The sequence below is a fragment of the Mauremys reevesii genome, linkage group 3, assembly GCF_016161935.1.
Source record: "Mauremys reevesii isolate NIE-2019 linkage group 3, ASM1616193v1, whole genome shotgun sequence".
Classification (NCBI taxonomy): Eukaryota; Metazoa; Chordata; order Testudines; family Geoemydidae; genus Mauremys; species Mauremys reevesii.
Window position 1 is genome coordinate 32631738 of NC_052625.1, and position 288358 is coordinate 32920095.

Sequence of the window (288358 nt, forward strand, 5' to 3'; positions counted from 1 at the left end):
AGTTCGAATTAATTTTGTACTGTAGACATACCCTTAGAAGCAGGGGTAGGGTGGTGGGTTGGAAGGTTGGGTCTCACTTTCATAAATGTTAGTTTATTCATATGTTGGTTTCTACTAGTACCTAAAGTTTCCACAGGGAAATATCTGATCCCCATTGGCAGAGGTAAAAGGGAGAGAATGGGTGGTGTTACACTATAGGTATCACCACACAGAGTCTACCTCACGGAAATATGAGTATATCAATAATCTAAACATGAACCTTCACTCTACATCTAACCCAACCCTCACTCCAATTCTATCCCTAATTCTAATGCTAACAACTTTAACCCTCTGACTGAACTACCACTATCTTTAACTTCAGGAACTCCAGCTCTGCCCTTAACTCTAATCAGACCCTATCCCCAATCCCAATTATAATTATACCCATAATTCTAAGCCTCAACCTAACCCGAACCCTGATTCCATGTAGACATGAATGTTAAAACTATCCCTCTAATACTAAACTAACTCAACTTTAGCCATAAACTCTAACCCTAAGATTATCTAACCTTAGTCCTAAGTATTACAACTTTAGAAGCTTTTCACATCACTGCCAGTAAGCTGAAGAAATCAGTTATAATATTATAATAATATTAATCAATGCCTCACAGAGCTCTGAAGTTTATGTTTTCATTGGGTCAAAGTCTTCAGTCATTAGGCAAAACTCTCATTGACTTCATATTTTAAATATATGCACACATAACATAATGTCAAGTAAGAAATAGTTCACAAATAATTGGCAGACCAGGAATTCTTGGTAGAAATTCATGAACAATTTCAAACACACACACACACACACACTGTTCACAATTTATGAATTGAAAGAAAATGAGATTTTTTTAAATAAATGTAAAGATCATTCATTCAGCCAGAGTTTAAATTATTGTTTCCCCTCGAAAAACCTGCCAAACACATGATTTTCAAAAGTGACAAGTGAATTATGGTGCCTAACAAGACACCTTAGTAAGGTCTAAATTTTATCAGGTAGTTACTGAGCACCTTCTAAAAAGGGAATCTTTAGAGATTATTTAGAATGGGTCAACCAAAAATGGAGGGACTCAATCACTAGTCACTTCTGAAAATCTTGGCTCTGTCAAGAACCCAAGTATTATGCAACTCCCACAATTCCTCTGCAGTATAACCTGGCACCGCAGCATTTGCCAGCTCTGCTACCTCACTTTGACTTTCCAAGAGTCTATTTTATATTTGTGACCTCAGTTCTGTTACTAAACAAATTGCACCAAAGACTAATGATCTTAAATATATATGAAAATCTCCTCAACAAAATAACAGAGGTGAAAGCAAAAGTGGTATATAGGTATACAGCCATATGGTAGTATTACAATTAAAGCTGGCATATTCTAGGCTTATAAAATTCACAGTGTCAACAAAGGGAATCTTGACATTATGTTATTCATGTATTGTCATTTACAATGATTCATCACTATTCCAAAATGTACATTGCAGTGTCACTTACGAAAGAGGCTATCAGCTAGAGGTTGTTGTATTTAGTCTGACCATAAATTCAGTAATCATTATTATTTTTATAGGCCAATGGGAATTGTGCAGACTGTTTTCTTCCAGGAATACACTTTAGCATAACTGGTTATTTTACCACTCACAGTGGACATTTTACCAGCCCACACACAAACCTGTATTTTCTGGAACAGGATGTCTTAATGTAAGGAATTGGGCTGCCTGATTCTCATTCTGAGCTTACCTGAACTGTTTTAAAGATTGAATTTAAAGATGTGAAAAACTTTTTAAAAGCAATTTAAATTCAGCATTCTAATGGGCTGAGTGTTTTAGGGAGCAAAATGTATCAACAATACATTGCAGAGGGCAGCAATACAGGGCTTACACCTGCGGGCCTCAACCAGGTGCAGGAGGAAACATCTCTAGTGGACCAGAGGACTTTAATCTCCATCTTATATTAATCTGCCAACGAGGGGTGTCAACCAGGGACAACTCTGTCTCCCCAGGTTCTTGACACCAAGCAGAGATTTTTAAAAGGCACCTGGTTCCATTGCTCCCTGCAGTCCCCATCTCACCAGGAGGGGGATCCATGGAGTTGCCGCCCACCTGGACAACAATGATGATCTCTCTATCTGCTCAGAATACCTCACGGCTGGGCCGAAAGGCAGACAGACAGCTCCACCTAATGTCTAAACTGGTCTCTAAGTTTTATTTGAGGAACACGGCATCTCCTTTTTTCAAGGAACTAATCAAACTAAGTTATTGCCTTTCTCAATCAACCCTTAGTGTCCTCTGGAGCTATCAACACAGGGATCATAGACGTTCCCTATACAGGTGAAAGCGAAATACTCAGGGTCTGTTTCTCTGCTGCCTTGCACCTTGTGCAATGGTGTCACTGTACTCCTGTGCAAAATGAGCCACCAAATCAGAATGGTGGTTTAACCTTGCAGGAGTAAGTGACTATACAACAGGCAAGGCAGAAGAACTCAGGCCTCAAGAAATTTAGAAACAGATTTCCATAAATTTAATGAATGACAGGTCTGTCCCCTCACGACAAAGTAAAGCTCTCCAGTGCCATTGAATACTACAGTTCTAATGATCTAATGAAAATGAAGCATAGTACTGTTGCATGAAGAAGATCTGAGAATACAAAAGCTTGTTTTATTATAACTCATACTCTGTACATTCATTACTTCTGTACTTTATTTGCAGAGTAAGAATAAAAAAATGCCATAGCTACATTGTAAAGATAGCACCTGTTATATATTTCTGAACCTAAATATTTATGCTTTGTAGAAAGGATAGTCAAAAAGCATTAAAATTATTATGCATCTCTAATAATAAATTAGAAGCATTCTGAAAGTTCAGAAAAAGTAGTAATATTCATGACATGAACTATACTTGAACCTGAATATGGAATAAAGAGGATTTAAACAGCTGGAGTGAATTGCATACTTAAGAAATAGATACAAGCCTGCTGAACTATTTTATGTTAGAATCTTAGAGTTATTGTAAAATCTGCGTCTTTTTCTAGTTCTGATGTCTAATGAAATTCACATTTTGAGATATATTGGAGAATACTGGTGACCTACTCCTTCAAACTCCTGTTTCTTGTTTTTCTGCTAAGTATTTATAAAATTGAATATGTCAAGATGCTTCATAGTGATAATGAACAGGCTGAATAGATACATTCATTCACTGCTAGAAAAAATCAATAATAGCAAAAAAAAGTGTTTACTTACAGTACACTAATGAATTCTTAGTGCAAGCCAAAACAGACACATTATCATGATGCTGAGAATCTGAAAGCTCTGGCTTTGATTGCTGATTTCCAAAGTGTCAATGAGAGCTCTCAAGTGGGTTTATTTCTTTGTGAAAAACACTACAGAAAACTGTTTAACAATAAAATCTGCCTCTTCTATGAACATTACTATCAAATTCTCCAGTTATACTTGAAGGACAGATAGAAGTTGCACTTGCCATAAAACTCAACGACATAGTGACAAATTAGATTAAGTTACAGGATCCAAAGTAGTTGTGTAGCAAGAAACGGACCAGATTTTGAAAACCTATTCAACCCCATCAGGAGTTTAGCATTATAATCTTCTGCCTTTTGACAGTTCAATTCAGTATGACATACAATAATGGTGAATGGGGAAATACTCTAAATATGAGAATGATTTTTCAGCAGACAGCAAAAACTACTACAGGTCTTGAAGAAGAATACCAGTCTTTGGTCTGTTACTTAAGTTATTACCGTAGGCATGGTTATGCATGGCAGTTTTACACTCATAAGTAGTTTCTGGACTAACATAGGAGATAACTCTTGATAAGGTTGATTGCCATGGCAAACTGTGTATTAAAGTGAAATGGGTATAATGGGTTTTGTAATGGGAACAAGAGTACCCTAGAATGAGGGGTAACCTTCTCACACAGGTTCTCCCTGCTACAAAAGGAAGCTAAGAAACCATTCTTCAGAAGCCATCATTTCAAACAAGGAATGGGTATAAATAATGATATACCATTTTAGTAAAAGTAACATGCTCTGCTGATAAGGAGCAGTGCTCTCACCTGATGAAGGCACAAAGAAGCATTTTCTGTTTTCACATTGAAAGAGACCCGGGGCCAGATTCTAATCTCACCCCAGTATAAAGTATGAGCTACTCCATGGATATCTGTGGAGCCACAGCAGTGTAAATGCTGCCAAAAGTGAGGTAAGAATCAGGCCTCTCCTCACCATTGTGCAATTCCACTGGAGTTGCACTGCCAGTGACTTTCCATGCCCACAGTTGCCTCCCAAGATTCCCAAGGGAGAGGGGAGAATAAGTGGAAAGGATGATGCAAAATGAGGCTGGATAAGCTCCATTCTGCCATGGGGGAGCAGAGTAGAGGCAGAGACTGGGAGCAGCAAGGGGGCGGGGGAATCATTAAGAAAGATGTTTTCATTTTTTGCTTTTTCTCATTTATTAATCCACTGCTTTTCTACACACTGAAAAAAGGGTTAGTGAAAGACTTATGTTTTAAACTTCTTTTATTATTTAAAGTTGTGCTATCTGGGGCTGTTCTATTTAAGACCACTTCAATTTTACACTATTAATACATGGTCAATTGTGTGTTAACATGCTGTATTGTAGCAAACATTTCTGAGTTATGCAATATATAGCCCCTAAAAAAATGTATGGCTTGCCAAAGCATTTTGGTGGATTTTGTGGCTCTCTGCAACCTTGAAGTTGCCCATCTCTGCTTCAGAGCATGGTACAAGATCCATGGGATCTGCAATCAGGGATATGGGGGCTGTAGAGGTCTGCATATACTTAAATGTATACCCCAAATTAAAAAACACAGTCAAAGAACTTTAAAAAGAGCCACCGTGGCTTAACACCATGTAAAAGAAGCAGTGAAAGATAAAAAGGCATCTTTTAAAAAGTGGAAGTTAAATCCTAGTGAGGTAAATAGAAAGGAGCATCAACACTGCCAAATTAAGTGTAAAAATGTAACAAGAAAAGCCAAAAAGGAGTTTGAAGAACAGCTAGCCAAAAACTCCAAAAGTAATAACAAAATGTTTTTAAGTACATCAGAAGTAGGAATCCTGCTAAACAACCAGTGGGGCCCCTGGATGACTGAGATACAAAAGGAGCACTTAAAGACGATAAAGTCATTGCGGAGAAACTAAATGAATTCTTTGCTTCACGGCTGAGGATATTAGGGAGATTCCCAAACCTGAGGTGACAAATCTGAGGAATTGTCACAGATTGAAGTGTCGCTAGAGGAGGTTTTGGAATTAATTGATAAACTTAACAGTAACAAGTCACTGGGACCAGATGGCATTCACCCAAGAGTTCTAAAAGAACTCAAATGTGAAATTGTGGAACTATTAACTATGGTTTGTAACCTGTTCTTTAAATCAGCTTCTGTACCCAATGACTGGAAGATAGCTAAGGTAACATCAATATTTTAAAAGGGCTCTAGAGGTGATCCCCGCAATTACAGACTGGTAAGTCTAACGTCAGTACCGGGCAGATTAGTTGAAACAATAGTAAAGAATAAAATTGTCAGACACATAGAGGAACATAAATTGTTGGGCAAAAGTCAACATGGTTTCTGTAAAGGAAATCATGTCTTACTAATCTATTGAAGTTCTTTGAAGGGGTCAATAAACATGTGGATAAGGGGGATCCAGTGGACACAGTGTACTTAGATTTCCAGAAAGCCTTTGACAAGGTCCCTCACCAAAGGCTCTTACGTAAATTAAGTTGTCATGGGATAAGAGGGAAGATCCTTTCATGGACTGAGAACTGGTTAAAAGACAGGGAACAAAGGGTAGGAATAAATGGTAAATTTTCAGAATGGAGAGGAGTAACTAGTGGTGTTCCCCAAGGGTCAGTCCTAGGACCAATCCTATTCAACTTATTCATAAATGTTCTGGAGAAAGGGGTAAACAGTGAGGTGGCAAAGTTTGCAGATGATACTAAACTGCTCAAGATAGTTAAAACCAAAGCAGACTCTGAAGAAATTCAAAAAGACCTCACAAAACTAAGTGATTGGACAACAGAATGGCAAATGAAATTTAATGTGGATAAATGTAAAGTAATGGGAAAAATAACCCCAACTATACATACAATATGATGGGGGCTAATTTAGCTACAACTAATCAGGAAAGAGATCTTGGAGTCATCGTGGATAGTTCTCTGAAGACGTCCATGCATTTTGCAGTGGCAGTCAAAAAAGCAAACAGGATGTTAGGAATCATTAAAAAAGGGATAGAGAATAAGACGGAAAATATCTTATTGCCCTTCTATAAATCCATGGTACGCCCACATCTTGAATACTGCATACAGATGTGGTCTACTCACCTCAAAAAAGATATATTGGCATTAGAAAAGGTTCAGAGAAGGGCAACTAAAAAATGACTAGGGGTTTGAAACGGGTCCCATATGAAGAGAGATTAAAGAGGCTAGGACTTTTCAGCTTGGAAAAGAGGAGACTAAGGGGGGATATGATAGAGGTATATAAAATAATGAGTGGTGTGGAGAAAGTGAATAAGGAAAAGTTATTTACTTGTTCCCATAATATAAGAACTAGGGGCCACCAAATGAAATTAACAGGCAGCAGGTTTAAAACAGATAAAAGGAAGTTCTTCTTCACACAGTGCACAGTCAACCTGTGGAACTCCTTGCCTGAGGAGGTTGTGAAGGCTAGGACTATAACAGTGTTTAAATGAGAACTAGGTAAATCCATGGAGGTTAAGTCCATTAATGGCTATTAGCCAGGATGTGTAAGGAATGGTGTCCCTAGCCTCTGTTTGTCAGAGGGTGGAAATGGATGGCAGGAGAGAGATCACTTGATCATTCCTGTTAAGTTCACTCCCTCTGGGGCACCTGGCATTGGCCACTGTCAATAGACAGGATACTGGGCTGGATGGACCTTTGGTCTGACCCAGTATGGCCGTTCTTCTGTTCTTAGCATTTAAGGAAGGGAGGGTATCACCACGAAGGCTGCTATGCCCCATTACATAAGAATAGCCATACTGGGTCAGACCAAAAGTCCATCTAGCCCAGTATCCTGTCTTCTGACAGTGACCAATGCCAGGTGCTTCATAGGGAATGAACAGAACAGGTAATCATCAAGTGATCCATCCTGTCACCCATTCCCATACAGCTCATGGAGGGTCTCCTCTATGTGTGGATCTCAGGGATCACTGTTCCTTCTAGAGATGAGCTTAAACCAAAACCCCAGATCCAAACCCTGGATTCCCCCAGCATTTCACAGTGCTGTGACCCACTTGTGTTTGAGATCCACCACTGGAGCTGTTCCATATTTACCCCAATGCAAAATCAGAACCAGGCTTATCTTCACAGTTTCACATTAAAATTGTGTGTAATTATCACAGCTGCTAGTGCCATAGCACACCAAACCTCTAAGTTACCAGTAGCATGCCAGGAGTACCAGGGCTCCGAATCAAGCACTGAAGGAACTTCCAGTCCTAGACCCTACAAGTACTGGCCCTGGTGGGTCGCAATAACAATGCAGACACATGGCTAAATGAAGGGGTATTTAACCAGGGCTGTCAGGAAAGGGGAAGGTTGTAAATTCCCAAGGTGCATTTGTTTACCTTCCGTGTCCGCAGGTTTGGCCGATCGCAGCTCCCTCTGGCTGCGGTTCGCCGCTCCAGGCCAATGGGGGCTGCGGGAAGGGCAGCCAGCATATCCCTCGGCCCACGCTGCTTCCCGCAGCCCCCACTGGCCTGGAGAAGCCAGTGGGAGCCATGATTGGCCAAACCTGCAGACACGGCAGGTAAACAAACCAGCCTGGCCTGCCAGGGGCTTTCCCTGAACAAGCGGTGGACTGGCTTTGAGAACCACTGCCTTAGAGAACTATTTTCCTGGAAAAGTTGTAGTCTCTAAGTTATCAAAAACATGCAAGATTCAGTGGTGTATAATTCTATTATTAAGGTTCACAAACTAAGCAGGCATCTTCCCATGAAGCTTTGTTCCCTAAACATTTTCTGACAAGTGGCTTAAAACACAGGGGAGATTACGACAATGCTGTTTACTGAACAAGGAAAAAGATTCTGAGTTATGCGCTAGCTCAGAGCTGATGGGAATATGGTACTGTTGAAGTGTCGATGCTGAGAGGTATTTTTACAGTGAAGGCAGCACTGAATCAAAAAAAAAAAAACCAAAACCCAACTTTGTCCTGTTATTGGGGTTAGACGATACCAGGAGGAAGGAGCAAATGTTCAAGCTATGAAACCTGCTGTTTCTAGTTGTAGCAGAGAACGTTTCTGGATTATATTAGTGAAAACAGATATGGATTGAAACCCAGTGCCTGGATTCCCCCAGCATAATTAAAGACCATAAATGTATACCCCCTACATTCAAAAAAGTCTATTTTAATAAGTTTAGTGGGAACCGTTAAGAGATAAGGGCCTCATTTTTCCCTACCCACTAGCAAGCAGAGAGGACATACATTGCGTGGGTCTGGAGACAGAGTGGTTCCAACTCTGCAGCAGAATCCACCCTTTTCCCAAACCTTGTGGAAGCTCCACAGCAGAAGAACCTTAGGAATCAGGATCCATGAGCTGTGAGGGGATAGCTGAGGAATGGTCACTAGAGTGCACAGAGATTCCCAAAGTGAAATAATACTGACTCCTTATGCTTTTTAATGCCCCCTCCATGAGGTGGGGGGTATAATCCCAGCTTCACAGATGGGAAAGCTGAGGGAAAGTAAGGCTAAATCAAATATTTTCAAACTGAATGCTGATAGTTGCTTAAATGGTACCTAACCAGAGTAGCCTAATTTTCAGACATGCTAAACACCCACCATTCCCACTGCAATCAATGAAGTTGTGGGTGCTCAGCAACTTTGGAAATCAGGCCACTTATTTGGGTGACTATATATGAATTTAAGTCCATAACTTTAGGCATCCACTGTGATACTCTGCACCCTAAAGTACCCCATATTTACCATAGTGATGTAATTATGATGTTTTGTACAAAGTATGCCTTGTGAGGTATCATTCTAAAACTCTTCATCTGCTAAACATTAATATCTCATTGGATTGTATCTGCTATCATTGTATGTGAAGTTATTATCTTGCTATGTGTGAGTTATTAAAGAGTGATGTAAGGTTGGAAACACCCAAAACCAGCCTTTCAGGTACAAAAATGGAGTAGCCAGACAGTGTTAATTGCTGTCATCAATACCCATTAAGGGAAGAATCCACTAACACAGGAATTCTGTATAGATTGTTTCCTCAGAAGGGGCACGTAGGCAATGGAGAATGTTTAGTCAATGGGGGTAGACCCCCCACTTTACATGCATAAACTTTCCAGAACGCTGGAAAAGACTATAAAAGGTGGGGAGTGACATCATCACTTCTCTTCACTCCCCCACAGCTCAACACCTGAAAACTCTGGAAGACAAAGGACTTTGAACAGGGGAGGGGAACTCCAGGTTGCAAAGCAGATACAGCCTGTACCTCAAGAATATGTAAGCCTGCTAGTATCATCAGTCAGGGTGAGATGTTGCTGATTCAAACCCTATCTAGTTTGTATGAGACTTAGACTGTGATTGTTTGATTTTCTAGGTAACCTGCTTTGATCTGTTTGTTCTCACTTAAATCTATCTTTCTGTAGTTAATAAATCTGTTTTATGTCTTATCTTAACCAATGTGTTTTTGAGAAATGCTAGGGAATCTTAGCTCTGTTAATGAAGGCTGGTGCATATCTTCCCCACATTGAAGGGGGAGCAGACTAATTAATGGGCTTACACCATACAGATCACTGTGCAGTGCAAGACAGTATAATTCTGGTTTTATACTCCAGTAGGGTGCAAGGCTGTGGAGCTGGGAAATTGACTGGTGCCTCCATCCCTGGTCTATGAGTGGCTTAGGTAAAGCACTCAGGTGACTCAGGTGGGTGTGTGGCGCCACCTGCTGTCATGTTGGGTGATAACTGGGCCTGGAGGGCTGTGTGTCACCAGAAGAGCAGAGTGAGGCCTGGTCTACACTATGGGTTTATACCAAATTTAGCAGCGTTAAACTGAATTAACCCTGCACCCGTCCACACAACAAAGCCGTTTATATCGATATACAGGGCTCTTAATATCGTTATCTGTACTCCTCCCCGATGAGGGGAGTAGCGCTCAAATCGGTATTGCCATTTTGGAATAGGGTTAGTGTAGCCTCCGGGAGATATCCCACAGTGCACCATTGTGACCACTCTGGACAGCAATCTGGAGTCGGATGCACTGGCCAGGTAGACAGGAAAAGCCCCGCGAACTTTTGAATTTCATTTCCTGTTTGCCCAGCGTGGAGCGCTGATCAGCACGGACTGTACGGGAGATACTGGATCTGATCGCTTTATGGGGAGACAAATCTGTTCTATCAGAGCTCCGTTCCAGAAGACGAAATGCCAAAGCATTTGAAAAAATCTCCAGACAGAGGCCACAGCAGGGACTCAACACAGTGCTGCAAGACAAGCGTAACGGAAAGCCAAAGAATCAAATGGACGCTCATGGAGGGAGGGAGGGGGGACTGAGGATTCCAGCTATCCCACAGTCCCCGCAGTCTCCGAAAAGCATTTGCATTCTTGGCTGAGCTCCCAATGCCTGAAGGGTCAAAAACTTTGTCCCGGGTGGTTCAGGGTATATCTTGTTAATTTACCCCCCTTCCCCCCATGAAAGAAAAGGGAAAAAAATCGTTTCTCGCCTTTTTTCAGTGTCACCGTATGTCTACTGCATGCTGCTGGTAGACGCGGTGCTGCGGCGCTGAACAGCAGAATCACCTCCCCTTCCTTTCCTGATGGCAGACGGTGCAAAATGGTGGAAAACTGTCCTCATCATCCCGTGAGTGCTCCTGACTGGCCTTGGTGAGGTCGGCCGGGGGCGCCTGGGCAACAATGGGAATGACTCTTGGTCATTCCCGGCAGACGGTGCAAAAGGATTGAAAATCGTCCTCATCATAGCAACTGGGGGCTGAGCTCCATCAGCCCCCTCCTTTCATGTCTAATGAAGATTCTGTACTGCCTGGACTATCATAGCAGCGAGAGGCTGCCTCTCCCTCATTTTATCTCACTAAAAGTCAGTGTTTCTTATTCCTGCATTCTTTATTACTTCATCACACAAATGGGGGGACACTGCCATGGTAGCCCAGGAGGGTTGAGGAAGGAGGGAAGCAATGGGTGGGGTTGTTGCAGGGACACCCCCTAGAATGGTATCATCATTTCTGCGGGATCTCTGGGGCTCTGACCCGGAGCGGCTGTGCTCTCTGGTTCTCTAGTACACTTGCCCCATATTCTAGGCAGGACTGACTCTATTTTTAGACAAAACATAAAGAAGGGAATGACCTGGGGAGTCATTCCCATTTTTGTCCATGCGCCCCCGGCCGACCTCAGTGAGGCCAGCCAGGAGCACCCATGACAGCAGCAGATGGTACAAAAGGACTGATAACTGTCATCGCCAATTTCCAATTGCAAATGGTGCAAAATGACTAATAAACGTCATCACCAATTTCCAATTGCAGACGGTGCTATAGCTGGTAACCATCTCTTTAACCTTGCAAAGGCAAATGAATTCTGCTGTGTAGCACTGCAGTACCGCGTCTGTCATCAGCATTCAGTACGCATACGTTGACAGTGACAAAAGGCTAAACAGGCTGCATGGTTGCCATGCTATGGCTTCTGCCAGGGCAATCCAGGGAAAAAGGGTGCAAAATGATTGTCTGTCATTGCTTTCACGGAGGAAGGATTGAGTGACGACATTTACCCAGAATCACCCACGACACTGTTTTTGCATTGGGATCTCAACCCAGAATTCCAATGGGCGGGGGAGACTGCAGGAACTATGGGATAGCTATGGGATAGCTACCCACAGTGCAATGCTCCGGAAATCGATGCTAGCCTTGGTACATGGACGCACACCGCCGAAATAATGTGCTTAGTGTGGCCGCGTGCACTCGACTTTATACAATCTGTTTTTAAAAAAACAGTTTATGTAAAATCGGAATAATCCCATAGTGTAGACATACCCTGAGAGGCCAACCCAGCTGAATAGTTAGAGGGCATAGCAGCTCCAACAGCTTCCAGGCTTCACCCCATGGGAACATCCCATCACACCCACATTTGAATATTTTGACATAAGTGATGTACCCAAGGTCACACAGAAAGCATGTGGGGACTAGAATCCAAGTCTGCTGACTCCCAGTCCAATGCTTTAGCCACAAGTTCATGCTTCTTCTGAATGATTCGTACTGTAAGATGCATTAGAAGAAATGATTAGTCTGTATCATTAAACCCATGCTCTCATTGTTGTTTTTATTCTTATTCCAAGAGGCAATTCTAAAGAAGGAAAGGAAGATATTAGTAAGGGGGAATATCACATAAATTTTTTAAACTTTTATTTGCAAGATATTATAATATGCAGAGAGGACATTTTTCTGTAGTATCACCTTTCATTAATAAAGTGTTTTAATTCCTATTCTCTTCTGGGTTTTCTTGGAGACTATGTGTTTCTTTTCTATGTGTGTAATGCACTTCTCTCTCATTGATGACTGTCTGACTTTTATGCTGCTGTAGGAAAATAATTTGATTTAATGTAGACAGTGATGACTCCTTTGTTTCAGCTAATTAATGTTGTTTTGAAGGGGAGACAGTGTTAGTTGGGACGTTATTCTTTTTAATGATCAATACATCGTGTGCAAATGTATATGGATATAAAAATGTGCACACTGGTTAAATCTCCACTGTTTGAGCTATAGGGGAACTAAACACTGGCTCTCATATTTTGCATTGACCAGGGAGTCTTTTATACAAAGGAAAATCAATAACTATATTACTGGAATAAAACTGGTAGCTATACACCACTTAATAGCTTTATGTTTGGGTGACATAGTATTGTATTTTATCTAATACAAACATTTCCCTACAATTATTATTTCAAGATATTCAGATTTTGGAAAAGTGTCTGGCTTTAAAATAAATTATGCTAAATCTCAAATGCTAGCTATAAATTAGCCAGAGGCAAAGAAGTCACCCACTTTTTCTGGAGGGATAACAAATTCTGTAAGGTACACAGGAATTCAAATCTCAGATAGCAGATTAGGGTTGTGAGGAGACTGCGTTCCATTTTTATACTATGACCCATGGGCCTGGTTAAAAGTTTAGGACTCCACAGAACCTTCAAGCCACAGAGAAACTTGGACAGATGTCAGTGAGAGTGTCTCACAGAAATCAAGAATGACTATGCCCTTTACGTAATAACTTAATCCAATCTATGTTAGCATTAATTAGCTATTGTTCAGTACCTGAGTGTCACAATCAGTACCACTCACTGGGGATAGCATGCTAACCATTAGGACCACTACTCTTTCTGCCATCTCTCATTCTCCTTACTCAGTTTCTCCCCTCTTTCCAATCTTTTCCTCTGCCTTTTTTTCCCCTGCAACAATTCCCAATTCGCATTCCTCATAGGCTTCATGCTCACCCCATCTCCAGTCCCTCTGCTAAAATGATCAGCAATGAATTAGTTAATGCTAACATTTTAAGTGTCATCATTAGGCATTGGAGTTAACATCACAGAGAGATCAATGTGTGTATCTGGGCAGGGTACTTCACACCTCTCAAAATTATTAGATCAGGCTGTTTGCAAGTTCAAGAAGACAACACTGCATTGGTTTACATTCGTGCACATATGGAAGGATATCTTTGCAACCATAAGAGCTAGAAACTTAATATTTTAAGATTCTGCAGTATCTGAGCATCCTTTGCAAGCCACCTAAATGTATTGAGCCGGCAAAGTAATAGACATCTCTGGCATAAAGGATTTGTCTATTATTTAAATGTCACACCTTTGCCTTCAGCAACTGAAGAGTTTTGGAGTGCTGGAGAAATATGCAATTTCTTAGGGTACGTCTACACTACAGGATTATTCCGATTTTACAGAAACCGGTTTTGTAAAACAGATTGTATAAAGTCGAGTGCACGTGGCCACACTAAGAACATTAATTCGGCAGTGTGCGTCCATGGTCCGAGGCTAGCGTCGATTTCCGGAGCGTTGCACTGTGGGTAGCTATCCCGTAGCTATCCCATAGTTCCTGCAGTCTCCCCCACCCCTTGGAATTCTGGGTTGAGGTACCAGTGCCTGATGGGGCAAAAATCATTGTCGCAGGTGGTTCTGGGTACAGCCTCACCCCTCCCTCCGTGAAAGCAGCAGACAACCATTTCGCGCCTTTTTTCCTGGGTGAACTGTGCAGATGCCATAGCACAGCAAGCATGGACCCTGCTCAGCTCAATACCACAATCGTGGACGTTTTAAACACCTCGCGCATTCTCGTGCAGTCTATGCTGAGCCAGGACCTGCAAAGCCAGGCGAGGAGGAGGCGGCTACGGCAGCGCAGCGATAAGAGTGATGAGGACATGGACACAGAATTCTCTCAAACCGCGGGCCCCTGCGTTTTGGAGATCCTGCTGGTAATGGGGCAGGTTCTAGCCATTGAACACCGATTTTGGGCCCGAGAAACAAGCACAGACTGGTGGGACCACATAGTTTTGCAGGTGTGGGATGATTCACAGTGGCTGCGAAACTTTCGCATGCGTAAGGGCACTTTCATGGAACTTTGTGACTTGCTTTCCCCTGCCCTGAAGTGCCAGAATACAAAGATGAGAGCAGCCCTCACAGTGGAGAAGCGAGTGGCAATAGCCCTCTGGAAGCTTGCAATGCCAGACAGCTACCGGTCAGTCGGGAATCAATTTGGAGTTGGAAAATCTACTGTGGGGGCTGCTGTGATGCAAGTAGCCAAAGCAATCATTAAGCTGCTGCTATGAAAGGTTGTGACTCTGGGAAACGTGCAGGCCATAGTGGATGGCTTTGCTGCAATGGGATTCCCTAACTGTGGGGGGGCGATAGATGGAACCCATATCCCTATCTTGGCACCGGAGCACCACGGCACCCAGTACGTAAACCGCAAGGGGTACTTTTCAATGGTGCTGCAAGCACTGGTGGACCACAAGGGACGTTTCACCAACATCCATGTGGGATGGCCGGGAAGGGTTCATGACGCTTGCCTCTTCAGAAGCACTACTCTGTTTAAACGGCTGCAGCAAGGGAATTACTTCCCAGACCAGAAAATAACAGTTGGGGATGTTGAAATGCCTGTCATTATCCTGGGGGACCCAGCCTACCCCTTGATGCCATGGCTCATGAAGCCATACACAGGCAGCCTGGACAGTGGTCAGGATCTGTTCAATTACAGGCTGAGCAAGTGCAGAATGGTGGTAGAATGTGCCTTTGGCCGTTTAAAGGCGCGCTGGCGCACATTACTGACTCGCTCAGACCTCAGCCAAACCAATGTCCCCTATGTTATTGCTGCTTGCTGTGTTCTCCACAATCTCTGTGAGAGTAAGGGGGAGACCTTTATAGTGGGGTGGGAGGCTGATACAAATCACCTGGCCGCTGATTACGCGCAGCCAAACACCAGGGCGATTAGAAGAGCACACCAGGAAGCGGTGCGCATCAGAGAAGCTTTGAAAACGAGCTTCATCACTGGCCAGGGTAGGGTGTGACTGCTGTGTTTGTTTCTCCTTGATGAGCCTCCCACCCCCTTGATTGACTCATTCCCTGTAAGCCACCCACCCTCCCCCTTCGATTACCGCTTGCTTAAGGAAATAAAGTCAGTATCGTTTAAAAATCATGTATTCTTTATTAATTCATTATAAAAAGAGGGAGAGACCTGAGAAGGTAGCCCGGGTGTGGTTTGGGAGGAGGATAGGAGGGAAGGAAAAGGCCACTAAAAAAATTTCACAGTAATGACAGCCTTTTGGTTCGGCTGTCCACGGGGGTGGAGTGGGCGGGTGCACGGAGCCTCCCCCCACGCGTTCTTACACGTCTGGGTGAGGAGGATGTGGAACATGGTGAGGGGTGAGGGTGGTTATACAGGGGCTGCAGCGGCACTCTGTGATCCTGCTGCCATTCCTGAAGCTCCACCAGATGCCGGAGCATGTCAGTTTGATCACGCAGCAGCCCCAGAGTTGCATCCCGCCACCGCTGATCTTCCTGCCTACACCTCTGATCTTCCTGCCGCCACCTCTGATCTTCCTGCCGCCACCTCTCATCTCGAGCGTTCCTCCTGTCCTCACGTTCACTGGCATCTTTCCTGTAATTTGATACCACCTCCTTCCACTCATTCAGATGATCTCTTTCCTTGCGGGTTACTTCCATGATATCCAAGAACAGTTCATCTCGCGTCTTCTTTTTCCTCCACCTTATCTGAGCTAGCCTTTGGGATGGAGTAGGGAGGCTTGAAAAATTTGCAGCTGCATGAGGGAGGGAAAAAAGGGAGAGAAGTATTTAAAAAGATACATTTTACAGAACAATGGTTATACTCTTTCACAGTGAACAACACTATTCACCTTACATAGCACATGAGATTTCACTACAAGGTCGGATTTTGCATCTTAATATTGAGTGCCTGCGGCTCTGGTGTTACAGATCTCACAGACGCAGGTCCGGGCATCAGAATTCAGCTTGCATGCGGCCATGGTAAGCCACTGTCTTTCGGCTTCTGCAGCCTTCATATATACAATGCTTTACCCCTCCGCCCACCGCATGGCTGGTATCATGGAAGATCACTGCTAATCACCTGCCTTCCTCCCCTCCCCCCGCACCGCGTGGCTGGTAGCTGGGAAGATCCCTGCTAGCCAAACGTGAAAAAGCTCATCGCTATTTCACTCCTCCCCTCCCCCCGCTTGGCTATGTGCAAGGAAGGATTTCTTTTAAGCAGCAGGCCACGAGCCCAGTAGGAAAATGGCCATCTCTGTCCCCTTAATTAAATTCCTGATTTTCAACCAGGTTACCCTGAACGATATCACTCTGCTGAGGATAACACAGCGAGATAAAGAAGGGATGTTTCTTGAATGCCAGCAATCACTGGGACCATACGCAGCTAGGCTTTGTCATGCAATGATACCAGATTACTTGCTACATGCATGGCGTGGTCAAGTGTCCTACCATGGAGGACAGAATAAGGCTGCCTTGCCCAGAAACCTTCTGCAAAGGCTTTTGGAGTACCTCCAGGAGCGCTTCATGGAGATGTCCCTGGAGGATTTCCGCTCAATCCCCAGACATGTTAACAAACTTTTCTAAGTAACTTTACTGGCCGCGAATGCATCCCAAGTCCTCAGGGCAAATCAATCATTAAAAAATGCTTGCTTTTAAACCATGTTTTATATTTACAAAGGTACACTCACCAGTGGCCGCTTCCATGGCTTCACCATCTGGGCTAGTGGCTTGGGAGGGCTGGTAGGGTAATTCCGTCTGGGTCAGAAAAAGCTCCTGGCTGTTGGGGCTAACGGAGTGCTGTGTGCTGTCTGCAAGCTCGTCCTCCTCTTCTTCATCGTCATCTTCCCCGTCCGCAGAATCCTCAGCCATGGCTGAGATTACAACCCCCACCTCGGAATCCACGGACAGGGGTGGGGTAGTTGTGGCGCAGCCCCCTAAAATTGCATGCAGCTCAGCGTAGAAGTGGCATGTTTTTGGCCCTGCACCGGACCTTCCGTTTGCTTCTTTGGTTTTCTGGTAGGCTTGTCTGAGCTCCTTAACTTTCACTCTGCACTGCAGTGAGTCCCTGCTGTGGCCTTTTTCCATCATAGTCTTGGAAATGTTTTCAAATACTTTTTCATTTCGTCTTTTGGAATGCAGTTCTGTTAGCACTGAATCCTCTCCCCATACAGCGATCAGATCCAGTACCTCCCGTGCAGTCCATGCTGGGGCTCTTTTTCGATTCTCAGGAGACTGCATTGTTACCTGTGCTGATGAGTTCTCCACGCTGGCCAAACAGAAAATGAAATTCAAAAGTTTGAGGGGATTTTCCTGTCTACCTGGCCAGTGCATCCGACTCCAGATTGCTGTCCAGAGCGGTCACAATGGTGCACTGTGGGATACCACCCGGAGGCCAATAGCATCGATTTGCAGCCACACTAACCCTAATCCGATATGGTAATACCGATTTCAGAGCTACTCCTCTCGTCGGGGAGGAGTACAGAAACCGGTTTAAAGAGCCCTTTATATCGATATAAAGGGCCTCGTTGTGTGGACGAGTGCAGCATTAAATCAGTTTAACGCTGCTAAAATCGGTTTAAACACGTAGTGTAGACCAGGCCTGAGTCAGGGAAAATAACCATGGTCAAGAGCAATATTTTGCCTGGGATCTCTTTTATTTTCTTTTTTTTTAATGTTTCTTATAATCATCCCAGATAAAACTTTAGAAAGTGTTAGAACATACATGGAATTACAAAAGACCAAGAGTGAGTGCACCTACTTTATCAAGACCCACTCAGCAGTGTGGATTACCTGTCATGGTACTTATCCAAAGAGCCAGTAACAAGAAAACTGGAGTTATGTGAAAAGAGCTGGGTGGGAAACCATTTTCCCATCCCATGAATACTTCAAGAGTTTGAACATTTTTCCCCCATCTCAAATCATTACCAAAAAAAATAATAATTCAAAATCTCAAAAATATTCATGAGCCAAAAAACCCTTCATTTTGTGTCAATGGTAATGTTTCATTTTGATAATTTCAAAACCTTTTGTTTTGATTTTGACTTTTCTTCTTTTTTAGCCTTTTTTGCACTCGTGTAAATTTCAGAATGAAAAGTCATTGCAAACCAGAAAACCAGAATTTTTAATTTTGACTATTTCTAAACATTTTTCTCTACATTTTAAGTTGGAAAATTTGTTAAACCCAAAGTTGACGAGTTTCAGCTTTTGACAAAAAAAATTCATTCCTGGCCAGCTCTAAATGTGAACATTTCTAAGATCTGGTCTACACTACGAGTTTAGGTTGAATTTAGCAGTATTAGATCAATTTAACCCTGCACCTATCCACACGGACTAGTAGGCTCCTTCCTACCTCTGAGCCTGACCTTCCCCTCCTGGTCTCCCCCACCCCCCATTCCACTTCCTTCCAGCCTTTTAGCTCCTGCTAATGAGGCTGGCAGGTGTGGTCAGTTCCCAGGCAAGCACTGGCTATTTCCTCAGCCCCAATCCATTCCCCTGATTGGGACTGGGGTGGCAGTTGCTGATTAAGGGTTTTCCTACCAGTGCCCTGCCACACACCTCCCCCCTTAAGCAACTGCCAGAGGGGACCTGGTTCGGCCCCTTCTCCCTCTGCCCCAGAGGTTACTTCAGGGAGGCTCATTCCCCCCACTGGGAGGTCCCCGTGGTCTTCCTCACAGGGTTTGTCCATCCTCCAGCCACAAAAGGCACACTGGGAAGGGTGTGGACTGACCCACATATCTACAGCTACCCACTGGTCCTTGCACCACTCACAGCCTTTCAGTTGTTCTACCAGCAGGGGAGCCCAGTGGGTCTTGTTGTCTGGCAGGGGAGCCCGGTGGGTCAGGACCTCGCCCCGGCCTCCCGGGGCCTCAGGCACAGTTGTCCGGCCCAGGGGAGTCTGGCCCTCCCCTCCTGGAGGTTCCACCTCCAGGCATTCCCTGGGGCCTTCCTCCCATTGTCCTCGGACCTCCTTCCTGGGGGTTTCGATAGTGGGGAGCTCTGATTCCTCACTCTCTCCTGTCTTCACTCGGGCTTTGTTGTCTAAGATTTTGCTCTGTCCTCAGGGGACGTGGGTCCTCCTCCTCACTGGGGCCAAGGGTTGTAGAGGTTTCCCCTCCCTTCAATGAGGTCTCGCCCCTCTTCCTGTCAGAGGGTCCCCTCCCATGGCCTCCTTTCCCCTTTGGGATGGGGTCCCAATTTGTCCCCAGGACCACGGGGTACGGCAACTTCTCTACCACCCCTACCCGTTTTCAGGCAAACTGGACCCCAACCTCCAGGTGCACCTGGGCCACGGGGCAGGGCCTCCAATCACCTTGGATGCACTCGAGCCTCATTCACACCCCAGGGATAAGCCACTGGGGCTTCACCAGCCCTCTTTGAATGAGGGTGCAGGCCAAGGCTTTATATGGTACCAGTACATTCAACTGAGGCATAAAGGGTGAAATCCTGGTACAAGTTAGGGCTAAATTAATGGCAAAAATCCCATTGACTCTAGTCTAATGGGACAAGGATTTCACCCTAGTTCTTTCAACTTTTCTAGGAAAGTGTTTTATATAGGAAGCTAACTTGAATAACTCCCAATACTGCAGCCCTTACTCATGAATTCCATCCCATTGATTTCAGTGAAACTACGTGGGGAGTAAAGTACTATTAAATATGAACAAGGGTTGCAGAATCTGGCCCACAGAAGCAATAGCTTCTGGACTAAAAGAAAGCAAAAGAATAACTAATGTATATCAATATTTCTGATACTTCCTTGCTCTGGAAGTTGTCCATAATGATAGAATGGATAGCAAGTTATGCTGATGAATAAGCTTTGATCTGAAGTATGATAAGAAAAAAATGCTTAATATTCTATTCAATGGTACTTTACGTTGTGTATGTGTAAACACATGCACATGCACACAAACTGGGTGGGCCTGTTAGAGCAGTGGTCCCCCTCGTAGGAGTCATGGAGGAATGTTTGGGAGGGTGTGGCAGGACCCAGGCCAGCCCCCATGGGGGCAGGAAAGAAGCACCACCCAGCCCTGCTTTGCCCCTAGCTCTGCTCCACCTCCAGGTCCAGCTGCAGCTCTTGGCCTCAGCCCCCAGCGCCGGCCCTGGCCTTGTCCCCCAGCTCTATGCCTCAGGCCCTTGCTGTGGCCCTACTCCCAGCCATAGCCCCAGATGCAGCTCTGGCCCCAGCTTCCAGTCTTAACTGGGCCCCAGCCACAGCTCCGGCCCTGGCCTCAGCCTCTGGTGCCCAGCTCTGCTCCCACCTGTGACCCCAGCTCCTGACCCCAGCCATAGCTCCAATACCGGCCTGGCTCCAGGCCACAGCTCCCAGGGGGCATGGACAGATTCCATTATGGTGGGTAAGGAGGGCGTGACAGAAAAAGTTTGGGAACCACTGAGTTAGAGGAACTGAAGGAAAGAAATGACTGGGGCCTGATCCAAAGCTAATTGAAACCAGGGGGAGACCTTACACTGACTTCAGTGGGCTATGGATAAGGTATGTTCAGTTATTAAAGAGAAGTAGGGTGCAATTTGTCACCAATATTTCAAATTGTTAGAGCAGCAAAGAATCCTGTGGCACCTTATAGACTAACAGACGTTTTGCAGCATGAGCTTTCGTGGGTGAATACCCATTTCGTCGGATGCAAGTAGTGGAAATTTCCAGGGGCAGGTATATATATGCAAGCAAGAAGCAAGCTAGAGATAACGAGGTTAGTTCAATCAGGGAGGATGAGGCCCTGTTCTAGCAGTAGAGGTGTGAAAACCAAGGGAGGAGAAACTGGTTCTGTAGTTGGCAAGCCATTCACAGTCTTTGTTTAATCCTGAGCTGATGGTGTCAAATTTGCAGAGGAACTGAAGCTCAGCAGTTTCTCTTTGAAGTCTGGTCCTGAAGTTTTTTTGCTATTGTGTGGCCAGGGAGGTTGAAGTGTTCTCCTACAGGTTTTTGTATATTGCCATTCCTAATATCTGATTTGTGTCCATTTATCCTTTTCCTTAGAGACTGTCCAGTTTGGCCGATGTACATAGCAGAGGGGCATTGCTGGCATATGATGGCGTATATTACATTGGTGGACGTGCAGGTGAATGAACTGGTGATGGTGTGGCTGATCTGGTTAGGTCCTGTGATGGTGTCGCTGGTAAAAAAAATAGTTAGATATTTTATAACTAAATGATCTACTAATAATCCTTTAGGGGCTTTAGGGGCTTCCTAGTGGAAATCGTCTAACTCAGGGAAATAGTTCTAGGCCCCAACCCAGCAAATCTCTTAAGCATCTGCATAACTTGGAGCTCACGGATAGCCCTGTTGATTTCAACAATGGTATTGGTCCTCAAAGTTACACATGTGCTTACCTGCTTTCTGGGACCAAGACCCTCATCTGTTAGTAGTTACTAGATTATTTGTAGATTCTCTTTAGAAAAGAAAAAAAATAATCCAAAATTAGAAGCGATGGCTCAAAAAACATGGAATGCTTCTGCTTTGAAAAATGAATGTACCAAGTGCATATAAGCAAAATAGGCAAAGGGCAAATAGATACTCTAATATTTAGCTACCGTTTACGTTGTATACTTTCCATTAAAAAAAACCCCCATTTGACAAGTTTCTTTGAATTCTGCTAATATTTATAAAGGTAGAATTGTCTTTCAATTTAAGAACATACCTAGAAAGAATGTGCCATGTTTATGTGGGGAGGATCATCCTGTACAACATTTCTCTAAAGAAAAAGTGATATGTTCATTTTTGTGATAGTTTCTATTTTATCTCTGATGCCTGAATAATAGTGATTTATAAAACTGCTCAGACTTCTGAAATAAACAGTTATAAAGCATACATTTGGTTGTATCCCTCTCCCTCCATATGTCAGATGTCTTCTAAGGCCCCAGTCCTACAGACATTTACATACTTGAGTAATTTTACTTGTGTGAGTAGTCTCAATGAATAATTGTGTGTGTGTGTGTGTGTGTTAGGATATAGATATTCAGGCCTGTCTGCAAAGGCCTATACTTTAAGAATTTAGGTGTATTCTTATCACTTAGCTAGTTATAGAGGTATAAAAGAAAGAATCAAAATCACTGTCTGTCTGTGTAATAGCCCTCTCTTGCTGTGACATGCTAAGGCCTTCAGCTAAGCAGCAGAGGCCAGCCATAAGCTGGGAAGTGTATGGTCACATCCTCACATTCCAAACTAGTCACATTGAAATAAGGTGCTATTGGGCTATTAGGAACACAATCCTGTCCTGATATTCCTATCACCTCCAGAGAAAGGGAAGAGCCTAGAAGATGTAAAAGGAAACTTAGTTTGATAGCATCCTGTCTGACAAGAACTCACTTATCAATAGTTGGGATGTGAAATCCTCATTTCTGTATTGTTCTATCACTGTAGTCTCCACTTCCCTATTGTTTGTCTGTATAATCTCTGTCTGGTTCTGTGATTGTTTCTGTCTGCTGTATAATTAATTTTGTTGGGTGTAAACCAATTGAGGTGGTGGGATATAATTGGTTAAATAACCATGTTACACTATGTTAGGATTGATTAGTTAAATTTCAATAAAATAATTGGTTATGGTATAGCTAAGCAGAACTCAAGTTTTACTATATAGTCTGCAGTCAGTCAGGAAGTAAGGGGGAAATGGGAACAGGGACTGGGGATGGGGATGGGGGTGGGGGAATTGGGATCATGTTTTGCTAAAGGGGGGAATGGGAACAGGGGATGGGAACAGGAACAGGGACACGGGCAAGGCTCTGTGGTGTCAGAGCTGGGAAGGGGGACGCTAAGGAAGGAAACTGGAATCATGCTTGCTGGAAGTTCACCCCAATAAATGTTGAATTGTTTGCACCTTTGGACTTCGGGTATTGTTGCTCTCTGTTCATGCAAAAAGGACCAGGGAAGTGAGAGGGTGAAGAAATAAGCCCCCTAACAGTGTTCCCAAGGGCTCATCTACATAAGGAATCTGACCTGAATAGCTATTCCAGAATAGCACCCTGTGTGGACATAAGAGTGACTTTATTCAAGAACAGAGTATCCTCTCAGGGAGCTATCCTGGAACAGCTATTCAGGTCAAGTTCCCTGTAAGTGTTTACTGGATCAGGACTCGTGGGGCCAGAGATAGCACAGCATCTTTGTATGTGTTTGTAAATTACCTTGCATAAAGGAATCCCAAATCTGATTATAATAGAAATATTAAATAATAATACTAGATGCAACCACATGAAATTTTAATCTGAAGGAAACAAGTCAAGACCAACTTTTTAATATAAACAACCAATATTCATTAAATGGAGTTTGATGACAATAACTTCCTAGCTCAAGATGCTGACTGGGGAAAGATAACATATTTTTAAATGATTTTGAAGACAGAATAATTTGATTCTACCAAATATGAGTTATGCTCATAAATATCTTTATTTTAATTTATTGCACTGTGCCCTAACAAAGCCAACTACACATGGACAGCAGGAAAACAAAATTGTAAATTGCTAAATAAACCACGAGTGCGAGCAGAGCATCATCTACTGACTAGTAGAAATGAAGCTAATTAAAATTCTGCTGATTTTCACAGGAATATTGTCTCATGTGACTGAACCCATAGAACATTTTTTAAATGGAAATATTCATAATACATATATTAGAATACACACTGAAATCCTCAGCACTACAGTGCTGCTAACATGGATTTTACAGCTTAACATAACTGGCAGATTTCATCAGAGAACATCGCTGTGTAAGGAAGAGAACTTGGCGGCATAAGAGGGACAGAATGGCACTACACCACCCCCACCCTTTACCAGCCCCAGCACAAGAAAACTAAATTCTGGACCTGAACTCAACACCTCTGCAAGATCTAGAGATGCCTGGTTGAAAGCTTGATCCAGCAAGGTGCTGAGCACTGAACACCTAACTCAGTAAAGCACATGCTTAACTTTAGTCATGTGTGTAGTCTGATATCAAGAGTACTATTTGCATGCTAAGTGCTTTGCTGGATCAGGTGTACAGTGTTCAGCTCCTTGCATGAGCAAGCCCAAGAAGAGCCCACAGGCTGCCAAGCCAGCTTAATAGAGAGCTAAAGCTTTATTCTGCATATAGGGAAAAAAATCAGTACACAACATAATTTAATATTCTTCCAAGTTCCTCTAGATGTAAAACTTAGTTAATAGCAAAAGAACTCTACATGGAAAATATCTAAACCTTATCAAAATTTGCATTTATTCTAACCACACATTTGAGCTACTGTATGTCATGTCAAGTTTTGCCAGCTGCACATCATCAGATAAACCTACCCGTTTCCAGAATAGAGATGTGACCGAATTGCAAAACAAAGGCTTCTCTGTACAACAGGCATTAGCTGCTGACTCAGGGTATGTCAACACTTCAAGAGTAGTTCGATTCAACTTAATTCAAATTTGTGGAATCGACCTTACGAAGTCGAATTTGTGTATCCACACTAAGGACACTAATTCGACTTTGTGATTCCACACTAACGGGGCCAGCGTCGACTTTGGAAGCGGTGCACTGTGGGAAGCTATCCCAAAGTTCCTGCACTCCCCGCTGCCCATTTGAATTCTGGGATTTCCCCCCAATGCATGCTGGGGGGAAAACTGTGTCGAAGGTGGTCTTGGGTAACTGTCAGAATTCAACAGTCCCTCCCGCCGGCGGGAAATCAGTTCGCGCACTTTTTCTGGTCAGTGACAGCGCGGACGCCACAGCACTGCAGTGCGACCATGGAGCCCGCTGCGATCATCGCCGCACTTATGGCTGTTGTCAACTCCTCGCACCTTATCGTCCACCTCTTCCACAGTCAGATGCTGAGAAATCGGACGAGGAGGCTCCGGCAGCGCGGTGAGGACATGAAGTCAGAGAGTGGCTCAGACCTCTCACAAAGCACGGTACGCCGCGCCGTGGAGATCATGCTGGCAATGGGTCATGTTCATGCTATGGGACGGCGATTCTGGGCCCGGGAAACAAGCACGGACTGGTGGGACCGCATAGTGCTGCAGGTCTGGGCTGAATCACAGTGGCTGCGAAACTTCAGGATGCGTAAGGGCACTTTCCTTGAACTGTGTGACTTGCTGGCCCCTGCCCTGAAGCGCAAGGACACCCGGATGCGAGCAGCCCTGAGTGTGCAGAAGCGAGTGGCCATAGCCCTGTGGAAACTTGCAACGCCAGACAGCTACCAGTCAGTAGCGAACCACTTTGGCGTGGGCAAATCTACCATGGGGGTAGCTGTGATGCAAGTTGCCAACGCAATCGTGGAGCTCCTGCTCTCAAAGGTAGTGACCCTGGGAAACGTCCAGGTCGTCATAGATGGCTTCGCCGTGATGGGATTCCCAAACTGCGGTGGGGCTATAGATGGGACTCACATCCCTATCCTGGGACCGGCCCACCAGGCCAGCCAGTATATTAACCGAAAGGGCTACTTTTCAATGGTGCTACAAGCACTGGTGGACCACAGGGGACGCTTTACCAACATCAACGTCAGGTGGCCGGGCAAGGTTCATGACACGCGTGTGTTCAGGAACTCTGGTCTGTTTAAATGCCTGGAGGAAGGTAGTTTCTTCCTGGACTACAAAATAAATGTTGGGGATGTGCAGATGCCTACATTGATCCTCGGGGACCCAGCCTACCCGCTAATGCCCTGGCTCATGAAGCCCTATACAGGCGCCTTGGACAGTGACAAGGAGCTTTTCAACTACCGGCTGAGCAAATGCAGAATGGTGGTGGAGTGTGCTTTCGGACATCTGAAGGGGAGATGGAGGAGCTTACTGACTCGCTCGGATCTCAGTGAAACCAATATCCCCATTGCTATTGCAGCTTGCTGTGTGCTCCACAATCTCTGTGAGAGCAAGGGGGAGACCTTTATGGTGGGATGGGAGGTTGAGGCAAATCGCCTGGCTGCTGATTATGCTCAGCCAGACACCTGTGCAATTAGAAGAGCCCAGCGGGAAGCGGTGTGCATCCGGGAGGCTTTGAAAGCTAGGTTCCTCAGCGAGCAGGGTAACCTGTGACAGTTCTGTTTCTTTACAGAGAAGCTGAACCTGCCCCTGTTTCACTTACTGTTGACTTTTTTCTATGCTTACATACCCCGTTCACCACGTTTCCCCCCTTCCAACACCCGTGTAAAAATAAAGGTAATGGAGCATTTTTAATTAACAACCTTGTCTTTACTAATGACTTCGCATTAAAGGGTTGAAACAGGGATGCAGACTGTGGTGGGTAGGGTGTGCAGTGATGTAGAGACTGCTTCTAGACTCCAGGAATGATAAGCTACTGCTCCTACAGCGATCTCTGGGGGGAGGACGGTTACAGGTGGGTGTGCAGGAAGGGGTGAGGGGTGCAGGGTTTGGGACAGAGTTTGGGTGCAGGCTCTGGGCTGGGGGTGGGGGTGTAGTAAGGGGTGAGGGGTGTGTGGGAAGGGGGAGGAGGTGTAGGGGGATGAGGGCTCTGGCTGGGGCTGAGGGTTTGGGGCATTGTAGAGGCTCAGGGCTGTGGTGGAAGGGCAGGGGAAGGGCAGCCTGCCTTGCCATTTGTGGATGGGGCAGCAGACAGAGACCCACCTCCAAATATACCTTAAGCAGGGCACCTGCCGCCTATGAACAGAACATTAAAAACACCTCACAGACTGACCAGGGTGCCTAGTGACTGCACTCTGTGTGTGACCTGCTGTTGATCCTGCCCCCATGTCTGTACCCTGGTAATGGTGAATGTCCTACACAATTACAAACCCCCCCGCCCTCACACAAAGTCTTCTGCAAAGAAATATGGCGGAAACAGTAATTGACAGCAAACTACTTTTAATACTCAACAACACAATTGGGGGATGAAACTGGGATTTGGGCTTGGGTGAGCCAGAAAGGTAGGGACTTTTCAAAATTTATGGACTGAGAGCTTTTGGGTAATTGAGGTCTCTGCTGGGGTGCAGTGACCGTTTTCACGGCCCCTCGCGCCCCTCCTTCTGGTTATTTTGGGTGAGGGGGGTATGGGACTTTGTGGCGGAGGAAGGCGGTTGCAGATACAGTGCAGGGGGGCTCTGTCCTCCTGCCTGCGGTCCTGCAGAACATCGACAAGGCACCTGAGCATGCCCGTTTGCTCCCTCATTAGTCCAAGCAGCGTTTGAGTTGCCTGCTGGTCCTCCTGACGCCATCTGTCCTCCCGTTCGCTGTGTGAGCGCTACTGCTGAGTGAGGTTCTCCCTACACTGGCTCTGCTGGTCCGCCTCGGCTCGGGAGCAGCCCATAAGTTCAGCAAACATCTCGTCCCGTGTCCTTTTCTTGCGCCGCCTAATCTGCGCCAGCCTCTGTGAGGGGCATGCTGGAGCAGGTCGGGATACAGTTGCAGCTGTGTGATGGGAAAAAAGGAGTGAATTCCTTACAAAGATACATGTTTGCGAACAAGGAACATAGTCTAATCAGTGTCTGTTAACAAGACCATGCACAGCACCTATCTCATGCGAACTCACTCAGGGAAAGTTTGATTTTTCTGAATTCGCTTTCATTGCCTGGGGTATCGCACTGCAGATCAGAGAAGCGGGGCAGGACAGCAGAATCCGTGGAGCAGCCCGGCATGGTAAGCCAAAGATTTTTGGCTGCTTAAAAGTGAATGTATAGCTCTGTCCTCTTGCTGCAGGCAATCCTGAAAGCATAAACTCTGCCCCTGTTCCACCCCCTCGCGGCTCTTCCCTGGGAAAGATCCCTGTATGCTGCCACTTTGCAGCCTCCACCACGTGGCTGTAAAGTGACGCTCATTGTTATGCAAAGGAACAGTGAAGCACTCCCAATACTAATAGTACACAAATCACTCTACTTAAATGCAGGAGTCTGCGCGCGAGATCACCCTGTGGAGGGTCAGTGAGGCAGACAGAGAGCGCATGCTGCATGAAAGCCAGCACAAACCAGGGGCCTTTGCTGCCATGCTCATGAAGGCAATGGTCCTGGAGTACCAGATGAGAGCCTGGTGCGGAAAAGTGTGCTACCACGGAGCACCCAATAAGCCAGCTCTCCCCAGGAACCTCCTGCAGAGGCTTTTCGATTACCTCCAGGACAGCTTCCTGAAGATCTCCGAAGAAGATACCTGTTCCGTCCCCCTATATATAGACCTTCTTTTCGCCTAGCTTATATTCCTGTTTTGTTAAAAAATAAATGTTAACATGTTTAAATCACTTACCGACTGATCCTTCTCCTGATTCAGGGTCCATGGTAACGGCTGGGGAGGGTTGGTAGGGGATCTCAGTGAGGGTGATGAAGAGATCCTGGCTGTCGGGGAAATCAGCATTGTAAGCGCTGTCGCCTGCCTCGTCCTCCTCAAACCCTTCCTCATCTTCCCCGTCCGCGAACATCGCCGAGGAACTGGCCGTTGACACTATCCCATCGTCAGAGTCCACAGACACTGGTGGGGCGGTTGTGGTAGACCCACCGAGAATGGCATGCAGCGCCTCATAGAAGCCGCATGTCTGGGGCTGGGCTCCGGAGCGTCCGTTTGCCGCTTTGATTTTTTGGTAGCCTTGTCTCAGGTCCTTGACTTTCACGCGGCACTGCATTGCATCCCGGCTGTATCCTCTGAGTGCCATGGCTTTGGAGACCTTCTCATAGGTCTTTGCATTCCGTTTGTTGGAGCGCAGCTCCGAAAGCACAGACTCATCGCCCCACACAGCGATCAGATCCAAGACTTCCCGGTCAGTCCATGCTGGGGCCCTCTTTCTATTCTGAGATTGCCTGGACTCCTCTGCTGGAGAGCTCTGCATTGTTGCCAGTGCTGCTGAGCTCGCCCTGATGTCCAACCAGGAAATGAGATTCAAACTGGCCAGACAGGAAAAGGAATTCAAATTTTCCCGGGGCATTTCCTGTGTGGCTGGTCAGAGCATCTGAGCTCAGACTGCTGTCCAGAGCATCAACAGAGTGGTGCAGTGTGGGATAGCTCCCGGAGCTACTAAGTTCGATTTCCGTCCACACCTAGCCTAATTCGACATAGCCATGTCGAATTTAGCGCTACTCCCCTCGTTGGGGAGGAGTACAGAATTCGAACTAAAGAGCCCTCTATGTTGAATTAAATGGCTATCTGGTGTGGACGGGTGCATGGTTAATTTGAATTAACGCTGCTAAATTCGAATTAAAGTCCTAGTGTAGACCAGGCCTCAGATCAGAGCAAGAATTTTAGTGTCCCCAGCAAAGATTGCTCACACACAAAAAAGTTCCAAAACTTCTAAAATTATTATTTAGGGGTTATTTAAAAGTACAAAAAAAGACATAATCTTTTCAAAATGCATTTCTCTAATCACAGTTCTGCAAAAAGGTATCATTATTTTAAAATGCTATGTCATATGGTGACAAATCTTGTCAGGTGATATCTGTCATGCGAATGCAAAGAGCTTTTACAGAGCACCAAAATTCACTGAGCTTGCTTTTCATGTTCTTGTTCATAACAACTTCCATTACTTGTTTTTATTAAAAGTAAAAATTCCCAGTTAACTGTCCTTTGCTCTTTCTCTCTCACACACAGACATAAGGCACCATAGAAGGTGTAACATATCCAGGGCTGTCTGGGATTTCACAATCATTGCTATCCTGCACACCATGGACACATAGAAATTCTATAGAAATCAGATCTGTCATTTTAAAATGTGTATATTTGTCATTAGCAGGGCCGGCTCCAGACCCCAGCGCGCCAAGCGCGTGCTTGGGGCAGCATTTTGCCGGCAGGGCGGCAGGCGGCTCCGGTGGACCTTCCGCATTCATGCCTGCGGGAGGTCCACCGGAGCCGCGGGACCAGCGGACCTCCCGCAGGCATGACTGCGGAGGGTTCGCTGGTCCCGCGGCTTGGGTGGACTTCCCGCAGACATGGCTGCGGATGCTCCACCGGAGCCGTGGGACCAGCGCGCCCTCCGCAGGCACATCTGCAAAAGGTCCCCCGGAGCCGCGGGACCGGCGACCGGCAGCGCGCCCCCTACGGCGTGCCGCCCTGCTTGGGGCGGCCAAATTCCTAGAGCCGCCCCTGGTCATTAGATACTTTGCTCCAAATACACAGATGTCTTGAGCAGAGAGGAAGAGAAAAGTCTCCTTAGCTGCAACACTGTTATGGCTTATGACTTGAACAGGTCTGACATTCCATTCAGTAAGAGAGTAGTGGTACAATTACAGCAGCCATTTTTAAAACCCTGCTGATTTTCCCTCACTAAAGAGACAGTGTTACCTCAGTATTTTGCAATATTCTCTGTACTTTTCTGATAGACTACAGGAAATACCTTGATGACTGTAAAACAAAATGGTCACATCATTACATTAACTAAGACAATTGGGAAGCTTTTAAGGATGACCCATGTACACGCAACCCAGGACATTACAAGAGTTGTATCATCATCATCATCATCATCATCACAGCAAATCCTAAAGGAAAGTAGCCTCCTTGGAGATCAAATGCCACTTAGATCACTCTCTAGTTAGGTTCTTAAGGTAGTCTGGCTGGATATTCAATTTATGTCCATCACTAGTGATCTTCTTGCACCACCAAAGCTTTTGGTGACCACAAGATCACTGGCTGTGTAGCAACATTCCATGGTAAACAAACTTCATAATTCTTTGGTCTTCAATCCTAATGATATGTCTGTACCAAGAAAAGTACAAAATCTAACCAGTGCTGATGGAGGCAATTGCTAGGTCTGGCTATGAATAATCTTCATTCTTGATCTTGTCCTGCTACTTAAAGTGGGACAGCTGACAAAGATGATGAGAATCAAAAACATTATTCTGCCACTCTTTGGCCTTCATCAGTGCTCGCCTTTGACTGACATATAGCAGAGATAATATAACAGGAGTATATAGCAAGTTTGATGTCACAATGTCCCCACAAAATCACCAAAACATGGCTCAGCTGCTGCTTTGTGAATGTCCACATCTTTCAAGTATCCTCCACCACAATCAATCACACTTCCAAGTATTTGACAGTTGCCACCTGCTCAGAGTCTCACCCAGACAGATTAATACTTAACTGGTTGTAATCTGGATCTGGAGGCTGCTTGATGGTAGTGCCAAATGACTCCGTTTTATTCAGATTAATAACCAGACCAATGCACACTGTTTCTGGCATGACCAGATCAGCCATCAACTTCAGACTGAGACAACAGGACAATATCATTGATGTATTTGAGATCTCATAGCAGAAGGTGTTCAGTTCAATTCCACCAAGAGCTGCCTCCTCAAGCTTATCCTTCAACCAATCAATGCAGATATTGAACAATGATGGTAACAGAACACAGCTTGCTGTGCTCCCACAGAAATAGGAAACCATGTTGCCATTGACTCAAACACAGCTTTCCATGATAGAGCTCTTCTATCAAAGACACTTTCTTCCCAGGGGCACCAAGCATCTTGTCATATCCCTACAAACTTGCTCAATGCACTAAATCAAAGGCCTGATGGGAAACTATAAGAAGTACTTCATATAGAAGTATAGAGGAAACATCATATCAAGTGTGACAAAGTCCTGTTGGCAAATACGTCAGTGACAACCAGCGATATGAAAAATCTTACTGTGAAATACCTTGTGTATGGATGTATCACAACTGGGGCTGTCATTACATGCTAATATAACTCTACCCAATGTAATATATTGGAAAAGAGATGACTAATGGGGGAAATGATTGAGGTCTATAAAATCATGACTGGTGTGGAGAAAATAAATAAGGAAGTGTTATTTACTCCTTCTCATAACACAAGAACTGGGGGTCACCAAGTGGAATTAATAGGCAGCAGGTTTAAAATAAACAAAAGGAAGTATTTCTTCACACAATGCACAGTCAGCCTGTGAAACTTCTTGCCAGAGGATGTTGTGAAGGCCAAGACTATAACAGGGTTCAAAAGAGAACTAGATAAGTTCATGGAGGATAGGTCCATCAATGGCTATTAGCCAGGATGGGCAGGGATTGTGTCCCTAGCTTCTGTTTGCCAGGAGCTGGGAATGGGCAACAGGGGATGGATCACTTGATGATCGCCTGTCCTGTTCATTCCCTCTGGGGCACCGGGCCTTGGCCCCTGTTGGAATACAGGATACTGGGCTAGATGGACCTTTGGTCTGACCCAGTAAGACCATTCTTATGTTCTTAATATACTGTTCAGATAATAAAATATGTGGTATGACAGAATTATTTCACACAGTCGTGAGTGGAAATTTTCAAATGCACAAAGGAAAAGTTTGGTACCCAGCTCCCACTGAAACCCGATGGATTGGGCACCTAGCTATCTCCCATTTTTGCCTTTGAAAATCTGCCCCCAGAATTCATCATCACATTATAGATGTAAACTGGAATACGTGACAAGAATGTTATACAGCCTGGATCCCAGTCTTCTCAGAGATTGCCTCATTCCCTAGATCCTGCTACAAAAGGGATGTGCCATGCTGTGTGTGTTCAAAGTGCCATGCATTAATCAAATAATAATAATGAATTAACAACAGGTGCCAAAACACCACAAAGATTACTTCATCAATGAGTTCTCTCCATCTGCCTCTCTGGGAAAGTTTTAATCAAACTGAACAACTTCCCCCAGTACTGTCCCTGGTAAGAAGCTAAATCATAATGAAGAGCTAACAGATGTGGTATGGCAGTTCCACAGTCAGAAAATGAATGTGTTAAAACTTTTTATTTCTAATTATAGATTTCAGGACACCATAAAAACTGAAGAAAAAAGAATCCGTGTTCTTCTTGCTTCTTATATCACACATGGAGTCTTGAAGTGAGACTTAAAAGAAAGAAAAATTTCTCTAAAACCCCTTGTAATTCAGATCTTTTCCAACCCCTGAGACTACAGGCAGTTCCCATTAGGTCTTGAGACAGATGGTAGCATGAAGAGGCACGTAACACAAGATAAATAGCCGTAACTGTCAGAACCCCACCTTGCAGCTTTTAAGACTCTTGCCACCCCGGTTCTTCTCATCAGTCGCCTTGAGAAAAAGCAACAGTTAAAATATTTCTCTAGTTAATGAGAAAATTCTGCACTGTTTCCAGAGGTCCCTTCTGAATGATCCAGTCCCTGCATTTTAATTTAAGTTTACAAGTTTTAGTTTTTAACAGAATGAACTATGCATAACAACACACTTCACAATCTGAAACTGAAAGCCCTTGATACACTTGGTCTACTGAAGGTTTTAATTCTAAATCCGGAACAAATAAAGCCAAGTAAACACAGCAGGGCTTTAACTTCACTCTTCTAACATACAATAATCTTATTTGGGAATGGGTTTTAGCAAAGATATGGGAGACGTAACAGCAAAACACATGAACTCTGAAAGGAAAAAAATAAGGTATTTAAATTTCATTTTTCCATGTTTGTAGTAAAACAATCCTTTTACAATTAACTGTGATTATCATCTAATCTACAGTAGACTCTTTCCATTACTGCATATAAACAGGTTTTCCACATTCCTTTGAAAACACTTATTGGAGTGCTAATTTGAAAATAATGGGCCATATTTTAAGTAGCAGAATGTAGCTGATGTATAGCCATTAGGAGCTCATCAATGGACAAATTGTTGATGCAGGAAAATCTACTGTCCCAGTTTGACATCTGGATCCTGTAGTCATAGTCTGAAGAGAACAAGAGATACTCCTGGGGGGATTCTGCGTGACTGCGCACCTGGAGAAAATGGCTCCCCCGCAGATTTCCTGTGTTTCCCTGCAGAAAATGGCAGGGAAGCAAAGATAAGTCATGTGGGGGGAGAGTGCGGGGGGGGTGACCATGGGAGCAGTTTGGGGGAGATTGCCTCCCTCCAAACAGAGGCGAGGCATGGGGGGATACATGGGGTTACATGCCACTACCCCATCCCCCCATTCTGCAAATGCAGAGCTGCCCAGCTGAAGGAGGCTGTGTTTGGGCTCCCCTGACTCTGCAGCTGAACACATCCTGGGTCCTAGTGCCAGTCATGCTCCCCGAAAGCCTTCCTGTTTTCTATTCTGTGCAACAGTGGGTGCTCACAGTGGGGCTGAGTAAGGAGAAGTGTGGGAAATGAGGTAAGGGGGGATTAGGGGAAGTGGAATAGGGCAGGGGGAGGGGAACATAGGAGTGATGGGAGGGGGATGGAAAAGAAAAGGTGATAGGGGAATCATGGAGGGAAGTGAGAACACGGCATGCAGCATCCCCTCGGTAACAGCTGGGGCTCCCCCATTAAGCAGGGCCACCAAACCCTCACCCTGACAAGCCCTACCCCCCTACACATGGACCCCTCTGATGACACCCCCAGACCTAGATCCCCACCCCACTGATCCCCAAACTGCTGCACCTGGACCCCCACCCCATCAAGCCACTCTCCCCAGCACCCAGACCCCCATTAAACCCCCACAGCCCCCTCCCGCTGGCCCCAATCACCTTGACCTGGATCCCCTGCAGAGTCCCATTGCCTTGGAATCTGGAACACCCCACCCCACCCCACCCCACCCCACCATGAGCCTCTGTACATCTGATCCCCCACTGAGCCACCCACAGCCAGATTGCCCCACAGAGAAACCTCTCACCCCACATCTGAATCCTCCCACACTTGGATCTCCCCACACTAAGCCCCTCCACACTTAGATCCTGCTGGGCTGAGCTTGCCCACCCACACCTGATGAACCTGGTGCAGAGGGGCAGGGCCCCAGGGTGTTTCTGGGGCAGGCCCAGCCCTTGCACTGTGTCAGGGTCAGGTGCAGCCTCACTGCCAAGTCCCTGTACCAGGGGAGGTGGGCGCTTCAGGGGGATCTCCCACCTCAGTGCAGCCAGTGGCCCAGGCTCCCCACTGCCATGCTAGAGCCACATTTATTTTTTGACAAATAAAATTTGCAGACTTTTAAAATATTGTGCACATCATTTTTAATTTTTTGGCACAGAATTCCCTCAGGAGTAAAGAGAGAGCAGCAGAGTATGAGCATTAAGACAGGTACATAGACATCAGTGGGTATTTTGAAAGCAATTCTCACTGTCTGAAGACAGTCCTCGTGGTTAAGCAATCTTTGGTAGCAGGATGGAATTTTTTGTAGTTAATGACCTGACATCTGAACAACTTGCTCTAGGACTCGATGTGTAATGCATGTCATTTTACCTTTGTAAGGCTGTTTCTTAAGTACTGCACCTGTAAATGGAAAGTGAGCTACTCCACCAGTCTGCACTGTCACTCCAAGTGCATTAGATCAAGATGGCCATTGTTACAACATGCTGTCTCACAGAGATTCTGTATTTCCTCTTTTCTTTCTCCGTTTCCTTTCATCTAAAGCAAGCGCTCCTTGTGGCTGGCTCCTGGCTGGTCACTGTTTCTGTGGCTTCTCCGGCAGTTCTGGCTACATGCTTTCACCAGATAACCTTGTTTAGCAAAATCTGTGTGTGCAGTTGGCTACACTGCCTCAAGAGCAACTGTCCTTCAAACATACTGGGCCTGATTCTCCATGGCTTTGCACTTTGTATAGTCACTCATACCTGGGCACAAAGCATGTTCTTTATACCCACTTTACGCCAGTGAAAATGACTAAGAGGCAAGGGACTAGAGAATCAAGACCACTGTTCTGCAGCTTCCACTCTCCAAGTCCTAATCAAAGCACACTATAGTAGTTGTCTGAGTGATTTCATTCGCTCTTTGAACTATTTTAAGACCAAGTACAGGAACAGATTTTCTATTTGTGTTTTCTGGCTACCTGTCATCCCTTCAGACATGGGGTGCACGTCTTCAGACGTCATCCCTTCAGATGTGCATGGGGTGCACATCTTCCAAAGTTCACAGGCATAGGGGAGTTCAGCTCTCTACTCCTAATCCTGGAGCTCTTCTTTATCTTTTTTAAATTTTACCAAGATATCATCTGGCTCCAAATTAACCTGTTCATGAATGATGTCATCCTGGGTTCTTTATATTCCATTGCAAGCTCTCTTCCTGTCTGTGATGGGGCATCTGCCTGGCACTGGCCCTGAGAGGGTTAAAACCCAACCTTGGGGGCTGCAAGGAAACAACCAATTAGGGCAGTGGCTGGACCCCCCACCACCACCACTTCCCCACTCACTGCTGAATAAGCAGTCAAGCTATGGATTGCCAAGCCGCTGCAAGAAACAGCTAGACTGTTGTGGGGTCCCTTGGATTGTGACACAGCCAGAGGCTGTGCCATGAAGCAGAGGCAGTGAGACTGGAACTGCAGTGGATCTGCCGGCAGAGACAAGGACGGGAGAGCCGCCACCACCACCACACCTGCTGACCAGCGCTAATTCCCCAAACGGCCAGCAGGAGGCGCCAGTGTGATGAGTAACCCTGTGACACTGTCCCTCTCTCTAACTTAAACAAATAACTACATTTCCAGCTTGTAGGCTTATTTATACCTAGGCACCCTGCACAGCTCAGATTTCACCCACTGAAATCTAAATTCTTGTACCTTCATGCTCAACCTTGCAGTGCCTTTGTACCATTTGAGTAGATGCACTATTAGCTAAAAAGAACTGCAAGACTTTAGTGTAGATACTCAAATAAATGGGAAGGGGGAAAAATCTGGGATTTGAAAAGATACATCTAGCAAGCTGGTGACATAGTGTATTAATGCACTGCAAACTGCAAAATATGTGACTTAAAAAACCCTGCAATGTGGTGTAATCAAAGAAAAGAAAAAAAGGCAGCTCAAAAGTAATGCCGAACGGGCACCCAGGGAACTATGGGTGTAAAATTGATAAGTGTTTGAACACCATCTGCCAAGATATTAAAAATGCAATTCCAGGCATAGAGGGAAGCATAACAAATTATAGAACCTTCTGAGTATAACTGTCCTGAAAGTCTAGTTTAAAACCAGAAGAAGGAAAAAATATTCACAAGTTGGGAAATGCATTTCTGATTGCGAGGTTCCATTGCAAATGTATATTTCTAAAAAATCAGTGTATGAATAAGAAAGCAAATTTCCATTTTTGAGATGCATTATATTTGTTTTTTGAAATGCTGGTATTTGCCAGTAGGAATATGTTCTTAGCATCTGATTAAAAAGAGTGGGGAACTCAAAGACATCATACAGTAAATATCCTGGTTTAGAAATGTGTTCAAGCAGCCATGACAAACTCTCCTGGCCCCCTCCCTCGGGGGAAATGTTTCTATTCTGTACTTTGTACAAATGGCCAGTGTACAGCACCTTAATCACAACTGATTTGTATATGTTTAAAATTCAAAGCAGAGTCCTTGAAAAAGATAGAAGACAGAAAGAAGAAGAAGAGCAGTCAGCAACAGCAGAAGGACTAGAGCAGCAAAGGGACTATAACAGGAATAGAACTACAGATGAACAGATGGGCACTATGGCATCCCAGCAAAGGTGGTCAACCTGATCTCAGTCTTACTGACACCATCAGTAACATCCACCTCTTGGAGAGGACCCATCAACTCAGCAGAGAAGAAATTAGAAGGAAAAGAAGGGGGGCTGGAGGACATACACTCACGCAAGCAGCCAACCAACATCACCAGACAGCAGGCACAGCCAAGGCCATGAATGAATGAAAATTAAGTTCTAGAAAAAGCACATATATCCCCTGTAAGTCAATGTGGACTCCATACATTTTGCAATTCCTTTTATTTAAAATCTAGACAAATTCTAGTTAGAGCTGTTGTCATGTGTGTGCTAAAAACAAAGGATAAAATGTAACTCGTACATCTAAGAGTCATAAGCAAAAAACACCAGAAAAAAAATTGTCTCCTGACAGTCATGTGAAGATATGTACAGAACGATGATTGCTCTTCATTCTGTTTCCATCCCACTTTTCCAGTTTGTAAAAATAGTGTCTATTTTAACAACAACAACAAAAACCCTAGGAAAATAAATCCATTTCAGTTATAGATTTGTAACAAATATTTCAGCCAGGAGATATTATGTTGTTTAGTGAACTCCTGCAATGTCAAGATGGCTTTTAATTAATCAGTTACTAATTCATGAAACCTACATAGTTGTGTCCACAGCTACCATTGTAGTGCATGGCAGCGACATCCTTGGAATTACATTACGTTCTGCTCCTAGTTATAATGCTTATTTAACCCATTCTCTATCACCCTACATTTAGTACCCTGAGTAACTTATCTCTAGCATTATTTTTCTGTTAAGTCAGTGAGTGCTATTCTTCTTACTGAGATGATCTCACCATTAAATTAGGGCAGAGAAATTTGGGAACAAACTGCCTTGTCGCTTGGATTACCTAGCTGTGCCGGAGCTGTGTGTGCACAGTGGTTAATGGATTTAGATACTTGCTGAATTGGTGCTACTAGCACTTAGGTGCATGTCAGGTGGGCCCAACACTGATGGCATCTGTCTTTTCATCTGCCTCATCAAGAACTTTAACACCCCTATTAGCCTAGTAGTACAGTACCTGCAAAGGAACCCTTTGAGCAGATGGGCAATGATATTCTTACCAGACCACCACAATGTGCTCCTAAGAGCCCTGAACTCAGTGGAGTAATTTTTACTCAAAAGTTGGGAGTGGGGAGTGGAGAAGGAGCTGAGGCCATAGATGAGCTCTCCCTGCCAAAACCACTATTAGCACCACATTCTACATATATAGCATAAAAGTGCATAGATGTTGAGAGACAATACCTGTGTGCGCGCCAGCCCATGAGTGTACATGTGTAGTGGTCTGTATCCCTGTGCCCAGGTCCACATGTCACCCCACCACCAGCATTCTGTTACCCCCAGGTCTCCACTCTTAACTCAGTGTTCTCTGTAACCATGGATACATTTAGCTTGTCCCTACAGAATAAATATCAGGATGTTGTTGCTGCACAGTACTATTTTGTAATTAAATTAAGAAAAAATATATGGGCCCATGCCTCAGCTGATGCAAATCAGTGAAACTCCATTGATTTCTAGGGAGGGTCACCAACTGACAGCATGTGGAGATGGGGCAGAATGAATGCAGGCCTCCCTAATATGCAGCAATTAATTTTAAGAATGAACTACATAAATTCACTTCATTTTATACGGAAAATGTCATTGATTATTATCTTATCCTATACATTGCTCATATATTTCTTGTCCCAAGGTAAATATTATTAACAATATATAATATTCTCAAACAAAAAACTACGTGAAGCTGGAGTGGAGGTTCAGAGCATGTATCAGTAAATTAAAGGCAAAAAGAACATTGCAGGGATGGTGGTATTAAACCAAAACCAAGTATTATACACTCAGGAAATTCAGAGTTATGGTCACACTTAAATTAAATCCAAACACCTTAAAGTATGGAAATGAACAGTTAAGGCACTCGGGTAACCTTAACTATGCCCTGTAGTGACAGCATGCGGTAGCTATATGATTGTAATTAAGTATTTAAGAGTTTGTCATCGCAGATGAAATAATAACATACAATATGTATAGATGCCTTTACACTTAATATTCTAATTTTAATTTTTTTTATTTTCACCATTGCAAGTTTGTGGGACTTATTACAAACATATCTGTTATGGTTTAATAATAGGAAATGTACAAATGTGAGTATCTGATAATGTGAGCTCAGATGTATACCATTTAATCTTCACATAGCTGTTCTTATAATCACATTTTTCAGTGCTTCACTTTCCCCACATCCTCCAACTTATTATTTTGTTCATTTCATTTTTTTGGAATAATAAGATTTGTTTTTTGAAAATGTTAAGGCTGAACACTCCAGTCCTTTCATTTAAGGGTGTAGAGTGCTCCCACACTCCTGGGTCCTCCAAGAAAAATATCCCACAGAACAGAGAAGATATATTGCGATCCCTGATATTTCTAAGGAAAAAAATGAGAAGGAGGTATTTACCTTTCAACCTTCTTTATATAAAGTAGTGGAGGAAGGGAATGCGCACCATCCACTTTTAATCCAAGCTGTAGGTTCAGCCACCAATAGCTCCTGTCTTTCACTTTGGGGAGCTCAAGAAAACACTGAGTTGTGCTTTAATGGTATTTTTATCCACTTGTCTCATCTCCAGCATGTGGCCACCCATTTACAGAACAGAGTTACACAAGCTTCTGCATTAGTGTAAGACCAAACAGAAATCAGGAGAGAAATCACTTTTAAGGTGTCTTTTTAGGCTATGCCAACAGACTAGCTTTGCAAGAAGCAATTGCTTGGAATGCCTGGAGCTTATAACAAACATACATTGGAAGCCTGCGCCCAACAGCCCTTTTACAAGAGCCGGTTGTAATCTCAGGGACCAAGTCTTTAACTCAGGTCCATCTGAACTGAGGAAAGAGACCAACATTGATTTCTCCCCATTGCAAACAGGAGCCATTGCATTGCAACTACAACAGCATGACAGAGCAAACTGCCCCTGAGAACGGAAGACCCCCATGGGCAGTTACGAAGGGCTTAAGCTGGAAGCACATCAGTTATATTAAATCCCCTTCCCTGAAGCCTAATATGTAGCCCCATGGGAAAGGGGAGGAAAGCTAAGAAGAAACTAGCTATAGATACACCTTGTTCTCCTGGCCACTTGCAACAGAAGGAGAGACGTGGACATTCTTACCTAAGGGAAATGAGTCTCTAGTTGTCTAGAGCAAGCATTGCTTTTTTTACTGCTAGATGACATGATTTAGGAATTATGGCCCAGATTTTTAAAGTATTTAGATATTGCTGTGCTCAGCATTGCAATGCCTAACTGATTTAGGAAACTAAGACTCATTTTCCAAAAGGATTTAGGCACTTATGAGCCTAAATCCCATTGACAATGTGCCTAAATCACTTTTTAAAATGAGGGTTTTTTTGTTTTATGTTTGTACAGCACCTAGCACAATGGGGTCCTGGTCTGTGATCAGGGAACAAAGGTACTATTACAATACGCATAGCACATACTAGTTGTGCACTGAATCCAAGTGGCTTGTGATCCTTGGAAACAAGCCTCTCTGTTGCAGTTACATGCTCTGTCATCTCCTCCCTATTACAAGCAGTAAATGCAGGATGGTTTTGCATCTAGCTGATATATCTACTTTCTGAAGTATTATTAAGGAGCTTAAGGTCCAGGAAGTAAGTTTGTTTCCACTCTTTTCCAGTCTGAGTGGAGTGTATCAGCTGCAAAATGTAATTGCTCCTTGTAACATTACCTGGCGTACATAGATCACCCTTAAAAAGTCAGTATCTACCTAACAGTTATCACACAGAGGGATCTGAGATCACTTATTTCCAATTCTAAGTACACGGGGAAACGTGATGGTTTAGGTAGCAGCGTGTTGTAATTGACAAACTTTGACTCTTTAATGGCAACCACTGCAGTTAGCTGCTATGAGCTTTACTATTAAGTTGTATCACATTGGTTTTGTACAACACTTTTGACATATAGTGCCACCTATATAACTCCTCTTCCCCATCTCTCCAACCCTCTTCAGACAATACCCACCAATGGTAGCATCCCACTGATTTCACTTATTCCCACTAGGTCACACTTGTCATCATTTAGTACCACTTACAGCGCATCTTGCTTACTGCCCCATCAGCCCTGCAAGTTTCTTTACACACCTCTTATTTTTTAATGTTCACCTTTCATTGAAGAATAGCTCCAGCTTCTTTCCTTTAATTCACACTGGAATATTTGCCAGGCATCCAAGCATTAAGAAAAACCTACCCTTGGGCAGGTTTCTTTCCTAATTAAAAGCCTGTTGAATTAGACACAGCTGTTTCTGAACTTGGAGGCTGGTATCCCCACTGCTTAAATGGAGATTATTGAGCCAAATCCTCAACTGGTGTAAATTGTGTGGCTCCATTGAAGTTAATGAAGATTACCAGATTTCAGGAGTTAAGGACCAAGCCCGCTGAATGCAAACAAATATTTCTCATCAGAGAAGACTAGCCCATGCTCTGTCAATTCTATACCAGCATTTCTCAAATGCGGCCATCAGCAGATTTTTTTGTGGCCATGACAGCCTCCAAAGCATGGACAGAGATTGGAGAGGGGCAGCACCCTCTCCCTGCAGCTCCCAGCTGTTGCTCCTGAACAGCTGTTACCAAGGGTGGCGAGATGCGCTGCCTTAGTGTTTGTGCTGGCCAGAGGCAGCTTTCGTCAGTAGAGATGGCTGCGCTATTTAGTCGCCAGGGCACTCCCCTGGGCAGCTCCCCACACCTGCCCAGTCAGGGCATGGGGAGCCTGGGACTCCACAGGTGGCTGGAGAGTTCCCGACCCACTGTTCCCGGGGCAGGGTCTCATCATACCCCTAAAAAACAATAGATGCCTAAAGGGCCTTTGAAGATCCACTCCACAAACAATAATACCTAGGTAATAAGATCATTCATCAGTGGATCTCAAAATGCTTGTTAAAGGTTAGCATCACTATTTCTATTTTACAGATGGAGCAACTGAGGCACAGAGAGGTGACCTGATAATCCAATTGTACATACAAATAGTGTTCAAATGGCCAGGAAGTGGCCTAATTGGACAGTAGCACTTCCAATTACTCACTTGGTATGTGCAGCGGGGGTAAGTGGGCATTCACATTAGTGGACCAGTCCTTCAAACTTTCTACACTTGGATTTCCCATTGATTTTCATTGTAGTTCTGGGCATAGAAGCCTGGCAAGATCAGGTCCTAAGTATATAGTTGCACTCAGTTGCATAAATAGGGGAATCTCAAGTAGGAGTAGAGAGGTTATTTTAGCTCTGTATTTGGCAGTGGTGTGACCGCTGTTGGAATACTGTGTCCAGGCCTGGTGCCCACAATTCAAGAAGGGTGCTGGTAAATTGGAGAGGGCTGAGAGAAGAGCCACAAGGATCAGAAAACCTCCCTTCTAGTGATAGATTCAAGGAGCTCAATCTCTTTATCTCAGCACAGAGAAGATAAAGGGGTGGCTTGATCACAGTCTGTAAGTATCTACACGGGGAACAACTATTTACTAATGGGCTCTTCAATCTAGCAGAGAAAAGTATAACATGATCCAATGACTGGAAGTTGAAGAGAGACAAATTCAAACTGGAAATAAGGGGTATATAGGTGCTGGAACTAAGGGTGCTGGAGGTGATGCCACATCCCTGGCTTGAAGTGGTTTCCAGTATATACAGGGTTTACAGTTTGGTTCAATGGCTCTCAGCACTTTCCCTATACAAATTGTTCCAGTACCCCGGAGGGTGTAAATTAACCTTTGGAACAATTTACGAAGGGTCATGGTGGAATCTCCATCACTGACAATTTTTGAAATGAGATTTTTCTAAAATGTATGACCTAGGAATTATTTTGGGACTTTTTTATGACCTGTGTTATACAAGAGATAAAACTAGATGATCACAATGGTCCCTTCTGGTCTTAGAATCTACGAAATTCATGTTTTTGCATGCAATTAGTTACTTGCCTTCTTAAGAGTCTGTCCTCAAGTGTTTTATTTTCATTCTTGTTTGGATTAAAAACTGTTCCCACATTGGACATTTTAAGTGAAAATTAACTGCCAGGAAAATGGGCATGGTGATGTGAGAAATTGTAGTCAAAATGTGGCGGGCAATGGTGGTGGTTCTGTTTTACTTTTATTTTCATTTCTCTTTTACAGCAAAGATTTCAAAGATTGTTTTGCCCCACTCAGGCCCTAATCCTGCAGTGAGATCCATGCAGGTGGACCCTCATGTCTGTGTGGAGTCCCTTGGGTCCATTTGTGTGGCTCCAGTTGCAGCAATGGGGCAGTATTATTGAAAATGCTCAGTGTTGGCCTAACTCTTCTCCTACTGAAGTCAAGGAGACTTCTACCACCAACTTCAGTGGGAGCAAACTTAGGGCAAATCTGAGCACCTTGAAAACACCTTCCTTTATTGTTTTCTTCAGATGACTTTAGACCGATGTTAACCAGTCTTTGTTCTGTTAGATAAATAACTCTTTGTTTCAAACATTAAAAACAAAGGAGTCCTCATTTGTAAATCTATCCTGTCACATTATCACTGCCATATTGAACTAAAATGGAAATTCTCTAAAACTAAATGCAAATTACATATTAATACAGAGACTGATTCTTCACTGCATTACTCCAGTTATACATCAGCACAGTTCCATGGAAATTGACTGAGTTACACCCATATAAAACATGAGTAAAACAGTGGTGAATCAGTCTCAGAAAATATAAATTGTGTGCATAGGGCAAAGGCAATATTATGCTTTAAATTTTGGCTATTTGGCAATGAGTTCCTCTGAAACTATAGAGGGTCATTAATATTACATGATATTATACAGAGCTCTTCTACAATACTTCTAATCAGTAGATCTCAAAGCACTTTACAGAAAAAGTGTATTGCAAAGTATTTATACAGACAGCTAATATTTATTTAAATGGAAGTCCTGCATTTGAAGCTAATTTCTGGCATGCCAAATGTGACATGAGATAGTTACTCTGCTATTGATATAAATCCTTCATTAGCCTATTGCTGTTTTTGCATAATTATGCATTTTTCATTTATAAAAATAATTTCATAGAGACTACACCCCATGATCACCTTCTAAATATCTTGATATTACTAATTTATTACAGGTTTTTATTTTGTGGCAATAGAGGCAACCTTTCATTGGATTTAATACATAAGTAGATTATGAGTAGTCAGCTATAATGTTAAGGGTAGTATTTATATGTTGTTTAGTTCCCTTCATAAATTTTCTGAACCAACACCCTTTTCCAACATGCATATATCAGTTTAAAGCCCACTATAGGTTGTACTCAAAACTGCTAGGTAGACAAATGAGGATTTTGCCATGTAGTTCTATAGAAGATGCCCCTCGAACATAATTAAATGTGATCTCTCTCACTTGAAGCCAAATGAATAATTCACGGGGTTTAGACATAATCAGGTTGTGTGCTTTGTGAAATTCTCATATGTGCAAAGGTTAATTTTTTTATTTAAAAAAAATAGCTCAGATGGTTCTATCCTCAACACAAAAATGCAGGTTGCCTAGGATACCGTATTAAATGGGCAAAAAGGTTGAGGATGTGTAGACATCCCTTTACATGAAGTCAAATACATTCCAGTACTTATTTAATCTAATATGCTTATTTATATACAAAAAGTCTTTTTTTTAATTGTTCAGAAAAACAACAATACAAAAAGGTGAAGAAATGTAGCCACCCAGTTAGAGGGAGAAGGAAAAATAAATAGATGCTTAGGAGGTATAAAGAAACCTGATGTAGACAATGGTGAATTGCACTGATCGGTCAGTACACATATATGTTACATATAAGGATTACAAGGTCTGATGTCAATTTCCTTTTACTGTGTATAGCCAGAAATGCCATCCAGATGTTTTCAAAATGTTGGAGTTTATTCTGCCATTTGTTGTAGGCTAGTCTCTCCTAAGCTGCCAGATCACACAGTTCAATACATCAGCTCTCTCCATGTGGTGCTGCAGCAGCTGTCTATCACTGCAAAATCATTTCCTTGGCTTTTAGAGAAGAATTCCTGCCTCTCCTCCAAAACAAATGGCACTAGAGATCTAGATCCAGATTCTCAGCTGAAGTAAATCATATAGGGAGAAATTCTCTTCTGTTGCTCCCATCATTTTTGTGCTGCTCATGCCCCAATTGACCAGCGGAAAATTCCTCCAGCACGGGCATAGCCCCTACATCAATTGTTCCCTCTTTCTGCTAGGAAGGGCTGGAGGGGGTGGGGTGAAGTGTGCCTGCATTTGGCCAGTTTTTAAATGGTATATAGTTTCTTAGTGACTGTAATCAGCTGGCATAAATTAAAGCAGCCCTTATGGTGCTCTAAATTATGCCATCGCCAGGGTAGTTTAAGAATCAAGGAGTCCTGTTATCTCCTCCACCTCCTTCTAGAACTGAATGGATCTTGGCACAGCAGAGAGTCTTGGACATCTTTTGTTCTTTGCCTGACGTTTTGCTCTGTTTAAAATCTGTGACTCTGTAGCTCTTATTTACTCTAGAAAGCCTTTGGGGGTAGAGTTTATATGAAGGATGCAAAATAAATGTATTGTAGATGGTTGATACATAAGAGCTGATTAGACTTACCCTCCTAGTAAGAAAGTTTTCCAGAAGAGAATCATCTAGTAACCCCCTACACTATTGCTACTAATGATTTAAGAGCATGAGTCCCACCTGAGTGCTGATTCTTCTCCCATTAAAGTGAATGGGCTGTGCCACTAAATTCAATGGGAGCTGCTGCAAGCTGTGGCTTTATGCAGGTGGACCAATTGACTCCAGTGGCTGGATCAGCAAGTATGGAGCTAACTGGGGCCCCAGATAGGAATTTAAAAAGCTATACCTTTTTTTTAAATTGAATTAAAATCCTTTTTGATTTGAGGGACTTTGCAAATGATTTTCCTTTTCCTACTAGTAAGCAGAATGAAGATGCACTAATGAATGTGTGATTCTGCATTCTTATTCTGAAAAAGTAGTATCTTGGGGATGACAAAGTGGGTCACCCACGAAAGCTCATGCTCCAATACGTCTGTTAGTCTATAAGGTGCCACAGGACTCTTTGCTGCTTTTACAGATCCAGACTAACACGGCTACCCCTCTGGAGTTCAGGAGAGCTGTCAGTTCCTCAAGGAGACAATATGCACAACTATGCAGGAAGGCACAACTGCAAACTATTCTGATATACACAGAAAAGATAGGAAGAATAGTAAGAGGCCAAGGTGACTCCATCAGGAGCTCTTCTATGACCTAAAGATCAAAAGGAAATTCTGCAAAAATGTGAACCTGGTTAAATTGGTAAGGAGGAGTACAAAAGAACAGCACAAGTATGTAGGGACAAAATCAGAAAGGCTGAGGCAAAAACTTGGTTATACATGGCAAGAGACATAAAAGGCAATAAGAAGAGGTTCTGTAAATACTTTAGGAGCAAGAGAAAAACAAAGGGAAGTGTAAGTCCTTTACTTAGTGGGGAAGGAGAGCTAATAATGGATTGCAACAACCAGGTTGAGGTGATTAATGCCTATTTTGTTTCAGCTTTCACTAAAATAGGTTAATGATGACCAGATACTCAGCATAATTAATAATGACAACCAGGGGAAGGAATGCAAGCCAAAATTGGGAAAGAACAGGTTAAAGAATATTTAAATAAATAAGATGTATTCAAGTCAGCAGGGCCTTATGAAATTCATCCTAGAGTACATAAAAACTAGCTGAAGCAATCTCAGAGCCATTAGCAATTATCTTTGAGAACTCCTGGAGGACAGGAGAGGTCCCAGAAGACTGGAGAAAGGTATGATGTTTGCCTATCCTTAAAAAGAACAAGGAGGACCCAGGGAATTATAGATCAGTCAGCCTAACTTCAATACCTGTAATGACCGTGGAGCAAATTATTAAACAATCAATTTGTAAGCACCTAGAAGAAACAGGGTTATAAAAAATAGCATGGATTTGTCAAGAATTAATCATGGCAAACCATCTTAATTTCCTTCTTTGATATTAGTGATTTAGTGGATGTGAGGAAGCAGTAGGCATGGTATACTTTGATTTTTGTAAGGCTTTTGACACAGTTCTGCATGACATTCTCATAAGCCAACTGGGAAAATTTGGTCTAGATTAATTTAAGGTGGGTGCATAACTGTCTGAAGGACCATGCTCAAAGACATGGTTTGATGTCAAATTGGGCATATCTAGTGAGGCCTCCAGGGGTCAGTCCTGGGTCCACTACTATTCAATATTTTCATTAATTACTTGGATAATGAAGTAGAGAATATGCTTATAAAATTTGCAGATGACACCAATCTGGGATGGGTTGCAATCACTTTGGAGGACGGGTTTAAAATTCAAAATGTCCTTGACAAATTGGAGAATTGGTCTGAATTCAAAGATGAAATTCAATAAAGACAAGTCAAAGTACATTACTTAGGAAGGAAAAATCAAATGCACAACTACAAAATGCAAAATAACTGACTAGGTAGTAGTACTGCTGAAAAAGACCCGGGGGTCACAGTGGACCACAAACTGAATATGAGTTGTCAATGTGATGCATCTGCAAAAAAGGCTAATATGACTCTGTGGTGTATTAACAGTGGTGTTGTATGGAAGACGCCAGAGGTAATTGTCCCACTCTACTCAGCACTAGTGAGGACCCAGCAGAAGTACTGTGTCCAGTTCTGGACACAAGATGGATGTGGACAGATTGGAAAGAGTCCAGAGGAGAGCAACAAAAATGATAAAAGGATTAGTAAACTGTCCTGTAAGGAAAGGTTGAAGAAACTGGGCAAACTTAATCTTGAGAAAAGAAGACTGAGGGATGACCTGATAAGTTTCCAATATGCTAACAGCTGTTATAAAGAGGATGGTGATCAGTTGTTCTCCATGTCCACCAAAGGTCAGACAAGAAGTTATGGTCTTAATCTGCAGCTAGGGAAATTTAGGTTACATATTAGGAAAAACTTTCAAACTACAAGGAGAGTTAAGTTCTGGAATAGGCTTCCAAGGGAGGTCGTGGAGTCCCCACCATTGGAAGCTTTTAAAAACAAAGTGGACGAACACCTGTCAGGGATGTCTAGGTTTACTTGATCCTGTCAGTGTACGGGGCTGGACTTGATGACTTCTTGAGGTCCTTTCTAGCCCCACATTTCTGACAAATACAAAAAAACATTAGAAGTGGATAAATTATATTTATTTTTAGTTATCTTGTTCAGTACTTTGCTTGTGTGTCCATCTACCATTTGCTTTTATTACATACCTTGAAACCTCAGAACATTCTTGCTACATTTTTGTTTATATGTTTCTTGCAAATTGAAGACAACGCCTTCCAAGTGTCCATGATACATTGCTTCAATTCATTTTTGTGCTTTTAGGGTTTTTTAGTTACTGCTTTCTTCAATTCACTCCACATTCCTGTATTAGTTTAAAATGAGATGTCTGTGATGACCAAGGCAGAAATCACTTGAAGCCAAATTCACTCATGGCATAAAGCTAGTGTAGTCAATAGTATTACACCAGCAGTGAAGAACTTGGCCTATGATCCTTTTCTTCAAGGTTTGAGAGTTTTTTCAATATGTAGATTGGGATGTTTTTCTACTGAAAACTAAAGTCTTCCAATATTCCTTCCCCTTGGGATAATATTGACTCAGTATGTTAGGTAGTGGTAGGTAAGAGGATACATTTTCTGTTTTAGCTTTTGGTAACTTAAATAGTAGAAAAAAGTAATTTTCATTGACAATACATTTAATGCACTTTTGTAATTAAAGTGACCATAGACCCCAGTCTTAGTGGGACAACCCCAGTTTTTCATATTGTTTCATGGGAACTTCTTTTTGGACACTTGAAATGTTCCTATATTTCATTTCATCACTGAAAATGCTTTGTCACTTCATAACTACAAACTGTTGTTTCAAGATATATTGCTCTACTGAGTAGAATTTGCTCTGGGTTTACTAGGAACAAACAGTCCAGTGGAACAAGTGTTCAGTGCACTGAATAGTGTTTTGGATTGAAGAGCAAAGCCAAATGAGTTTAGCCACTACCAAAGCTGTTCTTCTGCTCAAAGTGAATGTTAACAACATTTGTTCAGTGTTTCCTGATGAAGCTATGTAAACCACTATTTGGGGGAGGGGCAGAAATCCTTAACTTTGGAAAATATGCTTGTATGGTGCAGAGTCAGAAGCTGGCAGATGTGATGCTAGCACATATCTCAAAAATAGTGTACGTACTCTCGTCTCTTGTATATTTTATGACCTAAAAAAGTTGCCACAAAAGTGTCCAGGATTTTGATGTAGAAAAAATGAGGTTGATGTTGAAATATCTAAATTGCCACTAATGAAATGCAGCTGCCCAGCTGTAATAAATGAAAGGATGGGGTAGATCCCTTTTACGGACAGCCAGCCAGCCAGGAGCTATAAAATCCCTCTCAGTAGCTGTTCTCTAATTGCTCTACCTGTAAAGAGTTTAAAAGCCTCACTGCATAGGTAAAAGGAAGTCAGTGGGCACCTGGCCAAAAGAACCAATGGGAAGGCTAGAACTTTTTAAAATTGGACAAAGACTCTCCTTTTGTCTGTCTGTTGTTCTCCCAGGGAGAGGTGGACAGGGCAGCAGCTATGCTGTAAGAAGCTTGGGACCAGGTATGAAAAATCCTTGGTATCATACCTTGAAACCCCAGATATGTAAGTAAATGTCTAGGAAGACACCATTAGGTTTATCTCTTTTTGGATTCCTCTGTGTGAGCCCCAGATGCTTTTGGTTGGTTTTTTTGGTAACCTTTAAGCTGGACCTTATGAAAACTATCCTTGTAGTTACTCTTTTATGAAGATATACACCTATCTATCTCATAGAGCTGGAAGGGACCCCAAATGATCATCGAGTCCAGCCCCCTGCCTTCACTAGTAGGACCAAGTACTGATTTTGCCCCAATTCCTAAGTGGCTCCCTCAAAGATTGAACTCACAACCCTGGGTTTAGGAGGCTAATGCTCAAACCACTGAGCTATTCCTCTACTGGTAGCCTGACTTCCCAGATGTATTTTCTTTCTTTTTTTATTAACAAAATTTACCTTTGGTAAGAACAGAATTGGATTTTTGTGTCTTAAGAGGTTTGTGCACATGTTGTTTAATTAGCTGGTGGCAACAGCTGATTTCCCTTTTTTTTCTCAGCTCTTCCCTGGGGGTGGAGGGGAGGAAATGCTTGAGGGTACCCTGCAGGAAGAAATTCCCAAGTGCACCTTCCTGGACTCTCAAAGGGGTTCTGCACTTGGGTGGTGGCAGCATCTACCAATCCAAGGTCAGAGAAAAGCTGTAACGTTGGGAGTTTAATACAAGCCTGGAGTGGCCAGTATTAATTTTTAGAATCCTTGCAGGCCCCCACCTTCTGCACTCAACGTGCCAGAGTGGGGAATTAGCCTTGACACCAACACTGTTAAAAGATTATAGCACCACACTATGGGCTGAGTATCTGCCAGTCTCACTGAAGTGAACAATTGCTATTCCTGTATTTTTGCTTGTATAAACATTGACCTTTAAGTTACTTTCATGTGTGTGTAGACCATCCCATTGAGTGGAAGGAGGTACATTCTCTGCCAATTGGTATCACAGCTATTTGCTAAGAATAGGGGACTCCTGGGTTCAATTCCAGGATCAGGCATGGAATGTGTTCTAGTAATTATAGAAGCTTGTGCCCCTAGTCTGCCCTTTCTCCTGCTCCTATCAATGCACCCTGTTTCTCTCCTCATCACTATCTGGTTCCTGCAACCCCACCTCTTTGCATTCAAATCAGGCCTTTTTTCTCCTCTTCCTTGCAGCTTGGGTGCCAGCAGGGGGAATACTGAGTACAAAAGAGACAGCTTCTCTGCTGTCAGTTTCAGTGCCTAACACCAAAGTGGCCCCTGACTTCCACTAGGAGCAATTGCAAGTAAAGACCTGTTCCCTCCTTGTAGCCCTTCCATGAAACATTCTTAGTCACTCTGTGGGAATTGCTGGTCTCTGCTCCTAGTGGAGCTGCAACCCCATGTATGTACTTTCCCTAATCTGGCTTGCATTTATACCCCCTGTTCATAATAATTCTGTTGAGTTATTGTTGATCACAATTTACCTTTTTTAGTGAATGAAGACTGAAGCACAATAGACATTAATCACCTCAGCCTTCTTGATGCCATAGCTCTCTTTCCCTGCTAAGTAAAGGATTTACACTTTCTTTTGGTTTTCTCTTGCTCCGAATATATTTATAGAACATCTTCTTATTGCCTTTTATGTCCTTTGCTAGGGGTAACTTATTTTGTGCCTTAGCCTTTCTGATTTTGTCCCTAAATGCTTGTGCTGTTCTTTTGTTTTCATCCTTAGCAATTTGTCCATGTTTCCACTTTTTGTAGGATTCCTTTTTGATTTTCATGTAATCAAAGATCTCCTGATGGAGCCATGTTGGTCTCTTACTGTTTATCCTATCTTTCCTTAGCATAGGGATAGTTTGCTGTTGCGCCTTTAATATTGTCTCTTTGAGAAACTGCTAGTTCCCCAGAACTCCTTTTTCACTTAGTTTTTCTTTCCATAGGACCTTACCTACCAGTTCTTCTTCAAGTATATGTCCCTATGGGTGTTCCACTGTAGGATGTCCATGCACCCATGCATTCTTGACTGTTGATTTATGTCAGCAGTGTTTGTGGTCTGTCTGAAAACTATACAACCTTCTGTTCCAGAGTGAGGGGATATGGCAACTAGTGAACCTGCTGCCACTCCAGTTCCTTCTCAACCACTGGTGGCTTGAGATAGAGCAACTGCAGTGTCTGCTCCTTCCTAGAAGCTTCTTCTGTTGTCTTTTTACTTTAATTTTTTTAAATTTGTTTAAATTGTTTAATTTAATTTTGGCACAAATTTATGCTTAAGACCCCTTGTCCCTCCACTCTCCAGCTGGGACCAGTTGCTTGATCCTTTTGCTCAGCAGCCTAGCTTCTGGGTTATGGCAAAGTCCCCAGGATTCAAAGCCTGCCAGACCTGCCATAGGCTTTTCCCCCCAGAGTGACAGGCACTCCAGCTGTCTCCAGTGAAAGCTTTTACACCCCTTCCAAGTGCAAGGTTTGCACAGGGTCTAAAAGCAGGTCTCACAAAGAAAAAGGTGAGATTGAAGCTCCTCATGATGGAGCACTAAGGTCCATGGGATCTGAGTCCCTCCCATTCCTCCTGAACTTTGGCCTTTTCCACTCAGGCCATCCCAGTGATGTAGGCTGCCTCAGAGATGAAGTGCTCTAAGGAAAAAAAATGACAGAAGAAGGGGTAAGTCACCTTGTAGAGCTAACTCCAGAGAGACCTCATGTCCCGAAGCAGGTTCCATTGAGGCTCCAAGAGACCCCAGCAACAAGGTGTCAGTACCGCCTAAGAAGATATTCCGCCCCGATAAGTCTGCCAATAAGCAGTGCCAAGGGCACCATCCACAATATCGTCTACCTAGACTTCCAGGCATTGAGCCTGTGTTGCTCTGCTCTGCATACTGACATCTTCTAGTGCTGATTGTTCCCTCTTTCTTCATGGATCTTTATGGAGAGCCAGCTGGATGTTCACCATCAGCTGCCTTTGGAGGATGGTCTGTTTGGTATACTGTCTCTTTTATTTATTGATCTATCTACATTTTACCATGTATTTAATACCAGATGTTATACTGTTATCCCAATGCCACCTAATAAAGTAGGTGAGCATTGTTTATATTGTACTGTATCGTTATTTACACTTCTTGCTGTGCTTACAAGTCTTGCTGGGGCTTCTTTAAATCTCATTGTTTTTTAAAGGTCCACTCGATACTGCTGACAATGCTTTAAAGTCTGACCATTATTTCCCAAGAAGGGAACCCAATTCAAATGACCACTTCCAAACCCACTTTTATGGTTTTATTTGAGATTAGTTTCAAAATTCTTTCTGGTGTGGAAGCAGCTAAAAACTGCAGTGATAACCTTGCTAATCTCAGGACATTTCTGTCATTTGGGGCTGAAGGGTAAAGTTTTCAAAAGCAGATTTTTAAAAAATTGAGACTTAAGCGCCCAAGGGACGTAGCAACCTAAATCCACCAAACCTAAGTCCTGCCACTGACATTCACAAAACCACTGCTAAGCTGCTGCCTAACCCTGTAGGTGCTTAAAGTCTCTTAGGTGCCTAAGTTTCTCCTAGTGGGAATGCACAAAGCTTCCTAATTCCTGATCCCACCCCATGCCTAATGAGCTGCTTGGAGCCCTTGCCAGGGGCGGCTCTACGTTTTTGGCCGCCCCAAGCAGTCATGCGCGGGAGGCGCCCCGGAGCCGCGGGAGCAGCCGGACCTCCCGCGGGCATGACTGCGTGGCTCGGCTGGACCCCCGCGGCTGCAGACGGTTCGCGGGTCCGGTGGAGCTGCCGCAGCCATGCCTGCGGGAGGTCCAGCCGAGCCGCGGGACGAGCGCCCCCTGCGCAGTCATGCCTGCGGCAGGTCCGGTCGTCCCCAGGCATGGCTGCGGCAGCTCCGCCGGCCCAGCCGGCCGCCCCCCCCGGCCGCAGGGTGCGCCCCCTAGATTTTGCCGCCCTAGGCACCAGCTTGTTTTGCTGGTGCCTAGAGCCGCCCCTGGCCCTTGCTCATGCTTAACCCTTGCTACTATTCTCAAAGGAGGCATTTTCTCACCTGTGGGACCTGATCTGGTAGCTGTGCTCAGAGCATGCCTAACCAGCACAAAAGACAGCTAGGGTGAGCAGGTCAGGCTGACAGTGTCTGTGTCCCACCCAAAATACCCACTTACCTAGTGGTTTAGGTATTCACCTGAAATCTGGAAGGGCAAAAGTTGAATCCAGACTCTGCTTGCTTTGGAGTAGGGACTTCAACCTTTGTTTCCTACATTCCTAGAGCATGCCCTAACCACCAGGCTATTGGGTCTGCTCGGGTGGTGCTTTTTCAATCTCTCCTGTTGAAGCTGTTTCATTGTGTTTAAATATTAATTGGAGCAGCAAGTTGAACCTGACGCTCCTACATGCTAGGTGAGTGTCCTAATCACTATGAGAGTCAGCCTCTTACTTTTTCTTTCTCTAGTCCAATGAATAATTAATACAAAGTGGAACAGCTCCAGACGGAGAGATTTAAACCCCCACTGCCATTGTACCCAGTAGCCTTGATGGTTGGGGCATGTCCCGAGGATATGGTAAGTGGAGTTCAAGTTCCTGTGCTGAACCAGACAGAACACGAATTTGAAAACTGGTCTCCCCTATGAGTGCAATAACCCTGTGGCTATTGGCTATAACAGGGCGTGGGGCTTGCTCTCTGCCTTTTTTTGCAAGAAAGGGCTGACCTTGATCAGGTGCCAGCTCCAGAAAAGGGTTCATGGCTTTTCATCCCAAGCATAGATAGATGCTGGACTGAAGATACCTAAGGCCCAGATCTGTGGGAATTAGGCACCTAAGTCCCTCTGGAGACCTGGATTCTAAGTCCTTCCCCTTTCCTTGACATTCACTGTTGGCTGGATTAGGTGGCTCCCTGCTCAGTTTGCTAGCTTGTGAGAATCCCTGTTAAGCACTCAACTCTCCCCACACAATGCACAAGGAGCTTAGGTGCCCAACTTGGGGCTGTGAATTCCAGGGGGCAGCAGGGTGAATCTTGCAATGCCAAAGTGACTTAGGTGCTTTTGGAAGCTTTATCTAAAATCTCATTAATACAATTTGTCATATTTCAGTGCAGTTGAACCTGAATTCTGAACACCTCAGCCTGCCTGTACTTCACATACTGCTTCCTTGCCCTTTGAATGGGTCTCTGAATGGCAAAGTTTTAGCTGTGTTTTGGGGGTAGTACTATGTGGGGCCGTGCAGGAAATTTTCTCTTTCCCAGCCTGAGTTTCTGGCTCCCCAATTCAACAACATTGTATTAGCTCCTGATTAAAGGACGTAATTGGGTCCAGCCATCTCATCTCACTTGACTTATATGACCTTTGAGCCCAGACTGCCTGTAGCTTGTTTTAATCTTCCTTCAGTAGGTTTCAAAGATAATCCTAGTATGACTCTGAACATCAGAAAATATTCATTGAGGTTGGGTGCATTTTATATGTAATAAAACATTTATATGTGGCAATGTATTCAGTTCACCAGTATCTTATCCACTGAGGAATATCACTGGGAGAATGAGTAAGACCATAGAAACAGCAAGAGATTTTGACAGCATCAGAGTAAACATGCAAACAAAGTGTAAACATGTGTAATGTCTTTGAGCCCTTTGACGTGAATATAGCACTTTTCATAGTTTCCTTGCATTGTATTTTATATGTTTGAATACTTGTTAGAAAATATTTTTTCAATGCAAAATGCCCTCTTGCATGTTTATGTTTACAGTTTATTAGATACACCTCTACCTCGATATAACGCTGTCCTCAGGAGCCAAAAAATCTCACTGCATTATAGGTGAAACCGTGTTATATCGAACTTGCTTTGATCCGCCTGAGTGTGCAGCCCCGCCCCCTCGGAGCACTGCTTTACCGCATTATATCAGAATTTGTGTTATATCAGGTCATGTTATATCGAGGTAGAGGTGTATTGTAGCAGTAAGGGCTTTACAGTTCTCTTTTACACTTACAATTTGATTTCCAGACAGTTGTATTCTGGTACTGTAGGACTGATAACAGATGACTCAGTCAATTGGAATACAAATTGCTTTAGTCCATTTTCAGACTGCAATCCTTTTCATTAATATAAAATTTTTCAACTTAGTAACATCATACTTTGGAAATAAAACCTTTTGTTTTTCAGTAGCTGATAGATTTTTGGCCAGAGCTGTGAACTATGTAAGCAATGATACATTTAAAGATGATCAAATGTCTTAGGTCATCTGTGATCTAGATAAAGAACACCAAAAAGAACAAAAGATCTCTGTAGTATGCCTGGGATTTCCATTTAATTTCCACTGAGTCCATGTGGATCCTAATGACATGAGAGAGGGAGAATCAATAGAATCGAAGATAAATTTAATACCATGGGACAACAACTAAAGAAAGAGTCAATGCAAGCTAACTTCTTGGAAGTCCATCTGGTGCCAAGTGCACCAGAGAACAGAGAAGGCTGACACTAGAGACTACCCAATGGATGTGGCTGATATAGAACAGGGCTTCTCACAACAAATCTTTTGGTGGCTTCAGAGTGCTGCCACCAACTCTTGCTGGTGGCCTCTCTGACAATTTTTCCTAAAATACTTAATTAACTGTAGGAAAAACAAATAAATATGCACATATACATGACCAAATCATTGTAATTTATTTATGTAGTAGGAAGGCGGTAGGAAGTAGAGCTCCCCATTCAGCGCATCCGGACTTCGCTCTTATTCTTGTGCTCGGACCATGGCACAGAACGGAAGCCCCTCACCCTTGCAGGGAGCTGCCAAGCCCTGCAGCAGCCCAAAGCTGTGGTAGCCACAGCAACTGTAAACAGCCAATGCGGCCCCAGGTGGGGGAAGAGCCAACCTGTCTCTGTATCCTGGCCTCCTGCAGCTCTGATGTGCCAATTATGCGTTTAAAAATCTCCTCCTGTGCCTTTTTGCACACACTTCAGTTTTCAAAATCAGGCTGGGATTTTCAAAGCAGCGTTAGGGAATCTGAAGACCAAATATCCCTGAAATTCAGTAGGAGCTGGGCACCTAGCTCTCAGACTCTTCTGAATATCTCTGCTCTAATGACTGCAGTTGTATTATTCCAAAATACAATTTAACTCAGTAAAATTCATCTGAGCCTGAGAAACAAATGTTGTTCTCTATTTGTTGCTAACCATAACTCTTGCCAGACCTCTGCATTCACTGAATGTCTGTGTTATCAGAAGGAAACAAAAATGTTGGATTTCATTTTTAGGTTTCTGCTTGCCCTTTAAATGGCATCGCGTGTGAGAAAGCAGAGCAGCTGTTTGTGTGTAAAGCTCACGCACACATTTCTATAAATAGGATTTAGCTGGAATCCCATGATGATTTTTGAGCCAGATCAATACACGAAGAAAACTAGGATGCCTGAAACATAATGAAATGTTTAATATTCCCTCCACCACGACTGGAAAAAATGGGTTAGTAAGTGACATGAATAACTATTAGACATGGGCCAAAGCTGCAAAATTCAGTCTGAGTAATGACTCCCCTACAAAGTTTGGGGATGGGGCCCCATGTTTAATAAATATACAAGGCAAAGATTTTTCTTATTGGTATAGATGAGGCCACATTATTTAGCATGGCAGCCTGAAGTTTGGCAACTAAATCTTAACTTAAAGTGGCCTGAGTTCCAAAAGTGTTGAGCACCCACAGATCCCAGTGAAGTCAATGAGAATTTCAGGTGTTCAGCAGCTTTAAAAAAAATCATGCCACTTTGCTTTAGTGCCTCAGTATTTAGGAGACTAACATTAGGCACCCAGGTTTGAACATTTTGGCCTAAGTAAACAGAGATAAAATAGTCCCTTCACAAGGGAAAATAAGAATATAAAATACAATGGAAATAGGTGGCTTGATTTTCCTCTCATTTACCCTAGAGTGACTCCATGTGACAGAGTGCTGAGAATCATCAGCTAAGACAGCACTCTGATCACTTAAATTCTAATTAACCCCCCTAGGGTGGACTGACAGTATCTAATTAGCAGCTTAGTATGTGTTGGGGAGGCCAGAGAGCTAATTAGCCAATTAACACAAAGGGTAGAAGCAGGCACAGGAAAAAACACTGTTGATGGTATACAGCACCTTAATCAGACCATTTATTGGCTATGGCTGCCAAGCTTTTAGATCAGCATCAAAATCAGAATTTAGAAAGTTTGATTTAAAACAAGCCCAGGCACTACGAATTGTGTGCAGTGCATTTATTACAACACCTATATGCACACTACAGAGAGCGGCTAGTGAAACGCCATTTACACTACAAATGAAACTACTGGATCTAACTTTCTAGGCCAAAGTTAATGGGAACTGCAATGATAAAAGTACTAAAAAAATATAAGAGGATTTGTGGGAATTCAAGAGGTGAACTATAGCACACAATGTGAAAACTCCACATGCCAGTTGAGTTTAAGTGTGGATGTAGGAGTTGAAAGACAAGGAAGAGCTGAATGAGGTCAAAACTTTTAGTCATGGGAAAATTAGTTATGGATGGAAAGTTGCATGTCCACACATGGATTTAGAGTTATTCTACAAATTTAAGGGTGAAAAAGACACTATGTATTTAAAAAGACGTATGCTAGAATATACATGAAAAGGGGAGTCGGTTTTGTCAAATATATAGAGATGGGTCCAATAAAAAACCCAGGACAGGGACAGAAAATTGTATACCAAAACTGAGAATTAGTACATCTAAGAGAATATCTGATTACGTAGCTGTCATGACAGCTGAACTAGTAGCAGTAATGCTAGCATTAAATTGGATCTGAGATGTCCACCCAGCAATGAGGGTCATTTTTTTCAGATTCTATCTCAAGCCTCATGGTGATAAAAAAAGAGTGTCTCAGAATGTAAAAGTCATTTAATCAATTAAATTATATTTCTTATAACAGTTAGTACAGATGAGGATACATGTAGCATTAGCTTGGATCCCAGTGCATTTGGGGATAACAGGGAATGAAATGACACATAAAGCAGCTAAAAACACTGTAAGAAATGAAAGCGTTGATACAGAAATACCCTTTTATTAACAAGAATTCAAAAGCCTTCTACAGAAAGATTTAAAAGAGGAATGGTAAAAAAAATTGGATTAACAGAAAAAAAGGAAAAAGATTTTTTGAATTGTGCCCTAGAGTTGAGCATAACGACATACTTCATGGCCTGGATAGGACTAATGAAGTGCTTTATTTTAGAGTACTAACTGGCTTAAACAAAAACCTTTTTCAAATAACTAGACACAAAGATGGACTCTGCGCTCTGTAAGGTGGAAGAAACAATTGATCACCTTTGAGGGATATGTAAGGGCTGTGATTAAAAAAAGGGAAAAGCTTTCTGAGGAATTCAAATGTCTTAAGGTAACAAAAATTACATTGTTATTTAGTGAAATCAAAAGGGTATTATTAAAAAGGCCTTGTTACATGACCTGAAACACACAGGGCAGAGCGAAAAGATATGAACCACTACATATTGAGGAATTGTAGCTGGTGGCAGCTATAGACTATTCAGTCAAATCTGCTTCAACATAAGAGAAAAAAAGAAAACAAACAAGACACAGGAAGGAAGTGATGGGGAGACCTAGTGGACCCAGAACCAAGGTGGATCTCTGGGAGGAGCGCTTTCTTCCTGCTCCTCTCCTCAGCAGAGGGCTGAGGCGAAACTACTGCTGTAAATTATGTGTTATATGGGTCAGTAGAGGTGGTGGTGTTTAACACTGAAAGGTCTCCGAATAGCCTGTGTAAACAGAGAAGAAAACAGGAGATGGACTTTGCCCTATCGTACTGCAGTGAAGTCAGTAGATTTACACCAATGTAAAGCAGATGTAAGAAAGAGGAGAATCAGACCCAGAGTGTGTACGTCTGACTTCAAATCTGAAACAGATTTCAGTGTAAATGGAGGAATAAATTCACAGAGGAGGCATGTTGGAAATCAGCAGAAATAACCTTTATGCAGTTTTGGGTTTTGCTCCATGGCCCTGTTTTTAGAGTTTGAGGGGAGGAGGAGGAGGTGGTTTCTGTATATTTGGTTTTAGCGCTTGTGGTGGGTTTTTTCCAGTCTAGCCTCTTACCACAGAGATCAACACCAACAAGGAAGGAAGAAAGAGCTTACCTGCTCCAGAAAAAACAAGAGACTTAGGTATATGTATGTGAGCATGGGTGGAAAAATAAACATGGCTCTATGTGCATGCTATCAACATATCCTACAAATATACAGATTGTTATTCTTAGAGAAAGAAAAGAAAGAGGGAATTAATAGGTCTGTATTCCCCTCAAACACAGTTGACTGTCTGACTTTTGGGGCGGGGGGATGTAGGGGGGTGGTTAGCTTATAAACAAGAAAGAATAGAAACCGTTTACCTCTGCCAGGAGCAGAAAGCAGTGAGGGAGTCTTGAGCAGGGAGGAACTGTAGGGTTTCTTTGCTGGCAGAAATAGAAGCTTCGATTTCTTGTTGTCTGCTTTCCTATTTATCAATGTCCCTTCCTGACTGCCTAAGTATCTGACTGCTCAGGGTCAGAATTTGATTTTGTTGAGGAAAGTCAGCAGATTTTAGCTGACTTTAACAGCATTATCTACCCCAGCCAGCTGTATCATGTTATCCACCCTGTAATGCAGCAGTGAGTCTGCTTAGCCTTCAGGATGGACTTCATGCCGCATTCTGTTATGGAAGAGACCCTGAACCTCAGCTGGGTTTCAGTTAGGGAATCCCATTTCCCAGGGCTTTGTTCAGTTTCTAAAGAGGCCAGCATCCTCAAGAAAGAGCCCACAATGCACTGCTCTCAGCTTTGTTCTGCTCAGTCAGCTTAGAGCCCATTTCTTTCCTATGAAATCTTTTTTCTGGACTGTAGGAACTGCTTCCTCTAAATTTGGTCTCAAGGCAGTCAACATTTGGAGCCCCCACTCAACACAATGACTGAAATCCTGGCCCAGTTGAAGTAAATGTCAAAACTCCCTTTGACTTCAATGGGGCTAGGATTTCCCCTCAACCTCTGCTTCAGACTTAAGGGTTGGGATGGTGGGAAATAGAGTTGGTACCCAGCCCTTATGCTACCAAGTGAGGTGTAAATGAAAGGCACTGTCAATCTACTTTAAACACTGGAGAGTTTTGCTCTGCTATCCAAGTGTTTGTGAGTGAGGATAGTTTCCCCATCCATTTCTCTGGGGGGTTGCACAAGACTCACAAAATCTCTTCCTGAGGCTGTGGCTTCCTCCAGGGTAGAAATGGTGGGTTTAGGTGAGTCTGAGCTATTGGAGGGGATTTCTTCATGGGAAAGCAGGCCCATGAAAGAAGAGTGGGGAAATGGCATAGGCAGGAAGAGGGGTGGTGGGGGTGGAGAGGGGACGGGAAGAGGTGTGGCGGGGCTGGGAGCTTGGGAGAAGGGGTGGGGGTGGGGACTGGAGCAGAGTGAGGGTGGGGGCTTGGGAAAGAGGGTGGGGGGGTGGGGTCTGGGGCAGGGCACAAGGGTGAGCACCCCTGGATAGACTGAGCAAGAACTGGAATGCTCCATAAGAAAATCCTCCTGAGAAAGGAGGATGCAGTCCGGGGTACCCATGCTAGCGCTTATTGCTTTGCTTCTATTCCCCCCGTGGTGGAAGGTAGAGCAGAAAAGCCTTTGCCTATGTGAGCAGAGACTGGGCAGGACTAAGGCACCTGTGAGCACATGTGTGAACTAATCCATCACCAAATCCAGGTAAAAAATTAAGATGTTACTGAGCTTGTGTGTGTCAGAAGTCAGCTAGGCAGGCCTCAAGATGACAGCTGCTGAGGCCGTAAAGGAAAAACTAAGAGTATGTCTACACAGCAAAGAAAAACCCGCAGCTGGCCTGGGCCAGCTGACTCGGGCTTGTGGGGCTTGGGCAGTGGGGCTGGTTCATTGCTGTGTAGACTTCCAGGCTCAGGCTAGAGCCTGAACTGTGGGACCTTCCCACCCAGCAGGGTCCTAGAGCCCAAGCCCAGGCCTGAGCCCAGAAGTCCACTCAGCGATGAACCAGCCCGGCAGCCTGAGCCCCATGAGCCCGAGTTGGATGGCATGGGTCAGCCACAGGTTTTTCTTTGCTGTGTAGACATACCCTAAGTGCTCCAGTGTGTTGGTGAGGACATCAGGTGACAAAAATCAACAGCCTGAGTCCTATTTGTAGGGGTATATTTACAATGTTTGGACAATTGGGGAGGCAGGGTGGTTGTGATACCCTGTACTCCATGTGATACCCTGTATCCCATGTTCACCAATTTTATATGATTATGTGATATTTTGTAAACCCTGTGAGGTTTCATTTGAAAACTCATAAACTGCTGAATATTATTATCCCATTGAAATGTATGTAACAACACTTCATGTAAAATTATGAATTTTTGCTATATGATTGTTACTGAAGCATGGTATAGTTCTGGGTAATGCCCACAAATCAATTTCTCAGAGACAAAGACACCCTAGCATGCCAGCAAAGTGCTAAAGAGCCATTACTGGCTTAACTGGACATTCTCCAGCAGGAGGAGAGTTGCAAACAAGAAATTTACAATTCATCTGAGGGGCAGTTTGCAGCTCACGTACACCATGGAACTGCCTTCCCCCCTGACCCAGCAAGGACTTTTCCAGCAGAAAGGGTTGAGGTATAAGAAGAGAGAAAAAATGTCCCTACCCACCTCTCTCTTCTTTCCATCTCACTGCTCATGACAACAACAATCCTCGAAGAACTGAACAAAGAAGGCAGTGGTCCCAGCTTGGAAGGAGATGAAGCCTGTGAAATTTTACTACTCCTTACAGTGAGACAGATCCTTTGCTTTTAAACCTATTAGCTTTGGTAATGTTTACAAATTAGCTTGCATGTTTATCTTTTTATTTCTTCTGTAACCAGCCTTGACCTATATGCATCTATACTTGTAATCACTTAAAATCTATCTTTCTCTAGTTAATCAACTTGTTTTATTGTGTTAGCTAAATGTGTTCAATGTGTGTGTTTGAAGTGTTTAGGAAACCTCTACTTAGGACAAAATGCCTAGTGTATAAACATTACCCATTGTTGAAATGCTGGATTATCTATGAGCTTATATTGTCCAAGGAACTACTGAGCAGTATAAAATGCACATTTCTGGGTGCATGACTGGGACTAGGAATATGCGGGCATAGTCCTATATGTAATTCATCAATGGCTGGGCATAGCATTCACATACACAGTTGGGAGTGACCTTACATGCTGCCTGGAGGGGTTTGTTGTTCACCGACAAATCAGTGTAAAAGGCATCCCAGGCTGGAGAGCTAAAGGGACACAGTAGTCTGGATTGCACCCTGGGGAATGTCACAGTGGTCTAGTGAGTAGGGCACTGGACTGGACTTCTGAAGACCTGCGTTCTGTTCTGCCTGACCTGCTGTGTGATCTTGGATAAAAGTCATTTAACCTCTGCTTCCACTCTCATGTTCTGTCAGTTTGGTTTATAACTTCTTCTTGGATTATAACTTTCTCACTATAATAAAATAAAATAATAAAATAATAATAATACCTAGCTCTTCTATAGCACTTTGCATCAGCTGATGTTGAAACATTTTACAAAGGGGTAGGTATTATTATCCCCACTTTACAGATGGGGACACTGAGGCACAGAGAGTTGAAGTGACTCATCAGTGGTTACCCAGCAGGTCACTGACAGAGCCAGGAATAGAAGCCAATTCTCCTGAATCCCAGTCCAATGTTTTATCCATTAAATCAAATTGTCTCTGTGTTTTTACTGTGCCTAGTACAATTGGGCACTAATATCAGTTGAGACTTACCTGTAATGCAAGTAAAAAATACCAATAAATGCTCTCCATGCAAACAGTTGCTTTGCACTACTATACCTGATGTCCTATAAAGCACTAGAGCCAACATGTTCAATCTTCAGTACCTAAAGCTATTGTAGGCACCCAAATCCACACTGAGACTTTATCCACATTGGTGAGCAGTCCCATTGACTTCAATCACTGTTCACCAATGAGGGTAAAGTGATCGCAATCTGGATCATTGGTTTCTCAATGAAATGGCCTCATTTTCAGAGTTGCTGAGCACCCACAGTTCCCAATAAAACCAGTGGCTCTGAAAACCAGACCTCTTTTGTTATGGCATCTAATCATAGAGCCTAACTATAGGCACCAAAATGTGACCGTTTTGGCTTGAGTGAATACACACAATTCAATAATTAGTTGGCTTTATTCAGCAGTATATAAAATAAATTTAAACAAAAGCACAGCTGTTAAAGCCAGGAAGAGAATCTGAAACTTGCCTTCCTTTTTTTCTAATCTCTTTTTTTTCCCATTGCTCACGTCTTACATTTTATTTAAATGTGAAGTCTGCACTAATGCTTTCCCATAGTTTGCCTTCTTGTAGTTTTTCCACTGCTAAACACATTAAAAGGTTGAAGTATTAAAGTTTCATTTTAATACTTCATTGTGAAATATTAATAAGCCCTTGATGCATTTTTATGTAACTACAGTATGTGGCTAGGCCTTCTGCTTATAGTCACAGCTATTTCAAACCGATCCATTGAACAGGGTTGTGTTTGGGGGTGGTAAATGCATTATTTTCTGACATTAATGTTCTCACTAATAGTGTGGGTCCTGAAATGAGACCAAAGACCAGTTTCAGACATGCAGCCCCATCCACAAGTGCTACAGGTGAAAACAATTGCAGATGAATGTGGGCTGCTTTTAGCTTTACGTCTCACACGTCCCTTACTGATTGCAGCAATCCACAAGCCCTCAGAAAATGGGATAAGAGCTTTCATATGCTAAGGCCAACACTGTAAGATTGGAGGTTGGCCTTGAGAGTGTCTTTGTAATGTTTCTTGGTCTTCCCCTAAAATTAGTTCCTCAATTCTCCATAAAAGACAGCCTTCAGTATTCTACTGTCGAACATATGGACCATGTGGCTGCACCATTTCAGCTGTGCTCTCATATAAAATCTTCAATGCCTGTGATGTTGCTGCACTCAAGGACCTCAGTGTTTGGAACCAAATCATGCTCTTTAAGTCCCATTATCCACCATAGACATTGTAGATGGAATTGGTCCAGCTGGCTTTAAAATAACCCCATGCTTAAATGCTTTGCTGAATAGAGATGGAAGCACGTGCTGATGTGCTTTTCTAAGTTGCAGCCACGGTGTTCATAGCTTCAGGCTTTGCCCTGAAATCCTTCCAGTCCAAAAATTTCTATTGCAGTCAATGGGAGTCCCACATACAGAGAGTTTAGCTGATCTGGACCTAAAAGAGCCCTTGAGCAGCAAGTAGGGTTTTCTCTTTATGTGCAGCTGATAAGATAGCTTTTTTTTTTTCAAAGGAAAATTTCAAATGTTGCCTGATATTGTAGGACTTCTATTTCTGGTTTCAACATTCTAGGTACAGTTGGCAATCATTATTTGAAATAATAGCTTATAGCAGGAAGCCACATTTTGGAGGCTCCTCTATAATGAATCCAAACATCTTTCACGACCACACCATTTTCACCCCTTTATCATTTCTATGGCTAAGTAATGCCATATTTCTTTTTAAGGTAATTCACATGATGCTCAGTTCATGTAAGTTTAATTAAATTTGAAACACAAAGTGAAGTTCCCTCCTTGTATAGAGGACCAGCATGAGCCCTATGCACCACTTAAGACCAATTATGAGGACTTACATAATACATGTGTGGTGGTCACCATCTTGGATAATTCAAGCCTTTGAAACAGGGACCTCCAGAGCTGAAAGCATGAACCTCTATTGTTCAAGCTAAAGAGCCAGCCAGGCTTTGTAGCCATGGGCTATAACAGACCCACATCCTGTGCAGATTGTCAGCCATAGCACACATTATCTCTAACTACTAGATTACACATGCAACTTGAACAAGCCACGTGCACAGGGGTGAATTTCAGCCATGGAGAGAAGAGAAGAGGAAAAAGAGAGTTTAGCCTACTTCTTCTCAGTGTTCCCACTCTTTATCCCCAATCACCCAGCAGAAGCAAAATACATCATTGTATCTGGCTGCATAGATTTTACTTTATTAGTCCAACAGCCCACATTGCAGGCACTAGGTTTCTGGAAAGATTTCACTTGGGTCTGTATCATGAAAGTGTAAATTGAAAAGCAACCCCTCTCTCCCATCATAGCAAAACAGTTGCTATCCTAATAAAATAATTTGATGATGGAACCTGTATTTATGTGTATTGAGCAATATACTGTCAAACAATGCTTAATCTCCATGGAGTGCCTAATCAACCTTCCCTGTAGTTTGTGCTTGTTACCAATAGAAGGTTATCTGGCTCCCTCTGCTGTTAAAATATTTTGGATTTTTCCCCTTTTCATTCATATTTTATAAGGGATTTTTTTTCCAGTGTAGAACATACATTTATTAGTATTCTATTGGTACACATAGTACCAAATATGGCCTTTAGCAGCCTGGATGCTATTGTATATTTATTGATTGTATATTTTCTTTCTGTTGGCAATTCCTGCTACATTAAGTTAAAAAGCAAAAGCTTCCATGAAACACAGTGCCAGCAAATTCATGCATTAATTTGACAATCACTCCCTCCCCCAAATTCAGATCTTAAAGGCAGTCAAAACAAGTCAAGGTCTCAAGTCTTTTATATGGCTCTGTACTTTGTAACTTAACTACTGTTGTGTGTGGCAGAGAATACAAGAATAGAATTTTCAAATTCACAATTCTGCTCTTAAGGACCTTGAAATCCTTTGTTTGCTACTGTCAACAGGTGTGCCTAAAAACCTTGTTCTAACATCAACAAAAACCTTCAAAATTCATTTTCTTGCTGTCAGTTTAGAAGATTGATTAATTGCAGAGTAGTTCCAGAATCAGGCAACATGTTAGCATGCCATTCTGACTAAAATATGTAGCACATCAGCCTATGGAATGTATGTACATGTCATTGATTCAACAGTGATTAAGACTGGCTCCTTGCTATGGCTGTCATGAATCCTGTGATTTCCTTAATTTAGAATACAGTAGAACCAAACACAGTCTCACTTTGCTAAATCCACAAATTTGATAGTTCTCATAAACGGCAGTCAGATGGACTAGCACGCACATCTCTACCTGTATGAAGCCCAGCAGAAGTCAAAGATATCCTTAGGGCATCTGCGTGCAGAATCAGAGCCTGAAACACTATGGCAAGAAACAGTACAGAAAACCCATAGATACTAGTAGATGGGAAAGAAAAACCTACAGCATCATACCACTTCTCAGCTAAGATTGAAATGCAGATAGTCATAGCAAGATCTCGCATAATAAAGATTTTACAGAATAGACTATAGTACATTAATTATAATAAAAATACATTCAGCACTTATCAACTTAACACCTGGGCCTCTTTCTAGACTTGAAACCAAATATCAATACCTTAAATTTAGAAAAAGCCAAACTAAAAAAAGCCAAAATACCGTACAGTATTCTATAGTAAATCGACCAAAACATGGCAGCAGCGCTATTACATGATTGCAAGATACTAAAGAATATGTTGGGGGGGTTTAGTATTTATTTGTATTGCAGTAGTACAGGAGGGATCACATGCCGTTAGTGCTGTACTAACTCATATCATTCAGACAACCTCTGCCCAAAATGCTTACAATCTATGTATAAGATGAAAGACAAGAAGTGGATGCAACAAACAGACGGGGGGGAGCACAAGGTAACAGTGAGGTACTCATCAATGAGATAAGCAGAAATGACAGTACACCAGCTGCCTAGCCATTATCTAGTGCTTTGAAGGGATAAAAAGCAGAAGTGTATTTTAAGAAGAGATTTGAAGGAGGACAGCATAGAACTGTTGTAGATTTTTATGGGGAGCTCCTCCAATGCACTGGAGGCAGTGTGGGAGAAAAAGCAAAGGCACTTGTGGGAAAATTTGATTAATGCATAACTAAGGCTAGTATCATTGGCAAAGCAGAGGCAGAGATCAACAGCTCAATAGTGTTTAACGGTTGATAGGACTAAGCCATGAAGGTCTGTAAAAGTGAAGCCAAGTAGTTTGTGTTTGATGTGGTGAAGGGGCAGCAAGTAGACACAAATGGAGACCTGAGATGGTTAGACCAAATAGATAAAGTTGCAAGCATTTGGTAACTGTACTGAGCATAAGCAGTGGCAAATTATGTCTGCAGAGGCACATTTAGAGCTGATCCAATTCATATGGAAGTTAATGGGAGTTTTTCCCGTGTTAGATAAGTAGAGCCCTGCAAATCTGCGGATTCCACTTTATATCCACGGATATCTGCAGACCTTGTTTGCAGATCAGGTGCAGATACAAATTTTTTATCCATGCAGAGCTCTATAGATAAGTTCCTTGAAGATAGATGGTTTCCACAGCTATCTAGGGGTGAAATACTCATCCCTTGCACCAATCCTGATTAAACAGACTTATGCACATATGCAACAGTCCTTTAAAATTTAAGAATTCTGAAACCAGGAGGGTTCTATAGAAATGTAATGCAGTTCTTTAGAAACTGCTTTGTTAACTTATAGATTCCTTATCTTTTCCTTAGATTACTTGAGCCATCCTATAGAATTTATATAGCAGGGATATTGCTGCTATGTAGAATTCTCTATTGAATTCTATAGGATGAGCCAAAGCACCTATCAAAAAGATATAATTTTCAGTTAAATTTTATAGGTCGTTTCCATAAGGGAAGGAGCCAGTCCATGACCCCTACTACAGTCTATAGGCTACAGTAATATTTATGATCCATTCTGAACCCCTCCCTTGAAGATTCATGGCCTCCTTTGGGTGGTAGGATTTTTCCCCCTCTATCTTAGCCTGATACTTGTTGTGTTCTGTGACTGTTTAGTCGTCAAAGCTCTTCCTTTACATTAGTTTCTCTGTTGTCACATCAAGCCCTCAAAACAGCAAGGAAATAACAAATCAGTAAAAAAGATTACAGGACCATTTCTTTTTTAAGGAATAGTGATTTCTGAAGCTAATTATGTCATTAATTTTCAATAATTTTCCAACAAGCCCTCAATTATATTACTAATCAATAGCTGTTGTCAGCAAGCTGCAGCCTTTCTTTTCCCTGATTAAATTATGTTGAATTATATTTTTTCCATTAGAGAACAGTAGTCTTATGTCATTGTAGACACAGCCTGACTCAAAATAAAGAGTTCATAGAGTTTATTCCCAGGCCAAACACTCTGAGCATCTCTCTACCCCAAGAACATTGTTTGGCCACCCTATGCTTTCCAAATGAGAGCTCTGTGATTCTGTAGTTTTAGTGCACTTCTTGTCATTTGTCACTCAGAAGCTCCATTTCCATCCCAAGATATAAAATGTGTATTTTCCCACCAGCAAATAATTATACAAAATGTAAAATAGCTCAGTTGCAGGGAGATATTACTCCAGCAATTTTAAAGAATATGGTCCAGTTAAAGATCTTAGGGCCCTGGTGTTGCCCTCATGTCCCAGATGATGCAGATTGAACTGAGTAGGCAGATGCAGAGCAGGGAAGAGCTTTTTTTGTAGTGTGCTCCTTCTGCTTGCGAGGATTGTATGGATGTTTCAGCACAGAAACATCTGCATTTGACTTCATTTGATTAGAGCTCTGCAAGAATTAGGGGCAGAATGAGAGCGGTGAAAGAGGTACAGCAGAGAGCAGTCATTCTCCATGGCATGTTCCCTTGTGACCAAGTGAGTCTTAATTATACTGAAAAGCAGCATTACTCTATCTTTCTAGGTAATGTGTCTATACTGAGCTCATATCTGTGGCTTCAGGATTGATTTGGGTTAACTATGTCACCTAATTGATGTTAATCTTTGCTGCCCTCCCATCTATTTCATTTTTATTGTTAGTGTGGAAGCTGTGGCAGAGAAAAAAGTCTTGCATTTCTGTCCTAAAGACTGTAAGATTTCCATTCATTCTAATCTCCTGTGGAAGAACGGTGGGACAGCCACTGCAAAACTGAGAGTACAATCCTATCCCCATTGCACAAGGCCAAATCCTGCAGTCCTTACTCGGCCACAACTCCCACTGAAGTCAATGAGTAACGCTTGAAGAATTAGCCCCAGGAGTTTGCCCTTCTCTCTATGGGCCAAACTGAAGTTAATGAAGAGCCTCCCGTTGAATTCACTGGCGTTGGAGCCTAGAAGAAGTTACATATTTAACAGCTCCTGCATCCTAACAAGACCCCAGACTTAAAATAAAATTCATTGTGTGCAACTTGAAAGGCTACCAACCCATTTCATTTTTATTACTCAACTAGTAACAGCACTTGTATTAGTTTTTAAATGCTCTGCTGATGGTCTAAGGACTTTGCCAGAGCAGCTCTGAAATGAAAAATACCATTGTCTGTATTGATAACTAGGTAATAGTCATCCAAGATCTAAATGATCAGCTAGTGCCGGCAATGAGCCTTTGGAGGACAACAAATGAGACAAAATGAAGATGCTAAACTCGTCAGGTCCTGATCCAGGCATTCAGGAACCTTGATATAGCACGACATAGGGCCTCTAGTGACTCCGCCTATCGCCAGGCAACTTGGCCCCAAGCCCCTTGGTGTTGTGGCAGCAGGGGGTTCCCCACACACACTCTGCCCTCCCCTGCCAAACAAGTAGCTGCAGCTGAATGGCACCCCTCCCATCCCCCATTCTGCCTCCCAGGCGCAAAAGCAGGTATCTCTTCCTCTCCGAACCAGCAGAGCTGGCCACAGGGATCCTCATCCTAGACCCAGTCAGGCAGGGGTTGCAACAGAGAAGCTCCCCATTAGTTATTCTAGTACCCAGGGTATATCTAGTTGGGTGGGTATTCCATTCCTACAGCTCTTATTCCTCCGGCCACAGAGTGACCACTGGGGGGAGGGCTGATGTGCACACCACAGAACAGCGAACCCTGGCGTTAACACCCTAGCTGTTCCCCTCCCAGAGCTATTGTATCATTCTCTCTGCAGACTCAGGTAGCTGCATCGGTTACACTCTGGGCACATTGTCAAGCTTTTCTGTGATGGCTAGAAACTTATATAAGGAAACAAAAGCTGTGATTCTGATGTAATCTCATGACTCCACCGAGTTGGGGCCCTGGGCATGGACCACTAGTGCCTATGTCTTAACCCAGCCCTGGGCTTCTGGACAAGCCCATTTCTTTGTCCCTAAATATTCTGCTGACATGTTCAATTTGTTCAGCTTGGTGCATGGGCCAATGCCATTTGAATTTTTATACGTTTTTGTTTTTGCAGGCACAGAAATCAATCACACTTGACATCCATGCTTCCAGCGCATAATGGAACTGCTACCCAACACACTCTGAAAAGATACAAATCCTTCTGCAGAGGTTCTCCCTTCTCCCACTTCCCCTCCCAAGGCTGAATTGTGCATAAAATATTTATGGTTACTCCTGTTGTAGTAAAACTGCTCTCATTGCAGTTTTCCCGCAGAGTAAAATCGCATTGTAAAAGGACGCATCTGTAATTCTGAAGTTTCTGGTAGTTTGTGATGCAAATCATCTTTTGCAACTAGTGAAAAGTGCAGGCCAATTCTGACGATCAATATTAATTTCAAGTGGAGTTGTTCTAAAGGAAATCAGTAGAAACAGATGTGGCTTTTTATTGGCTCCACAGGCTTAATGTTGTTTCTTGTGATTGGTGGTGGTGTGGGAGAGCTTGGGCTTTATTTGCTCTGCTGTCCATGGCTGCTTTTTTATGTAGCACATATATTATGGTACATTTCTGTGGTTTTAGTTTCTGCATTGGTACTGCTTGGGTGCCTTCGTTGCTCTTTTAATAACTGAGGGGGAGTGGGGGGAATCACACAGGAGAGTGTGAAGTGGAAAAGGAATCCTGCCTTATGTAGCAATACTACCACATGATTATGCAGATTTGTACAAGCAACCTCAGTTGTGGTATTTCCTAATATTCCAGTGCTTGATTTTGCAACCTTAAAGTTCTTTTAATTTAGGGTTCTTATTCAGGGGGCATTTCTTTTAATATAGTTTTTGTATGTGTTTTTAAAAAGGCAAACTGAAAACACAGAAATTCCATCTTTTGGCCTCATATTGACCTTTAGCTCCACTGCTCAAACTTCTGCCACTTAAGCTAATGGAGTAACTGACAGCCGAAGTAGGCGGTCACCTTCTGTGTAGCCCAGCACTAGAGGGGGATGAGACATGTGTTGCCGGTAGGTTTTGCAGATATTTGCTGACAGCAGAGGAATAGTGAGACTTGGGAATCTTGGGTTCCATTCTAGGTTCTGGAATGGTGTGTGCTCTAGGGGACAGACTCTCATGCCTGTCCCCCAAAGCATGACCCCTTCTGCTCTGTCCCTCTTGATCTGTTCTTGTGCCAGATCTACCTCTTTCTCATCCCTGGCTCTTCATCTCAGTCCCATTGTCCTCATCTAGCCAGTGCCAGTCTCCACCCATCAGGCTTCTCACCCTAGTCTCAGTCTCCTTGCCCAGCAAGTCATAGTCTCACTCCTCTGGACTCCCATCATGGTCCCAGTCACCTTGCTCTACCATCTTCCAGAAGGGACCATCATGATCTTCTAGTCTGAGCTGCATATTGGAAGCCACAGAACCTCATCCATCCCTCCTGTAGTAGGCTCATAACCTGTGCTAAGTTACCGAAGTCCTCAAACCTTGATGCAAAGACTTCAAGTCACTGAGAATCCACCACTTACTCTAGTTCAAACTAGCAAGTGACCCAGGTCCCACCCTGCAGAGAAAGGCTAACCTCCCCCAGGATCTTTGCCAGTCTGACCTGGAGGAAAATTCCTTCCTGATCCCAAATATGGCAATCAGTTAGACCCTGAGTATGTGGGCAAGACACACCAGCCAGACACAGGGGAAAGAATACTCTGTAGTAACTCAGAGCTCTCCCCCATAAGTGTCCCATCTCTGGCCGTTGGAGATATTTGCTAATAGCAATTGTGGATGAGCCATATGCCATTGCAGGCAGTGTCATCGTGCCATCCTCTCCATAATCTTATCAAGCTCAGCCTTAAAACAAGTTTTTTGGGCCCATTACATCCTTTGGACTGCTGTTCCAGAACTTCACTCCTCTGATGGTTAGAAACCTTCATCTGATTTCAAACCTAAAATTATTAATGGCCAGTTTATATCAATTTGTTCTTGTGCCATTATTGGTCCTTAACTTAAATAACTCCTCTCTCTGATGTATTTATAGAAAGCAATCATATCTCCATTCATCCTTCATTTGGTTAGGTTAAACAAGCCAAGTTCTTTGAGTCTCCTCTTGTAAAATACATTATCCATTCCTCTGATCATCAGTTGAATTAATTTTTCTTAAAGATGGGAGACCAGAACTGCACCCAGTATTCCAGATGAGGTCTCACCAGTGCCTTATATAATGGCAATAATACTTTAAATCTACTGGAAATACCTTGCCTGATGTATCCTAGGATTGAATTAGCCTTTTTCATAGCTGCATGACATTGGTAGCTCATAATCATCCTGTAACCATGTGATCACCAATACACCCAGGTCTTTCTCCTCCTCTGTCGCTTCCAACTGATAAATCCCCAGCTTATAGCAAAAATTCTTGGTGTTAGTCCCTAACTGCATTAGCCTGCACTTTGCACTATTACATTTTATCTGATTTCTATTACTCCAGTTTTCAAGTTTGTCCAAATCTTGTATGATGGTCCGGTCCTCCTCCATATCGGTAATACCGCTCAACTCTGCATCATCCACAAATGTTATTAGCACACTCCCACTTTTTGTGCCAAGGTCATTAATGAAAATGTTAAATAAGATTGGTCCTAAAACCAATCCTTTAGGAAATCCACTAGTAACCTCCCTCGTGCCTGACAGTTTACTTTTCAACATGACTTGTGTAGTCTCCCCTTTAACCAGCTCCTTGTCTGTCTATTGATTCTTGTATTAATCCCCATCTTCTCTATTTAACTAATGAGTTCCTGTGGTGAACTGTATCAAATTCTTTACTAGAATCCAGGTAAATTAGATCTATTGCATGTCCTTTGTCTGGAAAATACCTGGTTCCTATTCCCAGTCTTTGTCCAGCCAGGCCCAGTTCCTGCCCCGCCCCCTAGAGGTCCTTATCAGATCTGCCTCCCCCCCCCTCCCCCCGCCCCCTTCCCAGGCCCCACTGGCTCTCAGTTCCAATCTCCTTGTCAAGCCAGCCCCCATATCGCTTCAGAGCCCAGTCTATCTCCCACCACAACTCCCAGTCCCCTTCCACCAGAACCCCCAGTCCCCCCAGAAGACTCCTTTTCCCAATGAAATCCCCCATCACTTCCATAAGTCCAGCATTCAACTCAGGCAGCTTATTCCTCCAACCTGGCTGGGCCCAGCAGAGGGTCACTGAGAGCACAGCAGAGACAAACTGTCTAGACCCAACCTGACCCACAGCAGCCCAGAGATACAATTGCATGGAAAATCCTGCTTAGTCCCAGGCTGGAACATGTCCAATGCAGATGGAATCTTCAGAAAATTAAGCTGCTAAAATCTAAGAAGGTTCTATTGAGCATGTGCAAACTACCATTTGCAATAGCTTGTAACTTGGCCAAATTTGGGCAGATTTCCGTAGGGATGGCAAAAGGCTCATCCCTGACATAAAGGCCACCCTCCTGCTACATTTCAAGACCCTGCTCCAAAGTATTGGGCACTAGAGATGTTCAAAGAAAAGGCCACCAGAATCTCACATGGGCAAAAAATATTTTTTCCTAATCTTATTCTTGAAAAAGGCTAAACCAGTCTGGTTAAAAACAAAAAAAACAAAAAAAAACCAGCCTGAGGCAAACACGTCATGAAAAATGTCAACCCAAATGATTGAAGTTTGGCACAATTATAAGCAACTGATAACAGGGTGTTATAATGGGAAGTGTTGGGCAACCTTAATAATAGGTGGTGCCTGTAATTACACAGGATTTCACTGTAGCAGAAGCGACAAATCTTATGTTGTATTAATAATCCATATCATCACTCCTACATCCAGCCAGCCCAAAACCAGGATGGGCATTTTCAGTGTTTAACACTTAGCAGTCAGTCATACTATCTGTCTAGGTACATGCCCTATAACCACCTCAGGTAGTTGTTTGTGTATACCCCTCCCCCAGAAAACTCAGAATGGTCACCATAAGCATGAGGCTAATTACAAAACTATATCTGGGAGGAGTTTCATCTGGTTTTAGGGAGGTTTTTTTAATGTCCTTACAAAGCATGAATAAATTGTTTATTTTTAAAATCTTTCCACCTGCCCATAGAGCTAATGAGAGGTTAAACTGACAGTGAAATAAATAGATACCATCTATTTTGCCATCTATATTTCCTCACAGTAGTGGTATGAGGTGATCCCATGGCTTCCTGATAGCACATTATGGCTCTGTAGTTACTGAGTTAAGCTAGGACATAACACCCCACCCCTTTCTCTCAAATTCCACCCACCAAATCCTCAGATACAACAATGATGAGGGAATATAAGTAGCTGCCTGGATAGACAGAAAGATGAAGTGGAGTAATATTCTAGATCTGTATTTAAACACCACTGACGTGCACATTGCAGACTCAGTGTTATTGTAAGTGAACACTTGGGCTTTCTTATCAGCACTTTGTTCGCACACATGTGCACACTGGATGTGTTGTAACAATTCCCTGTAGTGACAATCGCTGTGTGGGCTAGTTTGAATAGAGACCAGTGCTGCTGCAAGCTGTTTGTTTCTGCTTTGACATCATTCATTCGTAAAAAGGTTTCGGGGGAGTTCCTTGTAACACATTCCTTTTCTCATTTTTCTTTTCAGTTTCCCAGTACATCCAAATCCTCCTAAATTATGGTGCTGTTTGCATGAAAAATGTGGCTTGATAGTCTAGTCCTATTCCTTTCCTTAGGTTAGTGGTAATTTAACCATAATTTCCCTGTGTGTGCCCTGAGCATGTCACCATAGCCTGAGCAGAACAGAACAGAACCCCATCAGAAGCAGATTGCACCTCACTTGTGCTTTGTGTTTTAGGAAACCAACATGTAGTGTTATAAGAATGGGTGGTCTCTCACATGTGTAAGATTCCCAGGTATATTTGCATTAGTACAGTGGACACATGAGAATCTTTGCAATAGCTTCAGATTAACTAGTACGCCACAGTTTAACACAATGGAGCCTGCAATGCGCAGAATGTAGAGACTTTAAAACACAGTATAAAAAAGCACTGTATGTTGATGATTCAGAAATTGTGCTTTATTCTGTCAATATATTTACATTGCATAATCACAAGTGAAATGATCTTGGAGGGGCAGTCTAGGCCTTGGACAGTTACTTATGTAATACATCTTATATAGCAGCATGTACAATGTTAGCTACATCAGCAGGAGCAACATGATAGAAGCGTCTTTAGGTTACCCCATTCATCTGCCAGCATTTCCACTCTCCATCTTGTCCTTCGGAGATGGTTTGTGAAAGAGCAGGTCTTTTTATATGACAAACAATAGTCCAGCCCATTGTTGCCATGCCTGAATGTGCTTATGAGATGCTGCTTTGGCAAGCAACATGGGGATGACACTAGTTCTGACTACAGCTACAAGTCAGTTGGATAGTTATGTGTCTGTTTCCATGAACTGCTGTATGCTACTGCTTTGTGAACTCAGACCTATAGGTGCTTGGCAGGTTCAACTGGAAGGTGGGATCATTTTTATTAGTCTTTTTGGCATCTGCTCTGCAGTACAGTACTAGGACGAGACTTAGCAATTTTCAGCCTGCACCCCCATCAGCTCCTGGCAATAGATTTTCCACGAAGAGACGGCGGTGCAGGCTGAAAATTGCTAAGTCTCCTCCTAGTAATGTAGGGGGGTCGATTTTCCAGGTCAGCAATGCTAGATGTGGCTAGATGGGACTGGTTTATGAAATTCGTGTAGCCATGCTACCTTGCAGATGTGTGGCTTTTGTTTCAAGTTCTGGGCTGCCTTCCTGTGAAATAATCAGGGGCTTTTGATGGTGTATTGAGCATATTTTCTTAGACGCAATCTCTTGTATGCTGGCTGGGTTTATCACACTGCATTTTCTTCCTTGTTATGTGCTAATATGAAGGCTAACTTTTCACAGCTGTAGTTGGAGATGGTGGCAAGGAACATTCACCTCCTTGCTCCTGTGGCATGGAGTTTGCAGCACTGGGACTCAAGTTTTCTGCAACTGTCTACCTACATGCTCATGATGTGCCAATATATGTGTCATCTCCCTTGGGAACTGGGGCTGTGTTGTATGGCAGCTGTCTCACTCACGACAAACTGTAGTAGCAGAGAGATGAGTAGCATGTACCAGTGACTAATAAACTAACTCCTTTTTCTTTGGTTGGAGTAGAGAGAGTCCACTTTTACAAGCTAGACTCCTGACCAGCTCAGTAGGGGGATGTTGTATTGGTACCTTGCTCATTGTAAAAGGTAAGTGCTGCTGTTGCTGTCACTGTTGCCTATCTACTGCACTTTGGATTTGTGACTCTGTGCAATTGGCCTGTACCAGCTACTACTTGTCTGGGGGGTGTGGAGTATGTAAGAACTCACTGTTCCATGAACTTACCACAAGCTAAGTGAAGAATAAGCAGCAGGAGTGGGCCATAGGGGTACTGCTCAGCCATCCCCGCTTTTTCTACAATGTACATGTCACTCCATATACCATTCCATATTTCTGGAACATACAGCATGACATGCGCACCCATGATGAACCAGTCTAAGACATTACCTGGCATGGATTCCAAGGATTGCAGGTAATCCAGCTGAAGAAATGTATGGGAGCATCATAAGTGCTCATATTTCAAAATGCTCAGCAGTGACAAGGTGTCATGAGGCAGTTTCTTTGGATTTAGGGTCTTGAAATTCAGAATCTACCAGACTTTGGCCTTGGCAAATGGATTTTTTTTCTAGTTTACATGCTAACAGAAATGGAAGGGGAGACAGGAGTCAGCCCAATTAGAAATTTAAGGTAACATTTGGACTTGAACAAGGAGTACTTGTGGCTTGAATAAGGAGTGGATGGGTCATTACACAAAGTAAAAACTATTTCCCCATGCTAATTTTTCCCCTACTGTTACTCACACCTTCTTGTCAACTGTTTAAAATGGGCCATCCTGATTATCACTACAAAAGTTTTTTCTTCTCCTGCTGCTAATAGCCCACCTTACTTGATTAGTCTCATTAGAGTTGGTATGGCAACACCCATTTTTTCATGTTCTCTGTGCATCTATATCTTCCTACTGTATTTTCCACTCCATGCATCCGATGAAGTAGGTTTTAGCCCATGAAAGCTTATGCCCAAATAAATGTGTTAGTCTCTAAGGTGCCACAAGTACTCCTGTTCTTTTTGCTGATACAGACTAACACGGCTACCATTCTGAAATTTGGACTTGAGAGAGGGGTGGGGGGCTCAAATCCTGAGATTTAGCTTTGTATGCACTTTGGGAGGGAAAATACTATTAACAAACTAACCCCTATTTATTAATTCCTTTGGCACAGTGATCTTCTGAATTAGTTCAAGAGGAACATTCACATTATTTGATCCAAATATGCATATTAACCTTAGAATTTTGTATTAATTATAGTTCTGAAATAATTGGCCTATAAGGTCACCACATATACCTTCTTCTCCACATACTTTGTCTTGTTTCTAAGCAGAGTGAAAATTAGCATTTTTTACTGACTCATGATGGGCTTTATCATCCAAATGGTAAACCAGTGAGTAAAACGTTATGATAACCCTTAACTGATAAGAGAGAGAAAACGCATATTATTCATGAATCTCATTGTTCCAATTGCAATTACCACCTATTCCACTTCACCTATTAGGGACATATGTGAAATACAAGCCTGGAGACGGAAAGTTTTGACTGGTGAGATCCGCACAATAATGCATTTGTGTTACACTGTTTTACCATTTTATCAAACACACACCTGCACTCTACATTACTAAAAACACAATCGTTTTGGCATTTGAAGGATATCAATACAAGCATAATGTAAAAAGTATATATTTTTATTCCAATTATCAGCTCACTTTACATTTGGCCTCTTCTGTTTTTAATTACCCGCTATTTTATATTTAACAACATTTTGAGTTTAAAACCAAAGATAATGAGTTTCTGAAGCATAGGTTCTCCAGCTGTGGTCTTTGGTCCATTGATGGTCTATGGAGCAACTATTGGGATCCACAATGAGATGGAGCTCGCTGGCAATTGCCTCCTATTTCAAGCTGCTAAATTTCATTGAAAGACAGCTAAAAAACACATAATACTTTATTCTTACTTTTCCGTATAAACAATTGCTGTGTTGCCACTGGGCGTATGTGATCACTTACAGGTGCGGAAAATGGGCTGCACAATTGTAAAAGTGAATGGATGTGATCCAGGAAACTGTTTTTAGTAAGATGTCGTGCACACCGGTGTTCCCTCTAAGCTGTGTGGTTGTGCAGCTGCCCAGAGTGAATCAAGTGCCGCACACTTGATTAGCAGAGTGGTGCACAGCGGCGTGTGTTCAGGTGCCTCTCCCTCCGCTCATCTGCAGCCACGTTGCTCCTCCCTCTGCCTTGGAGCCCCTAGGACCCTCCTGCTAGCTATGCAGAGCGGGGGGGAAGGGGCACTGATGTCAGGGTGACCCCTTCCCCCTTGCCCATGTACCCCATCTCCGCAGAGTGGGGCAGAGGGGACAGGGCTCAGGAGCAGGAGAGCTCAGCTGCTGAGGTCTGAGCTTCCTGGTGGGTGCCTTAGACTCAGAGAGACAGTGCACAGTCTCTCATAGGCTTCCCCAGCATCCAGCACACACACACACACACACACACAGTCTCTGTGCCTCTCTCTCTCGCTCACCCACACACACTTTCTCTCTCACACGCACACAGTCTGTCTCTATCTCTGACACATGCACACACACGCAGTCTCCATCTCTCTCTTTCACACACACACACACACACACACACACACACACACACAGTCTCTTTCACACTCACTTCCCAACACATACTTGTGTTGCTGTTATTGTTACTTCTTGGTATTTCCTGCAATGCATGTATGTTCTCTGTAATTTTATTCTTTCAAAGTGCTGTTATTTTAGTTTTTAGTTTTAGTCTATGCATTTCATGATTTTTTTTCTCTCTTATGCTTAAATTTAATTCTTTGAGTAGTGAGTTCTAAAATGCCTAAACTGTCCTGGCTGGAATAATTATCTCTATGGTAACTTTAAAAAATATATATATTATATCTAGGTTTTTTGTTTCTACTCGTGGCGCACATTCGCATATTACCTCGATATTGGTGCACATAACAAAATTCATTCCGCACCTGGATGGAAAAAATTAGAGGGAACATTGGTGCACACTATGAACGTTTGAGAACCACTCCTATGAAAATTACAATTGTAGGGAGACTAAATGAGACCGACCCAAAGGCAAGTATGTTGAAATTTGATAAGAACTCCAACATGGACATTTTCTTCTTAAATTGTTTATTGAATGAGACAAATGGTTTGATAACATATGGAAAATATAGGTGATACCAAAGATTACAACGTTAGCATTGTATCCTAACAATGAACATATGCACTCTGGTATAGCACAGTACACAGGCACATCTCTACAGAGCGTTATTAAATTCCTCTCAGTACAAACCTCATGCAGAAATAAAGGTACCTAAGCTAATAAGATCTTTTGAAGGCAAGAAGGAACTTGAGTAGACTGTTCTCACTCATGTTTATAGTTTGCATTTCCATTTATGAAGGATGGCTAACTTTTCCAAGCCAGTAGTAATTTTTTTTAAATTTAAGCTACAATATCCACCATTGTTTGCTTTCTTGACCATGGTCAGCTCTAGATATATGACCTAGTTGGGACTTTGGTATCAGAAAAGCAGAAGTGAGGATAGCTAGCAAGAACGGACAATCCATCTCCAGAAATATCCCAAACAGGGCCAGAGCTCAAGTCATTGCCAATTGGAACAGTGATTGTTAATGCTATGTAATTAAAGAAAAAATAAATACATTCAGCAGATTAAACTGCTCTTTGCAACCAGCAGATATGGGATCACTGAACAGGTAGGTGCTTAATATCCTGATAAAAGAATTAGTAAGACTCCAAAATACTTTTTTAGAGTAATTAATAGGACAAATCACCACAATCATATTGAACCTGAATTCCTTTTGTACTCTAATTGCTAAGAAACTAGAATAAATAGTCCATGAATGTGAACATGAAATTTGGGATTATTGCAGCATTTCAATTCTACTATAACATCATTCCAAATAACACTGTAGTATGTGCTGTTCAAACACTAATCTGAATACTGCTTTTTTCTTCTATTGAGTATGTGCATAAACCCTGAACTACATCTCTTAAGTACCAAAATTTTCATTTTCATATCTTTAAAGTTGGGAGGGAGGAAGTATTATTGGTTTGCAAATAAAATACTAAGTATATTTTTATAATAAAATGAATATCCTAAGGCATTTACATGGAAGGCAGAATAGAAGCAACTAATTATAGATTTATTAATTCATACAAATTAAAACAGATTATTGTCCATTATCACAAGGATCAGACCTACCTCAACAAGCACTTTCCTTTTGGACATTCAGTGATTTCAGATGTCTGGCTCACCTAGACCATTTCTCAACGTGTAAATCAGAAAACTCATATAATTTTTAACTTTAAAACATATTTTGTTTGGCATGTATAGTATCTGTAATAGGATTTTTCACATTAACTTAGTGACTGACAGGGATAGCTATCTAGAAACTATGTTCACTGAACAGGTTGATTTTACCACATAAGAGGAAGGGATTTTCTTTTGAAAGAAAGAATACAAATGAAGGGACTAGAACAGATTTTTTTTAAAGCTTTCCATGTTGTTGAGTACATCATAACTTGCAACATACTTCTAATTAAAATGTAAACTGCAATGTGAAAAAAACCCTTTACCAGAGTAGCAAATATGCAGATACAGTAGCTCTCCTGTGGAGTCTGCTAATTGACATTCATAAAGTCCGCAATATTTGCATCCAGTCTCAGGCAGTTGGACTATCAAGCATCAGCAACACATGCTTCCCTTCTTGGTGTCTTCTGAAGTGGAATGAGTTGGGTAAAATGTTCCTTCATCCCATTCACCTTGAACATCCACCAGTTCTGGAATGCCATTTATTCTCAATATATCTAAATACAGCAGATAGTCCTGTAGACAAGTGGGCAAGGGCAATTTACGGATAAACTGGTCAGATTGTAGGTGTTCACTTTTTAAAATGGAACGGATCTCAAGACGACAAAGGTGAGCCAAGGAAGGGATAAAGGCTGTAAAATGAAAGAAACAAAAATCAAACCGAGGAAAAGAACTACAGGATTAAACTATGTGCTTATATTTTTGCTTCTCTTAGGCAGTTCTCCTTTGATAAAAGAACATTAAATAAACCACTTGCCAAGTGATTAATTAGAGTTCTAATGTCTGAAGAAGCCTAGCAGTTTTAAAACCAGCATGTTAGAATGTCCCTGTATCAGCAGGATAAAAATACCTTAATCTTGACATATATGAAAACAAACTATTTCACCCTCTACTAAAAAGTTCCACTCAACTCGCCTAAACTGCCAGTTGCTTGGACAGAGATTAGCAGATATAATGGTACACACAGGGAGTGATAAAATTAAATTGAGATGATGGAAAGTCAACAATGGAAACACTAATTTACTGTGGGGAGAAAAGAGTAAATATTGATGACAAAAGTAGTTGGTTCATGATAGTATGATTGCCATCTTTTCTTATTACTAGTCAGCTTCTCCTTTAATGAACCAAGACCCACAATTACATTTTTGTAAAACATACCTACGAGTTGTCTTAACCTATTGTGTTGGCTAATATGTTTTATTGTGAAATTAGAAATGATAAACCGTTCCTCTGCGAACTCTCTCTCCAACACATATAGATACAATATAGCTCATATGAATCTGTATCAAATTGCAGCCCAAGAGTCAAGTGGTGTACTAATGCAGAGAAAATAATTGCAGTATGTTGTACTATTTGATACAGATGCAGCAGCAGAATTTTGGTGGCGTTTTACAGACAGTCCATTATGTCAATGTGGGCAACCACAAACCATGACACATATTGTTGGAAACTGCAAAATGACTCAGCATCCTGGAGGTCTTCGTGCCTTGAACATCGTTTACAAGAACGCTGTGGCTTGGCTTGACCAGATTGCATACTTCAAATAAATAAATAATACAGATGCTGGAATGCAGCTATAAGCCTTCATATAATACATTATGATTTTGTTTTACCTAAAATGTTGCTATAAGATCTGATTAATTAAGAACGACCAATCTGCTAAAAGTTCAATAAACAGCAGTGTCTCCATATATACTCCTTTATATTAAGGAATATCATGACCTGGTACGAGCTCAATTTTTGTTTCAGACAGACACCAGAAGAGAACAAAAATATGTCTGATTATATAAGAGAAAGGAGACCGTGAGACATAACTATATTGAGTCTTCCATAATATAATTCTCTTCTTTCACCTCCTTCTCTCATCTTCCCCTTCTTATTTTATAGAAAAAATTGTTTTAAACTCGCATTTCTGACTACCAATCTCTTGGTCACAATCTTATAAAAAATCATGACTTTTATAACCACTTAAGGATCTGATTCTCATTTTTACGAAGGCCTCTTTACTGCCAATCTGACAATGCAAAGTGGTATAATCATCTACAATAATTCTGCTGCTACAGTAATTTTGCCAAAACCAAGGTTTAAACCAGAGCAGCAGTATCTAGACTAACCCATTTTTGAGTTATGATGAGCAAAAATTAAATAAATAGATTAGAAATATATCCATAAAGTGAGATTGTGTCATTTTTTGGACTCCCCAGTCTCTCAGATTTGCCTCAGATGTTCTAGAAGATTTTTGCCCTGGCAAAACATAAAACCTCAAAAATGTTAGGTAGATTGATAAATTTGGGTGCAGTGAAAAGGTCCAAACTTGGTTTAAAATGGAAGGCTTCATTAAACCTTAAATGCCAAGTCTCCAGAACGGCATTAGGACTTGCTTACAGAACAAAGAGCCCAGTTTGAATGGAATTTAAGGTAGATTTAAAAGCATAAAAAGAATCAGCATGCCAGATTTTTTGCCAACAGTGCTCAGTGGCAGAAAGGAAGAGGAGAAGCAATTGAGTTAGTGAAGGGTATCAGAATTCAAATGTTAGGAAAAAAGAGTCCGGATCAAAGGAACATGGTAAGAGTTTAAATGAGCTGGGGATGGGGGAAGAGATGAGGAGGAATAAGAGAAAAGGAATCAAGATAAAAAGAGGACATTGTCCATCTATTGAGTGAGCTAACAGAGAGGGCAAGATGTGGAGAGAAAAGTGAAGGTTAATTAAATTAACTATTATCCAAGTGCAGACATTACGTTATACTAGCCAACCCATACAAAAGACAGGAAAAAACAATTTCTAATCGGAGTTTAACTTAACCTTTTCACTATTAAAAAATGGTATTTCATTCTTCTGTTGGTCTATTTAGCAAATGACGATCACATACTGTATCTTCACACTCCTACTCACACTCTCCCAATGGATGGTGTGTGGCTACGTGGTTTCCATAAGTAATTGGCTGACCTTTATCTCAAGAGCAGGAGTGTGACAGAGCAACAAGAACTTGTATAAAATATCTGTGCTCTAACTGGAAAAAAAACAAACTTGTATCTATCTTCCCTACTGCCCGGCTACTATCACCTCAGAGTCCCTTTCCTCTCAGGCCACAACCAATCTGTTGTCTCTCCAAGGGTTTAAAGTGGAATTCCCTGCCTTTGAGGTCCCCTTTTTGCCAAGGAAATATAATAAAGGACAGTAACATGAATAGCTAGAACAATGTCTTAACTTTAAAGTTGTTTTTTCTCTGTCCCCTGCCATTTCTTTATTACCTTTTCTCTCAGGCTAATAGGAGTAAGGGTATATTTTTCAAGCCTTGTTGAGGCGACAATCCTCTTTGGCCTTTCCCACAAAATGGGCGGGGGGAGTTCTCTTCCTTTCCCCAACCCTTGGCTTATGTGGACAGGGGAAACTATGTGTTCTCTTCCTCCTCCATGGGGCAGAGGGATGACCACTTTATATATACCTGCCTGACCCTCAGGTTATGTACTCAGGTAGCTAATACAAGCCACCATCCACGCCACCATGGCCACAGAGCTATTTTTAGCACACTACCTCAAGCAGAGCTAGTGTGTGTCTGTCTACCCACCCTGGGAAGTATGCTCCCAGCTGCTGTGTAGACATATCCTCAGAAGGGAGTGGACATCAGTTCTATTCTCCAGGAGAAGAAAGAGTCAGTCAGGAAATAAGAGGCCACAGAGGAATAGCTGCCGGAGGTCACCCAACAGCACTACTACGGTGCAATGTCATATTTCACCTAATCTCCAATGAAGTAGGCGGGCCCTACGGTGCAGATTACAGCATTGGTGGAGAAATGTTGGTATGGCAACAACTGTCAAAATGGCTCAATGCAAGACCTGGATTATGTATTATTTATCAATGCACACAAAAACTATAGCAAAGGTCTGCCATAAAACCAACAAAAGCAAAGAAATTCAGAGTTATGCTCTTGTTTCTTAGATATTGCAGCAGATATCATAAAGAAACCAGCAGATTTTAGCAAAATTGAAGAGTATGCTGTGAATTAAAGATGAAGCGACAGCCTTAGCAATTGATTCTCCTTCAGAATGCCCTCTACAGATCCACACTTTTATGATGTGTGAGCCCTCCCCATCACAGTTTAGCAGACCACCGGCATACTAGTGCCTCCAAACAATTTGAGCAAGACTATTTAGCAACTGAGACTATTGAAAAGGGCACCGCAGCACCAACTGCTCTCATTTCACCCTTATCTTACAAGGAATCTTAGTTATATTGAATGACTTTTTAAATGAATTAGGCTGTATATGCAGGCTTGTTATGATCTAGCTGGTATTCTTTAGGGTCAGATACCTCACTCTAGTAGACCTAGTTACAGCATGCTTAGTGTGTCTAAGATCAAGATTTGTAAAACTACCACATGAATTGCCAGTCAGGCATTACTCTCTTAAAATGCTCCCCGCAGATGGCAATTCTGCAATCATTGTTTAAATTAGGCCTCCTCTGCTCTCCTTCTTGGGTGTTTAACGTTGGGTTTTGGTTTTCTGTATCCCCTGTGATTGAGGATCTGCAGAACAATTAGCAAAGGAGAAAGAAAAGTTATTTTTGCTGGTATCTGTTGTTCAGGAACATTGCATCCATTTACCTCACCCAATAATTTTTTTTTAATTTAGTAGAAACGGTTGTGGATGGAGGCATGCCAAGGTTCCTTTTATAGCCTCTCTTTGTTTGGATCTGAAAAGGGGCATTTACAATGCTGCCAGCTCTGCAATTTCATCACAAGTCTTAGAATAGTTGGTGTTTTTCTTGATGTCCCAGCTCCTGTAGTACTATGATTACATAAGAATCTCAACTAACCAATTAAAAAAAAGTTTCTAGCCCTCATATTTGTGGAGAAAACCTTGAAAATGTGAACCCTAAAGACTCAAAAGGCACAAAACAAATAAAATGAAATAAAATTTATTATTTTAATCTTGTGAGTTTTAAGCCAATCCCATGAGTTTTGGGGAGTCAGACTCATTGCTTTTGAATGCCTGGGGATGGCAATACATGTGTGGCCCCAATGAGCACTGTTTTTTTTAGATGTTTCCAAGCTCACAACAGTAGGTGTGTATAAGCCAAGAATGTTGATTTGCAAGCAGATATATATAATATTTTATTTATTTATGTACACACACACACACACACTAAATAAGTACAGTTACTGGTGATTAATTTATCTTTTATTTGCATAGTATCTTAAAGTCAGAGTACTATTATTAATTGTATATGTTTGAGTTCAATTTCTTTCTTTTTTATTTTTTTGGAAAAGATATGCCATTTTGAGGTCAAAATGCCTCAAAGATGGTATTACAATTGCAGGGATCCAATTTCAATAGGCAACAAAGAGTCCTGTGGCACCTTAAAGACTAACAGATGTATTGCCACATAAGGGATAGCTCAGTGGTTTGAGCATTGGCTTGCTAAACCCAGGGTTGTGAGCTCAATCCTTGAGGGGGCCATTTAGGGATCTGGGTCTGGCCCGGTGCCACTCACATTCCCCATCTGGGATGGAGGGCTGAATAAGGGCTCCCTAATAACTTTACAATTTTAGCGGGGGGAGAGATAGCTCAGTGGTTTGAGCACTAGCCTGCTAAAACCAGGATTATGAGCTGAATCTTTGAGGGGACCACTTAGGGATCTGGGGCAAAAATCAGTACTTGGTCCTGCTAGTGAAGGCAGGGGGCTGGACTCAATAACCTTTCAAGGTCCCTTCCAGTTCTAGGAGATAGGTATATCTCCAATTATTATTATAAGCTTTCATGGGTGAATACCCACTTCATCAGACACATTTCAATAGGATCATTTTGGTTCTATTGTTGAGACTAACACATCTGCCATGGCTTTTGGTTCTATGATCCTTAGTCTGACAGATTAACAGCTGAGGATCAATCTCACAGTAACTGAGGGACTGTTTATCCTATAGGTTAATATAGTTTGTAATGTGTCACTGAATACATTAAATACACATACTGTAACGCTACATGCTCAAAATTCTTGAAACTTTTAACACTAAGTAATTACTAGAGATGTGCAATTGCCTCCTTCCTTTGTGAACAGCAGTATTAATTATGGAATTCTACAACTGGCAAACACAAGGTCCTATAACCCTCTGAGTAAAATACAGAACACTTAGCAGAAGTATAGGATAATAGTACATATTTCAATGGGACAGAATGAAACACAAAAAATGAGGATTTTAGCACGTAAGAAAAATCTTTGGGATCAGTCTCCATTGAGGAAGATCATCCACAGCACTTTAATACCTAGGATCAAGTTTTTAACCCAAGAGACAATAGTTTTCCCAATATGAATTCCATATCCAATCTATTATAGTAATGTAATGTAGAGTACAGTAGAACCTCAGAGTTACAGACACCTCAGGAATGGAGGTTGTTCATAACTCTGAAATGTTGGTAACTGAACAAAACATTATGGTTGTTCTTACAAATGTTTACACTGAACACTGACTCAATACAACTTTGCAACTTTACTATGCAGAAGAAAAATGCTGCTTTTAACCATCTTAATTTAAATTAAGCACAAAAACAGTTTCCTTACCTTGTCAAATCTTGTCAAGGTAATGCCCCCCTTTTTTTTAAAAGTATTTTGTTTAACACAGTAGTGTACTGTACAGTATTTGCTTTTTTGGGTCTCTGCTGTGTGATTGAGTACCACTGGTTCCAACTGAGGTGTGTGATTGACTGGTCGGTTTCTAACTCTGGTGTTTGTAACTCTGAAGTTCTACTGTATTAATCTTTATTCCTTTCATTCCCAAACAATTAATTTACTCATATATTCAGTCAAGTATACAGTACTTAATGGTTATACAATGTGATGTCTGCCTTGGGTGCTTTCAGTTTCATTTATTTTCAGTCATCATGTTTATATGTTCCACAGTCTGTATATAGGCTGTAAAATGCCACTTTTACTTTGGCATAAAGCATACTTCTATTTCTTGGAAAATGCTACTACTAGTACAGTTTTATACTTAATACCATATATACACGCTGAAGATTGCCTCACAAATACCAGACACAAAAAGAGACCTTTTAACTACAAAAGCAAAAAAGGTTGCCAGTTATATTGAAATTTTCCATGATCTTCCACCAACTTAAAGTACAGTGCAGTTCAAAAGTCACATTAACTATAAAGAGACAAGTTCCATTTCATTTCTCCCTCTTTTTCATTTGACTTAAAAACATAGCCTCTTTCCCTAAAAAAGCCTCAAGTCAAAAATAAGATGAATTTATTGCAGAGACAGTGGAGAGCAGTTTAATAGCTGCAATAAATCAATATTCTTTTATGGTAAAACTTTCTAAAATGTAGCATCTTCAAAGAAAAAAGTTCCACTTTTTCAAAAAAAAAAGTTATGATGTCACCTTTCACCCTCATACTACACTGAACCAACTTTGCTGCTGCACATGAAGTGTTCTGTCCCAACAAACAGTCCCATCTGAAACGTGGCACAAAATATAGAATGCAGTAACGCAGTGTTTTCTAAAATGGATGAGAGTCCCTTTTAGCCCTCATGATGATGGGACCAAAAAAAAAAAAAAAAGAAAGAAACTAACCCTTTATCAGTCATTTTTTGAAAAATGTTACTCTTGAAAGCAGTGGCATTAAATTCTGAGGAGGCAGCTTGTCCCACTTTCTGACTGATAATAAGCACAGTTCTCACAACTATTAGAAGGAAATCAGAGGTTTGCAAGAGTCAGGGAGGAAGAGATGGAAAAAGAATATAGGAATTCCATAAATCCAAAACTGACCTGTGCATCTTCTCTTTTTTCCTCAGCTGCCCATTTAAAGGGGGAAAAAAATCACCAAAGCACCCTATATTTTGGTATTATCACATCACAATCCTGGTTTCCGTTTACACTTTCAGTTTTCCTTATGCAGACACTAAGGCCTTGTCTATACTACAGAGTTTTGTCAACCAAAGTTATGTCGATGATCAAAAAGTGCTATAACAACATTGCTATTGCACAGTCACACTACGCTCCTCCTATCGGCCGAGTTCGTCCACAATTGGTGCTCTAGTATCAACAGTGAGAGCACTGCACTGTGGGTAGCCATCCCACCATGCTACTTGCCACCTTCTGCAGCTAGAACTTGTGGGATGGTGGAGTGGATCACAGTGCATCATGGGTGCAGACTCAATGTCCCATGATGCAGTTCTTTCTGTCCCAGAATTCCATGGGCTTCCAACTGCATTTTGCAGCATTTTTCAACGGCCCCCATTTACTGTGCGCCCGCTGTGAAAAGCTGGATCCTGCACTGCTCTCTGCTGTTGTGGTAACTGTCATTAACACATCACGGACGGTCATGCAGGATATCATGAGCTCTCAATCTGAACAGGTATCAGAATTGCCCGACTTGCTGTGTGCTATGGAAAGAAATGACATCAGATTAATTTTGGCATTCGTGGAGCAGCTGAACACAGTGGACCATCACTTTTGGGCTCAGGAAACAAGTCCTGAGTGGTTAGATCGCATGGTTATGCAGGTCTGAGATGACGAGCAGTGGCTGCAGAACTTTCGGATGCAGAAAGCCACCTTCCTTTGGAAGCTCGCCCCAGTCCTGAGGTGCAAGGACACCAAAATGAGAGCAGCCCTCTCAGTAGAGAAGTGCGTGGCAATGGCAGCGTGGAAGCTGGCAACTCCAGACTGGTACCAGTTGGTCTCGAATCAGTTTGGAGTCAGGAAGTTGACCAGTGTTATCGTAAGTGTGCAGAGCCATTAACTGCATCCTGCTTCAAAGGACTGTAACTCTTGGCAATGTGGGTGAAATAGTGGATGGCTTTGCGGAAATGGGATTCCCTAACTGCAGTGGGGCAATAGATGGAACGCATATTCCAATTTTGGCACCAGACCATCTTACGACAGAGTACATCAATAGAAAAGGGTACTTCGCCATGGTATTGCAGGCATTTGTTGATCACCGTGGCCATTTCACTGACATCAACCCAGGGTGGTCCAGGAAGGTGCAGGATGGCCTGTACAGAACACTGCCTGTACAGAAAGCTGTAAGCAGGGACTTTCTTTCCAAACCAGAAGATTCCATTTGGGGATGCTGAAATAGTGATCCTGGAGACCTAGTGTACCCTTTACTCCCATGGGTCATGAAGCCTTACATGGGAAACCTGGATATCAGCAAGGAGCCCTTCAACAATAGGCTGAATAGGTACAGAATGACCGTGGAATATGAAATTGGCCAATTAAAAGCATGCTGGCGATTATGGCAGGTTAGATCTAAGTAAGGAAAACATTCCAATGGTCATAGCTGCCTGCTGCACTCTCCGTAATATTTATGAGGTTAAGGGTGAAAAGTTTGCCCAGGGGTGGAACACTGAGGCAAATCGCTTGGCTGATGATTTTGAGCAGCCTGATAACAGGGCTATTAGAGGGGCACAGCAGGGGGCACTCGAATCAGGGAGGCTTTGAGGCAACATTTTGAGAATGAGAACCAGTACTGTGTATTTCTATACAGCCATGCTTCATTAATTTGAGTTTTGTTTGTTTGCCTAACACTTGTGATGATTCCTGAGCAGAATTTGCAGTAAGCAAATGATTAAATTGCATGTATATGTTTTCGTATCAGCTACAATCGCAATTTGTAGGACACAAATAAAGATTGGTTATCTTGCAGAGTGTTTGTTTTTATTAAACACCAATTAGCAAGGCTTGGTGGGAAGGGAGATAGCAGTGCAGGGCATTAGAGGCTCTCATAGCTGTGCGTAAGTCCAGCTATCATTTTGGAAGCTGTCTGAAGGGATGGTGTGAATGGGATACTGAGATGTTCCGGAAAGTTGAAAGAACTGTTTGGGAGGAGTTTAGGGAGGGCCTGGAAAACAGTTCTGTATCGGCCGATGTGTAGAGGGTTCCCCTGAAGGCCACATCTGCAGAAGCACAAGATACAATACAAAGAAGCATGATTGTTAGTTCATGCACAGCACTGATTCATTACAGTAAAGTTCACCTCTTGTAACATACCAATCACCTTCTCACTGACCCTTAGCAAGCACACATCTGGGTGAACACCCTAAACATGGTGCGTTTGTCTCGGGTGAGTGGGGGATGTTCAAGCTGGGGCAAAGAGTGTTGGTGATGATTCATGCGAATCAGTGCAGATGAGTAGGGACAATATTATAAATTCTGCCACCATTTTCCACACTGCTGAGGTTAAGCAAGGATGCATCTACTGACCCAGTCCATATGCTTCTCGCCTGTGTGCCACTTTGGTCCCTGCATGCCACTTTGGTCCCATTGGCAAGTGGCGCAGGAAAGTTTCCTACAATGGGGGAAGGAAAAAAGCAGCTCTGCCAAGGAACCTTCATCAGAGGATTGCCGAGTACCTCCAGGAAAGTTTTCTAGATATCTCTTTGGAGGATTCACGTGAAATCTTGGTGTGTATCAATATACTGTTCTGCTGGACTGCTTAGCTACGCATGGGAATTTGGAGCCCATTCAAACACAGCTAGTCTTGCACATTTCTATCCATTCACCCACTTCTATACTATACAAAGCAAAAGAAAGCCGTATGTCATATAACTGAGCAGCATCAACTCAAAAAGATCACTTACTAGGGATCTCCTCTCCTGCTTCTTGCTTGCCGGAGCAGGACTGCTGGGGGACTGGGTAGACACCTCCAGAGTGAAGAAAAGTTCCTGAATCACCACCCCACCAGACAACCCTGCCATAGGCTCCACATTGCCCTCCAACCTCTACCTCCTCATCCACAACTTCGTCCTCGGGGTTAGGTCCACTGTTTGCCATCTCCAGCCCCGCCGAAGTATCCACGGGGCTCTTAGTGGTAGAGGTGGGATCATCGCCAAGGATGGTGTCCAGCTCTTTATAGAAGCGGTAGGTCTTCGGCGTAGCAATGGAATGACAGTTTGCCTTCCTTGCCTTCTGGTACGCCTGCCTCAGCTCCTTTACCTTCACTTGGTACTGCACTGTGTCCTATTCTGAGCCCTTATCACACAAGCCACGAGAAATCTGACTGTACGCATCAAAATTCCTATGGCTAGAGAGGAGCTGGGTCTAGACAGCCTCCTCTCCCCATTTTCTCAGCAGATTGAACAACTCTGCAGTAGTCCAAGTGGGAGAACATGTGCTGCGTGGAGCTGCCAAGGTCAGCTGGGAAGATGCAATGTGAGCTCTCCACACCGAGCAAACAGGAAGTAGAACTTCGAAAATTCCCAGGCCTTAAAAGCGGGAGGGACAGATGCTTGTTTACCTGGCTGCAGGGCAGCAGAGTTTGAACTGAAGACCAGAGCAGTCAGGATGCGCATTGTGAGACACCTTCTGGAGGCCATTTAAAGTGACAAAACCAAGAGTGGTGTCTACACTGACTCTTTGTTGATAAAACTCTGCCGCACAAAACTCTATGTGTCTGGATGAGGTGGTTTTATTTTCTTGCCTAAACAAGAGAGTTTTGTTGGCAAAAGTAGCATTGTAGTGTGTACACCTCTACTGTTTTGTCAATAAAAGCTGCCTTTTGTCAACAAAACTATGTAGTGTAGATAAGGCCGAAAAGTATGTTTACACTGCAGTATAAGCCCAGGCTGCAAACACAGGCTCAAGTCTAATCCTCCTTCCATCCACACACAAATCATGCTAAGCCAGGGCTTGTACTTAGGTCCTGAGACCCCATAGGGGAGAGGGGCCGAGCCTCAGTCAAGCTGGGACCCAGGGTTCAAGTCCTATCATTTTGCAGCACAGATGCAGCTCCACTGGACTCGTGCTCTGGGAGTCTACCAAAAGTATAACACAATCCCACTGGCTGACTTTTTTTTGCCCTCTGGACAGTCAAGTTTTCCCATGCTGTACCATGAACAAAGGGCTAGAGTGGCCATATTATAGGGAGGGCATTAGAAAGTTTGGGATATGAATAGTTGGAATTGGGCCCGCATCATGCAGTGTAGATGCTGGACCCCCCAGGTTGGGACCCATGGTTCAACAATTCCTATCCTGGGGTTACAAATAAGTGTAGATGCTCAAGCCCTCAGTTAACAAACCCAGGGTCTCCTAACTCAAGTTCTACAAACCCTGAGCTTACATGGCAATGTAGACATACCCTAAGAGTACAAATGCTGCCTGTACACCATATAGGGCAGGGGTTCTCAAACTGGGGGTCGGGACCCCTCAGGGGGTTGCAAGCTGCCAGCCTCCACCCTCAACCCCACTTTGCCTCCAGCATTTATAATGGTATTAAATATATTTAAAATGTGTTTTTAATTTATGGGGGGGGGGGTCACACTCAGAGGTTTGTGAAAGGGGTCACCAGCACAAAAGTTTGAGAACCACTGATATAGGGTAAACATTGCAGTTAGAGATCTGTGCTGGCCCATGCCATCTGACTCGGGCTAAGGGACTTGGGCTAAGGGGCTGTTTAACTGCAGGGTATGTGTTTGGGCTTAGGCTGGAGCCTTGGGCTATAGGACCCTGCATGGAGGGAGGGTCCCAGAGCCCAGGCTCCAAGCCAAACCCATACATCTACAGTGCAATTAAACAGCCTCTTAGCCCAAACTCCTTAGCCTGAGTCAGCTGGCACGGGCCAGTCATGGGTTTTTAATTGCAGTGTAGACATACTCATAGAGATCCACTAAAGCATCAAAACAGGACTATAGTAGAAGTTCTACATAGACCTGTACTATTCCTCTGCACTGGGGTGAATTTCACTTACAGTGGTTAATGTTTTCAGTCTGGAGTGCTTGAAACAAACATATCAGAACTGAGATGTAATGACAGGTTCTTTTATATTTAGCACAAATACTTCATTTTTTATTTCTGATATTAAATCTTCTGGGATTCTTAGTATCATTCAAGGCCTAAGAACATTCAAATGTCCAGTGTAACATGCCACATACATGCAGGATGTACCTCAACATGCCTGTTTTTCCTCTCTCTCTGACTAGAGCTGACTGAGCAGTAATAAAAAACAAACAAAAAAAATTGGGAGGTGCTTAGAATGATCTCTCTCTCTCTCTCTCTCTCTCTGACTTTTCTCACTAGGCTTGATTATGCAAGCATTCTGGCCCTGGGAAATCAGGCACACTGTCTGAGGATGGTCTGCTTCTACCTTCTACAATTTGACTAAGACCACCAAGGAAGAGTACCAAAAGTGTAGGAGTTACTAACTGCCCCCACATTCTAGCTCCTAAATGGAACACTTAAGTCTGCTAAATATATAATCATTCTCATACTTGGAAAACTTAAAATATATACGAAACCATTTCATGTTTTTTCATATTTTTCTTACTATGCTTGGTAATTATGAATAATAACTTGTCTTTTCCCAGCAGATCCTGCAGTGAAGTCCTAATGCTAAATTTAGGACATCATATTAATTTCTATATGAGACTGATGTCCTAAACAAAACACAGAATTAAAACTCCACCGAAGGATCAAGCAGGAGGAAGAAATTGACCACAAAGAAAGCAGCATTCATTACAATATAAATATATTCACTAATAACTAAGGGAACACAGAAAAACTTTGATCAAGTAAATTTCTTTATGTAAAGCCTTCTCCCACTCCAATAAGATATGTTGAATAGTATTAAATACTGATCGCAGCGGCCCAGGAGCCGGCCAACAGGGCTGCTAACAGGGGAGTTTGAGTGGGAGTTTACAGGGGGAGGCGAAAGGGGGCGGCGCCGTGACCCCTGAGTTCCCCAGGTAGGAACGCTGAGCGAGGCTGAGACAGCAGCAGCCATGAGCCAAGCAGCGGAGGATACACCGAGGATGAGAGCATGCAGCAGCTGCGGTATGTACATGGTTCTAGCGGGGGACCCAGAACAGTACTATGTATGCATGAAGTGCCGCCTAATAGAGCTGCTGGAGGAAAAGATCCAAGGCCTAGAGCTGCAGGTAGAAACCCTGGTAGAGCATAGAAGGGGGTTTGAGCAGCTGATGGAGCAATGGCAAGCAGTGACCGAAGGGGAATGCTCAGGGGTACAGGGGGAAGCAGGGGCTAAGGCCAGTGAGGGGGGACTGCCGGATGAGGAAGATGGGCGGTGGAAGCATGTGACCGTGAGAAGCAGGCCGAGAAAAAGGAGAGCCAGTGAGGGAGAAATAGAGCTAAGGAACAGGTTCGAAGGTCTGGAGAATGAGGAAGGGGTAAAGCAGGTGGTAGCTGACGGTGGGAGGCCAAGGAAAAAGAGAAGAGCGGCTAGTCCGATAGAAAGAGGGGAGGAGTCTATGGAGGCAGCACCAAGTGTGGGCCAAGGGAGGATACAGGATGGCTTAACGGGAACCACAAGGAATGTTAGGAATGGAAGGAGCTTGCAACCAGGGGGGATGGAGGATAGGTTAGAGGACCGCACTGTCCCCAGGCAAAGGCAGGTCTACGTGATTGGGGATTCCATACTGAGAAGGTTGGACAGGCCTCTGACCAGGGCCGATCCGGAGAACAGAAGGGTGTGCTGTCTACCGGGCAATAAAATACGGGTTGTGGACCTGAGGTTGAAAAGGATCCTAAGAGGAGCAGGTAAGAACCCTTTGATCATCCTTCATGTAGGAACGAATGACACGGCTAGATTCTCGCTAGAGAGGATCAAGGGAGACTATGCCAGGTTGGGTAAGGCGCTCAAGGAAATTGAGGCTCAGGTGATCTTCAGTGGGATCCTACCTGTCCCTAGGGAAGGGCGCCAAAGGAGTGACAGGATCGTGACGATTAATAGTTGGCTGAGGGAGTGGTGTTACAAGGAGGGCTTTGGGATGTATGGGCACTGGGAGGCTTTTGGGGACAGACAACTGTTCTCACGGGATGGGCTCCACCTAAGTAGGGAAGGAAGTAGACTTCTAGGAGGGAGGCTGACTCATCTGATTAAAAGAGCTTTAAACTAGACACTGGGGGGAGACGGTTGGGAGAGGTCCAGGTGCTCTCCACACCAAATTTATACATTGGGAGTGAGAACAACAGGATAACAACAGATATAGCCAGAGGGGGACGGTTAGGTGTAAGGAAGAGGGGGGGGACGGATACTAGATCGACAGGTCATACTGGTAGTACTGTGTCCCTACCAAGTTGGGTGAAAAGGGTGAGAGGAGCCAAACAGCAAAAATTAGGATGTTTGTTCACCAATGCGAGAAGCTTAGGTAACAAAATGGAGGAACTGGAGCTCCTGGTCCGGGAATTGAAACCGAATATCGTAGGAATAACCGAAACATGGTGGAACAGTAGCCATGACTGGAGTACAGGTATGGAAGGGTATGTGCTGTTTAGGAAAGACCGATGCAAAGGTAAAGGTGGGGGAGTAGTATTGTATATCAATAATGAGCTGAAATGTAATGAAATAACTAGCAATGCAATGGATAATACGGAGTCTGTTTGGGCAATGGTCACATTGGGGAAGAAAACTACTAAATCCTCCCCTGGGATAGTGATTGGGGTGTGCTATAGACCGCCAGGATCTAGCCTGGATATAGATAGAGAGCTCTTTAATGTTTTTAAGGAGGTAAATACTAATAGGAACTGTTTGATCATGGGGGACTTTAACTTCCCGGATATAGATTGGGAAACAAATGCTAGTAATAATAATAGGGCTCAGCTTTTCCTAGACGTGATAGCTGATGAATTCCTTCATCAAGTAGTTGCTGAACCGACGAGGGGGGATGCCATTTTAGATCTGATTTTGGTGAGTAACGAGGACCTTGTTAAGGAAATAGTTGTAGGGGACAACCTTGGCTCGAGTGATCATGAGCTAATTAGTTTAAAAATAAATGGGAGGATAATCAAAATTGCATCTGAGACTAAGGTATACAATTTCAAAAGGGCTAACTTTACTAAATTAAGGCAACTAGTTAGGGAAGTGGATTGGACTAACATATTTAGGGATCTAAAGGCAGATGACGCCTGGGGTTACTTCAGGTTGAAGTTGCAGGAGTTGTCAGAGGCATGTATCACAAGAAAGGGAAAACGGCTCGTAGGTAGCAGTTTTAGACCGAGCTGGATGAGCAAGCGTCTCAGAGGGGTGATTAAGAAAAAACAGAAAGCGTACAAGGAGTGGAAAATGGGAGGGATCAGCAAAGAAACCTACCTTATTGAGGTCAGAGGGTGTAGGGAAGCAGTGAGAAAGGCAAAGAGCCGGGTGGAGATGGACCTAGCGAAGGGGATTAAAACCAATAGCAAAAGGTTTTTTAGCCATATAAATAGGAAGAAAACCAAGAAGGAAGAAGTGGGACCCCTTAAAACTTTAAACGGAGTGGAGATTAGGGGTAATCTTGGAATGGCACAATATCTGAACGAATATTTTGCCTCGGTCTTTAATGAGGCTAATGAAGGGCTAAGGAATAGTGATAGAGGGACTGATGGGAATGAAGATATGGGGGTAGACATTACGGTATCTGAGGTAGAAGCCAAACTTGAACAGCTAAACGGAAGTAAATCGGGGGGCCCGGATAATCTACATCCTAGAATATTAAGGGAATTGGCGAGTGAAATTGCAAGCCCGTTAGCGATGATTTTTAATAAATCTCTAAACTCGGGGGTTGTACCGTTTGACTGGAGATTAGCTAATATAGTTCCTATATTCAAGAAGGGGAAAAAAAGTGACCCGGGTAACTACAGGCCTGTTAGTTTAACATCTGTAGTATGCAAAGTCATGGAAAAAATTTTAAAGGAGAGAGTGGTTACGGACCTTGAGGCCGATGGCAACTGGGACAAATTACAGCATGGATTTACGAAAGGTAGATCGTGCCAAACCAACCTGATCTCCTTCTTTGAGAAAGTAACAGATTTTTTAGACAAGGGAAATGTGGTGGATCTAATATATCTGGATTTCAGTAAGGCGTTTGATACGGTACCGCATGAGGAATTACTGGTTAAATTGGAAAAGATGGGGATCGAAATGAAAATCCAGAGGTGGATAAGGAGCTGGTTAAAGGGGAGACTGCAGAGGGTCGTATTGAAGGGGGAACTGTCAGGTTGGAGGGGGGTTACCAGTGGAGTTCCTCAAGGTTCGGTTTTGGGTCCAATTTTATTCAATCTATTTATCGCTGACCTGGGAACCAAGAGTAGGAGTGGGCTGATAAAGTTTGCGGATGACACCAAGTTGGGAGGTATTGCAAATTCGGAAAAGGATCGGGATATCCTCCAGGGAGATTTGGATGACCTTGTAAACTGGAGTATTAGTAACAGGATGAAATTCAATAGTGAGAAGTGTAAGGTTATGCATTTAGGGATGACTAACAAGAACTTTAGTTATAAGCTGGGGACACACCAGTTGGAAGTAACGGAGGAGGAGAAGGACCTAGGAGTCCTGGTTGATCGTAGGATGACTATGAGTAGGCAATGTGATGTGGCCGTTAAAAAAGCTAATGCAGTCTTGGGATGCATTAGGCGAGGTATTTCTAGTAGGGATAAGGAGGTGCTAGTCCCGTTATATAAGGCGTTGGTAAGACCTCATTTGGAGTACTGTGTGCAGTTTTGGTCTCCCATGTTTAAGAAGGATGAATTCAAACTGGAACGGGTACAAAGAAGGGCTACTAGAATGATCCAAGGAATGGAAAGCCTGTCGTATGAAAGGAGACTTGAGGAGCTCGGTTTGTTTTCCTTAACCAAAAGAAGGATAAGAGGAGATATGATTGCACTCTTTAAATATATCAGAGGGATAAATACCAGGGAAGGAGAGGAATTATTTCAGCTCAGTGCTAATGTGGACACGAGGACAAACGGATATAAATTGTCAGTCAGGAAATTTAGGCTTGAAATTAGACAAAGGTTTCTAACCATCAGAGGAGTGCAATTCTGGAACAGCCTTCCGAAGGAAACAGTGGGGGCGAAGGACCTCCATGACTTTATGATTAAGCTAGATAAGTTTATGGAGGAGATAGTATGATAGGATAACGGGCTTAGTCAATAGGTCAATTAAGTGCCACACTGGTAATTAGTACAATGCGTCAATGATAGGATATTGTTAGCCTTTTTCCAGAGGGTATGGCTGGAGAGTCTTGCCCGCATGCTCGGGGTTCAGCTGACCGCCATATTTGGGGTCGGGAAGGAATTTTCCTCCAGGGTAGATTGGCAGTGGCCCTGGAGGTTTTTCGCCTTCCTCCGAAGCATGGGGCAGGGGTCGCTTGCTTAAGGAGTGGGTGGATCGGCTTATGTGGCCTGCATCTTGCAGGAGGTCAGACTAGATGATCATAATGGTCCCTTCTGATCTTGAATTCTATGATTCTATGAAATACAGTACTCCAGGGAAAGTCTTATAACATAAACATAAAAACAAGCACTTTGCAGATGTTATAGCACTGCTTTAAAAAGGAATTAGTTTTACAATGAATCAGTAGGAAAGAGTATTGCATACTTTTTCAGATAGCTCATTATTGCACAGCCCATTTGCTCTGACTGGCTTCTGGGAAGGGTGTGTGTGGCAAGAGATAATATTTGTGGAAATATATGTATTCTTTTTTTGGTTGATTATATTTTAATTATAGGAAGGAAGAGAGGCTGCTGGATTTCTAGGAATTTATTATAATATTTATATGGTTTGTATTTTTAATTGCTGTCAAAAGTGCTTAGATCAGTGGATAGGAATTTTTGTATTGAGTATATAAATCAAATTCAGTAAACAAAGTTAGGGGAACACTGTCTAGAAAAAGTAATCAAGTAGTACCCATCATCTCCCCTTAAATCTTCAAAGAGGCAGAACAAATCATTTTAGTAAGGTCCACTATTAACTTACACTTGGTGCCCTTACAATATATTTTACACCCACCTTCCACAGGGCATACCTAATTAATCCCCTGAATTAGCTACTAAGATTTTTCCATACCAATTGTCAAGCTAACTGACCTGTAAAGGTTACTTAATAAATTCAAAGTTAACTAGTTTACAATCCTCAAAATCTTTCCAAACAATAGGCTCTCTGAATTTCATTTCATACATATGTGTTATGATACCCTCCTGCTGCCTTTTCATGTTTAAGGGCACTTAAAACAGTATTGACCTTTGACAGTTTTTTATTTAATCTGTATAACAGTAATTATAATTACATGTAGAGGATAATCCTGACTAAAAGTATCAGTTTGAGACACATTATGTATTTCACTTCCTATACTGTTTATTTTATTAATTCATATATGATCTTAGTTTAGGACAACTACTGGTTTCCCCAGGTATGAAAACAACATTTCGATCCATTTTAATTTTACATTCTGCAATCTTCACATATTGTTCCAAAAAGCTATTTCCCTCTTAAATTCTGGAAATTGGTATGTGCGGAAATTAGCTGATTGGTTGTTTTACTTACCAAAATGGTTACGTGGAACCCAGGTGGAGGTTTCTTTGTGGTCGGAGAGATTTTGTTCTACAGCTGGAGGAAGCCTTTTCCAGTTAGTGAACTCCAGAGTGAAATTAAGGATGTCATCATTCACAGAATAAATCCTACACGATAAAAAAATTACCATATAACATTGTCAACTGTTGTACACACTACCACAAAGATAATCTTGGGGGAGAGGAGGAAACATATTGAAAGATTTATGTTTTTATAACAAGTTCCTGGAAATCGACATCCCAAGCATAACAAAACATCAAAGGGAATTCTAAAATAACTTTGACAGCATAACACTTTACTAAAGCAATTATATCTTCCTCCATTACTTTTAGAATTAAGCTACACTGTAAGAGAAAGTATACACTCTAAAATATATCTGCCTTAGTAATAGGCAGTATTTTTCTCTGCAAGAATTGCTTATTCCACCTTTATCTAGGTTTTTATAAGGTCTCTCAACATCAGGGTGAATAAGTGTCTCACATTATTGCCTAAGTCTTTCCATGACATCTGGAAAAATGTTTAATGGCTTATTTAATTTAAAAAATAATCAAACCAAAACATAGGAATTAAAAAAAAAAGATTTTGAGTTTTATGCACACACTGATTTTAGGGTGATTTATATCTCATTTCTCCAAGAAAATGTGTAGAAAATGGTAAACAATAGCCTTCACAGAATAAGTGGGTTACACAGGAAGTCTAAAGGAGTTATTTTAAAAAAGGGCATTTGAAATGTACTGAAATACAATACTTGCACTTTCACATAATAATTTCTATGCTATATATGTATTCTTCCATTTTCATCTGACTCAACCAATAGTATAAAACAAAATGCTGTGAAACACACAAATGTACTGGGTGATTAAAATTAATAATAAAAAACCTCCTTGCTGTCTATTTTTTCTATTATTTCATTTTTCTTGAACAATGCACAGGAGTAATGAATCTAATTGCATTGCTTTCTTTAATGCAATGGTGAGTTTGCTTACCACTTTTGATACTCCCACTAAAATTTACTGTTACTGTAGTACACTTACCATTATATTGTACACTTGTACAACCATAAGCCAGTGACAGTTAGTAAACCATATGCACAGATGGCATTTACTTTTTATTATTCTGTCATCATTTTCCAGGAGGAAAAAAAATAGCATTGCATTTAAAGTTGCAAAAATATATCAAATCTGTGGATTACATTGTAATAGGCAGTTATTTTAACAAGAATGTTTTTAAACAATATAAGTCAAGAAACGTATAAAAGCACTTATAGTTTAGCTGACAATATAAAAAAATGTTACATACAATAAAAATGGACAAGAGTCACAAAAAATTAGGACTTTTATAGTGTTTACTCTTGTAATCATCCACTGCTCTTTATTTGTAAGTACAGTGTAATCACAAATACCATTTATCATGTCAGGCTTAAAATATGTTGCTTTAAAAAAATCAATGAATATAACATTTCACTAAATCAAGAAAATCAGTCAAATGATGAAGTTAACATTGTAAGCAGTATGACAAATTCAACTATAATGTCATCACAAAATTTAAAACAAATCAATGTTTAAAACTGAGTGGACATTAAAATTCAACTCCTATACAAATTAAAGACTACATGTAAATGGAATTACTAACAGGATATGCAAAGTTTTGTGAATATACTAAATCAGTGGACTCTGTCTAATCCATTATTTCTATTTCATGTGTTTGTATAGTTTCAAATTATTTTGTTACAAGTCATACATATGGAAGTACAGAGTCAAAGCTTCTACGCTGCATGACAACATGGAAAAAGAAAAAAAAATCGGAATATAAATATACTGACCCCTTTAAATACTAGAATAATTTCTATAATGCCTAATTAAATGTAAAAGCAGTCAATCCCGTTTTTTTTTAATCGGAAATGTATTAATTCACACTTTGTATAAAACAACATAAAATGTATGGTACTAGGGCAAAAAAATCAAGTGACAATGACAATCTGTAATTTTACCCACTTCCTTCTCCCCCTGCCACTGAACTGAATGGTAGAGGAATTCCCCCTCCGACACTGTTTAAATTCCCATTTGACCCAGAATTATCTGAGATTTTTCTTATACCATTGTTTTATTGCACATACATACTTTCATTTGATTTGGGGTGGGTAGCACACCATTTTCACAGGAGAAGGGAAATGATAGGGAAGAAAGACTGTTCAGTGAAAAATGCAGAGCACCCCATTCCCTGGAGTAAATAAAGACCAAGCCTTGCTTTGGCTCTCTTCCCAGACAAGGGGAAAAGTTTTATAACAGTGAACCCTGCTCTTCTGTGTGAACTTTTCACTCAAGACATTTGAAATCTCTATCAGTCATGATCCTAAGTTAGATTACTGAATACAGTGCTTAAAATGATTTGAAAAATGTAGAGGGGTCTGTCATCACCTCTACATCTGCCTGTGCCCCTGGTGAATTAATTCTGCCCTACAATCCCCAAATCAATCCTGCCCCCTCAATCTAGCCTCCTCCAGTCCCCATATCAATTGTGCCCCCATCTGTTTTGTCCCCATCACTCCTGCCCCCTCCAGCCTCACCTCTGCCCCTCCTGCAGCTCTCCACCCCCCCCCCCCCCAGGAGGTGGGTGTGCAGCATGGTCACCTCTCCCTCTTCCCAGGCTGGGTGTTGCTGGGAGGAAGCGGGGAAAGCAGGGGAAGGGAGCAGAGAAGCTGTCCAATAGCTCGCAGAGGGGCAAGAGAGAAGAGAGGGCAGAGTCATCCTGTGCAGCTGGTCTCTTCCTGCTCCCTGCTGTCCTATGAAAACAGTGTGGGCTCCTGACAGAAGGGGGGAGAGCTCGACCTGTTTCCTGCAGCAGCTCTGATTGGCTACTCTTTCTCAGGAGGGGGGCAAAGCAGCAAATCAGAAGATGTTTTCCCCCAGAGATACTAAAATGTGCCACCCACCCTTCAGCAATCTGGCTTGCTGGTTAAGAAATTTGATTTCCTCGGTCTGAAACCCATTGTCACCTGGCACACTGTAAGCACTGGTTATGATGTGCTGCTCAGTGAAAGCGTTTGTTAAACTAGGTTAGTCATGAATTTGGAAATCAGTATTTAGTACACAACATCTAAAATACAAGTCAGTATTATCTTTCTTACCACAGTCTGCACAACAGATTCAGTGGATTAAATCCAGCCAACAATAGATATGGTAGCCATTCTTTGTACTGTTCCTGAGCTTTAGCGGCGTATTTTGTAAACTCTAGTGAGCATTCCCCAGAAGGCATCGGACAGCCCACCTTCAAGAAGTGCCGAAACCAAGAAAACTTTTTGTGATGCAGGCAGTATCCTAAATTAATCCCGAGTAGGTGGATCCCATGCTTCAGAAGAATAGGAATTAAACCATAAAACCTACAATATCACACAGAAAACAAGACACCTTGTTAAAATAATACTGAAAATACACTGCTAAAGTTACTATAGAATCAGCCTAGAGAATCTTTTGTAACAAACCATTTTAGACTATTGCAACAGTGATTGTTTCTAGAAAGCATCACCTTAAAACGTCACTCAAATAATCTGTATTCCCCAAAAGAGATCAGTATTAAAATTTAAAATGTTTGCATTTTTGTTCCTGAAAATTTGTTTAAAAAAGAAACTGAATTAAATTACACCTCTACCTCGATATAACACGACCCAATATAACACGAATTCAGATATAACGCGGTAAAGCAGTGCTCCGGGGGGGCAGGGCTGCGCACTCTGGCGGATCAAAGCAAGTTCGATATAACGTGGTTTTGCCTATAACGTGGTAAGATTTTTTGGCTCCCGAGGACAGCGTTATATCGAGGTAGAGGTGTATATCAGCAATAATTTTTAGTTTAAGTAATGTTTGCAAAAGATGCTGATCAATACAGGAGAGACTGAAAGGAGGCTCCGCCAGCAGAATGTGGATCACCGGCACCAAAGCACAGAGCGGCTCATAAGCATTATGGAGCACCAAGAGGACCATGATTTGAGGACCACAGGTTTGATACAGGAGTGTGTGGGTAAGATTCTGTGGCCTGCGTTGTGCAGGAGGTCAGACTATTTGATCATAATGGTCCCTTCTGACCTTAAAGTCTATGATTCTATGAAATTAAGCCTTCTAATTATCCACAGGACAGCTGAAGCCAAGGAAGCAACAGGTCAAGCTTTCTTATACTTAGAGCCCTGCAAATCTGCAGATATCTGCTTTATATCCCACGGATGTGGATATCGGCGGACCATGTCTGTAGATTGTGGATGGATGTGGTTCCAAATTTTATATCTAGAACCCTTCAAATCTGCAGATATCCGTGGATCATGTTTGCGGATCAGAGGCAGATACAAATATTTATCAATGCAAGGCTCTACTCATACTGTCCTGATAGTATGCTTCAAACCAGCTTTGTATGGATTACCTAGATGCAGCAAGGTTGTTCTCCTCTCAATCCCTAGACTCTCTACTGAGACTAACAATTAATAACAGTTTACTGGTGTCATCTCTCCAACACCAAACAAGTACTGAACTGAACTTCACATTTTCACATATTCGTTCACACTTAAATTGGTAACCTAGAAGTGAAAGCCTGTGTCTCCCATGTCTCTGTTATAAGAAGACAGGATATACACTTCATTACACTTCTCTTTAATATATTAAATTTATTCATTTTTATAGACAATGTACATAACATTTTGATCAAAATGCTCCCCATTTCTGAGAATCCTGGAAATATCCTGATATTCACAGAATCATAGAAGTGTAATGCTGGAAGGGATCTTGAGAGGTCATCTAGTGAGTCCATCCCCTGTGCTGAGGCAGGATTAAGTAGACCTAGACCAGGGGTCTCAAACTCAAATGACCCCGAGGGCCGCATGAGGACTAGTGCATTGGCCCGAGGGCCGCATCACTGACACGCCCCCTTGCTGCCCCTGGCCCCACCCCCAATCCACCCCTTCCATGAGGCCCCGCCCCTGCCCTGCCTCTTCTCCACCTCCTCCCCTAAGCGCGCGGCTCCCCGCTCCTCCCCCCTCCCTCCTGGAAAGTGCTAAGCGCCACCAACAGCGGTTTGGCGGCTTGGCGGCGGGAAGCGCCTGGAGGTAGGCAGAAAAAAAAATGAAGAGTAATATAGTAGTATAGTATTAAAATATAGTATGCTATTAAAAGTCAATTTATTAACTTTTTTATTAACTTCTTTAACTGTAATGTGAAACGTCAGTGCTAATTTTGACAGTCATTTCATTTTTGGCCACTTAGCTGGCAGCGTTTTGCATCAACCAGAGCATCAATATTAGGTTTGATATCCTGAGACGAAATCAATCTCAGTGTTGCTTGCAAATGTTCATCAGTGAGCCTTGACCTTAACACAGATTTGTTAATCTTCATGGAACAGAAAAACTGTTCACATATATATGTACTTCCAAACATTGCCATTATCCTTGCAGAAGCAGAGAATAACATGGGAAATCTTTCTTGTGAAAGAAACCTGTAGAATTCTGGAATTCCAACATCTGTATACTTCTGCTTCAAAATCGTGTCACACTGAAGCTCCACTAACTCCATCTGCATTTCCTCTGCAACATTGTCAATTTCAACAGCAAATGGTGTGGAAAAAAGTTGAAAATGTGGTTCAAGTGCCTTGAAATCTTTAAACCGCACATCAAACTGTTTGTGTAAGTTAGAAATGATCTCTGCATATTCTTTCAAGGATTTGGGTTCAACTTTTCCTAAGGAATTCAGAGTTGAGAAATGGACCAAATTGCCAGCAGTCAGCTGTTTCCCCCATAAAGTAAGCTTGACTTTGAATGACTTAATACTGTCATACATCTGTGTTATCACCTGTTTTCTACCCTGAAGTTTCAAGTTCAGTGCATTCAGGTGATCAGTTACATCTGTTAGAAAAGCAAGGCTGCAGATAAAAGTGGAATCAGCAAGCTGTGGAACCTCCTTGTTTTTCATTTTCATAAAGGAATCAATCTCCTCTTTAAGTGCAAAAAAAATGCTTCAAAACATTTCCACGACTCAGCCATCTAACTTGAGTGTGATACAGAAGTTCCCCATATTCACTGTCCATACTTGCTAGAAAAGAAGTGAACTGTCTGTGATTCAGCCCTCGTGCACGTATAAAATTAACAGTTTTAACAACTACATCCATAACTTCTTTCATTTGTAGACTTTTACTACACAGGGCTTCTTGGTGCAAAATACAATGTATACTGGTGAAGCTAATTCCTGGTATATTGAGGCTGTTCAGTTTGGTCTTCAATAATCCAACCACACCAATGTTTTCAGAGCACATTGATGGCGCACCGTCCATAGCCAAAGATACGAGTTTGTTCCATGGCAGCGCAGCTTTTTCAATGCACTCTTCCAATCCTTGAAATATGTCACGTCCCGTTGTGGTACCCTTCAGTGGCATTAAGTCTAGCAATTCTTCAGTTATATTCAAATTGCAGTCCACACCTCTAATGAACACTGTACACTGTGCGGTATCTGGTACATCTGTACTCTCATCAAGAGCAATTGAAAATACTTCAAAGTCTTTTGCCATTTGAATCAATTGTTTTTGCACATTATCAGCTAAATCCGTTATCCTGCAGGCAACTGTATTTGCAGACAAGCTTATGCCTTCAAAAACTTTCTTCCTATCAGGACATAAAATTTCACTGGCCTTCATAAGACATTCTTTTATGAATAAGCCTTCTGTAAAAGGTCGCGATGATTTAGCTATCATTTCGCTTATCACAAAACTTGCTCTTACTGAATCTTCGCTAGACTTGTTAATCCCTGAAAATACATTTCTTTGCTTGGCAAATGCTGCTTTAAGTTGCTGAACTTTTTCCTCTCGGATTTTTCCGGTGAATGCATCATATTTTTCACGGTGCATCGTGTCATAGTGCCGACGCACGTTATACTCCTTGGGAACAGCAATCGTTTGCTGACAAATAAGGCATTGAATTTTATCTTTTACCTCTGAGAACAAATATAAATTATCCCATTGGTCTTGGAAAACTCTCTTGTCTTCCATGAGTGTTCTTTTTTTGAAAGTCATTTCCAAGCAGTTTTAATAAATATATACACTCAGTAATGCACCTCACTCAAAGGACAAAACACGCACTTAGATTTACTGCCTAAGGCTCTGGGAAGGAGTTTGGGTGGGGGAGGGGGTCTGGAGTACAGGCCCTGGGCTGGAGTTTGGGGGGGGGAGGGGGTCTGGAGTGCAGGCTCTGTGCTCGGTGCAGGCTCCAGGCTGCGGCAGGGGTGCAGGCTTTGGGACGGAGTTTGGGGATAGGAGGGGGTGCAGGGGTGAGGGCTGTGGGGCTGAGGGTGAGGGGTTTGAGGCATTGGAGAGGCTCGGGGCATTGGAGAGTCTCAGGACTAGGGCAGAAGGGCCGGGGAAGGGCAGCCTGCCCTGGCCCTAGTGCAGGGGGGCGCTAGGACCCTGCGGCAGCAGGTGATGCCGGAAGCCGGCATAGCGGAGGAGTGGAGTCAGCGTGAGCTCCCGGGCAGGCTCCCGGGCGGTGAGGGGGCAGCAAGTGGGGGCCGGGAGACACTGGGGGGAGGCGCGTGGGGGCGGCAGGTGGGGCCAGGGGAGAGACCCGGCCCCAAACATTGGGGAGCAGCGTGCGGGGAGCTTAGGCACAGAAAATAACTCGGGGAGGGGGGCGGGGGTGAGAGGAGTTTGGCGGCGACAGGAAGTAACTGGGGGAGCTCCGCGGGCCGCATGTTTGAGACCCCTGACCTAGACCATACTTGGCAGGTATTTGTCTAGCCTGTTTTTAAAAACCTCCACTGACAGGGATTCCACAACCTCTTTAGGTAACCTGTTCCAATGATTAACTATCCTTATAGTTAAACTGTTTTTCTTAATATCTAACCTGAATCTTCTATACTGAAAACTAGGTTGATTACTTCTCCTACGCTCAGTGGATATGGAAATCAACTGATCAGCTTCCACTTTTACATATTTGAAAACTGCATTCAGGCTCCCCTCCCTCTCCCTCCCCCGCCTTCTCTTCTCTAGACTAAACATGCCCAATTCTTTCAATCTTTCCTCATAAGTCAAGTTTTCTAAATCTTTTTATCACTTCTGTTGTTCTCCCCTGGAATCTCTCCAATTTATTCATATCTTTCTTAAAATGTGATGCACAAAACTGGATACAATACTCAGCTGAGGCCTCACCAGTGCTGATTAAAGCAGAACAATTATCTCCCACATTTTACATAAGACACTCCTGTTAATACATCACAGATGACATTTGCTGTTTTTACTGCAGCATCACACTGTTGACTCTCATCCAATTTGTCATCTGCTATAACAACCCCCAGATCCTTTTCTGCAGTACTAATACATAGCCAGTTACTTCCTATTTTTTATTTGTGCATTTGATTTTTTTTCTTCCTAAGTGCAATACTTTGCCTTTGTCTTTATTGAATTTAATCTTGTTGATTTCAGACCAATTCTCCAATTTATCAAGAGCATTCTGAATTCTAATACTCTCCTCTAAAGTGCTAGCAACTGCTCCGAGCTTGGGGACAGCCTCATATTTTATAAGCATATTCTTCACTCCATCATCCAAGTCGTTAATTACATTTTTGAACAGTACCAGACCCAAGACAAACCCCTGTGGAATCCCACTTGCTTTGACCTCCCAGTTTGACAGTGAACCATTAATAATTATTCTTAGTACGGTTTTTCAACCAGTTGTGCACCCACCTTACAGTAATGTCATCTAGACGATATTTCTCTAGTTTGCTTAAGAAATGTCATGCAGGACAGTGTCAAAAGCTTTACTAAAGTCCAGATAACTCATATCTACTGCTTCCCACTATCAACTAGGCCAGTTATCCTATCAAAGAGGGAAATTACGGTAGGTTGGTTTGGCATGATTTATTCTTGACAAATCCTTGCCGGCTATTACTTATCTTATTATCCTCCAGGTTTGAACAAACTGATTGTTCTATAATTTTTTCCAATGTCTTTCTGGGTATTGAAGTTAGAGTAATGCAATCAACCAGTTAGCCTATCAACATTTTTCCTTAAGGTTTATATTTAGCATGATTTGTGTGAGATACTAAGTTAGCTCCCAACTCTATTAGAGCCATTTAAAAAAGATCTTGCTTTTAATTTGAAAGTCTGCTGTCCAGATAAGTTTTGTGGGAAGCAATAAAGACAGAGGCAGCTCCAGGCACCAAGGCACCAAGCGCGTGCCTGAGGCAGCAAGCTGTGGGGGCATCCTGCCGGTCGCCGTGAGGGCGGCAGTCAGGCTGCCTTCGGCGGCATGCCTGCGGGAGGTCTGCCGGTCCTGCGGTTTCAGCGGCAATTCGGCGGTGGGTACGCCGAAGGCGCGGGACCAGCGGACCTCCCGCAGGTATGCCGCTCAATCCATGTTACCAGCAGACCTCCCGCAGGCATGCCGCCAAAAGCCACCTGACTGCCATGCTTGGGGCGGCAAAATACATAGAGCCACCCCTGAATAAAGACAACAGTTGTATTAGAATGCTGAAATGCTGTCACCCAAGATCTCACAACTAAGAGCCATTTTTTTCTATACTGGATTTTAATCAAGACATTGCAGGCTAAAAGACCTGTGCAAATATTTGCAAGGCAGCTGAATCCAAATAGTCTATTCCTCTTACATAGCTATTTAGATTCCTTTGATTCATTTAAAAGATAAAAAAGTAAGGTGAAAATCATTAGTTTTTCTTTGCCTTCATTGCAATGATCAGCAAGACATATTTTAACATCTGTGTGATTAGTCTTTATTAATGATATTGTGATAGTGAATGATGATATAACCAAGCATTTGTGTGTTGGTTGCACATGTGGCCTTTAGTTAATAATTTGATTACAGAATGTTGCTTCTATGAGGCAGTTTGGAATTTAATCCTCTGCTGCCTGTCTCATTTGTAGCAACATTTTTGAGTACCATTAGCAGGGCTGATTCATTTTCTAAAAACTATGTTTATTATACACTAAGAACAGGACAGGACAGAACAGTGAAATGATGCTCATTGATTTTTAAAGACATGGTCTAAGAGATATGCAGTGAAATTTAATACAATAAACCCTAGGCATTTCTTCACTGCAAACCTTATACATAATTTATAGGAGACATGGCAGAGCACATTCTGGCTATTATCCAGATGTATGATTTCACATGCGCAGTTCAGGATCTTCATGAGTTCCTGCCTCAAGCAATTCAAAATCATTTGCAGGCTGACCAGAGAAATATTAGCTATAATAGGCACAGTCATAGGGACATGCTTTCACTGTTTAAAAAAAAATTATGTCCTTGCTGATTTCCTCCCTTGAAATATGCCCTTTTAGCTGAAGCGGAATAAATTTAAGCCAAATGTTGCTGCAGCATTTTCACTCAGGAAAATTACTAAACTGGCAGGTTATTTATTAAAATTCTGTACTGCTTCTAGATACATGGCACATATTGAGAGATTCTTGTGAAGCAATTTTACAATATGTTTAGAGAGGTTTTAAGTTTACTATCCTGTTGAAGAACGTATGTAACACTCAAGAATACTGATGATGAGAGAAATGCATGCACATTATAACTTTCACATATATTATACACACTATATGCTTAACGTCATGAAAATTTTAATATTTGAGCATAATTTAGCTAAACATCAGTCTGCACAGGATGCATACTCCAATACCACTATCAAACTGTCAGGGATAACAAATTCTAACATTACTGAAAGCTTCACCATAGAACACATTTGCCAGTTCCCTACCTATCAAAGGTTACAACCACTCCAGGACCAACATCCTATGCAATAAGAGAACTTCGCAGGTAATCACCAAATTACCTCTTTCAGAATATGAGACAACAAACGTGTCTTCTGTAGTGTGGATACAGCTCATCTGATACTAGGAATCAGGAAATGATCATAGATAGCCATGTACTTTATACCCTAGTAATTTAGCAACTGAATAAACTGTACAAATAATTTGATTAATTTGATTTTGTCTTGCTTTAAATATCTTGTACATGGTACTTCATGAATGATCAAAATCACATTCAGTCTTCATCATTATCTTTGCCTTAAAAAAATAATCAAAGGCGAAATAGCTCCATGGTAACTTTGGAATCAGCACTCAAGGAAGCAACACCTTACCTTAGCAAATGACAACAGCAGTAAATTAAAAAGAAACGTTTAGAAGCGGCTTAAAAAACAAAGGGGACTTTTCCTTAAGGGTCTGTATTTGAATTTGATTTGGGTAGATTGCTACGTTTTGTTCATGCTGCTTTAAGTGGAAAAAAAGGAGTTGTAATGTCATATTATAAAGGGACCTTACAACATATAATATATACAGCAGATTATGAAAAACTAACATTTAAAAATAAGGGGAACGTAGAAGGGGAAAGAGGACTGGTTGGAAAAAAGCAATAAGAGAAAAACAGAGGAAAGAAGGAAGCAAAGTAAGAGACAAAGAAGGAAGAAAGGAAAGGTAGACAAGAAAAAAAATCTCAAGGGGCACAATCATGACCCTAGTAACATGTACATGCAGAGGAGCAAGGAGGTGTAAAGTGTCCATTTTCTCTCCTGCATGATCTATCTGTATTGCCATAGCAGCAAGAGTGGGCAGAACTTTTGACTTCATCTGCCCAATGCTCTAGCCAGCACAGCTGAACCAACATAGAAGGGGAAGTACCTGTAATCTGTGTCATTTATAGGGTTGGCATAAATTACTTCCCACTCAGATCAAGTGGGGAATGGGAGATCAGATTGTGACTCAGAGTCACAATTTGGTTCCTGGTTTGTTCCTGGAGCAGCACAACTATGTGCTGCCCCTTATTCGGGATTTGTGGCAAAGCCACAATACAGCCCTAACTGAAAAATAAAATAAAGGAAATACAAACTGAAAGGGATGGCAAAAAAAAATAAACAAATAAACAAAACAACCTTAGGGGAAAGCTGAAGCAAGGAAGGAAAGAGGTCTGGCACATGAAACACACTTTCTCCACAGAACACCAATTATACGGACCAGGTTTTAATTTCCCCCAACTGCTAATCAGACAAGATGGTTTCACAGGAGACAGTCTTCAAATTTGCTATATGGAATTAGAAGGGTTTTTAAAATTCAGATATGGACCCTTAGAAGATTCTCTATGTGCTCAGAAAATTCAAAGTAATTAATGTGATCAAGTCAGGGTGGAACGATTTAAATCAGCCAATTTAAATCCATGGGTTTTTTAAATTAAGTAATCTGAATCGTAATTTAAACTATGTGAGGCTTTGTAAAACTACTTTGAAAATCTGTGCTATTGCAACTTTAGATTAAAATTTATAAGGAACAAAATTCCTGTATTCCCAACCCCCGAAACATGTCAATACTGGTATGGTATCTCATTTGAATTTTACAAAACTGACACAGATGAAAAAAAAATTAAATTCAGGTCCTGATCCTGCAAACACATCAACAGGCACATAACTTTACTCACATGAACAGTTCCACTGACTTATATGGGACTACTCATCTGCTTCTAGTTATGCATATACATAAGTGTCTGCAGCACCAGAGGCTAACATTCCATCAGAAAAAAATGAAGTTACTTAAACTTGCAATACATTAATGAAGTTTTTATGAATTATTTTTATACACACAGTCTAATATTTTCTAACATAGGAGCCTAAAAATAAGGCTCCTCCACCAATATTTACTCCTGGGAGAATTGTGCATCACTGCACCCACACGTATAATTCATGTGCAGCACATATCTTTTTTTTTTCCACTGAAAAAATTTCTGCCGGAAATTTGCTGCAGTTACACCTTTTGCCCTATCAGGACAGGGCAAGAAATCAGAATGAGGAGATGAAAGCACTGAATGCACAAAATGAAGACAGCACCAAAAAGTGGTGCTATTTGGATCAACTAAGTGATGCATTTTTTAAAATTAGAGATAAGCCAAATTCTTTGCTCCCATTACTTCCTTGACTTCGGTGGCACTGTGCCAGGAAATAATTTAACCCTGTGTTCAAGAGTCATTCTTCTGTTAGAATGTGATTTTTAAGTAGATCTAATTTATTAGCCTAAACAATTTCCCTTTAAAAAAAGCACATTAGCCACACAACATTACTATGCATAATATTGCTGTGATATACAGTACATAAAAAACAAGTTAAATTGCATTCTGTCAAAGTATTAAATTAATAATAAATGTAGTTATTGCAAAAATAATTTGCACATGTTTATCAAATATTATTCTCCAATATGTGCAAGTACTGAATATCTCTATCATTCTAATGCCTAGTCCAATATCAGATCCATTAAGATATCTGTATTTAGTATCCCAATTTAAATCTATCATACTTATATACCTTTTGAAAAACGTAGCTCACAATAACATGTGAAGCTCAGAGTTCGCAGGAAGTGTCTTGGGGGCTAATCCTGCACCATTATTTTCACTGGTATCTAGATTTGGTTCAGTGTGTAATGCATTTTCTCTAAGGACAAGTTTTGGGAGGAGGGAATAATAGACACAGAATAATGAGATAACTATCATGTTGATTTTATTGTTCAAAGGTCCCACAAACCCAACTATATACAGAATTAGGTGGAAGAAGAGATTTACCAATTTCATTAATAAAATTAATAACTACAAAAAATAGTGAACTGAAGGGAAGAAGGGAGTCCTGCCTCATGAATATACTTTCAATATCAAGTAAATTAAGATAAAATGTGAATAACAGGAGTTACATTTTACAATTTTCCTCTGTTGTATCAAACAACCATTTGTTGAGCACCAACAGCATGTGTCATACACACTGTACAGAACAAATGGGACATAGTGATCATGATCTCCAGGGATTTATAATCTACGGTAAGTATAAATTCTTTGGTAGTCCACAACACCTATAACATACGGAAGCTCTGCTTTCAGGGTATGGGACAGTCTTGTCCTAGGAACACTGAGATTTGGAGGGGGAGGGGGCACTTGTCTAAAACAATTTTATGTTGCTTTGTTTTTCCACAAAAGACTGGCATACAGAGAAAGTAAAATAGTATTTTCCAAGAACTCAATCTTACTGAAAAGAATCTAGCTAATTAAGAATCTGTTTGATTCAATTACAGCATCATGTCAAGTTCCCAGAAGACCGAGATGGTTGATAAGGCCTTTTGAAAGCCAGGAAACTAGACTGCAATTATGTTCTACAAGACTCCTTTTCAAAGAACAGAGCTTCCCAAAGGAGATTTTAGCAAGGTTCTTTAGCTCATGTATGTGACCCAGAACTAGTGCACTATAGAGGTACTTAAGGTTTACTCTGTAGTCTCAAGAATTGAGAAGGGGAAAAAAATGTATATATTTTTAAAAGTAAGCCTGAGATAAATAGCAGTATAGTTAACCTGTGACAAATGAAAAAACACTAGAGATATACCATACATACTTCTTTTGGAAAACCATGCACATAGGTGATATGCAGCCAAAGATTAGGCACTTCTGAGCATCTGGGCTGTAGCCTTCTTTAAGTAACATTTCCAAGCACTCTTCGTTACCACCATAAACTGCTGAATAGACAGGGCTCACTTTGTCTTCTCCTGTGTCACAGGTCCGATCAGTAACTGGTATTAGCAATCCCAATATGCTATAACATATAAAACTATGTTTATTGTGGAGTCTTTTCACATATATGGAAAAATTAGATATTATTTTTCCTAGCTATTTTTCCCATGGACATTATTGTTTAAAACAAAATCACACATGAAACGTAATCACATCCTTTTAATTAAATAAATATGTAAAAAAAGAACATTCATAATAGGAGACATTTTGACATAAAAATCTTCTAACGTGCTTAAGCATATGGAACTGTTAGTATCATCAATGCAAAACTATCTGCAAATTTAAACTGAAATAATCTTCTAAATCTTTTATGATTTGTTAATCAAAATAACAAGAGGATTAAGATGAATGTTGTTCAGTGCTACGCTCCAACCAATGACAGTGAAGAGGAGGACAAAGACTACTTTTACAACAGACTCCAGAAAATATTAGAGACTCTCCCAGACAAAGACATTACCATCCTTTTGGGAGACTTTAATGCCAAAATTGGACCTGATAACACAGGATACGAACAAGTCATGGGGACCCACGCTCTGGGAGAGATGAGTGAGAATGGAGAGAGATTTGTGGATCTGTGTGCACTTAACAACCTGGTCATAGGAGGCAGCATCTTTCCTCACAAGCGGATCCACAAGAGTACCTGGGTATCGCCAGCAGGCATGACAGAAAACCAGATCGACCATGTCTGCATTAGCAAGAAGTTCAGAAGATCCTTGCAGGACGTTAGAGTTAGAAGAGGAGCAGACGTGGCGTCTGACCATCACTTAGTGGTTGCCAGATTGAAGCTGAAGCTGAAGAAGAACTGGATAGACGCGTCAGACAGAAGAGCGAAGTACAACGTCAACCTTCTGAAGGACCATAAGACCAAGGAAGATTTTGGATTGACGCTGAAGAATAAGTTTTCAGTACTACAGGATCGGTCTGAGGAAGAGGAAGACAGTGTACTCAACAGATGGCAGAAAGTGAGAGACACGCTTAGGTCAGCATGCCAGGAAGTGCTTGGAATTAAGAAACACCAGCAGAAAGAGTGGATCACAGCAGAGTCCTTGACTAAGATAGAAGACAGAAAGAAGAAGAAGGCAGCAGTCAACAACAGCAGGACTAGAGCAGCAAAGGCCAAAGCTCAAAAAGAGTATGCTGAAGCCCACAGAGCAGTGAAGAGGAATATTAGGAAGGATAAGAGAGATTATGTGGATGGACTGGCTGCAGAAGCAGAGCAGGCAGCATACAGCGGTAACATGAAACAGCTGTACGATACTACCAAGCGACTGTCTGGAAAGTTCAGCAAGCCAGAACGTCCCGTTAAAGACAAGCAGGGAAAGTCTATAACAGGAATAGAACAACAGATGAACAGATGGGCGGAGCACTTTGAGGAACTCCTGAACAGACCAGAACCACCAAATCCACCAGACATCGACCCAGCCAACGAGGACCTCCCAATCAATTGCGATAAACCAAGCAGAGCCGAGATCAGAAAAGCTATCACCATGATGAAGAACAGTAAGGCGGCTAGACCTGACGACATCCCAGCAGAGGCCCTGAAAGCAGACCTGGATACTTCAGTGGAAATGCTGTACCCCCTCTTTGAGAAGATATGGGAAGAAGAAGTGATTCCGGCTGACTGGAAAGAGGGATATCTCATCAAAATCCCCAAGAAAGGAGACCTCAGCAACTGTGCCAACTATAGAGGAATCACACTCCTGTCGGTGCCAGGGAAGGTCTTCAACCAAGTCCTCTTAGAGAGAATGAAGGATGCCGTCGATCCACAGCTACGAGATGAACAGGCAGGTTTCCGGCAGAACAGATCATGCACGGACCAGATAGCAACGCTCCGCATCATAGTCGAGCAGCCTATGGAGTGGAACTCCTCGTTGTACATCAACTTTGTTGACTATGAGAAAGCGTTCGATAGCGTGGATCGAGAGACCCTCTAGAAGCTCCTTCGGCACTATGGCATCCCAGCAAAGGTGGTCAACCTGATCAAGAACTCATCTGACGGCATACACTGTAGAGTGATCCATGGAGGGCAGCTCACAAACAGCTTCCAGGTGCGAACCGAGTCAGACAAGGATGCTTGTTGTCACCACTTCTCTTTCTCTCGTCATCGATTGGATTATGAAGACATCCACTTACGAGCGTGAGCGGAATCCAGTGGGCGTTGTGGACCCAGCTTGATGACCTGGACTTTGCCGACGACCTTGCACTCCTTTCACACAGTAAACAGCAGATGCAAGAGAAGACCAACGTAGTGGCAGCCACGTCATCACAGGTTGGCCTCAACATCCACAAGGACAAGACCAAGATCCTTAGGATCAATTCCATCAGCAACGACCCAGTCACACTGAATGGATGCCCCCTGGAAGAAGTACAGTCCTTCACCTACCTAGGTAGCATCATCGACCAGCAGGGTGGCACAGACGCAGACATCAAAGTAAGGATTGGTAAGGCAAGAGCAGCCTTCTTACAGCTCAAGAACATCTGGAGCTCCAGAGAGCTATCTTTGGCAATAAAGATTTGACTGTTCAACTCCAACGTGAAATCAGTCCTACTGTATGGAGCTGAAACCTGGAGGACAACCAAAACAACCACCAGGAAGATCCAGACCTTCATTAATAGCTGCCTCAGAAGGATTCTCCAGATCCACTGGCCAGACACCATCAGTAACATCCACCTCTTGGAGAGGACCCGTCAACTCCCAGCAGAGGAAGAAATTAGAAGGAGAAGGTGGGGCTGGATAGGACATACACTACGCAAGCAGCCAACCAACATCACCAGACAGGCACTGCGGTGGAACCCCCAAGGCAAGCGGAAAAGAGGCCGCCCAAGAAATACCTGGCGACGCGACCTTCAGGTTGATAGCAAAAAAATGGGCTATACCTGGAACCAGCTAGAGCGAATGGCCCAGGATAGAAGACTCTGGAGATCTGTGGTTGGCGGCCCATACCCCGGTTGGGGTGACGGGCATGAATGAATGAATGATATTCAAAATTAGCTGGAATTGATGTATTTGTAATATCTCAGATTCTAATTAGTTTTAGTCAGAGATTGGTTTACACTGATATAGAGATATGTCTGTTCTGCAAAGTTTGGATCTAGACTTTTACAAAGTAGTAGGAATGGGTGTTCAGATCTGGGGGTTTGGTTTAACAAACTGTAGACAAAGGGGATGTCTTCTCTGTTAGAACTCAGCCTCAGTGTTGGAAGGGGTGGGAGAATTTGGTGTCACACCCTATACTTTGGACCCATATCCTTCCTGATTAATGAAGATCAGAGATGGAAATTGTCAAAGCTTCTCTTAGAGAAACCAGCCTGCCTGTTGCTTTGAAGGAAGTATTAACACAGCCTTTGCTCAAGGAGCCATCCCTTGACAATCTTGCCAATTCACCTTCCATTTTTGAGTAAGACAGTAGTTGTGGCAAGACATCTCTCACACTATCTAGATTCCTCTGAAACATCTTTTCCCTTATCAGTTTGAACACAGAAACTTCACTGGTCATGTTGGGCAATGACCTCCTCCTGGTAATGGATAAAGATCAAGCCCCCATACAGGTATTATTACATTCCACTGATTGTGAAATGCTGTTGACTCATCTGCAAACAGTGGTGGGAGAGGAGAGTTCTGCTCTTCTGTAGCTTTGTTTTCTTTTGCCTAGGTTGCACCACATAATTATGGGCACTTCCTCCTCTTCCCAAAGGGTTCTCAAGTGCAGGTTACTGCAGGATGTCATGCTGACATCTCTCCTCCCCACCCAAACCAGATGTATATGGGTGTGCAGTGTTTTCAGTATACTGATGACAACCAAATGTATGTGCCTATCTCAGTGGCTTTCAAACTTTTTGTGTTGGTGACCCCTTTCACACAGCAAGCGTCTGAGTGTGACCTCCTCCTTTACTTTAAAAACTGGGGGTTGATTTAATTTAATGGGGGCTGGGAGCTGTCAGCCCCATGAAACTGATAGCTCATGACCATCATGTACCCACTCTGAGGGGTCATGACCCCATTTGAGAACCCCTCATCTATGACACCCCAGACAATGAGGTTTCCTCAGCCAATGCTTTCTTGAGGTTGGAGAATGGATGAGAGTGAGCTGGTTGAAGCTCAGTCCAACAAGGCTCAGGTGATGGTGGCTTGGATGAAGCAGCTGGAGGACATGGCAGAGGCAATATTAGCCCTTTTGACTGGGGGTTTCTGCCACTGGTCACCAGATCATGACACTTGCAGCTGTTAGATGCCCCACAGAAACTGTTAGACAGCTATAACCAGGCTGGCTAGGAAGTTACATCCTTTATTTCACAAATGAACCTTGTCACTGTTTTCCATGCTTCCCCCCCACCACCACCACCCAAGATGCACTCTACATGGGTCTGCACCTTAAAATCATTCACAGACTGAAGCTGGTGCAGAGTGCAGCAGCTCATTTAGTGAGTGGGGCATCTCTGTGGAAACATGTGGCACCGGTGCTCCAGGAACTGTGCTGGCTCTTCAGGTGGAGTTTAAGGTGTTGATCATGAGCTACAGAGCCTTTAAATGGTCTGGAATGTGAGAATGTGATATACAGCCAAAACTGCGCTCAGTGGAGCCACTCTAGCTGGATCCCCCATTTATAAAAGAGATGGAGGCTACTGGCAGAGGGATCTCTGTGAGAACCTAGAGGTCTGAAACTTGCTTGCCCCCAACCCCCTGCTGTGAAATACCTCAAATTTCATTACCTACTCTACTGCAAAAGCCAATTTTTTTTTTAATTATTTTGTTTTGCTGTTTGGGGGAGGGGGTGGAGCTATGTTCTTGGATGGATTAAATGGACTGTTCTGCTGCTTTGATTTACTGGCTCATTTAATTATTCGTTGTTTGTATAGGATTATTTTTGCTGCTGTATGATTATCATTTAAAACTGTATTTCTAATTAAGGGCTCCTAAAGAGTTTTGGACAAGAATACTTTATCATTATTTACACCTAAAACATAAAATAAACAAAACAGTAATATGCTTATCAGGTGAGCAGATGTCTAATCGTGCAGCCCCTCTCTCTGTGGGACATCCACTGACTTAAATGGGAGTTGGATCAGACTCCAGTGCAAAATGTCTGCTTACTTCAATGAGAGTTCCACATGGACAAGAGCTGCAGGGTCAGGCTTTGAAACTGTAATGTGAAGAGAATAAGAAATTCTAAACTGAAAAACAGAGTCCGTAACTCATTATTTCCCTTCCATTTATAGCTGAAAATTCGTATTCTTGATTACCATTTAGTGAGCAGAATTGTTTATTAGATTTTTATATCACCTACTTGCTATGGCCCATTTGGGCTGCTGCATGAATAGGCAACTGCCATTCCTCCTCATTACAGTAGAGATTTGGATTGGCCCCTTTTGATAACAATAGGTCCACACACTCGGCATGGCCTTCCTGTGCAGCAATGAATAATGGAGTGGCTTTGTCCTTGGCTTGACAATTGACATTTGCACCTAACACAGAATAAAACATATAATATGATGCCTGATTATCATAACAGAGCAAAACCACAAAAGTGAATAAACAAATTACAGCATTAATTAGGCACTGGCTTTCACAAAATTGCTTCATCATTCAGAAGTTTTCCCACGGGTATTAAAGAAAAAACTGTTACCTACCTTTCGTAACTGTTGCTCTTTGAGATGTGTTGCTCATATCCATTCCATGGTAGGTGTGCGTACGCCCATATGTGCAGTCGTTGGAGACTTTTGCCTTAGCGGTACCTGTAGGGCCAGGTGTGGCAACCTCTGAAGTGCCGCACTCATGGCACTGTATATCAGGGACTGCCGGCCCTGCACCCTCTCAGTTTCTTCTTGCCAACAGAGGGGCAGGAGGGCGGGTAATGGAATGGAGACCCTCCAGGAGAGAAACAGGAGGGAGCAGGATGACCATGCTGTCATGGGATGGGCGAAGACCAACCTGCCTTGAAATGGCCACCAGGTTTACCTAGACCGAAGACAGCAACCGATCCTGGAGCTTAAGGTGCAGCATAGTCCAGGATGTCCTGCAGCGGGGCCTCTTCTGTACGAATGTGCTGACCTGAGGCCCATCACGAGAACAGTTTCTACTTTGCCATGTAGGTAGCCCTGGTGGAGGGTTTCCTGCTGCCCAGCAGGATCTGCTGGACAACAGCAGAACACTGCCATTCTTTCCCACTTAGTAGGCAGGCCATCAAGTGCATTGCCACCAGATTCAGATGCAGTAGATTGCCGTGGTTCTGGGACAGCGGATCCAGCCGAAGACTCAGCTGCAGCGGGGTGGCTGCCGAAAGACTCAGCAACATGCCAAACCAGTTGATGAGGCCAAACTGGGACTATGAGGATGTCTGTCACTTTGTCTTGCTTCACCTTTAGCAGGACTTTGTGGATTAATGGTATCAGCAGGAAGGCATACATCAGCGCTCCCAAACATGGGATCAGGAAGACACCTGACAGGGAGCCCATAGAATCATAGAATATCAGGGTTGGAAGGGACCTCAAGAGGTCATCTAGTCCAACCCCCTGCTCAAAGCGGGACCAATCCCCAGATTTTTAACCCAGTTCCCTAAATGGCCCCCTCAAGGACTGAACTCACAACCCTGGGTTTAGCAAGCCAATGCTCAAATCACTGAGCTATCCCTCCCCCAAAGCAGAGAACAGAACATGTGGCACTTCCTGTTCTGCTAGGACGCAAACAGATCCACCGGGGGAGTCCCACACTTGCAGAAGATTAGGCTGACCACCTCTGGATGGAGTGACCATTTGTGGTGAGACAAGAAGGCCTTGTTGAGGCGATATACCAGGACATTCTTGGTTCCGGGCAGGTGGGCAACCCCCAAATGAATAGCATGCCCACACAAAAGTCCCAGGGGCTGAGCGCTTCCTGACAAAGGTCCAAGACCTGGTGCCACCCTGCCTGGTGATGTAATACATTGTGGCACTATTGTCCATCAGGATCTGCACCACCTTGACTTCCAGGTGGGGCAAGAAAGTCTGCCAGGCCAGGCGAACTGGAGCAGCGCCTGATGTTCCCTAAAATCATCTGGAGGGATAGGTCTGGAGGGGCACGCCACCACCTTGTCCGGAGAGGAGGAGGTTGATTGGACAACCGGGGGTGGTCTGGAGGTGTCTTCACCTATCAGAGAGGGTGGCCGGCTCCTCACCCACAGCAGCTGCCAGAGTGTCCTGCACCACACCCGGTGCCATCATTGCCGTGGGTGCCAACTTTGGCCTGTCTGACGCGGTGACTGAGGGCTGGCGAGAGTGGAGCAATGGCATGATGGGAATGTCCCAGACATTCCAATAAGGCCATTGGGTCAGCCACTGGCCCTGCTGCCAGATCAGCGAACAAGGTGGGGCTGTGGATGCTTGGGTCTGGTGGCTCACTGTCGCCACCAGTGACCGGTGCTGGGAATGGTCCGACTGGTGCCAGGAGTAGGGCGAGCGGCACCGTGCCAGGGAGCAAAAGACGGCTACTCACCGTTGTAACTGTTGTTCTTCGAGATGTGTTGCTCATATCCATTCCAGTTAGGTGTGCGCGCGCCGCGTGCACATTCGTCGGAAGATTTTTACCCTAGCAACACTCAGTGGGTCGGCTGGGCACCCCCTGGAGTGGCGCCGCTATAGCGCTGAATATATACCCCTGCCGACCCATCCGCTCCTCAGTTCCTTCTTGCCGGCTACTCCGACAGTGGGGAAGGAGGGCGGGTCTGTAATGGATATGAGCAACACATCTCGAAGAACAACAGTTACAACGGTGAGTAACCATCTTTTCTTCTTCGAGTGATTGCTCATATGCATTCCAGTTAGGTGATTCCCAAGCCTTACGTAGGCGGTGGGGTTGGAGTGAGATGTTGCAGAATGCAAAACTGCTGAGCCAAAGGCTGCATCATCTCTGGACTGTTGAACCAATGAGGCAAAGTTGTGGGCCGAGGACCAGGTAGTTGCACGACATATCCCCTGGTGGTATGTATCCATGGTATCCATGACGGTCCCCATGGATACCATGCGGAACTTCAAGTGTATCATGAACTTGTTGAGTTCCCGCAGGTCTAGGATACGTCTGAGACCTCCCTTCGCCTTGGGGATTAGGAATTAGTGGGAGTAGAACCCTTTGTCCCTTTCGTCCTTTGGTACCTTCTCTATAGCTCCGATGGTGAGGAGCGTCCGCCCCTCTTGCAAGAGGAATTGCTCGTGAGAGGGGTCCCTAAACTTACCCCTGGAAGGGTAAGTGAGCCAGGAAGGCAGCAGAAGAAGCCTGAGCCCTGGTGGAATGTGCAGTAAGGTGGCTCGATGGAACATGGGCCAAGTCACAGGAGGTGCGGATGCACGACGTCACCCAAGATGAAATCCTCTGGGAGGAGACAGGTAGGCCCTTCGTCCGGTCCACCAGTACGACGAAGAGTTGGGGCGTTACGAAAGGGCTCTGTCTGCTCGAGATAGAATGCGAGCGCCCTATGGACGTCTAGGGAGGGCAAATGTGCTCCTCTCGCGATGAGTGTAGCTTCGGAAAGAAGACCGGAAGGAAGATATCCTGGTTGATATGAAAGGTCGACAGCACCTTGGGGAGGAAGGCCGGACGTGGTCACAACTGCACCGTGCCCTTGAGAAACACAGTATACCATGGGTCCACCGTGAGAGCCTGAAGCTCGGAGACTTGTCTGGCCGATGCAAAGGCTACAAGGAAAAACTGTCTTTCAGGACAGGTATAGCAGCGAGCAGGTTGCCAGTGGCTCGAATGGGGCAGTCATAAGACTGGTTAGAACCAGGTTGAAGACCCAGGTTTTGGTGGGGCGGCGAACTTGGGGGTATAAACGCTCCAAGCCCTTGAGGAACCTAGAAACCACAGGGTGTGAGAATACGGTGCGGCCACTCTCCCCTGGGTGGAAGTAGAGATGGGTGCCAAGTGTACCCTTAATGATGACCGTGCCAGGCGCTGCTGTTTGAGAGACCAGAGGTAGTCCAAGATGGAATGATCGAAACTGTGTGACAGAAACATTGTGTTGTTCAGAGCAGCAGAAAGAGAAACTTTTGGCCAGATAGGTTAGCGTGGAAGGTTTCCTCCCACCACCACCCACCCAGGAAAAACCGAGAACAACGAAACACGGAACTCGGATCGGTTGCAGCAGCCAGCAGCCCTGCTGTGAGGCAGGGGGAGTGGGGGTGTGTGGGTGAGTTTGCCATGATCCTGCGCGGGTGGCAGGGTGGGGGCAGGGGGGGGGGGGGCTGTTGGCAGGTCTAGCTACACAACATGTACCAGTGCTGCTGCTCTGGCTCACGCGCATCGATGATCAGGTGCGCTCTGTCCCTGCAGAGTTTTAGCAGGACCCTGTGAACCAGCGGGAACGGTGGAAAAGCATACAGCAGATGGCTCGTCCACGGCATCAGAAAAGCCTCCAAGATCAAGCCCGGGGAGAGGCCTTGGAATGAGCAGAACTTCTCTCTCTTTCTGTTCTCGCGAGAGCGAAGAGGACTATGCAGGGAAAGCCCCAATTCCGGAAAATGGAATGGATAACGTCCAGAGGAATCAACCACTTGAGAGACCGGAAGGATCTGCTGTGGCGATCTGCCAGAGTGATCCGAACCCCTGGGAGAAAGGACACTACCAGGTCTATCGAGTGGGCTGTGCAGAAGTCCCGGAGTTGGATAGCTCCCTGCAAAGAGGGGAGGACCGTGCTCCTCCGTGCTTGTTTATGTAACACATGGCCGTTGTGTTGTCTGTGAACACCGAGACACAACGGCCTTGCAAGTGCTGCTGAAACACCTGGTACACAAGGCAGACTGCTCTCAGCTCCCGCACATCGACGTGCAAGGCCAGCTCTTGAGCCGACCGAAGGCCTTGAGTGCGAAACTGACCCAGGTGAGCCCCCCAGCCGAGAGATGGGGCGTCCGTCATGAGGGACACCGAGGGGTGAGGTGGATGGAACAGCATCCCTGCACACACCAGGGAGGGCGTCGACCCCCAGTTGGGGGAGCCTAGGACGCTCGTGGGGACCGAGGCGACCATGACTATGCTGTCTCTGCCCGGGTGGTACACCGAGATGAGCCACAATTGAAGTGGACGGAGGCGAAGCCTGGCATGTTTGGTTACGAACGTGTAGGCAGCCATGTGACCCAGTAGACCTAGGCAAGTGCGAGCCAAAGTTGTCAGAAAGGTCCGTAGACCTTGTATAATTGTTACCATCACGTGAAACCGAGGCTGAGGTAAGCAGGCTCTGGCGAGACTGGAGTCCAGGATGGCCCCAATGAATTCTATTCCCTGTGTGGGAATCAGAGTGGATTTCTCTATATGGATCATCAGGCCTAGATGCAGGAATAGGTCCTTGTCGACACCCACATGACTGGTAACTTGGGCCCCGGAGGTCCCTCGAATGAGCCAATCGTCTAGAGACGGAGAACGTGTATCCGACGGTGGTGGAGAGAGGCGGCGACTACAGCCATGCACTTTGAATACACTTGGGGCTGTATAGAGGCCAACCGGGAGGACCGTAAACTGGAAATGATGATGGCTGGCCACAAACCGGAGGTACCTTCTGTGTGGAGGATAAATGGCGACGTGAAAATACGCGCCCTTCATATCGAGGGCAGCATACCAGTCTCCGGGATCCAAGGATGGGATGACGGTCCCCATGGATACCATGCGGAACTTCAGGTGTATCATGAACTTGTTGAGTTCCCGCAGGTCGAGGATATGTCTGAGACCTCCCTTCGCCTTGGGGATTAGGAATTAGTGGGAGTAGAACCCTTTGTCCCTTTCGTCCTTTGGTACCTCCTCTATAGCTCCGATGGTCAGGAGCGTCCGCCCCTCTTGCAAGAGGAATTGCTCGTGAGAGGGGTCCCTAAGAGGGACGAGGATGGATAGGCTTTTGCCCCATTGGTGATTAGAAGGACCCTGATTTTGGCCCCTTCAGGGTCCTGACTGACGCCTACGACTGCCTCAGCGACACCTGCTGGCAAAGTCCTGCCTTTGTCTAGGCGCAGGGTAAGGGCAGTGAGGCTGGGGGCGGAAAGGTCGGCGCTGAGTCTCTGGCGTGTGCATGCCGAGAGGGAGCGCATAGTGACCTTGCTGTCCTTTAGGCTTTGCAGCCTAGGGTCAGGGTTTTTTTTTTTTTTTTTGGGAGAACAGGCCTTTGCCATTGAAGGGCAAGTCCTGTATAGTGTGCAGCAGCTGCGAGGGAAGGCTCGATAACTGGAGCCATGAAATGCACCTCGTGGCAACACCCGAGGCCAGAGTCGTGGCTGCGGAGTCAGCTATATCCAACGAGGCCTGGAGGGAAGCTCTCGCCACCTTCTTCCCTTTTTCCAGGAGGGCAGCAAACTCTTGACGGGAGTTCTGAGGAACCGACTCCATACATTTGCCCACCGCCGCCCATAGTAGCGGCCAAGCAGGGCTTGCTGGTTTGCTACGCGAAGTTGAAGGGCCCTGCCGAGTACATCTTACAGCCCAGTAAGTCCATTCGCCTAGCCTCCTTGGATTTAGGGGCTGGTGCCTGCTGGCCATGGCGTTCCGTCTCATTGACGTACTGGACGACAAGGGAGCAGGGGAGGAAGATGTACATATAGGTACCCGTAGCCCCTAGAGGATACCATGTACATGCGTTCAACTCCCATGCCCGCGGGCGGGATAGTAGCTTGAGACTGTCAGATGGTATCCACATTGGCCTTGATCGTTGGAATGAACGGTAGGGCCACTCTAGTGGGGGCGTCAGCCGACAGAATATCTACGACCGGATCCCGTATCTCCGAGACTTCCTCCACTTGGAGATTCATATTGAGTGCCACCCATCTCAGGAGGTCCTGATGGGCCCCCAAGTCGATTAGAGGAGGTCCCGAGGAGTATTCTCCTGCCACCGCCTCATCTGGGGAGGAGGAAGAAGAAAGGCCGGGGACAAGCGGGTCCTGTGTGGGCTTGCGCTCCTGGACGACCTCCTGATCCAGTGGGAAGTGGGAGTCCGGTGGCTGAACCGGGGCTTCCTCCGTACCGGTCGGAGGGGGGCCGCTAACTGTCGCCTCTGGCACCCAGTGCTCTGAGAAGAACAGAGTGAGATGGGATCACAGGTAGGCCTTTGGCCTGATGGCACGCCCAAGATGTACAGGGTGACCATTGATGGGGTCAGAGTCCTGGGCCTGGGGCACCTGGAAGACTCTGGTGTGCACATCCAAATCACAGTCCTGTGCATATAAACTGCCTGCGCAGGACGACACTGATGCATGTCTGGATGGCCATGGAGGAGCTAAAAAGCCCTGGGCAGAGTCTCGATGCGGCACCGGGGATCGGTACCGGAAGGCATACCGGTACCGGGAGCGAGAACGGGACCTGCGACCGGAGCGGTGCCGGGAGGTCGACCGAGATCTCGAGGCTCGATGTCGGGAGTGGCGACGGGAGTCCAGTGCCTGGAGCAGTGTCGGGAGCTGGATCGGCGCCGAATGTACCGGGCCAGCGAACGGGACGCTGATCGGTGCTGCGAGTACGACCGGTACCGAAATGGAGAACGGTGCCGGGACTGCGAGCGGCGTCAGCACCTGGATTGGCGACGGGACCGAGAACATCTGCGGGACCGCGATCGTGAACGGTGCCACTCTGCGGTGCCGACGCCAGGTGGTCTGATCAAGGCAGGCTTGCCGATCGACTATATAACCCGCACCGGCAGTGCCGGGGGTTGAGGCAGCGCAGGCGCTGTCATTGCCATCAACTCCCTCGACATGGAAATGTCTCCGGCGTGGAGGGAATAGTGAGCTCAACCACGGCTCGCACCGGGGAGCGTTCAGGTACCGTACTCGCCGGTCTTGCGTGGCCGGAGTCGACGGTGCGGATATTGTCGGTGCCGCGGCAGGTATCAGAGCCGGGCGGTCCGACTTAGTATAGCACTCAGGCTGCGGAGCAGGCGGCTCTGACGCAGCTTAATTGAGCTCAACCACGGCTCGTACCGGGGAGCTTTCCGGCACCGGACTCGACGGCTCTTGCGTGGCCGGAGTCGACGGTGCCGATATTGTCGGTGCCACGGCAGGTATCGGTGCCGAGCGGTCTGACTTAGTATAGCGCTCGGGCTGCGGAGCAGGCGGCTCGGACGCAGCAGGAGTCTTGTGCCTCTTCATCCTCCAGGAGAAGGACCCGTGCCGAGCGTACGTCGGTGCCGGCGACGGCCGGTGCTGAGAGGCCTTGGCGGTACTGGTGATCCAGTGCCGAGGGAGCGCTTCTTGAAGACTGACCAGCGCTCGGTGCCGAGAGCGGAGGAGTAAGAGCTGCCTCCCTCAGGAGCTGCTTGAGACGAAAGTCTCGCTCCCCTATTGTTCTCGGCTTAAAGGCCTTACAAATGCAGCACTTATCTGTGAGGTGAGATTCCTCGAGGCACTTAGGAGAGGATCTCTTGTCGGCATCGGCTTGTGGCCGGCCGAGCATGGGTTGAAACCCTGTGAACCGGGCATAGTACCCGGCACCGGGTGCGGGGAAGAGGATAATCCCCGAACCCCTGTGAACTATATACACTAACTATACTACAAATGAATAAAGTTAACTACAACTATATAAATCTGAACTATATATACAAGAATTAATGAGAGAAACTACGAGTAGCTAGGGAAGTGGAGGTCAGCTAAGCCGCGCTCCACTGTTCCAACGACCGACACGGGCGGTAAGAAGGAACGGAGGAGCGGATGGGTCGGCAGGGGTATATATTCGGCGCTATAGCGGTGCCACTCCAGGGGGCGCCCAGCCGACCCACCGAGTGTTGCTAGGGTAAAAATCTTGCGACGAACGTGCACGCGGCGCACGCACACCTAACTGGAATGCATATGAGCAATCACTCGAAGAAGAACCTCGAGGTCTCAGCAACAGCAACCAACGACATGACAAAGACCAGTGCTGGGGAGATCGACGCCTAGGCAAGCTCCGGCGCGAAGCCAGGGATCGGTAGCGCGGAGCTGATGACTCGTAGCGGTGAGACGGAGACCTGGGCTGATGCAGAGATTAAGAACATGGCGACCTAGGGCTCTGTCTTGGCTCCGGGGTCTGGTGGCGCTCACTTGTTTTGTGTGAGGCCTTGCTGGCGGGCTTGCCCTCATGGGGAGCCTTAGCCGGTTCCATTGCCACACGCAGTGACAGCTGGAACAGAGGCGATCTTAGTTCTCTAGGTGCCGGGGGCTAAGAGCGCGTCAACTGCGCTGTCGGCTTGGGCCCTTTACCACTCCCTGGAGTCAGTGGCAAGTCCTTTCGGGGGGAGGAACTCCCCAGGGGTGAGCCCTTTTGCGAGTCACAACCAGGCACAAAGAGCAGGGCTTGAAACCCGGAAACTGGGGCAAAGTCCCTGCGGGACACTATCTAACTAAACACTTAATGGGTACTTAAGTAACTAACAAATGATTAAACTATTTACAGCTAGAAGCACAAGGCTAAGATAGAAGAGAAACCACTGACCGCTTGTGAAGCAAGGGACTGAGGCGCTCCGACTGACCACCACGGGCAGTAAGAAGGAACTGAAAGGGCACAGGACCGGCGGCGCCAGATATACCAACGCATGAACATGGCAATCCAGAGGGCACCACAGCCGGCCCTAAAGGCACCACTAAGGCAAAAGTCTCCAACAACTGCTGCACATGTGGGTGCACGTGCACATCTACAATGAAATCAACATGAGCAAGCACTCGAAGAAGAATCATATTTACTTTACTAACCTGCTATGTGTTTTCAAATTGCTCATACACTAAAGTGATTAGAACTAAAGTTCTCAAAGTATTTTTGGTTTTCATTTAAATCTGACAGGAAGAAAACACTGATGTCAAATGCTAGTCCCTTAAAATTCTCCTTTAGGGTCACTTGAAACCCTGATGAGGTTACAGAGTGAATGAATGATGTAAAACATTAATTTTAAGTTAATCACAAATACAGCAAAAATATGCAATCCTCAGCACAGTGCAAGTAATTAGTAGCTAATAAATTAAACAAAATCTAAAATAACATTACACACTGGAGAGCTGAACCACTTTCTTCCATTCAAAGGAAGACATTCCCATCATTCAACATGCCAATAATTCTGCTATGCTGGCAGATTGTTGGGCTTGAATTCTGGTATAGCAGTGCATTATACATTGATAGGAGAAGATACTTAATAAACAGAAATATAAACCACAGCATCGTTACTTTTATTTACACCTTTACAGATGAACTTTACATTAGGTTTCTTACTCCTACTGTAAAATGAGAGAAAGACTTTGTATGTGACTGGGAAGCACTTGTCACACTGTGCAGTAGAATAGGGCAATACCCAATAAATGATAGACGTTGTGGAGAAACTTCAAAGATTTAGTTAATATTTTGTTAGAAATTACTTTGCCCCACAAGTATTGAGATGCTAGATTTGTTGACCTGTGTGTGAGGTTTTGGCCAAGTTTAGGGTGCTCATCCGTTTAATAGTTATGACTGTTTAATTTTTATTTGATTGTGTGGGAAGGTTAGTGAGAGCATACTATTCAGAGATGCACACCAAGGTCTGTTGGTCTGAGATTCTGAAGAAATTATTACTGTAACTTTAGGATCCGATTGTGATACCCTTTATCACGCTGAGTAGTATATTGCTCCTGCAGTAATCCATAGAAATGAATTGGACTTCCCATGTAGTAAAGGTCTGCTCAGTGTGATTAAGGGTTCCACGATCAGACCCTTAATCTTTACCTAGGTTAGGTCTTTATTTAGGCCTGGTCTAACTAAACAGTCAGGTTGACCCAACTAAGTCGGTCAGGTGTGTAAAAAAAATCCTAATTCCCGGTGCACATAGAGCAAAGTCAATCCAAGAATTCTTCCATCGACCTAGCTACTGCCCTTCGGGGAGGTGGATTACCTATGTCACTGTAGCATTTCAACTGTAGACAAGCACTTACGTTTTATTTCCTGTTTCTTGGTCTGATTCAAGGGAAAGCAAGGCAAGATACTTTCATATGATACTTTTCATGTGAAAATTTCATATACCAGTTCATAGCTGATGTTTCACTAACATTATAAAAATATTACTAATGCTAAATGAAAGGTGAAAATTACCATGTGATATAAGTACTCGTAAACTCTCCAGCTTCCCATACTGAGCAGCAATGAACAGAGGTGTGATTCCAAAGTCATCCACACATTCCTTGTTTGCTCCTTTTTCAAGAAGCAATTTTATTATTTCAGTATGTCCCTGAAATAAATACATTTTTGTTTTGTTAGAAAAAGAGAAGTGGAATTGATATGACCCTACTTTTTCATTCTTACTCTGTGTAGATATATAGAGTACATTCAATATTCTGTGGTATTCAGAAAGTCCGTGGCAGAATCATCAGATAGGTTTAATTTCATCTTGCACATTTACCCAGCCCAATAAATATAAATAGAATTAAATTAGCATATTGGAACTATAAGTCTGATAAATTTTTCTGCTGGATAAAAAAAAAATTCAGAAGAGACCAGGTTGGCCTCAAAGTCTTCCCCAAAAAATTAAGTGTATCTTATAACAGATTTACTTCCCAAATATTATATCGGATCACTTCTTAAGTACATGCAGTACTTTTAATATTTAAATAATCATTGCTGCCTAACACCTTCTATCGCTGCTGTAGCATACGATGACATATTCAGAATGATCATTAGCATTTAGACTGCCTTTTCTGCCCGGCCTAACAATCATAAATCATCAGAGTAGGAAGCAAAAACTGTACAACCTGTCATTTTTAAAGGGTAAAACACACTATTTACATGGAAATGAAATAATAAATGTATAGGTTACCTGAAAAGAAGCTTGGTGCAAAGAATTCCATCCAGACCAAGAATGGGATCCATTAATATTTGCTCCGTGTTGGAGTAGAAGCTTTATAATTTCTAGATGTCCATTTTCTACAGCTTCAAACAGAGGAGTAAAAAATTACTCTTACCAAAGAGGCAGAATTGAAGCAACTGGTCAGCTCATTGGTTTAGTCATCAAATTTTCACCTCAGTAGTCAGAACTGTTTTACAGCCCCACAACAGACATCAAAACTAATTCACTTTGTTTGTGCAGCTTTGATTACAGATCTAAACCCAAACACAAAATCTACTCTCTAAGGCTCTGCATACGAAAGAGAAATTATATCTAGTGTTGCTTCCTTGTGAAGCAAAACATTTAGCCTAACCAAAAGAAGGCTGAGGGAAGATATGATTGCTCTCTATAAATATATCAGAGGAATAAATACCAGGAAGGGAGAGGAATTATTTAAGCTCAGTACCAATGTGAACACAAGAACAAATGGATATAAACTGGCCATCAGGAAATTTAGACTTGAAATCAGATGAAGGTTTCTAGCCATCAGAGGAGTGAAGTTCTGGAACAGCCTTCCAAGGGGAGCAGTGGGGGCAAAAGACATATCTGGCTTTGAGTAAGCTTGATAAGTTTTTTGGAGGGATGGTATGATGGGATAGACTAATTCTGGCAATTAATTGATCTTTGACTATTAGCGGTAAATATGCCAAATGGCCTGTGATGAGATGTTAGATGGGGTGGTATCTGAGTTACTAAAGAAAATTCTTTCCTGGCTGTCTGGTTGGTGAGTCTTGCCCACATGCTCCAAGGTTTAGCTGATCACCATACTTGGGGCTGGGAAGGAATTTTCCTCCAGGGCAGCTTGGAAGAGGCCCTGAGGGGTTTTTGCCTTCCTCTTCAGCATGGGGCACGGGTCACTTACTGGAGGATTCTCTGCACCTTGAAGTCTTTAAACCATGATTTGAGGACTTTAATAGCTCAGACATAGTTTAGGGGTTTGATACAGGAATGGGTGGGTGAGATTCTGTCACCTGCGTTGTGCAGGAGGTCAGACTAGATGATCATAATGGTCCCTTCTGACCTTAAAGTCTGTGATTCTATGATAAGCTCCAAGATGGAGACATTGATAACTATCTTTTAAGAATATGATAGTCAGTACATTCATAATGAAGATAAAGTACTATCAATCTGATAACGTGGATTCACAAGGAACAAAAGTTCCAATGTTAGTTTCGCTGAACATCTTTTTCTCCAGCAGTGGAGGTCTATGGAAACCATAATTAAAGGAAACATCTGCTAGTAATCTGAATTTCTCCTCTTCCTCAATAATTTTTAACTTAAAAACACAACAAAAATTGTACATATGGGAGCTGCGTGGGGCGGCGCCTGCAGCAGACAGAACTGGCAGCGTGGCTGCATGCGTCTCTCCTCCCTGGGCCACAGTGAGAAGGTTCTCGGGCTGCAGATGGCCCGCAGGCCAGGACTTTGAGACCCCTGGTCTAAACCTTACAGGATACTTAAAACTGGTCTTTGGTATAAAGAGTCTCTAACCAAAAAGGAGCATATTAACACTTGTATGCCTCTATATTAACTCAAACATACCTTTTCAGAGACCTCTACTATCCACTGACCTTGGAACTAGCTGACAACATGCTAACCTAGAACCCCATTACCCCTCCCATCAGACAAGAGGCTCACCTCAAGAAAAAAACACGGCAGACTGAAAATAGCCACTTATTTACTTATCCAGCCACCAACCTGTGCCACTATATGGAATAGTCACGTGTCTCACAGTTCACCTGGTGCTGAAAACAAGTTAGTAAACTACCCTTGTTTACAGTCAAAACTCCGCTGCTTAAGACCCAATGCTTTGTGCATTGTCTTTCTCCTGAGCTTGGTTACAGCAGCTGGAAATCTGATTGCCATTGGCCAGGTAAGGCCAATAGGAACATTACTGAGAGGTCTGTTTACCAAATTTTGATATTACATATAAACTGTACTTACGGAAAACCAAAACTTCAGAGCACTTTCTTACACTATATTGAAATAAAAACTGTTTGGCTTTAAGAGCAAAACTGTTGAACTAGAAGGCAAAAACAGCAAAGTGAGAGGTTCTTCTCCATTTTTTTTTTAATATCCATATACCTCAGCTGTTCATTAAAATTGATGACATGTACTTCTCAGAGGCAAATAAGGAAAATTTATGATTCTGCCTCCTTGAATGTGTTGCACATTTTAACATTTTGGTAGAGATATGAGGTTATGCATTTCCAGTTGAGGGAAGCAGGAAAGAGCTTGGCCTCTGGAGCAAGCTGTTGATACTATCTTGTCTAAAATGTTTTTATATCTTTGAAAAATTGAATATGTGCAAAAGTTAAAGCAGCCCTCTGTGCACAGCTACTGTGGCCAGGCTATCACCATAAGTCTCACTGTCTTTGATGGCATTACAGGGGGTCACATTCAGAGAGATGAATGGTTCTTGAAAGTTTTCTCCTATACACAGTATTTCTTTTTTTATTTTCTTTATTTTTGTTTTTTACTCTCTCCAACCCAACTCACTTGGACAATTCTAGACGCTAAAAACTTCCACTTATTCACATAGGAGTTCTATTTAAAATAGAATAGCTTTTCATATATCTGCAGGGAGCAGGCCAGTGTATTGGCTACATCAGAGGGCCTCACAGTGACCTTTGTCCATATGAATCTGTCTTCTCCCCATCCTAGCTTCCTTACAAACCAAAAAAGTTGCTCTACTCTCAGTGACAGACCCCTACTTCAGAGTTCTTTAGACCACAGACAGACAGTTGTTATATTTTACTTATGGTAACTTACACAATTATAGAAACATCTTAAATTGTGGAGTTCAATTGAAATTCTCTCTAATGGCATGTACATGTTAAGGAGTATAGAGGTAGAATTTAAAAAGTGAGCTGAGAATATTTTCTTAACACGCACAGCTACATATATTGTTATGTTCTGAAAACTCTACATAGATTGTATAAAGAAGTGCACTCTTCACCTCATTTCAGCCTCTGCAAAGCCACACCAGCTGACCCCTCTTTCAGCCGCCAGACACTCAAACAATGCATGCCTTAATTTCAGAAGCTTTGAAGAACCATGCTGTGGCATGGAACTAACTCACGATAGCTCAGGTAAGTGGTTTTTTTTCCTTTCATTATATAGCACAGTTTTATGGTGTCTTTCATATTATTTTTATACCCTTTGAAATATAAAACAACACAAAACAGAACACTTTGTAAACCATGCTATATAATAAACAATTACACTTACATGAGCCCCTGGGACAGCACTATTTTCCCCAACAAGGCACCATAGCAGATGCAATGTTAAGTGTGGCAGGAGCTGGCCAGCTTGACTTTGAGGATACTGAAATAAAAGATAAAGTCTGTTTAGAGTTAATTACACGCCAAAGGCCTCCCTTAGCTATCTGAGCCATTCAGAACATAAAAATACATTTAGCTCATTTTTGGTTACATATTTGCAAGTTATATTTAAAGTAAGCATTATAGAGAATACAGGGAAGAACAAGCTGGTTGTCTGTCCACCTGACAAACAATACCTTCCTTCTTTGTTCAACATAGGTCCAAAGGACAATCAGCACTCAAAACAATATAAGAACATAGTGCTGCTTCTTGCCTAAGATCCTTGTCTACACGAGCAAATATCCTGTTACTGACAACAGGTGTCATAGATTCATAGACTTAAGGTCAAAAGGGATCATTAGGGTCATCTAGTCTGACCTCCTGCACAATGCTGGCCACAGAATCTCACCCACCCACTCCTGTAACAAACCCCTAACCTATGTCTGAGTTATTGAAGTCCTCAAATCACGGTTTAAAGACTTCAAGGTGCAGAGAATCCTCCAGCAAGTGACCCATGCCCCGAAAAACCTCCAGGACCTCTGCCAATCTTTCCTGGAGGAAAATTCCTTCCCGACCCCAAATATGGCGATCAGTTAAACCCTGAGCATGTGGACAAGACTCACCAGCCAGCACCCAGGAAAGAATTCACTAACAAGTGAAACTAAACTGGTGCTCAACACAGTTTAAATGCAAACGCACCAAGGACAAACCCTTTTCAGCTTCATTTCTGAAAGTGAGTTGGGTTGCTTTTAGGCACAGATTCTGGGCTGGTTCTGAATTCCTTGGCTACACTTGCAGTTAAATTATGTTCAGCACCATTTTTGTTGCACCCATTGCTGACTGGCTAATTTTGCTATGATAATAAAAGTAATAATCAATAATAATAATAAAAGTGCTCTATCGAGCTTGAAGAGAGTGAGACAGACTATAATAATGTGATCCTAGTCTCTCTCACTCAGTATGAATGCAGAATCCTTGCCACTCACTAAGAAACACTAGGAAAATGTTTCCTACTGGAAAAACAGCACTATTTTCCCCTGCGGTTTACAGCCTAACCTGAATAGAAAAAAGGTACTAAGTAACAGAAAGCTGTGTCAAAGAAGGGGATGACAAAGACAGAAGGAAAATAAATCAAAGGGTAATGTAAATATGATTGTAAGTTACTTGCCTCAAAATTTTGCTCTCCTTTTACTCACACAAAAACTTGCCTTTAGATCACTTAATGGGTTACTATCCTACAAACCAATCTGTTCATCAATAGATCACCATAGTATTGAAAATAATGAATTTAATAGGTTGTCAATTTTAGGACAATTTTTCTTAGACATAATGATGTTACTCTAGAGATAAAGCACTCTGGTTATACTATTTATGGATTTTTATCATCAATGACACATCACTACATTTTGTACTATTAAATCTTTGTGGCAACATCCTAGCTAACTTTAATGTATTTTTGACAAAATAACCATGACCTGAAAATATATAATTTCTCTTTAACATTCATATTACCAACGAATTCTTGTGATACAGCAACAGAACTTAGAGATGAAAAGGAAAAATTCTTACATGCTATTATTTGGTTATTATTCAAAGCCTACCTATCCTGAGTAGAAGCAAACAAAAAAAGGCAAAGCACCAGCCTGTTTTTAGTGAGCATGTTGACGAACTTCTGCAGCAAGTGGACAAGTTGCAGGCCATCTATCTACAAATTCACCTCTGCCTGCCAAGTGGTAGCTGTAATGGTTTCCTGAACCTACAAATCCCAAGTCCTCTGTTGCAATGTCTGATGCCCTTTTATGCCAGTTGTTAACAAATAACAACTTCATCTTCCCCCAGTGATTAGCTACTGCTGATTTCCCACCGCTTTCCCATTGGGAGGACTCACCCCTTTATCTTTTCTTGTCCGTCCCACTCTGTTAGCTCAGATCACCTCTCCTGAAGAAAAACTCATAAGAGGTGGTATAAAAGGGCAGATAAACAAAGGGAAAACTCAGTTTCCTACATATTGTTCTTCTCAAGGGAAGAACTTGGGGACTCACAGGATGGAGAAACTCAAGGCTACACACCTCTGTGACTCTATCACCATCCTTTTCTATACATGCCTATATTCAGGTGCCCTCTGCATACAACTGGGTGAAATTCTGGCCCCAGTGAATTGGGTGTTTAGCTACTGTCTTCTTGGAAACATGGATTTTAGCCCCTCTAACTACTACTCCCTTTCATTAGTAAATCTAAGCATTGGAAAACCCTACTTATGATAGACAAACTGACTCTCTATTACTGGCTGAAGATTTTTTCCATATTTTTTTTCTGGGTGTCAGTCACCAACACAAAGCAGAGCAACTCTGCTCATTTCCCTACCCTAGTGCTGAGTATACCCAATGAAACAAAGGTTGGTGAGGATCAGAGTTCTTTGGACTTTGCCTCAGTTCTTCAGCTTCTCTAACTGGTTGTTACCTGGATTAGTAAAAACCGCTCTGAGTCTATCATAATTACTTTGTAGATTTACAACCATAAGTAGGTGGATAAATAAATACATATCATTATCATATAAAAACAACAATGGAATATTAATTCTGTAAAACCACACAAGACTAGTGAGAAAACACACAGATGAGCTAAAACTGTAACAGAATATACTGTATTTTAGAGTATCTAGAAAACAAAGTGCACTAAAAGTGGTTTTCACACTAGATCATTGCTAAATAAATTATTTGTTTCCGATCAGTCATTTTCTGTATTCCTTCTGCAAATATTACAGGTATAAAGAGAGACTTCCCTCATTAAGCCATTGACAAAGGTGTGCTGATGGACAGATAATCACTACTGTCTCTGTGACCCAGCTTACTTACCTATAAAATGGGTACAATAGTTACCTATGCCTCAGAATTGTGCTACAGAAAAGAGTCTATAAAGTACTTCCAGATTGTCTACATGCAGAAGTGCAAGTTGTTACAGCTGTTCAATCATGGTAATTTTTAGGAAAAGCCATTGACTGGTCATTGTGAAGAGCACAATATCATAAAAAATATAATTAAAAGATGAAAAATCCCACAGGCAAAAGGGTTCCATATCCTATAACACTTTTGTGATAAATGAAAGGGGCGGGTAGTTCCCTTTTATGGGCATCCAGCCATCCAGCTAGCTATAAAATCTCTCTTAGTAGTTGTTCTCTACTTGCTTTACCTGTAAAGGGTTTACCTGCATAGGTAAAAGGAAGGGAGTGGGCACCTGACCAAAAGAGCCAATGGGAAGGCTAGAACTTTTTTAAATTGGGAAAAAACGTCCCCTTTGTCTGTTCTGTTGTTGTTCTCGGGGAGAAGCAGAGCCAGGGCTGGAACTATGTTGTAAGCCGGTTGGGGCCAGGTATGAAAAATCATCTGAATCATACCTAGAAACTACTCACTTGAAACCCCCAGATATGTAAGTAGATCGGGAAATGTCTAGGAAAACGCAACTAGGTTTATATTTTTAAAAAAATTTTTATGGCTTGTGGACTCCTCTGTGCTAACCCCAAATGCTTTTGTTTTGCTTGTAATCTTTAGCTGGAACTCAAAAAGGGTTTTCTTGATGCTTAATTAGTGTAAGTGTGTTTTTTAAATCTAGCAGTAGCCTGAGTTTTCAAATGTATTTTCTTTCTTTTTTCTTTCTTTCTTTCAACCAAGGTCAGAGAAAAGCTGTAACCTTGGGAATTTAATACAAGCCTGGAGTGTCCGGTATTAATTTTTAGAATCCTTGCGGGTCCCCACCTTCTGCACTCAAAGTGCCAGAGTGGGGAATCAGCCTTGACAACTTTAATGGTTCATATTAGTCAACAAAGAATTATGCTTATGCTGTGGTAACAGCAAATAGATTTGAACAATAGTTTGTCATATCAGAATTGAATTTTTGCTGTTGTTTTTTAACTTAGGTGAGGGAGAAACTTCATTGTCTCAATGGGAATTCAAGCTCTCAGTGAGAGTTCACTGGTCAGATTGTTTGTGCTTCACAATGTTGTTGAGCAGCTCCTATTTCCCATGCAATCCAAAGTTTGACTCGACTTAAAGTTTCTCAACCCATTGCTTCTACTTCTCATATGCAGAAATCCCAAAGTGTCAAGGGTTCAGAGTCAGAAATTCTTTGAAAATCATGGAAAGCACAGAATCCATGACAAAAATGAAGACTGTATAATGTAATTATATAATACATAGCATGCTGAGAGATGAGTCAAGCAATTTCCACTTGATTGGACAAAGGGGAAGGAAGATACATAATAAATTCTTCAGGAATTTGCCTGAACTGCCCAAAACTTTATCAATACCAAACTAATAACAACAGATGCCCAAAGGTTAGGCGTCCTGGCAAACTCACTGTAGAGACGGGAACTGCCTCCACCTCTTTTCCTTTGACTTGACCCTGAATTTGGGAACCCATAGTCCTGCCCCGGTGCACCATCAGAGAGCATCATAAAGCTCACAAGGCCCAGTCACTGATGCATACTAGCGTGTAGGCCTCCGCTCCCACATGTGCCTAACCAACCTTCCTTCAGCCTCTAATGACTGGCTTTTTTGGAATTCACATAAGGAACCGTTCCTCACATGTTCATAAATCACACCAAATACATACCCAATCCTCCTGTGCTAATTGGCCCTTTAATTGACTTAGTTTCAGGGACTATAAATCTGCCCATGCAATCCATCCAGAAGTAGTGGTGGGGCAACTATGTGAAGGAAAAACCTGACTGGAACTCATGAATGGATCAAACCAATGCAAACACAGAAACCAAGAACCCAACGCAGATGTACATCAGTAAACGCCATACACAGAACCCAGAGATTAATATATTTTTCCTCTCCCTTGCCTTCCATCACGCAACTGGATATGAATGAGAATGTAACTATTTTATCTGAAAAGCTATAGGTTCTGCTGCCCCTTCTGAAGCTTTGTAAATAAAAAACAAAAGCTGAAGAATTCTGTGCCCACTCATAAACACTGTTGAAACTTATATTTATGGGCAGATATTCACTATGGGATTTTCAAAAGCACCTAAAGGAAATTTAATGGAAGTTGTTACCCCATGTGCTTTTGAAAGTTCCACCCTCACTGGAGAAATGAACAATTTTGAAAATGCCTTTGACAATTACTATCAAAATGTATTTGCTGTTTGTATTTATATCTTTTATCTTCCTAAACCAGCACTGAACCAAAGAAGTATTTAAAAATAACCCTTCAACTGAACTGCAGACATTATAACTTTTTTAAATATGACTGTAGTGTACAAATAAACTAAAAAGCCCATTGTACATTAAATAGTGTCTGGCTTCTGATAAGTTCAGCCATCTCCAATGCCACAATTTATCATACAATAATTAAACGTATTCCTAAACTGATTTAAATCCCCACATATCTAAAAATGCAGAATGGTATGCTGTACAGTAAAATCTTATGGGGATAATCTCCTGTCCTGAAAATATCCCTAAGTTGACTGAGTACAATTCTATTCCCCTTTATTCAACTGCCACCTTTCTCAGACAACAGATATTTGTCAGTCTCTCAAGTTTAAAAAAAATTATTATATGATCTAAGAAATATAATAAAGCAAAATTAACTAATACACAAAGAGATTCTGATCACGTCACAAACACAAACTTCCACATCTCCAGTTACCTTGTTGCTGTAACTCCTTAATGTGTGTAAAGTCTCCCTTTTCTGAGCCCCACAGATACCTGTACTATATACAGCACCATATCCCACACATATGAATGTTAAACAGAAAATCTGTCAAAATATTTAAGATTTTTTCAGTATCAAATAAAAATAAAAAGACAACTGAAGAAAATAAAAATGGTTTCTCTGTTTAGACCACACGAGCAAACAAAGCATGTCCTGGGGAACACTGTTCAGGAAAATTCTCAGTGAGAATACCCCAAAGAGTGCAAAAAGCTAAAAAGATGCATTATATTCCAATGTTGAACTACAGGAAACAGAATTTTAAGTCAATATATCAGAAACATTGTCTCATCTAGAACACCAGGTTTTGATTAAAATTGCTGAGAAAATACTATGGTCAGCAAGGCTGTAGTGAAGTGCTGTACTGTTTCGCAACAGTTTATCTTAATATTTGTAGAAGATCTATGATTTCTGTGGTATAGGTACCAATCATTGCTAATTTCACGTATGTGCCGTTTACTATGTTCGGGTTTTATGCATATATGTAATAAGCACATAAAAATATTCAGTACAGAATTCTAGGCACACAAGTTTTTGCATAGAGCAAACATCTAATGTGCAGTAGAGGTTACAAATACATATTTTTCTGAAGAAAACATCTACTTTATTTATCATTGTCAAAATGAATTGATTTTTTTTTTCTTCAAAAGAACACACCTTAATGAAAGTTATTTTAATCCACTGCAGTATTTTTCAGGTCCTTTGGTTACAGTGACATCTGGTGGCATTTAAAGAAAATTCTCAAAACTACAGATTATTATAAGTTTAGTTATTATTTTATTCAGCTATTTTATGTCATTACCTCAGGTATCTTAATATGAATAGTCAGCACTTCTATTATAAAGGCCCTCTACTCAAGCTTTTATAATCTGCCAGTAAAATCTGCTCTGAGGTGAACCTTGACATACTACCACTTTGTCTAGGAATATTTTTTCCACTATTTTTTTAAACGTTTGGCTATATTTGCATTACATGGGTACCTCAAGAGTTGATAACAGGATACAGGCGCTGACCTTTCTTGCCTAGATCACTTGTTACCAGCTGCTCAATTGTATATATGAAAAATGCAGTCCATTTTCTGACAGAAAAACATTCAAAAAAATCAAAGAAATGTAGGGCTGTAAGGGACATCAAGAAGTCATCAAGTCCAGCCCCCTGCACTGTGGCAGGATCAAGTAAACTTAGACAATCCGTTTGTCCAATCTGTTTTTAGAAACTTCCAATGATGGAGATTCCATAGCCTAACTTGGAAGCCTATTCCAGAGCTTAACTACCTTTAGTTAGAAAGTTTTTCCTAATATCTAACCTAAATCTCCCTCGCTGCAGATTAAGCCCATTACTTCTTGTCCTAACTTCAGTGGACCTGGAAAACAATTGCTCACCATCCTCTTTATAACAGCCATTGACATATTTGAAGACTTATCTGGTCCCTGCTCAGTCTTCCTTTCTTAAGGCTAAAGATGCTCAGATTTTTTTAACCCTTCCCTCATAGATTAGGTTTTCTAAACCTTTTATCATTTTTGTTGCTGTCCTCTAGAGACGCTCTCCAGTTTGTCCACATCTTTCCTAAAGTGTGATATAGTACTCAAGCTGAGACATCACCAGTGCCAAGCAGAGCAGGACAACTACTTCCCCGGTCTTACATGTAACACGTGAATACACCCCAGAATCATATTAGTCTTTTTGCAGCTACATCATATTGCCGTCCCATTACAACAGGAACTGGTTAGCATCGTTCTGGTAGCCTCAGCAATGAAGGGGAGAAATTGAATGGGAATGGAGACTGAAGTACTCTTTCAAACATAAATTAGTTCTCCCTGTGCTTTACTATTCACAAACGATCATCTAACAGAGTTTCTGTGGGCATTTGGGATTTTTTCCCTCCTCTTTCTTCTTTACTAAGAATAGGGTCTAGGAAGAGAAGATAATGATGGCTCCCCAAGGAGGAGAGGAGAGGAGAGGAAAGGAGAGAAAGAAGATAGTTGGATGAAGAAGCTGCAGGATGTTCATCACCCTTGAGGGGATATCTGATGGAAGCTACTTATGCATGAAATGCCATCTGGTAGAGGTCATGGCAGAGAAGATTCAAGGATTAGAGATGCAGTTAGACAATGATGGCATTCAGACTGGGATTTGAAAGTATGATGCAGGAGAGGAGTGAGGAGGTGATACAGACAACTCAAGATTTGTGGAAACCTGCCAAATAAAAGGATCTAGAGGGCATTCTGCCAGAAGAGGAGGCTGATCCATGGAAGAATATAACCACAAGCACAAGGCAGAAGAGACTAGATAGTGGTAGTGAAATTAAATTGAGTAACAGGTTTGCTTCACTAAGGAATGAGGAGGAGAAACAGGCATAAAATGGTGTGGTGAGGAAGAATAGAAGCCAGTCCCCACTGATTGTGCTGCATGTCAGCACAAAAGACACTGCTAGATTCCCAATGGAATGAATCAAGGATGACTATGCTCATCTGGGTAAGACACTTAAAGAAATGGAAGCTTAGGTGATTTTCTGGTCACTAGAGAAGGTGGATGAAGACGTAACCCAATAAAGAAGATCACCAGATGTCTCAAAGATGGTGCTATGAGAAAGGTTTATCATACAATAATGAAACATATTCCTAAACTGATTTAAATCCCCATATATCTGAAAATGCAGAATGGTATGCTGTACAATATGCTGTACAGCCACTGGGAAGCATTTTTGGAAAGAAGACATCTCAACTGATGGGCTCTACTTTGTAACCTGGGGTATTAATCTTCTGGATCAAGGCTGGCATGACTGATAACAGATTTAAATTAGGAGATGAGGGGAGAAGGTTGGGAAAGACTTGTGTATTGAAGCCTGGGGTGGAAATTTCACAAGAGCAAAAAAAAAAATAATCAATCAGCTAAATGAAGATTAGTAAGGGATAATAGAATATTACAAACCAGAAAAGTGGGTGTCGTCTGAGGGAAGCATCTGAAATACTTGTACACAAATGCAAGGAATCTGGGCAACAAAATGGAGAAACCAGAGGTCAAACCAGAAATTTTAGGGATTACAGAAATATGGTGAAATAGCAGTCATGACTGGAATACAGGTATTGAAGAGTATGCACTGTTTAGGAGAGATAGGAATAAAAATAAAGTTCATGGGGTAGAGGTGTACATCAACAAAGCAGTAAACTGTAAAGAAATAAAAAATGATAGTATGGACAAAACAGAACCTGTTAGGTCAAAATCACTTTGGGGAAGGATTGTAAAAGTTATATAAATAAATAGAGTATAAGGAAGGATGAGGTTGGGCTGCTATGCAGTGTAATAAACAGCTGCAGGTATAAAACAACAAAAGGAAGTATTTCATCACATAACATGCAGTCAACCTGTGAAACTCGTTGCCAGGGAATGTTTTGTGAAGGCCAAAACTCTAATGGGGTTCAGCAAAGAATTAGGTAAATTCAGGGAGGATAGGTCCATCAATGGCTATTAGCAAAGACAGTCTGGGATGCAGTCTCACACTCTGGGTGTCCTCAGCCTCTGACAGCCAGAGTCTGGATAATTGCCTGTTCTGTTCATTCCCTCTGGGGCACCTGGCATTAGCCACTCTCAGAAGACAGGGTACTGAACTAGATGGACCATTGGTCTGATCATTAGTATGGCCATTCTTATGTTCTTGAGTTGATGGAAAGAAGGAGATTACACATAATCTAGGTATGGCCCAAAAACTAAATGAACACTTCACCTCAGCTTTCAGTAACAATGATAATAAGGAGTGTGCTAATGAAATTTGCTGATGATACAAATTTGGGAGGCATTATCAATAAAAGGAGGATCAGAATATTATACAGGAAGACCTGGATGACCTAGAAGACTGGAGTGGCAAAAATGGAATGCAATTCATTAGTACAAAGTCCAAGGTCCTGCACACTTAGGGTCTAATAATAAGAATTTCTACTACAAGCTGGAAGCAACAGAGAAGAGAGATGTAGGTGGGTGGGTCGATCACAGGATGACTGTGAGTCACCAATGTGAAGTGACTCTTAAAGAGGCAAATGCAATCCTTGGATATATTAGGCAAAGCATGTCCAGTAGAGACAGAGGACTGTTAATGCCATTGTACAAGACCTCATTTGGAGTACTGTGAACAATTCTGGTCACCCATGTTCAAAAAAGATTAATTTAAACTGGAACAGGTAAAGAAGAGCTACTACGAAAATCAAGGGAATGTAGGGCCTCTCTTATGAGATGAGACTAGAAGAGCTTGTCTTGTTTAGTCTCACAGAAAGAAGGCTGAGAGGGGATATGACTGCTCTCTATAAATATATTAGGGGGCAAATACTAGGGACGGTGAAGAGTATTTAAGCTAAAGGTCAATGTTGACACAAGAACAAATTCAAGCTGGAAATTAGAAGAAGGTTTCTAACCATCAGACGGGTGAAGTACTGGAACAGCCTCCCAACTGGAGTTGAGGGGGCAAACAACTTAAATTAGTTTTAACAGAGATGGATAAATGTATTAGTGCAATTACTTGTGATGGCAGGGGACAGGGCTCGGCAGCCCTAGGATTCCCTTCCAATTTCTATCTAACATTCCTAAAGCTCATGCTTCAGGGTTTCAACTGGCCACCAGCAGGCATCAGAACGGCATTTCCTCCCCTGCCTCCCAAATGTATTTGGGGACGTTTTTTCACCTCCTTCCTTTGAAGCATCAGGGATGGCCATGACTGGAGAGGGGATCCTGGGTGGATTGGGCCAGCGCTCTGAGGTGGCACCAAGCATTCTCTCTCTCTCTCAGAGGCTTAGCTAACAGATTCTTGCTCACATCCCCAGGGTCTAACTGATAGTCATATGTAAGGTCAGGAAGGAATTCCTCCAGGTCAGATTGGCAGTGACTATGGGAGTTTTTTGCCTTCCTCTGCAGCAGTAGTTCTCAACCAGGGGTACACATACCCCTGGAGGCATGCAGAGGTCTTCCAAGGGGGTACATCAACTCATATAGATATTTGCCTAGTTTTACAACCGGCTACCTAAAAGCACTAACAAAGTCAGTACACACTAAAATTTTATACAAATAATGACTTATTTATTCTGCTCTATATACTATACCCTGAAAGGTAAGTACAGTATTTATATTCCAATGCATTTATTTTATAATTATATGGTAAAAATGAGAAAGTAAGCAGTCTTTCAGTAATAGCGTGCTGTGACACTTTTACATTTTTATGTCTGATTTTATAAGCAAGTAGTTTTTAAGTGAGGTGAAACTTGGGGGTACGCAAAACAAATCAGACTCCTGAAAGAAGTACAGTAGTCTGGAAAAGTTGAGAGCCACTGCTCTGCAGCATGTGAGTGTAGATCAGGTGAGTTGGGCATATCTCCTTTAATCATTTCTCTGGCATTGCAGGGACCTGGTGCACTTGGGTCCCTCCTATTTTCTCCCTGTAGCACATAATAGAGTGTCTTCTATGGATCTAATTTACTTTGGTCTCATGTCCATTGTTGAGTTTATTGTGCAGATGCTAGCTGGGGCATTGGTGGCCTGATATATAGGAGATCAGACTAGATGATCTAGTAATCTCTTCTGGCCTTAAATTCTATGACTCTTATGATTACATAACAAAAGGAATTTCAGTGTCCAGTGCAACAGAGATGGCAACTCTCTAGCACATTATATACACAAACAACTAAATACACAAAAGTTGTTCAGATGTGTGCGCGCACTGGAATTATTTTGAAAGCATAATCTTTAAAAAGGAAAGTTTTAAAGAAAATAACTCTATAACATGGAATAAAAATTATGTATTTTGAAAAGAGAAGCGGGATTTATTTTTAATTCACAAGTGTTTTCATTAACATGCAGAGTGAGTTTATTTAAGGAACACTGCATAAGGATTTTTCTGTGTCATTTTCATTGCCTGAGCCTCAACCATTTGGTGTGATCCACATGAATTAATATTTATGCTCATATATAGCCCCACTGATTTTAATGGAACTTTGAGCAGGCATAAGGGTTCAGGAAAGACTCTTCCCTAAATTTGTTCTATTTTATGATCAAAATTTGCTTTTTCATATGTAGTACCATCATATTTATTTACCAGTCCCTCCATTTTTGCAACAAATTAACTTAACAGGACATGCTTTGTGGTATCATAAAAGAATGCCTTTAAATGCTCATCAGTCTGATAGTAAACATATGGTGAATGACCAATAGAGTTTCTCTGTTGATTTAATTCTCTTTGGAATGTTAACGGACAAGCTCCTTACACTTGGGCAGTCCCAGAATGAGTGCCTACAACTTCTAGTACTTTTAATGTCTCCAATAATGGCTGTTCCATAGCTTTAATTTGTAGTCTTGCTGTGGTCCAATATAATCTGAGAGAGATTTTGAACTTCATCCAAATGTAACCTTTTTTATTTTTTAATCTAGTCACTATGAAACCTCAAGCCTATCCTTTGGTCCGATTTAACAAACCTAATCACTTATACTATTTTCATCATCATAGTATCAGAAGGCCTCAAAGATTTTTTTCCCCAATTTTTTTTTTTTTTTAGTGAATAAGTGACTTAGTTGTAAAAAAGAAAAAAAAAAGGAAACAAAAATAGCCTTATAAATAGTCAATGCCTGGTGTACCCTGCATTTTGTCTTTTTAAAAAGGAAGCATTTAGAGGTGCCTACATCCATTAAGAAATTTACTCAGGACTTTCACATTATGTGTCCTAACAGCTGGTACTTCTTGGACCAAGTTTTCTTTAAGATCCCTTAAGCTCACAGTATTTTTCAGAACAGACACCCCTCCCTCCCCCCGTCAGATATTTTGATTCCATTTTGCTTCATTAAGAAATTTTCCACACAAGGGTATAGCCAGACTAACATAATTAACAACTATGACACCTATTGAGTTAAATACCTATTTTAAAAGCAAACTAATTACGATTAAGGTATACTCTGTTGGGCAAATGCTCATCTACTAGAGCTTTGTTTGACTGGGTAAAGAGTATGTACAACAATACAGATATTTAATCAGGTCAATAACGTTCCTTTAAAAAGTCTAGATATAGATATAAAATTAATCTTTAACACATTTATCCCAAATACTCAGACAATTTCACACAAAATTATGTTTAAACAACAGTTTGGTGACCTTAGCTGCCCTTGTTTGGGCAATGCAAAGTTAAGGCAGATGCTTTTACATGTCAGTATGAGACCATAAAAACATAAGACCGGCCATACTGGGTCAGGCCAAAGGTCCATCTAGCCCAGTATCCTGTCTGCTGACAGTGGCCAATGCCAGGTAATCATCAAGTGATAACTTCATACTTGGTCAGGGAATGTATTTAAACATACTATATAACTTTATATTTTCCTTAGTTCAATACAAGTACTCACTTGCCAAACAATATTGTGTTTATTAAGTTCTAATGATGTTATTTTAACCATTTCTTCATTTGCATGTATTCCTAAGAAATGCCTCAGAATACTAAATTATTTTTCTAATTAGTATGCTAAGAATATAACCAAACATACACAGATTGTAATAGGGATGAAAAGCCTCAGCTTTCTGACCATTTTAAAAACCTGGTTCCAGAATCAACTAACAGGTAAGAAGGTTTTTAACTTATCCAACTCTAATAACTGGCTATAACACAACAAATTGGACTTTAGAGGTCCAATTATGGCAAATCTCCTGTAATTCAAGTTATATCCATTTTATCAGAGAAGAGTATTTGAGCATAGCGATAACTGATGCTGACTCACAAGTGAACAAACTTACCTCTTGTTAAATTAATGTATGTATGACAAACCTGAAAAATATTCATCCTCCAAATCCAGTGAGAATTTACAATTCAGTGCTGTCATAAACATACAGCTAAGGGGAGCATAAAATCCCTCTTTACCCTGTAAAGGGTTAATTCCTCCTTTACCTGTAAAGGGTTAAGAAGCTCAGATAACCTGGTTGGCACCTGACCAAAAGGACCAATAAGGGGAGAAGATACTTTCAAATCTGTGGGGGAAGGTTCTTGTTTGTGTCTTTGTTTTGTTCTCTCGGAGTCAGCAAAGGAATCAGGGCAGGGCAAATACATCTCCCTAAGCCATATCTGGACTAAGCATCTAGTATTGCAGAAATAGTAAGTACATCTCTACCCCGATATAACGCTGTCCTCAGGAGACAAAAAATCTTACCACATTATAGGTGAAACTGCATTATATCGAACTTGCTTTCAGGGGCGGCTCTATACATTTCGCCGCCCCAAGCACAGCGTCATGCCGTGGGGGGCGCTCTACCGCTCGCCAGTCCCGCAGCTCCGGTGGACCTCCAGCAGGCGTGCCTGCGGAGGGTCCTCTGGTCCTGCGGCTTCGGTGGAGCCACGGGACCAGCGGACCCTCCGCAGGCATGCCGCCAAAGGCACCCTGCCTGCCGCCCTCTTGGCGACCGGCAGAACGCCCCCCTGCGGCATGCCGCCCCAAGCACGCACTTGGCATGCTGGGGCCTGGAGTCGCCCCTGCTTGCTTTGATCCGCCGAAGCACGCAGCCCCATCCCCCCGGAGCGCTGCTGTACCACGTTATATCCGAATTCATGTTATATCAGGTTGCATTATATCGGGGTAGAGGTGTAATAGCAAAGAAATGCATTAGATTATCTTTTGTTTTAGCTTGTGAATTTTCCCTGTGCTAAAAGGGAGGCTTATACCTGTTTTTGTAACTTTAAAGTTTTACCTAGAGGGGAAATCCTCTGTGTTTGGAATCCTTTTGTTACTCTGTAAAGTTATCTTCCATCCTGATTTTACAGAGGTGATTCTTTTAAAATTACTCCCTTCCGTACATGAACAGTTTGATTCTCTTACAAATGCAGAAGGAATTTATATGTATAACTACTTTCAAAAAATAATGAGATTTCCCTACAAGTGTGAATCATTTGAAGAATGGAACTCACAATTAACACAAGCAAAATAAAGAAACCAATGACATACAGAAAAGCAAAACAACAAAAGATGGAAGGAAAAAATGAAGTATGAATAAATTATCACTGCTTGCAAATGTCAAATCTTCCACAATTTTCAATATTGATGAAAGTAGGCAAAAAAAAAATCTCTGATTCAGAGGAAAACACATCCCTGACGGATTGAGGAATATAAATAAAACAAATATCTTCACAAAAAATAATTAGTAACAGTTGCTCATGTTCATATTCCACCAATACAAACATGAAAATCCAGGAAATCCCTCGTTAATGGTCTGATCCTGTTCCTGACTTCAATGGTGCAGGATCGAGCCCTGAAACTTCAACGATCCCTTGCAATTTATAGCTATGATTTCACCTTCTCCATGTTGCCACACCCATATCATAGCATAAGTGCCTCCATCCTCCATTTCCACACAAAACATGCAACTTTTAACTGCAACATGTTGAATGGTTTAAAATGGATGATTTACAATTGTTCAGAATGTTGAATTGGTGTTTGTGGAAGTAGCTAGTTAGTGTGCATGACAATGGGTTGTTGTTTTTTTTAATTGAGAGCTATATTTAAGTGTTGGGTTAAAGTATGGTAAATGAAAATAATTGTTTTAAGTGGAAATAGTCTGTAATAGTGTTTATCATTTTGGGAAGTTTCCATTTGTAATATTTCTAATTGTTTTATTTAGCTGATGTAAGTGAAGAAGTATGGGATGTTATGTTTTTTCAATAGCTGATGTCTGTGGTCAGAGTTAAGGTTGCATGTGCCCTGTGGAGACTGAAGAGGTATGTGAGTTGTGAATGTGAATAACAACGTAATCTAAAGAGGGCGAAATCATGGTTGTAGATTACAAGGAATGGCTGAAGACCCCCTTTAAGGATGAGCTTTTTCCTAAACTTAGAAATATCAAGAATATCAAGCTCTCTCTTCTGTGTTTTTCTGCAGGACTCTGTGGCAGACTGGAATAGGAACAGCTCTCAACTGAAGAAGTGATTTTGCAGAACCTTTCACAAAAAGAAATATTTCCTCCCAATTACTTACCAGGCATTTGAGTTAGGTAGTGTAAACATAAAATAAAATATGTTTTAAAAAGGGCTGACTAAAAATCCATTCCCCTGTCAATTGCTCAAGTTTTGCTCTCCTACTCCTATGACCTCATAAGTCTTACTAGTCCTCCAGTCATCTGGCTTTGTGTATGGTATGGATTTTTTTTTATTTTTTTTTAGCAAAAATGTCCTGCCATTGCTAACTCCAGCGAGGATCCATGATGAATATTGACCGTAGGAGCACTATCATAGACAAGGCTCCCGCAGCCAGTGACTCTTTAATAACATGTTGTCCAACTCAGCTTACGAAAGTTTTAATTAATAGGTGATTTTAAAATGCTGGCAGCTGTAAGGATTTTGGCTTGGAGCTGCACTGAAGTTAACAATTTAAAGACAGGAAATTTTTCCCAACAACGCCCAGCATAGTCCAGAAATATCAGTATGCTAATAGTATAAACAAACATGCACAAGTCTTCTAGGAGTAAGAGTGACCAGACCAAGAGTGGACAGACCTGAATTTCTAATGTAAGAGTAGTCAGGAATAAAACAAAACAAAGAAGACTTACATTTAAAAGTCATATAACTTCCAGTCTTTGTTTATATTTCAAAGAAACAAAAAGGGATAAAATAAAAAGTTTTCCACTTTGTGGGTTCCCTTTGAAAACATTGTTTGAAGCAGATGCAATTGAGATAGAAAAGGAGAAAAGTTAAAGAAGTTTTCAGCAACGTCTGCATCTCAGAACCAAAGGCATGCCACTATACAGGTCACAAAAGAACATGAAACTTGCTGGACAGTGAAAGAATTGTGGGGTAATACCATGACTTTTTCCACATATCCAGCACTGTCTGATTTTAAAATATATATATATATATATATACACACACATTACCTAGGAATAGCGGAGTAGTTTCTTCATAAGTAACGTCATTAGTCTCAGCTCCTGCCTCCAAGAGAACACTGATGCTTTCCAAACATCCATTATTTGCAGAAAGATGTAATGCACATGTACCCTCAAATGTCTTTGATTTTATGTAGTTATCAGATGGAGCTAAGAATAAAAAGAATTTTAAAAGATTTTTCTAACATGAAATTCTAGAAAGGACAGTCACTTACCTTACAGGATTCCTGTGCCTTGGATCTCCCACCCAAGGGCACAAAGAGTGAAGCAGGCTCAACCATCCCTTAATTCCTTCACCAAGACACAATCCAGATGGTATAAGACTCCGTGGTAGCAGAGAACAAGGGCAGATTGTAGAATCCATGCAGACAATACCTCTCTAGAACCACAGTTACTGTAACGTAAGTAACTGTTCTTTCTTCTCTGAGTGATTGTCCACATGGATTCGACTTCTGGTCACTAGCAAGACCTCATAGTCAGGAGGTTGGTATTAGAAATCCTATTTAAATGATGACTGCAGGACAGCTTGGCCAAGGCAGGCATCAGATTTTTGAAGTTTCAACTGAGGAATAGTGTTGGCTGAAAGTGTAAATTGCATCCCACATAACTGCTCTGAAAACATAAGAAATAGGGATCCTTTTCAAAGAAGCTGCAGAAGCTGCCTGAGCCCTGTTGGAATGGATTCTAACTAGCATGGGTGGATCTAAACTACCTATCGCTCAGCATGACTTAATACAGTCTAGGCCAGGGGATCTCAACTTTTTTTGAATCAGCCTTCCCTCCCCCGCAGCTTTATTTTTTTTAAAAAACCTGAAGTCTTCTATCCCCCTCATTTATAAAGTGGGATGTTCCCGTGTAATCTAGGTGGAACTGGGGCCATTAATACATTGATCTCAATAAAGTGATCAGTCCTTTGATTCTGCTGTCTAACCGTGTACAGGCTAGGAAACCTTTTAAAAGCACATACATCTAAATAGCTGCAAAGTTTCCAGGCAGTAATTCTCAGTTTCAGCATCAGAGTGCTGGTGGGCACTGCGACCTTCTGTGCCAAGTCACAATGCCATCAGATGGCGGGGGGAGTGGGGGGGGACCACGAACGACGACAATTTGCCCCAGGCCCCACAGGGGCCCTGCAAGCCGCTCCAGGTTTTCGGCGGTACTTCCCCGGCGGGCCCTTCACTCGCTCTGGGTCTTCGGCAGCGGGTCCTTCAGTGCAGCGGAAGACTCGGAGCAAGTGAAGGACCCGCCGCTGAACTGCTGGCAAAGCCTTGGAGCGCCGCCCAGTGAGTACAAGCGCTGCAAGCGGCAGAGGAGGAAAAAAAAAAGAAAGGCCGCGATCGGCAGCACTTAGGCTGCTCTACCGCCGCCGCTTCATTCTTCGGCGGCAATTTGGCGGCGGGTCCTTCCCTCTGAGAGGGACCCGCCGCTGAATTGCTGCCGAAGACCCAGCCCTGCCCCAGGCCCCCTGAATCCTCTGGGTGGCCCTGTCAGATGGAAGGGCAGCCAGGCCGAATTTGGGTGAGTGGCATTGCAACCCAATACATTAGTGGGAAAGCTCACTGCGTCCCTTTAGAAAGTCTGACACAAACACTGCTGTACTGATTTAGACCAATGTTTCTCAATGACCAGTCTGTGGACCAGCACCAGTCCCTAAGATCTCTCTGACACAGCAAGCCAGTCCCTGGTATCAAAAAGGTTGAGAAACACTGATCTAGACAATCTTTGGATAGCTATTGTCTGACTATTCACCCTATCTGGAAATGCTACAAATAGCCTAGCGAATTCCTGAAGGGTCTTTTCTGTTGAAGTAACATAAGAGAGCACTAACCACACCAAGGGGTCCAGTTTGGCTTCCCCTTGCTTTGAGTGAGGCTTGGGAAAGACAAGCAGCAGGTGAATCACATAATTTAAATGACAATCTGAGACCATTTTTGGTAAGAACTTTGGGTGAGTCACTGTCTTTATGTAACAATGTAAGGAAGGCTACCCATGAGGGCCTGAATTTCCCCTACCCTTTGAGCTGATGTATAGCAACTAAAAAGGCAGTTTAAATAGATAAATGATGTGAAGAGCAAGCTGCTCAGGGCTCAAAAGGGGTCCCCATTAAACCAACTAAAATTATACTGATGTTCCAAGAAGGAGGGAGCTCCCAGACTGGGGGAAACATGAGTGAGGTCCCTGAAGAATCTAGCAACAGTAGGGTGGGAAATAGTGACCCTGAATAAGAGGATGATGAGCTGATTTTGCTATCAATTGTACCCTTATGCAGCTGATGGATAGCCCTGAATGCTTTAGGGATAGCAGATAGGAGCCTTGATTCCTATGGTTCAGGACTAAGGGAGTCAGGTGGAGTTCTGCTGTCCAAATAGGGAACACCTCTTCCATTTAGTTCACAGGTCATCCTATCAAGTCTTTTCTGCTATGCACAAGGCCCTTCATTTTCGGTATTCACCATTTTTACCAAAAATTTCCCAGATTTTATAAAAGTTATTTATGTTTTTACCAATTTTCACACTAATTTTGAACCTCACAAATACATGAGAATACTGATTATGTTAAAAAAGACCAATATATTATATTATGTAGATGTGTTTATGTTACTAATCCATTAGTCTAAATGTAAATGAGACTATTAAAGTAAGGCAATGTAGTGGAAGGTACACATGCACATGTATGTATGTGTATTTCTAGGTTGACCAGATAGCAAGTGTGAAAAATCAGGATGGGGAGACAATGGGAGTTGGGGGTAATAGATTGCCTCTATAAGACAAAACCCCAGTATTCGGACAGTCCCAATAATATCGGGAGATCTGGTTACCCTATTGATGTCAGTGCTCGAGTCCTAAAAAAAAGGAAATGCTGGAACTCCCCAGACCCTGCTGCAAAAGGAAAGATGGCAGATAGGTAACCTGGGCAGACCCCAGGGCAATCCCCTGGACCTGACACCCAGTTCTGAAGTTACCGAGCTGCCATCTCTTTTTCCAGAATGGGGAGCTGGGTCAGAAGTACTCTTATATTTTTCTCTATTTATTTTGTTTTTTATTGTCCTCCCATTCCCCTAATATTAACCCTAACACTTACATCCAGAAAACTGTTGAAATTAATTTTGTACACCAAGTTTCACCGGTTCTTTAGTTTTTGTAATAAAGATCAATACATTTCCTGAAAATGAGGGCCTTGGATATGCACCAATAAATAAGTTCTGGACTTCAACTGAACAGCTTCTTCCGATGGTAGTTAACCAGACAGCATCCACGCTGTCAAATGCAATGATGCTGGGTTCAGATGTAAGATTTGACCTCTGTTATGGGAACTCACATCAGGTAGGATAGTTAGTGTTACTGGGGACTGACAGACTCATGAGGTCGAAATACCAAAGTTGCCTGTAGGCCAAGTTAGGCCTAGTATGATCATTAATGCTGTACATGTACATTATCACCAGAGTCCAGGAGATAAAGAAAGCCTGCGCTGTAAACCCCACTGGAACAGAATGTTTGGCATTTCCTGTTCCATCTGAAGTAAACAAGTCTATTCTGTCAACCTTAAATTTGGCATTTCCTAATTTATGAGTGCTTGACTTTGCAACCTAAATAACATTCTTTTAACATGTTTTTTTTATGTAATATAATAAGATAATTACTACTTCAGCACTGCAAACTCCACTTGGGATCTCAGAATTCGATCAGCAGTGCTTAACAATAGAGAAAACTTTTTTTTTCCAGAAAAGTAAGAATATATATTTCAAAGACATCCATAGAGTATTCCTACCCTTGAGCAGAAAGGTGCCATTTTTATCATATATTTTTTCTGACCCTAACCACATTTAAATTCACAAAAGAAATCAGAAAGTGAATGAGGTTGGTTTATCTTATGTTACAGCACATTCTATTTATAGGGGAAGTGAGCAGGGAAAATAAAAATAACTTGCCTCATCTTGAATCAAGTTTTCCTTACCTGCATTAATTAACAGCTTCAGACATTCACTGGAGTTGTGAAATGCTGCTTCGTGGATTGGCATCCACCCTCTGTTATCAGGAACATCAACGCTATATCCCTGTTTAATTAGTTTCCTCAAACTTTTGACATTTCCTTCTCTAGCTGCAAGTCCAACACTGGAGCATCTGTCTGAATAGGCCTCTGTGAAATCCATCCTTCCACAGCTCACTCTGAGAATAGAGGGAAAAAAAGTTACTATTAGTCAGCAAGTCTGTAATTATAACACACAACATATTCTTAAAATCTGAGCCAAGATTGTCAGGTCTGCCCAGTTTAATTCATCTAATGGGAACTCCCTTTTGGGGTTAATTTTAGGCAGTATTTACACTATTGCCATCCTGGGAGGTAAAATTTTGCTTGTGTTTCAGTGACATTTAAAGTCTTTCTTCAAATTGTTTTGAAACTGGTTTATCTTGACAATACGTACTTTGCACTTATCCTTGAATGAAACATACCATTTCTCAAATGCTTTACAAATTACTAATTTTTGAACACTCAAGACATACTTCATATTAACAACTAAAGACACAATCCTTGGGCCAAAAGAATATACAAACCTTCGGCCTGATCCTGCAATTAGAGGTGCACAGACCATTCCACCCATGTAGCATCTTACAGTTTTCAGTCAGGCTCTGCATGAATCTGACTGCAGATATACAGACATGAAACAGGTGATACAGAGAAAAAAGGTGAGGGTAAGGCAGGGTGGTCAAGTGACTAGGGTGCTAGCCTAAGACATCAAAAATCCAGGTTCAATTCCCTACTCTACCACAAACTTCCCATGTGACCTAGGACAAATTATTTAGGGCTTGTCTTCATTGCGAGCTAAATCCAGCTTCTGTAATCAATGCAGCAGGCATTGATTTAGGCTGTCTGGTGAAGACAAACTAAGTCAATGAGAGAGTGCTCTCCCATAGACTTTAGTACTCCACCTTCCCAAAAGGCAGAAGCTATATCGATGGGAGAGCGTCATGTAGACATCTCTGTAAATTGATCTAAGCTATGTTGACTTAAGTTACGTGGCGTAACTTAAATCGGCTTATCTTATTAGTGTAGACCAGGCCTTAGTCTCGGTGCACTATCGTACTTTGCGGACTCAGAGGGGTATTGTGAGGATGAATACATTATAGACTGTGAGATGTTCATGCCCAGATTTTTAAAAGGTAGTTAAGGCATGCTCTGCTGATCATTGAAAAGCTTAAAGTGATTGAAACTACGTCTTCCCTACCACAGTAAGTCATAGAATCATAGAATATTAGGTTTGGAAGAAACCTCAGCAGGTCATCTAGTCCAATCTCCTGCTCAAAGCAGGACCAACACCAACTAAATCATCCAAGCCAGGGCTTTGTCAAGCTGGGCCTTAAAAACCTCTAAGGATGGAGATTCCACCACCTCCCTAGGTAACCCATTCCAGCGCTTCACCACCCTCCTAGTGAAACAGTGTTTCCTGATATCCAACCTAGACCTCCCCAACAGAAACTTGAGACCACTGCTTCTTGTTCTGTCATCTGCCACCACTGAGAACAGCCTAGCTCCAGCCTCTTTGAACCCTCCTTCAGGTAGCTGAAGGCTGCTATCAAATCCCCCCTCTCTCTTCTCTTCTGCAGACTGAACAAGCCCAGTTCCCTCAGCCTCTCCTCATAAGTCATGTAACCTAGCCCCCTGATCATTTTCGTTGCCCTACGCTGGACTCTCTCCAATTTTCATATCCCTTCTGTAGTGGGGGACCAAAACTGGACACAATAATCCAGGTGTGGCCTCACCAGTGCCGAATAGAGGGGAATAAATCACTTCCTTCAATCTGCTGGCAATGCCCCTACTAATACAGCACAATAAGCTGTTGGCCTTCTTGGCAACAAGGGCACACTGCTGATTCATATCCAGCTTCTCATCCACTGTATTCCCCAGGTCCTTTTCTGCAGAACTGCTGCTTAGCCAGTCAGCCCCCAGCCTGTAGCGGTGCATGGGATTCTTCCTTCCTAAGTGCAGGACTCTCCACTTGTCCTTGTTGAACCTCATTAGATTTCTGTTGGCCTAATCCTCTAATTTGTCTAGGTCACTCTGGACCCTATCCCTACCCTCCAGCATATCTACCTCTTCCCCATCTTAGTGTCATCTGAAAACTTGCTGAGGGAGCAATTCATCCCATAATCCAGATCATTAATAAAGATGTTGAACAAAACCGGTCCAGGACCGACACCTGGGGCACTCCACTTGATATCAGCTGCCAACTAGACATTGAGCCGTTGATCACTACCCGTTGAGCCCGACAATTTAGCCAGCTTTCTATCCACCTTATAGTCCATTCATCCAATCCATACTTTTTTAACTTGCTGGCAAGAATACTGTGGGAGACCATATCAAAAGCTTTGCTAAAGTCAAGATAGATCATGTCCACCGCTTTCCCCATATCCACAGAGCTAGTTATCTCATCATAGAAGGCAATCAGGTTGGTCAGGCATGACTTGCCCTTGGTGAATCCATGTTGACTGTTCCTGATATCGTTCCTCTCCTCCAAGTGCTTCAAAATGGATTCCTTGAGGACCTGCTCCATGATTTTGCTGGGGACTGAAGTGAGACTGACCGATCTGTAGTTTTTCTCTTTCTTACCTTTTTTAAATATGGGCACTATATTTGCCTTTTTCCAATTGTCTGGGACCTTCCCCGACTGCCACAAATTTTCAGAGATAATGGTCAATGGCTCTGCAATCAGATTAGCCAACTCCCTATGTGAATAATGTAGCTGGAGTCAATGTAACTTAGGTCGACTTACCACGGGGTCCACACTACGCTGGGTCGATAGGAGACACTCCCCCATCAACTTACCTTACTCTTCTCATTCGGGGTAGAGTAGCAGGGTCGACTCCACTACACCCGCTAAATCGACCCCAGTGCATCAATCCCCGGAGCGTCGATTCATAAAAGCAGTAATGCAGACATAGCCTTAGACAGCTAAGTCCTATTTCAAAAAGTGACTTAGTCATGGAGACTTAGCTGTCTACATCATTTAGGTCTTGTAAAGCTGAGCAGAGCAATGCCTTAAATACCTTTATATTATTACAGTAATGGGGGGAAAATATATACCTGATATACCTCAGGGGTTACAATAATAAGAATATGAGGTTACTCAGGCAAGATATTTGCACAACTTGATGATTCCATTACATCAGATTGCTTGTTTGTCAGTTATATTATTAACTTTCTTCTTGTTTGCAACTTGACAAGAGTGAGATTTTTAAGAGTGATATGGAAAAAACACAGTTACTTACCTTTCATAGCTGTTGTTCTTCAAGATGTGTTGCTCATGTCCATTCCAAGTAGGTGTGTGCGCACCATGTGTACAGTCATTGGAAGGTTTTTCCCCTAGTGCAGGGGTCGGCAACCTTTCAGAAGTGGTGTGCCGAGTCTTCATTTATTCACTCTAATTTAAGGTTTTGCATGCTGGCAATACATTTTAACGTTTTAGAAGGTCTCTTTCTATAAGTCTATAATATATAACTAAACTATTGTTGTATGTAAAGTAAATAAGGTTTTAAAAATGTTTAAGAAGCTTCATTTAAAGTTAAATTAAAATGCAGAGCCCCCCAGACCAGTGGCCAGGGCCCGGGCAGTGTGAGTGCCGCTGAAAATCGGCTCATGTGCCACCTTTGGCACACGTGCCATAGGTTGCCTACCCCTGACTTAGTGGTACCAGTCAGGTCGGCTGTGGAGCCCCCTGGAGTGGCATCCTTATGGCGGTTATATAGGTCCCTGCCAACCCGCCATCTCTTCAGTTCCTTCTTGCCGGATACTCCAACAGAGGGGAGGTGGGTGGATCTTGGAATGGACATGAGCAACACATCTCGAAGTACAACAGTTACGAAAGGCAGGTAACTGTTTTTTCTTCTTCGAGTGATTGCTCATGTCAATTCCAAGTAGCTGACTCCCTAGCAGCCCCCAGAAGACAGGTCGGAGTTCACAGAGTTGCAAACTGTAGCACGGCTCTACCAAACGCAGCATAATCTTTAGCCTGCTGCGTGATGGCATAGTGCAACATAAAGGTGTGGATACACTACCACATTGCTGCCCTGCAGATGTCCTGAACGGGGACTTGTGCCAGAAATGCTGCAGATGAAGCATACGCTCTTGTGGAGTGTGCTGCCAATGCTTGGGCTGGAATCTTTGCTAGGTCATAGCACATTCTGATACAGGCCATCATCCAAGAAGAGACTCTCTGGGACGAAACAGGGAGACCCTTCATTCTTTTGGCAATAGTGATGAAGAGCTACATCGACTTCCTAAACGGCTTTGTTCGCTCAATGTAAAAGGCTAATGGCTGTCTAACATCCAGGAAATGAAGTACGCATTCCCTGTCGTTGGTGTGCGGGTTAGGGTAGAACACTTCCAGAAGGATGTCCTGATTTGCATGAAATTGCGAAACTACCTTGGGAGGAAAGCTGGGTGCGGCCGCAATTGTACCTTGTTCTTATAAAACACGGAATAAGGGGGCTCGGACATCAAAGCCTTGAGCTCAGACACCCTCCTCGCTGATGTTATAGCCATTAGGAATACCACTTTCCAAGAAAGGTAGAGCAGTGAGCATGTTGCTAGGGGCTCAAAGGGTGGGCCCATGAGCCTTGAGAGCACCAGATTAAGATCCCATGGAGGGATCAGCTGTTTTACTTGGGGGTACAGTCTGTCCAACCCCTTGAGGAAACAGCCAATCATAGGGTTAGCAAACACTGAGTGGCCCATTGAGACAAGATGGAAAGATGAAATTGCCACCATGTGCACCTTTACTGACGAGACTGCCAGCCCCTGTTGTTTCAGGAGAAGTAAGTAGTCCAGGATAAAGGGAATCGAGGACTACAATGAAGGAGTACCTTTCTGGAGGGACCAAATGGAAAATCTCTTCCACTTTGCCAGATAAGTGGCGCGAGTGGAAGGGTTTCTTGCTGCCTAGGAGAACCTCCCTAGCTGAGTCTGAGCAGGTAAGTTTTAGCGGGTTCAGCCATGGAGTTTCCATGCTATGAGATGGAGACACTCTAAGTTGGGGTGCTGGAGGCGGCCGTGGTCGTGTGTGATCAAGTCCAGAACCAGGGGAAAAGTCATGGGCATATCCACTAACAGGTCCAGCAGCGTGATGAACCAGTGCTGACGTGGCCACGCTGGTGCTATTAAGATTAACTACGCTTTCTCTTGCCGGACCTTGAGGAGGACCTCATGGACTATAAGGTGGGTGCATAACTGGCTGGATAACCGTACTCAGAGAGTAGTTATTAATGATTCCCAATCCTGCTGGAAAGGTATAAAAAGTGGGGTTCCGCAGGGGTCTGTTTTGGGACTGGCTCTGTTCAATATCTTCATCAACGACTTAGATATTGGCATAGAAAGTACGCTTATTAAGTTTGCAGATGATACCAAACTGGGAGGGATTGCAACTGCTTTGGAGGACAGGGTCATAATTCAAAATGATCTGGACAAATTGGAGAAATGGTCTGAGGTAAACAGGATGAAGTTTAACAAAGACAAATGCAAAGTGCTCCACTTAGGAAGGAAAAATCAGTTTCACACATAAAAAATGGGAAGAGACTGTCTAGGAAGGAGTACGGCAGAAAGGGATTAGGGGTTATAGTGGACCACAAGCTAAATATGAGTCAACAGTGTGATGCTGTTGCAAAAAAAAGCAAACGTGATTCTGGGACACATTAACAGGTGTGTTGTGAGCAAGACACGAGAAGTCATTCTTCTGCTCTACTCTGTGCTGGTTAGGCCTCAACTGGAGTATTGTGTCCAGTTCTGGGCACCGCATTTCAAGAAAGATGTGGAGAAATTGGAGAGGGTCCAGAGAAGAGCAACAAGAATGATTAAAGGTCTTGAGAACATGACCTATGAAGGAAGGCTGAAAGAACTGGGTTTGTTTAGTTTGGAAAAGAGAAGACTGAGAGGGGACATGATAGCAGTTTTCAGGTATATAAAAAGGTGTCATAAAGAGGAAGGAGAAAACTTGTTCACCTTAGCCTCTAAGGATAGAACAAGAAGCAATGGGCTTAAACTGCAACAAGGGAGGTTTAGGTTGGACATTAGGAAAAACTTCCTAACTGTCAGGGTGGTTAAACACTGGAATAAATTACCTAGGGGGGTTGTGGAATCTCCATCTCTGGAGATATTTAAGAGTAGGTTAGATACATGTCTATCAGGGATGGTCTAGACAGTATTTGGTCCTGCCACGAGGGCAGGGGACTGGACTCAATGACCTCTCAAGGTCCCTTCCAATCCTAGAATCTATGAATCTATGTGCGGGAAGGGCAGGAATGCATACAGCAGGAGCCCTTTCCAGGACAGGATGAAGGCCTCCAAGAGCGAGCCAGGGTTGTGATTCAAGAAGGAGCAGAACTGTTGACACTTCCTATTGTATTGCATCACAAACAGGTATATCTGGGGAGATCCCCATCTTTGGGGAATGTTGATGGTGACATCTGAGCGAAGGGACCACTTGTGGCTGTGAAACAACCTGCTGAGGCAATCGGCCAGCTCGTTTTGTGAACCCGGAAGGTATGAGGCCCCCCAATTGTATCGAGTGTGTGATGCAGAAGTCCGACAGGGAAGAGAAGCGAGCACCACCCTTTCTGTTTATATAAAACATTGCTGTGGTATTGTCTGTCAATACGGATACACATCTGTCCTGTAGATGGGTTTGAGATGTCTGGCAAGCGAGGTGGAACTGTCAACAGCTCCCTGATGTTGATGTGCAGCAAAAGTTCTGCATGGGACCAGAGGCCTTGAGTCCTGAGTTCACCTAGGTGCACTCCCCATCTCATCGCCGACACATCTGCGACTAGAGACAGCGACAGCTAAGGTGTGGAAAAGGGTATTCCTGCACATACTGCTTGTGGGTTGAGCCACCATCAGAGGAATTCGAGAACCTGAGGAGTAAGAGTGACCAGTCTGTCTATGTGGTCTCGGTTTGGCCTATAAACTCAGGCTAACCATGCCTGAAGGGGACGTAGTCAGAGCCTGGCATGCACTACCACATACGTGCAGGCAGCCATACGCCCAAGCAATTTCAGACAAGTCCGCACCATCATAGTGGGGAATCTCTTGAAATCCTCTATGATGGTGCTCATGCTGAGGAAATGAACTTCCATGAGAAAAGCCCTTCCCTGGGTGGAGTCCAGGAGGGCCCAGATGAACTCTATCCTTTGTGTAGGGGGTATGGTTGACTTTGCAACATTTAGAATGAGACCAAACCTGACGAATGTCATGCGCACCAGGCTCACGTGGTCCTCCATTTGGACCCAAGATTGGCCCTTGATAAGACAGCCGGTATGGGAATACTTGCACCTGCCGCTTCTGCAAGAAGGCCGCCATGACCGCCATGCACTTGGTGAACACCTCAGGGGCCACCAAAAGGCCAAAGGGGAGGACTGTGAAATAATAATGGGTGTTGTTGACCACGAATCAAAGGAACCCTCTGTGGGATGAGATTATGGACACATGGAAGTACGTGTCCTTCAAGTCGAGGGCAGCGTACCAGTCCCCCAGATCCAGAGAGGAGATAATGAAAGCCCTGGAGATCATGCGAAACTTCAGCTTCTTCATGAATCTGTTGAGGTTTCGCAGGTCTAAAATAGGCCAGAGCCCACCTTTGGCTTTGGGGATTAGGAAGTAAAGGGAATAGAATCCCCGTCCCCTGAACTACATAGGTGCCTCTTCTATTGCCCTGAGTTGTAGGACCATTTGCACCTCCTGCATTAGAAGTTGCTCATGAGAAGGGTCCCTGAAGAGGGACAGGGAAGGTGAGTAGGAGGGTACACAATTTGAAAGAATATCCCAATTCTACCGTGCTCAAGACCTATCGCCGCAAACTCAGTACCAGGTTTGGTGCTGGGTACGGTGCCGGCCACAGCATCAGCCTCAGTGCCAGCCCAGGAGCAGGGCTCCGAACGCTTTGGAGGTTCCCTCACCATGGAGGCAGACGGAGGCCCCCCTCTGTTCAAGGCAACCAAAAGGGATCTGGAGCTTGGCCCCCAGGCTTGATGATACGTCCATGAGGTCCAGAATGGCCACTGAGCAGGCACCTGCCAATGTGGTGGCCAGGGCATCATCGGGAGATGTTGCATCGCATTTTGCCTGGAGCGACGAGACCGGTGACACCTGTGTCTGAAGACGTACGATTCTGGCTCCGACTCAGAGGACGAGTCTGATCTCGGACTCCACGGCAGTGCTGTTCAGGATAGTACCAGTGATCAGTGCAGAGGAGAGGGCGAACGGTGCCACAGCATGGCCGGTTTGTCCTTGGAAAGTCCAGCCCCCCCTGCACGGTGCTGGTGCTGCCGGTTCCAGCGCCGTTGGTGCTGCTTGCGCTGGGGAGTGCTGGGTTGCCATCTCTATGAGGTTCCTGGCAACCTCGAATGTGTTAGGAGTGGACAGCATGTCCAACTCCTTCATTTGGCTCTCCCATAGGTGGAACTGTTGAGTCCAGTCTCATTGGACTCCCTGGTATGGGAAAAAGTTGCTGCAAGATCTCTATGGACCTTAATAGTATTCTGATTCCCCCCATCATTCTTGGAGACTCATCTATTTTTCTAATCCTGATTTCTATATAAAGCTTTTTACTGGACACTTGAACAAGAGAAAGGACCTGTTCTACTATATACCCTGAGTAACTGAAGAATGACAATGGACTGTGAGTTTGGAGATCTGAGAGGAGAGGCTGAAGACTGCTGAGCAATATATACCATATGTGACAACTGCTTGCTATGGTCTGCAGGACATCTGTGAGAGCCTCACTGATGGGTGGGAGGTGGAAGTCCAGACACTTTCATGATTGATACTATGAACAGCCAAGAGGTTCCCTTTGCAAACTGCAGTAAATAGTCAAGGCCACAGGGTCAAGGACACCCTGTGCACCTACTTTGAGACTATCATCTGAATTGTGGCATGGTTTCATTAGTGTGTGTGTAGAGATTTAATTAAACAGATGTTTATTTTGCTTTTTAGAATGCTTTGTGGTACTTTTTTGGAAGACTATTTTGTTATGTGTACGGGATATGTGGTATTTTATGAACCTTTATTGAACTTTTGTCAAAATTAACCATTACTGAACATCAAGCAGTGCAAACAAAAACATTAATTGAACAAAACTATATTTTTAGCCATTGCAACATGAACAACAACAATGAAAACAATGCAAAACATTGCAAACTTTATTCAACATCATCGTGCAGATATGCACCACACTAGAAAAAAGTTCTGGTGCTACACTTATCACAAGCATCTGTATGTGCAGGATTTCTGCACAGTGGCTTTACTTTGGGTTGTGGATGGCATGAAAAGAAACTATCATTTGTCATTGTAAGGGTGAAGGAGGGTTCCCAGAAGTCACAGTTTCCAGACTCTTGTGGTATGGTGGAGAGAGGGAAATGGCTGTGGCTTGAGTTTTGGGAAGGGTACTGCTGCTCCCAGTACCTGTTATTCTCTATGGTTGCAGAACATGTCTGTGCTGGGATTGTGGTGCTGTAGCAGAACATTGTGCCAACATGTTTTCAGTCAAGACAGTCTGGTTTTGCATGTGCTCTAGGTCCTGTCTCAGCATCTCTCCCTCTCTATGCATGTTTTTTGCCTTCCTCTCAGTCAGCACGGAGAACCTGTCTTGTCTCTCTGAAAGAAGAATTTCCCTTTACTCTTCTTTCTTCTTATCCCACTTCTGGGATGCTGTCACAAAGTCCCCAAACACTTCGCCTTTGGTCTTCCCTTTTCTGATTAATCAGGTATTCTGCAGTTGACAATGTTCCTCTCCTTGGGGGCCATAGAGTGTCAGATGCAGAAGCAGGGGGAGCTGAGAAACAGAACAAGAGGTTACTGAAGCGATTCAAGTTTCCATGGCAACAATTATAAAATTATGCTTTCTCCTCAGTTCTGGAATGCTATTTCAAGTCTCTTGCCAGTTGGGGAGATAAGTGTTTCACCTGAATTTCCCTCTGCACGGGAGCCTTGGCTATGATTGGCTAAGGTGGGCAGCAGAGTTTCAGGGGTTTGGACTGGTGGTTTGCAGGGGCAAGGAACCTAGGGATGGGCAGAAGGATTTGGAGGTCTACATGGGCTGAGGAGGACAGGGGCTAGGATGTTTGCAGGTGCCATACTTTGTCTGCCCATCCACTTCTGCAGGCAATCCTACCATTGGACAATGCAACCTTAATACGGAGGCAGAGAAGAGGCTTTTTGAAAAAGGGGATGAGTAGACCAGAAATCTATGCAGTGATTTTATTCACCCCCAGAAATGCTGCAGGACTGGAAGAGGTAGGTTACCCACAGATGTAATCCTGAGAAGGCTGTGTTACTCTGCAATGTTTCTGCCAATATACAGCATTATCTTTGCCTTAAATTCTGTTTAAAATCACCTGCCAACACACAAAAAGTGTATTGCTAAATACAGTTCTGCTGTAATTGTTAACAATGCTGATGGTCTTATTACAGCTAGCCAAGTGCCTATGCATCTCTATGCATTTATTGTCACCTTTTTGGAAACACATCTTATCAAATGCTATGACAGCTGAAAGCTCAGGGCACTGATCAAACTCTGAAACAAAGTATTTTTTATGCTGCATTATTTTTCTGTAACTGACATTTCAATAAACATGCCTGCATTATATGCTGTGTTTTTTTGTTTGGTTGTTTTTCTGGTTTTTTTTTTTAAACCACTCTGGCACCCCTACTTTAACCAGGGCAGGAAGCCTGGGAGACCATGGCAGTTGACCAGGAAGGGAGATGAGTTGGCAGATGGCTGTGAGAAATGATAATATCAGGGATATAATCCCTACAGAGCTGGAATTCCCTGGCACAGCTACCATACTGAGTAAAAGAAGTGGGGATGAGAAGCTGAGCTCTCATTCACCCAAACTGGTGGCCTCCATTGGGCACCTGGAACAACAATATGTTAAAATAACCTATACATTTTTATTGTAATATAGCACGTAATACTTACAGGCAGAGGTCCCCTCCTCAGATCTGTCAGTCTGGTGTCTGCCTGGGTATCAGAAGTCTGTTCCTCTAGGTCAGGCTTGGGGTCTTGCATGGGAAAGAAATCCTGGCTTTCCGGGAATCCTCCACTACAGAGTACTAGTCAGGATTCTCCTTGGTGTTCTCCATATTGAGCTTCAATGGTGGCCTAGATGGTAAAAATCCTATCCAGGTCCTCAAAGTAGGGGCAGGTAGTTTGAGTACTGCCAAAGGTCCTCGTTCTGTCCTTGGGTGGTTTTTTTCTTTTTTTTTTTTTATAATTCTGACAAAGCTTCTGCCCTTCATTACAGCATTGAGCCAAGTCCAAGGAGTGACCCCAGTTGGTCATTTGATTAGCTATGTACTTGAGTATTTTCTTATTACAGTGGCTACTATTAAAGCAGGACTGCACCAATTCCTTTCCCCAGATCACAAGAAAATCCATGACTTCTGCAAGGCTCCCCACAGACGCACAAGGCATGGCTGCTATAGCACTGCTGTAATGCTCCAGGAGTGTGTAATCATAAACAGAGCGTTCCTGGCTGCACGCCAGCATTTAAACAGGGAGGTAACATCTGGTCATCATGACCTCTGTACGGCAAAGGGCACACAGGTGAGCAGACAGTTCAGTCCTGGTGTAAAACAATGCAGTGTCCTACCAGTGGGAGGACTGAAAAATTAACCTGAAATACTGATGCAGCCACACAAACTCCATATTAATTACACACAATATTCCAACTGGAAATTCATTTTGGAATGAATTAAAGTGGATTATCCAGTTTGCACTAACTAGACAGTTAATTCAGAAGAATTGTGTTGTGTGGATGCATTCCTTTTTAATTTGAAAAAATGTCAGTTAGTCTGAAATAAACCCATTGTGCGGACAAACCCTAAAACACCATTTGAAACCAGCAGCTTGTCTACACTATGCTTTCCAATGATGCTAACAGCAATGGAACTGAACTGGCATTAGCAAGAGTGGGACATTTTTGCAAAGTTTCCCTAATGTACACAACATCATGATGAGTCAGCAGCAGAACTGAGTCATTATTCCCAACTGCTGCTGATCTAACCACTAAATTACATTGCTTATTTAAATAAGTACATTACCACTAAACATTATTTAAATGTGTATATAATTTCTCATTCTGAAAGGACTCCAGCACATCTGATGTCTCAGATGCTCTGGTGTCATCCTTTTTCAGAAACACACATTGTGCACAAACAATTCTAGTGTTGGAGTGGAAAATGACGAGACAGAATATTGCACATGATAACGCAGAGAAAATTTTAATGAAGACATCAAGGCAAAACTCTACTCTCACAAGACCCCGTGCCACTTTTTAAGTCTATGCACACCTCCTCAAACAAGTAACAGGTTTCAGAGGGGTAGCCGTGTTAGTCTGTATCAGCAAAAACAACGAGTCATCCCTGTTGCATCTTAGAGACTAACAAATTTATTTTGGCATAAGCTTTCATGGGCTAGAACCCACTTCATCAGATGCTTGGAGTGGAAAATACAGTAGCAGGTATATTTATACATACTGTATAAAAAGATGGGAGTTGCCTTACCAGGTGGGGGGTCAGTCTAACAAGACAATTCAATTAATAGTAGAATACCAACGGAGGAAAAATCACTTTTGTAGTGGTAATGAGGGTGGCCCATTTCAAACAATTGACAAGAAGGTGTGAGTAACAGTAGGGGGAAATTAGTATGGTAAAATTAGGTTTTGTAATGACTCATCCACTCTCCGTCTTTATTCAGGCCTAATTTGATGGTGTCCAGTTTGCAAATTAATTCCAGTTCTGCAGTTTCACATTGGAGTCTGTTTTTGAAGTTTTTTTGTAGAAGAATTGCCACTTTTAAGTCTGTTATTGAGTGACCAGGGAGGTTGAAGTGTTCTCCTACTGGTTTTTGAATGTTGTAATTCCTGGTGTCAGATTTGTGTCCATTTATTCTTTGGTGTAGAGACTGTCCGGTTTGGCCAATGTACATGGCAGAGGGGCACTGCTGGCAAATGATGGCATATATCACACTGTATATGTGCAGGTGAACGAGCCCTGATGGTGTGGCTGATGTGGTTAGGTCCTATGACGGTGTCCCTTGAATAGATATGCGGACAGAGTTGGCACTGGGGTTTGTTGCAAGGTTTGGTTCCTAGGTTAGTGTTTTTGTTGTATAGTGTGTAGTTTCTGTTACTCTCACCTTTCATGTACTATGTACTTTTCATGTACTATGTATAAACATACCTGCTACTGTGTTTTCCACTCTATGCATCTGATGAAGTGGGTTCTAGCCCACGAAAGCTTATGCCCAAATAAAGTTGTTAGACTCTAAGGTGCCACAAGGACTCCTCATTGTTTTTGTTCAAACAAGTAAGTAATTTAAAAAGTGTCTTGTCCAAAAATTTACATGCAGTAAACTTCATGGAACTTAGCTTAGGATAAGGGGCTAAAGCGAGCTGTGCACTGGCTTCGAATCAGTTGTTGCATAAAATCTAGGACCTGCAAACTTGATATTTAGATCACTGCTGAAAGCTGGCCCACCAGTTAAAGCAGGGTAGTCAACAGGCAGACCGCGGGCCAAAGCTGGACCAGCAGGCACTTTTGAATGGACCCCAAAATCTTTTTATTACTTATTACCATCATTGTTGTTTTTTATGATGTTCTCTGGAGTATGGACCTCGACCATACCTTGACCAAGAAATTTGGACCTTGACAAAAAGTAATTGACTACCCAAGTTAAAGAAATCCCAACTACTGCACCCCTGGATGTATGTGTTAGTAACATTCTCTACAGCAGTGTTTCCCAAATGGGGGTTCGTAAAATGTTACAGAGTGTTCTCAGTAAAAAAATTCCCTAATGGCAGCCAGAGCTGTCCCTAGGTACCCTGGGCAGCAAGGGGTCAGCAGCCCAGAGCTCCTGGACTTCCAAGAGCTAAGCAGATCAAAGCAAGCATCTCTATCACACTGAGGAGATTTAAACTTCAAGACTCCTTATAAGAAATGGAAAGGGAGGTGGATATTTTTTGCTGTTTTTAAAATTAAATAGGCAGCTAGCATTGTTTTTAAAATTACTATGAAAAACAAGTTTAAGCTTTGTTGTAATGTGCATTGTTTGCCTGGACTGCTCAAGACCTGAATGCTTGTGTAGGAGGAACTATTTGAGTTGGCTTCTTAAATACCTTGCTGCTGTTTCACATCTAATACTCTTTGATGAAACCTAGGAGCCTTGTCTTATAACAGGCTTATTCAAAGTGACACAAGCTACGAAAGTGAGAGCTTGGAAGTGTGCTGCCGTTTTCATAATGTAATAAAAATACTGTCACGCTAAATGATAATTAATAATAAATAGTGTGTAATAAGCATGCCATAAAAACAACATTTATGTTTCCAAGATCACTGCTTTTATAATTTATACTCAGGTCAAGGAGAATATCCCTGGAAATATTATTTTTTAGGAGGGGAGTTTGCGAGACTTGACATTTGAGTGAAAGGGGTTCACAGGTTGTTAAAGTTTGGGCACCACTGCTCTACAGCAAGAGAGAGGAAAGGCAGAATTTAAACGGGTACCGAGAGCCAGGGCCTCCCAAGGAGTCCGGCAGAGGGGCTGGGGCAGAAGGAAGACCTGCGAAATCCCTTACTTAGGAACTTATTATGCCAGACAGCCTACAACCTAGAAAACACCGGTCTTACATGTAAGCGACAAAAAATACCTGTAGGGAGCCCACTGCATTGCCTCGTCATTCGCGTAGCCGGCACTAGGCGAGCCGCACGCCAGGGACAAGCAGCGGCTGGAGCAGCCAGGCGAGGCTCAGCCCGGCCGGCAGCGCCAGCCTGACACTTTCCCCGCTCCCGCCCGGACTGCCCAGCCCAGCCCCGCCCCGCCCTTTCATGCGCGGGCGGGCGGGGGGGGGTGCCCTAGGCCCCCAGAGGGACGCTGGGAGTTGTAGTCCATTTCAGCACCACCGGGCTGGCAGTGGCGTGGCCTCTGCCCGTGGCCTCAGCCCCGGGAGTGAGCGCGGAGGGGCCAACGCCCGCCCGCGCGGGGGCAGGGCAGGGCCACCGGCCGGGGAGAGGCGCCCAGGGGCCCCATGCACTACAAGCCCCATGGTGCTTTGCCAGGCGGCGCTCCGCGACACGCAGCGCTCCGGGGCCCCTCTGCCCTGATTCCGGGGAAAGCGCAGCAGAGAGCGGCAGGGGCGGCTGCCGGCCGGCGGGACGCGGGCAGGGCGAGAACCATGTGGGTGTTCGGCTACGGCTCCCTCATCTGGAAGGTGGATTTCCCCTACGAGGACAAGATGGTCGGGTACATCACGGGCTACAGCAGGAGGTTCTGGCAGGGCAGCACCGACCACCGCGGGGTGCCGGGCAAGGTGAGCGCTGGGAGCAGGGAGCGTGTCCTGCCGGTGCCCGAGCGGGGAGGGAAGCACCCATCATCCGCCCCCAGGGGGCAGGAGAGGGGAAGTGCCGGTGGAAGCTGCTCTTCGTCCTCCCCGCTCCAGAGATTTAATGTGCTGCGGAGGGGGGAACGCTGTGCTGACCAGCGTCCCATCCAAAGCAGGGAGCACTGAGCTGAGCCCCAGGAGTTTATACAGAAATTAACCCAAATCCCACTGCGGAACCCCTCCACAAACCCCCAATATGGGTACGGGCCGCTCTTCAGCTCCCTTCCATAAACACAGATCCACAACCTTTGCCTCCCCTCCTCTCAACAATCCCTACGTTCAGTTCAGGCATTCTCCCCCACTAGAATACACACACCCACACCCAATTCCTGCATGCAGCCCCCACCCCCAACACGCACCCACGTACCCCCAACAGATTCCCTTCCCCCCTACAGGCACACAGGTTCTCCTCACACACACCCCACGTCCTCTCTGCACCAAAGGACACTTCCACAGTTCAACTATTCTCTCATGTACAAGCAGGTCCTATTCACACACGCAATCAACCTCTTTTCACTCAGGTCCCATATCTCCATTCCACTACACACTCACATAATTTAAAAACTTCATAATTTTAAAACACCCTCTACCTTTCCCCTGCCTTCCAAATGCATCATATTTAATATCAGTTTCACATCTATAGCTTTACAGTCCTCCACCCCTACATTTATACAAACCACCACCCCTTTTACCTTCCTACATCATCTTCATGATCAACGTTACTGGGTAATCTTTTGCACTACCAGCTGGAGAATCACACTGGTCTGAACATTTTGTACCTACTATTAGCTGCATGTAACAACTAATAGCTTTCTGTTAGACACTAACAGAACAAATAACTCCCCTCCCCCGTTTATTTTGTGTATTTGTCAGCATTCTGTGCAGTTAGTTTCACCCTTTCCCCCATAGTTATTAAGGCCCCAATCTAACAAAAGCTGATCTGCCGGGTATACACTATGCAGAGCAACAACACCAAACACAATGGAGGTCTGCTTTGGCACAGGGGGGCAGAAACAGCTTGCAAGACAGAGGCCTTTGGGTTCAATCTTGCCAACATTTACAAGTGAGTAGTTGCTTGTGTGCTTAAGTCCTTTTGATTTACATGGGACTTCTCACAGAATCACTCTGGGGCCTCAGTCAGTTTCAACCTTGCTAAAAAGATCCTTATATAATCTGAAACAGGAGTTGAAACTCTTTATTTTTAAAGGAATGTTTTTAAAAGAATTTCTGAATATATTAAAATAATGCTTTAAAAACTGGAATTTTTTAATTGCTTAATTTTAAAAAATTGAGTTGGCCGTATCCCTTTAAAGAAGGAAGGAGGTCAGGCAGCAGTGTAATAAATGTACAAGCTCTATTTTGTTAGTCTATTGAAATACAAAAGTAAACTTTTGAAAAGTAAAATGGGTTCACTCTTATGGCAGTGTTCAAAGAAGCACAATATTCCTTTATTTGTGTAATTGGTGAATAATTACCAAAAACAGCTTCAACATTCATATGATTAAAAGTACAGTGTTACGATCATTTGCATAGCTAAACATTTTAAATTATTGGCTCTGATTTTGTATGAGAGAAATCTTGTGCTACAGTAATAGTTATACCTCAGAAATCCCAAAGCCACACCACACATGACTTCCAAAGAACTCAGCATATGCAGCCTTCCAAAACTAGAAAATGCCCCTATATTTCCAATACAATACTTAGGGCTTGTCTACACTTACAGCGCTGCACTGGCACAGCTAGAGCGCTTATTGAAGACGCTACCTACACTGACTGGAGAGCTTCTCCCACTGGCGTACGTACTCTACCTCCCTGAGAGGCGATAGCTATGTCAATGGGAGAAGCCTTCCCCCATCGACGTAGTGCTATCTACACTAGGGAGTTAGGTTGGTATCACTGTGTTGCTCGGGGTGTGGATTGGTTATACCAACATAAATTGGTAGTGTAGATCAAGCCTCAGATCTTGTAGTGCTAGTTTTGTAACCTCCCAAACTAAATCCATTCTGCTGCTTTCAACTGAAGTTCATTTCTCACCTCAAGCACTGATGCAATTATCAGTGGAATTACTGATCCAAAATACTATATACAAATACTATTTGCCATTTGGCATGAATAAGTAAATTGATCCTTCCTTTATCCACTTCTAAATCTGAGTAGCATCAGAGTAGCTGAAGGACTTCACACTGTGAAAAGAGCTTCTAAAGAAAGCTGGCAAAGCTCCAAAATTAATATTTTCCTGTTACATGTGAATTCAATTACACTGGCTCACCACTTGTGTAAACCATCCCATTACCATCACCACTGCCATCAGTGTGAGCAGCGCACACTCACTATTCCCTGGAGGAACCTATGTTCTATATAATTTTAACAACACACTGAAATTCAGTGTATTTCTTATACTTTTATTAATTTTTATATTAAAGTATTAGTGCCCGGAGGCTGCAGTTAGGACCAGGGCCTCCCCATCCTGAACATTGTACAAACATACTCTTAAGACAGTTCCTGCTCCTTGGAGCTTATAGTCTAAGATCCTTATCTGCAACTGCCTCAGTACAGATGTCAAGTATCATAGGGGTAGCCATGTTAGTCTGCATCTGTAAAAGCGGCAAAGAGTCCTGTGGCACCTTATAGACTAATATTGGAGCATGAGCTTTCGAGCATGCATCCGATGAAGTAGGTATTCACCCACAAAAGCTCATGCTCCAATACATCTGTTAGTCTATAAGGTGCCACAGGACTCTTTGCCACTCCGTACAGATGGACTCCCCTTGTGCCTATGTGGAGCCTCACAGTGGCATCCATCTACAGGAACTGGGTATAAGTAGGGACAAGATGCAACAAGAACAAAATGGAGAAGGGAAAAGAACACCAGGGTGATGGTACCAAGTTTGAGACAAATACATTTGAATTTGATCTGTTTATATAATTAAGTTTATTGTAAGCCAACATAGAGACCAATGCAAGTTGATTATTATCAACATTATTTGTTATATGGTGGTAACACCCGAAGATCCCAGAGGAGAATGAGGTCCCATTGTGTTGGGCACTGTGCTGACATGTAGGGAGAAACTTATTTTAACTTAAGGTAGAAGTGCAAGGACATACTTTAAGCGCTCACTTAAAATGAGAATACCTAGTGGAAGCTGATGTTATAAATTTTTATTGTGTTTATACTGATCCTTTCAGCACTTTTTCAAAACTTATGAAAACCTGTCTACCTTGCACACACAACCAAACACATCCTAAGAATAAGTCGTGCCTTCAGCTTCAAAATACTCTAGTTTCCTTTCATAAGTATTAGGAAGTGACCATTTCAGGTGTGACTTCCAACTTATGGTTGTATGATGCCACCAATGTACTAGGTACTAACTGCTCTTTATAGTTCAGAGACTCTTACTGTCTTAAAGTCATTTTTTGTAGCTAAATCATAGACTTTCACATTATAGGACATCTTTTAAGCAATGCAAGACTTCTAAGGCCTGGTCTACACTAAGATGGGGGCATTCGAAGGGCAGCAAATTCAGCTCGAGAAGCGTGGTAGCTGTGGCTGAACCTAGTTAGTTCTAACTCACTCCGTCCCAGACGCCCAGAACCGGACTCTCCGCCCTCAAGCGGTCTCTGCTGCTCCAGCTGCGCCAGTGTGGTAGTACGTTCGGAGTTGAACTAAGCGCTTCGGAACTCGCGTTCTAGATCATCAGATAGTTCGAACTCGAAAAAAAAACTCACGACCGCGCCGACCCGCGCCTAAGACAGTAATGGCAGCAAGAAACATATCCCAAACGATAAAGTGCATCTAGCAAAATAGCCAGGAGAAAATAAATCTCATTTTTGTTTAATCTTAAAAGGAGGAAGTATGAATCTATAAATAGGACGTTAAAGCAAAGCAGAGATGTGCACAAACTACTTCCATCTGCATGGGCTTTATAATTTTTAGCCTGTTAATAAAACTAAAAGAGGGGAGATTTTATCCTTTTTTTTTAATCTGGTGTTAACAAAAATAAACCACAAGATCATGAAGTTAAAAACAATTTCCAGTTGTAAGCATCCTTTCCAATTTCCTGTGGACAGGTATATTTTTCAAGCCACAGGAGGGAGCATAATATATTTTTACTGAATTTTGAAATCCTGCATCGCTCTCATTGCACAAGGGCTATCACCCTTATATAATTCTAAACAGCTCAACCAATGCTAAGGAAACAATAGGTTACAGAAACATCCAGCAAATTAGGGGAATGACATTGATGGGGCAGGGCTATGTTATTTACAGCTGCATATGTAGCTAATGATTTAGTCATCAGAAATACTTAACTAATCATTAACATACTGGACCTGGTATATGAAAATGGGCCAAATATTCAAGTAAGTTTCCCTACTTTATGAAAGAAAACTCGTAAATGCTAATTTTATTTAATTAAAATATACTTTTCTGTTGTTCATTGAGGTTTTCCCCCCCAAAGCAGTCACCTCATTTACACATCATTGGCAACTCCAAACTAAAACTGGAGTCTGACTTTGAAAGAGAGCAGCTCTAGTGAAGATGTAAGAATTATACTATTTGAAAAAGGAAATGCTGCCTTTTCAAAAGGAGGATGCATAGGTTCATGCAAACATGAATCAGCAGTAATTAATGTATACAACATTTTTGTCATTTTTTTAACATCCAAAACAATGCCATCATTGAACAGCAAAATAATGATCCATATTTTATTTCTGAAGAGCTTTTTCAGATTACTAGGACCCTTATCAACCCAGGATGAACTTCTGGAATGCCAATACAGACCTACAAACGGATCTACAGGAAACATCAAGTACAATCTTCCCTGCATTTGCTGGAAGACCTCTTAGGCCTGGTCTACATAGAGATTTTGTACCCATATAACTATTTTGGTTATGGTTGTAATTCTTTACTGGAATAGTTATACTGGTACATCTCCCGTAATGTGGATGCACTTTTAGTGGTATAAATGTGCCTTTTACTGATATGGCTTTATTCCCCTTCCTGTACTGGAATAAGCTATACGAGCAAAAGATCGTTTATATCAGTATAACTGTGTCCATGTTACTGGGTTTCTACTTCTTTAATTATACCAACATAATTAAATTGCTGAAACTTTTCTGTTTAGCACTCATAGTTTTGTTAATGCTCATACAGCTGAACTGATGCTAACACAGGTGGAATTTTCTGTAAAAATTCCCTGATATATAGAAGACAAGCATTTTCCAGGACAGACAAGATCTAAATTTTTAATGTAAAACCACACAGGGAAGAACCCTTTTGGACCTCCTTTATACACCATAAAGCAGCAAAAACAGCACATGCCCAATTTCTTTGTTTTTCAGGGCAACTTTAAAGAAGTCATAGCTGTAATTTACTATGGACTAGATTGTGCCCTGCTCTACCATGGTTGTGCAGAAGAGTGTGCAAAGGGGGTTCTAGTGCAGGGCTCGGCAACCTTTCAGAAGTGGTGTGCCGAGCCTTCATTTATTCACTCTGATTTAAGATTTTGCGTGCCAGTAATACATTTTAATGTTTTTAGAAGGGCTCTTTCTATAAGTCTATAATATGTAACTAAACTATTGGTGTATGTAAAGTAAATAAGGTTTTTAAAATGTTTAAGAAGCTTCACTTAAAATTAAATTAAAATGCAGAGCCCCCGGGACCAGTGGCCAAGACCCAGGCAGTGTGAGTGCCACTGAAAATCAGCTCGCGTGCCATAGGTTGCCTACCCCTTTTCCAGTGGGTGTGCATGAAGAATCCTGTAAAAGGGCTGTGGCAGATTCCTCTCTCACTTGTGTTTCCTGCACAAGAAGGGAGCACCAGGGGAACTGTTCCTTAGGGGAGAGTCTCTGAGACACCATGCCTCCTAGGACTACTCCTGGGGCAAAGCAGATTACACACTGACCCTGGCTCAAGGCTGGATCTAGAAGTATAATCTAACCCTAAATAAGATGGTGCTTTAAAGAAAAAAATGAGTTAAGAATGTAAAGTCAATCCGGATTTTGTTTTAACTCTGAATTTCTTTGATTGTTAGCTTGTCAGATTGATGACACTGTAGTCTGTGGTTTATTAGAAAACTGAGCTAATACACAATATGCATTATCTAAGTTTTATAATTAGTTCTGAAGTTTTATCACTTGCAACCAGCAACCTACTACACAAATGTATCAAAGCGCCCTCTGTGTGACTTTATAATTGCTCTGAAAGCCACTCTGCTGCTAATACAAGATGTTATAACTTTATTTTTAACATACACTAAGCAAATGCAGAGTCAGGAGTGTCCCTTACACTGGGTCAGTTTATCGCTGGTGTGAACCCATTAAAACAGTGGTGAGCAACCTGCAGCCACAGGGAGCTGCGGGTGGTCGTGCCTGCGGAAGATCAATGTAAACGCTGTCTTGCGGCCCATCAGTGGATTACCCTGACGGGCTGCGTGCAGCCAGCGGTCTGCAGGTTGCCCGCCACTGAATTAAAATCCAAGGAATTACACCAGGGACAAATTTATTCATGGTGCGTAAATTGCAAGTGAAACCAATCCTTCAATACTATTATCCCATTTCAAAGTATAGCAGTGTAATACCAGCCTACAAGTTAAAAAACCTACTGAAAATACTTGCTGCTACAACATTCCATAGTCAGTACAACAAAGACGACATAATGAGCATTTTTATGTACAACAATGACTGCAAGCTTTTTTGTACAAAACTTGGCTTAACATAATGATGACCCTGTATTCATACTTTAACTGCTCAACTTACATTATTGTAATAATGTAGTTAAACAATAGTTAAAAATGCAATGCTTGCTATTACTGCCATGATATATAGTACATAGGATGCTACATTAGAAAGATATTCCTTGTTAACACTGCGCATGAAGGCAAAGTTAAAAATGTAAATTATTATTACCTTCTTGCAAAACACATTGCATTAAGTATACTAGCTCCATTATATTTTAAGATGCTGATTTGATTAGTCTGAGAGTCTTACGTGAGAGTGGCCAGTACATTAGCAGGCATTAATGTGATGTTCACTGACATTTGATCCAGTACTTCTGTACCAGAAAACAAGCCAGTGGTTTGCTACATCATATACATTCATATCCCTTTCTGGGGAAGGATAATTGTTTTTTGTGAAAACAGAAAAGTCAGTTATTTGTGTAAAATTTAGAAAACACTTAAAGTTATGAAAAATAGTATCTTGCAGCAATTTACATGGCACTCTTCAAACCAATTAAAACATGTTCCCTGTCACTTAAAAATAGTTGGTAGGTCACATGTGGAGATTACTGATGAAGAGAAGAGTGATTGTTGGAAGAAATGGGTTTAGAGATGGGATAAAAGGAAAGATCCTTTCATGGATTGAGAACTGGTTAAAGGACAGGGAACAAAGGGTAGGAATTAATGGTAAATTCTCAGAATGGAGAGGGGTAACTAGTGGTGTTCCCCAAGGGTCAGTCCTAGGACCAATCCTATTCAATTTATTCATAAATGATCTGGAGAAAGGGGTAAACAGTGAGGTGGCAAAGTTTGCAGATTATACTAAACTACTCAAGATAGTTAAGACCAAAGCAGATTGTGAAGAACTTCAAAAAGATCTCACAAAACTAAGTGATTGGGCAACAAAATGGCAAATGAAATTTAATGTGGATAAATGTAAAGTAATGCACATTGGAAAAAATAACCCCAACTATACATACAACATGATGGGGGCTAATTTAGCTACAACGAGTCAGGAAAAAGATCTTGGAGTTATCGTGGATAGTTCTCTGAAGATATCCACGCAGTGTGCAGAGGCGGTCAAAAAAGCAAACAGGATGTTAGGAATCATTAAAAAAGGGATAGAGAATAAGACTGAGAATATATTATTGCCCTTATATAAATCCATGGTACACCCACATCTCGAATACTGTGTACAGATGTGGTCTCCTCACCTCAAAAAAGATATTCTAGCACTAGAAAAGGTTCAGAAAAGAGCAACTAAAATGATTAGGGGTTTAGAGAGGGTCCCATATGAGGAAAGATTAAAGAGGCTAGGACTCTTCAGTTTGGAAAAGAGAAGACTAAGGGGGGACATGATAGAGGTATATAAAATCATGAGTGATGTTGAGAAAGTGGATAAGGAAAAGTTATTTACTTATTCCCATAATACAAGAACTAGGGGTCACCAAATGAAATTAATAGGCAGCAGGTTTAAAACAAATAAAAGGAAGTTCTTCTTCACGCAGCGCACAGTCAACTTGTGGAACTCCTTACCTGAGGAGGTTGTGAAGGCTAGGACTATAACAATGTTTAAAAGGGGACTGGATAAATTCATGGTGGCTAAGTCCATAAATGGCTATTAGCCAGGATGGGTAAGAATGGTGTCCCTAGCCTCTGTTCGTCAGAGGATGGAGATGGATGGCAGGAGAGAGATCACTTGCCTGTTAGGTTCACTCCCTCAGGGGCACCTGGCATTGGCCACTGTCGGTAGACAGATACTGGGCTAGATGGACCTTTGGTCTGACCCGGTACGGCCTTTCTTATGTTCTTATGTAGAGGAGCAAACTAGGCAGGAAGACATTTGAAGTATAAGAGGCAATGTAGCTGGAAGTATGCAGTGAAGCTGGAAAAAAGGAGATGAAGGAAGCCTGTAGGAGTGAAAGGAGTGGGAGGAGGGTAAAAGAAATTGCAGGTCAGGACCAAGATTACTTAGGGCCTTGCAGAGGAGTTAACATCTGTTTCTTCTGGGGAATTACTGAATCCTCACAGTTATGCTTTTGCAATGCATCAACAGTTTGTAAACTATTTCCCCCTGTACACACACTCAAAGTTATTTTTATAAGCTTTATTCACGTAAAAGTATATATTATTTTTAAGGACACAGGATTATAAATATTAAGAATGGTCACTGTGGCTTATCACTGGAATCTTTGGAATGCCTTTATAACCTGGTAACACATCAGACACTTAGTTGAAGACTAGGATAGACAGAAACACAGCTGTTTTCTGAGACACCTCCTCAGACTTCTGTGCCTCAGCTGCTTCAAGGCCTATCTTTCATGAGATAAGAGACAAAATTCAATGCTACTAATAGAGTTCAAATTCCATGCTTTGGATACACTTCCTATCCTACGGTGGAACATGAAATAACTTCTTTCTCCATGCCTTTGTTGAAGACCACAGAAATTACACTAAGCATGTTTAACAATAAATATTGTCTAGGGGTTGAAAGTGCAAGCTTGGGAGTCAAGGGTTCTACTTCTAGCTCTGCCACAGACTTGCTGTTGTCTTTGTGCCTCAGTTTTCTTATCTGTAAAATTCTCATGTTCCAGAGGGTGTTATTATCTGGCAGACTGTCTTCGTGGACTGGACGGTGTTCTCATATTTGCAATGCATATGTGATACGAGAATTCAGTATGCCAACTGAAGTGTATGGGATTAAGCACCATCAAAGGTCTACAGCCAAATGTCATCTTTTCCACTGATCAAATACTCCATTTGACTTTTGAGCCATAAACATTCAAAGATTATAGAGAGGCATATTGTGCAGCACTGTTGTAGCACTACAGCACCTTTTGTGTTGTGCCTGACTGGGACTGGTCAACCAGTTGTTGGACAGCTAACCAAACATACACGTGGAAGGTAGAATCTTGGTAGTTTGTGGGCAGGATTCCCATCTAGGAATGTCCAAGTGTCCATCTTTCAGGAGTTTGCATGCATGTAATTGAAGATTGTGGCAAAATTCAGACCTAGGTTAAATGCTCCATCTTACTCTGATCTACAGAATACAAAAAGACCAGGATCTGACCTAACAGTTGGCATGTGGGGGAAGAGAATCAGATGTCTTATTTTTTAATTTTAAAAACATCATCAGTATTCTGGATTTTTTTCTTCAACAGCAAACATATAATATTTTAAGAAAACAAGCATATGTCCCCCGCTTCTAACATTTATCTCCAGACTTCTTCTCCTTAGTCAGATCTATTCTGCCCCCAACAATCTTCTATCCATTGAACTTTTTGAAACTTTGCACTTTTAGAGAGAGGTAAGGGATTGACTGTGCGTACACAAATTTGCAGAGGGACAATAGAGTTGAAGTCTGTTATTTCTCACCTCTATATATTATTTATTTATTTAAAAATATTTTTGCTATTAGCAAGCATGTTACCTCTGGAGACACAAATCCACAGTTTGAGAACTGCAAAACTAAGCATCTCTGATGGTATCTTCTAGATTGAGCACTGAGTCCCATTGGGTAGATAGAAAGATTAACCTAAATAATCTATACAGAAGCCCGTGGAACCCCATAAGATTGGGTCCCTAATCCATGAACTGTTGGAACTCATTTACAAAACTTTTCTTAAACATTATATGAATATATTGTCTCATACTATAGAATTAGAATTTAAAATCCCTATTCCATGATGAGATAGTTTTAATTAAGATACATTATAGCTGAAAGCTATCTTTAGACAGAATGCTTTTTGAGGAAAAAACCTATCAAAAAATCCGATTTAAATTAAAAAAAATTTTTTTTAAATCATTGCTTTTTATTCACCCTGGTAACTGGCCACTTTACTGCAGACCTCACTATTGTCATCCATGCCTCTTGTCACTTCCAGGCCTGCTATGCATGGGATTACCCTTCAGATTTACCTGGAAACTCCAGCTAGTACAGAACATGGCTGCACACTTGGAGTGAGGTGGGCTCAAACATATGGACTTTAGTATTTGCACTGGAATTTCTCTCAGAAGTGAAGAGGTCCTTAAAAACTATGAATGGTTTAGAATCTGGTTATGAAAGGCCATCTCCAAACTATATCCTGTTGCAGCCATTAAGATCAGCTGGGAGATTCCTCTGTCTTCGTGGAGATTTACTCCATAGAAGCAGTGGCAGAACTTTCTCAGTTGAAGGAACCTGACTCTGAAGTTCACTTTAAGTTTGTCCTCATCTAATAAACTTCAGCGCACAACACAAGACATTTACATATATGGTTTCTGATTCTTTTTATAGTAAAAGCTGTTTTATCCATCATGTTGGGGGAATTGGGGTGCCGGTAAGTGAAAAATGCCAGTTAACTAAGAGGGAGGGAATTTGGGCGTGGGGTGCAAGATCTGGGAGGGAGTTTGGGTGCAGGAGGGGCTGAGGGTAGGGGCACGGGAGGGGGCTTGGGGTAAATGGGAGCTACAGGGGTCGCGCCTGCGGGCGGAGGCAGTGCACAGAGCTGCCTGCTGCACCTCCGCCTAGGAGCAGCCGGGACAGGTTGCCACTTGTGGGGAGCCACCTAAGGTGAGCATTCCCTGGATCTGGCACCCCAAGCTCCCTCCCACGCCTCTGCCCCAAACCTCCTCCCTCACTCCGAACCCCTTGTGGCCGTTCCTCCGCCTAGGAGTGGCAGGAACATGTTGCCGCTTCCTGGGAGCCACATGGAGCCAGGTAGGGAGCCTGCTGGACCCATGCCAACCGGACTATAAGACAGACTTTCTATGAAGATTAGAAATTCCGGTTTATAGAGTTTTACCGTTGATACAGGTACGGATAACATGGCTTTTACTGTAATTTTCTTATTTCTGACTGATGATTGTTCACATCAATATAGGGACCATGAGTAAGTATTTAATGTGGTCAGTCATTGGTAGTTTTATGTAAGATAGGCACTCTACACAATTAAAATATTCTGCACCTCCTTTAGATAAACTCATTCCTCTGCCATCACTTTCCTTCCTGAAGAGTGTGCATCAGGATGAGTGAGCATGCATTTTAGTACCTGTTTCCATTTATGCGTCTCTGCTGAAGCTTAATAAACTGACATACTCAAAGCACTACTGCGTGGACTAAAAAAGAGGTTCCAGTTTGCTATTTGTCTATCTTGATAGATCCACAAAGCAATACGTATGGAAACTGAGGTGCTGAAAATGTAATCGCTCAGGTATAAAAAAAAGGAAATGAGATAAGCTGTTGGATAGAAAAAATGGAAAAGAATACGAACTAGCTACAGTTAGGAATACATATGAGATAATTGTTTCCCATCCAAAATAATTTAATCTATCATTAAAAAAAAAAAACTTTACGAGTCCCAATTTTTAAAAAATACACATGAATAAAGCAAAACTTCCAGAATTATTTTTAGACAGACGTATGAACAATCCCTCACAGAAAGTCTTATATAGTCATAACTGTATGAAAATGGCAAACCTTGGGTTCATACAGATTGTTAATATACATTTTAAATAAATTGGTAGGCCCCCTCGTGTCTTTAATGTGGCATTAAAAGGGTAGTTAAAAACCATCCCTCTGTATGAAAGTTTGCAATAGCTGACACTCCCAAGCTTGGAAGGGAACCAGTAGCATGCCCATCACATAGGCCAATGTCTTTATTCAACTAGCCAGTAAAGATCTTAGTCTGTTTGCCTATATACTTTGGCTAAATCAGAAATTGCTAAACAATGGGACAGATTCTTCCACTATTACTCATGTTGAATAGCCTTCAGAAGTCCTTGTGATTCCTACAAGAGACCTAGTGCACTCCGTAGAGCGAGTGAGTGGCAGAATCTGGCCCTAACACACTACTGGGCACGAGCATAAAACTGTTATAGATTGACCACCAAGAAGTACGAAAACACTGGATTGAAAACAGTAGAATTTCCAGAATCTAAGGGACATCTGGCCACAGCTACGTATCCCAAAGTACATCTATCCACCTGGGGTCAGTAAAACTTTAGAAATTTAGAATAAAACATATAGGGAATTTAGCTCTTTACTGTCTCTTATAATCCTACACAGAGAAATGTATAATCTGAACTCAAGAATAAGGAGTTTAAAAAAATATGGGAGGAGTAGGTTTTAAAAAACTCTCAGCTTTTGAAGTATCAGAGGGGTAGCCGTGTTAGTCTGGATCTGTAAAAGCAGCAAAGAATCCTGTGGCACCTTATAGACTAACAGATGTTTTGGAGCATGAGCTTTCGTGGGTGAATACATGCTTTTGAAGATATACAAAATATATAGGTTTTGAATTACATTTGTTTTTAATTTTTGTATAACAGTCCTCTACCATTGTCTCAATATTTGCAGATTAAACCCAACACTACATAGTTCAGCATTCTCAGATGGAATAGGCATAAAGAAAACACACAAAACCTGAACTCAGCTTTGGGAAAAGTATGACATAGAAAAATGAGCTCTCATACAGACAGAATTTTAAATGTAACAGACTCTGTATACAAGTATACTTTTAGGAAAAGAAAGAAAGGCAGACACACAGAACTCAGGAGAAATAACAGAAAATATTGTTATAAGACTATACAGCATAACTTAATTGTTGTTTAATACAAAACCTGATGTGGGTTTTTTATTTGCATCAGTTGTGCCTTAAAACAGTGAAAATAAAAATTTATCTAATACCTCCACTGACATAGGGGTGGAGGGGTAGGTTTCCCTACCTCCAATATCTGAGGTGCCCACTCATTCAAAAAATATTGACAGAAGAAACTCAACAAATAAAATATATGCTAGTCAGATATCCTTTTGTTATTTTACTGGGGCTACTATTACATAACACTGAAATCAGCTACCACTCATTGATGAATTAGTGTTTGGTGGCACCCTTAATGAAAGTCCTCTATCCCTGTGATTTCAGAAGTAATGGAAAACTTGATCTACTAGACAAACAAGAAGAGAAAATTATGATAAATTAATACTGAGAAGTCTAGCTTCTGTTGATTGTTTGGATACAGAGCATTCACTGCTACCAAACTGAAGCATCAACACAACTTTGAGTATTAAACACTTTGAATGAGGACTTGAAGGGGAACTTGTGGTTCTCAATCATCATGGAAGAAGTGGACTACTGTCAGATATACTTAAACATGAGAGAAAAAGGAAAGCCCAGCGTTTGGACTAGATTACCCAAAGGATTCAAATATGTGAAAGTAATGAATTGAAGCAGAAGTGAATGCGACTAGTGAATATTGCAAAAAGGAGTCACGTGGCATATTGCCAAAAAGAAAGTCAAATTAGGAGGAAGGAAGGAATGGGCCCATTGGACTTTAAGTCATTGTTGTTTGTTTCTTGTTTTTGTCTAACTCCAGAGTGTGATGATGTTAAATGGGAACAGCTTTTTATTACACCTCTACCTCGATAGAATGCTGTCCTCGGGAGCCAAAAATATCTTACTGCATTATACGTGAAACTGTGTTATATCAAACTTGATTTGATCTGCCGGATACCGCGTTATATCCAAATTCGTGTTATATCGAGCGGCGTTATATTGGGGTAGAGGTGTACTACAGTATTAAAAAAAAATAGATTAAACAATCTTCCCCACAACAGAAAGCAAAGCAATCAGAGTTGAGGTATTACAGTACACATAAAAAGTAACGTCAACTTTTTCTGAGTGAGAATCAAGGACTATCAGCAAGAAGTCTGATTATCTTGCTTTGGCCTATACAAGCTAGGCTCTTTAAATGTTCAAAGTCTGCACGCTATATTATATGTAAAGGTATTGGTACAGGAGCAAAGTTATATACTTTTCAATTCTACTAATTTTCTCTATGTTAGCTAGTTGGCATAAACCAGATGAATTCATATTTTCCCCCTTTTCACAATATACACTCAGAAGAACAGGTCAGAGCTCATCCCTGTTGAGTTAAATTTTATTTTAGGGCCAACTTACAACAGAGAAACTCTACTCCGAGATGCACGTGTGACTCCCCATTGACTTCAATGCAATAAAGATGTCTGCCTAAAAACCTGCACCCTCTAGAGAGAGGCACTGTCAGATAAAGGCTGGAGTTTAAGTATAACATCTTAGACTGATGTTACTGCAAAAACTCCAGTAGGGACTGGTTATCCTTATCCTCTCCCTGGATAAGAACTCCTCTGGTACTATAAACTGGTAAGGCCAAATCTGCTTTCAGATGTATGTCACAGCTCCCATGGACATCAGTGGGAACAACAAGTATTTAAGTGAATGTAGAATTTGACCCCATCATTCACGCTTACTGGAAATATCAGAAACTCACTCTTCATCTTTATGGCCTACCATTGAATTTAAAGTTTTAACTTATTTTGTGTCTTTTCCCCCTTGACTGTTTGGTAACTGAAGGGGCAAATGCAAGTCATGCAAATGAAAATCTGAAAATATTAGAAAATGGGATGTGATTAACAAAAACACAAACATGCATTAAATCCATTATGAGGCAGGAGTAAGTGATTTCAGTACCCAAAGGGTATGTACTTCATTGTAATCTCATGTACCCAGAATGTGTTCTTATTGGAATGTAGCTGGTTGTTTTCTTGTTTTTGTGTTTCTGTTTGTTGCTGGAAAATGGTAAGATGACAAAAATAAGCAGAAATCAACAACAGAAAATTTTCATAAACCAGTTAATTTAATTCTTTATACCACAGTTATTTATTGGCATAAACCCTTATTGAAAATTGATGTGTGGGAAAGGAATTACATATTAGTTTCTCATGGACTTGAGCTGGCAGCATATATGAATTCAGACTAAAATCTAAGAGACTGAGAATGTCTTACATACACAATTTTTTTGGAAAAGCAGTAAGAGCGCAATCCTACATCAGCGAAGTCAAGATTGCCATTGTCGCCTTAATGGCAGCAGGAGTTGCTCTAAACAGTACTCTCAAAAGTAGGGAACTCAAAATTGTTTATCTACACCAACCTTAACTTTATTTCTGTGTTCCTACCACTTCCACTTAAAAGCTACAGTTTTATTTACCACCAATTAACTCCCATGTTGTTTTCTAATACAGATCACTTCACCCCCACACACACAAACACACACACACCCCGCGCTACAGCACCAATCATCTAAAGGGATAGACTTCAATGAGACTGTTTGGTTTTCTGTCCATTTAAAAAATAATTATTTTTTTTTACTGTTCACTTTTGTTAATGATTTGACACAAAAAGCTTTTCACTGAACTAGCAATCTTTCTTTTCATTTTAGCCTGGAAGAGTTGTGACTCTTATTGAAGATCCTGAGGTATAGTACTTCTTTTTTGTACGTAATATTTATCTAAGCCTTTAGAATGTCCTACTGCATTCAGAACTTAAGGTCTCTATGAATCTGCATTTTCTTATCTTTAGTAGATAAATAACTGATTTTTTTTCTTGCTTTCAAAACATGTTTTTAAAATCTGAATGTTATACAAAATTGTACATATAATGGCTTTCAACGGATCTAGTTTAGCTATTTAGTCTAAATCAACTAGAGGTGCTTTGGCTTTATGATTATAGAAGGCAGAGTTTTAAGCATCTTCCTGATACCCAAATTAACTGCCTTGTTTAAACAGAGTTTTGCTACTGTCAAATTTATACAACCTGGACACACTTACCAGTTTGAAACAGTGCTCTGATGGCACATCCCCTAAAATACAATCTGGCCTGTGTCAAGATTAAGCCACAGTAACTCTTACTTAAACTCTTTGATTCAAAGATGAATATTGTGAGCTTAAACAAAAACCCCATTTTGGGAATGGCTAGAGGCCTGATTCTGCTAGTCTTACTACAGATGGGCAAGCCCCTTTTCCATGAAAAGTCCCATTGTAATATTTGCAGAGTTTAACACATGGAAGAATGGCAGAATTGGGCATCAAATCTGTCCATGTAAAAGAAAACCTACATTTTTTTCTGATTTATAAAATAGCAAGAAGTATTATTTTTATTTTGGGGGAGACAAGGGAGGGGTTTTGCCCAGATATCTGGTCTCATCAGATTGTGACAAGGAAACATGATTTTACATGCAACTGCTTTATTATGGCCTAGTCCGGTAGTTCTTGGTCACCATCAGTCATCCCACTGAAGGATTCCCATGACTCCCAGTCAGACTACCCACACGAGCTAGGGCAACAGGACTGTGCTCTCATGTAGCAGGACTAGATTTATTTAGCCTGTTTCAGTATGTCATCTTTATAAGGTGTATAGTTCTTATGGTTGGTTTGTATGCATTCAAGCCATTTGTGTTAACTGCAATATGAAACCATATTAATCATTTGAGTGTTATTCGTATATCCTTTCACACCATGACCTTAATGCAAATAATCTAGCATGGATCATTCTCAGACTTACACAGCGCATGAATGATGAATCTGGGTGTTCTAAGGGGAGGCTGTGTTTCCTTCCCTCTCTTCCAGATTTAAATTTATGGCAGGAGTCCTTTTCTACAGCCCATTCCTGCAGGACACTGAATATCCTCATCTCCCACTGATATCAATCAAACTATATCAGCACATCACAGGATCAGGCCCTTAGTTTGGAATTAATAGGTCTGAAAAGGAGTTAGAGGCAATTTTCACCTGATGCACAGTGCTGTCATTGTGGCTCTCAGTTGAAAAGGATTGGGCAGAGTACATGCTATTTCATAATTAAGAGGTTCTAACACCACATCAAGTCTTGTGCGGTCATATCCTCGCCCATCCTTTTCTTGAAGCAATACACCATCTTGTAATCAAATAATATAATAGGATAATATTATGAGACAACACAAAATAAAGTTTATTGCAGAGGTGCAGACCATATTGTCCCCCTGTAGTAGGGTTCACGTAGGAGCCAACATGCCGAGAGGGCAGGCCACGGCTCAACAGCACCCAAAGTCCTTGTGTGGCCTTGCTGGGCAATCTCAGGAACTGGCAGCCAAGTTACAGCCCATCCTTCTTTAGGTTTCCCCAGTCAGACAAGGGGAGGAAAGGCAGGGGACGAGGACCTGGGCCCTCCCTTTCCACCAAGTCCAGGCCCAAGGGGGAAGACATGAGGAGTATCTCAGTCCCCTCTAGGGAGACGGCCCAGGGGAAGCTGATGTGGGGTATTTCCTACCTCCCCTATTCTCTCCTCAGTTTGGGGTGAGGTCACAGCACTCTGCTTCCCTCCCAGTGGAAGGTTGGTCAAACAGTCTCAATTATCTATATAGTCATTAGGGGCTTCCCAACTCCCTTCCCAGTGTCCAATGATTCCCCTTTATCAGGGCGGGGGGAAGGTGGGGAGAGGAGGGAAGAGGTCTAGCCTCTTGGGCCTTACCCACAGTCCAAGCCTCCCCCTGTGGATTCCTCTGTCCCAGAAGAGGAATTGGCTAAAGAGGAACTGGCTTCCTTCCTGCAGGCAGCCTCTTCTTCACTCTGCCCCTCCTTGACTGCAAGAGTCCCCTTTTAAGCAGATCCTCCATTTGGAGCATTCTCTGCAGCTCTTGAGGGGCAGGACCTTCTTGGGCCAGGACCTTCTTGGGCCAGTCCTGCTCTGTCACTCTTTCACAGGAAGTGAGGGATCTATAAACCCACGACATCCCCAGTTGTGTAACTCTACTGTTCGTTTCCTCTCTCTGGGGGTAGAATTTTACATTTATTAGTATCAAACATCCCCTGTCCTGCAGTATCCCCTGCTCTAATTTGTCCAGGTCACTTTACACAATCATTCTGTGTCTTTGCTGCACCAATTTTGGTGCACTCTAAGAACTTTCAGTTAAATTTACAAAGAAGCTTCCACACAAGAAAACATTAATCTGTGCAGGATGCAGAGGTGCATGGGTGTTTAAGTTCAGCCATTCAAAACTCCTCCCTAAGCACCAAGAGTCTAGCATTAAGCTATACCTACCATGAATCATTACTGCTTGAAGACTGACAGAGGCTTCCCCATTGTGAACCATCTGGAAGTGATCATCAGCGGTCTACAGACAATTTTGGAACCATTTTAGTCTGTCAAAAGACCTGTGAATAGTGGATGATCTTGCATATACTTTTTTGTAATCATTATATGATAACTCTTTGGTTTCGTTTCAAGACACCCAAATCAGAGCACTGGTCTTAGAATGGGAACAAAAATCTCAAAAGAAGATTTAAATAATAGGTAGAGTTTGCCAAACTTTTCTCCCATCTAACAGCTCTATTCAGCCTAAAATTGTTTGTGGTTGCTGACCCACTAAAGCTTCCCGAGCCTCCCAAGCTATGTAAACCCAAAGGCTGCTCCTTTTTCAATAGGGATTTCCCTCTTATATGATAATGCAGGTTTTGGCTTTGACACTGCTGCCAGGAAAAAATATGGCTCCAAGGATGAATTGAATATGTAGATAGGGACTGTGGGTAAGGCCCAACAGGCTAGATGGGGAGGGAGATGACAGGCAGATTCTTACCTAGCTGCCTGATAAATGTCTGTCAGTCAGTCATGGAGGAAATGTTAGAGGAGCCAGAACAATGGTAAATTAGGGAGGGGAAACAAGGGTCCAAACATAAGATTTTCCACAAACCCAAATAAGAATCAGTGTGCAGAGGGAGAAATAGTAGGAGTCACCACTCCACTCTTATTAGATAAGGGGTCTACAACAGTCCACTGGTAAATTCCCTCAGCCATCCTGGATTTTCATTTATTTTAGATTGAGGAGGAAGGGGGATTATCAAGTACAACTGAATTTGGGACAGGGAGGACACTAAGCTAGTGAGCAGTGGTGTGAGAAGAGGCAGGGAGCTCATTCAAATAAATTCCTTGCGAAGAGCTGAGGTAGTTTTCATTTTGTAGGTCATACATGCTAGCCTAGTTATCTGTTGGGCTAGGATGAGCCTGGTGTGTAGCCAGTGTACATAATGTGCAGAGGCTTGGGCATCTTGGAGGGAGTTTGTCTAAACAGGGCTCATGCCTGACATAACAGTGAAGATTCACTATACTTTTAATTATTATTCAGTGAGCAAAATACTTGTAACATTGACATTTCCCTGAAATGGTAGCAATGAATAGAGGTAAATGTAACCGTAGTCATAAACTTCAACTGTTTTTGTAGCTGACAAAACAAGCACAATGCAGTACAGTGTCTGTCAATGTGACTTTCTGTATCTTTCTGGTAAATTTTTTTCACACTACAGTACTGTTGGATACCATTATGTTATACACACACTCCCATATAAGCAAAGAATGGTTATGTTTGTTTTTGCTGCATTTGTATTGTTAAGCCAACTTATTTGTGATTGCAGGAGTCCCAGAGCAAACCACCAGATTTTTTTTTTTTAAATCTTGATTTAGATACAACCTTAAGTTATTTTGAGAATATCACACACATAGACAGACAATCAACTGATTCAACAGTTGGTTTGTTTATAATTAAATTGAGCACAAATGGCTAAAACAAAAGTGAATGAAAGGTGGAAAGGTAACTTTAATTTGAAAATGTTGTTTTGGAGAACTGCTTTAAACACTCTCCCTTTGTAGTTCCTTGAAAATTATTTTTTAAAAGGGAAAATAACCAGGAGTAGGAGCTAGAACGCTGCCCTTGAAACTGTCGTATTGCCTCCTCCTTTTGACATCTGAGCCAGTACTCCTCTAGATCCAATACCAAACCCATGAACTGTTTTGCCCATAACAGTTGTATTATAACATCCGTATTTCTGCAACAAGATGACTTATATTCTCATTGTTTCAGCATCAGTATGCATAAGCAGTAGAGGTAGCCCACAGCTCAAGAAGACACTTGGATCTAGAAGCAAACAGAAATTTCTCCTGCACCCAAACTCTTAGAGCTTATCCACATAAGAAAACAATCTGGGGAGAGGTGTGGGTTACTGGTACAGCCGTACCCATTTGAAGTAGTATTGGCCAAAGATAAAACTGGTTGAACCAGATGCAGTCCCGGGGAAGGAAATAAAACAGTTCATTATGACACATTGCTGTCACATGTAGTAGTTGCTTTTTCTAACTGAAGTATTTTTAATATTTTGTTGTACACAATATGGTCTAATAACTGCAAAATAAGTAACTTCCCAAGGATTTTTATACCAACTTCATGTCAACAATGGATTCCTCTTGTAGTATCCTATGAGGGGCAGGTAAAATTTGAGGATATTTCTGAATTGATTAAAAAATAAGTAACTTCCTTTAGTAAGAAGCAATATCATTGCCTTAATGGGTATCCTAGAAATCACCATTTCTTTTTTCTGCCTTCTGGAAAGTTGCAGGAGAAGACAGCTGGACAGGGAATGTAACAAAAAATTAAGGCCTCATCTAAAAATCACTGCTAAGCACTTGTGGCCTGGTCACTGTATGTATACAGATTTCACTGGGATCAGTCACTAGGATTTCTCTTCTTGTTTGAAAATATATAAGGGAGGGAGAGATTACCATCTCTAAGCCAAAATAAAATTAAAGCTCTGGGAATTGTAGCTTTGAAGACAAACCATTAGGGCTGGCCAGAAATCAAGAATTCTGTTTTGTGAAGAACTGAGGATTCAACTTTGTGTTTGTTTCTCATTGGAACAAATCCTAGACCTTTCTACAAAAAGAGAGAGAGAGAGACCACCCCAAAATAGCCAAGAGCCTAGTGGTGTGGGCACTCACTTGGGATGAGAGACCCCCAAGTTCAAGTCCCTACTCTGCCTGTTTCAAACCAGGGACTTGTACTTGAGTCTCCCACATCCCAGATGAGTGCCCCAAGTATGAAACTGTTGGCTGTTCTGGGCTCAGGTTTCTGTCTTTGACCAGAAAATACACCCTGGACCTGCGCAACCTTCAGGATTTTTTGTCGTCGACCCCTCCCCCCCTCTTTTTTTTTTAAAGATACATTTCCACTAGAAGTTTGGTTTTAATGAATCAGCATTTTCTGACCAAAAAACGTTTCCTCCAAAAATTCCCACCTAGCTCTATGACACATGGCTAAACATCCAGATTCTTAAAGTTGTTCTAATGCCATTTCTGCTAACAGTGTTGTTGGCATATAGGGTTGATATATAGGGTTTAGTTCTGAGAAAATTACTCCTGGGGGAATTCTGCACACAATATTTTTAAATTCTGCAAAATTCTTCATATTTTATTTGTCAAAATAACACAATATAATCAAACCAATTTCAATTATTTTTGGTCATTTATTTCAAAATACCTGTCAGCAAGTATGCCTGTAACAATAGACAACAAAAAAGATTCAGAAATGTTTTTTTCACAAATAGATGCTTCACTAGGCATATTAATACTCTGAGTAATAATTCATTTAAAACTACAATACAGAACCATATTTCCCACACACCCCAGAAGCAGTGCAAAGGCTGGGGGGAGTCAGGGGTAACGGAGGAGCTGAGGGAGAGGGAAATAATTGCTGGGAAGGATCCTAGATGTGAACTTGGAGATTGTTGGATGTGGGTGGGAGAAGTATGGGTTTTGTTTTGTTTTGGGAGGGGGGGCTGTTAGGGAGCTTCCCCCATGCAGACCCTAGCCTCTCCCATTCAGTCAGACATGTGTCCCTCCTCCCCCACTCCTGTGGCCCTGAACCCCCTCCTCATCCCCATATGTCTCTGTGCCCCCACTCAGCCACTCCCCGTCACCATGTGGCTCTGTGCCTCCACTCCCATTCAGCCCCTGCCCCAGTCTGTCCTCCCTGACTAGCCCTTATGAGTCCCTGTCTCAACCCCCATCACCCCACGCTATCTGCCTCCCCATAACCCTGTCTCCTGACCTGGCCCTACAGGTGCTGTGAAGGCGGCGCTCTCTTCCTTCCCTACTGGCTGGGTGCTGTTGCATTCTATTACCACAGCACCCTCTGGTGGGCAAAAGATGGAACTGCAGCAACTTTTCAGCAGCAGCTTTTTTCTGTGCAAAAAATTAAAAATATGTGTGACTCATTAATTATGTGCATGCATAGAATTTCCCCAGTAGTAGAAAATAAAGCTAAACTTTAAGATAGCCTTCTCTCTTAATTCTACACACTGGTGGTACATATAAATTAAAACACAAATCCTTTAAAATACAGGTATCAAAATAAAGCAATATTCAAGGTTTTAGAAATGAAGCTTGACATACCTAAAAAGAATAATCTAATGAAAATTACTTTTAAATCTACCACTTCATCTAAGGAATTTATTTTTAATCTATTTTTTTTGTGAGATTGTGAAAACTCATTTTGTATTCCTTCTGCTGATGTTTTAGCAAACATTATTTAACAGAAATGAACCTGTGTGTTTAGTGTTCTAAATTCAGATGCAACAACTAAAGAATGTTAGCAGAAATAAACTGCACTATATTTCCTTTATTTCTAAAACTAAGACCAATATCAGTGATAGGATGCAGAAAGAATTTGGCATAATTAACATCAACTGAGAGTTCTTAAACAAAACCACCATTTTGATTTCAGCTCTTTTCCTAAATAAAGAAGGGAGAGGGTGATGGGGAGAAAACTATTTGTAGAAAGGGCTCTACCAACAAAATATGTTTTACATTTAGTTTATTGCTAGTATCCTTTCAGTGTTTGGATTTACCTTTCTGGTTGTGTTCTTCAACAGGGTTGTGTATGGGGTGTTGCTTACAGATTGCCCGCAGGACAAGAAGTTGAAGTAAAGGCATACCTCGACTTCAGAGAGAAAGGAGGCTACAGGACTACAACTGTCATTTTCTATCCAAAAGATCCCTCAATAAAACCATTTAATGTATTATTATATATTGGAACTTGTGATAATCCTAACTATCTTGGTCCAGCACCCCTAGAAGACATTGCTGAACAGATTTTTAATGCAGTTGGTCCTAGTGGAAGAAACACAGAATACTTGTTTGAACTTGCCAATTCCATCAGGAATCTTGTACCAGAAGATGTGGATGAGCATCTCTTCTCTCTAGAGAAACTAGTAAAGGAACTCTTGGAAAGAAACCAAAACCTCAATTGCATATAAAAATAATTTAATAGTTTCAAATGAGCTTCTCCTTTCATCTTCAGAATTACGGTTTCATTGCACAACGGGTATATGATTTGGAGGCATGTTTATCTGTACTACACTATCTTATTTATTTTAATGTTGCATTCAAGACACTGTAGTTAAGGGTCACTAGAAGATTCCATTGTAAAACCATATTTTCAGGAGTTTATAACAATGGGAGGGGGCAGAGGTGTTTCAGGTTTGAATTTGGTATACAAGATATTAGCCAAAGAGCATATTTTTCTTTTTCAAAATTTGAAGAAAATCAACTTTGGCCCTTTATTTTTTGTTTGCAGGAATTTTTTTTTTAAGTGATTTCAGGTTTAAGTTGTTCTAAAAAAAAATATAGTTATCTTTAAACTACCTTTAGGACTAAGTCCTGCACTCAGACAAAATTCCCATTAAAGTGGTAGTTCTCTGAGTCAAGACTGCAGGATTAGGTCCTTAATGCAGCTAAAAGATAAATGTTTTAAGTAGCTACTGCACATGTACAGCAAGTACATGGAAAAACATTTATCATATAAAGGTTCAACTCCATTAGAACTAAGCTATTTCATTGAATCAATAGTTTTATCCTTGGTATATCACAGTTTGTCATTAGACACAATGGGCAAACAGTTGTTATAAAAAAAAATTCTTTCCCTTGATGCATTAGGTTATTCATGGTGTCAAACCCTTAGAAACAAAAATACGGTACACTGACACAAATAAGCCATACCGTATCAGTGCCTCATTTCTTTTATTTTAAAATTACTGTAAACAAAAATAAACCTAAATTGTTAAAGTAACTGAGGATATGACTTGAATCCACAATATAGCAAGAATGTTCTGAAACTCCCATCTTTAATCACTGTTTGCCTTCATATGCCTGCATAAATCCTACTGAAAATCAAGGGGATTTTTCAAACTTTTGAGGGCAGAATTTGGCATAACTATTGCAATACAAAGGCATGAGGAGTTTCCGTCCCAACTATGAATGTTCTTGCTTCTCAGAGTTTAAGTTATTTTCTTTAATCCTTTAACAAAGCATATTTTTGTATTTTAATAATAAAAGGTTCTCTTTGAAATGTATTGTAGTACCACATCATACAGCAAGAGTATTTATGTATGTTCAATAATCACATGAAAATGTCTTATTTTCCATCAGTAATAGCACAAACAGTACATGATTTATGTTTGTACACACAGGTAGTCTTTTCCTCTTTTCCTTTCAGTTTTATATTTGTAGCTGGCCAAAAAAAAGTTAAGTCCTCAAAATGACTGATTGCTATAATTTATACTTTTCCACCTATAGAAAACAAATTGTAAACTGAATGTTACAAAATGACATTCAAGTCAGACACTTACATAAATAGGCTGAAGTACATAAAATACATTCAAAACAGTTGATTTAAAACATGAAACAAAGCGCTTTTGCATTTAAGACCAGGATTGTAATTTTAGTCATCCTATTTCTGGCATCTATCAAAGGAATGTGGATCTAGGAAGCACAAGTCTACCTGTTAAATTTTCAAAAGCTACTAACGACAGGACAACAAAAGTGAAGATTAATGCTTTAATTCTACTATATTAGGCGTACATAAGATATCAAACATGATGGACCAATCTAATCAGATGAACAGGGGATTTGCCTCGTATCATATATATTGAGGACCTATTCTCCCATTAATACTTCGGTTCTTTGCTAATGTATGAGAAATAGATCCTATTGGTTTCAAAGGTCTTTATTCTCCATTATGTTTCACTGATGCAAGATTGAAATAACAGAGCTGAGAATCAGGCCCAGTAAATTCAGCTGGACAGTAAAGCTAAGTATAGGGTTAGAATATTCAGACTTCAGTAACTAATGTTAGCCACCTAAATAAAGTGACCAAATTTTAAAGGGCGATGAGTCCATGCATCTCCACTAACTCCAATGGGAGCCTCTGAAAAATTCAGTCACTTATGGTGCCTGAAGATGGATTTAGGATTTTAGGCATCAAAGTTTGAAAATGTTTGCCTACATCAATGTATCAAGATCCTTTTAAAAAAAAATTATTCCCTTTGACATGGAGAATAAATACTCACAAAATGTTAACTGGATACTTTAATCTTCCCGAAATGTTATGTGAACACTGCAAAGGGATACTGATTTTTGTTTTCAAAAAGGCCAGCATTTCCTTTCCTGTGCATACCTGGGCTTTGAATACACAGTTGTAAATTTAAAGCGTACATCAGATGGAGTTGTAAAATCTATGCAGTTTCATTAATTTTTCTCTCTTCAGTCAAAGGCTTATTTTTGTTTGTCATGAGATGGTGGGGGAAGTGTATAAATCCCTTTATCAGTTCAAGAACTCCCTAATCACATCAATGATGATACTCTTAAATATTATGCTTATTTAAGCACTAGTGTCGGGGCATTGGGATTCTGTATGGCTCTAAGTTTGGTAATTTAATTTTATTCATCTCCAAAACACTGTTGGTTCAATCTCTTTTCCAGATTCATAATAGTTGCAATAATACCTGTAATGATACATTCCATTTTGTGCATATAACTTCAGTACAATAAAATGCATCGCGTATTTATTTAATGGTGTTGGAGAGAGATTTTCAGAAATTTTACCTTCGTATTGAAGAGACTCAACTATGAGGGACATTTTCAAAATACCTGAATATTATGACAATAAATGCCTTGGTTATGATACTTACTTCCTTTTGTAAAGCATGTTGAAAAATGCTGATAGAAGGTGCCACGTAAGAGCTAGGTATTATTATGTTCATAGAAAACCGTCAGATTAGCAATGTCAACATAGTAGTTAAAGCACTGGAGTTAAAGCTCTCTTTTCCCTTTCCTGCATAGGAGTTAGAAACAATACATTTAGGGAAGAAGACATACTCAATGCTGCGCCTCACGATTGCTTTCAAAACAAGGGCCATTACATGGAGCTGAATATGCGATCAGAGCAGTTCTTTACCACAAGCCATTTTATACATATCTTCTGTATATTATGTGCTTGATATTTTTTCCTTTTGGTTAATGTTGTGTCTAATTTTTGTGACAAAGTTAGACATTTTAATCCTAGCCTAAATATGTTTGTATTACACCCCAAAAAAATAAACCTCCACTAATCTACCTCTAAACTTCTTTCCAAAACAATGACTGAGGAGACAGCATAAAGGTCTAAGTGTTGGATTTTGACTCCCTGACACCACAGGTTCAAATCCCAAAATGGTAACCTGTGAAACTGATGAAACAAATACTATGCAGTTTGTGTAGAACAAGAGTCTTATCTGATGTGCATGGTCCTTATGTAAGAGGAGCTTGCCCTGCTATTGGTCAAGACCATCCCCTAGTGTTGTACTTGGGGAGCTCTACAATAAAAGGTGCTATATAAATTTAAGTTATTTTGTAAAAATTCAGATGAGCACAGGAATTGCAATGACAACAGAACTCACCTTTATTTGTGCTGCAAAGTGAAGTAAAGTTAGAAGGCAGCGTGTTATATAAGGGAAAGCATTTTCCATGCCTGAAATTCTGTAACATGATCACTAAAAATGCTCCACCGGATATAAAGACAGTTATTAAAATGTATAATTACAGCACTAGCTGACTATGCAATCTAAATCTTTAACCTGAAACTGCAATATTATATTTTTTCCATCTTCTCAGACTCTTACTAACTTTTAACAGAGGGGTGCCTCACATCTACCTTTGCTGGTGTCTACTGTAAACCAGAGAAACCAGAAAACTTTGCTCCAATTTACTTGTAAATTTTCCCTGCTTGTTATGAGGAAAAATATGAAAAAGCAGAAAAGATCTGCAGTTATGAGATTCTTTATACTTCCCTACAAATTCATTTTCTTGCTTTCTTCTTTCAACTTCTTCCCTGCCTCACATTTCCTGCAGATGAACAGGAAACAAAGCAGATAAAAGCTAGGTGAGCAGATAACTGAAGAGACAGTGATGTCATTAGGTTCTTCCATTTACTCAAGATCATATTGCCTTCCACACACAAGTACAACACACAGACCCCTTGAGGATAGTAGGAATTATTTATAAGAACCATTATTATTATTACTAATTATTTGTATTATCATAGCACCTAGGAACCCAAGTCAGTGAAAGCAGGAAAGAATCAAACGAATACTACAAGGAAACAGTGTGATAATACTTGTTGGTATGATACCTAGTGGTCTCAAAACACCAGTGGCCTAAGCATTGTCAAGTTTTTTGTAGGCATCATGGCAAAGAGTTTAAGAACAGGTTTGAAGGAGAACAACGAAGTGGCTTAGCAGATGTTTGTAGGCATTCCTCCCACACGAGGGGCAGCACAGGAGAAAACATAAAGATGCTTGTTTGAAAATTTAACAAGCGGGCAATGGAGGCTCTCATCATGGGCAATTGTAAGCAGGAGTCAAGTTCTTAATACTAAATGAGAGAGGATAGGTAGGCTGTGAAGGGCCTGGAATACAACAATAAATAGTATAGTTTGATGCAATAGAGAAGAGGGAAGTGCAGTGGAGCGATGCAAAAAGAGAGGTGATGTGGTTCAAGTGAGAGTGCAGAAGCATTCTGAATGGATGTGAGTGGGGCAAGATTGCATTTGTCAAGGCCAGACAAAAGTAGGTAGCACTAATTGAGGCTCAAGATGAGAACCCAGACAAGAATTTTAGCTGCATGGATGATGGACAGAAAAGGCCATATCTTAAGAGAGGTTATGCAGAAAGAATCTGCAAGACTTGAACATCAGCTGGATGTGAGGACCTAGAGAGAAGTCCCAGTCGAAGAGAACACCCAGGTTACAGGCCTGAGTGACAGGCAGAATGGTGGTGTTGTCCAGAAAGGGCTTGCAGGGGGGAGAGATTAAGAGCTCTGTTTTAGCCACACTGAGCTCGAGCTAACAGCTACACATCCAAAGATGATGTAGAGAGACAGGCTGAGACTTTAGCTTTGACAGAAGCTGACAAGTCTGGAGCAGGTAGGTAGATCTGCAAGTCCTCTGCACAGAAATAGTAGTTGAATTTGTTTTCAGATGAGGTTAACAAACAAACAAGATGTGGAGGGAGAAGAGATGGGGACCAAGGACAGGGCTATGTGGCAGGATGAGGAGGAATACCCCAAAAGACATAATGAAGGGGCAATCAAAGTGGCCCATAAAATTCTTTACAAACACACACACGCACACACACACACAAAATGAGACCTTCAGTCATCATTTAGGCTTAAGGTCATTATGCAAGAGGCAATTACTGAAGTTGGGAAGATCCAACTTTTTAAGGGCAAGAAAGAAAAAAATCTGGAAAACAGCAATGGTTTATTAACTAAGGGGGGGAGAATGTTTTTATAAAGACTTTAGTGACCATGAACTCTTCCCATATTCTCATTTTTATTCCCTGCATTTTCTCTTATTGTAAGCGTATATAAAGGCACTAACTAGAAGCTGACAATCTGATGAAGGTCTGTTTTAGGCAGGGTTGACTAACAGTCTAGTTTGACCATGCAGAAGAATGTAGTGTTCAATATCTTTTAAGCACTGATAAAAATGTAGAAAATGAGAAGCAATGAAATTAGCATACTCAAACACATTTTTCTCATTAGAAACATAGAACTATGAGCTCTGAGAGTTGAGAGATGTACCACTGCAACCAGTAGAACTGTTGGCGTAAATCTTAAAAGGTGGCACTCCTACTATCAATCCTACAGACGTACACTTAAAATCTAAACAAAATAGGTTGCTTCCCCTTGCAAATGTATTACATGTTGAAAAAGTTAACCTGAAATATGAAAGGATGAATGATACCCTTCTGAACTTTACTTAAAATAGCCTGAACAATTTACTGTCTTTGTGTAGTAAAAAACACCTTAGATCAATATTACTTTGTTTTAAAAGCTAGAGCATCACAGCCCAAAAATAGTCATGTCATGCTGTCCTCCAGCACCAATAGCTGATAACACTGTCATTCAGTACAACATCACGTCATCAGTTTAATGAAATCAGATCTGCATCCCTTCCAATTCCATCCATCCTTTCTTAATTTCTGGTGAAAAACTGACATAGCCAGTGTCTGGGTCTAAGCTCCATTTATAAGGCAAGAGGCAGAGAAGGGAGGCTGAGAAATTAAATGCAGCAGTTCCCCCACCAGGACCGTTTGCTTAGTGCTTTCTGTTTTGTCTGATGATGTAGATGTATGCTCGCATGATTGGGGAGGGATAGGTCAGTGGCTGGGGCACTGGCCTGCTAAACCCAGGGTTGTGAGTTCAATTGTTGAGGGGGCCACTAAGGATCTAGGGCAAAAAATCTGTCTGGGGATTGGTCCTGCTTTGAGCAGAGGGTTGGACTAGATGACCTCTTGCGGTCCCTTCCACCCCTGATATTCTATGATTCCATTCACAGTGCTGCAGGGTCCCAGATATATGAACAGAACAGTGAGCCACACAGCTTTAGGAGTAACAGGTTGTGAAGAACCTGGGACATTCAAATATCGTAGCTCTTGAAATTGTGACACAGTAATTATGATTTCCTGACTTACTTTTAAACTGTTTGTAAATCCCTATAATCCAAAACAGAACAAAAAAATACATATTTCTGTATTACAATTGACTGTAAATGAATGACAGAGACAAAATTTCAAAACAGGTAGAAGTCCGCATGTAAAAATGTACACACAATCATGACTACAAATGTGAGTATACAATTAGAGCAAGGAATTTGAATATCCTGTTGTCAGAAAAGAAGCATGTGCATGCATTTTTGTCTGCAGACTTCAAGTCTTTTTAGAAATGTAACCCTTAAACACTTATTGTAAATGTTTTTAATAAGTTTTTCAAAATTCACTTAGAATAATTTCCCAGTCATTCTAAATTCCCATTTATGAAAGATACAACTCAACTGCATCTTTCTTTCCCTCAAGAGAAGTGAGTGCTACAAAACAATTATATTTGTTAATTTAATCTCTTCTAGACAATTTCTTAATTTTAGGACTCAGCTGACTTCCTTTTTCATCTTCCTTTATTGTCAGATACTATATTTGGTTAACCTGTTTATGTGCATCTTCCATCTAAACACTGACCCTTCCTAATTTTGAGGTTCTTAATGCTGTTTCCCTTTCAGTTTAACTCTCACCAAGTTCAAGCTGAGTTAGTCTCTCCTGAAGACTATGTGCTCACCTACTCACAAAAGCTGTACAGCTCTAACTATATAGATGTAGTTAAAGTGGGTGAAGTGAATGCAGTTATACTGAGATAAATGTGATTGTACCATTACTCCTTATTTTCATGTGGGAAGGAAAATAAGCTATATTGGTATAAGGCACCTTTATATCAGTTTAACTGAGTCCATACTAGGATTTGTACCAATATAACTATTTTGGTAAAAATTCACACTTGTATCTGAAATATTTATACCAGTATAACTTTCAAGTTTAGACCAGACTTGACTGCTAATGAGGTATAAAATGTGACAATTGACATGCGGAAACATTTTGCAGTTATTTTGCACTGGTGTAAATGATTGTGCAAGCAATGATGAACAAGGCACTAGTCAGATCGTAAAAGGCAATATACCCAATATTTTTATTTTATTTCTATAGTTACAATTCACAAATACAAAACTCTCTTTTTTAAAAGAAAGAACTCTTGCTGGAATATACCAAGAGAAGACCTAACATCAGCAACACCTCCTGTGACAAATTGTCAGAGTTGCATGGGATCACTCTCTACAGAAGAAATAAGATTCCTGAATGCTGACCAAATTGGAAGCGATTTTACATCACAGTGTGTTAGGTAAGGGGCTAAAAACTTTAGGCTGGGGATGTGCAAGAGTCCAGTCTATGGACCTGTGAATTTCAGGCCAGCAGAGCTGTGAGAATCAGATAGGAACGTTACTGCATTCTCCCTCAGATATTCCTAGTGACGTGCACAAAACAATGTTATATTCTCCGAGAAAATTGGGGCCTTGGTTGCATTTACAGCTGCTGCTGTTGTACAAGATGGAATATAAAGTGGGAGGGCTATGGGTGAAAATCATAGCCCTCAGACCAGCTTGTCATTGCCCCAGGTTGGGAAGAATCCTCATCATATACCCTTGGTGATGATTCAGGAGAAACTCATGCCTGGATAGCTCAGTGAATTGGCCATACTGACAGGTCCTTTCAACACTAAATCAGAAGTCTATAAGATTTGTAGTAAGTACAGTAAGACAGCTGTTTGGTGCATTACACAAATCAGATTTATCACGTTTTCAGTGGACAGCTATCCACATAGTTAAAAATTAACCTCATAATGCCTATCATTGCTGGCCAGTTCCGCACACATACTAAAAATCAAACAGAAATGGAAACTGAACTTGTCTCTCTCTACAGTGGTCTTAAAACAGAGTTGAGGAACATAATCAAGGCTGAGAGAGGAAAAACACTCTCATTGCTCATGATCTATCTGTTCTATGGTTAGGGGACTTTGGTTTCCAGTATTGGCAGGCTAGCACCTTGTAGAAGGGAGGTATGCACTTCTTAAAAGTTTATTTTTTAGCAAGCAAAAAAAGGGTTCATAATGTTAGAGCTACTGAGGCCTCCTTCCTGTATGATTTTTCTGCCCTCATTCTTAACTACTACCAGCAACTTTTCCATGAAAATACCTTTAAAAGTTTATCTCCACTTGCTTATTCCTCACCTAAGGTCACAATCATAAGAACATAAGAATGGCCGTGTTGGGTCAGACCAAAGGTCCATCCAGCCCAGTATCCTGTCTACCGACAGTAGCCAATGCCAGGTGCCCCAGAGAGAGTGAACCTAACAGGTAATGATCAAGTGATCTCTCTCCTGCCATCAATCTCCACCCTCTGACAAACAGAGGCTAGGGACACCATTCCTTCCCATCCTGGCTAATAGCCATTTATGGACTTAACTAGATAAATCCATGGAGGTTCTCATTTAAACCCTGTTATAGTCCTAGGCTTCATAACCTCCTCAGGCAAGGAGTTCCACAGGTTGACTGTGCGCTGTGTGAAGAACTTCCTTTTATTTGTTTTAAACCTGCTGCCCATTAATTTCATTTGGAGGCCCCTAGTTCTTATATTATGAGAACAAGTAACTTTTCCTTATTCACTTTCTCCACATCACTCATGATTTTATATACCTCTATCATATCCCCACTTAGTCTCCTCTTTTCCAAGCTGAAAAGTCCTAGCTTCTTTAATCTCTCCTCGTATGGGACCCGTTCCAAACCCCTAGTCATTTTAGTTGCCCTTCTCTGAACCTTTTCTAATGCCAATATATATCTTTTTTGAGATGAAGAGACCATATCTGTACGCAGTATTCAAGATGTGGGCGTACCATGAATTTATAGAAGGGCAATAAGATATTCTCCATCTTATTCTCCATCACTTTTTTTAATGATTCCTAACATCCTGTTTGCTTTTTTGACTGCCGCTGCATGAACGTCTTCAAAGAACTATCTACGATGATTCCAAAATCTTTTTCCTGATTATTGTAGCTAAATTAGCCCCCCATCATATTTTATGTTTAAGTTGGGGTTATTTTTCCCCCAATGTGCATTACTTTACATTTATCCACATTAAATTTCATTTGCCATTCTGTTGCCCAGTTTTGTGAGATCTTTTGGTCTTAACTATCTTAAGCAGTTTAGTATCATCTGCAAACTTTGCCTCCTCACTTTTTACCCCTTTCTCCAGATCATTTATAAATAAGTTGAATAGGATTGGTCCTCGGACTGACCCTTGGGGAACACCACTAGTTACCCCTCTCCATTTTGAAAATTTACCATTTATTCCTACCCTGTCTTTTAAACCAGTTCTCAATCCATGAAAGGATCTTCCCTCTTATCCCATGACAACTTAATTTATGGAAGAGCCTTTGGTGAGGGACCTTGTCAAAGGCTTTCTGGAAATCTAAATACACTATGTCTCTGGATCCCCTCTGTCCACATGTTTGCTGACCCCTTCAAAGAACTCTAATAGATTAGTAAGACATGATTTCCCCTTACAGAAACCACGTTGACCTTTGCCCAACAATCCTCTGCATATGACATTAATCACCTTCACAGCAACTGGCTGTGATGTGTTTCATTTAGTGGGCTGTTGTCTTCCTCTTTCCCCCTCTCTATAGGAATTCCCCGAGGCTCTGTCCTTGGCTACCTCCTCTTCTACAAGCATAGCTTTGACTATCATCTTATAGACGTGACTCACCAGTCTACCTTTCTAGCTCATCTCCCTCTATTCACTCTAGCATCTTATCTTGATACCTCATCATTCATATACAGCACATCACTGAAAACTCCACCAAGCCAAAACAGCCACCTTCCACCATCCTTTCTCCCCCTCCTTTAACACTGTGGAAATCACCATCATCATTCTAGTTGCTCAGGACCATAACCTGAGCGATATCTTTGCCTCAACTCTCTCTCTAAACCCACACATTCAGGCCATATCTAAATCTTGCTGCTTCTTTCTACACAGCATCTTTAAGACCTGGCCTTTCCCCTCTCTCTGCACAGCTAAAACTCTGATTCAAATCCCCGTCATTTTGCAACCAAACTAACCTCTTCCCTTTTGGGCCTGACTCCCCTCAAACTTGCTCCCCTGAAGTCCACTCAAAATCTGCTCCTAAGATAGTCTTCCTGGCTCCTCAACCTGACATCAACCCCTCTTTAGATCCTTCCCCTTACTGCCCCTTCACTTCCACACTTTTCTGTACTTTTAAGGCCTTTCACAACCTAGGGCTTGCCTACACTAAAAAGTACACCAGTAAAGTTAAAGCAGTACAACCCCCTTAGTGTGGATGCAGTTATATCAGTAAAAAGTTGCTAGAGAGATAAAGAGAGAGAGTATGCATACATGCTATTCCTGTATAGGAAAGGAATAAAATATACTAGTATAAATCACCTTTATAATAGCATAATCCCATCCACACTAGAGCTTTTTCAAGTATAGATATTTCAGTAAAAAAAAGACACATCCCTAATCAAAACAGTTATATTATAAATTTTAAGTGTAGACCAGGCCTTAGTCCTACCTTACCTAGTTGTTCTAACAACTTATTGAAAAAAATCTACCTTTGACTTTGCTCCAACGTTCCCAGTCTTTAATAGGAAAAGCTAACTGGTTGGTGGAGAACACTTTTGTACTTTCTCCCATGCCACCCCTTATGCAGGGGAAGAGTATATTATAAGCCATAAAGCTACCACACTTTATCCTCTTTAAGGCTCATCACTGCCATGACTCCTTCGAGGCATATGATGAGATCTGACTCTCTTCCCTTTCTTTCCTTTTCCTACTCCCTTATTCTTCCAGCTTCTTCACTCCTGTCATTCCTCACCCTGCTTCTATTTCCAATTAAAGCTATTTTTAGAAAGTGTATCTAACAAAATTCTGCCAATTCTTCATCACATTCATTTACTTGCATGTTATATCCCTAGAACTTATGCTCCACTTGTTCTGTTTCTTTTAAACTGTAAGACCTCTAGGGCAAGGATTCTCTCTTATCTAGTGTCTAAGACAACAGGACCCCTATCCTGAGTGGAGCCTCTGGGTGATACTATAATATTTAGTACTAACAACAGTGTAACAGAAAATGAAGATATAGATTAACTCTCAGTATCAAACTGAGCAGAGACAGGACAGAATGCTAAAGCAAGGCATACACTAGCCCTCAGTGGAAGTGCCTATAATACCGAAATTCTGCTTGCAACATCAGATCCATTACTGAATAGTATTGGAGACCAGAGTCTACCTAAAGAAAGAACATAAGACACCATCTTTCTTCCCTCTCCAAACTATATTAACTTAATTAAAAAGCAACTTGCAATGTGGGTGGCTGGCTGGGTGGATGGAGGGGCGGCTGTGGAGGGGGGAAGGGGGAGAGAATAATCAACAATGCAGACAGGCTTCAGTCTCCATCACTCTTCAATGGCAGGTATGAAATGACCAGTACAATACATGCTATGGTGTTGCATCAAATAGGAAGTACTGAAAAAGTTCACATATCATATTCCAGAGAAGGGGCAAGGGAAGAGCAAGTGTGTACTCCTTAACGTGTTTATTTGGGGTGTTGGGTGCATGCCAATAAATATTTCAATTCTAGTTTTTTAAAGAAATATATTTCTACTGCACAAATATGTAAAAACATGACATGATAAAATCTATTTAATTAAAACAGCACAGATCTCAGAAAATATCTTTTATACTTTTAGATGTAAACAATAATGTAAGCTTAACAGATATTTACCATATAATATCTAAATACTCAATAGACCATCCTTCTCCCCCTGCAGAATAATATAATTTAATACTTTACTATGTATTTATATAGCCCCCATCACAATAGCATCTGAACACCTGATTTTGATATCATGCTGATGTAAATCAGAAGTAAAACAATTAATATTCTGATCACACATCAGCTTTACATTCATGTAACACTCTGGATAAGGCTCACTGTTTGATCATTAACCACTGTTACTAACATTATGATTAAACATTCTTATTGAGCTAGCAGCCAGGGGACAAAGGCAGAACCCACTATGCTTGAGAGTATTCTAATAAAAGAATAGTTCCACCAGGAGTCCATTTTTCAGCACAGGGCTTAAAAACAACCTCTACTGTCCCTTTGGCTGCTTAAGTAAAATAGAGTACCTACCTGTTTGACACTTATCTAGTCTTCATTAGTGAACACATGTCACTTCCACAGCCAGAGAGTCCCTGGGGATTACCTGTAACAATGGGCAGCAAAAAAAAAGTCCAAGTTATTTTATTTTACTCCATTTGCTTAACATAAGGCTTCTATGAAGAACTGAAAATCGCCAGTAAGCACAAAGGAAGTTTCCACTCCCCACCCACCCCCAGCCACATACATCAAAACAAACTCTGGAACCACTCCTGTGAGGTGCTGAGAGCCCTGGACTCCCACTGACTTCAGTGGAGATGAGGACACGCAGCATCTTCCAGGCTAAGGACCAACTCTCACTACCTGCGTGTGCGCGACAGAGACGTTACACTTGCAATCCGAGGGCCGCTGACAGACCGACTGGAGACGATCTGTCTGCACCCTGGTGCCAGCGCTGCCGGCTTGTCAGCCCTGCTCAGCCAGCCGAGGAGAACTTGGTCACATGAAGACCCAGCGGCAGAACAGGATTTCCGAACATAACCAGGGGAATGGGATAATGAGCCACGCTGAGAGCCCGACCTGGCCGCTGGTGGCGGCGCTCTGGGCCGGCTCCGGAGAGCGTTATCCTGCGGGCCGCCGCAAGACGGACCCAGGGCAGGCAGCGAGTTCGGGGCCGCCCCGCGCACCCGGCTGCAAGTCAAACGCAACCCGCGAAGAGCGCGCTCCCTCCCTGCGCGTGGCCACCGCGAGGCCGCCTCTCGGGACCGCCAGGCGCTGTTTGTCCCGGCGTCCTGCGCTCTGCGAGCGGGCCCGGCTCCGGGTACATTCCTGTACAGCGCCGAGCAGAGCGGTCCTCTCCAGCGGGAGGCTCCCAGCCAGGCCTGGGGAACCGGAGCCCAGGGACCGCCCGGCCCGGTACTACCAGAAGCTCCAGAGCGCAATAGGACTCCCCCTTACCGTGTTTGACCGGCGGCCTCGCTCCAGAAGCGGGGGTCTGGTCGGCGGTCTCTGTGACCCGGATGTTGATGTGCACTCGGCCCGCCCCGGAAATGGCGCTCGGGGCTCCACCGGAAGCAGACGTGGCTGCTTGCGGGTGTGACTGGGTGGCTGCCGGCTCTCTCCCGATCGGTCCCTGCAGCCCCCCGCCGGGCGGGATGAGGCGGTGGCGGCTGGGACCGGCGGCGCTGCTGGCGCTGCTGGGCGGGGTCCTGGCGGGGGCCGGAGGCGCCGGCGGCGGCCGAGCCCTCCCGCCGCTCAGCGACGACGTCCCCTTCAGGGTGAATTGGCCCGGCACCGACTTCAGCCTGGTGCGTGCGGGAGCGCCGGGCCGGCGGGGTGATGCTCCTGGGGGGATTCGGTCGGTGGGAGCCCCGGCGCGGCGGGGCGGGGCGGGGGGAGTCCCGCAGTGTGGTTGTGGTCAGAAGAGTGACCAGATAAATATTTTAAATCATCAAATCTGCTCGTGCATCTTTAGTTACCGTTTTATTGTCGGACAAGGACCCGTGCTTCTGTCGTTAGCTCCGATGCCTTTGTCACTGCTGTGGGAGAAGGCGCTGGGATTGTGCATTGCACATCATCACAGTAACTGCGAACTGCATTCGATGTAAGGAACCTTCCCGAGCGGAATGCACCCGCTAGAGAGAAAGCCCGGGCTGAATTTGCATGACTGTAGTTGGGAAAATCATCTTCATTTGTAAACTGAGTATATTTACAGTGAGAGTCACTGAGATACAAAGATGGGACCCCTACATGCCATGCCTTTTTCAGAGTTAGAAGCAGTCTGGGATTCGAGTGTGCATTTAAAAGAAAGGAAAAGTATGTTAATCTACTCTGCACTCCTGTTATTTTATTACAGACTTTGTTTGGAAGGGCGATTGGGGCCCATTGTAAAAAGAAGACGCTGTGTCTGCCTTGAAGATTTTATAGCCTAGGTAAAACAAAGAAAGGGTAGAGGAAGGAAGTACAACATTATCACTCTATTCATTTGGAAGCTATGGCTTGCAAGTTCTCTTATTTTTATGGAAGGGGGGAAAAGAGAGGGAATGAGTAAATATGATGAAAGAAAAAAGGTGGTAGAGGAACATGGGGGTAGGGAGAGTTTAGACAAAGGCAGAGGAGCAAAAAAAAGATTAAGACAAAGATCAGAAGACAAACTGTCAGAGCAAATGGTAAAAAGCAGTCTGTTGACATCCCTAGGACTGAGAAGAGGCAGCGAACTCTTTTGAATAACCTACTTTGTACCTAAGGAATATATTTAAGTTTTTATAGCATTTTCCAAAAAAAATCCATCTTCATGGGATTTGTTTTTGTTCTACTTTTAGCCTACAGCTGGTGTTTTGTACAAAGAAGATAATTACATCATTATGACAACTGTAGATAAAGAAAAATATAAATGTATACTTCCACTGATAGCAAATGGAGATGAGGTAAGCTTAAATCAAGTTGTTGCAATTACACATTGTTAGTGACACATCTGTAAAATTAAATAGTTTTCTTCATTTTTAAAACAAAATTTCTCCGCAAAATGTTTCACAGTATGGCAGTTCTATAATTAAGTGTGTTCATTATAGACAATATGGTAGTTCTGTTCTTGGTGGGTTTGGTGTGAACCAGTCCTGATGTCCTTAATTAGGCAATGGTTGGTGCATTGGCTAGTCTCAGTTATGTGCCTTAATTCCAGAGCTACAGATTCTTATGCCATCTTCATCACTAGTGCAGGGACGGGCAAACTTTTTGGCCTGAGGGCCCCAACTGGCTATAGAAATTGTATGGTGGCAGACCATGAATGCTCGTGAAATTGGGGTTGGGGTGTGGGAAGAGGTACGGGCTCTGGGCTGGGCATGCAGATTCTGGGGTGGGGCCAGAAATGAGGAGTTCGGAGTGTGGGCAAAGGGGGTGGAGGGGTGAGGGCTCTGGCTGGGGGTGCAGGCTCTGGTGTGGGGCTGAGGATGAGGAGTTTGGGATGCAGGAGAGTGCTCCAGTCTGGGGCCAAGGGGTTCAGTGGGTGAGGGGGGGGATCAGGGCTGGGGCAGAGGGTTGAGTGCAGGGGCGGGTGACTCAGGGGTGGGGGCTCCTGGCGGTGCTTACCTCAAGCAGCTCCTGGAAGCAGCGGCATATCCCCTCTCCGGTTCCTATGCAGAGGCACGGCCAGGAAGCTCTGCTGCATGCTGCCATGTCTGCAGGCTCCACCCCTGCAGCTCCCATTGGCTATGGTTCCCGGCCAATGGGAGCTGTGGGGACGGCGCTTGAGGCAGGGGCAGTGTGCGAAGTGGAGCCCCCCTGGCTGACCTATGCATAGGAGCCGGAGGGAGGACATGCTGCTGTTTCTGGGAACCACGCGGAGCGGCCCCTGACCCCACTCCCCAGCGTGAGCTCGAGGCCCAGATTAAAACGGGTGGTGGGCCAGATGTGGCCCATGGGCCATAGTTTGCCCACCCCTGCACTAGTGTATTAAGAAGTGTGGCTAACATTCTCTCTCTCTCACATTCTCTCCACAGCGGAACAATTGCATGTGCAAAGTATTGTTTTGTTTTGATCAGGCAGGGATTCTCAAACTGGGGGATTGGGACCCCTCGGGGTCGCAAGGATATGTCCTGGGGGGTTGTGAGCTGTCAGCCTCCACCCTCCAGCATTTATAATAGTGTTAAATATTTTTAAAAAGTGTTTTTAATTTAGGGGGGGGGTCGCACTCAGAGGCTTGCTGTATGAAAGGGGTCACCACTACAAAAGTTTGAGAACCACTGTATAGGACATCTATTTGTTTTTTAGTGTACACACAACTCTGTGTTTGTATTGGCGAAGGCAGGTCAAAATGCACCTTGCATTTGCAGTGGAAGCTGGTGATGGTCCTTAGTTCCAGGAGTTCATTTCACAGTTTTGGACCAAGAAAACTGGGAAAAGCTCTGTGTCCTGCACAGATTAGCTTATCCTTATTATAGAAAATTCTGTTGTGCCTGAGGAGTGGAGCTGTTGAGCAAGGTCTTCATCCTGAAGCTTTAGGCGATCTTTTAGAAATTCTAGGCCCAAACCATTTAGTGACTTGAACTTGACATGATATAATATGAGAAGCCAAGGTAGAAAGTAGAAAGACAGGTTTGATGTGCTTGCAGTAGCCAATGTTGCTGGAGAGATGCGCTGTCCACTAACATTGCCTCTTGTTTGGGTTTAAGTAAGGCTAAGATTTTTGTCATCGTTTTTTTTAGTAAAAGTCACAGACAGGTCACAGCAATAAACAAAAATTCACGGAAGCTATGACCCGTCTGACTTTTGCTGGTGCGGCTCCGTGGTTTCTCCTGACACTGTGGTGGGTGGGAGCTCCAGGGTTCTTTCCCCCTCCCACCGCCCCTCTTCCCCCTGCAAAGCTGTCACTGGAACCCTGAGGAGGCTGTCACTTGTCCCTGGAAATCTCCAGGGGGACCCTGAAGAGGCTGTCAATGGAACCCTGCCAGGGCCCCGCTGGCTGCTAGTTACAGTCCCACAACTCCAAGGACTGAAGCAGAAAATGTCACAGAGGTCTCTGGAAATCATGGATTCCGTGACTTCCATGACCTCCGTGACATAAATGTAGCCTTAGGTATAAGTGGTATTTAAAGCAAATTGAAATAGGAAGGGGCACTCTTGGCACAAGAATCACGGAAGAACAGGAAACTGTGGAAGAAAGCTATTTATATCAGCTACGGACAGTAGCGGGAAGCTGTTCTTCCCCCTTACTTTAACACAATCGTGCCCAATTTTTTCCTGTTGTGCCCCCATCCATTATCAGTAATGGAATCTGTCTGTGTCCTCCCTTCCATTCAGAGGAGCTTGGGCTTAAGGCAGAGCTGGAGGCAGAAGTTGGGATGGGGGAGGAGCTGTGTCTAGAAGCGGAGCTGGCCTCAGAGCAGAGTGGGAATGAGAGCAGAGCTAGCCTAGGGGCAGAGCAGAGGGCGGAGTGGAGCTGTGTCTGGGGCTGGAGTTGGGCTAGGGTTGGCGTGGAGCTGCAATTGAGATTGGAGCTGGGCTGGAGGTAGAGCAGGGCTGGTTGCTGCTCCCTCCCCGTTCCCTGTGGGGGCTGTCCCAGGCCTGTCCGTTTGCCCCCCAGACATTCAGGTGTGCACCCCACAGTTTGGAGACCACTGCTTTAACCACTGGTTGTAGCAACAGAGGTTAAAGCTAATACTACTGCTACTGCATTACTGGGTTTTTCCCTGTGCAATGATGGATGACTAGGTAGGAGCAAAGCACTCTACTGCCAGAGTTTTCAGAATATCCCATCTTCTCCCGTAAAAGTAACTATGGGAAGGTTCTCCCCTCCCCCCAAATAGGGGATGTGCTTTCTTCACAAGAGTAGGCCAGTAGGGGGCAGATAAAGGAGAAGAAGCAGTGGGGACAAGCAAGCTACATAACTTCATATCCACCTCACTTCCTATTGAAGATATCCTTCTTCAGCTACTTCATGTAAAATAGTAGGTGGCTGCTTGTATTGTGCCTGTGCAGCCAGCTGTGGGATCAGCGCGTGTGTACAAGTTTAGCTTCTCTTCTGTGGCTCTTGGCTCACGCACAAGATTATGCCACCCAGCCCCATGGCTCTACCAGGTGAGTCAGAGCGGCATTCAGGTGTGTGGAGAAGGGAGACAAAAATTGAGAGAACAACAACAAAATAGAAAAGGAAAATCTGACAAAAAGAGACAGAAAAGGCCATGAGAGAGAGAGGATGGGGAGAAGGCCACAACTATGCTAGAATTTGGTATGCACGGAAGAGCTATAGGGGTCTGTCCAGGTACAGATCCATTGCAAGGAAAGAAAGAAGTGGCTTGAAAAAAAGGTTGAAAACCAGGTCAGGTTGGAGTCTCAGAGACCTAGAACTTTGCATTAGCGAATATTGCCTTAATTGTCCACAACCTTTGAATTTGCAATATGCTGTCCATTATAAGTGCTGCTGGCACTTCTGCTCTCCTCTATACCTTGCACCTCTACAATAGTAGTATCCAAATAAAAAAGTCTGACAAAAAAAGAAGTATTTGCTAGTTCTAACAGACAGTACAATGGAAATCTCTTTCATGTATGTGTGCGTGTGTTAGTGGCACACATCACGATCATTTTTCACGGAATCTTCTACATTATTTTTTAAAATTAGATTCAGATTTTTGTTCTGTGAAAACCCGGTGACAGCTATCTTTTTAGTGTACATTTGCAACAAAAATATTGAATTAGGAAACGGGTGTTAAATGTTTTCAGTGCTATAGAAATTATTCATACCTCAGTTTGAATGCTTGTATCTTATTTTGTCATCAGCAAGTTGAACTCTAGTACTTCTAAAAATACAAAAAAGCCATATTTCTACAGTTTGTGTTCCAATTCTGTAATTCCTGGATTTGTTTCGTTTGACTGATTCATTTATGACTCTTATACTTTTTTTCAGTGTCCCTTCCTAATAACAAAAATTTAAAAATTCTTTTAATCACCACACAGCATGTTATTGGAGACAGAGATTCTGTATCTTAATCTTTGCAAGTGATTTTTTTCCTTATTCAAATGAATGATCTGACTATTGTACATTTAATTTTAATATTGCACATATAGCTAAAAGTGTAAAACCTTTTTTGTTCTAGGAAGAAGAAAAGGATTACAAAGGGCCTAGTCCAGGAGAATTGTTGGAACCTCTTTTCAAACAAAGTAGTTGTTCATATAGAGTATGTTCTTTCTGTTTTCACTCAAATTTGCAAGTTAGCAGAATAAACCATCTACATTTCACCTATTTACAGTTGACTACAATAACATTAAAATATGTATATGAGTTTCCATTTAGCAGTTAAAGCAAGAATGCTTTATAAACTTCATTAGCGTTAATATTTAATAGTATTGCTGAAAAAATTGCATTCTGGATAATTAAATAATTGTAGTTAAGGTGATTATACTAACAGTTTGTCATCGTACTTCCAGTATGCAAACCATAATACTGGACAGCTTGTGGTTACAAGGCCTGCCTTGAATGTATGACAAGGCTTTAAAAGATAAGTGCCTCCAGAGACCCCAGAAGTTTGCCTCTCAAACATAACTTCTTGATATTACTACATTTAAAAAAAAAAGTTGCTGCATATTTAAAAGTGGCCAGTGAACCCTGACAAGTGTGATTAGACCAGATTCACTCACCATCAAAGCCTTAGCTATCCAGAATTCTTTCACAGGATGAAATTCATCCAAGTACCAAAGTCCCTCCACATGACCTTATCTCTGCATTTGTCCTGGGCAGAGTGGCCACAGAGCAGGGGAGGGACAGCCCCTTGGACCATGTGGAGGTGAACTAAATACTTGCCCCAGCAAGCTAGCACTGGACCAGGGAGAGTACATTCCATATCCATTATTGTTCAGATCCAGTGGCCCAACACCTCCACACAAGTGGCATGGGAAGGGGAGTGGGCTGCAACTAATAATTCAACCTATAGTCCATAGTAGTGGCTACAGCAGGTCTGTGCTGCGGCCTCACAATCTGGCCCTGGGTTGGTGGAGATGTATTTGGCTCCCACCTACCTGAAAGATGCTTCGCAACATCAGCAAAAAAAAACCCAGTAATTTGACCCATTATGCATATTTGGAAAACAGTTAATAATCCTGGAAAGCTGAGAAAATTCACTGCAGTTTTTTGCTGCTCAAGGGTTCCATCATCCTACTGACGGGGTTGATTTTGCTACTCATCTGTCAAAATTAAGTCCTAAAGTTTTGGTTGCCAGACTCCTGTGTTGCCGACTAAAACATGATTTTTTTTAGATTGAATCTTACTGGACTTATGAAGTCTGCCATGGAAAATATATTCGTCAGTACCATGAAGAGAAAGAAACTGGTCAGGTATGTTTGTACAAGCTTATGAGACCCAAACAAAACATAGAAGAATTTAGAATTGACACTTTGATGCTGAAGTTACTACAAATGAATTCTGACAGGAATGAACAGAAAGCGCACTTGAAGCTTATGTGGGGAAAGTTAGCTTTAACAAACAAAACTATAATTGTATTTGTTTTTGGTTGTAGAAAATAAACATCCAAGAGTACTACCTTGGGAACATGCTGATAAAGAGTCCATTATCAGACCCAGGTTGGTCTCTGTTTTTTGTTTGTCGGGTTTTTGCTGCTGATGTATATATTCTGGTATTATTTGTTGTTTTCACAAAAATATGCTTGAACTTATGTATGGAAAAATGTCCAATATGCTTTCCAGTGGATGAGAGAAGTAGAACACGGTGGAATGCTACTTTTCCTAACTCCATTGTTTTGTGTTAATTTCCTCTTGGTGCCTCATCTTCACCCCATCCTATCAGTTCAGCCAGACCACCTACAAGAAATCTGCCAACTAATTATGACTAGGTAGAATGGCAGTTGGGGATAGAACATATATACAAAATATTAAAAATGAACCTGTGTGCCAGTCTTTGTCCTAATCCCTCTGCTTGTATGCTCTAGCTTGTTAACTCACTTTTTGACTGTTTTTTGTGTTTAAAATTCTAAGTAATTCAGGGCAGAGACTGTGTTGTATGTACTGTGCTTAGCAGATTTTGGGTAAAATTTAGTGCACAATGGTAAAACTTGCATCACCTCTGGAGGTGATTGGGACCTTAGAAATGTTAACATCCTTTTTTGAGTTATTCTGTCCTTTTCCATTAGGTGACAATTTTATTTTATGTGCTTCATATGGAGTTGAAATTCCTTGGCTCACCTTATACTTGTGCATTAACATAACTGATGCCAGCATAGTCTTGAATAGGGTACGAAAGAATCCCAAAACATTGTGGCCTCACTCCCCAAGTGTGCTAAAGCAAGCTTGGTGCAGCTCAAGGGCAGATGTCAGGATGGCCCCAAGTCTCCTTTCTTATCTCATTAGCAATTATGCTGATCCCGTCTCTGGCACAGGTTAGAGAACCCTAAAGCTGTTGAGACCTGTACAAACTTGTAGCACCCAACTGGGGGCAAGTAAACAAAGTGATCATTGGTGTGCAGTACACTCTAGCCTTGCTTCCTGCATGCTCCCTAAGCACAGAGAGTGGAGAGAGGCAGGAGATGTAAGGATAGTCTGCTGTGCCAGCAAAAAAAATTCCCTCGTTATGAAGGAAGTAGTCAGTTGCCCCTTTAGGGCAGCAGTAAGGTCACTAGGCACCTAGCTTGTCCTGAGTTCCCAAACATAAGAGGCTTTTTTTGTTTAACGGGACACTAACTTTGAAACTAGTCATTTTAAAAGAGTTTACTCGGCTTGCTCCAGTCCCCTTATCAGTGTCTTCATTTTACAACTGCATTTTCTTCTTGCCCCTACTTCTACAGACAGGTGAGATTGAGCAGAGAAACTGACTGTACACAAAGTGCTGTGAAATACAAAGTATACAAAAAATCTTTGAACAAATATTATTTAAGTTAATCCATTTAAAAAGAAAAAAATCCGAAGTGACAGACATATCAACATAAGTAAAAATGTAAGATTAAAAGAAGATTTGACACATTGAATTATAAAAGTTTTATAGTACTTTAGGACAAACATTTGCCATGTAATATTTGACAACATTCTTCTAATGTACAAGCATGTTTTAGTGAAAACCAGTATTAAGCAAATGATAATTGTGTAATCAAACTTTGTACCATATTGACATTTTCAATGTGAGACTATCAGAGCTGGTGTGCTGAGAGGAAATGGCTTTATTTCTAAAACTGAATCTCTTACCTAGCATAACTTTGTATATAATTTCATATCTTTATTATTTTATATATATTTTAAAGACCTTTACACTTCTCTCATTCTTGTATTATTCTGTAGATCAAGATGAAAAGGAAAATCTGAAAGAGGCAAGTGTAAAACGTTGCTTTCACTTTTGCCATCAACAATGGAGGCAACTTAAATGTAGATATGATTAAATATTCAGTTCATTAATCCAGGTGTGAGTAGAAAATAAGCTCTTTTTCCCTTTTTGATCACTGGTCCAGTTTTGGAGATGCTTACTTGTTCTCTTCCACCAATGAGTTTCTTGCCCCGTCCAGTCCCAAGACACTGGACGTTAAGGTTAAGGTGACAGTTAATTTATTTTTAAAAATAATCACTTTCCACATTCTTGTTGAAGTGCTAAGTTTACTAAAAAACCCTTAGTAACACCACAAATCCTAAATTTAATACAGATCCATGGTATGTGAGAACCTATGAACTCTTGCATTATAAAGTAGGCATATATGCAGTCATCTTTTGACCTGGTAGCACTTATTTCTCTGCTTATCCCAACCCCAATTCTATCCATCTATTGCTGAAGGTTGCCTGGGCTTTTACGTTATCTTGTTAACCATTATTGCTCCTAACCTTTACCCATTCACTCATTGGTTTTGCTTGATTATACATTAAGATTCTTAACTCTACTTTCTTCTACCTGTGAAGTTCCTGCCCACTAACTACCATACTCTACATCTTGGCAAAAGGAGGAAAAAATCCCTAAATGAAAATATGATTAAAACATTATTGAAACATGGAGTCTAATGAGCTGTAGTGTTGCCATTACAGAGAAGTGAAACAGCTCTATTGCAGCTTCTGATTAACTTTTTTGCTTTCACCTAGATTCCTACAAAGAACATAGAAGGGCAGATGACCCCATACTATCCTGTAGGAATGGGAAATGGTACACCTTGTACTTTGAGACAAAACCTGCCCAGATCAAGTACAGTGATGTATATCTGTCATCCTGAAGCTAAACATGAGATCCTATCAGTAGCAGAAGTTACTACATGTGAATATGAAGTGGTCATATTGACACCTCTGTTATGCAACCATCCTAAATATAGGTACAGTTTCCAAATTTCAGCAAACATTTTGGCTCTAGTGATCCTTTTGCACATATGAGGCCAAATTTTCAGTCAGCTGTCTCTTGTGTGTGCAAAAAAGTATGGCCATTTGTGGTTTCTTGTGCAAAACTGGACACACATTCTTTTACCCTTGCATATGCTTAACATGCTTGCAAAAATGGTATTGCCAACTCCTGCAGTTTTTACTTGAGTGTCACAATATTTGGAGTATTTCTTAAAGCTCCAGCTGTTGACGTTAAGACATCACCTGAGAGCCTCACAGTTTGGATTTTTTAAAGGTAAGTTTCCAGCCATTGTGGTTGCAAAGAAAAATTTAGGAATGTGAATTGACTGCAGACTGATGGTTCAGAAGGCAAAGAAAGAGTCCAACATTAGTTCTCTTTTAAAAAATAAATAAATAAACCCACTTTCTCTCTCACTCAACAAAACAAAAAAGACTTATTATGCTAATCATGACTTTTTGGGACCTTACTTATGATATTTGAATGCTTTTGGTGGACAATACTGCAAAATACCATATGTACATGTGTAGGTCACCTATTTGTGTATACACTAGGGGACTTAGGCTACTGCTTCCATGTTCATTTAGCTTTTGTTCATTTAACTTTAGAAATCATGTCCCGCCTTTTGCACATGCATACTTTATGTGCACCTGACACAGAGGAGGCAGCTTTAGAACTGGGACTTCATTCTATTGCATTGACATTAAGTATTTGCAGACTTTAATCCTATTCACATCATCTAAAAGCTTTATTAAAAAGTGTTAAGATCTCTTACCAATATTTGTAGATTTAATCATAGGTTACACTTTAAAAACATGAAAATCAATTAATCCGTTATTTAACAGTACTTGCCGAGACCTGAGTTCAGGATTCTGTTTTCCCAGCACAAATTGTTGACATAACACATCCCTAAAAAAGAATCTTACCTGTGTTTTACAGTCTCTCAACTGTCAGCTCTTGGAGAGTTAACACAGAATCCTAAACTTGATATAAAAGTACTCTCTGATGTAAGGACGTCAGTCATGCACTATGCAAACATAGTTGCAAAATACCGTGAATAAGTAGTAACACTGTCAAATCATTATTTACCAACCAATTTTCTAATTTAAATGGAGCATTTGACTTCCTATGCAAGAGAAGCACTGGTATAGTTTAGTTTGAATTCCAGCTCTTATTTTAAACCCACCCAGGCCTCTTCACTTGTTCTTAACTTTCTCCAGTTCTGAAGATTGAAATGTTTCCAGACTGGGTCTCTATCTAAAGGTGAATTTGGGATTTTTTTTCTTGAAGAGAGTGAATAAAATTGGTTCACCCACTTCTGTATTACTCAAATATAGAAAATGCTCAAATTTTAAAGAAACTTTACTCTCAACCAACTCAGAAAGGGATGAAGTTAGAAATTTCAGACTGGACCTGGCTTGAAGAAAATGTTCAGTAATTGAGCATTGAAAGTCTGAAGTTTGGCTCACAGGCAGTAGCCTTTTTGACTGCTAAAGCAGGCAGATTTAATGTTCACTGCAGTCAGAGTTTAGCTCAGCAGCATCCTTTAGCTAAAGCGATAAGGAGTTAATAAGTTATTCCAATCTCTTATTTGGGCTAGTGGTAAATCCACATGTAGTCTTACATTTGTCAAATAGTTTAATGTCAGGGTATTGTACTACCCCATTAAACAACAGCAGTGGTGTACAGCTACTGATGTCTAACTATAGTTTTCTCTCTGATGCAAATGCATACATTCTGGCTGTGGATAGGTGGCATAATTGCATAATTTCTGCAGTTATTGTCTAGCAGTACAATATGCAAATCCCTTATCTAGCTAATATAGCTAGCATGTTCTGAGGGGGGAGGATTTACATAACAATTGTACAGAGTATAGTTATCCCAGTGGCTGACCAGTGAATATATACATTGCTCTACTTTGATTGCTATAATTCTTCTGCTCTTGATGCACCCTTAAGAATTTTCAAATTTTATTTAAGGATTAGATCTGCCCACCTCACCCACCTCCATTCAAGTTACAAATTGGAAATACTTTAAATATTACATGAGAATATTAAAATTGCCCAGAAGAAAGAAAAGTGGGCTGGAAAATTGCTTGTTTGTTTTGGTTCATTTTTGTGTTTTTTAAAAACAAACACAAAACTGCTGTTACTGTTTCCTCTCCCCCATCATCTATATTCAGCCCCAAAACCTTTACTACCAGATAGGTGAGGAGGGGTTCTTGGCCATCAGTGAGAATATTGGATGCCTTGAAAATGCATCTAAAACAAAACACACAAGGGCTCATTCTCCTGATTCAGTCATGTTATTACTAGCAAAGGCACAAGTAGCACACCCAAAGTGCTGCTCAGTCCCTGCTCAGAGCAGCCTACAGGTGGGGGTATTAAAATACATTTTTCTTTCCTGTAGTGGCCTTCATGTTGCTCCTCAAAGTGGCTCAGGACAGTACTTCAGCCATGAATCCTTTCCCTCCCCACCCATTCTCATATCTTTACTGCTTAGTAATGCAATTGAAGTTGGAGAGTAAGAGCATTCTTTTTAGTTCTAAATATAATTTAGTATACACCATTCTTATTGTTGGCACAATCTGTCCTTATCCCTAAACATGTGAACGTGTTTCGGGGGGTGCGGTTGAGCATGCCTGACAGATGGGAGGGAAAGGTGAAAATAAATATATAATTTCATTTAATTGCTTGATAGTTCTGTTTGATTTAGTAACACCATACTCAAACTCTTCAGCCTTCAGGTATGGAGTTTATTTAATCTAGAACATAGTTACTTATTAATCAGGAAGCAACTTCAGTTATCTTAAATACAAACTGAAATTTGTTATACATCCTTCTGTACAGTGCACATATTGCTGGATAACAAACTCTGATGATAGTCCAGAAAGCCAGTTCCCTTTTTCAAAAGCACATGTAAGTCTATGAAATTGCTAGAAGTGTATTTACAAAACAGATTAGTATAAAGTAATGCAAAATTGTAGGAAACAATAATTTGATATTTTTTGCAAATGTATCGATCACTAACATACTATTATTCAATAGTATTGTAAAAATATTTCCACATATTTAATACTTCTAAATTTTCACTCAGGCTTTTCAGGTGCTTTGAAGAGGCCTTAATTTCTATGAAATAAGGAAAGAGCGGTGATATTGTGCCTTCTGAAACCATCTCTTGTAGTTGTCTATATTCCAATACCTTTTAAACTAGCATTGCTTAAGGGTTTTTATAGTTTCATTTTTAAACAGGGTCCCAAGTAGCCACTCCCACAAGGAACTTGTACTGCTACTTTGTGAAAATTATGTTGTTGAAGATAAGTGCCCTAGAACATTCTGAACAGGATTAGAGACGCATGTAATTCTCCCAGGTTTAACTAGCGTATGGTGTGAACTCTTTATTAAAATGTGTTTGTAATATGTCTTGTGTGTTGGCCATGTGAAGGTTCAATTTACAAGATAATTTATAATTTAATAATACCAAAGTAATGATGAAATATTCAGTGACAAATTTAAATGAGTAACACATATAGTCAGTGCACTATATGAAGGGTTGTGTAAGAGTCTAGTTTGCGTTGAGTTGTATTTGATGAAAATAATGACACCATATTTTAAAGATGTATGTATAAGAATGCTGAGTTAAGGCTGAGCATTTAATCTTAACTTTTGGAATTTCCTGACTTTTGAGTGCTTGTTTTCTCAGCCTTAAAGTGGATTAACAGTGCATGCAAAAATTGCCTTTTTGCAACTAAGATGTTATATAATCTGAGGAAAACTAAAACAGGGTAGATTGCATTGACTAATTACTTGGTAGGTTTCTTAATAAAGTGGTTTTTAAGGTACCTGAGTGTTAAGTGTTGTGTCCCAGTGAATTTTTATTTTCTTTACACTCCCCAGTGAACTTTTATTTTCTTTACACTGCTATAACTGAAATGTCTGTTTATAGCAACAACAGTAAAAAATAATAATAATAATAATCCTGGTCTGACGCATTGCATGCAAAGTTTAACCCTGGAGTGTTAATATATTAGTTTTTTAAACTGAGAACAAATGTGTGTGTACTGGCATACCTTTATGTATAGTGGGAATAAGTGTTACAAGAAAACAGGTGATATATCTATAACTTGTTTGGACAGGTTCAGGGCTTCTCCTGTGAATGACATATTTTGCCAGTCACTGCCAGGATCCCCACTTAAACCCCATAATCTGGAACAGCTGGAGCAACAACAAGAAATGCTGAAGATGCCTTTTAGAAGGGTTAAGGAGGTAGGAATTTTGTAATTTTAAACTGGAAAATATAGCTTTTTAATTTTCCTTATTACAGTACTTGCAACCTGAAATTTATAGCAACTGTTTATATCCCTGATTGTCACTCTGCACAATTATATTGATCTTTCAAGTAGCCTGTGGCAAACCAGCAGGAATTGTCAATAGCTGCAGTCATATTAAAAAAAAAAATCTCTAGATTAAAGTTAGGGCTACTAGTCTATAACCCCCAAGTCTCCTATTACTTTTTTATCTTTTCTGTTGATTCAGCTATTCTTAGATGCAAGTGTTTAATGCACAAAGCAGTGAAATAAATGGCTGACCTATTAAGTTCTTGCACATTTATCAGCTGCTTGTCTCATTTGATATTTATTCTAATACTAGTTACTTTCTAACATGCAGTTATATGTTTAGTAAAGGATATGTAGAATCTAAATATGTCTGAATTTTAATTTCAGGAAGAAATACATTCAACAAAAGAAGAGAAATTTTCCTCCATCCATAAGCCACTTTCTGTTGGATCCCAACAGTTGGTAACTGTTGGAACAACACACATCTCCAAACTGACTGATGACCAACTCATAAAGGAGTTTCTTAGTGGTTCTTACTGCTTCCATGGGGTGAGAAATAAACTGTTTACAACTGCATTTATTAAATCCATATTGTGTTCACGTTTCAATTCTCCTTTGTGGACTTGGATAGCTGAAAAGTTTCTGTTAACTCAGACCTGCTGTGTTTCTCACATCAGTGTTTTTCTCACAGTAATTTGCCAGTTACTAGAGCTTGACCTGAAGGTATTATCTTCACTAAATTCAAAAGCTAACTTAATTTTTTGGTTTTGTTATTTCCAGTCTGAAACTCTAGTAGAGTAATTCTACCAAATGTGATACTTCTGTAAGATGAACTGAAAGACTACGTTGTGTCTGAGAAGATGATAGGTTTATTCTTTGAAGACCACAATGAAAGTCATTTCATATCTTTCAAGTGGCTAGCCAGTGCACTCTTCAGAAGTGACATTTCCCACCTCTGATCCTTAGGTTTCTGAACAGACCTTAGTCTTTTTGTCTTGCTCGTCCACTTGGATCAAAATATAAAGTTAAATGCTGTACTTAATAAGAATTTGTCCACCTTCTGAAAGCCACAGTTCTGTACTGATTTGTAAATGTTTTAATGGTGTTCTTAGTTGCTAAATTATTGCTTTAACAGAATTGAAATAAGAAATCTTTATAGAAAGTGGAACAAGAGTCTTCAGTAATCTTACTAAAGGATCTCTTTAGCATTTCAGATTAAGTCCAAATGAAGTTCAGTCTTTAGTGAAGCATGGATGGTGAGATAAGTGAGTGTGGAATGTATTAAGGAGGGAAGTCTTCAACACTGCTTTTGGGGAATGAAATGTGTTAGAGAATTTTCTCTCTCTCTTGATTCTCCCTCATAAAATAGGAAATAATGAGTAGCCAAGATTGGAAAAGAGGGCAGGAAGACACAGAAATTGGGAGGGTAGGTAGCAGAGAGAGGGAGTCTGTGACTACTGCTATGTCTGAAATAGGAGGAAATACAAAAGAGGTTCAGGAAAAAGACCGAAGGAACACGTTGTATTGGGTACTTACAACTTTCCAGGAGTTCATACGTAGATGGTGTCGTTGGTGGCAAATAATCTGTATAGAGCAATGATGCTCCATATTACACAGTTATGAAGCTACAATAGGATAGATGAGAAAAGAATGTATTTCACATTATTTGAACTCTACTCCCATTTCTTTTTTTCAGGGTGTTGGTTGGTGGAAGTATGAATTCTGCTATGGCAAATATGTACATCAGTATCATGAGGTACGTTAAATAGCAGTTGCAGTCTTCTGCCACTAGATGGCCAACAGTTGCTTTTATGAATGTGCTCATGAGCTGGGGTAATAGAAATCCATTGGTAAAGAAACTGACGGTTGCATGTTCCTGCAGACTTTGCTCCAATCCTTACTATTTAACTGTCAATAGAAGTGATGTTGTGACAGGTGCCTTAGAATAAGTGAAAATAGTCCTGATTCGAAGGTTGGCTTTGCAATATCAATTGATGTTTTTTTATCTTGCAGACTTAAATGGAAATTAATTTTAGTATACTAACTTGAAAGTACAATGAGTGTTTTAATGCCAAAATTAACCATTTAATTTCTGGTCATAATACCAGATATGTCAAGCTAATATGCTCCTCCATTGTACCTGTCACATGATCCATTTACGTGAATGGACAGACTATAGGAATAAAGCTTAATATACTCTTATTTTGATTACCTGAGATGGTTTTACTATTTCCCCACCTCCTTATTCGTGTCAAAAATATTAGACTACTTTGGTATGTCATAGGATTTTCAGTGTTTTTCTATAAAACTGGGTTCACCCCACACTTTTATGCTTTAATTTGTGACTGGCAAGAGTGTAGGTGCAGGGATTACATGCTGCTTTAGGAGCATTAACTTATGTGCAGATGTCCACCACGCACAGGGGGTGTAGTATGTCACTTGATACTGACTTCTCCCTCTTTTAACCCAGGGAAGCCCTTCTGCTGGGGGAGGGAAGAGCACTATTCCCTTATGTCCCTTACCTTCCCCTGAGCTGAGTCCGCATCAGTCATGAAAACAGGGGATCATTTTGTCCTAAACGTTTGTACAATCTCTTTTTTGAAAGTGACAATATTTTTGAGATGATGTGAGTCCAAGCAGAATTCCTTTCTCTTTTGTCCCCAGTTCACTTGTCAAAGTACATGTTTCACTGTTCGGTCCTGCTTGATCTCACATTGCTAAAATCAGCTACTGTGTTTGGGCTTTAGGAAAAGAACTAATTTTACAAGCTATGCAGCATGTTTTCCTTGTATTTCTTAGCTCTGGTTGGAGTCCTTAGTGTTTATTCTCATCTTCTTCTCTAGTAGTAATGGAACCTAGGTGGCTGCCTTTTAAGATGCTTTCTAGTATCAGCATACATTTTGGGCCAATGTATAAGAAATATAATCTCTACCCAAGCTATTTGCTGTGGGGTTTTTGGGGAGAGAGAGTCCAGAAGAAATGAGGCAATAAGTATGGTAAATCTGACCAAAAGAGAGGAATTTAGCCTCTAATTTACAAACAAGCTATAGGAAATGTTCTTTTCACCATATCCCCATTCTGTATACCAATATATATATATAAAACTTTTTAGGGCTTGTCTACACAAACAGTTTCTGGCAAGCTTGGGTGTGATTCTGCTCCACACTAACCTGCTGCACACTAGCTGTCCATACGGAGCCTGCTGATGCGCATTAAGAGTTCAGTAGTACACTTTGATCTAGTCCCGTTTCAAAGCAAACTAGGCTATGTCTACATTTAAAATGCTACAGCTATGTTGCTGTAGCACCTCAGTGCAGACTCTTATTACAGTGGGGTTCTCCCATTGCTCTGGTAAATCAGTCTCCCTAAAAGGCAGAAGGTAGCTCAACAGAAGAATTCTTCCATGTAGAAAGTGCTAGATTGATGGATGTAGCTGGGTCAGTCTAATTTTCTAGTGTAGACCAGCCCCTAGATCAAAACTCACTCACTGTTAATGCATCTCAGTAGGGTCCACGTGGACAGTTAGCACACAGCAGGCTAATGTGGGGTAGATTCTCAGCCTAGCTTGCCATGAACTAAATGTTCATGTAGAGCAAGCCCATAGGCTATCTATTTTAACCAGGCATGACTCCTGACTTCAGTGGGAGAAATTTTATGTCAAGCTGGCACAATTTCAGTTTATGCAATGAAATGCAGGCACTGCCATTAATCAACATCAGAAGTGGTCAAAACTGAAAGTCTCTTGCTATAGGACAACTCTTCTGGCTGTTGAGGCACACTTGTAAGCTATTGTCGGTAAGTAAATGATGCTCGCATAGCTGCTCCTGATTGCAGTAACAATGTGTAGCCAACAATTAGTTGATAAAAAAATTTCAGATTATTAAAAATTTGACTCCCTAATACTACTCATCTTTAAAATGATCTCTCTGCAGCAAACTCATTAAACCTAATGATACAAGATTTTTATCATTGTTTCTTCTTATTTTAGGATAAGGAAAGTGGCAAAACTTCTGTAGTTGTTGGTACCTGGAACAAAGAGGAACACATTGAATGGGCCAAGAAGAATGTTGCTAGAGCTTATCACCTCCAAAAAGATGGGATGCAGACAGTTAGGTAAGGGTACAGTCAATTTGATTTTTGGCTGGATAAACCTTAGATAACATGTTGAAAAAATGAGCTTGTCATTTCAGTGCAGCATGTTTGAATTGCTGTTCAAAAACCATTTACGTATTGAGAAACGGTTCTTAGCACGTTGGTTGAGAACATCTTACTTTCCTTTCTGAATGGAAAATGTTGCATTTTAAAAACAGAAAATTAGATTCTCATCCTCGCCCTTTAAAATAACTTACATAAATTGTGGCATTTGAACTTAACTAGTTTGAAAACAGTTTAATTTAGTACTAAATTCATCTTGCATAAAATTTTCAAATCACTTACATGATGTAGACACTTATGGGGTAAAATTTTCAAACTTTAGCTTCATGTTGCTATTGCCTTTAAGGTTTTCACTGAGGTTGTGTTCTGTGGCACATATTATTTGTTTTAATTCGATGGGGAAAGTTTTTTAAATCTTTGGATGAATTGCCTCATGAAAACTATAATAAAATTGTAAAGTTAATATTTCTCTTATTGAGTGCTTAGAGCCAGTAATCATTAGAGCAATCAAGTCCCCTCCACCAGAACCACTGGTTGTTATCTGAGTGCTAGAATTGGTTTCATATTTACTGCTGCAGAGGAAGGGAAAGGGAGAGGCTTAAAGCTGTAGGCTAAGGGCTTTTCTGCATGACCCCACAGTTTGGACTATCGGCATGTGTTAACACAAACCTAAGTATCTTACTTTGCACCAGCAGCATCCACCCAGGGAATTTATAGCCCAGCAGGCTACTGCACACTGCAGTTTACACCCCCACTGCCCAAACTGCAGGGCCGTGTAAACTATAGTCTAATCAATACAATAAACTATCAGAATATGTTGAATAAGACACTCATTTCACTTATAAGTAGCTTCTTCTGTATTTTAATTCGACATCTGTCTCTTGGGTGTGATGCAAAGAGAATAGTATTGTTAATCACAGTCATATCTGCTTCTATAGAAGTAGGCAAATTAAATGTAACTTGTCAGTGTTTTCTTCCCTTTTTCTATTTCCTCACGTAGATTTAATTTTCTTGCATTTGAGGGGGCGGGAGTGTTTGAAAGGTCTGATTACTCAACTCACAGCTTGCTTTCGGCATTTAAGGTGATAATGTTGTCTGAGTGTTCAAATTCTTGTCTAATTTCAAACCTTTCTGGCAGAGTGGTATCTCATTTCTATGGAAATGGAGATGTTTGTGACTTAACTGACAAGCCAAGGCAGGTGACTGTGAAATTGAAGTAAGTTACACTCTTAAGTAAACCATCTAGTCATACGTTTTCTCTTCACCCATTGCTAGAGTTCTCTGTTTTTTAGAATACTTACTCAAATCATTCCTATTTTTAGGTGTAAAGAATCTGATTCCCCTCATGCAGTAACAGTATACATGCTGGAGCCTCACTCCTGTCAATACATTCTCGGGGTATGTAAATATAAACACTTGAATTCACTCAGCCCACAGTCTCTTTCTAGCTAATAGGATTTCTCAAGGTGCAGGACTTCAGTTAGAGAAATTATGTGTATTCAGTTTTGACGCAGCCTTTTTAACTAGCATCTGCCAGACATTTAAAGCTACACTAAACAGATTTTTACTTAACAAAACCAAAGTTTCTGCTGCATAGGTTGATGACTCTACCACTACCACTGGAAGCACTGCAGAAATTTGTGCTTTTTGTTCCTTTTGTAGGATTAGTGATGTAGTTAACCATTGCAGGTGAAACATAGAACCCTACCTTATGTGATAGTTGGTAAGCACAGGACCAGATTTTCAGATATTTGAAAACAAAATGTGTGTATTTGTAAAGGTGATGTCTGCACATAATAGCTTGAGCTCTTAAATTGATCTTATTTGAATACATTGTAGGTAACCTTCAATAAAGCATTCAGAAGAAAATTTTAAAATAGTTCTAAATCATAAACATATTAAGCCTGGAAAAAACTACGTCTCAGATACTTTTTCATTTGCTGTGTGAGGCATTCAGCATATTATTAAGCTAGTGGGATTTTAATACTTCCAACCTCTAAATAAAAACTGATTTGATTTGATCAGGGCCCTGACAAATATGGCTCAATATTGTTTTTCTGAAAATACCAGTTAGGCTCATTCTGGTTGAATGAGTGCACTCTTTGGTATGAGGGAAGATAGCCTAAAGTTAGAGATGGAGATCTAGTTCCCTTAGGACATTTTAAATGTATCCCTATATAGTTGAATTCCATCTCATGAAAAAAATTCTAACATCAGAGTACAAGAGAGTGATGCTCAAATTATTACATAAAATAAAAATTAAATTACAATGACTCAGTCATCTAGAATTTTCTCTAAAGTAATCTATTTTTAAGCAATTGTAACAAATCTCAATTTCTTAATGAACTGGAAATAACCTCTTATAGTATCAGGACAGAATACTGTGGTCCATTGTCTATGCCCAGCTAGAATGCATGAATGCTCTCAGAGCCACTCCTGAATCACACAGAGAAAGGCACCAGCCAAATGCCCTCAGCTCCCAGCCTGGTACTTCAGGAATATACCATCTTGCACTGCTCAAGCTGAGCAGTGCAAATTTATTAATTGATTCACCACTTCAGCAATGGAAAGTGAATGCACACCAGTCTTTATAAACCTGAGCAAGCACCCTTACCAAACACTTCAGGCAAACTCACTGGTAAAGATAAACAGTTAAACAGATTTATTGACTACAAAAGATAGATTATAAGTGATAGGCAAAAAGTCAGTTAGTTACCAAAATCAAATAAAATCTAAGCATGCAGTCTAAACTCTCAACCCTATTAGACTGGGCAACATCTAGATTAAGCCGTTTTTCTCACCCCTCTGGATATTGCAGTCCTTAATATACAGATTTGTCCCTTAAACCTGGCCAGTCTCCTCTGTTGGAGTCTTCAGTCTTCTTCTGAGTGTCTTTGTTGGGGGAGAAAGGCCAAACATAGGGCCCCGTGTTCTGTTTTATATCCTCAGTCCCATGTGCTTGGAGAACACAAGTCCGGCATGTCTGGGGGCATTGCTGAGTCCCCAGGCAAGACTGAGCAATTCCCCTGGTATGGCCTCATGCAGGTGAGTCATTGAATTGTAGCTCCTCTGCTGGACAATGGCTGGTGATGTCTGTTCAGCAGCACCCACCTGGGTGTTGGTTACCTCCCTTGTCATTGTCTCTGGAGAGCTAGTATCTGGGCACCTCCCAAACCCACAGCATATTTTAGTGACAACCCTACAACACATTCTCATAACTTCATACGCATTAATGATATACATATTTAGATAGAAAACATGACTTTCAGCAGATCATAACCTTTCCCCTGATACCTCACATGGCATGCTTTATGTATATAAATAAGGAATGTGGGGGTTATAGGATGCTCCCCCAAGGAATAGAATGTCTCTCAAACTTGCCCTGTGTTTCTCAAGAGAAGGGACAGTGCGTTATGGTAGGTGCCTGTAACTGTTTTCAGACTTGCATAGATCACCACTTGAGCTGTGAACTAAAAGTACTAAAGCTTTTTAGAACTTTCTGATCCCAGAGTGGAATACTTTCATTCTAGATGTGTCAAATGTGGGGTCAGGTGCTATTTGCTGAGGAGAAACATAGAATTTTGCTGTTACCAAATCTGCTACCAAGCCATCACCCTCTCTTTTTAGCCAACTCTTTAACTTACTCACAAGTTACTTGTTAACTTCAAAAGTCATTCCTACCAATGGATTTCAGTGTGTTCTGTCTTATGTGGATCTCAGACATTAAGTTCTTGAAGGCATACTCCTTTTGCGAACTCTTGCACTGAATACATGATTGGCACTAAGCGAATAGTGGTCCCTTTGTCAATCTGCTTTTGTTTTGGGAGAGTAAGGCTACTTTGATTTCATTATTGTACATAAAGAACTGTGTACTTACAGATTTCACAAATACAAATAACTATCCCAAAAAGTTACAAAAACAGTGATGCACAAATTATTTTCTTATGCATTTTCTTTTGTAAACACTTGACAACATTGTGTTTCAAAGTATCTAACATTTGGTGGGTTTTTTGTTTGTTTTTGTTCAGGTGGAATCTCCAGTCATCTGCAAGATCTTGGATACAGCGGATGAAAATGGGCTCCTTTCAGTGCCCAATTGAAAGGATAATACAGTCTATGAATCAGATTCATAGAAAGCCAAGAGATACTCGCCGGCCAACCTTGCCAGCAGAAAAATATATATATATATTAGAAGGAGGGACTCATGAACCACTTTGTGTATATCTATGTGTATATAAGAGATTGATAAACTTTTAAAGATTAAAATATTGTCTTGCACCTTTAATTTTAACTGAGTATTGAAAGTTCTACATAGATGTTGTAGGACATCTTCCTCTGTAAGGTGCAAGTCATCAACTTTACTTTTAGGAAAAACAAAAAACCCTCAAATGAGCAAGGTCCCACTCCAACTAAAGAGTTCAACAGCTGATCTTTAAAGAGAAGAGACTAAAAACTGGCAAATGATCCAAAGGTAATAACAAAATGTTTTTTAAGTACATCAGAAGCAGGAAGGCTGCTAAACAACCAGTGGGGCCCCTTGACGATCAAAATACAAAAGGAGCGCTTAAAGATGATAAAGTCATTGCAGAGAAACTAAATGGATTCTTTGCTTCAGTCTTCACGGCTGAGGATGTTAGGGAGATTCCCAAACCTGAGCTGGCTTTTGTAGGTGACAAATCTGAGGAACTGTCACTAGATTGAAGTGTCACTAGAGGAGGTTTTGGAATTAATTGATAAACTCAACATTAACAAGTCACCGGGACCAGATGGTATTCACCCAAGAGTTCTGAAAGAACTCAAATGTGAAGTTGCGGAACTATTAACTAAGGTTTGTAACCTGTCCTTTTAAATCGGCTTCGGTACCCAATGACTGGAAGTTAGCTAATGTAACGCCAATATTTAAAAAGGGTTCTAGAGGTGATCCTGGCAATTACAGACCGGTAAGTCTAACGTCGGTACCGGGCAAATTAGTTGAAACAATAGTTAAGAATAAAATTGTCAGACACATAGAAAACCATAAACTGTTGAGCAATAGTCAACATGGTTTCTGTAAAAGGAAATCGTGTCTTACTAATCTGTTAGAGTTCTTTGAAGGGGTAAACAAACATGTGGACAAGGGGGATCCGGTGGACATAGTGTACTTAGATTTCCAGAAAACCTTTGACAAGGTCCCTCACCAAAGGCTCTTACGTAAATTAAGCTGTCATGGGATAAAGGGGAAGGTCCTTTCATGGATTGAAAACTGGTTAAAGGACAGGGAACAAAGGGTAGGAATTAATGGTAAATTCTCAGAATGGAGAGGGGTAACTAGTGGTGTTCCCCAAGGGTCAGTCCTAGGACCAATCCTATTCAATTTATTCATAAATGATCTGGAGAAAGGGGTAAACAGTGAGGTGGCAAAGTTTGCAGATGATACTAAACTGCTCAAGATAGTTAAGACCAAAGCAGATTGTGAAGAACTTCAAAAAGATCTCACAAAACTAAGTGATTGGGCAACAAAATGGCAAATGAAATGTAATGTGGATAAACGTAAAGTAATGCACATTGGAAAAAATAATCCCAACTATACATACAACATGATGGGGGCTAATTTAGCTACAATGAGTCAGGAAAAAGAACTTGGAGTCATTGTGGATAGTTCTCTGAAGATGTCCACGCAGTGTGCAGAGGCGGTCAAAAAAGCAAACAGGATGTTAGGAATCATTAAAAAGGGGATAGAAAATAAGACTGAGAATATATTATTGCCCTTATATAAATCCATGGTACGCCCACATCTTGAATACTGTGTACAGATGTGGTCTCCTCACCTCAAAAAAGATATTCTAGCACTAGAAAAGATTCAGAAAAGGGCAACTAAAATGATTAGGGGTTTGGAGAGGGTCCTATATGAGGAAAGATTAAAGAGGCTAGGACTCGTCAGCTTGGAAAAGAGAAGACTAAGCGGGGATATGATAGAGGTATATAAAATCATGAGTGATGTTGAGAAAGTGGATAAGGAAAAGTTATTTACTTATTCCCATAATACGAGAACTCGGGGTCACCAAATGAAATTAATAGGCAGCAGGTTTAATTCAAATAAAAGGAAGTTCTTCACGCAGCGCACAGTCAACTTGTGGAACTCCTTACCTGAGGAGGTTGTGAAGGCTAGGACTATAATAATGTTTAAAAGGGGACTGGATAAATTCATGGTGGCTAAGTCCATAAATGGCTATTAGCTAGGATGGGTAAGAATGGTGTCCCTAGCCTCTGTTTGTCAGAGGATGGAGATGGATGGCGGGAGAGAGATCACTTGATCATTGCCTGTTAGGTTCACTCCCTCAGGGGCACCTGGCATTGGCCACTGTCGGTAGACAGATACTGGGCTAGATGGACCTTTGGTCTGACCCGGTATGGCTGTTCTTATGCATCTTGCCTCAGGGCTTATAAATAAATAATGGGGATATACCCATCTCCTAGAACTGGAAGGGACCCTGAAGGGTCATTGAGTCCAGCCCCCTGCCTTCAATCAGGACTAAGTACTGATTTTGCCCCAGATTCCCTGAGTGGCCCCCTCAAGAATTGAACTCACAACCCTGGGTTTAGCAGGCCAGTTCTCAAGCCACTGAGCTATCCCTCCCCCCGCCTCTAATAATTTAGCACCTGTGGTTTTGTCCTGTTGTAATGTGAAAAGGCAAAATACAAGTTTAGTGCCTATGTTGCCTAAGTTTTTAACAGTTGAACTGCATTTTTATCATAGTCCTCTTCCATGTTATCTTTTCCTCCAACTTTTATGCCAGCCTTCATTAATTTTTTCAGCCTGGGCTGCCCTCCAGGATCTGTTTCTATTTTTACAGCTATCTATTGCACAGCATTTCTGCTGAGGTGGGTAAGTATTATTCCCCATTTTACATAGAGGGAAACTGAGCAACCACAGTTGAGAGGTCCGGAGACATAGCAAGTTTGTGACAAATCACTAAACAGAACACAGCCTTCTAATCTCTGCTTGTATGAGTTTAAACTGTGATTAATACTCCTGGTCATCATTCTGATACATATGGGGACTTTAAGGATTATCATTGCACTAACCTTTCGACCTTCTTACTGAAGGATACAAAATGGCAGCCATGTCATTTGTTCCTGTCATTCCTAAAGCATCATTTAGACCTTTGAGGGATCACCTGAATTATTAAAGTGAATGTGTGGCAACTTCATATGAATGTTGAATTATGAATTTCTAGCAGTAAATTGAAATAGTGGCTTTGGAGTATTTAGCCTAATTTAGAACTAGGTATTAGGTATCTAACATTGTTATGACTGAACTGCTGACTTTCATAGAAACGTAGGACTCGAAGGAACTTCAGTAGGTCATCTAGTTCAGTCCCATATACTGAGACAGGACTAAGTAGGCCATCCTTGACCGATGTTAGTCTAACCTGTTCTTAAACCTCCCATCACAGAGATTCCACAACCTCCTTAGGTAATTTGTTCCAGTGCTTAACTACCCTTACACTTAGGATGTTTTTGCTAATGTCTAAACGAAATCTCCCTTGTTGCAATTTAGGCCCATTACTTCTTTCCTGTCCTCAGTGGATACGGAGAACAATTTATCACCCTCCTTTTTATAACCTTTTACATACTTACAGACTTATGTTCCCCCTCAGTCTTCTCTTCTCCAGATTAAACAAACCCAGTTTTTTTCAATCTTTCCTTGTAGCTCATGTTTTCTAGACCTTGAATAATTTTTTTGCTCTCCTCTGGACTTTCTCCACATTTTTCACATTTTTCCCAAAGTATGGTCCCCAGAACTGGACACAGTACAGTATTCCAGTTGAGGCCTTATCAATGCTGAGTAGAGTGGAAGAATTACATCTGGTGTCTTGCTTACAACACCCCTGCTCATACATCCCAGAATAATGTTCTCTTTTTTGCAACAGTATTACATAGTTGACACATACTTAGTTTGAGATCTTCTATAACCCCCAGTTACTTCCAATTTTGTATTTGTGCAATTGATTATTTCTTCTTAGGTGCAGGACTTTGCATTTGTTCTTACTGAACTTCATCCTTTTATTTCAGATCATGTCTCCAGTTTGTCAAGATCATTCTGATACTGTTCTCTAAAGCACTTGGAATCCCTCCCATCTTGGTATCATCCACAAACTTTATATTCTGTGTGCCATTATCCAAATCATTTATGAAGATATTAAATAGAACAGGACCCAGGACAGATCTCTTGCAGGACCCCACTTGATATGCCCTTCACCTTGACTGTGAACTACTTTAATAACTTGCTCTGAGTATGATTTTTCCAAACAGCTGTTCACCAACCCTACAGTAGTCTTGGCTAGGCTAGATTTCCCTAGATTGCTTTTGAGAAGGCCATGTGAGACAGTATCTAAAGTCAAGATATCACATCTACTGTTCTCTTCCTCCCCACCCCCCATCCACAAGGCTTGTTATCCTGTCAAAGCAGGATATTAGGTTGGTTTGACATTTGTTCTTGACAAATTCATGTTGAATATTACTTATCACCTTTTCTTCTAGGTGCTTACAAAATTGATTGTTTGCACCATTATCTTTCTGGGTACTGAAGTTAAGCTGACTGCTCTATAATTCCCTGGGTTGTCCTTATTCCCCTTTTTATAGATAGGTACTATATTGGCCCTTTTTCTGTCTTCTGAGATCTCCCATTCTCCATGAGTTCTCAAGGATAACTGCTAATGCCTGAGAAATCTTTTCAGCCAGCTCCTTAAGTATTTTAGGGGCTTTGGATCAGCTAGCTTATAATAAACTGTTAAACTAAAAAGCTGCTGCTTCTTTTGGGAGTTTTACTTGTAACAGATGATCTGTTTCCTGCAGGAATTAAATTAGGTACAGGATTTAAATGAAGAATCCATAAAATAGATGGCACAGCTTGTAAGTAGCTACCCATAGTGCTAGTGTGCCAAACACCCCAAGGTTAGGGGAAAGCTAAAAATAAGTATACATTGCCAACAGATCACTAAAAATGAGGCATTAGAGTGAAAGGATATAGCAGATTTCCAGATGAAATCACTAGCATAGTAATTTGACACAGTTGTAAGCTTCTGAGACCTTTGAATTTATATTATTGGTAGAGGAGGGGAATTAAAGGTTTGTTTTGGGTTTTTTTGCAACAATGTTCATGCAAACTTTATATTCCAGTCTAAAATCTATTACACCTTTTAACAGGATCGTGAAGAAAAAACTAAGCTGTTTTACTCATGCATTCATTTATTGGGTGGGGGGGGAAGGGAGGAGCACTCCCTCTCCTGTGAGCTAGTACAGTTTTGCTAGGCTGTATTAAAATGAATTTAGTGCCTGTGGAATATGCTGTGCTGCCAAAACTAGAAATGAAGTAATCCATGAGTAATAGTACATGCTTGCTAACAGTCCCCTGCCCATATGCCTCAGCATTGACAGAGACCACCTTTAGGCCTAAATGAACAATTTTGGCTCTGTGCCCATGTAATCATTGGATCTGTAGTGAGACGGCCAACAAGTGTGCCCACACTAATTGTAGTATTTGTTGTGGACAGGTAAAAATTTATAAAACATTGCAATATAAACAAAGCATTTTCCAAACACTTTCAATGAGCCAACCCCCCTTCCCTAACTGACTTTAAAATATTAATTGTGACATAGTTACAACATAGTTAAAACACCCTGATCCAAAAAAGAGAAATTGGTGGGAAAAACACCGGAAAACACTGGCAATGGTTACTTGTAGCTAAGGGCTTGTCTACACTGAGCAGTAATGTAATGGTGGTGTGACTTCTAAAGCACCCAGTGTTGCGTGTTATTTAGCCCATGTAGTGCACATGAGCAAGATCTAAAGGTTCTTAGTGTGCTTTAGTATAATGATGGTTGAGTTGGTATTATGTTAAAGCACACTAGGGAACATTACAGTATATAGAGAGAGCCTTGGAAAAGTCAGGCTGTCTACATGAAACCTACATTGCCAAAAATAAACTCTGAAAAATTAAATTTATAAACCCAAACAAGCAGAAGCCCTGGACATAGTTAAAATACTCTAGTGTGCAAACGAGCAATTTCAGGTTTGGTTGGTTCTGACAGACCGAGCAGAATTGACCAGCGTTTCTCAATGGTTCAAACAAAGCACCCACATGCTTCTTGTTTCCTACAGATACTGTGCAAAGTGTATTTTGAGTTTATCACATGCATTGCCCTACTGAAACTTACCTTTCTTTTAATGCCTGATCAGTGGCACAGTACACTGTAGTAACTGAAGCAGAACTAATGGGCTGGTTTCCTTATGGAATATCATGAGAATAACTAATTTTGCCACATCCCAGATGTCTGCAGTTTTCTAAAGATGGAAAAAGCAGTGTGTGGACCTATGTCCAGCTTAGATGTCACTTCAGTTTTGAGTCCTTTCTCTTTGTCACTGCCTTGTGCGTTGTGACCCACCTGATATGGGTGCTGCAGGCTTCCTTCTCCATCAATCACAATGTTACTAGAGAGAAGAGTAAAAAAATAATTTCTACCCAGATGTGAAGAGGGTTTTTGAAGTTATATTGTGTTGTCTTCATAAAAAGTAGATGGAGTAGGAAACATCACATCACAAATGCTGTACAAAAGCCAGGAGGGTTTTTAAAAAGGGAAACACTTGTTTTACAAGTCATCTAATAGATAGCAATTTTATTTTTATTTTTTTTTGCACAAACTGCTGCTGTTAAAACAAGATAGAAAAAAATTATCAAGAAATACAGTATGCTATTTAGATGAGAGATTAACCTAATCTCAGAAATGGTCACAATACCCTTTAGCTTGGTTCTTACCAGTGACTCCTATATTCAGTACCTAGACGCTATTTTACTGTTACTATCCAATTCCATTCACACCCACCCACATTTGTGTATGACATCCAGAAGTAGACACTACCCTGACCCTTGAGAAGCTGTTTTATGTCTGTCAAGGCTAATTCCCCACTCTGGCACGTTGAGTGCAGAAGGTGGGGGCCTGCAAGGATTCTAAAAATTAATACTGGCCACTCCAGACTTGTATTAAACTCCCAAAGTCACAGCTTTTCTCTGACCTTGGATTGGTAGATGCTGCCACCACTCAAATGCAGAACCCCTCTGAGAGCCCAGGAAGGTGCACTTGGGAATTCCTTCTTCTGAGGTACCCCCAAGCCCTTTCACCCCCCACTGCGGGGAAGAGCTGAGAAAGAGAGAGAGGAAAAAAAAAGGAAATCAGCTCTTGCCACCAGCTAATTAAACATGTGCACAAACCTCGTAAGACACAAAAATCCAATTCTGTTCTTACCAAAGGTAAATTAATAAAAAAAAAAATACATCTGGGAACTCAGGCTATTGCTAGATTTCAGAAGAGCAACTACAAGGATTAAGCACCAAGGTCTGGTCTACACTACTGGGGTGGGGGTCAAACTAAGGTACGCGACTTCAGCTACGCGAATAGCGTAGCTGAAGTCGAGCTATCTTAGTTCGACTGACTTACCGCGTCCAGACGCGGCGGGGTCGAACTCCGTGGCTCCAAGGTCGACTCCGCCACTGCCGTTCGCAGTGGTGGAGTTCCGGAGTCGACCGGAACGCGTGGGGAGTTCGAACTATTGCGTCTTGATTAGACACGATAGTTCGAACTCCGAGAAGTCGAACTCACCGCGTCAACCCGCACGGTAAGTATGGACCTACCCCAAGAATAGCTTTCTTGAGGTCCAGCCTAAAGGTTACAAGCAAAACAAAAGCACCTGGGGTTAGCATAGAGGAATCCACTCCACAAATCATAACGAAATAAAAGGGATAAATCTAATTGCATCTTCCTAGACATTTCCTGATCTACTTACATATCTCAGGTTTTAAATGAGTAGTTTCTAGGTATGATACTGATGATTTTTTCATAACTGGCCCAAGCTTCTTACAGCATAGCTGCTACCCTGTCCACCTCTCCCCGGGAGAACAACAGACAGACAAAAGGGGAGTCTTTCAATTTTAGAGTTCTAGCCTTCCCCTTGGCTCTTTTGGCCAGGTGCCCACTCACTTCCTATGTATAGCAGTGAGACTTTTTAACCCTTTACAGGTAGAGCAATTAGAGAACAGCTACTAAGAGGGATTTTATAGCTACTGGCTGGCTGGGTGTCCATAAAAGGGAGCTTCCCCCCCCCCTTTATTTATCATAATGTCATACCACTTGTAGCAGTCTAGGGAACCTTGGAAGATTTTGTTATGGCTTAGCTCAGGCAGTTCCTTTCTGGACACAGCATGCTAGCTTTGACCTGCTGTAGCCGGCTGGGACTGCTGTGTGGTAAGTTGGCTGCTGTGTCCAGGGGGCAGCCAGTGGGCGGAGAGAGTGTCTATTGCATGTTGTATGAGCTGATATGCTGCTGTTTGTAAAAAAAAGGATGCTTTGTTGTTTTTAGGACTTCACCCCACCCCACCTACAGGGTGGCTGGTCCCGTCTCTAGTGACAGCAAGCAGGGGGGTCCCCTGGTCAGATGTGTCACTTTGTGTCACTTAGCCAACTACAGCTGTGAGTCGGTCTCTCGGTCTGTCTCTTACCTACCTCTGACTTGCAATATAAAAACAAAATGGCGCAGCGTACTCTGGAAGGGCATGCCGCCGCTGTGAAGGTGTGGCAGGGGGTAGGGTTGGTAGGGAAGCTTGTTGTGTCCCGGTGACCCATGGGTGGCCCCCCCAGACGTGGGGGGGTGGGCGCGGACTTGCGCAGCTGGGCGGCTCTCCAGCCAACTGCAGGGAGCAGAGCAGCTGGGGTTACGCTGTGCTGGCTGCTGAGCGAGCTTAGCGCGGCTGGGCGGCCAGGCGGGCGCTGGGGCGGGGCGCGCGGCGAGGGGGGGGGGGGGTGGCTCACCCTTCCACCCCAGCCCGGGGGGGGAGGGGAGGGCGCAGCGGGCGCTCCTGCGGCCTGCGCGAAGAGGCATCCTGGTCTGACTGGTCCGGAGTCTGGACAACACCGGTATGCTTCTCCTGCCTGTCCGAGCTGAGGTGGTGTCTGCACAGAAAGGAACACAATGAGTTAAAGCTAAAAAGCTAAAGATAAGAGACTAGCTCCAGTCAGGACGAACTGTGCCCAGACCGCTGGGATGGCTGTAAAACTGGCCAGACACTACCGGGTGTGTTAGATTCAGACTGGAGCCTAAATCCAGGACTTCCTGACCAGGAAGGACATTGAGAACTGACCTGGTGAAGGAACGAAGACTTGTACACAGGGGGGCAGGCAAGAGAGAGAGAACTGAAAAGGAATACTTGTCAGTGTCAGTTTGATCACGACCTGACACAGGGGATGGATTTTTGTTTTATTTTTGTTGATTTGTGTTTGTTGTGTTTGATGTTGTTGGTGTTGTATGTTATGATTTGTATGATTAAAGGTGAGCTAATAGATTAAAGGTAATGTAATGGAAGTAGGAAAATCTGGCTTAGACTGTAATTTTTCTGCTTTTTGTGTAATTTTTTTCTTGGTTAAATACAAGCATATACAAATGGGAATGCTGGTTGTTGTATTAGCTTTAGCTCAAAGGTTGCTGGAACCTTGGAAGATTTTGTTATGGCTTAGCTCAGGCAGTTCCGCTTTCAGCCTCTCCGGTTATTGTAGGACACAGCATGCTTGCTGACTGCTGCTAGCCGGCTGGGACTGCCATTATGTATGAGCTGATATGCTGCTGTTTGTATAAAATGAGGATGCTTTGTGTTTGAGATGTGTCACTTTACCTTCATTAAAGCCAATTACCTCAGTGTACCACTTTATCAGTAAACCAGCCTCAAAGGATCTAGGAGGTTCAGCCCAGTGTAAGGGTGGCATAAAACATGTGCAGATGTTTATATACCTCTCCCCATCCCTACTGCCAGTGTTGTAGAGAAAGAGGATGTGGGCAGGATGCCAGGCCAATCCTGGGTTACATTTTTGGTCCCTTGTGGGCAGTATAGGACAGTATAAATTAGATCAGTCAAATATATGTTTAGATGCAAATAAGTGGCCTGATTTTTCAGAAGCACCAACAAATGCCACTGTAGACAAAGGGTACAGCAGGTACAGAGCAGGCTCCTGTTATTTAGACACCTGAGAATGGATTTAGGGGCCTAACTTTAGGCACCCAGGTTTGACAGCTTTAGTCCATAGTAAATGCACCACCAAACATGCTATGTACACACAGTGGCCAGTCTCAAATACAAGTCTACAGATAGATGTACCTTATAAGGGATACCGTTATGTACTTCCTATTAAACTGCACACTTACTGTTCCTTAAGAATGGGTAAGTACTTTACCAAACAAATTCTGTCAGCAGATGAATACACTAATTTTCCCATTTGCATATATCTTACATGAAGAGAATTAGATGCCAACAATCAAGATGATTAAAAAATTCAAGTCAATGCAGCAGCATTAACAATGCTGTGATGTGATGTAATATGTATTGCATTACATTTGACAAGAATGTGTATATTTATTAGGTGGGCTGTGTAAGATTTTTGCTTTTATGTGCTAGGGTTTTGTAACCAATGACAGGCAAGTGCCATATCACTTAGCAACCACAACTTTTTAGAAATGAAATGGTATATATTAAATGTGGCAGTAGGTCTGAGTCCCCACAAAATGAAGTCCCTGGCCTGTGGCAGTGACAGGAAGCCTTTCTGGGGCAGGTGTTCGCACATTGTTGCCAAACTAATTTTATGTAAGTGCTGCACAAAGTTGGAACTCTTATAATGCACTGAGTGCCTTATATCAAGTTAGGGATTTTTTCCACATATTGCAGACAAGGCCTTAACTTCAAGAGCTACTTGAAGTTTTTTTATTCAAAACTGATGAAAGAAACAGTTTTCTCAATGTGGCAGGTACCTCTGTGTGATAGTTGCAGTCTTCAACCACCACTAGCTGTCACTTCAGCGTTTGTTTAATGGGACATTATAAAACATGGGCAAAGGACACAATTTGCAAAACCCTTCCCCACCCCACCCACACACAGTTTCCATGCTGGATCCCAGCTCAAATTAGTCAAATCAATAATTAAGTCCTGAGCCAATTCACTCCAGAGAAGAAGACAGCAAGACTTTATACATACAACACAAAATTAGGAGACCTCTGGCCAGCCAGAAAAGTTAACTGTGGATACATCCTGTAATATACCAAAAATGCTGAAGAAATCCACTATCAAAATACAATACTGGATTTCTGTTGGTGGGGGACTCCCTCCTTTCAACACTTCTGTTCAGCCATCCATCTTCTAGAGGGACATCTATTCTAGACCAAACTGCCTGTTATTGAGGCAGGTGATGACCTTTCAGCACACAAGGGAGGCTGAAAATGTGACACACCCTGGAGTTGTGTGTAAGGTGAAAGCAGGAAACCTGTGGAGGTTTGGGGCACTTTGCCTGAGCAGCAGCTACCTAAAAATGAGACCCCCACTAAAGCCCATGCAATGGATGGTTCAACCAGCCTAGGAGCAAGTCTAGTCTGTCACACCATGAATATGTAGTCTGCAAATTCTTTGGCGTCCCTAGCCTAATGAGCTTCTGCCTACCATCGTAAACCCACATAAATACCCCAAGTTAAGGTTATCCACCCCCTATTAAATGTAACATGAAATAATGAACCTCTGACCTTCCTAGTAGTTGCCCACTCAGAGCATATGGCTAGCTGTGCTGAAACATTATCTGTGCTTCACTCGTGCACTTCATTTTCTCAAAAACCTTTACCAGGCATCAGTGTGAGAAGTGAGCCTTCCTGAAGGTGCAGCACCAGCTGAAGGATCTCCTGCTCTCTTGGAATTAAACCCAGGGGACAGAGACAGAGGGTGCCAGAACATTCACAGGTGAACTTTCAGAGTCTCCTCTAAAAGGCTTTCTTTAGGGGATCCACAGCAAAGGATGTGGATCCCATGGGTCTGTAGGGAACAAAAGCCACAGCTCCATATAGTGCCAGGGTGGCAACAGTGCAGCAATAACTTTCACATGCACATAACGGTGTAGCTGCTGTTGGCTCTTCTCTCCCTGGGGGAGGGAGGGAGGACGATAGTTCACATGCAGGGATGGAACGAGAGTTAGAGTTCCTTAACCCTGGTCTACACTACGAGTTTAGGTCGAATTTAGCAGCATTAGGTCGATTTAACCCTGCACCCGTCCACACGACCAAGCCTGTTTTGTCGACTTAAAGGGCTCTTAAAATCAATTTCTGTACTCCTCCCTGGCGAGGGGTTTAGTGCTAAAATCAGCCTCAATGGGTCGAATTTGGGGTAGTGTGGACACAATTTGACGGTATTGGCCTCCAGGAGCTATCCCAGGATGCTCCATTGTGACCACTCTGGACAGCACTCTCAACTCAGATGCACTGGCCAGGTAGACAGGAAAAGCCCTGGGAACTTTTGAATTCCAGTTCGTGTTTGGCCAGCCTGGCAAGCTGATCAGCACAGGTGACCATGGAGTCCCAGAATCGTAAAAGAGCTCCAGCATTGACTGAACAGGAGGTACTGGATCTGATCACTGTATGGGGAGAAGAATCCAAAAGACGAAATGCCAATATATTTGCCAAAAATCTCCAACGGCATGATGGGCAGAGGCTACAACAGGGACACACAGCAGTGCCACATGAAAGTTAAGGCGCTGAGGCAAGCCTACCAAAAAACAAAGAATGCAAACGGTTACTCCAGGTCAGAGCCCCATACATGCCGGTTCTATGATGAGCTGCATGCCATTCTAGGTGTGGCCCCTACCACTACCCCACCCCAACGCTGTCCGGGGACACCTGCAAGGGGGGAGTCTCACGCAACAGGGATGAGGAGTTTGAAGATGAGGAAGATGCAGAGGAGGAGGAGGTTGAGGATAGCGCACAGCAGGCAAGCAGAGAATCCCTTCTCCCTGGCTGCCAGGAACTGTTCATCACCCTGGAGCCAATACCCTCCCAACTCTCCCAAGGAGGACTTCCGGACCATGAAGCCAGAGAAGGAACCTCTGCTGAGCGTACCTTTGTAAATATAATAGGGGGTTTAAAAGCAAGCCTGTTTAATGATTAATTTACCACACCAAGCCAGTAGCAAGTAGTCTGGAATCACTGCAGAACAAAACCTTGCAGAGAGTGGGCCCGGGCTTTTGCGGTTTGCCTTTGCCTGAAAATAAATCATCACTGCTGTTAGCCACACGGTGGGGGAAGGCCCGTTCATGGCTGACCAGGATCTTCCCTGATACTAGCCACGCGGGGGAGGTACGATCAGCCCAGAGAATTGGGGGGGGGGGCAGGGGGGTGTTGGATTGTGCTGCACATTCACCCTAAAACCACAGCCTCTCCTTTTAAATGGCCAACACAACAGGCTTTGCTTGGTATGGGAAAGGAGGGCGACGCTGTTTGAAACTGTTCCCACATGTTATGAAGGTTGAAAAAGCTGAAACTCTTTGCCTTACCATGGCTGCCTGCAAGCCGAATTCTGTTGCCCAGCTGAGCAACCAGTTGTCACAGACCAAACCGGCAGGCACTCAATATAAGATGCAAAATGCAACTTTGTAGCAAAAGCACATGTGCTATGTAATGTGAATCACTTGATTCAGTGTGAAATAATCTTCCCTTTGTTCTCTAAAATGTATCTTTTTAAATACTTCTCTCCCTTTTTTTCCCCTCCTGCAGCTCCAAATGTTTCTACTCTCCCCCTATCATCTCCGTCCCAGAGGCTAGCACAGATTAGAAGGCGAAAAAATGCACTAGCGACGAGATGTTCTCAGAGCTCATGCAGTCCTCCCTGTAGAGGAGCAGACTCACCCCTGCAGCACCTCCTGCTGGTGACTTCTGGGAATTAGCTCATTCCAGCTCCGGAGCGCCCTCTGCAGGCCAGTGATCTGCCTGTCTTCTGGCCCTGTGTCCCTCCCTGGACCCGGTGCCCTTTTACCTGGGTTGCTCCCCCTGGCAGTAACCCCTCAGTCTTAGGGTCTCCCCTCCCTGGGGAACCCCCACCCACTATTCCCACCTCACCTCAGTATAAGGCTACTGCCAGTCATTGTCTAGCCCCCATGCCATGGGGCAGACTGCAGTATCAGCCTACTCATCACTAGCAAGGAGGGTTTGGACCTGCTGCCTTGGCCTACCCCTGGGCTGCCCGCTGCAACCCCCAGTACCCCTTGGCCTTCTGCTAGGCCACAGCCTGGGGCTTTCCAGGCTGGAGCTCCTCAGCTCCTCAGCCTTTCCCAAGCCCTGCTCTACTCAGGTACCCTGTCTCTAGCTCCCTGCAGCCAGGCCCATTTCCCTCTACAGGCAGAGGGAGATTGACTGGGCTCCTGGCTCACTGTCTCTTATAGGGGCCAGCTGGGCCTGACTGGGGCATGGCCACAGCTGGGCCTACTTTCCCCAATCAGCCCAAGCTTCTTGTCCCAGCCACAGCCCTCTCCCGGGCTGTTTTAAGTCCTTCAGGGCAGGAGCAGGGGACCACCCCCCTAGACTCCCGCACTGAAAGAGCTCAGCAGAATGCGTGGAGGCAAACAATGGCAGAGTCCAGGAAAGCATTAAATGAACATGATGAGAGGAGGGAGGAACATGCTGAGAGGAGGCAGGATGCAATGCTGAGTCTAATGGGGGAGCAAACTGACATGCTCAGGTGTCTGGTGGAAGAAAGGCAGCAGAAGCACAGACCACCGCTGCGGCCCCTGTATAACCACCTGCCCTCCTCCCCCAAGTTCCATATCCTCCTCACCCAGACACCCAAGAACCTGGGGTGTGGGGGGGCGGGAGGCTAGAGGCACCCAGCCACTCCACCTCAGAGGATTGCCCAATCAGCAGAAGGCTGGCATTCAATAAGTTTTGAACTGTAGTGTGGCCTTGTCCTTCCCTCCTCCCCTCATCCACCACCCGACCCAGTGCTTCCCTACTCACCCACCCCTCCTAGGCTACCTTGCGAGTTTTCCCCCTATTTGTGTGATGAATTAATAAAGAATGCATGATTTTGAAACAATAATGCCTTTATTGCCTCTGAAAGTGGTGATCAAAGGGGGAAGGTTGGTTGGCTTACAGGGAAGTAGAATCAATGAAGGGGGCAGGTTTTCATCAAGGAGAAACAAAGAGAACTGTCACACCGTAGCCTGGCCAGTCATGAAACTGGTTTTCAAAGCTTCTCTGATGCGCAGCGTGCCCAGCTGTGCTCTTCTAATGGTCCTGGTGACTGGCTGTGCATAATTGGCCACCAGGCACTTTGCCTCAACCTCCCTCTTCTCCATAAATATCTCCCCCTTACTCTCACAGATATTGTGGAGCACACAGCAAGCAGCAATAACAATGGGAATATTGATTTAGATGAGGTCTAACCTAGTCAGTAAACTGCACCAGCGAGCTTTTAAATGCCCAAATGCACATTCTACCATCATTCTGCACTTGCTCAGCCTGTAGTTGAACTGCTCCTTACTACTGTCCAGGGTGCCTGTATACAGCTTCATGACCCATGGCATTAAGGGGTAGGCTGGGTCCCCAAGGATAACTATAGGCATTTCAACATCCCCAATGGTAATTTTCTGGTCTGGGAAGTAAGTTCCTTCCTGAAGCTGTTCAAACAGACCAGAGTTCCCGAAGATGCGAGCGTCATGTACCTTTCCCGGCCATCCCACATTGCTGTTGGTGAAATATCCCTTGTGATCCACCAGTGCTTGCAGCACCATGGAAAAATACCCCTTACAGCCTACGTACTGGCTGCTAATGTGGTCCGGTCCCAAGATAGGGATATGGGTTCCATCTATCACCCCACCACAGTTAGGGAACCCCATTGCAGCAAAGCCATCCACTATGACCTGAACATTTCCCAGCATCACTACCCTTGATAGAGGCAGCTCAGTGATTGTGTTGGCTACTTGGATCACAGAAGCCCCCATGGTAGATTTACCCTCCAAATTGATTCCCAACTGACCGGTAGCTGTCTGGCATTGCAAGCTTCCAAAGGGCTATCACCACTCGCTTCTCAACTGTGAGGGCTGCTCTCATCTTGGTATTCTTCCACTTCAGGGCAGGGGAAAGCAAGTCACAGTTCCATGAAAGTGCCCTTACACATGCAAAAGTTTCGCAGCCACTGGGAATCATCCCAGACCTGCAACACTATGTGATCCCACCAGCCTGTGCTTTCCCAGGCCCAGAATTGGCGTTCCATGGCATGAACCTGCCCCATTACCACCATGATGTCCAAATTGCCAGGGCCCGTGCTTTGAGAGATGACTGTGTCCATGTCCTCATCGCTATCGTAATTGTGCTGTCGTCTCCTCCTTGCCTGCTTTTGCAGGTTCTGCACATACTGCATGATAATGCGCAAGATGTTTACAATGCTCACAACAGTAGCGGTGAGCTGAGTGGGCTTCATGCTTGCTGTGGTATGGCATCTGCAGGAGAGCAGAGTTGCAGCTGAAGTAGTGAAGAACGACAGTTAGCACTGCGCACATTTCCTGAGGAAGAACACACGTACCCAGGAGCCCATGACAGACAACATGGAGAAATTCGATATCAAGGCAAGAGCAGGAGAGCAGAGTTGCAGCAGAAGCGGTGGAGGACAACGGTTAGCACGGCGCACATTTCCTGAGGAAGAACATACATACCCAGGAGCCCATGACAGAGGCATTATAGACATTATAGAGGCAATAGCAGCCAGGGGCGGCTCCAGGCCCCAGCACGCCAAGTGCGTACTTAGGGCGGCAAGCCGCTGGGGGCACTCTGCCTGTTGCCGGGAGGGCGGTAGGCAGCTCCATTGGTCCCTTGGCTTCGGTGGAGCATCCGCAGGCACGTCGGCGGGGCAGCGAAATGGCTAGAGCCGCCCCTGATAGCAGCAGAGCAGAGTTGCAGCGGAAGCGGTGTATGACGATGGTTTGCAGACTTACTGCACCGTCTGCTGCCAGCAGCACTCAGGACACAACAGCGGTGGTGTCGGTGAGCTGAGCTGAGCGGGCTGCACGCTTGCTATAGTATGGCGTCTGCACGGAAAAAAGGCGTGAAATGATTGTCTGCGGTTGCTTTCACGGAGGGAAGAGAGACTGACAACATGTACCCAAAACCACTCACAACAATGTTTTTGCCCCATCAGGCAGGGCCGGCTTTAGCCAGTGTGGGGCCCTATTTGTGGGGCATGTACTCTCCGGGGGGGACCTCAGATTTCCACGCTCCCGCGGTGGTAGTGGGGCTCCGACCGCGGGAGCGGGGCAGCTGCACTTGCCACTCTCAGGCTGGGGGACCGGGGCCGCGGGGTTGCGGGGCTCTGGCTGAAGGAGCGTGGATGCGGGGTTGCGGGGCTCCGACTGGGAGAGCGGGGCTAAGCGGTTGTTGGGCTCTGGCCGGGGCAGCGAGACCGCAGGATTGCGGGGCTGTGACCGGGGGAGCGGGACCGCGGGGTTGCGGCCGGGAGACTGGGGCTGCGGAATTGCGAGGCTTTGAGCGGGGTAGTGGGGCCGCGTGGCTCCGGCCGGGAGAGCGGGCCTACAGGATTGCAGGGCTCCGGCCGGGAAAGCGGGGCTGCGGGGTTGCGGGGCTCCGGCCAGGGTAGCGGGGCCACGGGACTTGCCGCTCTCGACCGGGGGAGCGGGATTGCGGGTCTCTGGCCGGGGTGGCGGGGCCGCGGGGTTGCGAGGCTCCGGCTGGGAGAGCGTGTCTCCGGGGCTGCGGGGCTCTAGCTGGGGTAGCGGGACCGCGGGGTTGCGGGGCTCCGGCCGGGGGAGCGGGTCTCTGGGGCTGCGGGGCTCCAGCCAGGGTAGCGGGGCCGCGGGACTTGCCGTGCTTGACCTGGGGACTGGGACTGCAGGGTTGCCGCACTTGGCTGAGGTAGCGCGACCGCGAAGTTGCAGGGCTCCGGCCGGAGGAGCGGGACCACGGGGTTGCGAGGCTCTGGCTGGGTTAGCGGGGCCGCGGGACTTGCCGCGCTTGGCCTGGGGAGCGGGATCGCGGGGTTGCGGGACTCTGGCCATGGTAGTGGGGCCGTGGGGTTGCGGGCCTCTGGCAGGGAGAGCGGGGCTATGGGGTTGCGAGGCTCTGGCCGGGATAGCGGGGCTGCGGAGTTGCGGGGTTCCAGCCGGGAGAGCGGGGCTGCAGGGTTGCGAGGCTCTGGCCGGGATAGCGGGGCCGCCAGGCTGTGCCGGGAGAGCGGGGCTATGATGCTCTGGCCGGGGTAGCGGGGTCGCAGGACTTGCCGCGCTCGGTCGGGGGAGCGGGATCGCGGGACTCCGGCCGGGAGAGCGGGGCTACGGGGTTGCGGGGTTCCGGCCGGGAGAGCGGGGCTGCAGGGCTACGGGGCTCTGGCTGGGGTAGCGGGGCCGCCAGGCTGCGCCCGGGAGAGCGGGGCTACGGGGCTCTGGCCGGGGTAGCGGGGTCGCAGGACTTGCTGCGCTCGGTCGGGGGAGCGGGACCGCAGGACTCCGGCCGGGAGAGCGGGGCTACGGGGTTGCGGGGTTCCGGCCGGGAGAGCGGGGCTGCGGGGCTACGGGGCTCTGGCTGGGGTAGCGGGGCCGCCAGGCTGCGCCCGGGAGAGCGGGGTTGCGGGGCTCTAGCCAGGGTAGCGGGGCCGCGGGACTTGCCGCGCTCGGCCAGGGGAGCGGGATCGCAGGATTGCGGGACTCTGGCCGGGAGAGCAGGGCTACGGGATTGCGGGGCTCCGGCCGCGATAGCGGGGCCGCGGGATTGCAGGGCTCCGTCCGGGGGAGCCGGGCCGAAAGGCAAAAGCTGACATTAACATTGTTTCAGTCTGTGTGTTACTTGACATCCTGCATTCATTGTCACCATAGAAGGGAAGGGCTCTGCATAGACGGAAATTTGCCTGGGCATCAGTAGAAAATGTTAAGTAAAATTAAGTAAAAATTAAACCCGGCGCTTTGTCATCTTGTGTCATCATTTTTATTTCTTAGCTTTCAGCTATTTAAGTGAACTCTAAAACTTTCATACTGACTGTTTACTATCAGACATTGTATCTCTCTAATCTCCTTCATAACCATCATTGACTTTTTTTCCATTTTAATACTATCCCATAGTATCAGAGACAGTGAGAAAAATAGCATATAAAGGTACATGACTATCTTTCTATCTCTATAGAGAATGATAGATATACATGTCTCAGTCTCACATAGAGAGATGTGATGTATTCCCTGGCACTGGGTGCTTAATCCAGAATTCCAATAGGCGGCGGACACTGCGGGACTGTGGGATAACTACCCAGAGTGCACCACTCTATAAGTCGATGCTAGCCACGGTAGTGAGGACGCACTCCGCCAACTTAATGCGCTTAGTGTGGACATACACAATTGACTGTATAAAATTGATTTCTAAAAATCAACTTCTATAAAATTGACCTAATTTCATAGTGTAGACATAACCTTAGAGTAACCAACTCCCATGTGGCTTGCTGTTCAGATAGACACGGGGCTGTGAAAGGAGCATACTACTGAAGGCAAAACCTTCTTTGGCCTTGTGCCAGGAACGCCCTCTCCCAAGCTCTGGACCTGCATTGCCACTGACGTGGGGCAAAGGGGCATCCCGAGGGGTGGAGGAAGCAAGCATCAGAGTCATATAGGTCCACTAGCATCTGCTCCTCTTTACTTCTCTTAGCAGAGAGTAATATACAGCCCTAAGGTATTAAGGGTATTGAAATCTCAGCCTAATTGAGATTTGTTTGGTTTTAAGTATATTTAAAAATAAATGAGGAAGAGAAAATATTTTGTGGTACTGAATGTCAGACTGAAAAGCTGCAGCAAATCTACTCTTGCCATGTTCACCCATGAATCCAATTCACTGCAAGAGGAGACCAAAAAGTTACTCAAGTATTTATGCATAAGTAAGACAAGGTGGGTGAGGTAATAGCTTTTATTGGACCAACTTCTGTTGGTGAGAAGGACAAGCTTTCACAGAGCTCTTCTTCAGGTCTAGAAAACGTAATCAGAGTGTCACAGTTAAATACAACATGGAACAGATTGTTTAGCACAAGTAGTTAACATATTTCAAGGAACCATTCAAGATGAAACAGCCCATTCGTACCTCTCTCGTCAAAGGGAGGAAAGGCGGAGGGGAAGCAGCAAAAGGAAGGAGTTAGTGGGCTATAGATTGATGTAATAAACCGTAAATCCAGTGTTTTTGTTCAGTCCATGATTTTTGGCATCAAGCAAAGTTATGAATTTAAGCTCAAAGACTCAGCATTTGAAAGGAGAATGGTGGAGGATGATGGTGGATAGCTCACACCACCACTTTAGGCAGTTATGTCCTACTATTCTCAGAGCTACCATCTGCTTCTCTGATCCCTGGCTACTCTAAATTACAGTATAGCCAGTCTAGGATAGAGGGAGTACAAAAGGCACCTTTGTACCTTTTCTCCACAGTTGCTCTGCCTTAACCAAGGACCTGGGCCTCTAGGCTCTACTCCTGTCAACCAGTGTTACAACACAAATGAAAATGTGCTCTCAGAGGCAAACAATGAAAAAATGGAACAGCTGTTCTGGGTATTGATTCAAATTATTGGCTCTGTGCTGTGAGACAAAACTTTATTTTCTCAGATATGCTGTTTATGCTTCTGTCATACATTTAAGGACTACTTTGTAGTGTGCTGGTGTTTTTCCGCTAACCCTGAAACAAAAAGTTGTTCTCAGAAAAGGTTGGGTACACCATACAGTGAGTACACAGCACAGACAGTGGAAATAATATCTCAGCAGAGGATGTTGGCTCACACACCACAGTACTCATCTTCACACTAATCATATCAAATATTGCTTTCGGTTTAATTACTTTCATAACATGCTTCACTCTCTCAGTAGGATCTGCTAGAATGTGGTCCATCCAACTCTTGTAGCTGATGCTGCGTCAAGAGGTAGAGCTGCAATTTGAAGGATTGCCACCTCAACGAGATCAGAACAGATCTGTGCAGAGAAAGAATGAATGACCATCGCCAAAAAGCAGCGACTAATTGCAGGGTCCTGGTGGAGGAGGGATGACTACAGTGGAAGCAGAATGATGGGAAATTTGTGCTGGAGAATTTGAATTGCTTTAAGAGAAGTGACAGGAGACTGGAAGCAAGTTAAAATTTCCCCAGGGGAGGGATGACTGCAAAGCAAATGGGAAGCAGTCCTGGAATTGCCAGTGTAAGTGGCAGGATAAGACATGAGTAATTCCCATTGATTTCATGGGGAGCTTTTAGTCTCCTGCAGCTGGAGAGTGAGGCCGCTGAGTTCAAAGAGAAGGGAAGAGCAGAGCTAATGACAAAAGCTACCTTGTGTGTAGTTTGTCTCACTATTGATTTCTTGTCTGAGTGACACTGGATGTAAACAGAGAGGACATCTGTCAAAGCAGCACTACTGCCAGTAGGAAAACATCACGTAATTTCTTCCATTTGAAATTCTCTTATTAAGATGATGATTATTATTTACTTTGTGGTAGCACCTAAAGTGTCCTAGGCACTGTGCTCTCATATAGGAAGAGTCGGCCCCATCCCAAAGACCTTATCATTTAAAGAGACAAAAACAAACAAGTGGAGGTTGTTAAATAACCATGCATGGTGCTTTACACCATGACGCTGCCCCAAGGCATGTACATTCTAAGGCTTTGTCTACACTGGCAAGTTTCTGTGCAGTAAAGCAGCTTTCTGCGCTGTAACTCCCGAGGTGTACACACTGCCAAGCTACTCAGTGTGCAGAAACTGCGCAGTTGTAGCGCTATAAAAAATCACCCCAATGAGAGGCGTACACACAGTGTAGACACCATGGCGATTACAGCACTGTGATTGGCCTCCGGGAGGTGTCCCACAATGCCTGTTCTCACCTCTCTCGTCATTGGTTTGAACTCTACTGCCCTGCCCTCGTAAGAACATAAGAATGGCCCTACTGGGTCAGACGAAGGTTCATCTAGCCCAGTATCCTGTCTTCTGACAACAGCCAGTGCCAGGTGCCCCAGAGGGAATGAACAGAACAGGTAATCATCAAGTGGTCTATCTGCTGTCACTCATTCCCAGCTTCTGGCAAACAGGCTAGGGACACCATTCCTGCCCATCCTGGCTAATAGCCATTGAATTTATCTAGTTCTCTCAGGTGACCACCCATCATCCCTACCCCATACATTCCTTTGCAAATTTGAAAGTCCCCTTCCTGTTTACTCGGTGAGGTGTGCAGTGGTCTCAGTGCATCTTTCCAGGTGGCCATGCCTGCTCCACGCACTAGGCAATCCCCCACTTGGAGCAATGCTGAGCTGCTGGACCTCATCAGCATTTGGGGAGAGGAGGCTGTCCAGTCCCAGCTGCGCTCCAGCCATAGGAATTATGACAACTATGGACAGATTTAACGATGCATGATAGAAAGGGGCCATGACTGGGACACATTGTGATGTAGAGTAAAAGTAAAGGAGCTGTGGAACGCTTAGCACAAGGTGCAGGAGGCAAACCGCCGCTCCAGTGCTGCGCCCACGAGCTGCCAGTTCTACAAAGAGCTGGACGCGATACTCAGTGGTGACCCCACCTCCACTGCGAAGGCCCCCGTGGATACTTGGCTGGCTCGCATGCCACTCGAGAGTGGACCGAGCCAGGAGGAGGAAATCTTGGATGAAAAGGAGGAGGGGGACCCTGAGACACAAGATGACTTGGACACCAGAGATGCATGCAGCCAGGACCTCTTTTCTACCCCGGAGGAGCCTAGCCAGTCACATCAGTCGGATCTTGGGGAAGTGCAAACAGGAGAGGAGGCCCCTGGTAAGTGGATCTGATTTTGGGAATTGATGAAACAAGTTGCTGGGGGCAGGAGGGTTGCAGAAAGCAGGCTTGTCTCCCACAGCATGCCTAATCTGAGCCGCAGACCAGGCTGTAGATTGACTCCCTCACTTCACAGGAATCTCCCTCAGAGATCTCCAGGAAACTCTCATGAAGATACTGGGCAATCCACTGCTGCAGGTTCCTCGGCAGAGCAGCTTTGTTTCTTGCCCCATTAACGGTAACTTTCCCGCACCACTTTGCCATCACGGGGGATGGGGGGAGCATCATAGGCGCTAGGGCGGAAACTGCAGGCTTGGAGAACCCCCTCCCACCCTTGATTCCCTGCTCTCCTTCAGCAGTGAGAAATCTTCCATAATGATCACCTCCTGTGGGCAGTGTGGGGACAGGAATGATTATCAGGCCCCCCTACAGTGCTGGCTCTCCCTAAGAGCCACATGCCCAGTATACAGCAGCATCCAGGAAGAGTGATTTACCCTGCCCCTGCGGCTACTCACCATTTTGGGGGTCTTGTGGCTCATGTGCACTTGCCTGGGGTCAGCCAGTTAGTGACAGGTGTGTGAGCACTGGCTGTGTTTTAAAGCACTGAATCAGTGTTCTCTGTGTTGCAAACAATACTGCTTCTGTAAAATGTTGCATTTAAACTTCACAGAGATGATCTTGGGAGCCCAGCCTCCCTCTTTGTTATCAGCAGAACAGCTGCACAGAATTCAAAAGCAGCCAAGAAGAACTAAGGAGAACTTTCACCGTGAGGTTATGATGCACTCGGCTGCTGAGAAACAGGAATTGAAGGGGTGGTGGGACAGCAAGAAGAGGGACTGAAAGGAGAACACGTCACACTAGAAAGAAGCCACGGAGCAGCTCTTAAACTTTATGGAGCACCAAGTGGACATGCTCCAGGCGATACTAGCTCTGCAAACTGAGCAGCTCCGCGCCCGCCCTCCCCTGCAGCCACTGTCACAAAACTCTTTCCTAGGCGCCCCCCCACACACACCACCAACACACTGTTATCAACAGGGCCGGCTCCAGCATTTTTTTCCGCCCCCAAGCAGAAAATTGCTGCCTGATTCTTATGGCCCTGAGCTGTGCCTCTCTAATAGCCCCGGTCTCTGGCTGTTCAAACTCAGCCTTCAGGCGCTGAGCCTCTGCAGTCCAGCCCTGAGGGAAGCTTTCACCTTCCCTTCACAAATATTACGGCGCGTACAGCACACGGCTATAAGCACAGGAATATTGTCATCGGCAAGCTCCAGCTTCCCATACTGGCATCGCCAGCGGGCTTTTAAATGTCCAAATGCACATTCAACAGTCATTCTGCATTTGCTCAGCCTGTTGTTGAACCGCTACTTCTTGCTGTCAAGTTGCTCCATGTATGGCTTCATAAGCCATGACATTAAGGGGTAGGCAGGGTCTCCCAGGATTACAATGGGTATTTTGACTTCCCCTATGGTGATCTTCTGGTCCAGGAAGAAAGTCCCTGCTTGCAACTTCTTGAACAGGCCAATGTTCCAAAAGAGTTTCCGGACCAGCCTGCGTTAATGTCTGTGAAATGCCCATGATGATCCACAAGCACCTGGAGAACCATTGAGAAATACCCCTTGCAATTAATGTACTCGGTGGCTAGGTGGTCTGGTGCCAGAATTAGAATGTGTGTGTCATCTATCACCCCTCCACAGTTAGGGAAGCCCATTTGTATAAAGCCATCCACAATATCACACACGTTGCCCAAAGTCACGGTCTTTCGGAGCAGGATGCGATTAATGGCCTTGCACACTTCCATCAACATGAGTCCAATAGTCAACTTTCCCACTCCGAACTGGTTAGCAACAGAACGGTAGCAGTCTGCCGTAGCCAGCTTCCACAGTGCAATTGCCATGCACTTCTCCAGTGACAGGGCAGCTCTCATTCTTGTGTCCTTGTGCTGCAGGGGTGGGGCAAGCTCATTACACAATCCCATAAATGCGGATTTCCTCATGCGAAAGTTCTGCAGCCACTGCTCATCATCCCAGACGTGCATCACGGTGTGATCCCACCACTCAGTGCTTGTTTCCTGAGCCCAAAAGTGGTGTTCCACTGTGGTTCCACCTCTGTGAATGCCACAAGCAATCTTGTGTCGTAGTTACTACACGTGATGAGATCAATGTCGCACTCCTCTTGCCTTTGTAGTTTAAGGAATAACTCCGCTGCTACTCGTGATGTGTTGGTCAGAGCAAGCAGCATACAGGTTAGCAGTTCAGAATCCATTCCTGCTGCCCAAAAGAGGCAGGGCGCACAGTACACAAACTGGTGAAAGATGGCACCAAATGTGGATGGAAGCACAGGGATTGCTGGGATGCAAAGCAATGCATCATGGGGCATTGGGACAAGGCCCAGGATGCCCCGTGACCCCCTCCACCTTCCCACAAGTTTAAGTGGCAAAAGAGAAAGAGGTGTTCTGTGGGATAGGTGCCCAGAGTGCACTGCTCTGAATACTGCTGCAAGTGTCAACATGCTATTATCATAGAATATCAGGGTTGGAAGGGACCTCAGGAGGTCATCTAGTCCAACCTCCTGCTCAAAGCAGGACCAATCCCCAGACAGATTTTTGCCCCAGATCCCTAAGTGGCCCCCTCAAGGATTGAGCTCAAAATGCTGGACTTAGTAGGCCAATGCTCAAACCACTGAGCTATCCCTCCCCCCATTGCACAGGCAGTTGTCAGTGTGAACACACAACGGCGGTTTCCCCTCTACACCCTCTGAATGGCACTGTAACTGCCGGCACTATAACTTTGACGGTGTAGACATGACCTAAGGCTCTGATCCTACCAAGACTTACACACACTTAACATTAAACATGAGCAGTCCCACTGAGTTCCTGATTAAGCATATGCATAACTTATGCAGTGTTCATTGCCAGCTCTCACAATTGTATCACAAGTCTCATGATATGGGGGGGAGGGGTGTTCAAAGCCCAGCTCTGGGGGCCATTTCATTTCAGAAAATTCTCAGCGTTCATTTAAAAAAAGTAAATTTCTAGCCCTCGCAGTTATGGAGAAAAGTCTGGAAACATGACCCTAAAGGCATAATATCCAGAAGGCAAAGAAAAAAATCCCCCAGTTTTTACAATCCTATGATTTTTAAACCAGTCTCCAGATTTGGGGGGCCTCACTCATGCTGTCTGAATGCTTGGGATTAACAATACAGCATAAGTGTTTGAAAGTTCTGGGCCTACAACAGACACAATGCAGCAAGAGATAATAAAGAGAGGACGGGCCATTCATGGCTGAGGATAGCTCAATGGTCTGTTCCAGCAGTTCCTATGCCTAATGTGTATCTTCATTCTACATTATGGCACACTAACAGCTCAGCAGTCGGCTACCCTGAGACATGTTCTAAAACAGCTTAGAATGAGGCTATGAAGCGTACATCAAATAACTTCCCCTTCCATCCCCCTGCAAAGCTTAGTTTAATTATTAATATTCAAATCAATGTGCCAGGACTGAAGAGTAAGAAGGGAAAAACAAAACAGAGACTCTCTGTAGGGAAGAGGGGGAAATACCAGCAGCTCTGTTAGGAAATAGCCATGTTAGGGGTTGGTTGTTTGGCCTTGCCAAATGTAAAGGACCAGCCCCAGAAAGGCATGCTGGGGAAAAGTTACTGTGGTGGTGCCCAGAGGTCAGAAGAGGCATGGAGGCTGCTGGGAAATCCCCCCATGTAAGTGGCTTTGTTTGCTAGTATAGCAATGGCAAGATTCCTCTGTGACGACAGCCCCATGTCAGAGGGACAGGGGCGGCCCTAGACTAGCTGCCAGCAACTGGCGCACTAGGCGAACCATGCAATCGGCGTCCCCCACCCCCAAACCGCAAGGGCAGATCTAGGCTGAGGTTTTTGGTAAACTGGGAAACATTTTGCCCCTTTTTTCCTTTTAGTTTTTCTTAAGCGTTTTTTTTTTCTTAAACAGAGGCTTAATTATTCGGTTTGTCCATCCATCCATCTGTCCAACCAATGTTTCTGAGATCAGATAAAATAGAGACACGAAATTTTCAGAATAGATTTGTACACGACAGCTAGATGATATTTCGGTCTGATTTCAAATAAAAATGCATTAAAAATGTTAATTATTTTTATTATTACAATCCAAAATCATCCATTACGCTATCCTGCTTTAACTGCCATTACCACTACATCCAATATAGAAAGAAATAAGAAAACTCTTCAATGAACTTTAACTTGTATTTACAAAACACTCCAAATAAAAAACCCTCTGGGCTCTTAAAAGATGACTTTTCTTGTTTTAAGTTTTGAAAATTCAATCACTAGTTCTTTTAGATCCAATTTTCCAGCTATTTCATGTTCTATTGACATTGTGGCATGTCTAAGAAGTCTCTGTTGCACCATTGTTGAACGCAGATATGTTTTTATCAATTTTAACTTTGAGAAGCTACGTTCCCCATTAGTTACGGAAACTGGCAAAGTTAAAAGAATACGTAGAGCTATAAAAATGTTTGGAAAACTGTCTGAGTTTATTTTCACAAACAAACTTCAGTACTTCTTCAGGACTGGAATGTTTCTTAAGTTATCTTGAAAAAGCCTGAAGCTCACTACACAAATCTGTAGCATCAATGTCTTTCGAATTTTCATGAGTCAATGCTGACTCCAGTTTTATACAAAATTCTCTTATATGTTTTGCTGTTTTCTTTTGCAGGCTGTGGATATCATATAGAAAGCCAAATACTGACTCTAGCTGCTGCATCTGTTGAAATCTTTCATCAACTGAGTGAATAGCAGTATCAAGGACTGCAAAGTAGAAATTCACTTTGAACTTTTGTTTTGGGTTCTGAATGGGTGTGTCTCGTCCTTCATACGAAAACTGCTGTTTCTTTTGCTGAATGCAAACTGGCTCTGGTTCAAATTCTGTTGGAAAGTCTATTTCTCCAGCAAGCTCAAGAGACTCTACCAGTGTTCTTTCGAACCCTTCATCGCTTCTGAATTCCTCCAGAATATTTTTAGTTTGCTGAAGTTTTTGAATAGCAGAATGTATGTTCAAGTTCTTTTCCTGAAGCTGATTACTAGTGAGATTAATGTCGATAGGATATTATACCACAAAATGAGTGAAGTCACAAATTTGAACTTGGAAAGGCCATTTGCAAGAGCTTCTGCATCTGAACGTGCCATATTGCCAGATGATCAAGTAAAGGTATTATCATCAGAAATTTCAATTAGGGCATCATAAATGTTTCCAAGTTCATAGCAAAGAGGCTTCAAAGCATCAATGTGACTCTCCCATCTTGTCTGACTATGTGATTTCACAGTTACAGAATTCACATGGCGAGTCAGAATCTCTCAATGGCGTGTTGAGCCTGAGAAAAACACATAAACACATTGCACCAGGTCAAAGAAACTGCTTTCCTCCAAACAACATCTAGCAGCATCATTGACAACCAAATTCAGAGAATGCACACTGCAAGGAACGAAAGAGGCCCTAGGATTGATTTCCATCATTCTCCTTTGCACACCATTGTCTTTACCCTTCATATTACTCCCATTAACATAGCCTTGGCCATGTAAGTTTTCAACAGATAATGACATTGTTTCAAGCTCTTGTAGAATAGTTTCGGTCATAAATGCTCCAGTCGTCTCCTTCAGTGGTACGAAACCCAAAAAATTTTCCTTGATGAGCACTTCAACATTATCTTCATCTGCAGACTTTTCCATATCCACAAAACAAATGATCATCATTTGTTCAACATGCCCCACATCTGTTGTAACAGTCCAGTATTATTGAAAAGTATTTTGCAGAATGGGCAGCTTCTACAATTTTCTAGGATTTGAATCAGTTAATTCTGCATATTTTTTCCTAAGTAATGAACCTGTGTTTCATTATCAGTTATTTTACGTAGATGTTCCTTCATGACTGGATCAAACAAAGCTAGGTATTCAACAAATTTTAAAAAGTTTCCATTACCTGGAGTGTATAATTTTTCATTTCTACCGTGGCTGCGGAATGCTAAATTTTGCCCACCGAGAACTCTCACTAAAGCAATCAGACGCTCTAATATTTGTTGCCAATATTCTTCTTTTTCCTTGATCACATGTAAATTTTCTTCATCAATAGTTTTTCCTTTTTTCAATCATAATTCAAGTTCTTTCTAATTTTGAAAACATTCCAAATATTCTGTACTTCTTTCATGTGAAGAGAAATTGAAGATATGTTTTTCCAGTCCTTCAAACCATTTTCAGCAAATGATGTACCAATTGATTTCTAAACAACTTGCAGCAAAAGCAAAACACAGAGTCCTTCAACACTGAATATTGTAACCAGTTTCAATGAATGTCTTCCCAATTAATAAGTCTCCTCTTATAATGCTGAGCAGAGAATTTTCTTTTATTTCCATCCTTAGGGAAGGGAAATTCATGAATTTGTTCGGGTTCATGTTCCATGAGAATTTGCCTCACACTGTCATCACATCTGGGCCATGAAGCTGGAGCTCCATACTGTAACTTGTTTGTAACTTCCTCATCCTTTCTTCCTTCTGCTTCATTTACTTCAATTTCTGCATGCGTCTCTGAAGGTGAATACATTTTCTCCACTTCCGTATCAGTCTGATGCTGTGAGCTGCCTTCATCTAGAAGTAAGTTTCCATCATCTTGAGTTTCCAAACTGCTTCTATGCGGATGTGAGCTAACCTTCTCCCGAAGTAATAGACCTTCATCTGGATGCTGTGAACTGCTTCCATCTTTATTTGGATTAAAGAGAAGATATTTCAGGAATATTTCATCCCTGCTGTTTTGCTTGGTCCTTTTCCTTCTCAGCCTTTCGTTTACAACACTCAACTCCTGAAGGTTTTCTTTTCCTCTTTCTGCCATGGGGCATTTGAATATTGTTATGTACTAACTGTGCTCCCAACTGCAAGCATTATAGCATTAAGGATGGCTGACACACCACATGGTTGGCGATTTAAACCACATTGCAGCCATCCTAACACATCTTTTCACCACTTAAAGATTCAATGATATTGAACTAACCTCGTTATCTCCAGCCTGCTTCTTGCTTGCATATATATACCTGCCCCTGGAAATTTCCACTACATGCATCCGACAAAGTGGGTATTCACCCACGAAAGCTCATGCTCCAAAACGTCTGTTAGTCTATAAGGTGCCACAGGACTCTTTGCTGCTTTTACAGATCCAGACTAACACGGCTACCCCTCTGATAGTAACATACAGTCACTTACCTATTAAAACAGTTAGTTACAGCATTTACACGGAAACAAAATTACCTTTTTTGATGTTATAACCCAACACCGGTTGTTTGGAAAGTAATCCCCTTCCTCATGGTTACCCACTTGGAGTGTGACATCATCACTTTTGTAATCTATTAAGCGTTAAAGCTGTTACTTTTCTTTTATGGACCTCATTTATTACATGTGAACCAGTTATAACAAAGAAAAGTTCATAATTATACCGCCCGATAATAACGTTAAGGTTTAATAACGTTTAAAGATACTCACACTTTGGATTTATAATGCTGAAAGACGTTATTCTTTATTCTTTGGCACCAAGAAACACAATTTTCCACAGTATCCGCTCAATTCTTAACCATCTACCTGCGACGTGTGTTAAAATGACCATTTGACATGTATCAACTCGTGATATCTCTGCTCTACATGAATTTCCGGCTATGCAACCTTGATGTATATTCGAGTGATGTGTCACTAGCATTGCAGCTCTTGCCGCTGGTGGATGTGTTTCATTGTGGCTGAGTTATTGCTTATCAAAATTACAGAGTGGGTCATCTTGACCCTACATCATAAATTGAAAAAAAAATTGCTAAAATATTATTTATTTTTGCAGTAAATAAAAGATTTGACATATTAATAAATTCTCAGAAATATGGAGAAATGAATTATAATTCATATTTCCTCCGTACGTGCACGGGAATTGAAATAATGACATCTGTTATTTTATTTGCAGAGCAGAAATCAGGGCTTGTGCTGATTCCTGGGGCCACTCCCTTCTCAGCAAGGGCAGAGCTAGGCAGGCTCCAACTTCCCCTCACAGTCACAGCATGGTACACCCCAGAGCTGCAGGGTTGTCCCTGGGTGTCGGTCAGAGGTGGGTTGGCAGTGTAAGGGGCTGAGATCTAAGAGAGACACCAAAGTCACTAACCCAGATAGCATTTAGGCCAGGGACAGCAATAGATTCATGACCCTTTCCTATGGCTCCTCAGCCCATAGGTGGAGTTTGGAGGCAGCCTGAGTGTGCAATGTAAGGACAGGAAAGTGCTGCTCCCAGCATGCGTCCCTGAGGTAGGGAATCAGAATTTTGTTTAAACAGAGTGATTAACAGGTGATTAAGATAAGAAAGGGCTGTTGGGCTGTTTCTTAAAGTTAAATGATCTGTTCCAAGCCTGGTGAACTGCAAAAAGTAAGTAGCCTAAAGGCTCGTCTACACTTGCAACATTGTTGCCAAAACTTTTGTTTTTCACGGGTACTTAAAAAAGCCTCCCTCCCGTGAAAGACAAAAGTTTTGCCAAGAAGCAGCAGTGTGAACCTGGCTTTGTTGGCAGGAGCGCACTCCTGCCAACAAAGCTTATGCCGCTCACAGGGCTGGAAGTATTTTGTCGGCACTTTAGATAGAGAGTGTTCACACACGCTGACTTTTAGCGACCAGGCTGTGTTGACATAGGCCTTGGCTACATTGGCTCTTTACAGCGCTGCAACTTTCTCGCTCAGGGGTGTGAAAAAAACACCCCCGTGAGCGCAGCAAGTTACAGCGCTGTAAAGCGCCAGTGTAAACAGTGCCCCAGCGCTGGGAGAGCTCTCTCCCAGCGCTGGCGCTGCGACCACACTCGCACTTCAAAGCGCTGCCACGGGAGCGCTCCCGCAGCAGCACTTTGGAGTTTTGAGTGTAGCCAAGCCCATTGCCTGGTCACTGAAAGCTGCATAGTGTAGACAAGCCCTAAATGATAGAAAGTAATTGTAGATTTTTCTACAATTGTTGTATTTCTAGGGATGATAACAAAGTTACAAATATCTTTCTTTGAGAAGATAACTGATTTTTTTAGACAAAGGAAATGCAGTAGATCTAATCTACCTCGATGTCTGTAAGCCATTTGATAGAGTTCCACATGGGAAATTATGAGTTAAATTGGAGAAGATGGGGATTAATATGAGAACTGAAAGGTGGATAAGGAACTGGTTAAAGGGGAGACCTCAACAGGCCATACCGTTCTGCAGAAAAGGACCTAGGGGTTACGGTGGACGAAAAGCTGAATATGAGTCAACAGTGTGCCCTTGTTGCCAAGAAGGCTAATGGCATTTTGGGTTGTATAAGTAGGGGCATTTCCAGCAGATCGAGGGATGTGATCATTCCCCTCTATTCAGCACTGGTGAGGCCTCATTTGGAGTACTGTGTCCAGTTTTGGGCCCCACACTACAAGAAGGATGAGGATAAATTGGAGAGAGTCCAGCGGAGGGCAACAAAAATGATTAGGGGGCTGGAGCACATGACTTATGAGGAGAGGCTGAGGGAACTGGGATTGTTTAGTCTGCAGAAGAGAAGAATGAGGGGGGATTTGATAGCTACTTTCAACTACCTGAAAGGGGGTTCCAAAGAGGATGGATCTAGATTCTTCTCAGTGGTAGAAGATGACAGAACAAGGAGTAATGGTCTCAAGTTGCAGAGGGGGAGGTTTAGGTTGGACATTAGGAAAAACTTTTTCACTAGTGGGGTGATGAAGAACTGGAATGGGTTACCTAGGGAGGTGGTGGAATCTCCTTCCTTAGAGGTTTTTAAGGTCAGGCTTGACAAAGCCCTGGCTGGGATGATTTAGTTGGGTTTGGTCCTGCTTTGAGCAGGGGGTTGGACTAGATGACCTCCTGAGGTCCCTTCCAACCCTGAGAGTCTATGATTCTATGATTCTATACTGAAAAGTGAACTGACAGAATAGAGGGAGGTTACTTGTGGAGTTCCTCAGAGATCAGTCTTGGGACCAATGTTAATTACATTTTTATTGCTGACCTTGGCACAAAAAGTGGGTGTGCGCTAATAAAATTTGCAGATGACACGAAGTTGGGAGTTATTACCAATATGGAAGGGGACTGGAATACTATACAAGAAGATCAGGATGACCTTGTAAACTGGAGTTATAGAAATGGGATGAAATTTAATAGTGCAAAGTGCAAGGTGATGCATTTAGGGACTAACAACAAGAATTTTTGCTATAAACTAGGAATTTATCAGTTGGAAGTGGCAGAAGAGGAGAAAGAGCTGGGTGTATTGGTTGATGGCTCACAGTCCTGTGATCAATGTGATGCAGCTGTGAAAAAAAGCTAATGCATTCCTAGCATGCATCAGGCAAGATATTTCCAGTAGAGACAGGGAAGTGTTAGTACCCAGGGCCAGTGCAAGGATCTTTTGCGCCCTAGGCGAAACTTCCACCTTGCGCCCCCCACTGTGCCCCCGCCCTGAGGTGCCCCCCCCAACGACAGCTCCCCGCTCTGCCCTGAGGCACCCCCCATGGCAGCTCCCCCCTCCGCTCTCAGGCACCCCCCTTGCGGCAGCTCCCCACCCCCCACTCTCCGCCCTGAGGCACCCCCCCAACCCCAGCTCACCCTGCTCCACGCAGGAGCACGAGCACGAGCACCCCGAGCACGCCGTCGCTGCTTCACTTCTCCCGCCTCCCAGGCTTGCGGCGCCTAAGCTGATTAGCGCCGCAAGCCTGGGAGGCGGGAGAAGTGAAGCAGCCACAGCACGCTTGGGGAGGAGGCGGGGCAGGGGTGAGCTGGGGCAGGGAGTTCCCCTGCATGCCGCCCCCCCCCACGTACTTGCTGCAGGTGGCCCTCCCCACACTCGCCTGCCCCAGCTCCCTCCGCCTAAATGCTGGTGGCAACCGGGGCGGCCGAAGATCCGGCCGCCGCGGTCGCTGCCGAAGAAAATGGTGCCCCCCAAATCCCAGCGCCCTAGGTGACTGCCTAGGTCACCTAAATGGTTGCACCGGCCCTGTTAGCACCATTATACAAGGTAGTGGTGTGACCTCATCTGGAATACTGTGTGAAATTCTGGTCTCCCATGTTTAAGAAAGATTAATTCAAACTGGAACAGGTACAAAGAAAGGCTATTAAGCTAATCTGAGGAATGGAAAACCTACCTTATGAGAAGAGACTCAAAGAGCTTGGCTTGATTAGCCTAACCCATAGAAGGTTGAGGCGAGATATGATTGCTCTCTATAAATACATCTGAGGGATAAATACCAGGGAGAGAAAGGAGTTATTAAAGTTAAGCATCAATGTGGACCCCCAGAGCAAATGCATATAAACTGGCCATCAACAAGTTTAGGCTTCAAATTAGGTGAAGGCTTCTAACAATCAGAGGAGTGAAGTTCTGGAGCAACCTCCCAAGGGGAGCAGTCGGGGCAAAAAACTAACTTCAAGAATAAGCTTGATAAGTTTATGGAGGGGGTGGTATGCTAGGACTGCCTACAATGGTGTGTGGTCCACTGGTGACTGCCTGTAGCAAAAATCCCCAATGGCTGGAGTTAGGACACTAGATGGAGAGGGCTCCGAGTTACTACAGAGAATTCTTTCCCAGATATCTGCCTGGTGAGTCACATGGTCAGGATTTAACTGATCACCATATTTGGGGTCAGGAAGGAATTTTCTCCTGGGTCAGACTGGCAGAGACAGTGGGGGCATGGGGTTCGCCTTCTTCTGCAGCAGGGGGCATAGGGTCACTTGCAGATTTAAACTAGTATAAATGGTGAATTTTCTGTAACTTGATTTTAAACCTTTAAAACATGATTTGAGGACTTCAATAACCCAGCCAGAGGTTAGGGGCATAGGCGCCAACTCCATGGGTGCTCCAGCCCGGAACACCCAGGGGGAAAAAATGGTGGGTGCTCAGCCAGATCCCCCTGCCATCCGCGGTGCCGCCCGCCTGCCGGCAGCCCCACTGATCAGCTGTTCCACGGTATGCAGAAGGCACTGAGGGGAGGGGAGGAGTGAGGGCGAGGTGCACTCAGGGGAGGAACAGGGCGGGAAGAGGCCGGGTGGGGTGGAGCAGAGCCAGGAAGGGGCAGAGCCAGGGGGAGTAGGGGTGAAGTAGGCCAGGGTGGGCACTGGAGGAGGCGGTGTGGGGGCTTGGGGAAGGAGTGGAGTGGGGGCAGGGGCGGGGGCAGAGCCAGGGGGGTTGAGCATCCTCTGGCACATTAGAAAGTTAGCGTCACTGGTTATGTGTCTATTACTGGAGTGGGTGGGTGAGGTTCTGTGGCCTGAAATGTGCAGGAGGTCAGACTAGATCAGGGGTCTCAAACATGCAGCCTGCAGGGTTATTTTCTGTGGCCCACGAGCTTCTCACGGCGCTCCCGCCCTCCCCCAGTGTTTACCTAGAGAGGCTCCTGCCCGACGCGCATCGGGGGCAGGGCAGGCTTCCTGCCCGCCCTGCCCCCACGTCACTCCAAGAAGCGGACAGAACATAGGGGGGGGCACAGGGGTCTGTGTGTTGCTCTTGCTTCAGGCACTGCCCCAGCAGCTCCCATTGGCTGTGGTTCCCCATTCCTGGCCAATGGGAGCAGCTGGGGGCAGTGCCTGAAGCAAGAGCAACACACAGACCCCTGTGCCCCTCCTGCCCCAGCTTCCGGCCACTTCCCAGAGCAGCATGGGGGCAGGGCAGGCAGGCAGGCAGGGAGCCTGCCCTGCTCCCAGTACACGCCGGGCCAGAGCCAGCCCCCCTGAACCCCTCCTACAGCCAAACCCCCTGCCCTGAGCCCCCTGCTGCACCCCACATCCCTGCTGCACCCCAACCACCTTCCGTGAGCCTCCGCCGCACCCTGCACCCTGACCCCCTGCCCTGAACCTGGCACCCCTCCTGCACCCTGCCCTGAGGCCCCTGCCACACCCTGCACCCTGACCCCCTGCTGCACCCCTCCTGCACCTCACACCCCAACTCCCTGCACTGAGCCCCTGCCACACCCCACAACCCTCATGCACCCCCTGGGGGTGGGGGGGGTGGAGTTGGGGTGGGGATTTTGGGGAAGGGGTTGGAATGGGGGCAGGGAGGGGTGGGAAGAGGCAGGGCAGGGCGGGGCCTCATGGAAGGGGTGGAGTGGGGGTGGGGCTGAGGGCAGCAGGGGGGAGGTGTCAGTAATGTGGCCCTCGGGCCAATGTACTAGTCCTCATGTGGCCCTCGTGGTCATTTGAGTTTGAGACCCCTGGACTAGATGGTCATGATGGTCCCTTCTGACTTTAATAAGAGAATCTGAGTAAGAATATACATTACAATTTTCAGTCGAACCACTGTCCCATAAGTGACTTGCCACAAGATGTCAAAACATGTTAGTATTAGAGCTGAGTGGGTCTAATATGTATTTAATTTTCTCTCTTGGTATAGGAAGTAGATACAATGCTCCAGTCAGATATTGCTAAGTTATTATCTGCAAAAACACTAGAGTTTTCAGTTGCTTAAGTAGCCCTTGGAATCATGGATAAAGTTGAGACCCTCCCCCCAAATCTGAAATGGCACCTCTGTGGGCAGGCATGGAATTGCCCACCCCATTGGCCTGACTGGAGCCACCACCACTCCAATATAGAAGTCAAACTGCACCTATGCCTCAGCCTGTCATTAAGGCAGGGATTACCCAGCACAGGAGCTAGGTGCCCGGAGGGTCTCTCACTGGTACAAGTCTGGTGCCTGTTAGAAGTGGTTGCAACAGTATATTGTAAACTGTCCCTTAGATTACGAGACTAGCAGAAGCAAATTACATAGTAAGGTCATAACCTTAGCCCCCCCCCCCCCCCAACCTGGGTGAAACTTCTTGTTTTGTAATAACAAGCCCAGTGCTGAAAATGACAGAGAAAAGACAGGCCAAAAGACTGAGTGCTAAACACATGAAAGCATTTAGTCCCAGAACCATAGTGGGGGTTATGCTGATCCTGGGAAGCTATTCCACAGGGCAGAGTCAGCATCTGCAGTTTGACTGTATAATGACATCCAACCCACTTGTTTTGAAATCAGATAATGGACTGACACAAGATATGTACGCGATGGAATGTGACTATTAGAATACATTAAGCTTGTGATGTAACATTTGCAGTCAAATAAGGCATATTTGCATATTTAATTTCAGCAAAGCTTTCCATTTACAAAATAGGAATTAAATCTATAACCTGATCAGTCCAATGAGAAATTATTAAACAGTTTGTGCCATGTACATTCATTTCATCTTGAAAAGAAGCTATCATGTGGAATACCAAGGCTTTGATATTATCAATGTCACTATTTCCTAGTGTTTGATAGTCTACAATTTTAAACCTCATCAGTGAGGGTTCAGGAAATATAGTGGACATCAGCAAACAGAAACTTGAGTCATATCATATGTTCTAAATATCTTTTCAAAATCTCTGGTGAACTAGTCAAAAATAATGTGGTTAAAAGGCACAGATGTTGCTCATGATGAGAAAAGACAGAACAGAAAACAAAGGTCATAACACAACATTCTTGTGATTCAGACTGACCAATGTGTTGCAGTTCAGAAACCAACACATTTGCAACCACTCCCAAACCTGGCAGTGCCCACTCTGAAAACTGCTTCTAGAGACCAAAAAAACCCCAAAAAACAAAAAACAAAAACCCACAATAAATAATATGTAGTAATTGAATAGCACTTCACATCTATGGTTTGCAAAATCCTTTACAGAAGTGAAGACTTTATAGTCTAAAAGACTCTGTTAATACAAAGCATTGGGAGAAAAAATTCCTAGTCCATGTTGTGTTGTGAGCCCTTATTCAATGGCTAAAGTATTGGGAAAGAACAGAGTTTAGATATTACAGTGATGGGTACTATAGAATATCCATTGACAACTAGATGTATGTATGAAGAGATACCCCTAAGGTATCTAACCAGACACTCAAGAAAGTACCAAGAAGAAAAAGCCTCTAACCCATGACCATGCAGGCAAGAGAAGGCCAAGAGAGAGAAATGCTCTGCAGCTAATGGAGAAATATTGGTGATGGACAGGGTGACTCAGACTACCTCATCTTAGGGCAGAGACATGGAGAAATTCCAGCTGACATCAGGGATCAGCACCACATTGTAACTAGGAACAAAATAGCCTGTAGAAGACACCCAATTAACTCACTGATGCCTTTTGTTTTTCAACCTAATTCTTGCCAGATCATGAGTGATCAGGAAAGGAATAAGAAATGCTACTTATAGGCCTGGTCTACCCTACATAGATCGGTCTACATAAACCACCTTGCACGGATCTAGCTGTGCATGCGTCTATGCTTAAATTGGTCTCCCACTGAAGTAAGCTCTCCATTATGCCGACATAGTAACACTACCTCCCTGAGTGGTGTCGAGCTATGGCTGATATACTGAGGCTCATGCAGTGCAAATGTAGAAAATCCATTACCTATGGAGACCGGAAGCCCCCCACACCCTTTAAAAACCTGACAGGTATAAATTAGCTGTTACCGCTCAAGAAAGAGATCTTGGGGTCATTGTGGATAGTTCTCTAAAATCATCCACTCAATGTGCAGCGGCAGTCAACAAAGTGAACAGAATGTTGGGAATCACCAAAAAAGGGATAGATAAAAAGACAGAAAATATCATATTGCCTCTAAATAAATCCATGATACGCCCACATGTTGAATACTCCATGCAGATGTGGTCACCCCATCTCAAAAAAATATATATTAGAATTGGAAAAGGTTCAGAAAAGGGCAACAAAAATTATTAGGGGTATAGAACAGCATCTGTATGAGGAAAGATTAATAAGACTGGGACTTTTCAGCTTGGAAAAGAGATGACTAAGGGGGTTATGATAGAGGTCTATAAAATCATGAGTGGTATAGAGAAAGTAAATAAGGAAGTGTCATTTACTCCTTCTCATAATACAAGAACAAGGGACTACCAAATGAAATTAATAGGTAGCAGGTTTAAAACAAACACAAGAAAGTATTTTTTCACACAATGCGCTGTCAGCCTCTGGAACTCCTTGTCAGAGGGTGTTGTGAAGGCCAATACTATAACGGGGTTCAAAAGGGAGCTAGATAGAGTCATGGAAGATAGGTCCACCAATGGTTATTGGGCAGGAATGGTGGCCCTAGCCTCTGTTTGCCAGAAGCTGGGATTGGGTGACAGGGCATGGATCAGTTGATGATAACCTGTCTGTTCATTCCCTTTGGGGCACCTGCCATTAGCCACTGTCAGAGGACAGGATACTGGGCTTGATGGACCTTTGGTCTGACCCAGTATGGCCATTCTTATGTTCTTATGTGGAAAAATGTTTTTGTCTCATCTACATTAAAAATTAAATAAAAAATTAAAAATAACACTGTTTTCAACACCAAGTCAGTAACCTACTGCTGGCAACTGTTCTCAGCTTTGAGTCAATGTTCTAGTGTAGATGGGACTTGCATGCCATTTATTTCTTGCATTTATAAAGCTTGATAGTCCAATGTTTCCATCATGAATGACAAACTTCAAGTAGTCCATAAACAAATGTTGAAGTTGTCCACAGAAAAGTCAGCTCTGGTCTATCTGACTAAGTAATTTACATGTGTTTTGTTATAAGACAGCCTCAGTGTTGCTAAAAGCCAGAAGTACTCCTATTGTGAGGCTACTCCACCAGTGGGCATGATTCTCCAATCACTACCAACAGTATAAAATCAGGAGTAATTCTGAGTTATCCAAGAGCAGAAATAGTAACCTTATGAATTAATGAGCGAGTGAATACAACCAGCCAAATTTAGCCTGGTGTGAGTTATGAGCAGGTACATTGACTCAATGGCAGTTGCTCCTTCTTACCCCTGAGCTGGATATGAACCATTAGCTTTAGAGTTCTGAGATTTTAAAAGGAAATGGTGGTAGTTACATAAGTAATTTTCACAATTATGAGCTATACATTCCCAGCTTTGGAAACTGTCCATTTTCTAACATTTATAATAGCTATTTGCTAAACTCCTCTCAGCTGAGGATTTCAACCAAAATGTTCTTTGGGCAAGAACATGGAGTAACTTATTTTCAATTGTATTAGCTAGCAAAGTTATAATTAAATAAATTCTGCCTTAATTAAAATCTGTTTGATTAATCAGAAATGTTCTATGGCTACATAGATTAGACTGTGCCCAGGCTTCCAAGAATAGCATCTCTTCTTCTCCCCATCCAGATTTCCTACTTTAGGACTATCTGTTTACACATACCCAGTCTATCCCATTACAACACTACATTCTCTCTCTGTCCAGGAAAGCAAGTTAGATATGAAACTGCAGCCAGATTAAATAACTAAGTCCCACCAGGGCTGTTAGTTTAGCTCCCTCTCTGCTGTTTACATTTCACTGCACTTGAAGTGCTAGGCTGTGTCAGTCTTCAATGGCTTTAGATTTAAATCTTAGGTTTGGTTCTTAGGTCAAAGTCTCCAAGCTAGATAGATGTGCATGTATTTAAACACTCAATACTGTTTGTGGCCTTCACTGAACCTATGGATTTTCTCATAGTTTCTCTTGCTATGTCTTTGTACAGATTCCATCTCAACATGCATACTGACGTCACTGTCATCGATGGAGAGAGAACCCAGGACCTTCAGACCTGTGATCTTCAGTTTAGAAATTGCTATCTTAGTTCTATTGTAAAGAGGCCACACATAGCGCTGAAGTGACAAGGCTTCTCTAATAACTTCTTGACCTCATGTACGTACAGTATTTCCAATAATTACATGACACGTAAGCTTTTATAGTGCAGAAATGAAAAATATACACACAGACTATTGCATCAATCACCCTAATGGGTGAAGAAATTAATCGATACCACTGGAATTCAAGAACTGCAAAAACTGCTGCAATATTATAAACATTTTTAAAATTATAAACTATAATTATGTTCATGTCAATAAGCATAAGTCATCTGGCAGTCACCACTGATTTTGTCCATTACTCCCACAAGCTCCTTTGTTCTTTCTTCTATGCCATCTCATGCATAAAACACCCTGCTCAAACTATTATTGTTAGTGATTTATTTATGGTAGTAGGTTCTTTTCAATCAAGTAGGGACGGCCCTGCCCCTAGGAGCTCACAGTCTAAGGAGACAATGGGGTTAGAGGAAGAGGAGCAACCAACAGCTATTTCTCTTTACCAATAGCTGAGCAGCTATTAGCGGATGGGAAATTAATTCTACATTTCCTCTTATGTGACCATTTCTACTCCGGAGCCCTAAAAGGATTACCAAAGGCCCATTTGGTAATAAATATACAACAATTTGTGATATTTGGTTACTAATTGCATCCCAATACTCTCTAATGACTGGACACATCCACTATACATACAGAAAATCTCCTCTTTCACCACAATTCCTCCAGCATTTAGTCCCATTAAATCTATCTATATTTTTTAACCTGACTGGCGTGAGGTACCATTGATGTAGTATCTTAAAAAAAAATTATTTTATTGTGCTGCAGACTGAGGTTGCTGGTCCTCTTTTCCACATGAAAGCCCATTCCTCTGGTGTAATCTGTCGAGCCACATCCTTTTCCCAGCGTTTCAGACATGGACATTTTTTTATTTTTTTTTTTTGGTTAGGAGAGTTGTGTACAAAGACTGATATCAATTAGTTATAATTTTTGTCTCCTGACAATACACATAGCTTCTATTAAAGTTAGCTTTTAATATAAAAAAGGTTTTCTAGAAAGTTGAGAAACAATGTCTAACCTGAAAGTACTGGTACCAGGAAAGAGTGTGTCAGTTAAACTTGGTTTTGATCTCTAAATAAATTAGACAATTTCTTTACTAAATTGCTGGCCAACTGTGTGTATTCCATGGCTCTCCCAACCTTTGAAGCTTTCTAGTTCACAATTTGGGTTAAGATCTGGATTATTTGCAATGGGTGTCATTGGTGAGGGGGGAAAAATGTATCTTATTTCTAGTTCTAACCCAAACCTACAGAGTAGCATTTGCTAAAGGAGGTGTTTACATTTCTGGAGGGCATGCTTTTTTTGTTGTTTGTTTTTTTTGTTAATCCACGGTAGTAGCCTTGCAGTGTTTACAATTTTCTTGTTCAATTTTCTTGTTCAATAAAGTCCCAGTGGTTGGCTGGGTTAGAGCACCTCCAATTCACTACTACTTTGAGCTGGCTGGCTTAATAATATCCTAGAATACTTAGGCATGGTTTACACTGGGGTGTGTGTGGGGAGGACTGATCTAAATTACGCAATTTCAGCTACGTGAATAATGTAGCTGAAGTTGATGTACTTAGACCTACTGTACTGTAAAGTTCTATAACTTTAATAGAAGCTATGTGTATTGTCAGGAGACAAAAATTATAACTAATTGATATCAGTCTTTGTACACAACTCTCCTAACCAAAAAAAAAAAAAAAAAAAAAGGGCTCCGGAGTCTTCACTGCAGTGAGTCAACTGCTGCCACTCCCTCGTTGACTCTGCCTGCACCTCTCACGGCAGTGGAGTACAGGAGTTGATGGGAGAGCGCTCAGGGGTCAATTTATCGTGTCTAGACTAGACGCGATAAATCGACCCCCAGATCCCTTTATGCAGTACTCCTTCCTAGGCATCATTTTCCATTTTGCATGTGTGCAACTGTTTTGATCCTTCCTAAGTGGACTACTTTGCATTTGTCCTTATTAAATTTTATCCTATTTACTTCAGACCATTTCTCCAGTTTATCCAGATCATTTTGAATTTTAATCCTATCCTCCAAAACACTTGCAACCCCTCCCAGCTTGGTATCGTCTGCAAACTTTATAAGTGTACTCTCTATGCCATTATTTAAATCATTGATAAAGATATTGAACAGAACAGGACCCAGAACTGATCCCTGCGGGACCCCACTCAATATGCCCTTCCGGCTTGACTGTGAACCACTGATAACTATTCTCTGAGAATGGTTTTCCAACCAGTTATGCACCCACCATATAGTAGCTCCATCTAAGTTGTATTTCCCTAGTATGTTAATGAGAAGGTCATATGAGACAGTATCAAAAGCCTTATTAAAGTCAAGATATACCACGTCTACCATTCCCCCTGCCCCCATCCACAAGGCTTATTACCCTGTCAAACAGCTAAAGAATCACAGTAATTTCAAATTTTTCAGTAAGCTAAATAGTTACTCTCAATGGCTCTTCCTTTTAAAGTAATGTCTTTGAATGTGAAAGGGCTAAATAATCATAGTGGATCACAAGCTAAATATGAGTCAAAAGTGTAACACTGTTGCAAAAAAAAGTGAACATCCTTCTGGGATGTATTAACAGGAACATTGTAAGCAAGACACAAGAAATAATTCTTCCACTCTACTACACACTCATAAGGCCTCAGCTGGAGTATTGTGTCCAGTTCTGGGGACCACATTTCAGGAAAGATGTGGACAAATTGGAGGAAGTCCAGAGAAGAGCAACAAACATGATTAAAGGTCTAGAAAACAGGACCTATGGGGGAAGATTGAAAACACTGGGTTTGCTTAGTCTGGAGAAGAGAAGACTGACGGGGGACATGATAACAGTTTTCAAGTACATAAAAGGTTGTTATATGGATAAGGGCAAAAAATTGTTCTTCTTAACCTCTGAGAATAGGACAAAAGCAATGGGCTTAAATTGCAGCAAGATAGGTTTAGGTTGGACATTGGGAAAAACTTCCTGTCAGGGTAGTTAAGCATTAGAATAAATTGCCTAGGGAGTTTGTGGAATCTCCATCCCTGAATATTTTTAAGAGCAGATTAGACAAATAGTTCTCAGGGTTGATCTAGATAATACTTAGGCCTAACTAGAGTGCAGGGGACTGGACTAGAAGACCTCTCAAGGTCCCTTCCAGTCCTACAAGTTTATGAACCTTTTCTTTCTAATTATGTTGCATTCATGATTGTGTGCCTGAATACAGCTTTGTGTCTGTTTGTAAACCTCCATCTATTTCTTATATTAATCCCCTTCCCAGCCTCCTCAGTTCCCGCCCCTCCTGCATTCCCCTTACTCTAAATCCACAAATGAAGTACCACTTTAACATATAAAACAGTCCCCAAATGACTGTGCTTTGTTAAACCATAAGGCTAACAGAAGACAGATATTATTGATCATCCCAAATAAAGCAAATGTCATACTATTTTCTTGATAACAATAACATAGTTACTGTTCAGCTGTTCATTCCTGATGACTCCCGAGAAGTCCCTTTAGATTACTCCTCAGGTATCTGAGTTCCCTTATTCACTTCACTTCTGCCATTGCCATTTATTATATAATCTCTCTTTTTCTTTTTCTTTTTCTTCTTCTTTTTTTCCTTTTTCATCATTTTTTAAATTTTTTTTTTAGTTTATCTCTAGTTAGTTACCTTTGTTGGTTTTTTTTATGTCTGTTTCTTTTTTTTTTTCTCACAGCAGCAAGGGTTGTATTTTTTTTTTCTTTTTTTAGTTTCTTACTAATATTACTGGAATGAGAATTGAAATGGGAATAAATGGGAATCCCCTCATTTCCTAGCTTCTCTTCAATTTTTTTTTATTAGGGAAGAGAGATCATGGAATAGCCTTTATTATAGCCTTTGAGTATGAAACTCTTTCTGCTCTCTAATTTTTTTTTTTAATTTTTTTTTTTTCTGCTATTTTTTTTTTTATATTAGTATTTTATTATTATTATGAGGCCCAGGCAGGGGGAGCAGTACCCTGTGTGCTCTCTCCACTTTTACCTCTCCCAGAGAAAAGAGATATAACATAACAACAACTACAGTTTCTACATACAGATTAACAGATTGGTCTTCCTCTGTTTTTTTCTTCCACACCCTTCTTCTTGTTTTGTTCCTTCCTGATCTGTTTTTTTATCTTCCTCTCTTTTCCTCTCTCTCTCTCTCTCTCTCTCTCTCTTCCTGGTTCTTCTGTTTGCTGTTCTCTTCACTTTTTTTTTTTTCTAGTGGGGGTCACTGGTGGGGTAATGAGTAATAATGTAAGCAACGCTTGTAGCTGAAATATCATCATGTAGCTGATGTCTGCACTCACACTCACCATGGTGTGCTCACTGCGTTGCTGCGCTGCCCCTGCCTCTCACTCCCCTGTGCCTCTGCCTGTGAGTCAGAGAGTCAACGAGAGGAGTGAGAGAGCTGAGGGGTTGATTTATGATATCTAGACTAGAATCGATCAATCGGCCCCGCTGGCCTTTAGGCCCATCCATGCCCAGTACAGCAGTTAGCCTTGACCCCAGTGACTTGCAGTTCCTTCTTCCACTTTAGCAACTTTATTCTTCTTTGCAAGATCAGAAGATCATGCATCAGAGATCATCTCATTTAAACTCAGACTCATCTTGCGCTGCATTTTTCTTTTTTTTCAGCTTTTTTTCTTCTTCTAATTTTCTGCATGAGTGAGTTCACTTGGAGTCTGAGATGATTCTGAGTTATTTCTCCATGCTGAGTAGTGAGAAGTTTTTTATCTTTTATTCCTTTTTAATTTTTTAGATTCCATCCTCTGCAACTGTATGGTCTCTTTTTTTTAGTTTTTTTGTTTTGGTTGTTTTGGTTTTGGGAGAGGGGGGTTCTCCTCTTTGCTGCTTTCAAAGCCCAGGCTAGAGAGGGCCATGTTTGGCTCCTTCTGGTCTGATCTCCTTTCTCCATATTTTCTATGATTTTACCCAAATTGATAAATTATAATTAATATAAAAAGTAAAATTAAATTTTATAAAATATTTAAATAAATAATATTAAAAAATATAAAATTGAAATATATGATTATGTGTGTATATTTATATATATATATATATATATATATATATATATATATATATAATATATATATATATATATACACACACACACATAGTATCCACATCTCAATCTTTCTTTCTTTCTTGAGATCTTCTTTCAATAATGACATTATGCAGCTATGAGTTGCTCCAGGACTCTCTGTGTTTTATACATCTTTCCTGTGTTATCAGATCTCTTCTTGTTTTAGTTATCAGACTACCTTCTACAGTTCAGAGAGATCTATTTTCTAAACCATTCAGTATTTTATATACTTTTTTTTCATCTTCTCTCTTTTCAATCTCTTTCTTTTCCCACTTCTTAATATGTTTGGCCCACTCAAACCACCTGCATTTGCATTTCCATTTTTTCAATTGATTGTTTTTTATGCCAAGCAAAGTTTTTCCAGTGTAGTTTGTAGTGCTAATGGGTGTCAGTATAATGGGGGGGGATTACTACTACTAAAGTAGTAATAAATAATAAGATTACTGAATAAAAAATTCTACTTTTTTAAATCACTTATTAAATTGTGATCTTAAAATTTAAGGAATCACTTCACAGCAATTACATATACATAAAATTTTTTATATCATACATTTCCACACATTCCCACAAAATGCTTTGTTATTTAATATTATGTAGGACAACTCAAATTGACATATTAAAAAATTAAGTTTAAAGTTCAAAATTAATTTAAATAAAATTAATGCAAAAAAATTAAAAAAAAAATTATTAACAAAAAAAAAATAAAAAAAAAAAAAAAAAAAAAAATATAAAGATTTTTTTTCAATTTTTACTCCAAACACAAATAATTCATTCATTTATTTAGGAGCAAATTCAATTTTATCAGTGATCATATTTTCCTAAGAAAGGTTGAAGTTGCAGGAGCTGTCAGAGGCCTGTATCCCGAGAAAGGGAAAACGGTCCTTAGGTAGCAGTTTTAGACCGAGCTGGATGAGCAAGCGTCTCAGAGGGGTGATTAAGAAAAAACAGAAAGCGTACAAGGAGTGGAAGATGGGAGGGATCAGCAAAGAAACCTACCTTATTGAGGTCAGAGGGTGTAGGGATGCAGTGAGAAAGGCCAAAAGCCGGGTAGAGATGGACCTTGCGAAGGGAATTAAAACCAATAGTAAAAGGTTTTTTAGCCATATAAATAGGAAGAAAACCAAGAAAGAAGAAGTGGGACCGCTTAAAACTGTAAACGGAGTGGAGATTAAGGATAAGCTAGGCATGGCACAATATCTAAACGAATATTTTGCCTCGGTCTTTAATGAGGCTAATGAAGGGCTTAGGAATAGTGGCAGAGTGACTGATGGGAATGAAGGTGCGGGGTTGGAAATTACAGTATCCGAGGTAGAAGCCAAACTAGAACAGCTTAACGGTAGTAAATCCGACGGCCCGGATAATCTTCATCCTAGAATATTAAAGGAATTGGCGAGTGAAATTGCAAGCCCGTTAGCGATAATTTTTAACGAATCTCTAAACTCGGGGGTTGTACCGTTTGACTGGAGATTAGCTAATATAGTTCCTATTTTCAAGAAGGGGAAAAAAAGTGACCCGGGTAACTACAGGCCTGTTAGTTTAACATCTGTAGTATGTAAAGTCATGGAAAAAATATTAAAGGAGAGAGTAGTTACGGACCTTGAGGTCAATGGCAATTGGGACAAATTACAACATGGTTTTACGAAAGGTAGATCGTGCCAAACCAACCTGATCTCCTTCTTTGAGAAAGTAACAGATTTTTTAGACAAGGGAAATGCGGTGGATCTAATATATCTTGATTTCAGTAAGGCATTTGATACGGTACCGCATGAAGAATTACTGGTTAAATTGGAAAAGATGGGGATCGAAATGAAAATCCAGAGGTGGATAAGGAACTGGTTAAAGGGGAGACTGCAGCAGGTCGTATTGAAAGGTGATCTGTCGGGTTGGAGGGAGGTTACCAGTGGAGTTCCTCAAGGTTCGGTTTTGGGTCCGATCTTATTCAATCTATTTATCACTGACCTCAGAACCAAAAGTAGGAGTGGGCTGATAAAGTTTGCGGATGACACGAAGTTGGGAGGTATTGCCAATTCGGAGAAGGATCGGGATATCCTCCAGGGAGATTTGGATGACCTTGTAAACTGGAGTATTAGTAATAGGATGAAATTCAATAGTGAGAAGTGTAAGGTTATGCATTTAGGGATGACTAACAGGAATTTTAGTTATAAGCTGGGGACGCACCAGTTGGAAGTAACGGAAGAGGAGAAGGACCTCGGAGTCCTGGTTGATCGCAGGATGACTATGAGTCGGCAATGTGATGTGGCCGTTAAAAAAGCTAATGCGGTCTGGGGATGCATTAGGCGAGGTATTTCTAGTAGAGATAAGGAGGTGCTAGTCCCATTATACAAGGCATTGGTGAGACCTCATTTGGAGTACTGTGTGCAGTTTTGGTCTCCCATGTTTAAGAAGGATGAATTCAAACTGGAACGGGTACAAAGAAGGGCCACTAGAATGATCTGAGGAATGGAAAGCCTGTCGTATGAAAGGAGACTTGAGGAGCTCGGTTTGTTTTCCTTAACCAAAAGAAGGTTGAGAGTAGATATGATTGCTCTCTTTAAATATATCAGAGGGATAAATACCAGGGAGGGAGAGGAATTATTTCAGCTCAGTACTAATGTGGACACGAGAACAAATGGATATAAATTGGCAGTCGGGAAGTTTAGGCTTGAAATTAGACAAAGGTTTCTAACCATCAGGGGAGTGAAATTCTGGAACAGCCTACCGAGGGAAACAGTGGGGCGAAGGACCTCTCTGGCTTTAAGATTAAGCTTGATAAGTTTATGGAGGGAATGGTTTGATAGGATAACGTGATTTAGTCAATAGGTCAATAACGTGCGACCACTGGTAATTAGTACCGAGGGTCAATGTTGGGTTATTGAAAGTCTTTTTCCTGAGTGTCTGGCTGGAGAGTCTTGCCCGCATGCTCGGGGTTCAGCTGATCGCCATATTTGGGGTCGGGAAGGAATTTTCCTCCAGGGTAGATTGGCAGTGGCCCTGGAGGTTTTTCGCCTTCCTCCGCAGCATGGGGCAGGGGTCGCTTGCTGGAGGATTATCTGCTACTTGAAGTCTTTAAATCAGGATTTGGGGACTTCAACAGCTGAGTCAAGGGAGAGAATTATTTCAGGAGTGGGTGGGTCAGCTTTTGTGGCCTGCATCTTGCGGGAGGTCAGACTAGATGATCATAATGGTCATTCTGATCTTAAGTTCTATGATTCTATGATTCTATGAACCCTTAGTCATGTTATGGACCTCACATGATTCAAAGCAAATGCATAATTTGAGGAGCATAAACAAACAAACCACCTTAAACCCTAATCTAACAATCCTTGTACATCCCAAACTCTCACTGAATTCAGTGGGAGGTTTGGACGTACCAGGAATGCAGAACAGGCGATGTGCAAGTTAAATACATATAGGACCCAATCCTACATCCATTTCTCAGAGTCGAGGCCCAGTCCTAATGTTCTTTCTCAAGTAAGGCTTTCATTTAGTGCAATCAGTGTGGTGTCTGAGTGAGAGCTGCAGGATCAAGCTCATAACATCATATCCACCCAAAAAAATTATGGGGCATCAGGCTAAGGAGTAATCCAAAGGCAGGAAAAAAACCAAACGTGAGACATTTTAGTTAGTTATATTTTATCATCACTTTAGCGAGGACCATGTTATTCATTCACAGAGAAAAATATCCAGGTAGGGAGAAAAGAACCATTGAAATGATTTCAACTTTACATTTCTTTAGATTGCTTACTGCAAGAAATTATGTCATGTTTAAATTACTGATTATTACACTTTATTTTCTTTAAACTAAGAAAATTGTTCATTAAAGTGACATTCTTCAAAGGAAAAACTGTAAAATAGTTTAGTTTCTAAAAAAGCCAGCTAAAACCATTCACATTACTATGAAAGGATGTTTTTCTATTTCTAAATAATAAATCATTTCCCTGGAACCGAACAATGTAATTTTGTTAATTAAAGATGCCAACTTTTTCAGACTTGGGTGGCTAAAATGAGGCACCTACACTTGTAAGTGGGTTAATTATTTCAGAGCTCCTGAGCTCCTGCTAAAGGCTATAGGAGTTCAGAGTGTTCTGCACTTTTGAAATACAGACCACTTATTTAAGTGATTGACATTAAGAACACCAATCTGAAAATTTTGGCTGCAGATTTAATAGCAAAAACTTTATTTTAAAACTAAAACCATTCTGTTTCAATAGGGATTTCCACAACACATAATACAATAAAACTAATTATCAGCATTATAAAAATATTTAACTTCTATATTTTGTTGCTTATGTAGGGCTGTAGATAAAATATAGAAGTAGACAAATAATCTGACTTCAAGGTAAATAATGCATCACTAGACTGTTTTAAAATGTTTTAGTAGATAAGAAAATCTGAAAAAGAGTAGTAATATTATGATTACTTGGTAATTCTGTTTTTTCCAGATATTAGTAATTTCTACCCACATTTGATGGCAATGTCAGATTTTAATCTGCCAAATACATATAAAGTCATAGACAAAAAACAAACAACACCACTGCTCCTCAAGTAACAGTTTGTAAAGTAGAAAATTACATAGGCTATTGCATTAGCAATAAATGCCAGCACTGTGATATTGCAATAGTCATTTGTATCCTCAAGTGAAACTTATAATTTAGGCACTGCAAGTTAACTTTTATCGGTTGAAAATCATTTCTCCATATACCACTAAAATGGTATTTTATGACACCAGTGCCTACAATAAAGATGTAACAAAAATTAAGATGACCATATAACAAGGCACAATACCTTTTGCAAGGATCATTCCTAATAGGTAATGATATACTGCCATTTATAACTAACCAGGAGTGAAATCCTGGTCCCACTGAAGTCAGTGAGAATTTTCCATTGACTTCAATAGAGCCAGGATTTCACGTTAGAACCATAGAAAAATGTACTCAGTCTGGCACTTGTTATAGGAATATTATTCATTCTTTCAACTCCTGCAATAAAACAAACTTTATACTTAAATTATCAAGATAAATCCTTAAGCATCCACCCAATTCACTGGAAACATGGTTTTCTACGTTCTTAAAAATACAGCAAATATATAACAAACCATAATGTTGGCAAAGTCTGTTTTCTTTACATACTTTGCCACATGATGTAATAAACCTACACTTTCAACACTTACAGTGTTCAGCATAAAATTTAGTAACAAAACCACCCTAATATAACTATTCCAAGTACAAATTTAAAAGATGCCCTTCTTATTAATGGAAAATCATACAATTTCAAGAAAGTATCATGGAAACAGCATTCTACTGCTTAGTTAAACTCTAAATAACTGAATAAACAATAATAGTAATTCATAAATTGGCAACTGTATAGCAAAATCAGATATAATACTATACCTTTGAGTTTAGAATAATCATGGACAAAAACAAACAAAGGGAGACAGAGAACCAGATGAAGTGTGGACAAGTTTCTCTGACATCATCCTCCAAGTTAAACGGAGGGGACAGGAATCTGTTTAGCTGAAGTGCTGTCATAATCTCGCACCAAGTCATTAGTGGTATGATAATGCATGGCAATATAGGATTTGGCAAATCCAAAAGTAGACTTTACTGGCTGTAAGCTATTTGGGGTGCTCACTTCCTGGGAAGGGCTGCTGTTATAGATGCTGTAATAAGGTTCAATGCGGGTATTCATGGGGGTTGAGCTGCTCTGTGCGTAGTGCTGATGTCCAACAGAAGCCTTGGGACTCAACACACTTTCCTTAGAATGACTAGGACCACAAGCTTGATCCACAAACTTTTTCTGAGGTTTTGGAGACAACATGTATGCCGAATTGGTTTCATGATGGGATGACTTGTTTCTGTTTACTTCCAAGCTCCCTTTGCCCATGGCTCGAAGCCTTGTCTTCTGCTTGCAGCAGAAAAAACCAAGGGCTAAATATTGGAGACACCAAAGGACTCTCCTCCTAAGTCCAGCACTGTTCCGGGAATATATAAAAGGATTTAATCCAGATTTGAAAAAAATGAGGGTAAATCCACACAACTCGAACTGGTAGAGGATGAAACCACCATTACTGGACAGCACATCCTGCACCAAGAAGATCCCCAGGGGGAGACAGCAAACTAAGACAGAGAGGACAATGACCACACATGTCACCACTGCTTTGGAGTCTTTAGCTGTGGACAAATTGACTGCAGACACCAGTTGGAGTCTGGTGGCTGCTGGAGCTGGCAGCTGGCTGAGATTCTTACTGTAGCCATGGGTCTGGACATGCTGCAACTTGTTGTAGTTCTGGTTCATGTACAAAGCAGGCACAGCACACTGCACCCCATCCACCCCTCCTGAAGCAGGAGGTCCAATGAAAGGCTGGGGTCTGGAGGCATCTACTGTGATGATGGGGGGACATTTCCTCACTTGGGCATTTTTCCTCAGTGCCTGGGCTATCATGATATAGGAGACTGAGACCACAGCTACACAGCAAATGAAATCACTCACATACAAGTAGAGGATGATCTTCCCTTCGCCACTGATCAGGCTGGACATGGGGAGGCAGAGGCGGGATTTACGGGTTCTCAGGGTGGCCAAGGTAGCCAGGGTGAAGCTGGTGGCCCACAAGAGCAAGGTGAGCAGGAGAGTGCAAGGGAAGGAGGCCGTTCGGTTGGGCTGCTTCCCCAGCACCATCCGCAGCCGGTGCAGGGCAATCACAGCCACTGTCTTGAGAGACATGATGATGAAGCCAGAGCTGGTGAGGTGGAAAGTGAAGCAGAAAGCATCAGGAACACCATTCACAGAGTTGAAAAACAGGACGAAGGCAAACATGGGGGCAGTTACCCCACAAATGAAGAGGTCGCAGAAGGACAAGTTGAGGATCATAAAGTCAAAGTTAGTCCTGAATTTCCTGAAGGCTGGGTCGAAGAAGGACAAGAAGACAATAAGGTTGCCATAGGACCCCAGGCAGAAGATGATGGCCAGCAGAAAGGTGCAGGTGACCAGTGTAGCTGTGTGGATGATCTCCTGGAGATCCCCCTGGAAAGAGGAAGAGGTGGAATTCCCACTGGGAGAGTGCAGCAGCTGTAGCGAGGTGTTGAAAGGATCCAGGCGCCTTTGGTCGGCCCAGTCCTGCAGCCTGTCTGTCAGGTTCATCTTCACAAAAATAAACACACTGCCACCCCCAAAAGGGGAGTCCAGTGTCTCAACTCTGAGGTTTGGGGCAAGGTGAGTCCATGGTGGATGAAGCCTGTACACACCTCCACCCAAAGAAAAAAACGTCAGAGCACAGAGATTAGCCCACAACAGAGCATGAGTCACTGCATGGCAGATGTTAGGAATGAGAGGGACCTAACACACCTCATCCCCTAGGGGGATGAGGCAGGGCTCGTCCCTAAAGTACAGGAGCCCTCCCAGTCAATAAGGCATTTACAGAGATGGGACCGGGCCAGAGAGAGACCCCAGTCCCTGCACGCAGGGCAGACCTCCCCCGCTTGGTAAAAGAAGGCAAAGGCCCCAGTCAGAGGGCTCCTCCCCCCACCCCACAGGCTCCTTGGTGAACAGGGCCATGCCCCCCCCCCCCCGCTCCTGCAGAGCGGGTACAGACCCGGAGCCGCTGGGGCGGGGGCAGCGCTGCCCCGCTTGCCCCCCTCCCGCCCGCACGCCCCCGGCAAAGGGAGTCGCTGAGCCTAGGGGGGCGCCGGGGCCGCCAGAGGGGCCGGCGCGCCCGGCTCCGGGCGGGGGGCCCCGGACTCCCCAGCCGGGCCCAGGCGGGAGCAGCCGGCAGGATGCACGCAGGGCCCCTGGCGCCCGGCCCCGGCGCTCCCTGCTCCGCAGGTGCCAGCACCGCTGTGCGCGCCCCCCCGGCCCAGGTGTTTTCGCCTCCCAGATGTGAGCGCCCCGCCGGGCGCCGCCATCCGGGCAGCCAGGCGCGGGGACTCGGGCCGGTTAGTCCGCCCCCGCGGAGCCCCCTTACCTCGCTGCTTGCGGCGGCTCTGCCCTGGCTGCTGCGGCGGCGCCGGCCTGGCCCCGGGCGGCCCGGCTCTCTGGCCAGCGCGGGGCGGGAGCCTTCCCCGGCTGGGCTGGGGGACAGGCGGCTGCTGAAGTCATCGCCGACGTGCGGGAGCGGATCAATCCCCTCACTGCCACCTGCAGCCAGAGCCTGGCCGCGCGTTGCACCCCAGGGCACGCACACACTGCATCCCCATCGCACACTGCAATGCACAACTGCACCACAACCACACACTGCATCCCCACCACTTACTGCATCCCCATCGCACCCTGCAATGCACAATGCACCACAACCACACACTGCACCCCCACTACATTCTGCAATGCTCAACTGCACCTTGCAATGCACAACTGCACCACAACCACATACTGCATCCCCGCTGCACACTGCAATGCACAACTGCACCATGACCACACACTGCATCCTCACTGCAAATGCTCAACTGCACCACACCATACACTGCACCCCCCATTGCACATTGCAATGCTCAACCACACCACGACCACACACTGCATCCTCATTGCACTTTGCAATGCACAACTGCACCACAACCACATACTGCACTCACACTGCACCACAAACACATATTGTACAGAGGGAAGGATATCTCAGTGGTTTGAGCATTAGCCTCCTAAACCCAGGGTTGTGAGTTCAATCCTTGAGGGGGCCACTGAAGGATATAGGGCAAAAATCAGTACTTGGTCTACTAGTGAAGGCAGGGGGCTGGACTCAATGACCTTTCAAGGTCTCTTCCAGTTCTAGGAGATAGGATATCTCCATTAATTTATATATATATTTTTACCCCACTGCACCACAACCACATACTGCATCCACGCTACACCACAACCACACACTTCACCCCAACATACACTGCAATGCACACCTTGTACAACAACCACACACTGTACCCCACCGCATACTGCAATATACACTGCGCCACAACCACACTCCGCACCCACACTGCACCCCTACTACACCGCAGTGCACCACACATTGCAACACACCCGCACAGTGCAACATCACCACACATTGCAATTCACACTGTACCACAATTATACACTGCACCCCTCTGGCATGAGCAAACGTACTGCAACACACATACTGCACCAGCACCGCACACTGATAATGCACCACTACGACATGCATAGTGCACCATCACTATATGCTGCACCACTACTGCACACACATTGCAACACAACTGTGTGCACACATGCATGCATACTGCACCCCACAACTGTACCTGCACATATGCATACTGCACCACAACAGTGCACACATTGTAACACAACCACACATTGCAACACCACAGCACACACTGGTACACACAGTGTGGCAACCACACACAGATCTACAAATGCAGCAACCCCGCCTCACAGAGCCACACAGACGTACGCTGCCATATACAGAAAGACAACCACACACAGCCCCATCACCCCACAACACAGCCCTGCAACCCTGTAATACGAGAGAGGCACTGTCACAAGACACTGTAACATAACCATACAACACACAATTACACAGAAACATGAGAAAGGCAGCAGCATCACACATGACTACCACACATAGCAGCACAACATACAAATAGCAACACAGAAGACGCACTACTACCACACACACAAACACACAACAAAACACATCTCCAGACCACACAGTGTGTGACAGCAACACACACACACTGCTGGTGACATAGCAATGCATAAAATGCTACAGCAACAAAGTCTTAGAGCCACACACTGCGTCAGAGTCACAGCAGCACTCCCTATGGCTGCCTCCAGACTGGCAATTTTGGGGAAAAGTGTCCCTGTCCTGTGGATAGTGAGCTCTGTGTACTGACACTGTCTCCTTGTTACATGGCTGTACAGCGGCCAAGCAACAAGGGGCCCCAACCCTGGATTGGGAATCCTAGGTGTTACTGTCATACAAAATAAAATAACAACAACAGTGGGAATGCTAGTGTAGGTTGCCTGCTACCATTGGAAGCACACAGCCATGTAATCCTGCAGCTCTAGGTGCCATAGCGTTAAAAACGGGCCAGATGACGCTATGGATTCCACTGCTGCTACCAACCAGTGAAGAGCTCCGGTCTGAATTTTGTCAGTATAGATTCAGCCCTAGCGTAGCCAGGACAAAAGTGTCTTTGCAGTGTTGCCAACTCTGGTGTTGTCTTTTTTTCCAGAGTGATGGGATTTTTCTTAGAACTGGGCTAGTCTTGTGACGAGGCAAGACACTCCAGCCCTCTAGCAAATCTGAGCCGGAGTGGCTGCCCATTCCACTTGCTGGGAAAACCAGAGTTATGGAAGGCAGAGCAGTCTCTCCCCCTTCCCCATTTGAAGCCATTCACAAAGGGGTGGGAGGGGGGAAAGAAGGGAGCAAAAGAGTCCGGCAGCTCAGGACAGCTCCATTTCCTCCTGCCCCCCCACCCATCCTGTGAGCAATACAGATGGGATGGTGCCCCCCTCTCCATCCCTCTGCAGATAGGCACAGGGGGTGAAGAGCCCCATGGAGGTCCCCCCCCATTCTGGAAAGGGGAGATGGGACCCAACTTGCAGCCCCTCCCCCAGCCATGGAGAGGAAGATGAAGAACCCTAGGAGGAGCAGAGGTGAGGCTGGGCAGGGGATGGGGTGAGAGCTCTGTCAGCAGAGGCCAAAATCCCCTTACCCAATATATCTGGCAGCGTGGGCAGCACTAATTGTCTCTCACACATGGGGTGGGCAGGAGTTGTTCAAAAATCAAAAGACAGACCAAAAAACCCACAATATAGTAATTTTAAAAAAAATCTCATAAATTCGGGGTCCAATCTCATGACTGTTTGGGGTCCAACTCTTGTGCTTGGCAATAGTGAACCTTGACACCTGGTTTCAGCACTGGTCAGCTTCCTAGTCTTGATATAGCTACCGTGTCCCAACAACTCGGTCGCACAGCAAGAATCCACGTGCTACAAATGGAAAGGGGGAAAAGACCTGTTAGGAATAGTACAACTGGCATCTGCTAGGGTGAGTGTCACACTGCAAAAGGGGCTTTTAGGGCTATTTCTGCAGAAAAAGGTTTGGTCTTAACCTGTGTTAGCTGAGTTGGGTTAAACTAGCGGTGAAGACACAGCAACTCGGCTTTTAACTCAGTTTAGCAGCTCAAGTTAAACCCAATGGGGCAGCTGCTAACCTGAGATAAAAGCTGAGTTGCTGTGTCCTTGCTGCTATTTGAACGCATGTTAGCTAACCCGAGTTAAGAATGCACCTCTTCTGCAGTGCAGACATACCCAAAGTGTCTGCCCAGGATGAGGCTCTGCTGCATGTTTGGTGTTTTAGCCTATAGCAGGGGGTGGCCAACCTGTGGCTTCGGAGCCACATGCGGCTCTTCAGAAGTTAATATGCG

At 42.8% G+C, this 288358-nt stretch overlaps 4 protein-coding genes across 12 annotated transcripts; 2 read left to right on the plus strand and 2 right to left on the minus strand.

The window, feature by feature from the left end:
* Positions 1-80832: 80832 nt before the first annotated feature.
* ASB3 (ankyrin repeat and SOCS box containing 3) lies at positions 80833-209341 on the minus strand. Of its 7 annotated transcripts, none has more exons than XM_039528692.1 (12): positions 209259-209341; positions 208335-208407; positions 156589-156800; positions 152626-152784; positions 132649-132761; positions 131928-132063; positions 121195-121372; positions 115734-115931; positions 104462-104713; positions 101308-101441; positions 92256-92340; positions 91743-91948 (listed from the first exon to the last, which is right to left on the minus strand). In XM_039528692.1, the coding sequence occupies exons 3-12, from the start codon at positions 156782-156784 to the stop codon at positions 91765-91767; spliced, it is 1635 nt and encodes a 544-aa protein (XP_039384626.1). In that variant the 5' UTR covers positions 156785-156800; positions 208335-208407; positions 209259-209341; the 3' UTR covers positions 91743-91764. The 7 variants fall into 7 exon arrangements, with proteins under 7 accessions (XP_039384625.1, XP_039384626.1, XP_039384627.1 ...); XM_039528693.1 differs by lacking the exon at positions 209259-209341 and adding an exon at positions 208665-208763; XM_039528690.1 differs by lacking the exons at positions 208335-208407; positions 209259-209341 and adding an exon at positions 171327-171484.
* On the plus strand, positions 171606-195994 carry CHAC2 (ChaC glutathione specific gamma-glutamylcyclotransferase 2). Its single transcript, XM_039528701.1, has 3 exons — positions 171606-171986; positions 188006-188041; positions 195297-195994. Exons 1-3 carry the CDS (start codon positions 171705-171707, stop codon positions 195678-195680), a joined length of 702 nt encoding a protein of 233 aa, XP_039384635.1. The 5' UTR covers positions 171606-171704; the 3' UTR covers positions 195681-195994.
* On the plus strand, positions 209336-231862 carry ERLEC1 (endoplasmic reticulum lectin 1). Of its 3 annotated transcripts, none has more exons than XM_039528698.1 (14): positions 209336-209608; positions 210623-210727; positions 214892-214972; positions 216048-216125; positions 216308-216371; positions 218076-218104; positions 218859-219082; positions 223241-223370; positions 223829-223990; positions 225138-225197; positions 227430-227554; positions 228735-228812; positions 228919-228994; positions 231625-231862. In XM_039528698.1, exons 1-14 carry the CDS (start codon positions 209351-209353, stop codon positions 231694-231696), a joined length of 1542 nt encoding a protein of 513 aa, XP_039384632.1. In that variant the 5' UTR covers positions 209336-209350; the 3' UTR covers positions 231697-231862. The 3 variants fall into 3 exon arrangements, with proteins under 3 accessions (XP_039384632.1, XP_039384633.1, XP_039384634.1); XM_039528700.1 differs by lacking the exon at positions 209336-209608 and adding an exon at positions 209802-209904; XM_039528699.1 differs by lacking the exon at positions 228735-228812.
* Positions 231863-280679: 48817 nt separating this feature from the next.
* On the minus strand, positions 280680-284998 carry GPR75 (G protein-coupled receptor 75). The gene is made up of 2 exons (XM_039531377.1): positions 284950-284998; positions 280680-284233 (listed from the first exon to the last, which is right to left on the minus strand). The coding sequence occupies exon 2, from the start codon at positions 284127-284129 to the stop codon at positions 282477-282479; it is 1653 nt and encodes a 550-aa protein (XP_039387311.1). The 5' UTR covers positions 284130-284233; positions 284950-284998; the 3' UTR covers positions 280680-282476.
* Between the last annotated feature and the right edge of the window lie 3360 nt (positions 284999-288358).

What these genes read in the sequence shown, in the direction of transcription:
- ASB3 (XM_039528690.1), bottom strand. Translation starts at nt 171,346, where the DNA reads ATGCAGTGGGCTCCCTACAG. An exon ending in ACGAGTACTTATATCACATG is followed by an intron (nt 121,373 to 131,927) that starts GTAATTTTCACC and finishes ATTCTGTGTTAG; the next exon opens with GTGCAAATGTCAATTGTCAA. An exon ending in GGTTCCACGTAACCATTTTG is followed by an intron (nt 92,341 to 101,307) that starts GTAAGTAAAACA and finishes CCCCCATTGTAG; the next exon opens with GAAACTTTCCTGCGCCACTT.
- CHAC2 (XM_039528701.1), top strand. Translation starts at nt 171,705, where the DNA reads ATGCACTACAAGCCCCATGGTGCTTTGCCAGGCGGCGCTCCGCGACAC. An exon ending in ACCGCGGGGTGCCGGGCAAG is followed by an intron (nt 171,987 to 188,005) that starts GTGAGCGCTGGG and finishes TTTTCATTTTAG; the next exon opens with CCTGGAAGAGTTGTGACTCT. An exon ending in CTCTTATTGAAGATCCTGAG is followed by an intron (nt 188,042 to 195,296) that starts GTATAGTACTTC and finishes GTTCTTCAACAG; the next exon opens with GGTTGTGTATGGGGTGTTGC.
- ERLEC1 (XM_039528698.1), top strand. Translation starts at nt 209,351, where the DNA reads ATGGCGCTCGGGGCTCCACCGGAAGCAGACGTGGCTGCTTGCGGGTGT. An exon ending in AAAGTAGTTGTTCATATAGA is followed by an intron (nt 214,973 to 216,047) that starts GTATGTTCTTTC and finishes GATTTTTTTTAG; the next exon opens with ATTGAATCTTACTGGACTTA. An exon ending in AAAAGGAAAATCTGAAAGAG is followed by an intron (nt 218,105 to 218,858) that starts GCAAGTGTAAAA and finishes GCTTTCACCTAG; the next exon opens with ATTCCTACAAAGAACATAGA.
- GPR75 (XM_039531377.1), bottom strand. Translation starts at nt 284,129, where the DNA reads ATGAACCTGACAGACAGGCTGCAGGACTGGGCCGACCAAAGGCGCCTG.